Here is a 259,827-nt window from a genome sequence, read left to right as displayed (position 1 = left end):
CCACGGTTTCTGATTAGGGTAGGTTTTAATCGTCACAGTGGGTACAACATCTCCAACGCACTCACTGAGTCAGTCGTTTTCGGTAATGTTGTTCTGAGGCTGACCGGAACATATATAAAACAATCTTGAAGCGTGGCTTCCGATTGGCCAGATCAGGGTTGTATGGTTCTTGTCACTGGTACATCATGTTGGAGTTTGCCTATAAGATGGCATCGTGGTCGGATTTGCCGAGGTTAGAGTAGCAGCGGTCAAGTATTAGCCCTGTGTGTCGTGCAATAAATATGCTAATAGAATTTAGGTAGCCTTGTTCTCATTTGCTTTCTGAAAATCGCCAGCTACAATAAAAGCAGCCTCCGGATATATACAGTCGTGGCCAAATGTTTTGAGAATGACAAAATATTAATTTTCAAAGTCTGCTGCCTCAGTTTGTATGATGGCAATTTGCATATACTCCAGAATGTTATGAAAAGTGATCAGATGAATTGTAAAGTCCCTCTTTGCCATGCAAATGAACTGAATCCCAAAATAACATTTCCACTGCATTTCAGCCCTGCCACAAAAGGACCAGCTGACATCATGTAAGTGATTCTCTCGTTAACACAGGTGTGAGTGTTGACGAGGAAATGGCTGGAGATCACTCATGCTGATTGAATTCAAATAACAGACTGGAAGCTTCAAAAGGAGGGTGGTGCTTGTTATCATTGTTCTTCCTCTGTCAAACATGGTTACCTGCAAGGAAACACGTGCCGTCATCATTGCTTTGCACAAAAAGGGCTTCACAGGCAAGGATATTGCTGCCAGTAAGATTGCACCTGAATCAACCATTTATCGGATCATCAAGAACTTCAAGGAGAGCGGTTCAATTGTTGTGAAGGCTTCAGGGTGCCCAAGAAAGTCCAGCAAGCGCCAGGACCGTCTCCTAAAGTTGATTGAGCTGCGTGATTGGGGCACCACCAGTACAGAGCTTACTCAGGAATGGCAGCAGGCAGGTGTGAGTGCATCTGCATCCACAATGAGGCGAAGACTTTTGGAGGATGGCCTGGTGTCAAGAAGGGCAGCAAAGAAGCCACTTCTCTCCAGGAAAAACATCAGGGACAGACTGATATTCTGCAAAAGGTACAGCGATTGGACTGCTGAGGACTGGGGTAAAGTCATTTTCTCTGATGAATCCCCTTTCCGATTGTTTGGGGCATCAGGAAAAAAGCTTGTCCGGAGAAGAAAAGGTGAGCTCTACCATCAGTCCTGTGTCATGCCAACAGTAAAGCATCCTGAGACCATTCATGTGTGGGGTTGCTTCTCAGCCAAGGGAGTGGGCTCACTCACAATTTAGCCTAAGAACAAACCACACAGCCATGAATAAAGAATGGTACCAACACATTCTCCACGAGAAACTTCTTCCAACCATCCAGGAACAGTTTGGTGATGAACAATGCCTTTTCCTGCATGATGGAGCACCTTGCCATAAGGCAAAAGTGATAACTAAGTGGCTCTGGGAACAAAACATCGATATTTTGGGTCCATGGCCTGGAAACTCCCCAGACCTTAATCCCATTGAGAACTTGTGGTCAATCCTCAAGAGGCAGGTGGACAAACAAAACCCCACAAATTCTGACAAACTCCAAGCATTGATTATGCAAGAACGGGCTGCCATCATGTGGCCCAGAAGTTAATTGACAGCATGCCAGGGCGGATTGCAGAGGTCTTGAAAAAGAGTCAACACTGCAAATATTGACTCTTTGAATCAACTTCATGTAATTGTCAATAAAAGCCTTTGAAGCTTGTAATTATACTTCAGTATTCCATAGTAACATCTGACAAAATTATCTAAAGACACTGAGGCAGCAGACTTTGCGAAAATTCATGTGTCATTCTCAAAACTTTTGTCCACAACTGTATAGTTTCCAGTTTACATAGTCCAGTCTTGGTAGGTAAAACGGCCGGCATTTGATTGTAAGGAATTCTAGGTCAGGTGAGCAGAAAGACTTGAGTTCCTGTATGTTATGATTACACCATGAGTCGTTAATCATCAAGCATACACCCCACTCTTCCTCTTCCCAGAGAGCTGTTTCTCTGTTGGAGAGATGCATGGAGAAGCCCGGTGGCTGAACCGATTCCGACAACATATCCCGAGAGAGCCAAGACAATCATGGCTTGAATTGTCTACCTTGTCAAGAGACTGGACATTGGCGAGAAGTGTACTCGGGAGCAGTGGGCACGTCTACGGAGCCTGACTAGGAGGCCGCCCCTTCGGCTCCGTTGTTTTGGGTCGGCTCCTGGTATTAGATCCATTGTCCTGGGTGGTGGTCCGAACAGAGGATCCGCTTCGGGAAAGTTGTATTCCTGTTCGTAATGTTGGTAAATTGGCGGTGCTCCTATATCCTATAGTTTTTCCCAGGGTAACAATATAAGAAATAGTACATTAAAAGAATACTGCATAGTTTCCTAAGAACTCAGAGACCATCTGTCGGAGTTATTCTTACTATCCAGCACAAAGAGTGAAAAAAAGAAACCTTAGTTGCCAAAGTTTCAGGCCATGTCTTTTTTTCTGTCAGGCATCCGGGGCTAATCTGGTTGAAGCCAAATTCAGTATTTCTGACTTCAGTCTGGAAAGGCGCCTTGATGTAGGAGCTTCAGTCTGGAAAGACTCTCACTCGAGTGCTGCCCTTTACCAATACAACTTGTTGAATTTTCTAATCCAAAGCACGATAGGTCTCAACCCCACCCCCAGAAAGAAAAAAAGAACATTTCAGAGAAACAAAGCTCGAACCAACTTTTGAGGTAATATTGCACCAATAACAAACTCCTGTCCAAGACTAGTGTGTCATGGCTAGAAGGGTCCAGGTCGTCAAATTAACAGCAAAATTAAACTTTTGCCGTTAATGTGACAAACTGGATCCCTTCTAGCCATGACCCTGTGTACCACATCAGCCAGGCTAAATCTCTCAATCATATTTGATGCATGTGTCAAAACCCACACCAACATTATAGGTTGAACTTGATCTGAAAAATGTAAGATTTATTCTGTTAGTGATGTGTAAATGACTTGTCTGTATGATTTACTCAACTTATTTATGCGTAGACATTCAATAAATAGTTCCTTCAAATTTTAACTGAAATGTAGTATGCCTATAAAACTGGAGGGACATACCCGAATAGAAACTGTTGCAAAACAGAACGTGTTTGGACTAATGATTACACCCCTGGCATCTCAGCTACTAGGGATGGGGTTTATTCAAGCAACCATCATTACTTTCAAGAAAACACAATGATTTGAACAGGTTTATTTTATTGGTAACATAACGAGGAAGATGGTAAGGGAAAAACTGACCAAGTGCTGTAAACTACATCTCACTAGGGTGAGTATACAGAACCGATCTCACGTGTGTACCGTACGACCGGTCTCAGGTTGAGTGGATAGGGGCGGAGCGTGCCAGGAGCTCAGTGATGTAAGCGTTGTTATGGGCAACAAGCTCCTGCTTCATGGCTTTAAGCTCCGCCTTCACCTCCTGGTCAGTCATGGTGACTGCCGGCAGAGATTTCACCTTCTCCAGAAACGACTGGATCAAACCCTCTCCCTCCTGGAAAGAGACAGTATTAGAAGGTTGGAGTAATTATAAGCCAAGTCATTCTACACAAAACAAATATATAAAAGCAACATGTAGTGTTGGTCCCATGTTTAATGAGATGAAATAAAAGATCCCTGAAGTTTTCCAAAAGCTTATTTCTCTCATTTTGTGCACAAATGTGTTTATATCCCTGTTAGTGAGTGTTTCACCTTTGCCAAGATTATCAAGAAGCTGGGGACAAAAGGAAACAAATGTCTGGTTGAGGGAGCATGCAATTGGCATGCTGACTGTAGGAATGTCCAACAGAGATATTGCCAGAGAATTGAATGTTAATTTCTCTACCATAAGCTGCCTCCAACCACTAACCACTAACCACACCAGCCCAGGACCTCTACATCCGGCTTCTTCACCTGTGGGATCGTCTGAGGGGGGTTGGGGGGGGGCGGTGCTGGGGAGTATTTCTGTTTGTAATAAAGCCTTTTTGTGGGGAAAAACTCATATGGATTGGCTGGGCGTATGCCCTCCAAAGCTACACGCCTGCCCAGTCAGGGGAAATCCATAGATTAGGACCTAATTGAAATAAATGATTTTACTGATTTCCTTATATGAACTGTAACTCTGAAATTGTTGCATTTATATTTTTGTTCTACATGTCAAAAAGACAACAGCCAAAACTATCTTGTCGTAGTGTTTACCTGTTTATCGCTGCGTCGTTTCTTGGCCTCTGGCCCCTCCTCCCCACTAGGCTCCTCCTGAAACTCCTCCAGTTCTGCAGCCTTCTGCTTTGCCATGGCGACCACCGCCGGTGGGAAACACGCCAACTCCGCCACATGGATCCCAAAACTCTGGTCACACACACCTAAACACACACATACTTTGTCAAGCGCTGCGCTGATGTTTGTGTGTATATACTGGATACTACAGTGTAGTGTGTGTACCTGGTTTGACCCTGTAGAGCATGGTGAGTGTGTGTTGCGTGGTCAGAGCGGTGACGTGCAGGTTGCGGACGGTGGGGTGGTGTGTGGCCAACGCCGTAAGCTCGTGGAAGTGAGTGGCAAACAGACAGAAGCAGCCAATCTTAGAGGCAATGTGTTCACTGATGGCCCAGGCCAGACCAAAGCCATCGAATGTAGATGTTCCTCGACCCAACTCATCGATTATTATTAGAGAGTTCTTCGTGGCAGAGCTAGGGAGAGAAAATAGTGTAACAGTTGAGTCAATGTACAGGCAACTGCCAAAAATAATGGATACAAAGTACATTGAAAACAGGTGTGGTTGCTGAGTTAAGCAATTAACATCCTATCATGGTTAGGGTCATGTATAAAAAATGCTGGGCAGGCTATTATTTTGGCTATGCCCCCACAGGATGACAATGCCTCTTTCCACAGGGCACCAGTGGTCACGGAATGGTTTGAGGAGCATGAAAACGATGTAAACCATTTGCCATGGCCGACTCAGTCACCAGGCCTCAACCCAATTAAAAACATATGCATGAGACAGCATTTTCTACCACCAACAGAAAATTGTGGAACAATGGAGTCGCATTCCTCCAATGGAGTTTCAAACACTTGTAGAATCTATTCCAAGGTACAGTGAAGCTGTTCTGGCTCGTGGTGCCCCAAAGCCCTATTAATACACTTTATGTTGCCGTTTCCTTTATTTTGGCAGTTACGTGTACATGTTCATTGTCAATGATGCACGCAAAGGATTTGACTAAACTAAAAGAGAAAAGAGCTGCAGAGATGGTGCCGTGTGCGTGTTCTCACCGGAGAATAGCTGCGGTCTCCAGCATCTCTGACATAAATGTAGACACGCCCTTGAGCTGGCTATCTCCCGCCCCCACACGGCACAGACAGCTGTCAATCATGCTTAGCTCCGCCTTCTCACAGGGGACAAAGCAGCCAATCTGAGCCATCAGAGAGATCACGCCCACCTGCCTGATGAAGGTAGACTTCCCGCCCATATTAGGACCTGTGGAGGGGAGGGAGGGTTAATGTATGTAAATCTGTACGTCAGGCCAGAGGGGTGTGAGTGTTTGTACTAAAATGAACGTAGCAAATACAGTACAGAAGAGCATTGTGCATTTCTCGAGCTAAATGTATCAAGAAAAATGTACACATCTCCATGGTGTGCTCAGTTTATGAGTATTGACCCTTATACAGTCTATGGTATGGACACTAGTGTTGTCGTGATACCTTAAGTTTAACTTCGATACCAGGTTAACGATTGGATTTTGAATTTTAAGACCCCTTAAGATATAAAGTAAAAAATGATTGGATGAAACATTGAATTTGCATTACTGCTATTAACCAATAAGAATGCAATGAATAACATATTTACTACATTGGAACAGAGGTCAGTTCAAAAGATCAAAAGGACGTTTGTTCTGAAGTGTCCTATATCTCAGAGAAGATCAGGAAACCATTGGTTTATTTTTTATTTACATGTACTTATTTGAGGCACTAAACGTTCATTTTTTAAGTCGGGTACCGGGGATCTTAAGACGAGTCTTGTGAGGCTTGTTGGTATTCTAGAGCAGAACGGAGAACCCCATCGTGTTCGCGAGTCATCTTTCAATAGAGTGGTCATAATAGTTTGTAGGCCAAACTGTTCGGACGCCACAGACGTGTTCGTGAGAAGAACGATTTTTCATTATGTCTCACTGCTCTGCCACAGATGCGTAAGGGCAATATCGGCGGATGCGGTGGACTGAGACGCAGCCATGCAAAAGAAACAGATTTCCATCTTAAACTGACGGATTTTGATGTTAATTTGATTTCCGAATGTAATTCATCAATTATCCAGTCGATTGACTTTTTAACAATCTAACTCCAAAACATAACGGTAATCAATTATTTGAATGGTACATCTCTTGATGAACTGGCTAAATCAAGATGTAGCCTAGGTCTATTCACAATACAGGTGAATGCATATTATTGAGTTTTTTTAGCTAATTTCATGGGGCTACAGATGACAAATAGTCCCTTCCATTTAGGATTGATTTAAATAACAACTGCCAGGAGAACTTAGAGTTGTCCTGACCAACAAGTGTGCGCCGTCTCGAAGAACGTAATGAGACGTGGGGAGAGGAAGTGGAATCTGACCTTGTGGGAACCAGAAGGAGAGGAAGATTTGTTTTTGTTGGCGAGGGAGACTAAGTGAATTAATAACGCTTTTGGTGGCAATCCGCTTTGAAATCAGCATATTTTGCATTATGGTTTCACAAACAAAGTACGAGGGTAGTGAATTCAGCTGTAAACTAGCAAAGAAAGTTAGCCTACAATTAAAGCTGGAAGCTACCAGTATCTTCTTTCATAGTGTTTTAGCCTGTGTGGACATTGTTTTGCGAACAGTAATTAACAGTTTCAACATTTCTACATGCCGTGTTGCATTATTCAAGTGTACCAACTTCTCTGCAGCAGGAGTCGGGAGCTAACAATGCAGCCCAGACAACTCGAGCAATGAATAAGTGTAGCGGGATCTTTCCTCTACGCTATAAAAAGGGGCTGCACTGATTGACTTGATCGTGTGAGAGACGCGTGACAGAAGTACCGAACGTAACAATTATAGTACCGAACCGGAGATCGTGAATGGAACTTTGCCCTGGTTTCCAATGTCCTCCGACTTGGTGTTCAGTCAAATCCCTAAACGGGTGAATGAACGGCTGCAGCCTCCTCTGAAATCCTCTCAAAATAAAAGAACTGTGCATGTGTACCTGTGATGATATAGAAGCTCTGCTCCCCCTGGATGAAGGATATATCATTAGGTATGAAGGCTGTGTCTGCGTCCGACTCCAGGCAGGGGTGTCTGGCCTGTTGGAGCTCCAGGCGCCTGCGGTCCACAGCCAGGAGGCGTGGCCTGACGTAGGGGATGGGGGCAGAGACTGACGCCACAGAGAAGCTGACCACCGCATCCAGCTGGGCGATGACGTCACTCAACGACTGCAGGGGGTCCACGTAGCCTGGGGACGTCCAAGGGTATATTTAAGAAAAGGAAAAAAGAGACTCCTTTCCAACATGCATTTCTACTAAAAATGCTACATCAAACCTGATAGGAAGTTGCAGAGTGTGTGTGTGTGTGTGTCTCACCCGCGGCGATGCTGATGATCTCCTTAACGATGGCGTTCTGAGCCTCCTCATACTCCTCTCTGTTCCTGGTGTAGTCTTCATTCAAAGAACTCAGCTTACTACACACACACACACACACACAGAAAGTTAGCTCACCGCAGGGCAAATTGTGTGTATGCGTGTGTGAGCGCGCCAGACCTGTTGGTGAACCGGACTCCATTCTTCTGGACGTCCAGCGTTGTGAACTTTTTGTTGTTCCTCAGACTCTTCTCCTCTTTACAGGTCACCCTCAGGTAATACCCCAACACATTGTTACACTCCAACTTCACTGTCTTACCAGCATCCAGACCTAAACACACACACACACACACACACAATTAAATACACTGGTGTATGTCTATTCTGTGTGTGTGTGTGTGTGTGTGTGTGTGTGTGTGTGTGTGTGTGTGTGTGTGTGTGTGTGTGTGTGTGTGTGTGTGTGTGTGTGTGTGTGTGTGTGTGTGTGTGTGTGTGTGTGCGTGGTGTACCTAGTTCCCGTGCTGCGCTGTTCAGTACGCTCTGCATGCTGTTCTCCAGTGTGTCCATCTTCTCCCTCAGCTCAGAGAGCACCGGGTCAAACGACGCCTTCACCAGGAACTCATGGTGCTCCACCTGCAAAAACACACACGGTTCACATCTAGTGTATTCTACCACGGAGCACACACACACCCACCCTACCTGGTTCATATCCAGTGTATTCTACCACGGAGCACACACACACACCCACCCTACCTGGTTCATATCCAGTGTATTCTACCACGGAGCACACACACACCCACACAACCTGGTTCATATCCAGTGTATTCTACCCAAGCACACACACACCCACCCTACCTGGTTCATATCCAGTGTATTCTACCACGGAGCACACACACACCCACCCTACCTGGTTCATATCCAGTGTATTCTACCACGGAGCACACACACACCCACCCTACCTGGTTCATATCCAGTGTATTCTACCACGGAGCACACACACACCCACCCTACCTGGTTCATATCCAGTGTATTCTACCACGGAGCACACACACACCCACCCTACCTGGTTCATATCCAGTGTATTCTACCACGGAGCACACACACACCCACCCTACCTGGTTCATATCCAGTGTAGTTTCGATCATCTCCTGGTACTTGATGAAGTCAGCCTGCAGGTCTCTGAGAGGAGAGATGAACACTGCCTCCAACAGCATCTGGTGACTTCCTACAACACAGGATGGTGCTACGGCGTTAGTGTGTGCGCGCGCATCTTAGTATGTGTGTGTGTGTGTGTGTGTGTGTGTGTGTGTGTGTGTGTGTGTGTGTACCTTGGTGTTTCTCCAGAGCCAACAGGAGTGCAGGGATCTGGCCCACGGCCTGGTAACCGCGGTAACAGTCCTGCAGTGTTGCCGAGAGTCGGTGAAACTTTTTGGACAAGCGGTGGAGATCTGGGAACCGCCGCAACAGATCGTCCTGAAGAGTCTGTCTGGCCTCACCGTCATTCACGAGACACTCTACCAGATCCAGTCTACACACACACACACACACACACAGACAGTGAGAAATCACAGGTAGTGTCTGCAGTACTAGGAAAAACCAGAAGGTGGCAGCAGAACAGAGGGCTACAGGAAACACGGCTAATACTTCTGGGAACGCCTCGGAGCAGACTCGACAGACCAGGGGGTTGGGAAGTCAATGGGAGAAGTGAAAAATGGATCCTTAGTTATTTTTCTCTAAAATCTAAAAGGCACAACCCACAGTCGAGCCAGTGGCTAGATTTCCATTAACTTGTCCAGTGATTTTTTTGTTGACATTTAAAATGTAAAACTTTGCATAGAAAGAAGATGCGACAATTGCCTGCCCATGGTGCGTTTCCATGGAACTGTTTTGTCAACAAAAAAAAGGTTCAAAATCTAGACTGAGTCAGGTTTGTAGGCCTCCTTGCTCGCACACGCTTTTTCAGTTCTGCCCACACATTTTCTATGGGATTGAGGTCAGGGCTTTGTGATGGCCACTCCTATACCTTGACATTGTTCTCCTTAAGCCATTTTGCCACAACTTTGGAAGTATGCTTGGGGTCATTGTCCATTTGGAAGACCCATTTGGGTCCAAGCTTTAACTTCCTGACTGATGTCTGGAGATGTTGCTTCAATATATCAACATAATTTTCCTTGCTCATGATGCCATCTATTTTGTGAAGTGCACCAGGCCCTCCTGCAGCAAAGCACCCCCACAACATGATTCTGCCACCCCCGTGCTTCACGGTTGAGATGGTGTTCTTTGGCTTACAAGCCTCCCCCTTTTTCCTCCAAACATAACGATGGTCATTATGGCAAACAGTTCTATTTTTGTTTCATCAGACCAGAGGACATTTCTCTAAAAAGTACGATCTTTGTCCCCATGTGCAGTTGCAGACCGTAGTCTGGCTTTTTTATGCCGGTTTTGGAGCAGTGGCTTCTTCCTTGCTGAGCTGCCTTTCAGGTTAGGTCAATATAGGACTTGTTTTACTGTGGATATAGATACTTTTGTACCCGTTTCCTCCAGCGTCTTCACAAGGTCCTTTGCTGCTTTTCTGGGATTGATTTGCACTTTTCGCACCAAAGTACGTTCATCTCTAGGAGACAGAACGCGTCTCCTTCCTGAGCGGTATGACGGCTGCGTGGTCCCATGGTGTTTATACTTGCGTACTATTGTTTGTACAGATGAACGTGGTACCTTCAGGCGTTTGGAAATTGCTCCCAAGGATAAAGCAGACTTGCACAGGTCTACAATTTTTTTTCTGAGGTCTTGGCTGATTTCTTTTGATTTTCCCATGATGTCAGGCAAAGAGGCACTGAGTTTGAAGGTAGGCCTTGAAATATCTCCACAGGTACACCTCCAATTGACTCAAATGATTTAATTTAGCCTATCAGAAGCTTTTAAAGCAATGACATCATTTTCTGGAATTTTCCAAGCTGTTTAAAGGCACAGTCAACTTAGTGCATGTAAATTCTGACCCACTGGAATTGTGATACAGTGAATTATAAGTGAAATAATCTGTCTGTAAACAATTGTTGGAAAAATGACTTATGCACAAAGTAGATGTCCTAACCAACTTGCCAAAACTATAGTTTGTTAACAAGAATTTTGTGGAGTGGTTGAAAAACGAGTTTTAATGGCTCCAACCTAAGTGTATGTAAACTTTCGACTTCAACTGTATGTGATAACATCACGTTCCCCGCGTACCTTACAAATTGATTTGTCAATCATCAGTCATCACAATAAAGAAAGTTGGATGATAGAATCTACCGGTCGAACAGATAAAAATTTATTCTAGCTTTAGAAAATGTATCCTACATCTGTGGAATCCATTACAATTGACGCGATGATATTTTGTGACATTGCTTTTGTTGAAGAAAAGGTGTCAATGTACTAATGTTGATGACGTCCACTCACAGCAGTGCGACATGACTTGTTTTGAAGATGTCATATTGAAGGCCATGTCAGCAAAAGAGGTCCAAGTAGGATGACAGCATATTCAAATCCTGCAGTTAACTTGATTTTCCTGTGTTTTATATATTCCACACTATGAGGTTGGAAGAACGCTGTGAAATGGTGAAAATGCCCTTTTAGTCTCAGAGCTGTTTGAAGAGACAGCCTGAAATGTCAGCCTGTTCAGATGAGATGGAGTATTGACCTGCCTGGTGACATTAGTTAATAGATCAATAATGCCGCTTTCCAAACAACTGGGCACTCGGAACACTCCGACTTCGGTGCTTTCAAGACAACTTGGAACTCAAAACAATTAACTCTGGGAAAAAAATAACTTTGAACGGTCATCCAACTCGGAAATTCACACATCTTTCTAGAGCTCCGACTTTGCGACCTGAAGATCACTGACGTCATAATTTGATGTAGCCCCCACCCCTGCATTGGTCCTTAAAAGAAAGATTAACCCATTTTGAATGTTATATCATATGTGAATCTCTGAGCGGTGTTCTATCGATTCCCGGGGTCATTTTATGTGTATCGGAGCTATTCACCATTCAAGCAGGCAGTAATAGTTGGTATGGTAAAAAAATGTATCATATGATTAGTCATTCCTACAACCTTGACAAAACGAACTCTTCCATTTGTCAAAAACAATTTCATATCGAAGGAGAGCCTTTTATTTGATGGCCTGCACAACACAACCGTTAGACCCGTGCTTCTACACCTGCATTGCTTGCTGTTGGGGGTTTTAGGCTGGGTTTCTGTACAGCACTTCGAGATATTAGCTGATGTACAAAGGGCTATATAAAATAAACTTGATTGATTGACCTGATGACACATTCATGCGCATGAGCTTAGCGAGCTAAAGTCGCCATGACACTGCCTACAAACCTGATCAGGGATTTCTATTGTAGAAGCAGTTTCTGGAGTTTTTCATGGATATTCTCTTTGGTACAGTACTGAGATGAGCGAAAGAGAAAGGGAGAGGGTTGAAGAGAAGTTGGACCTCACCTCTCCTCAATCCTGTTCTTGTCCATGAGTGGCTGTTTAATCCACTGGTTGACCAATCGCTGGCCCTGAGGGGTGCGGCACTTATTCAGTAGCCCGGCCAATGAGTGGGCTCCACTGGTGTCATCGGGAGAACCCTGGGGAGAACGAGCCTATCAGGACAGACTCAGACTGCCAAGAAACACAAGGACGAAGTCTCACTTCAGTAGATTAAAAACGTTTATGCCTGTGCACAGCGCTTCTAAAAATGAATCCGTCACCCAGCTCTTCACGTGTGAACGCACAGCCCCCAGCCAGGCAGTGTTGCAGCGTGATGCAGAAATACTTAGCACATTTTACAGTGTGAATTCGGTTCAGGGAGATACAACCATATTTTCTACAACACCATAGTAGTTAGCCACAGCCTACAGCTAATGCAAATGCCATAGCAACTCCCGGCACAAAACCTCAGCTCCAGGCCTGCTGGAGGCAGGTAGCCTAGTGGTTAGAGCGTTGGACTAGCAACCGAACGGTTGCAAGATCGAATCCCCGAGCTGACACTGTAAAAATCTGTCCTTCTGCCCCTGAACAAGACAGTTAACCCACTGTTCCTAGGCCGTCATTGAAAATAAGAATTTGTTCTTAACTGACTTGCCTAGTTAAATAAAGGTCAAATTAAATTTAAAAAGACAGGCTGGGAGAGAGTCAAAAGTGCATTCTAACAGGCCTATTTGCTTAACATTGGAATGATATTCTAAAATTATATATTTCCATAACCTAAATAATTACATATGCGATGACTAACCAGCCATATCATTGATGGAAACCTGGACATTTTACTAAGCCTATAGCCAACAGTCAAAATCCAGCATTTCTTCATCTACTGACCAAAGGCAGTAAGGCACAATCCTATTGTTGCATCGTCAGATATTCCCTCCAAGTTCCTACTATTACGCTGTATATCCATCTCTGTCGCATTCTTTTTTTTTAAACGTACGCATCAGGTGCACATTTGAGAACGGTGGTCTCCCGTAATAGCATTTTGGAACATTGTGGCCCGCGCTTGTAGTGTGAATTATTCATAGTTGATCAACTTAAGCTAAATGTTACCTGAAAGAGGTTGAGGGCTTGTACAGCAGCGTTGTCCAGCCTCATGTACTGGCTCAGGTCAAGGGTCGTCAAGCTGAAGGAGCTGAAGTTTGATTGGTCAGACAGCAACTCCAGGTAACGAACCACTGCTGCCAGGCATGACATAGCTACCTGGAACACACAGACATGTCATTTTACGACTAACGGAGTGGGTTGTGTTTGGAAACAGTCATATTATCCCATGTGCGGCGTGGTTAGAAAAAGAGCTTTACTAATGGCAATGCACGCTGGCACAACAAGCTGCTGCAACCCAGACCGACACAGAGCGGTAACAATTGTTTATTAAGACTCATCCAATGCGAGTAGGTTTGTGTGTGTTACCGGTTTGTCTAGTTCAGGCAGAACGTTGCAGGCGTTGGCCTCCCCTTTCCTGGTCCGTAGCAGTCGGTTGAGGTCCTGGGTCATGTCTTTACCACTGAACTCTGTTCTCTTTCTGTCTGACAGCAACACACCGCCACGCTGCACCACCTACACACATGATATACAGTGCCATCAGAAAGCATTCAAATCCCTTGACTTTTTCCACATTTTGTTAGGTTACAGCCATCCCCTCTACAATGGCGCCAGAGGAGATGGCTGTCGTTTCACGGTCTCCTAGCCTCCTCGCTTCTAGATATCAGGACAGCGATTACTCACCTCGTACTGGAAGAAAAATGTTACCTTAAAAAGAGTCTGACACAAAGGATTTACTTCGGACAAAGGCCCTCATTTCCGTCATTTGCAGGAGAAAGAGAGATATCGGGACATAGGTCGGGGTGCCTTGTAAGGATCCGACGGCGAGTGGGTAATCTGCCTTCACCATCAGTCCTATTAGCCAACGTACAATCATTGGATAACAAAATAGACGAACTACGATCACGTATATCCCATCAACTGGACATTAAAAACTGTAATATCTTATGTTAAACCGAGTGGTGGCTGAACGACGACATGGATAACATACAGCTGGCGGGTTTTACGCTGCATCGGCAAGATAGAACAGCTACCTCCGGTAAGATAAGGTGTGGCGGTCTGTGTATATTTGTAAACTACAGCTGGTGCACAAATTCTAATAGTAAGGAAGTCTCAAGGTTTTGCTAGCCCGAGGTGGATTATCTCATAAGCTGTAGACCACACTATTTACCAAGAGAGTTTTTATATTCTTCGTAGCTGTCTATTTTACCACCACAAACCGATGCTGGCACTAAGACCCCACTCAACGAGCTGTATAAGGCCAGAAGCAAACAGGAAAATGCTCAGAGGCGGCACTCCTAGTGGCCGGGGACTTTAATGCAGGTAAACGTAAACCAGTTTTACCTCATTTCTATCAGCATGTTAAATGTGCGACCAGAGGGGGAAAAAAACTCTAGACCACCTTTACTCCACACAGAGGCACGTACAAAGCTCTCCCTGTTCCGAACGACTGTGTGATCACGCTCTCCGTAGAAAATGTGAGTGTGACCTTTAAACAAGTCAACATTTACAAGGCTGCAGGGCAAGACGGATTACGACGTGCACTCTGAGCATGCGCTGACCAACTGGCAAGTGTCTTCACTGACATTTTCAACCTGTCCCTGATTGAGTCTGTAATACCAACATGTTGTTTCAAGCAGACCACCATAGTCCCTGAGCCCAAGAACATAAAGGTAACCTGATTAATGACGACCAACCCGTAGCAATCACATCTGTAGCCATAAAGTGCTTTGAAAGGCTGGTCATGGCTCACATCAACACCATTATCCCAGAAACCCTAGACCCACTCCAATTTGCATACCGCACCAACAGATTCCCAGATGATGCAATCTCTATTGCACTCCACACTGCTCTTTCCCACCTGGACAAAAGGAACACCTATGTGAGAATGCTATTCTTTTGATTTCAGCTCAGCATTCAACACCGTAGTGCCCTCGAAGCTCATCACTAAGCTAAGGACCCTGGGACTAAACACCTCCCTCTGCAACTGGATCCTGGACTTCCTGACGAGCCGCACCCAGGTGGTAAGGGTAGGTAACAACACATACGCCACACTGAACCTCAACACAGGGGCCCCTCAGGGGTGCGTGCTCAGTCCCCTCCTGTATTCCTTGTTCACTCATGACTGCATGGCCAGGCACAACTCCAACACCATCATTAAGTTAGCCGACGACACAACAGTGGTAAGCCTGATCACCGACGACGAGACAGCCTATAGGGAGGTCAGAGACCTGGCCGTGTGGTGCCAGGATAACCTCTCCCTCAACGTGATCAAGACAAAGATGATGATTGTAGACTACAGGAAAAGGAGGACCAAGCACACCCCTATTCTGATTGACGGGGCTGTAGTGGAGCAGGTTGAGAGCTTCAAGCTTATCGGTGTCCACATCACCAACAACCTATCATAGTCCAAACACACCAAGACAGTCGTGAAGATGGCACGACAAAGCCTATGCCCCCTCAGGAGACTGAAAAGATTTGGCATGGGTCCTCAGATCTTCAAAAGGTTCTACAACTGCACCATCAAGAGCATCCTGACTGGTTGCCTCCTACCGCAAGGCACTACACGGCTAGTACGTATGGCCCAGTACATCACTGGGGCCAAGCATCCTGCCATTCAGGACCTCTATACAAGGCGGTGTCAGAGGAAGGCCCTTAAAATTGTCATTGACTAGGGTGGCAGGAGTCTAAGACATCTCTCTGCTACAGCACGGCAAGCGGTACCGGAGCACCAAGTCTAGGTCCAAAAGGCTTCAACAGCTTCTACCCCCAAGCCATAAGACTCCTGAACAGCTAATCCAATGGCTACCCAGACTATTTGCATTGTCCCCCCCTCTTTTACACTGCTGCTACTCTTATCTTAGCACAGTCACTTTAACTCTACCTACATGCACATATTACCTCAATTCCTCGACTAACCTGTGACCCCGCACATTGAATCTGTACCGGGAACCCTGTATATAGCCTGACTACTTATTTTACTGGTGCTCTTTAATTATTTCAAAATGATAATTTTTTACTCATCTATTTTTCTTAAAATGTTTCTTAAAATTGGTTAAGTGCTTGTAAGTAAGCATTTCACTGTAAGGTACACCTGTTTATTCGGTGCATGTGACAAATAAAACTTGATTTGTAATCGTCCACCCCCCCAATCTACACACAATAGCGCATAATGACAAAGCAAAAACTTGTTTAGAAATGTTTGCTAATTTAGTAAAAATAAACTGAAATATCACATTTACATAAGTATTCAGACCCTTCACTCAGTACTTTGTTGAGTCACCTGGCAGCGATTACAGCCTCGAGTTTTCTTGAGTATGACGCTACAAGCTTGGCACACCTGTATTTGGGGAGTCTACCATTCTTCTCTGCAGATCCTCTCAAGCTCTGTCAGGTTGGATGGGGAGCGTTGCTGCACAGCTATTTTCAGGTCTCTCCAGAGATGTTAGATAGGGTTCAAGTCCGGGCTCTGGCTGGGCCACTCAAGGACATTCAGAAACTTGTCCCAAAGCCACTCCTGCGTCGTCTTGGCTGTGTGCTTCGGGTCATTGTCCTGTTGGAAGGGTAACCTTCGCCCCAGTCTGAGGTCCTGAGCAAGTATCACTGTACTTTGCGCCGTTCATCTTTGCCTCAATCCTGACTAGTCTCCCAGTCCCTGCCGCTGACAAACATCCCCACAGCATGACGCTGCCACCACCACGCTTCTCGGTAGGGATTGTGCCAGGTTTCCTCCACATGTCAGATGCCACAACATGGCATTCAGGCCAAAGAGTTCAATCTTTGTTTCATCAGACCAGAGAATCTTGTTTCTCATGGTCTGAAAGTCCTTTAGGTGCCTTTTGGCAAACTCCAAGCGGGCTGTCATGTGCCTTTTACTGAGGAGTGTCTTCCGTCTGGTCACTCTATCATAAAGGCCTGATTGGTGGAGTGCTGCAAAGATGTTCTTCTGGAAGGTTCTCCCATCTCCACAGAGGAACTCTGGAGCTCTGTCAGAGTGACCATCAGGTTCTTGGTAACCTCCCTGACCATGGCCCTTCTCCCCCGATTGCTCAGTTTGGCCGGGCAGCCAGCTCTACGAAGAGTCTTGGTGGTTCCAAACTTCTTCCATTTAAGAATGATGGAGGCCACTGTGTTCTTGGGGAACTTCAATGCTGCAGAAATGGTTTGGTACCCTTACCCCAGATCTGTGCCTCGACACAATCCAGTCTCTGGAGGTCCACGAACAATTCCTTTGACCTTCTTGCTTGGTTTTTGTTCTGACATGCACTGTCAATTGCGGGACCTTATATGAAATAGGTGTGCCTATCCAAATCATGTCCAATCAATTGAATTTACCACAGGTGGATTGCAATCAAGTTGTAGAAACATCTCAGGGATGATCAATGGAAACAGGATGCACCTGAGCTCAATTTTGAGTCTTATAGCAAAGGGTCTGAATACTTATGTAAATAACGTACACAAAAATGTCCAAAACTTTTCGCTTTCTGATTATGGGGTAGTGTGTGTAGATTTCGGAGTTTGTTTTATTATCCATTTTAGAATAAGGCTCTAACGTAACAAAAATGTGGAAAAAGTCAATTTCGTCTGAATACTTTCCGAAGGAAGGACAGGTATATACAGTTCCAGTGAAAAGTTGACACCTACTCATTCCAGGGTTTTTCTTTATTTATACTATTTTCCACATTGTAGAATGAATAGTGATTACATCAAAACAATTAAATAACATATGGAATCATGTAGTAACCAAAAAAAGTGTTAAACAATTCAAAATACCCACCCTGTGCCTTGATTACAGCTTTGCACACTCTCAACCAGCTTCATGAAGAGGTCACCTGGAATGCTTTTCAATTAACAGGTGTGCCTTCTTAAAAGTTTGTTTGTGGAATTTCCTTCTTAATGCATTTGAGTCTATCAGTTGTGTTGAGACAAGGTCCCTAAGCCCTATTTGGTCAAATATCAAGTCTATATTATGGCAAGAACAGCTCAAATAAGCAAAGAGAAATGACAGTCCATCATTATTTTAAGACATGGTCAGTCAATGTGGAAAATTTCAAGAACTTCCTTCAAGTGCAGTCGCAAAAACAATCAAGCGCAATGATGAAACTGGCTCTCATGTTACCTCTGCTGCAGAGGATAAGTTCATTAGAGGTAACTGCACCTCAGATTGCAGTGCAAACAAATGCTTCACAGAGTTCAAGTAACAGACATCTCAACCACAACTTTTCAGAGGAGACTGCGTGAATCAAGTCTTCATGATCGAAATGCTGCAAAGAAACCACTACTAAAGGACACCAATAAGAAGAGACTTGCTTAGGCCAAGAAACACGAGCAATGAACATTAGACCGGTGGAAATCTGTCCTTTGGTCTGATGAGTCCAAATGAGATTTTTGGTTCCAATCTCGGTGTCTTTGTGAGACACAAAGTAGCTTAACGGATGACCTCCGCATGTGTGGTTCCCACCGTGAAGCATGGAGGTGGTGTGATGGTGCTTTGCTTGTGACACTGTCAGTCATTTATTTAGAATTGAAGGCACACGCATTCTGCAGTGATACGCCATCCCATCTGGCTTGCACTTAGAGGGACTATCATTTGTTTTTCAACAGGACAATGACCCAAAACACACCTCCAGGCTGTGTAAGGGCTATTTGACCAAGGAGAGTGATGGAGTGCTGCATCAGATGACCTGGCCTACACAATCACCCGTCCAAGAGTGTGCAAAGTTGTCATCAAGGCAAAGGGTGACTACTTTGAAATAACTAAAATATAAAATAGATTGATTTGCTTAACACTTTTTTGGTTACTACATGAGTCCATATGTGTTATTTCATAGTTTTGATGTCTTCACTATAATTCGACAATGTAGAAAATAGTAAAAATAAAGAAAAACCGTTGAATGAGTAGGTGTGTCCAAACTTTTGACTGGTAGTGTATATAGACTCACACACACAGAAATACATACACACTCACTCCCTTTATCACCTCACCTCACTCCCTTTCTCACACAGCCACTCCCCTTTTCACACAGCCACTCCCCTTTTCACACAGCCACTCCCCTTTTCACACAGCCACTCCCCTTTTCACACAGCCACTCCCCTTTTCACACAGCCACTCCCCTTTTCACACAGCCACTCCCCTTTTCACACAGCCACTCCCCTTTTCACACAGCCACTCCCCTTTTCACACAGCCACTCCCCTTTTCACACAGCCACTCCCTTTCTCAGACTTCATTCTCCTCCCACAAAGACATTTCTCTCTGTTGCATAGACACACGCAGACCTACCTGTCGTATGTTATCAGTGTTGTCACCCTGTGGTAGCAGACATTCCTTAGGGCTCAGCTGCACAAGTAGAGCCTCCAGGTTACAGAAAGTCTCTCCATCAAGGAACTCACACACTCCCATGGTCCTTAGGGACGCGTCCACATAGCCCACGCCCACCACGCGCTGTCCGTCACCCCCGACAGCCAACCGTACGGCCACAACCCCCGCTGAGCCAGCCCCTCTTCCCTCAGCCCCGCCAAATAGAACCTCCTCAAACTGGCTCAGATTCCCTGGAGACGCCTGGAGAGAGGAAGTAGTGAAAGAGAGAACTATTACAACACTTATAAATGTAATCTTCAGATTGTGTCTATATGGCTGTGTTTGTACCTTGTACTCCAGTTGCCAGCTGTGATCCTTGGTTTTGCTTTGGTTCCTGTAGACTTCCACTCTGTATTGTTTCACCAGCAGCAGGTCTCTGACCAGAGCCTCAAAGTTTGTCTTGCTGAGAACCACACTCTCCAGCTTGCGGCTACCTACACACACACACACACACACACACACACAATAAATATAGGTCATTAAATGAATGATCGTGCACTGCTATGTAGTTAGTTGCAGCACAAAAACTCAACGTGAACTATTTTAGACAGCTAGCTAGCTAGATGGGGAGCAATGTCCTGCTTGCCACAGTAAGGATGGAAGTAGTTAAATAGTGTAGCTAGCCAGAATAGAGTCCGGGTTACAGCTAAAGAACATATAGAACAACGAGACAGATATTCACTGGATGTATAAATGTGAAGCATCTGCTTGGCGTTTCCACTCACTACCAGATATGGTAGTGAGAGGAAGCCCACTGGCTGGCAGTGGGAGAAAATGGAGATTAGAGATTTTGGCCGACATTCTTCAAACTCTCTCAACGATTAAACATTTGATCTCAATACAGTTCCGGTCCCAAAACTACAATCTGTTATGAACAGTATGGACTAAGGTTTGTAGACTTCACCCTTAGTAAAAACATTTTTTTTTTTAAATGCGTTGTTTAGGAGTGCAATGGCGAATTGAGTTACTGCACACTCGCAGTTCACAGAGTAGGCGTTCCCTAACGACAATAAGCAGATGATCCTATTACGCGCTAGTTCGTGCATCGCTCTGCCCCACATGGCTCATTTGTTCCCATTGGAAACGACAGGCTGTGGTCCATCTTGGTTTAGTTATATAAATCTTTGGCTGAAGCACATTTTTTGTAGTGATTTTAACCAAAATGTACTACTGCGGCAATAACGTCTGACGTTACATGGAAAAAATATACATTTTTAAAAGCGTCCCAACAGTGACATCAGGCGTGTTCCTTGACAAATACTTTGATTAACGAGGCACATGCTGTGTAAATTCTCATAACCTACTACGAGAAACTATTCCGGTCGTAACAGTATCGAAGTGGCGTGGTTTTAGGTTCCCAAATTGGGATTTAGCTAGCGTCTAAACTAGCAAGCTAACCATAGGCCACGCAACTAATGCAGTAGTTTAGCATCTAGCTATCAGGATTAGCTTACATAAAGTGGAAAACAATACAGATGGCTAGCTTTGTGAGCTAAATAAGTGTAGCTACCTGAGCCCAGGGTCTTGATGACTCCGTTGGTCTTGAAAACCTCCTTGGCGGCGAACTGAGCGTCGGTCCCGTGCACCGTGTAGTAGTCACCCCGGTCGAAGACCCTGAAGGTGGTGTCTGGCTTCTCCGGCATGGAAAAGTAGTAGGTAAGGAAGCCATGTTCGGTAGCAGCGTCCATGGACAAGCTCTGTTTCGGTTGCACCGCCATGCTGGAATCTCCCGCCACGGACTGGAGCAACAGGAAGTTACGTCAGGGCAAAGATAGAACTATGAGACAGATATTTCACCGGATGTATAAATGTGAAGCATCCGGTTGGCGTTTCAATTCAGTACCAAATATGGTAGTGAGAGGAAGCCCAGGCAGTGTGAAAAGATGGAACAAAATATATTTTGTCCGACATTCTGTAAAAAAAATGTTTTTAATGATTTAACCTTTAACTAGGCTAGTCAGTTAATAACAAAATCGTATTTACAATGACCCTAACCCGGACGATGCTGGGCCAATTGTGCACCGCTCTATGGGACTCCCAATCACGGCTGGTTGTGATACAGCCTGGAATCTAACCAGAGATAACACCCTTGATAGCTGCTTCGAAGATCCACACACAACAAATTCCAATCCCACAACTTCTTGAAACAAAATAAACCCACTTCTCTTTACTCTCATCGACGCCACCTCATCCACAATTTTAATATAGACTTCAAACGGATCTCCCAGGTATCATCATCAATTCAAAACCCTTATTCCAACCAAAAACGACTAGTTTCCACTACCATTTTACTTCTCTTATTTCCTTTTGCATTCTCCACTGTAATACAATTCTTCTCACTCTCATCTCCACTCGACACGCCATCTGATTCAAACAAAACATTCGCTCCCGCCATTTTCCATGGCCCCCGAGTTGGCAACTTTAGTGTCAAAGTGTCGTAAAAAGATTAAATGTGGGCCTCCCGAGTGGCGCAGCGGTCTAAGGCACTGCATCGTGGTCTAAGGCAGTGCTAGAGGCGTCACTATAGACTCGGGTTCAATCACGGCCGATTCCCATAGGGCGGCGCACAGTTGGCCCAGCGTCGTCCGGGTTTGGGGAGGGTTTGGCCATGGGGCTTTACTTGGCTCATCGCGCTCTAGCGACTCCTTGTGGCGACCAAGGTTGACCGAGGTAGTCAGTCGAACAGTGTTTCCTCCAACACAGTTGTGCGGCTGGCCGGCGGGTGTTAAAAAGCGGGGTTTGGCGGATCATATTTCGGGGATGCGTGACTCGACCTTCGCCTCCCTAGCCTGTTGGAGAGTTGCAGCGATGAGACAAGATCAAAATTGGGGAGAAAAAGGGGTGAAATACAAAAAAGGATTACATGTGTTTTTATAGCTACAGTAGTTACAAATCATAAGCTATTCTAAAAGTGTTGTTGGTTATAAAAGAAAGGGTCCCCACACCTGGATTATGGTTGGAGTTAGCCTGGAAACCTGAAGTTAAATTTGATTGAAATCTACGATGACAGGCACAACTGAGCGTTTGGAGCAGAAAAGTTTCCTCTCACCACCTCCACAAGCCAGAATGTTGAATAAAATCATATTTTAACTTACTTTACCAGTTTTCCGTGTGGTTGGTCCTTTTGCAGGTAGGAATGGGAACCAATATATCCACAGGAAAGTATAATTACATTAACTTTTCAATGTGCTGGTACGTTCAGATTTCTCTCCTGAAGCATCCAATGTAATTCAACGTTGGTCTTCAGGCTAGGTTGGGGTAAGGCCTGGGCCTCCTTCCTCAGAGCCTTCGTAGTGGTAATATCATCATTAGAACCTTCTTATGATGTATCTAGTAGCCGAGGTGTTTCCCATATCCTTCGTTACTAAAGTGGCTCTTAAAAACCTTTGCACATCTACAAGTGCTTTTTTTGCCCTTCCACTTCATTTTATTCATAGAAGATCTCTGCTCAACATAGCCTAAACATCTTGATTCTATCTGTCTGACTGTGACTGCTGGTTACTTCAGAATGAAGTTGACTACAAATACAAAGTTGCCAAATGATTTATTTGCAATTGTTACAAACAAGTAAGTGAAGGATACAATTATGCTTTAAATGAAAACCAAGATGACTGCATTGGGCTACATTGGTCTATCAAATTATTTCATTTGTCACATGCGCTGAATACAACTGGTGTAGAATTTATCATGCAGAGTCATTGTAACACGAGGACACTAGGGATAAAATGAAATACACAAAAATAGAACTATATACTGTACAGGGAGTACCAGTACCAGATCAATGTGTAGGGGTACAAGGTATTTGAGGTAGATATGTAAATGAAGGCAGGGTAAAGTGACTAGGCTTCAGGATAGATAATAATAAGAGTATGAATAAAGAACAGTGTAGCAGCAACAAATAATGAGTAAAAATGTGTGTGTAATGTGTATGTGTGTTTGTTGTTGGTATGAGTGTCTGTGTTATGTGTGTGCGCATGTGTATGGGTTTTGTGTGGGAGTGTCAATGTAGTGTGTGTGTGTGGGAGTGTGTATATGGTGTGGAAATATTGTTTAGTGAGTGTGCGTATGGTCAGTGCAAGATAGAGTCAGTGCAGATAGTTTGGGTACCACTAATTGATTATTTAGCAGTCTGGCTTTTTAGCAGTCTTATGGCTTGGGGGTAGAAGCTGTCTTGGAGCCTGTTGGTCCAAGAGCCGATGCTCCGGTACCGTTTGCCGGACAGTAGCAGAGTGAACAGTCTATGGCTTGGGTGGCTGGAGTGTTTGACAATTTTTCGGGCCTTCAGCTGACATCGCCTGATATAGAGGTCTTGGATGGCAGGGAGCTCAGCCCCAGTGATGTACTGGGCTGTCTGTACCACCCTCTGTAGCGCTTTGCGGTCAACGGCAATGCATTTGCCATACCAAGCGGTGATGAAGCCAGTCAAGATATAGATAGATGCAGTTGTGGGTTAACAGGGAGTACAGGAGGGGACTAAGCACACACCCCTGAGGGGCCCCCGTGTTGAGGGTCAGCGTGGTGGAGGTATTGTTGCCTACCCTCACCACCTGGGGCTGGCCCGTCAGAAAGTAGAGAATCCAGTTGCAGAGGGAGGGGTTCAGTCCCAGGGTCCCTAGCTTGGCGATGAGCTTGGAGGGGACTATGTTGTTGAAAGCTGAGCTGTAGTCTATGAGTAGCATTCTCACAGAGTTATTTCCCCTCTTGTCCGGGTGGGAGAGGGCAGTGTGAAGTGCAATTAAGATTGTGTCATCTGTGGATCTGTTGGGGTGGTATGCGATTTGGAGTGGGTCTAGGGTGTCTGGGATGATATAGGCTTTTTCAATCATATTGAAATCAATTTCATGTTCAATGAATTGAGTTCTATTTTGCAAATAGGATACTGTCTGTAATTTTTGTCTCAATGTGTTTCATGATGTGTGACAACGTGCGGAATAATAGGACCAATCTGTGATTTAGTGCATTATTATTATTGGGTAATCACAATAAGCCCCCTCAATAGCCTATTTGCAGCCATAGGTGGAAATATGTTGCTAGGATTTAAACCATCATTAGTATAGTGGAAGAATTCTAATGTTCAGGTAAGATTTGAATGGAGAAAGCTGATCCGAGAGCAGTGCTGCTTTTCTTTCGATACTATCAGTATCGACACATGGTCTAACAAAGCACTTAGCCAACCTTCTTCTCACTATGTGCTTGTTTGGGAAACACTTTTAAAAAGTTGGTTCGTAAATAGCGACGCATCTGGTACGATCATCGTTAGTTTCAAGGCAAGTGGGAAACGAGGCCCTGGACATTTCTGGTGATGGCTGGCTCTATTTTCACAGTTCTCTATTCTTCTTTTTTAGTGAAGGTCTCTATATGTCTTGTGTTCTACTTGGTGTGTGTGATACCTATTTACGGGTGAGAAATGACAGATCTCTTAATGTTGCCAGGGCGACCAATGCCATGGCAACACAGATGATATCAGATGTGTGTGTTTCAACCACCTACGTCTCTGCTGGCTGCAACGCCCTCTTTTATTCTCTCTCTTGCTCTCTCTCTCCCCCATATTGCCGCAGGGTATTGGGGATCACTCATCTCTGTTACAGACAGACAGACAGACACACACACACATTGCCCAGACCTTTTCAAACCGTTTCTATTTCAAACCTTTTCACACAGTGTGCACAACACTTCATTCACTTTCACTCACAGCTAAGTTGTAAGTGGATTCTGAAGGTGTACACCCTGATAAAGGCAGATAACAAGCCGAAACATGTTTTTAAATATAGAATTTCTACCCAAATAAATAAAGGCATTTTAAATCAATTCGTTCATCCTTTTGTTTTTCCTCCAGAGTGCCTTGAAGGGAAAAGGCCCACAACAAAATGTTCTACATTTGTTTTACTAAGTGGTGGCCATTATCCCCTTTGTTATTCTGAATTATTTTTAAGTCAATGTTAAAGAACAGTGTGATTGTGCAAAGTCGTCATGCAGATATATATATATTTTTTTTTAAATGGGCACAGGAACATTGTGGTCTAAGCCTGCATTTGATACTATCACTGTAATAAGCAAGCATTGCTTTATCAATTTTCTAGAACATTGTGTCTATTTCCATAGATAAAAAATAATTTTGTGTCTTTTTATTGCTGAGGGAAAATACAGGCAAAATCATGCAACAACAAAAAATGGTTGTCAAAATCATCCCACCATTCGATGAACCACTTCCCTTCACTTTTTCAACGTCATTCATCATTCAAAATAGCAGTCAGTTTCCATTTTGTCAATACGCACTATGTGAGTACACTGCTGTTACGCCTAAAATAACCCTTCATACGACACAAGTGCTTTACTCATTAAACATGACTCCAGAGATATCCTGATGACTATTCTACTTTATGACAATACAGTATCCTGCTTTGTTACTTTTGTGGACCCTCACACTGAATTGCAATACAACATAATTTCCCTTACCAGATTAGTGGGAAACTAAGTTGAACTGCAACACACACACACACACTCCGGTGCCGGAGTTCTGACAAATATGCCGGTTCTGCTGTTTGATAGATGCCTGAAACTCACATGAAGACAGAAAATGTGTTGATTACAACATAGCAGTGATTCACCTGAGAGGCCCAGAGTGACAGACTACAGTAGATTACTACTGCAGCATCACACACACACTCAGACCTAGGATAACTGTAGTTTTAACTATGCTTTGTGGAAGGTAACTATTTTTAGGGACGAACAAATAGTTACTTTGGAGCTGACTACAACTATTTGAATACAGATCCTCAAAAAGCACTACTTTTTAAAACTATTTGAATACAGATCTGAGAACGCAACTACTTTATTTTTTAAATATTTGAATACAGATCTCAGGAAGTGACTACTTTTCAGAAACTATTGGATTGGATACCTTCAACTAATGCCAGGGCTGTATCTGGAGCTGCATGTTGAAAACAGAAATAAAATGGATAGAGCACCAACAATGTCCTATGCTATTCCAATCTATCTCACAGTAAATTTGATCTACACAATAGATCACAATTTCTATCTAAACATTCGGTAAATACCCATTCTCCTTAAAACCTCTACAGGATTGGTGGGTCCCCCGTGGGACGGTTGAGCTAACGTAGGCTAATGCGATTAGCATGAGGTTTTAAGTAAGAAGAACATTTCCCAGGACATAGACATATCTGATATTGGCAGAAAGCTTACATTCTTGCACTGTCCAATTTACAGTAGCTATTACAGTGAAAGAATAACATGCTATTGTTTGAGGAGAGTGCACAGTTATTAACTTGAAAAGTTATTAATAAACCATTTAGGTACATTTGGGCAGTCTTGATACAAAAGTTTGAACAGAAATGCAATGGTTTATTGGATCAGTCTAAAACTTTGCACATACACTGCTCCCATCTAGTGGCCAACATCTAAATTGCGCATTGGCTGGAATAATACATTATGGCTTTTCTCTTGCTGTAAGGGCTGTCTCTCTCCTCATCCTCGGACGAGGAGAGGAGAGAAGGATCATCAGACCAAAATGCAGCATTCGGGAAATAAGCCATCTTTTTATTATTAACGACGGCAACACGAAACAAAACACTTTCAAATATACAAAACAAGAAAACGACGTTGACGAAACCTGAACATAAACTTTACATAACTAAACGTAAACTCACGGACAGGAAACAGACGACATCAAAATAAACGAACAGCCAAACAGTCCCGTATGGTACATACATTCGACGACACAGGAGACAATCACCCACAAACAAACAGTGAGAACGCCCTACCTAAATATGACTCTTAATTAGAGGAAAACGCAAACCACCTGCCTCTAATTAAGAGCCATACCAGGCAGCCCAAAACCAACATAGAAACAGATAACATAGACTGCCCACCTAAAACACATGCCCTGACCTAAACACATACAAAAAACAACATAAAACAGGTCAGGACCGTTACACTTGCATTTCAAAGATGATGGTACAAAAAATACAAAAAAGCACATGTTTTTTTCATTGTATTATCTTTTACCAGATCTAATGTGTTATATTCTCCTACATTAATTTCACATTTCCACAAACTTCAAAGGGTTTCCTTTCAAAATGGTATCAAGAATACGCATAGCCTTGCTTCAGGTCCTGAGCTACAGGCAGTTAGATTTGGTATGTCAGTTTTGGTGTAAATTTAAAAAAAGGGGCAGATCCTTAATGTCCATTGCCCCAGGTAATCAAGTCAAACCATTTAACCAATGGTACTTTGTACAGATAATAAGTATAAATTAGTTGTGATGCTCAACTAATGTATTACCTTTTCAACATGCCACCGAAAAGGTCAAAAGCTGCAATTATGATACCTGAAAATACTGCAGAGAAATTCAAAGTCATTTGCAAACATTGCGAACAGCAATTTGTTCCTAGAAAGATCTCAATTGCATACTTCTCGCGCCCCCAGGGGTACGCCCAATGCAGTCGGGGTATGCAAAATAAAAATGTGATTCACCTTTCTTTTCTTTTTTACAGTCCATTTATATTTTCTAACTGGGCTATACATGTGGGTGATTTTTTTTGTCACCTGAGTAGCCTCGTTTCACTTCCAAAATCTAATTAATCTATCTCCTGTTCAGCGAAATAACAACACAATGTTAAATACAGGTAGCCTAGTCAAATAATTAACATCCAATCCCATTAAGCGTTACTCTCTCGTGGGAATTCCCCTAACGGTCCGTATGTAGCCAAACGTAGCTGCTGCTCATGTTGGTATCTGTACTGATGGCGCAAATGCCATGACAGGGAGACATAGTGGAGTGGTAACGTGCATGCAAGCAGTTGCTCCCGACGCCACTTGGGTACACTGCAGCATTCACCGAGAGGCTCTTGCTGCCAAGGGAATGTCTGACAGCTTGAAAGACGTTTTGAACACTACAGTGAAAATGTTGAACTTTGTTAAAGCAAGGCCCCTGAACTCTCGTGTATTTTCTGCACTATGCAATGATATGGGCAGCGACCATGTAATGCTTTCACAACATTCAGAAGAAGTAAGCTGTTTATCAAGTGGCAAAGTATTGACACCTTTTTTGAATTGAGAGATGAGCTTAAAGTATTCTTTACTGACGATCATTTTCGCTGGCATGATGGCGAGTTTCTCACATGACTGGCCTATCTGGGTGATTTTATTTCATGCCTGAATGATCTGAATCTAGGATTACATCTCCGCAACTATATTTTATGATTAAGAAGTTGGAGCTCCTCTCTGTCTGCATTAACAAGGACAACACACAGGTCTTTCCATCATCGTATAATTTTTTGGTGTGCAAATGAACTCAATCTTACGGACAATGTCAAATGTTATATAGCAAAGCACCTGAGTGAGTTGGGTGCACAATTACGCAGGTACTTTTCCCGAAATGGATGACACAAACAACTGGATTCCTTATCCCTTTCATGCCTTGCCTCCAGTCCACTTACCAATATCTGAACAAGCGGATCTGTGAAAATTGAATTTAGTCAGAAATCACTGCCAGATTTCTGGATTGGGCTGCGCTCAGAGTATCCTGCCTTGGCAAATCTTGCTGTTAAGACACTGATGCCCTTTGCAACCACGTGTGTAAAACATTTTTAAGACTGAGACTCTCCAATACAACCCAACATTGCAGAGTTATGTGCATCCTTTCAAGCACACCCATCTCATTAACCTGTGGTGAATTATTCACAATTTTCGATTAATAAATAAGGTTTTATATGTAAGATGGTGAAATAAAGAGCAAAATTATTGATTATTATTATATTATTATTTATGCCCTAGCTCTTTGTCACAGAGCTCTTTGTCACTTCCCACGAGCCGGGTTGTGAATGTCCATTGCCCCAGGTAATCAAGTCAAACCAATTATATTTTGTATAGATAATTATAAATAAGTTGTGATGCGCAACTACTATACACACACACACAAAATAATGGTTATATATAGTGTCAAATGAGGGTTATTTGGCTTGTAACCATAGCAGATCCCTTTTTGGTAATATAACTTTTTTTTTTACAACCTTGCTGTTAATAGATCGCAAAGTGTAATACAACTGAGCTAACGTTTGGAAATGACAAGTTCACTTTCTCATCCATAGCCTAAAAATGCATATCAAGTGCGCTGTTAGGCTCACATCTGAAGACTAGGGGGCATTTAGGACGTCTTCTATTGTGGATCGCTAAAATATCCTAATGATCACAATTCCTCAATTCAAATATTATGGCGACACTATCTATACCAACGATTGTTTGGTATGGCCTATAAACAACAACAAATAAATAAAGAATTACATGGGGCAGTTTGGAAAAAACGAATCCCATCCGAATCGTCATCTGGAATAACAGACATTCTGGGATAATATAGTTACATAACCAACGTTCTGTACTAATACTAGTTCCTTGCGAATATGGGCTTATTATCTATAATCGATAATGACCGATGATCAAGTAATGACAATCCTTTTTTAATTCAATCAAATATTACAAACAATCAAACATTCAGTTAAAGAATTGATACCAACATAACAGACAAGCAAGCTTTTCTAGTCGTGACAATTCATACTAACTAATTAGCCCCTTGGAGCGCAGGATGGCGTCACCCGATGTTTTTCATTAGCGTGACGAAACCGGGAGCGAGGTTTGGTTTGGCACCGTGCGCACGCGGCTGCTGCAGGTCTGGTATATAAACGGAGCGCCGGCCAGGGCCATGGACAATCTGCTGCTGGTGACTGCTTGGCGGACAAAAAAACGACAACTAGCGTTTAAATCAGCAACTTCTTGAGTTATAAAGGCTGTATATTATTTCTCCTTCTGTCAGATCGAATACCAAAAACCAGCGGCGATGAACAGCCATTTTACCGGGACCGGGAAGCAGCTGGTGACAGATTTCTACTATAATAACGGTTTCAGTGAGCTGAGCCTCGAGACCAAGAAGACCACGGTACAACAGCGGAAACAGCATGAGGCGTCCGGTAAAGATGCTGAGGATGAGTCCCGGTTACCGGCACTCGAAGCAGCGTACAGCAGCATCTTGCGGGGGCTCGGGGAAGACACGGACAGGCAGGGGCTCCTGAGGACGCCTCTAAGAGCCGCCAAGGCAATGCAGTTCCTTACCAAGGGATACCACGAGGACGTGTACGGTAAGACCCGGTGGGGACTCGGTATTTGGTCGATTAATAGTTGGGGGGAAATATGCTAAAAGAAAAGGGCACATCGAACTTGAATATCAGTATCCTGTTTTTGCCATCCATTTCAAAAGCCTATGCAAAAGCATGTTTTTGATGCAGAAACAAAATAATAATACATTTATCAAAGATGAGCAGCAGGAGAGTGCCAAACGTAGGATAGAGAGAGAATAGGTAGCTAGGAACACATTCCTTCCGACACTGTAAATTGTAAAATAAAAAAACATTAGTTGAAACCAAATATATGATTCGCTGCCAACTGTTATTTGATTATTAACAAACCTATAGTTCAGCTGCCTATTTCTTTAAACACTCAATTTACTTTTCCCCTTTGGTTAAACTTAATAAATACAAACTTTTTATATATATATATATATATATATATACAGTTGAAGTCGGAAGTTTACATACACTTACGTTGGAGTCATTAAAACTAGTTTTTCAACCACTCCACACATTTCTTGTTAACAAACTATAGTTTTGGCAAGTCGGTTAGGACATCTACTTTGTGCATGTCACAATACATTTGTCCAACAATTGTTTACAGACAGATTATTCCACATACAATTCCAGTGGGTCAGAAGTTTACATACACTAAGTTGACTGTGCCTTTAAACAGCTTGGAAAATTCCAGAAAATTATGTCATTGCTTCAGAAGTTTCTGATAGGCTAATTGACATCATTTGAGTCAATTGGAGGTGTACCTGTGGAGGTATTTCAAGGCCTACCTTCAAACTCCGTGCCTCTTTGCTTGACATCATGGGAAAATCAAAAGAAATCAGCCAATACCTCAGAAAAAAAATGGAAACCTCCACAAGTCTTGTTCATCCTTGGGAGCAACGTTCATCTGTACAAATAATAGTACGCAAGTATAAACACCATGGGACCACGCAGCCGTCTCCTAGAGATGAACGTACTTTGGTGCGAAAAGTGCAAATAAATCCAAGAACAACCGCAAAGGACCTTGTGAAGATGCTGGAGGAAACGGGTACAAAAGTATCTATATCTACTGTAAAACGAGTCCTATATCGACATAACCTGAAAGGCAGCTCAGCAAGGAAGAAGCCACTGCTCCAAAACCGCCATAAAAAAAAGCAATTTCTATTGTTTGCAACTGCATTTTGGAGAAATGTCCTATGGTCTGATGAAACTAAAATAAAACTGTTTGGCCATGATGACCATCGTTATGTTTGGAGGGAAAAGGGGGGTGCTTGCAAGCCAAGAACACCATCCAACCATGAAGCACGGGGGTGGCAGCATCATGTTGTGGGGGTGCTTTGCTGCAGAAGGGACTGGTGCACTTCACAAAATAGATGGCATCATGAGCAAGGAAAATTATGTTGATATATTGAAGCAACATCTCAAGACATCAGTCAAGAAGTTAAAGCTTGGTCGCAAATGGGTCTTCCAAATGAACAATGACCCCAAACATACTTCCAAAGTTGTGACAAAATGGCTTAAGGACAACAATGTCAAGGTATTGGAGTGGCCGTCACAAAGCCCTGACCTCAATACTTTAGAAAATGTGTGGGCAGAACTGAAAAAGCGTGTGTGAGCAAGCAGGCCTACAAACCTGACTCAGTTACACTAGCTCTGTCAGGAGGAATGGGCTAAAATTCACCCAACTTATTGTGGAAAGCTTGTGGAAGGCTACCTGAAACGTTTGACCCAAGTTAAACAATTTTAAGGCAATGCTACCAAATACTAATTGAGTGTATGTAAACTTCTGACCCACTGGGATGTGATGAAAGAAATAAAAGCCGAAATAAATAATTCTCGCTACTATTATTCTGACATTTCACATTCTTAAAATAAAGTGGTAATCCTAACTGACCTTAGACAGGGAATGTTTACTAGGCTTGAATGTCAGGAATTGTGAAACTGAGTTTAAATGTATTTGGCTAAGGTGTATGTGAACTTCTGACTTCAACTGTATATACACAACGTGGGTCTAATCCTGAATGCTGATTGGTTAAAACCACATTCCAGCCTGTGTCTATTCCCCAAGTTAACACACACTGCCTATTTACTCTGACTGAGCAATCCACTGTCTCATCAACCCACTATAAAAAAACATATAGAAATGATCTCACATTTTTTTTAGACTAATATTTAGATTTCAACAGCGGAGATTTGTATAAACATTGCTCTCTGTCTTTCTGACATTTGCAACATTGTTTCAATATTCAAATGTGATCTCCAGCATTCCCATAGTAATGAACATGTCGGGGGGGGGGGGGGGGGGGGAGACAGACAGGCAGGCATCGTTTCTCAGCCAGTCGAAATCATGAATCGCCTGGCATCAATTTTATGGATATATATACATAGAAATGTCAATTGAAAAAAGGAAGTGCAGCTAGTTTGCCGTCTTTCCAGCTTCAGTTTGAAGTGATCATGTTGTTGGCTAGCCCCTCTGAACAACAGTATCCTGATGAGAAAGCACATTTTCTATGCCAGGTGAAATCGTGCCTCATTAGCTCATTGTTATGGACGTTTCCAAATAAATGTCTCTAGAAAATAGCTTGTGCAAATGCAGCTATTCTGGCTGCACTTTTTGACATGACTAAATTAGCTGTAATTGGCTAGCTAGCAAGCAAGGGATAAGAATGCTGCCAGCCATTATAGTAATGCAATATTTAGAACAAGCAACTGGGTCATTTCCATGGATACAGAACAAAAAGAATGAACGCAGGGTTCAAACGCATTAAGAAGGAGAGAAATTCCACAAATTCACTTTTAACAAGGCACACCTGTTAATTGAAATGCATTACAGGTGACTACCTCATGAAGCTGGTTGAGAGAATGCCAAGAGTGTGCAAAGCTGTCAACAAGGCAACGGGTGGCTTCTTTGAAGAATCTATAATAGATTTTGATTTGTTTAACAATTATTTTGGTTACTATGTGATTCCATATGTGTTATTTCATAGTTTTGATGTCTTCACTATTATTCTACAATGTAGAAAGGTAAAAATAAAGAAAAACCCTTGAATGAGTAGGCGTGTCCACATTTTGACTGGTACTGTATATATGCACACACCAAGAACTATCAATAGAAAACAGGTAAAACTGAGCGAAATTCAGCTAGTTTGCTGTCTTTCCAGCTTCACTTTGAAGTGATTGTGTGAGCTGTGTTTTTGGCTACTCTGAACAACAATGTCTGGTCGAGAGAGCACATTTTCTATGCCAGGCGAAATAGCGCATCATTAGCTTATTGTTATGGATATATCCAAATAAATGTCCCTAGAAAACAGCTTAAACAAACGCAAACGCAGCTACTTTTCTGTAACTTTGGCTGCACTGTTTGACGAGACTAAGTTAGCCATAGTTGGCTGGCTAGCAAGCAAGGGATAAGAACCAACATTTAGAACGAACGACTAGGTCGCGTCCATAGACGTAGAACAAAAAAAACAGGCAACCGAATCGACAGAACGAACGACTAGCCGGTTTGGGACTATATCTTGTGGAAGGATGTAATAGTATGAATTAATAAAACATTTTTAAAAGTAATGAACATATGTCAATAGTTATTTGAATATGTTGGTAACCCGTTGTATAAAAGTTATAATGCCCTCAAGCCGGTGTTTGGAAGATATATTGGTTGGCCCTGGCCCTCGACAACACCTGTGCCAATATATCCTCCAAACACCGGTTTCTCGAGCATTATCACTTAAATATACATACAAACCATTTTTTTAATATTGTACCAAGTTGGTTTTTCGCTTTGGAATCACCTATACAAATGTATTTAATTGGGTATTAAGCAATTCAACAATTTCCTGTTAATCATGATATTACCTTAGATTAACACTTTCTTTACATAAAACATTCACATTAACTGGCTACAATATCGTAACCAAATGGTGACCACCTCATTAATGAGCGATGGCATACTTAGGCAGATATCAGTGCTAGTAGTGAACATATAAAATAAATAAACACATTACCTTGAATGACATTTACTCTCACGGGTGGACTAAAATAACAAACCAAAAGCCAGGCCCACAATAGGCCACGCCTTCAAATCTTCTGATAGGCTGCCATCGCTAGATTGCACCCACCATCATGCAATGCAAATGTACATGAGGTGTTGAAAGCAATTTAGAAGCTTTCATATCATTAAAAAATCACATTGATCTGTCAAATTCGTTATTTGATCTCTGACAAATTGAATAGAATAGGTTTAATGAACCAAAGCGTAATTTTGGATCGTACCAATCAGAAAAAGCACTTCAGCTGAACGAAAGTTATCCCACTTTTTACAGTGTTTATGTTTCTCTCAAATCTTGAACAATATATTTTTTGGATCCAAATTACATAATTTAATTGGACTCAACAGCTATATGCCTAATGTGTTATTTATCTCTGGCGTTATCAGGCCGTTGCGTGGGTTAATCGAAACACAACTTTTAGTTATGGGTTAACACGATTACCCCATTTTGCAATTCTCATAAAGACAGATGTTGCTGTTAGCGCTAAAGCCGGTGACTCGTGCTTGTCGGTTCTGGCTGTAGGAGCTCGCCAAGCCCGCGTGCGTCGTCTTTATCCGCGTGTGGTGTGGTTATATAATCTGACCATTTTTTCCAAACACCACTCTAACCTGTAATCTAAGAATGTGGTGTGTGTGTTGGTGTTATGTCATTGATAAGTATTTTCATTCACTATGATTCTTAGACACCCCTGGTCTAAGTCTTTCCCCACCTCCAACCACCTGTTGGACCAGAGGTTTTATAACAATTTGATTAACTTTCTCTCTTTCTCGCTCTCTCTACAGACATCCTGAATGATGCCATATTTGACGAGGACCATGACGAGATAGTGATAGTAAAAGACATTGAAATGTTCTCTCTTTGTGAACACCACCTTGTACCCTTTTTTGGCAGGGTAAGACTGGGGCTCGAAAGACAGAAAGTGGGGGGGGAGTGGCTGACAGAGAATAGCAGAGCAAAGAATGGTAGAGAGAGAGAGAGAGTGTGTTCTGTTGGAAAGAGAGTATGGGGGGGGTTATTGGGTTCTTTGTCCTGGATAGGGAGCAATGGAACACACACTCACATGTGTGCACACACACACACACACACACACACACACACACACACACACACACACACACACACACACACACACACACACACACACACACACAGTGAGTTGGCTTAGCACACAGTAGCTTTGATGCCAGTCTGGTGTTGTGTGTAGAGTTTACAAACAGTATGAAGATGCTGTATGTGTGTTGAGCAGGTCACATGTGAAACTCTGCTCTGTTTGTTTGAACTCTGACCTGTATTTCTACTCTGTTGCATTGACCCAGGTACATATCGGATACCTGCCAAATAAGAAGGTGGTCGGGCTTAGCAAGCTGGCTAGGTGAGTGTACAGTACAAACACACACACACACACACAACTGACACACAGTCCATACGTAGTGTGTGTATTGGAGAAGCTGGTTGGCTCATGACAGGGGCAGGGAATGGTCGGGCTACCCGAGTGTGTGTGTTAGTGTGTGTTAGTGCTGGGTAGCTGAGTTCTTCTGTTATTTCAGTTCTTTGACCTGGAGGCTTAGACTGTAAGCCCTACTGCTAATATCCTGTCTCACCCCAGACACACACACACACACACACACAGAGAGACAATACCCAGACCTAGCCGCTCCCAGACCATGAGAAAATCCCTCCAGACCAGTGGGAATCATTCTTCTATTATCACAGGCTCTCTCTGTCTCTCCCTTGTCCTCCCTCCCTGTCTCTATTTCTCTCCTCATACTTTATAGCCCTTCAACCCTTTTGTATATTTCACTCCAAACATGCACATTGATCAGATCTTGCCTAACAATTTCAGATAATGTTTTGGCAGGCAGTGAATGATTGACAGGTTGATAGAGTGATCGACAGGTTGATAGAATGATTGACAGATTGTGTATCTGGTCATCTCTCTATTTATTAAGACATTAATCATTATCAAACCTGATCACTAATTAGCTATATGTTTGATGGTCTTCTACTGTATTATATTATTGTTCTGTGTGTGTGTGTGTGTGCGTGCGTCAGTGGAGGCTGGTGGGAGGGGGTATAGGAGAACAAGCTCTGTGTAATGGCTAGAATAGAATAAATGAAAACGGGATCAAACATATGGAAACCACGTTTGACTCCGTTCCATTTTTTTTCTTTCTCCCAGCCATTACACAGAGCACGTCCTCCTATAGCTCATTCCGCCAGCCCCCACTGGTGCGTGTATGTTCTTGCTGTGAAAGTAACTGTTTGTTTGTTGTGTGTGTCTGTAGGATTGTTGAGATGTACAGTCGGAGGCTCCAAGGTAAGAATGGCAGAGGGCTTACTCAAATATACATACACAGTACGTATACTGTAGTTCAAAGGACATATACGTAAACATACTACCATGAAACATTACTGTAAGAAATATGCAACATTCTGTGGGTGTTCCCCTCCCTAGTCCAGGAGCGTCTGACCAAGCAGATTGCCATGGCGATATCAGAAGCTCTACAGCCAGCCGGTGTGGCTGTGGTTATAGAGGCAGCGTGAGTACTACACACTCTCACCAACTCTGAATGTTTATTAGGTACTTGAAGTTCCAGACTTATAAATCACATGTTAATCATGAGAGTAAAGCGGGGCATTCTTGTGTTGGCTTGTATATAATGTGTTCCAGGCACATGTGTATGGTGATGCGTGGGGTTCAGAAGATGAACAGTCGAACGGTGACCAGCTGCATGTTGGGGGTGTTCAGAGAAGATCCAAAGACTCGAGAAGAGTTCCTACGACTCACCAAGACTGCTTAGCAACCACCTCGGACCCCTGACCTCTAACCCCTGCCCTGACCCTGTAAAGCACATGTTCTAGGGTAGAGTTCCTAAGACTACTCCACACACCTCACAGAAGCCTTATATACACACAAGGCAATGCAAGCTCTCAAACCTGTGTGTGTGTGTGAATTTCTGTCAGAGTGAGAGGCTATAATTATGGTGCCTTCAGCTCACCTCAGCTAGAAAACCTGACCGTCTTAAAACATGATCTCTACTGTATAGAAAGGTGTATATAAACACTAGTTATAAGCACTAGATATGACTAGTTAAGACTGAGATTTGTGGTGATACTGGGAGCAGGAAAATGCCCTACCTCTTACCTTTTTAAATGCAACTCATGAACCAGGTTTCCATTCAACCTTTTTATGTGAGTAAAGTACATGTCGGATAAAAAAATGTCACAACAGACCTGATGGAAATAGCAAATTTGTCGGTAAACTTCCCAAATGTCGACTAAACAAAATACGCTAGACAAGGTGGGATCTTTTTGTGGCTGTAAAAATAGTTATGTGAGGAATTGCGGTGGGAAACGCCTTTATGCACAAATATTGATATTATAACCATCTTATCGAAAGTCAATTTGGAGTCACGCAATATGTTGTGTGGTACTCCCACTACAACTCAGGAAATAATGCAGTTTATTAGGCTACAGATAAAATAAGTAATGAAATTCACTCCTTTATATTAAATATCAAGTCTTATTCTTGTGATATGATGATCAGTGCTTGGCTGTCAAGACCAGTGGGCACATACCGGATATAACCGATCAGTTTTGTGACAAAAGCATCAGCAGAGTTGAAAAAGCAAATGTTTTTTTTTACTTGTATATTTAACCGCAAAAGTAATTTTTATGTTCACTACGTCATCGTGCACAGCCTTTTATCCGCAACAAGTCAATTTGATGGAAATACATCTCTGGTGGGAAAATGTGCATATTGTTTATATGCAGATTTTTGAATATTCACATGAAAATCTGTCACCGATTGGGTGGAACCTAGTTACTGTCATCAAGTTGTACTTTTTTAGGACCTCTCTTCTTATTTTACCTACAGAATGTAGAAACGAGACGTTTTCACATATGTATGGTGCTGGAGACTTGTATTTTTAATTTGACTTAACATTGACTACCTGTCAAAAGAAAGGTTAAGACCGAGGTCTCTTTTCCAAATGAGCCCTGTTCAGCACAACAATACACATTAAAATACAATAAACACATTAAACTACACAATTAAATACATGTTATTATACACAAAAAGCAAAACACAATCATAAAAAATACATTCTTCAGTAAAAAGGTTCCGGAACAACCATCTGAAATGCTCTAGAGGTATCAATTCAAAGTTTGAAGTGGATCGTATGTAGATCATTCCACACTTAAGGTGCAAGGAAATTAAAGGCTGATTTATCTAACTCTAAAAGCCAAAGGAATCACCAGAGTTAACCAACCCTGTGATTGGGTTTGATAACCTTTCATTTATAGACATAATGACTGAAGTTGAAAAGTGGTGGAATGTCCCTTTTTAAAGGGACAATCTGCAGTCACTACATACATTTTTGGACTTATAAATTATAAATTAATTATCTATACTCATTGATTCAACTGTTACACCCAATCAGAACCCAACATATATGCTTGTTTTACTCCAATGTTTGTAAATATAAACAAACACTGTATAGCCTCAAAACAACCTCTTAAGGATCGGTCCCTTTTTTTAAATTTTCGCCTAAAATGACATACCCAAATCGGCCTGTAGCTCAGGCCCTGAAGCAAGGATATGCATATTCTTGGTACCATTTGAAAGGAAACACGTTGAAGTTTGTGGAAATGTGAAAGGAATGTAGGAGAATATAACACATTAGATCTGGTAAAAGATAATACAAAGAAAAAAAACTACTTTTTTTTTTTTTTGTACCATCATCTTTGAAATGCAAGCGAAAGGCCATAGTGTACTATTCCAGCCCAGGTGCAATTTAGATTTTTTTTGGCCAGTAGATGGCAGCAGTGTATGTGCAAAGTTTTAGACTGAGCCAATGAACCATTGATTTCTGTTCAAAATGTTGTGTCAAGATTGCCCAAATGTGCCTAATTTGTTTATTAATAACTTTATGTTAAAAACTGTGCACTTTCCTCAAACAATAGCATGGTATTCTTTCACCATAATAGCTACTGTAAATTGGACAGTGCAGTTAGATTACCAAGAATTTAAGCTTTCTGCCAATATCAGATATGTCTATGTCCTTGGAAATTTTCTTGTTACTTACAACCTTATGCTAATCGCAATAGCCTACATTAGCTCAACCATCCCGCAATCCTGAAGAACAATTATAATTGTGATATCGTGGATGGTCAGTCCTTGCATACATAGCTCGGTCTATACATTTTAGAGCGGTTTCATTTATCCAGCCCCATCCCTCATCTTTTTACCAAAAGTAATTTTTCCAACAGCAGATTAGCCTGTTAAGACTCCATCATGTTTCATCTGTATGTGGTACAAAGGAAAATATTTGTAACTAACATTTGTAAAAAATAAATATATTTCAGCACTGGTCAGCAAAAGCATCTCTACAGTTTATAAGCCAACACGTGTTCTATATCTATATTTCCTACTATGTGTCTAACAATGTTTTCCTCTATGTTGCCATTTGTTTTCATGAATCATCATTATGTCGTGTTCTCTCAATTAAACTAGATCACCACAATGGAGTGGCTCTTTGTTTCTGTGTAATGGGCTGGGTGTGTGTTTGCTGGGGTAGAGCCTGAGGGGAGACGGTGCCTTTAAATGTCAGTGGGCAGCTGCAATGACTCAGCCAACCCCTGTTCTCCTGCCGCGTTCACATGCTAGTCAGAACTCTGACATTTCAGACTTGCTAACTGGTTGTAGTTGTACACATGCCACGTTCAACCAGTTAGCAAGTCGAACATTTCAGAGTTTCCAAGTTCCGACTAGCACATGAACACGGCATCTAACCTGACCCTGGGTCACACAGGAAGTTACAGCATGCCGTGTCACATCATGATGATGTCAGAGTTTCTAAACCAATCACTGTAGCATGTACAGGTGACCGAGCGACACAGAGAACAGGGTCGTGACTTGTGTTCAAGCCTATTGAATAAGACCCTGTACACCAAACAGACATTTGTTGGAATGTTTTGGTCTGAGACAAAACAAAGTTGATGAATAATAATTTCATTGCCATTACATATTTAATATTTTAATGCACTCAAAAACATGACACGTGATATAATTCTCAATGAATTGATAAAAGGAAACTCCTGTATCAGAGCAGGTTTGACACAACCGGAGAGAAACCATCAGTCCAGCTATTAAAACTAAAAGTAGTCTCGGATTTGGTGTGTGGAACAGTACTGGCCACTTATTGCTGCTAAAAGCTGAGGGTTATAGGAGCTGTACAATAGGGAGGGAAACACGGCTCCATCTCTAACACACACACACACACACACACACACACACACACACACACACACACACACACACACACACACACACACACACACACACACACACACACACACGAGATAGAGCTGGAAAGAGTAAGAACCCTTTGACTGTATCTCTGCTATGAGAGTTTTAGACGGGGTCAAAGCAAGCCTGCTACACAATAAAGCGGTAATTTCTCATGCCCACCTTCCTTCCCCTCCTTTTCTTTCTCACTCCCCTTCTTTCTCTGGTTATATTGGTGGCCTGTCAGAAGCCTATCAGACGGAGGTCTGCTTGTAGTTCTTGGTGTCCAGAACCTTCTTCCCACACATGGCACAGATCCCTAAGTGAGAGTGAGAGAAAAAGGGGGAGAGAAGGGAGATTGTGAACATTATTACATCTTCACTGAATGACAATTTGCTTCTTAGAGAGTGTTGTAGAAATATTGAATCAAATATTTCTCAGATACCGGAACTTGTAAATTCAAATAGACTTTATTACAAAGTAACAGAAGCCGAGCAATTCCATGGAACAAGTTAATTTTCTTGTTACATTCAAGCTTTATAGGTTTCCACCTTCAAAATAACACACATGGTCATTCCCCTCTATGTAGATGATTAACTCCCCTTAGCCTTGAGCCACCATTATCTTCCTGTTCCAATAATTGCTTGTTAAAGCCCACATCTGCTCAGTTTAGATTATATTATATTGGTGGCGGCGCCATAGTGTTAATACAATAAAATAATACATTTATTGCATATATACTTTACTAATAAGTGCTTTTCTAATAATACTTGATTAGTACAAACATATGTTCTTATTACAGATACATGGCTTTTGGTGCCTATATTAATTAAGGTACACATTTTCTGCCTCCGTTCTGTTTTTACATATCTAGTGATTAACTCCATGTTGACCCAGTCTGTAGACTCCCATGGATTCTGCTTCCGTTCTGTTTTTATATGTCCAATGGTTAACTCTTTGTTTATCCAGCTCTGTCCATTCACCTGAGCTCAGGCTTTATTCTGCTTACACGTCTATTAATTAATCCTATGTTTTCTGTCTCAATACTTCTGGGAAAACAGTCTAGATACTGGAAAATCAAACATTGTCATGAATTTTCACCTACAAGAGAAACCAAAATGGCAGAAAAGATGAGGTGTGTAGTAGTGATGCGAGGGTCAGCTGTTTGTTCATCCACACCGCTCGACTATATGTGATAAAGTGAAAATCTGAGGTCCGCCCCCGACCCTAATGTGCAAATATAGAAAATGCGCTGTACAGTCAGAGATGCGCTAACTATTTTTTGACAGGGGGTGCAGGTTGTTGTTTTTTAAAGCCCAATTTAAATTATGCACGATTCTGCTTATAATTTCCTACATTTTGGTAGGCTATTTGTTAGTCAACTTGTTTAGATACATGCAGCTTCTCATCTGTAATTACTTGTTGCCCTAGAAGACTAAATAAACCCTTGATCACCAGAAAATGTCATACATCGATAGAATGAATGCGTCAATCTAGTTTGATTTTTAATGCATCTAGTTGACATTGGTAACGTTCTCTTTCATCTCTGCTTCTCTCCAGCAGGAAAGGCATTTAGGGGACGGGGAGAAAATGCAAAAGTGGTAATGATTTTGTGTGTAAAATTGACAAATGACATCAGTTTGACTGGTTTTAATAGAATTAAAAGCTGTGAAAACAACCCAACATGTTTGTGATAAGATTTCCGTTCAGCTTGGATGCATATTTTATCAGCTTTTACGATGCTGATAAAGATAGCACCTTTACAGGCGGTCCCTAATCGCGCATTCATTCTCTCAAGATGCTGTAAGAAATATATAATAATTCTGCAGGAGTTAATATTATATTAGGCTATGTGAGAGGTTATAGACCTACAGTCAGTGTCCAGATTTCAGTTAGGACTACTATTCCATTTAACCCATCTGAACAGTAGTTATATTGATGTGCCATATTTGAAGTCCCTGTCGAATTTGTATAGCGCCTCACAATCAACATGTTTCCCAAACATTAGGCTACTGTTCTGGCCCTCCCTTCTCTTTATTTTCAACTCTCCATTTTGCAGCTTTTCTCTTATTGAATTAAACTCTGACATTGTCCTTTTTGCCTCAGTGGATCGCCATAAATTTTTTCTGCCCAAGTTCCCAAAAGCATTTGGCAGTTGGTGTGTATTTGGCAAACGTACAGTTATTGCGTAAGCCTCATTTAGGGCCTAACGCCTGATAAATATAATTAGAATAAAAACCTCAATATAGCCTATAGATATGAATTGTACAAGAAGCATACATTTATGGATTTTTAAAGCATTGTTTTCTCTTTATACATCCCACCCTATACATCCCATATTTTATGACCCCAAACCCGCACATATAACCCTGGGGCCTGCAGGTTATGAGTCAACCCGCGCATAACTAGTGTGTAGGCAGATATAGTACCTTTCTTGTAGGCACAGCCCTGGCAGTAGTGAGATCCTGATTGGTGAACAGAGCTCTTGCAGATTCGGCAGATGCCAAAGCACGACTTGCCTGATTTTCCTGGCTTCCCATAAGGATCAAACCTGTTGACAGAATCATATTATCGTAACATAACCATAATCTGACCATATAGAACATCAACAACAACTGTCTTACCTAGCCTTCTTAGATGTCAGAGCCTTGTTCTCATTCAGCTTCCGCCCACCACTCTCTAAAAACATAATACAGTATACTGTTGTGAATACATAATTTTAAATAGTTTGATACTATGTGCAATACCCAATTCTGTATCTATAATACGAGTCCTATATCTACCTGTAGTGTTCCTTGCTCCGTCCTTCCAGGTGTCTGGAGTTATCACCCTGCCCAGCTTCTTCTCACCTGAGATAGAAAGAGAAGCGATAGAGGCCGAGGGTGAAGAAAGAGAGGAAGAAAAGTTCAGAAATAGGAGTAGATGTTGAAAGGAGATGGGGAGAGACGAGAGATAGGAATTCATTGTTAGCTACAGGACTCACACAAACACTTCTCGTTCGTGTCTGTGATATATAATAGGGCATGTTAACTAGGTAACGTTAGACAAAACAACAAAACAAGCCTTCTGCAACACAACAGTTACCTGAGATAAACAAAATTAGACAGCTAGCCAGTTAACGTTAGTTATCTTCTTATAACTTCTAATTATCCAGAACTTACTTACAATTGTCGCAAACCATAGTTTCCTCGTTTTGTACAACACTTTTGGCTAACACCACTAATAAACTGGACCTAAATGTGTAGCTAGTCAGTTATAAACTTCCCGTTTCCGTTTTCAAGGTCTGGGACCTCAGAACCTGATTGGTTGGTCTCGCAGGAGTGGTAAACCGTTATTGGTTGCCAAATATGTCAGTCAATGTAAGCGTCTGACCTTGCGCTGCTTCATGTTTACGGAAGAGAGTCTGATGAATGACCACGACATTATCGATGTGAAATATTGAAAAACAGCCACGTAGGCCTATAGTTAACTTGTCTAATTTAGAATAGTAAACTACCGTATTATGTCGATGGATACAGCTAGCTAGGCTACAAAGGCAGTAGCTAGCTAGATAGCAAAAAAACGTCAACTTGACTCAACGTCATATCTCAGTACGAGGAAGGGGTTCTCAAGGTAGGCTATTCAGACTATCCACCCGACTGGAGCTGCTGTAGTTGGTTTTGTGCTCAAAAATAGCTGATGGGTTATTGCTAGGGGTTTTAGTGCTTCAGACTATTATGATAATGATTAACAATGCATCCAGCCTGGTCTGGCATATTTGTATATTTTAGTCATTTAGCAGACGCTCTTATCCAAAGCGACTTACAGAAGCAATTAGGGTTAAGTGCCTTGCTCAAGGGCACATCAACATATTTTTCACCTAGTTGGCTCGATGATTTAAACCAGCAACCTTTCGGTTACTGGCCCAAAGTGCTTAAGCGCTAGACTACCTGAGTGTCTGTATCTGCTAACCATGCCTTTATAGCACAGTCAGGTGGTAGTGCACTCGCCCTGTAACTGGGGTTGCTGGTTCAAACCCTGCTACGGCTTTTCCTCTCAATAACTGCAACATACCATATTTCCAATTTCAGTACAGGTAGTCCTGACCAGACCTCTCTCCAGCACCATGTGGGACGAGGAGATCAGACATATGGCGTCCAGCCACGCCATCATGGCATCGGGGGTGTTTATGGCGACAGTGGTGCCGGCGGTGCTAGTGCCGGGTTTCTCTGTGTATGGAACACACCTGCTGTGGCAGTACTCTGTTGCCGGGGTTGTCGCTGTGGTCAACATCTCCCTGTTCTGGCTGCTGGGGGTCAGCCCCCCTACCAAGAAACACACTATCACCTACAAGGTACACACACAGTCACCTAAAGAAACAGAAACACACACTCACCTACAAGGCATACTCACTATGAAGATATGATCAGTTTTATACGAGAACTGAATGGTATGAGGTGATCATCTCTTTCTCTCCTCCCCCCTCCAGATGTCTAGGTTGGTGCGTTCCTGTCTCTACTTGCTCCTCTCCTGTCTGTTCTTCCACACTGTAGTGGTCCTGTATGGAGCACCGCTACTGGAGTGAGTGTTGCCAAGACAGTGTGTTTCCACCTGCCAATATTGAGTGTGTCAGATTTTGTTGAAAGTCTTTGGAAGTCTTTGTTTCTGAGTCTTTCACTGTGTTTGCGTGTTAGGTCTGCGCTGGAGACGTTCTCTCTGGCGGTGTTGTTGACCAGTCTAACCACTCTGAGGTGTGTGTGTGTCCTCGGGCCCAACGTGCAAGCCTGGATAAGAGTCTTCAGCCGACATGGGTACTACCTCTATCTACGTCTACCTCTGTCTCTCTCTTTCAGTCTCGCATTTCCGTATTCTCTTATTCTCTCTCACATTCTAGTCAAACGCTCTCTCCAACTACTTCTTTATCTTCCCTCTCTCTTTCTCTGACAGAGACAGTATGTCTGTACTGTATGTCCACTGGGAGACAGTCTACCACTACGTCACAAGCTTCACAATGTCAATGCTTTGTGTGTAAAATGTGTATATGTGTACTTGTGTGATTTGTTTTAGGGCCATGTCGGTGTGGGACACCTCTCTACAGATGGTGGTCGGCTGCAGTGTTGTGGGAGCCTGGCTGGGAGCCTTCCCTATCCCTTTGGACTGGGACCGACCCTGGCAGGTCAGATCACACACAGAGAAAGGCCATGAGTAGAGCTGACACGATTCCTTACTTTGTATATCAGCAAGCCGTGTTTGTTCTACACAATATATTTATATCACAACGTTGTTCCCTGTAGGTGTGGCCTGTGTCCTGCAGTCTGGGTGGAGTGATTGGTTACCTGACTGGGCTAGTCGTCGCCCCCGCCTGGATACACTGGCACCGGAAAAACCTCACCTACAAGAGCAAGTGATGGACAGGACAGGGAAGGAGTGTGGGTGGATGGGTGGGTGTGAGAGTATGTGTATTGTATTTTTTATTTAACTAGGCAAGTCAGTTAAGAACAAGTTCTTATTTACAATGACGGCCTACCAAAAGGCAAAAGGCCTCCTGCGGGGACGGGGCCTGGGATAATAAAAAAATACAGTATAAATAATCAAATATAATAAATCTAAATACAACACTACATAAAGAGAGACCTAAGACAATACCATAGCAAGGCAGCAACACATGACAACACAACATGGTAGCAGCACAAAACATGGTACAAACATTGGGCACAGTCAACAGCACAAAGGTCAAGAAGGTAGAGACAACAATACATCACACAAAGCAGCCACAACTGTCAGTAAGAGTGTCCATGATTGAGTCTTTGAATGAAGAGATTGAGATAAAACTGTCCAGTTTGAGTGTTTGTTGCAGCTCGTTCCAGTCGCTCGCTTCAGCGAACTGAAACGAACTGGCCGAATGGTAAAGAACATCTAGCCGCTCGAGAGCACCCTTACCGGTCGATCTATAAATTAGGTCTCTGTAATCTAGCATGGGTAGGATGGTCATCTGAATCAGGGTTTGGCAGCTGGGGTGAAAGAGGAGCGATTACGATAGAGGAAACCAAGTCTAGATTTAACTTTAGCCTGCAGCTTTGATATGTGCTGAGAGATGGGCAGTGCATCGTCTATCCATTCTCCCAAGTACTATGTATGTGTATTGTATGTATGTGTATTGTATGTATGTATGTATGTGTATTGTATGTATGTGCATTGTGTATTGGGGTGAAAGAGGAGTGATATTTTATGTGTGTATTGTGTATGTATGTGTGTATTGCATATATGTGCATGCTTGTTATGTCACTACTCTAGGCTGCTGTTAAATTATCCCATTAGTAATCCTGCTGTATTCCTTTGGTATCTGAATATTTATTGGGCTGTTGGTGGACAGGCCCTTTCCTGTAAAATATGATGTTGCCATGTAAAAATATTCCACATTTCCTCTTTTTTGACAAATAAAGTCTTAGTTTCTTTTTATTCCTCTGATTGTTTTTCCCTATAGGCTTCTAATAGGGGTTTTACAGACAAACCACAGAGCTGTACCGCCACAGCTGTGCATTTCACACACACACATTGCCACTATACCATGAAGTCCAAGGAACTGGCTGTAGATTTCTGAGATAGAAATTGTTTTATACCCTTCCCCAGATATATGCCTCATCACAATTCTAGAGTGTTGAAAGTTTCCAAGAGCACAGTGTTCTCCATCATTGGGAAATGGAATGGCCCAACCAAAGCTCAGACTTGAATCACATTGAAAATCTGTGGAAAGATTGCTGTTCACCACCACTCCCCAGCTAACTTAAGAGTTTGAGAAACTCTGCCGATACCGATTGCTGCCAAAGGTTCTTCTATGATTTGTTTAGCATAGCAAAGTTAAATGAATGTAATTATTATAATTAACGACTTGGTCAAAACATGAGAAATTAACTAATGACCAGTCCGCTTGGGTAGCAACTTCAGAACGCAAAAATCAATTTACTAATTTAAAATGTTTGGAAAACAGGACCTCTGATTTGACACACTGAACTCTGTCTGAGAAGTAGTTGGTGAACCAGGCAAGGTAGTCATTAAAAAAAATGTTTATCTTAATTTGGTTTCGTTTTTAACCTTATGGTCCACTTAGGAGCCTACAACAAGTCACAGTAAAACATGAACATTTTTAACCATAACATTTGAAAAAAATTGTTGTATACAATCTACATTAACAATCTAAATGGACCAAAAAGAGACAATAGAAAAAACTGTCAATGGCAATGTGAGAAAATTATGGTAACTAGTCTGGCCCTAATTCAGGTTAATAGTTTTTTATGTAAGCCAGGGCAGGATCAGCCAGCGGCGGTTTCCCGCATGCGCGAGGACTGGGCCGCCTGTGAGTGCTTTGGGACAGGGGTGGGGCCCACGGCAGCACCCGCTGCTCGTTGAGAAGAGTAAGAACAATATGTGCTTTCACGTCAGAGTCTCCAATAACACCAGAAAAAGTCCCTAGATGTGTCGCTAGTCACTTTTTTGAGAATGTGTCGGTACAGGAGTCTGAATACTCGCTAAATATAGCGACAAAATCGCTAAGTTGGCAACACTGATTGAGTCTGCCGATAAGAATAAGGTGATTGACAGAGTCGAAAGCCTTGGCCAAGTCGATGAAGACTGCTGCAGAGTACTGTCTTTTATCGATGGCGGTTATGATATCGTTTAGGACCTTGAGCGTGGCTGAGGTGCACCCATGACCAGCTCGGAAACCAGATTGCATAGCGGAGAAGGTACGGTGGGATTCGAAATGGTCGGTGATCTGTTTGTTAACTTGGCTTTCGAAGACTTTAGAAAGGCAGGGCAGGATGGATATAGGTCTGTAACAGTTTGGGTCTAGAGTGTCTCCCCCTTTGAAGAGGGGGATGACCGTGGCAGCTTTACAATCTTTAGGGATCTCAGAAGATACAAAAGAGAGGTTGAACAGGCTAGTAATTGGGGTCGCAACAATTTCGGCGGATAATTTTAGAAAGAGAGGGTCCATATTTTCTAGCCCAGCTGATTTGTAGGTATCCAGATTTTGCAGCTCTTTCAGAACATCAGCTATATGGATTCGGGTGAGTCGGCAAGTTGCTGGGATGGGGGGGGGGGGGGGGGGTGCAGAGCTGTTGGCCGGGGTAGGTGTAGCCAGGAGGAAAGCATGGCCAGCCGTAGACGAATGCTTATTGAAATTCTCAATTATCATAGATTTATCGATGGTGACAGTGTTTCCTAGCCACAGTGCAGTGGGCAGCTGGGAGGAGGTGCTCTTATTCTCCATGGACTTTACAGTGTCCCAAAACTTTTGGGAATTAGTGCTACAGGATGCAAATATCTGTTTGAAAAAGCTAGCCTTTGCTTTCCTAACTGACTGTGTATATTGGTTCCAGACTTCTCTGAAAAGTTGCATATCGCGCGGGCTATTCGATGCTAATGCAGTACGCCACAGGATGTTTTTGTGCTGGTCAAAGGCAGTCAAGTCTGGAGTGAACCAAGGGCTATATCTGTTCTTAGTTCTACATTTTTTGAATGGTGCATGCTTATTTAAGATGGTGAGGAAAGCACTTTTACAGAACAACCAGGCATCCTCCACTGACGGGATGAGGACAATGTCCTTCCAGGATATCCTGGCCAGGTCGATTAGAAAGACCTGCTCGCTGAAGTGTTTTAGGGAGCGTTTGACAGTGATGAGTGGTGGTCGTTTGACCGCGGACCCATTACGGACGCAGGCAATGAGGCAGTGATCGCTGAGATCCTGGTTGAAGACAGCAGAGGTGTATGTAGAGGGAAAGTTGGTCAAGATGATATCTATGAGGGTGCCCATGTTTACGGATTTAGGGTTGTACCTGGTAGGTTCCTTGATAATTTGTGTGAGATTGAGGGCATCTAGCTTAGATTGTAGGACGGCCGGAGTGTTAAGCATGTCACATTTTAGGTCAGCTAACAGTACGAACTCTGAAGATAGATGGGGGGAAGTCAATTCACATATGGTGTCCAGGGCAGAGCTGTGGGCTGAGGGGGGTCTATAACAAGCGGGAACAGTGAGGGACTTATTTACGGAAAGTAGAAGCTCGAATTGTTTGGGCACAGACCTGGATAGTATGACAGAACTCTGCAGCCTATCTCTGCAGTAGATTGCAACTCCGCCCTCTCTAGCAGTTCTATCTTGGTGGAAAATGTTGTAGATGGGGATGGAAATTTCAGAATTTTTGGTGGCCTTCCTAAGCCAGGATTCAGACATGGCTAGGACATCAGGGTTGGCGGAGTGTGCTAAAGCAGTGAATAAAACAAATTTAGGGAGGACGCTTCTGATGTTAACATGCATGAAACCAAGGCTTTTACGGTTACAGAAGTCAACAAATGAGAGCGCCTGGGGAATAGGTGTAGTACTGGGGGCTACAGGGCCCGGGTTAACCTCTACATCACCGGCACCAGCAGTTTTACAGGCGCCCAACCAATTGTGCTATTATGTGTTTTTTTTCACGTTATTTGTGACTTATTTTGTACATAATTTCTCTGCAACCATATCTTACGGCAAAAAAATAGCTTCTGCATATCAGGACAGCGATCACTCACCTCGGATTAGACAAAGATTTTTTTCTACAACAAAGACGACGCACAAGACATTCTCCAAACACCCCACAGGACCGACATCGCCGGTATTTGCTAGAGGAAACGACGCAGGTACAAAGAGGACAAAGAGCCAGATGCCTGGTCAGGACCCGGCGAAGGCAACTGGGAAAGCTGCCGTTACCGTCAATATTACTCGCCAACGTGTAATCATTGGACAATAAATTAGACGAGGTACGATCACGAATATCCTACCAACGGGATATCAAAAATTGTAATATCCTATGTTTCACGGGATCGTGGCTGAATGACGACATGGATATTCAGCTAACGGGATATACGCTGCTCCGGCAAGATAGCACAGCACACTCCGGTAAGACGGGGGGGGGGGGGGGGGGGGGGGGGGGGCGGTCTGTGCATATTTGTAAATAACAGCAGGTGCACGAAATCTAAGGAAGTCTCTAGATTTTGCTCGTCTGAAGTAGAGTATATTGTGATAAATTTGCAGGCCACACTACTTGCCTAGAGAGTTTTCAGCTATACTTTTCGTGGCTGTTAATTTACCACCACAGACAGATGCTGGCACTAAGACCGCACTCAGTCAGCTGTATAAGGAAATAAGAAAACAGGAAATCACTCACCCAGAGGCGGCGCTCCTAGTGGCCTGAGACTTTATTACAGTGAAACTTAAATCAGTTCTACCAAATTTCTATCAACATGGTAAATGTGCAACCAGAGGGAAAAAAATTCTAGATCACCTGTACACCACACACAGAGACGCGTACAAAGCTGTCCCTCGCCCTCCATTTGGTAAATCCGACCACAACTCTATCCTCCTGATTCCTGCTTACAAGCAAAAATTAAAGCAGGAAGCACCAGTGACTCAGTATGTAAAAAGAACCTTGGCGTGATCCTGGACAACACCCTGTCGTTCTCCACCAACATCAAGGCGGTGGCCCGTTCCTGTAGGTTCATGCTCTACAACATCCGCAGAGTACGACCCTGCCTCACACAGGAAGCGGCGCAGGTCCTAATCCAGGCACTCGTCATCTCCCGTCTGGATTACTGCAACTCGCTGCTGGCTGGGCTCCCTGCCTGTGCCATTAAACCCCTACAACTCATCCAGAACGCCGCAGCCCGTCTGGTGTTCAACCTTCCCAAGTTCTCTCACGTCACCCCGCTCCTCCGCTCTCTCCACTGGCTTCCAGTTGAAGCTCGCATCCGCTACAAGACCATGGTGCTTGCCTACGGAGCTGTGAGGGGAACGGCACCTCAGTACCTTCAGGCTCTGATCAGGCCCTACACCCAAACAAGGGCACTGCGTTCATCCACCTCTGGCCTGCTCGCCTCCCTACCACTGAGGAAGTACAGTTCCCGCTCAGCCCAGTCAAAACTGTTCGCTGCTCTGGCCCCCCAATGGTGGAACAAACTCCCTCACGACGCCAGGACAGCGGAGTCAATCACCACCTTCCGGAGACACCTGAAACCCCACCTCTTCAAGGAATACCTAGGATAAAGCAATCCTTCTGCCCCCCCCCCCCCCCCCCCCTTAAAAGATCTGATGCACTATTGTAAAGTGGCTGTTCCACCGGATGCCATAAGGTGAATGCACCAATTTGTAAGTCGCTCTGGATAAGAGCGTCTGCTAAATGACTTAAATGTAATGTAAATGTAAAAAAGTGGTCAGATGAAGCAGATGCTAAACTAGAGGACTGTTTTGCTAACACAGACTGGAACATGTTCCGGGATTCTTCCGATGGCATGGAGGAGTACACCACATCAGTCACTGGCTTCATCAATAAGTGCATGGAGGACGTCGTCTCCACAGTGACTGTACGTACATACTCCAACAAGAAGCCGTGGATTACAGGCAACATTCGCACTGAGCTAAAGGGTAGAGCTGCCGCTTTCAAGGTGCGGGACTCAAACCCAGAAGCTTACAAGAAATCCTGCTATGCCCTGCGACAAACCATCAAACAGGCAAAGCGTCAATACAGGGCTAAGATTGAATCATACTACACCGGCTCCCACGCTCGTCTTATGTGGCAGGGCTTGCAAACTATTACAGACTACAAAGGGAAGCACAGCTGCGAGCTGCCCAGTGACACGAGCCTACCAGACAAGCTAAATCACTTCTATGCTCGCTTTGAGGCAAGCAACACTGATGCTGTTCCGGACGACTGTGTGATCACGCTCTCCGTAGCCGACGTGAATAAGACCTTTAAACAGGTCATACACAAGGCCGCGGGGCCAGACGGATTACCAGGACGTGTGCTCCGGGCATGTGCTGACCAACTGGCAGGTGTCTTCACTGACATTTTCAACATGTCCCTGATTGAGTCTGTAATACCAACATGTTTCAAGCAGACCACCATAGTCCCTGTGCCCAAGAACACAAAGGCAACCTGCCTAAATGACTACAGACCCGTAGCACTCACGTCCGTAGCCATGAAGTGCTTTGAAAGGTTGGTAATGGCTCACATCAAAACCATTATCCCAGAAACCCTAGACCCACTCCAATTTGCATACCGCGCCAACAGATCCACAGATGATGCAATCTCTATTGCAATCCACACTGCCCTTTCCCACCTGGACAAAAGGAACACTTATGTGAGAATGCTATTCATTGACTAGAGCTCAGCGTTCAACACCATAGTACCCTCAAAGCTCATCACTAAGCTAAGGATCCTGGGACTAAACACCTCCCTCCTGGACAGCCGCAACACATCTGCCACGCTGATCCTCAACACTGGAGCTCCACAGGGGTGCGTGCTCAGTCCCCTCCTGTACTCCCTGTTCACCCACGACTGCATGGCCAGGCACGACTCCAACACCATCATTAAGTTTGCAGACAACACAACAGTGGTAGGCCTGATCACAGACAACGATGAGACAGCTTATAGGGAGGAGATCAAAGACCTGGCCGTGTGGTGCCAGAATAACAACCTATCCCTCAACGTAGCCAAGACAAAGGGGATGATTGTGGACTACAGGAAAGGAGGACCGAGCACGCCCCCATTCTCATCGATGGGGTTGTAGTGGAGCAGGTTGAGAGCTTTAAGTTCCACAGTGTCCACATCAACAACAAACTAAAATGGTCCAAACACACCAAGACAGTCGTGAAGAGGGCATGACAAAGCCTATTCCCCCTCAGGAAACTAAAAAGATTTGGCATGGGTCCTGAGATCCTCAAAAGGTTCTACAGCTGCAACATCGAGAGCGTCCTGAATGGTTGCATCAATGCCTGGTACGGCAATTGCTCGGCCTCTGACCACAAGGCACTACAGAGGGTAGTGCGTATAGCCCAGTACATCACAGGGGCTAAGCTGCCTGCCATCCAGGACCTCTACACCAGGCGGTGTCAGAGGAAGGCCCCAAAAATTGTCAGACTCCAGCCACCCCAGTCATAGACTGTTCTCTCTACTACTGCATGGTAAGCGGTACCGGAGTGCCAAGTCTTGGACAAAAAGGCTTCTCAACAGTTTTTACCCCCAGCCATAAGACTCCTGAACAGGTAATCAAATGGCTACCCGGACTATTTGCATTGTGTGCCCCCCCCCCAACCCCCCCAAACGCTCTTTTTACGCTGCTGCTACTCTCTGTTTATCATATATGTATAGTCACTTTAACTATACATTCATGTACATACTACCTCAATTGGGCCGACCAACCAGTGCTCCCGCACATTGGCTAACTGGGCTATCTGCATTGTGTCCCGCCACCCACCACCCGCCAACCTCTCTTTTACGCTACTGCTACTCTCTGTTCATCATATATGCATAGTCACTTTAACCATATCTTCATGTACATACTACCTCAATCAGCCTGACTAACCGGTGTCTGTATGTAGCCTCGCTACTTTTATAGCCTCGCTACTGTATATAGCCTGTCTTTTTACTGTTGTTTTATTTCTTTACTTACCTATTGTTCACCTCACACCTTTTTTGCACAATTAGTAAGTAAGCATTTCACTGTAAGGTACCCCTGTTATATTCGGCGCACGTGACAAATAAACTTTGATTTGATAAGGGTATGGCTAAAGGCAATAAGAACTGGTCGTCTAGTGCGTTGGGAACAGAGAATAAAAGGAGCAGAATTCTGGGCGTGGTAGAATAGATTCAGGGCATAATGTACAGACAAGGGTATGGTAGGATGTGAGTACAGTGGAGGTAAACCTAGGCATTGAGTGACGATGAGAGAGGTTGTGTCTCTGGAGGCACCAGTTAAGCCAGGTGAGGTCTGCATGTGTGGGGGGGTGGGACAGAAGAGCTATCTAAGGCATGTTGAGTGGGACTGAAATAGAACAATAAGAACTAACCGAAACAGCAGTAGACAAGGCATATTGACATTAGAGAGAGGCATAAAGCTGGTAAATGGCGATGAATGGGCAGAGGGTCAGTTAGGTACACAGTTAGGGACCTGAGTTCGGGGCTAGCCGAGGATCATAGGGTCCAATGAGCAGCAATAGGTGAGTCAGGGAGCCGTTCAGTAGTCGCTACTACGCTAGGCAAGCGGAAGACATGGTGATTCAGACAGCTAGCAGGCCGGGGCTAGCAGATGGGTCTTCGGCGACAACGCAATGGAAACGCCTGTTGCAACCACATCGGACGATAACGTTAGCAGACCAGTCGTGATGGATCGGCGGGGCTCCGTGTCGACAATAAAGGGTCGAGGCCAAATTGGCAAAAGAGGTATTGTAGCCCAAGAATTAGCTGGTATGCCTTCGTCGCCTAGCCGGGAGATGGGCCTAGCTCGAGGCTAGCTCAAGGCTAACTGGTGCTTGCGTCGGGACAGAGGCGTTAGCCCCTCCGATTGCAGCTAGCTAGCTGCGATGATCCAGCGTAATGGTTCAGAGCTTGCGGCAGGAATCCGGAGATGTGGTAGAGAAAAGCAGTCCGATATGCTCTGGGTTAATATCGCGCTGTGCAGACTGGCAGGTATTGACTGAGCTAAAGCTGGCTGGTGTCCGAGCTAAAGGTGAAGACCGCTAGCAGTGGCTAACAATGAATACTAGCTAGTAGCTAGTTAGCTGGCTAGCTTCTGATGGAGGTTCCAGTTATAAAGTATAAAAATAGCAGATCCGTACCACATTGGGTGAGGCGGGTTGCAGGAAAGTATATTTAGTTCTCAGATGGAAAGTGACATTAAAATATATACGGGGAAAAAACGAGGAAACAGACTATTTACACTGGACGAGACAGGACAAGACAAACACACGTCCGACTGCTACGCCATCTTGGACATGATCGTTTAAACTAATCAACTCATCATCAAGATATCGGTGTATCATCATGTGTGTTGGTGCTGGCCTGTAGATCTGAATGTACTGGATATATTTCCACCCATTCTATCTGAGGACAAGATGAAGCAGTTATACTGCTTACAAATCCAAGCCAATCACATCATGGTTTTGTTACATCTATCCAATCACACACTTATCAACAGAACATCCCTGGTCATCCCTACTGCCTCTGATCTGGCAGACTCACGAAACACACATGCTTCGTTTGTAAATTATGTCTGAATGTTGGATTGTGCCCCTGGCTATCAGAAATTAAAAAAAACAAGAACTATGGTGCTGTTTGATTTGTTTAGTATGAGGAATTTGAAATGGTTTATACTTTTACTTTATATTTTTGACTCAAGTATATTTTAGCAATTACATTTACTTTTGATACTTAAGTACATTTTAAACCAAATACTTTTAGACTTTTACTCAAGTAGCAGTTTACTGGTTGACTTTTACTTTTACTTGAGTCATTTTCTATTAAGGTAGCTTTACTTTTACTCAATATGACAATTGGGTACTTTTTCCACCACTGGTTGAAGCCCTGCCTCTGCTTCTACCATCTGTCGCTACACTAGTGGTAAATCCAGTTTGTAGTGGCTTGTTCACTCACCATCATTAACATGGATTAGTCTTTAGACCAGGGGTTCCCAAACTTTTTTGGCCTGCAACCCCTTTTTGATATCAAACATTTTTCGCGACCCCACCAGGTAAAAAAAAGTGATGTTTATTTTTTAAATTGGGGCTATGACAGTCTATTACAAATCAGTCAGACAACACTTTTGACCAGGGGCACAACTTTGATTTTAGAAGTGGGGGGGACATAATTATATATGGACAAAAAACTTTTTTTTGGTCCATTAAAATGACATCAAATTGATCAGAAATACAGTATAGACATTGTAAATGTTGTAAATAACTATGGTATATGGTATATCTACAGAGGCTCATTATCAGCAACCATCACTCCTGAGTTCCAATGGCACGTTGTGTTTTATGAGTGGTTTTTTTAAGGGGTGGATGAGCTTAATATTGCGGAAAGAATGTTGCTTCCATCAATGTAATTGTCTGCATCATTTCCAATCCCCCATATATTTTTGGGGTAAATATATATATCCATATACATACACGCATGCATACATATACACATATATACATACACATACCTATATAGACATACTTTTTTTAGAATATATCTTTATTATTCCCAACAAACCCTACCACCCTTCCCCCAATTGGAGTAAACCAATAAACACTTAGGCTTCTACCTTCAGTTTATACATCTTATACACATTTTACAGAAACAATCTATTTTACAATAGTTATATTTTGTTTGTTTTTAGTCCTTCCTCTATTTCTGATGTCCATCCAGTTTGATTTCTATTTGTAATTGTGCTATTTCACAAAAGTTCTTAACCTATATACATTTTACAGACCCCGTATGTTTTACATTGGTTATCTTGTTATTAGTCCCACCCTTCAACCCCTCCCATCTATCTCTCAACATCATCCATTTTGGATTTCTTTTTGCCATATATTTTTCAACTGTGCTGTGATGCTTCACAAAAGTATTGAACCTTTCTATTCTCATAGCTTCTACAGATTGTAAATTTAAAAAAAAAATGTTTTGCTAAAATAATTATTATATTATTGATTGATTGACTATGGCTTTTCAAATCATCCAGTATTGCTATCTGCAGCGTTTGTTCTAGGCAAATGTTGCAATTCTTCAGCCATTTCTGGACCTGTGACCAAAAACAAGCTACATATGGACAATACCAAAATAAATTATCTAAAGACTCTGCCTCCTCACAGCAGAATCTGCAGAGCTGGGAAGATTGTATATATATAACATGCTATTGGTTGCAAGAATTTTGTATAGTAATTTAAATTGAAAAATTTGAAGTTTTGAATCCGGCGTTGTTTTGCGTATCAATTCATAAACCATGTGCCATGGAATATATGCTATATTGGATCACTTTTCGTCCTCATGATTACGTGAGTGAGACAGAGAGATTATTTATAAGGAGGGAGTGAATAGTAATAGAGAGATATATGAGTGGTGCTAATTGTTACAGCAGCTCTTACCTCCACTAGTATCTAAGCCTGCTTCAGACTGGGTGGGGACAGCAGTAGTTGACAGACAGTTTAAACAGCTCAGTCTGACTACCAGAGGGAGATACCTGGTCCTGCTCTTCTACCCTCTGGACTTGTAAGTCTATCACTGGCCTGCTGGTTTCAGCTCATCTCCTCGAGATGAAGTAACGCCAGAGTCCCAGATAACATTTATGAAAGTCGAGGTGTAATGGTGCTTGGATAATTCCCTGTCTCTATACTCTTTTTCAATAGTTTTTATTGAATCATGTCAAAGGCAGTACAATTAATAAGAAGCAATAGTTGTTGTTGTTGTTGTGTCTCTGTTTATAAATCGTTTGGTTCCATTTGGTATAATAAAGCATTTGCCTTTTTTCATAATGTACTAAGTAGTTTTTTTGTGTGATAACAGAATTAACTGCAGATGTGAGTAGCTTGTTTTAAAGCACACAAACGGACAGGCAGAGCAGGGATTTTGCATTCTGTTTATTGAGGTGGATATGTGCATGTCCTACAGACTATTCTACTATAAATGCTAACGATATTCATAGAGTAAGAAACAAACGGAACATTCCACAAGGTCTAATGATATTGCTTTGGAAATCATCTAGACAGTTACAAAGTGAGAAAAGACGTTCTGTAAGATCACTTTAAAAGTTACTCCAAAAGCTTATGTGGTATCCCTAAAGAGTGAGGTAACAAAATGTTAATTAAAAAATGAGTATCGGGAGCCTGGGTTGTAATCATTAGCGCACTGCGCACACCGTAGCAAACTAGCAAAACATTTGCAACGAAAAACTGCTTACTCCAAACGCTTTACAACATGACACAATTCCATTGAACAACATTTCACGAGTCGGCACTAATGAATATGTCCCTGGAGTAGCAAGTTTGTTTACAGCTCATGAGGTTATTGGTAACAGACAAAACAAATGCAGTGGTAGAGTAACCTTAAAAAACTTGGGCCCTGGTCAAAAGTAATACATTTTATAGAGAATAGGGTGCCATTTTGGACACAGCCATAGCTTCATTCTAAGTGGTATGATAGTGTGGATGTTGGAGTAGAGCCTATATGTGCATAGATGAAGGAATGAGAGGTAGAATGCCAACTCTGGTTCCTTGGCAGTGTCACATTGCAATGGTTGAAAGATGACTAGCTACGGTGTAATGATGAGAACAAAGAACTAGGCCAGGAATTTTTCTGGACAGGTCACATGGTCTGGAAATGCTCGTCACCCGTTAGCGTAAATGTCATTGCTGTTCATCATGTTAAGTTTGTACACCGCAAATTAAAATGTTCCTTGAATATTTATACATAATACATATTTTAACATAATATAATTAATATTAACATTGCTGATTATATACAGTAATAAAGTGGTAACTATTCCAACTTAGTGATTTGCATAGGCTCTTGTGGAACTCACACACCTCTGTTAGCCTCGTTGACGCTACAAAACTGTCCGTGTTCAACCTAACGTGATGACAATACAAGAGAACAGATGCACAGGAATGACATTTACTCAGGTCAAAAGTAGTGAACTATGTAAGGAATAGGGGGCTATTTAGGCCTAACAGAATAGCACCCTCCTCCCAATTGTTTTTAATCATAAGCTGCCAAAACAGTTAATTAACTCTGCATACCCTGTTGAAATGACATTAGTTTCATATAAAGTACTAAAATGGTCCATCATGCATATAATGACAATCTAAACTTTGGAACATAAAGGCATTTGTGATTGTATTTACATGTATATACTTGTTTATAGAGAGCTTTGCTTGGTCTATCCAGAGTGATGATGAGTTTTCCTGGTACCATCTGATTGGATCATGACTGGGTGTGATGTAGGTTCTGAATGCTCTGGTTGGATAATGATCGTGTTTGTTTGTTTTTTTGCGAGATGGTTGGCAGTTGGACTGTTTCATAGATACCATCTTTACTGTTGAGTTAAAAAAAAGACAAGTTAGAAAAATCTAAGGCTACACGTTTAAAACAATAAATGTTAAATAACCAACCGTTTCCACTGCCTTCCCAACCTTCGCCCCTAGACTCTGGCTACATTCCAATGTTCTATCCTTCTCCCGAAGTGTGCACTCGTACAATCCCCTAGGATATTTAAAATAAATGGACTGGGAATATGGTGGTAACTACCTTCAGCCATTCTTGCACCAATCCCATGCTTCCATTGTCTGTTTCAGCCATTTTGACAGGCTCTGTATCACAGCTAATGGGCACTTCCTGTCCCTATACAGGAAATAGGGGCATATTCCAATTACCTACTTTCCTTATCTCCTTTCCTTCACTAATACCCCATTTACACAGAGACCAAACCCCTTATTTTTACATTTTGTTACCTTTGTTTGTTTATATGAAAGGGGTAGGGGGTTAAAAAAACCCACAGTAAATAAAAACACAGCTCGAGACCTAGTTATGTCAGCTGTTTTTTGTTGTTGTTGTGAGAATGGATCTATGCATTTTCGTTGGTAAATTCTTTAGCACTTCTCTTGTAACACCTCCCTAAATTGAATCGCAAACAGCCCCCATGGTTTATACCTCCCATTAATATCAGTGGTCACACAGGGAAAGCGACGAGGAAAGGAGACGAGGAAAGGAAGCAATTGAGACGTATTGGGACGGAGGCCCCATTACGTTGAAAAGGCCGCTCCTGATTGGGCCATTGGGTGGTGTTCTACAGGAAGTTGGTGGTGTTGGTGGTGGTGTTCTTTCCTGTGTCGATGTTAAACTGGTAGGCTCCGTCCGAGGAGTGGAGGACGTCAGAGGCAGGCACGGGGGCGGAGTGCGATGACGCCTAGGGAGTGAAAGTTGAGAGTTGAAAACCATGTATCGGTAAAGTAAGCAAGTGTGTGTTTGTGAGACGGAGATGGAGAGAGGGAGCGAGCAAGAAAAAGACAGAGAGAGAGAGAGAGGACTGACCTGGGGGGGTTGTGGGGGGTGGGCGATGAGGGGATCAGCAGGAGACATGTTCTCCATCTTTATCTCCTCCTTCACTGGCTCACCTGGAGGCATGGCACTGTACATAACCGGAGCATACCCCTGAAACACACACAATTAGTCACACAAATACAGGTCATGTACACACACACACACACACACACACACACACACACACACACACACACACACACACACACACACACACACACACACACACACACACACACACACACACACACACACACACACACACACTGAGATGAGAAGGATCCAAACCGGAGCAGCGTATGACAGATACAGATGTCAGTTCTTAACTTGATCACTCTTTTGTCGCTAAGAATTTTCCTGCTGCATCAAAAAATTCGAATGAGCCTCGACAGTCCCTGAAAAAAGAGCAGTAATCTTTCCTTCCATGAGGTGACAGTCCAGTCATTGGGATCAGGGTTTGCTATCAAAATCATTTTCTCTCTCTAGCTCAAACGCTAATCCTAGGTCCTGTTACTACAACATTCAAATGTACAAAATGTATCTGAAATGAAGCCATACACATCAACATCTGTCGTTTTATATAGCCTAATAACACAAGATAGATATTGGTCTCCACTAGGCTACGACGTACAAGTGTCAAGTTTATCAGGTCAACATTTTTAATTGTGCCCTGGTGTGGTCTAACGGTTATGGCTGCTTTCTTCAGTGCGTACATAAATGTCTATGATGTCGGCTTGGGTTTGATTCCCGGCTCACACTCTTCTGGCACAAAGAACTCAATCCCTCCGATTGACTTGATTTATTTACACATTTCAAATACGGACAGTCGATCGTGATAAGAAATGACCATACCAGACACTTTTGGATAACATAAATAGGAAACAAATAAAATAATAACAGTCGGCTACACCAGCATTAGTTTCCGTTCATACAAAGTGTGGGGTGAAATGCCACAGTAGACTTGCCGTGGTAAACTATGAAATACTTTATTTTTTATTGTACGGAATGCTTGTTAAATAGATACATCGCCCTTAGTCTGTTCAAAAATAACTAAATGGTTCCGATTACAATACCAACCAGAGGGCAAACATATCTTGAAAGACTTTGGTTGCAAGCAGGACTAAGAACCACCGATCTTTTAGGGAGCGGTAATGAGGTGACTAATAATGGTTGCAATTGAGATCAGCTGTGCGGGGAATTTAGTGCATATTGATGTTATAACCAGACATCAGCTGGCGATAATCTAGTGCCATTGATGGTTGCAATAGGGCCCTTGTTATTTGTTATATTCCAAGTAAGCTACCGTATGTTCGCCCTCTCATCCACGTTTTATAGTTAGGCTATGTATAATTTGCCAGTATGGTTCTGGTCTTTGGTGTGGATTGAAAGCCTGTATTGTGTGGCTTTAATATTTCATTTCGTAAAGCTGTCAAGATGTTTATTCATTTGAGCCTATCCAAAGATGATTTCGTTTAGCTGAGACACTTTTCTATAATATGTAAATGATTAGACTATTTGTTTTACTTATTGAAATAATTGCAATTCACTTGTGGGCCTAATGTAGTCTCAGGCTGGTCACTATATCACCCAGCACTGGGCACGAACTCATGAGGTTCAGAATTGGAGCATGTTGCTTAGACCACTGCACTACGACAGTTCACTAAACTTTCACAAGCACTAAGAATACTATAAATACTGATGAAACATAGGCGCGTAGTTTTCCATTTCTGTTGTTTTAAGCCTTTCCCCAACCATAGCCCTAACCTTAACCACTCAGAATGAATGCCTAAACTGTTAACCTTTGAATTGTTTATGTTTTAACCTTGTAACCTCGCGGAGTTAATGTGTCAAAAATAGACATTCATCCATATGCAGAGGGCCGGTCTGGCATTTGTGTGCTATGGTAAGTGGCTGTAACCTCTGGACCACACAGTCACTGAGGAAATTTATAATTTATTCTGCCTATTGCTTGCCTTCAATACAAACATTTGATCTGAAAAAATTATTTTCCCTAACTAAAAATACATCTACCCCCTACAAATATGTCAATTTATTATAATTCACATAAGAATTCACACGAGATGCGAGATGCGCTGTAGCCTGTACGTAGCCTACATAAGGTACAATGTAGGTACGGTGTCCATTGTACACAAACACCGCTTCCAGCTGCCCCCTGGTGGCGATTTTAAATATTTATTCAGATATTCAAAACCTACTGCTGGATTATTTTCCTCCAGCGACTAATGGAGTCAAATTAAGATTTGACATCTGTTGACACAGAGGACAAGGGTGATGGGGAGGACTGGGAAGAGACACTAGACTATGGTTAAGTAGAGTAGATATATACCATCGGAGCCACGGGATACTGATACTGGTTAGGCGGCCCACTCCACTTAGGGGTCAGAAGGAAGGCAGAGTGAGATAGATTGTAGAATAGAGGAAATAGGAGTAGAGGCTGAGTAGAGTTTTCAATAATATATAACCAAATATGGTAGAATAGGGGAATAGAACAGAGTAGAGTAGAAGAGTAGAATATAATATAGTAGAACAGAGTAGAGTAGAAAAGATTAGAGTAGAGTAGAATAGAGTAGACTAGTAGAATAGAATATAGTAGAGTAGAATAGAACAGAGTAGAGTAGAAATGATTAGAGTAGAATAGAACAGGGTAAACTAGTAGAATATAATATAGTATAGTAGAATAGAACAGAGTAGAGTAGAAAGGATTAGAGTAGAATAGAACAGGGTAAACTAGTAGAATATAATATAGTAGAGTAGAATAGAACAGAGTAGAAAGGATTAGAGTAGAGTAGAATAGAACAGAGTAGACTAGTAGAAAATATTAGAGTAGAGTAGAATAGAACAGAGTAGAAAGGATTAGAGTAGGGTAGAATAGAACAGAGTAGAGTAGAAAAGAGTAGAGTAGAATAGAACAGGGTAGAGTAGAAAAGATTAGAGTAAAGTAGAATAGAACAGAGTAGAGTAGACTAGTAAAATAGAATATCGTAGGGTAAAATAGAATAGAACAGGGTAGAGTAGAAAAGATTAGAGTAAAGTAGAATATAACAGAGTAGAGTAAAATATAATATAGCACGGTAGAGTAGAATTTAACAGAGTACAAAAGATTAGAGTAGAGTATAATATAATATAACAGAGTAGAGTAGAATAGTAGAATGTAATATAGTAGGGTAGAGTAGAATAGAACAGAGTAGAGTAGAAAGGATTAGAGTAGAATATAACAAGAGTAGAATATAATATAGTAGAGTAGAATAGAACAGAGTAGAGGAGAAGAATAGAATAGCATATGGTAGAGAATAGAGACATACCATAGGAGGAGCACCAGGGTTGTACTGTGGCTGGTTGGGCGGCGGGCCGTTCCACTGCAGGGGCTGGGCGGGGGGGTACATAGGGTCCTGTGGGTGGTAGCCTGGGTTGAACCCCTGAAACAAACCACAGCAAAACAACACCGTCTCACACACACACACACACAGGCATATTGCTTGTTGATGAAGATTGGCCTATTGAGAGTATTAATCAACTAGGACAGACAGAACCTTATTCCTGGAAGGTTAGTGTAGCGCCACAGCCCCTAACTCAGCCCCAATCCTCCTTTACAGAGAGTGGATGTGTCCCAAATGGCACCCTATGGGTCCTGGTCAAAAGTAGCACACTATAAAGGGAATGAGGTGCCATGAGGCCAGACATTTTCTCCTCAGCTCCTTTGTTTTCTGTGCTTTCAGACCTTCCAGCTGTGCTGCTAAGTGATCAAATGAACAGATGGAGAGAGAAGGCGTAAAGGAGAGAGGAGAGATGAATGGATTGACTCACTGGTTGGTATGGGGGTCCGGTCCACTGAGGCTGGCCAGGCATCCCAGGGTTGGGGGGAGAGTAGACCTGGGGGTAACCTCCCTGTACATGGAGGAGCACCACAGTTCCTACAGTTAGACAGAGGGACTGAAATATACTTTTATATAATCCTATTCAGGGATGGAATTTAACGATTTGGGGTCCAAATCTGTGCCATGCTACTAGCCCAGTCTGAAAAGTACTAGACTCGGGCTAGCTTCATTTCCATCCCCGCTTAAACTATATATCCATGACAGTATATACTCATACTGAACATACACAGACAGTGTACATGGATACCCATAGATAGACATAGGGATTTCTACTCAATACACCCATGCTACACGCACAGTGCTCATGACGAAGACGAAAATAAGAAAATGATATACATACGGAAGGCATTATTGCTTGTCGTTCAGATCAGTGACACAAAGCCGATAACCAACCACACGCACGCACACACACCACAGTGTAGTTAATTGAGTAATAATAAATGCATCATGTACCATGTTAGGATCTGGGCCTGGGCCATGATAAAATACCTGCAACAATCACAACAAAAACACAATTGATGTTATTATCGACCGTTCATTCACAAAAGCTCACTGCGATGTCACTATGATAGTACATCAAGGAGTGAGAGGGGAGACATGAGGAACATAAAGGCAACGTGTGGTCCTCTGTAACTCAGTTGGTTGACCGTGGTGCTTGCAACGCCAGGATAGTGGGTCTGATTCACGGCACCCCCCATACCTTAAAAGGCTTTGGATAAAAGTGTCGGTAACACTTTACTTGACGCCCAGTGTCATAACACGTTATGACACGGTCATAACCATGTCATAGTATGTCATAACAGATGACATAACTTGTCATAATATGGTCATAACACTGTCATGATGCATATATTTACACCTGTTCGGACAAATATTTATTCACAGAATTTTCCCCCCTGCCAATAAGTTTCCCTTCGTTTGAAAGCTTGTTCCTTAAACCATTTGCTGTTGTTGTAATGAATTCTTTACAGTCGTGTTTTTTTCAACATATTTTATATAACTAGATAATACACTTTGTGACGCTGTCAAAAAGCATTATGACCATCCTGTGTCACTTTACTTGGACTAAGAAAATACACTTTATGACACTGTCAAGGAGCATTATGACCATCATGATCATGATTAACCAGATAGGCCTATCACGTACATGCCCTTATATTAATTAGTATTCAGTCAAAAAGAGGGTGTCTTGTCCTGCTCCTGAAATCTGCATTCATCCTAGTCATCATTCATGTGAGCGCAACAACAATGATCATTTCATATGGTCAATTAAAACAATTTATATAACATAAACATACTGTTGACATGTAGGCTATGGTGTAATGGAATGTTTTGCTTGTGTGGTAGGTTTTGTGGGTTTTGACACTCTTATGTAGGTGTTATAACCAGCCATAAAATAATGTAATATATGTCACAACAGGTCTAAATATATGTATCATGACATACAAACAGTGTTCCATACATGACAGTGTTATAACCATATTATAATGTGTTATGACAAATTATGTCAGTTGTTGTGACATATTATGACCATAAAGTGTGACCAAAGTGGATACTAAATGGAATGTAGTATTATGTACAGTGCATTCAGAAAGTATTCACAGCCCTTGACTTTTTCCACATTCTGTTGGTGTTAGAGCCTGAATTTAAAATGGACTAAATTGAGATTGTGTCACTGGCCTACATGTCAAAGTGGAATTATGTTTTTACACATTTTTACAAATTAATAAAAAATGGATTCAACCAATTTGTCATGGCAAGCCTAAATAAGTTCCAAGAGTAAAAATGTGCTTAACAAGTCACATAATAAATTGCACGGACTCACCCCGTGTGCAATAATTGTGTTCAACATACTTTTTAAATGACTACCTCATCTCTGTACCCCACACCTACAATTATCTGTTAAGGTCCCTCATTCAAGCAGTGAATTTCAAACCCATATTCAACCACAAAGACCAGGGAAGTTTTCCAATGCCTCGCAAAGTAGGGCACCTATTGGTAGATGGGTAAAAAAAAAAGCATAAATTGAATGTCCCTTTGAGCATGGTGAAATTATTAATTACACTTTGGATGGCGTATCAATATACCCATTCACTTCAACGGAATGGAGCTAAGCACAGGCAAAATCCTAGAGGAAAACCTGGTTCAGTCTGCTTTCCAACAGACACTGGGAGATTAATTCACCTTTCAGCAGGACAATAACCTAAAACACAAGGCCAAATACTCTGGAGATGCTTACGGAGACGACGTTGAATGTTCCTTAATGGCAGAGTTACAGTTTTGACTTAAATGGGCTTGAAAATCTATGGCAAGACTTGAAAATGGCTGTCTAGCAATGATCAACAACCAACTTGACAGAGCTTGAAGAAGTTTTTAAAGAATAATATGCTAATATTGTACAATCCAGGTATGTAAAGAACTTAAGAGACTTACCCAGAAAGACTCACAGCTGTAATCACTGCCAAAGGAGATTCTAACATGTATTGACTCAGGGGTGTGAATACTTTTGTAAATTAGATATTTTTGTATTTAATTTTCAATAAATGTGGAAAAATGTCTAAAAACATGTTTTCACTTGCCATTATGGGGTATTGTGTGTAGATGGGTGATATTTTTTTATCCATTTGGAATTCAGGCTGTAACACAACAAAAGTCAAGAGGTATGAATACTTTCTAAAGGGGTACAAGGGTTGTGTCCCAAACGACGCCATATTCCCTATAAAGTGAACTACTTTTGACCAGAGCCTGTCGGTGCAGTACTTTTGACCAGAGCCCACTAAATAGGGAATAGGGTACCATCGGCCCTGGTCAAAAGTAGCGCACTACAGTATATACGGAATATGGTAACATTTGGCACTATTCCCTACATAGTGTACTACTTTTGACCAGAGCCCTATGGGGTGCTTGGTCAAAAGTAGTGCACTAAATAGGGATTTCGCCATTCCACCATCAAACTACCCCTTACCGGGCCACCAGGTCCAGGGGACACCCCTCCGGGGATATTGTAGCCGGGAGGAGGGTGCAGAGTCTCGGGGGTCCCCTGGAGGACGGCTGTGGGGTGGGGGGCTTTCTTCTTGAAGATCTTCTTCTGGCAACAACAGCAGATACCTACGGGGATCCCCAGTAGGAGGAGCAGGGCCATGAAGGGGTTAGCTGCTTCATAGTCATGGTGGTCTGGAGGGAGAGAGGAGGGAGGGGGGAGAGAGGAAGGTGGGAGGAAATGAGAGAAGGCAGGAGAGAGGGAGGAGGACAGAGAAAGAGTGTGACAGAATAAGAGAGTCGGTGTGAAAGAGACAGGGAGAGAAAGGGGAGAAATCAGGATAGCAAAAAGAGAGAAAGAGGGCAATTGGGATGAGAGGGAAAGAGATCAGAGAGTCAGTTACTGTAGGTGCCTATGAGGTCTTTCTCAAAAAGCCCCAAAAGCATGCAACTAAAATACAGACCGTGATAATTTAGCACAAAGGACACGAAGAGCATGTTTATTAGAAGACTATGCTTAGTACATGCTTGAGGGAGGCAGGTATCCTAGTGGTTAGAGCGTTGGGCCAGTAACCTAACGGTTGATAGGTCGAATCCCCGAGCTGACATGGTAAAAATCTGTCGTTCTGAACAAGGCAGTTAACCCACTGTTCCTAGGCCGTCATTGTAAATAAGAATTTGTTCTTAACTGACTTGCCTAGTTTTAAATAAATGAAATAATTAAAAGTACAGAAACACAGTAGAGACCAGTAGAAGTGAGACTGGTGGCCAATTGAAGTGTGTGTAGGTGCCTATCAGAATCAACCACTCTGGTCTACAGGGGCCTCTTTCTTACACTCGTAGAAAAAAGGCTTCCAAAAGGCTTCTTCAGCTGTCCTCATAGCAGAACCCTTTTTGGTTCCAGTTAGAACTCTTTTGGGTTCCATGTAGAATCCTCTGTGGAAAGGATTTTTACATGGAACCCAAAAGGGTTCTACCTGCAAACAAAAAGGTTCTTCAAAGGGTTCTCCTATGGCGACAGCCGAAGAACCGTTTTAGGTTCTAGATAGCAAGTTTTTTCTAAGAGTGTAGGGTTGTAAGGGCAGTTAAAATAGGTTGGAATTCCATATGTCACTCATGGCATGTTTCTGGTGTATGCATGGTTTTCTTACATGACCAGCAAAACATATTGAGATTAAACTGAGCAATACATAATACATACTGTTTATATGCACATTGTTGAAGAAAAGTTTCAAATGAAATCACGCTCATTGGTCCTGCTTCATAGTATACCCTTCAGGGCCAATAGGGACGAAGACGAAGTGAAAAGTGATGACAGAATGAACAAGCACAACAGGAGAATAGGAGTGCGCTCAGTCAGAATGAATTCAGCTCTTTGCTATCCTTTTTGTATGCAGAGCAGACCTACTATAATTAAGCAATAAGGCCCGAGGAGGTGTGGTATATAGCCAATATACCACGGCTAAGGGCTGTTCTTACACACAATGCAATGCGGAGTGCCTAGATACAGCCCTTAGCCGTGGTATATTAGCCTATACCACACCTCCTCGTGCCTTATTGCTTAATTATATCAGGCCTTTCAGCCTATCCTGTACGGCTCAGTTGGTACAGTATGGCGCTTGCCACGTCAAGGTTGTGGGTTTGATTCCCATGGGGGACCAGTATGGAAAAGTATGAATATGTATGTATTCACTACTGTAAGTCGCTCTGGATAAGAGCGTCTGCTAAATGACTAAAATGTATTCAGGGCTCTAACTACCCAGTTCATAATAACAAATAAACCCCTGCCCTTTGGCCTATCTCTTCTCTGGAAGTCAGCAGATGGAATATTGAAAACATTTGGAGGCCTGCAGGTGGGCAGAACGAGTGAAGATGGCAATTCTATGGAATTCTGATTCCTGTGAATGGACACAGTAGTTGAGTCAATTCCAGAATGGATTCCTTGTCCCTCTATTTCAGTTTGTACACTCATGGTATGTGTCCCAAATGTAACACAATGACCTATGTAAGCACTACATTTGACCAGTAGTGCACTTAATAGGGAATAGGGTGCCATTTGGGACACAAATTGCAGTCTGAGTGGTGAAGACCATTGACAGGGTAATAAGATACTTGGAAAGCCACTTAAAGCCAGCCAGTGTCTATTCAGACCAAATGGCACCCTTTTTCGTATTTAGTGCACTCCTTTTGATCAGGGCCCATATGGCTCTTTAGAGGAAATAGGGAGCCGTTTGGGACATATCCAGCATATATGCAGACCAAAGTTTGGAGCAACTAACAATGCCATCAATTCATTCAGAACTATCCGTAATCATGGTAGCATCCACATTAATGTCGAAGTTTCATCATTGTATCATTTCAAATGCAAAGTGCTGGAGTACAGAGCCAGAACAACAGAAAATGTGTCGCTATCCCAATACTTTTTGAGCTCACTGTAAATAGCATAATTTATATTCTAGAATAGAATCCATTCTGTGTCTATGATGAGAACCATATGTACACACACCCTACTGTTGCTGTTCCCAGGCAGGGATGAGGTTAGGTAAGTGGGGCTAGGCCATTTGGGAAGCAGCCAGCATATATGCAGACCAAGGTTTGGAGCAACTAACAACGCATGGTGACACAGCAAAAAAACACACACACTACCCCCCACACACACCCCCACCTGTGAGTTCCATCCTGATGATGGAGACCACCCTGTCTCTCCTGTCCCTCAGCGTGTAGTAACCCACGTCCGTGGTGTTGACGTTCTCGATGGTGATCTTGGTGGAGTAGGTCTTGACCCGGTTCCAGTAGTCTGGGTGGTCCTGGGCAACCACGGCCCCATCATGCACCAGGGTGACATTGGCGTCGGCGCCAGAGAAGGAGAGTTGGGCGTCGGCTAGGTCGATGCCCTCCAATGAGATGTAAAGTTCCTCGCCCGCCACGCACTTCGGGTACTCATGCCTGGCTGGTGGGGCGAGAAAAGGTGTGAGAATGTGTTACGGGCGAGAGAGTAGTTGGAAACATAGATGGGGCAGGCACATGAAGAGGTGAGAGAGAGTAAGAGGAAACGTAGCATTAGGAAGAGAGTGAAAGAAAGAGAGGGGGAGTACATGAGAGACGAGAGAGGGGGGTGGGTGAGAGAGAGAGAGTAGGTGGAAAGAGAGAGAGAGAGAGAGAGTGAAGGAGCAAGCAAGAGTGAGAGCGAGAGACAGGGAGAGACAAAAAGGCGAGAAGGATCTGTACACCAACTGACAACAACAAAGGCCGATATTTCAATAACATGCAAAACAGCAACTCTCCCCACCACCCCACCATGTACCCCCTCCTGCACTCACTGTTCACGGCCACTTTGAGCGAGGAGATCTCCTTGTTCCAGTGGTCTCTCTGGACGTAGGTTCCCTGGTCCTCGTACGTCACCTTCAGAGGGCAAAGATCAAATCTAAGTGCATTTAAAATTGCTTCACATTAAAAACAATACAATTAAATTAAAGAGATAGATAGATGAATGATGGTAGTCACATTAGCAGAGGTGGTGTAAATGTATTACTAATGGTCAAAATAAAGTGGTATTTTTTTTTAAGAGGACACCATCCCCCAACACCCCCCCTCAATTGGACATCTGGTGGTATGATAAGATATACTTTATTGTCCTAGGGAAAATTTGACTTGGACAATTGAAGAGTCAGTCAGTCACCTTGTCCAGATACCAGCGCCTGTCAGTTCCTGTCCCAGACACCCGTCCCTTGTTGGTCCGGGCGCCACGGTCCCAGTACAGGTAGGTCTTCATGGGCTCTGCAGCAGGGGTGAACTCCAGCTTCGAAGAGCTCTTCGGGAGGTAGATCTTCAGCTGACGCCCGTGGGACAGACGCTCGTGCAGGTCGTGCATCGTATAGCCATCTGAGAGACAGAGAGAGATGGGGGGGAGAGAGATAGGGAGGCAGAGAGAGATGGAGTGAGAAAGACAGGATTAAAACACTGTAAATTGGTGTTTTTTAAGTCTTTACTGAAGACTTATCTCTTCAGTAGGTCATATGATTGAGTGTAGTCTGGCCCAGGAGTGTGAAGGTGAACGGAAAGGCTCTGGAGCAACGAACCGCCCTTGCTGTCTCTGCCTGGCCGGTTCCCCTCTCTCCACTGGGATTCTCTGCCTCTAACCCTGTTACAGGGGCTGAGTCACTGGCTTACTGGTGCTCTTTCATGCCGTCCCTAGGAGGGGTGGTCACTTGAGTGGGTTGAGTTACTGACGTGATCTTCCTGTCTGGGTTGGCGCCCCCCCTTGGTTTGTGCTGTGGTGGAGATCTTTGTTGGCTATACTCGGCCTTGTCTCAGGATTATAAGTTGGTGGTTGAAGATATCCCTCCAGTGGTGCGGGGGCTGTGCTTTGGCAAAGTGGGTGGGGTTATATCCTTCCTATTTGGCCCTGTCCGGGGGTATCTTCGGATGGGGCCACAGTGTCTCCTGACCGCTCCTGTCTCAGCCTCCAGTATTTATGCTGCAGTAGTTTGTGTCGGGGGGCTAGGGTCAGTTGGTTATATCTGGAGTACTTCTCCTGTCTTATCCAGTGTCCTGTGTGAATTTAAGTATGCTTTCTCTAATTCTCTCGTTCTCTCTTTCTTTCTCTCTCTGAGAACCTGAGCCCTAGGACCATACGTCAGGACTACCGGGCATGACGACTCCCTGCTGCCCCCAGTCCGCCTGGCCTTGCTGCTATTCCAGTTTCAACGGTTCTGCCTGCGGTTACGGAACCCCTACCTGTCCCAGACCTGCTGTTTTCAACTCTTAATGATCGGCTATGAAAAGCCAACAGATTTATTCCTGATTATTATTTGACCATGCTTGTCATTTATGAACATTTTGAAAATCTTGGCTCTCTCTAATTTTCTCCTTCTCTCTTTCTTTCTCTCGGAGGACCTGAGCCCTGGGACCATACGTCGGGACTGCCGGGCCCTGGTGGCTCCTTGCTGTCCCCAGTCCGCCTGGCCTTGCTGCTGTTCCGGTTTCAGCTGTTCTGCCTGCGGTTATGGAACCGCCACCTGTCCCAGACCTGTTGTTTTTCAACTCTTAATGATCGGCTATGAAAAGCCAACTGAATATTATTCATGATTATTATTTGACCATGCTTGTCACTTATGAACATTTTTGAACATCTTGGCATAGTTCTGTTATAATCTCCACCCGGCACAGCCAGAAGAGGACTGGCCACCCCTCATAGCCTGGTTCCTCTCTAGGTTTCTTCCTAGGTTTTGGCCTTTCTAGGGAGTTTTTCCTAGCCACCGTGCTTCTACACCTGCATTCTAGCTGTTTGGGGTTTTAGGCTGGGTCTCTGTACAGCACTTCGAGATATTAGCTGATGTACGAAGGGCTATATAAAATAAAACTTGATTAAATTGAAACCCGTTTAATTATGTATTTTCTCTACAAATCTCTACAGCTGTTCCCTATATGGACCCTGGACAAAAGTAGTGCATTTTACAGGCCCTATGATGCTGACTAATGCCGAATGTGAGGTGAAAGTTAACAGGTACAATAATGGTGTAGTGTAATATGGTGTAATAATGGCCTTATGTACACAGTAGTTGACCTTTTAACATTGCAGCCTATTCATCTTGTAATGTGAACAGCCCCCTCCTTGGCTATGTACCCCCCCCCCCCGGGCTTTATTGCTTGTTCATCAACGTGGTTTCTGGATGACATTTCATTGGAAGGTTAAGAGCTAATACAGTAAGCTAAAACTCCCACGTACTTCTTCAGGTCCGGAACGTGTACCACATTTTGTACTTCAAAAAAAAAAAAACATTTAAATTATGGAAAATAAATGACTCACCCACACTGAGTGTTCCCAACAGGATCCACAGACTCCACATCATCTGTGTGGGAAATATAGATTTTTTGTGAACAAATTACCAGAAATATAATGAATTATAGTGTGAACAGGTCGTTGTGGGGGGTATAAGACAAACAGACAGATGATGAATAAATAAATAATGAACGACCAAATGGAGAAATCAGTGAAAAGAACCCCCTCCCTTCAATCAAACATGGGAACGTTTAATGATGCTCTTGGGTTGTTTGCTGCCTCTGGTACTGGGGACCTTGAACATGCGCAACATACAGCCCTTAGCCGTGGTATATTGGCAATATACCACAAACATCCGAGGTGGCTTATTGCTATTACAAACTGGTTATAAACGTAATTAAAAGAATCAATCAGCATTCAGGGCTCGAACCACTCAGATTATAAAATATTTTATAAACAACTTTATAAACTGGGTGGTTCGAGCCCGGAATGCTGATTGGCTGACAGGCGTGGTATATCAGACCGTAAACCAAGGGTATGACAAAACATGTGTTTTTACTGCTCTAATTATGTTGGCAACCAGTTTATAACAGCAACAAGGCACCTTGGGGTTTGTGGTATATGGCCAATAAGTATACCACGGCTATGTCATCCTGAATTCAGCAGATTATCAGGTGTTTTGGACAAACTGGGTCTACATTGAACGTTGTGGGTCCAAACACCCCAAACACAGGAGAAAAAAGAGCAACCAGGAATGGTACAAGATGAGACACTGGACTGTTCTGGAGATGCCAGCGTCTAGTTCAGATCTGAATCACATCCAAAACCTATGGCAAGATCTGAAAACAGCAGTAGGTGGAGGGCAGCCCTCAAACATTGAAGAATTCCATCAGTTTGCTGCTTAAGAGTGGGCCAAATTGCCAGTAGAAAGGTGCAGCAAGCTCATCGATGGCAACAATAAGCGTTTGACTGCAGTTATCTTGGCCAAAGGCTGTGCAAACAAGTGCTCCGGGTGGCAATCATTTTGTCCATGTCATTTGTCTTTATTTTCTAAATTCAAACGGAAGTTTACAGTAGTATATAGTGCAGTGCACTACTTTTGACCAGGACCTATAGGTCCAGGAGTTAGCCTACCAGGTTAACGTTGGCCAGTTAAACAACTACCTCCCCTCCCCTGTCTCAAACCAGACTTTACAACCATTCATGTTATTGTAATGTTTATGGTCTTTTCTCTCACAATTTGGAGCGCATCCGTCAAGTCAAGGGCGGTGTGGGGGTCGTGCGCGTTTCATAAATGTGTGGGCCACAACAATCGTTTAATAATTGTCACACAAGGCCCGCAATTCAATGTTTTATTTAACTAGGCAAGATAGTTAAGGACAAATTCTTATTTACAATGACGGCCTAGGAACAGTGGCCTTGTTCAGGGGCATAAGGACAGATTTTGGCCTTGTCAGCTCGGGATTTTGATCCAGCAACCTTTCGGTTACTGGCCCAACGCTCTAACCACTAGGCTACCTGCCGTCACGATTAAAGATAATGAAACAAACATAATTTCCATGATTACATCAAATTCTACAATAGGCCTACAGTGCCACAACAGCCCATGCAATTTATAACGTGATATTTTTTTTTTAACAATTATTATTATTATGTGTTCATTTTTATTATTATTTTAAAGCCATACATAAAGCTATTATTTGGCATCTCTCACGCCTGATAAGCCTATATGAAACATAGGGCTTCAACCTGTTGAGGATCGACAGAATATTAGGCTACAGTGAGGAGCCTAATGGCTATCTCTCCAGAGAGCTAGCGGTTCACACCGGGCAGTAAAATCTACGGTGGGTGCCGCGCCTTTCATTTGAGAAGCGGAGAACGACGGCAATAATTCTCAGGAAAAAAACAATAACAAACCAAAAAAACAGGATGAACCATATCAAGACGATTTGTAGAAAATAAGAGCATCTACTATATGATGATCTTTCATTAAAGAAAAGCAAAACATTATGTTAGAGATAGATAGAATACGATTAAATCACAGTATTACACCTAGTGCGGATCGCTGTGTGACTCGAGGCAACGGGTAGAAAGCAATCCCAACACAAAACAATATGCACACGCATACGGTCTATGGCACACACCCACAACCACCTCTTTTCATCTCCTTGCTCGACAGAGGCTCGCACGCAAGCGCCCAGACCATAGAACACCATGCGACAAAAATAACAAACATCACTAACCGAGGCAATGCAACAAAAAAATATATAAAAGGAGGAGAGATTATTGTTCGCCTACGTTGCAAAATAAAATAGACCAAATAAAACTAAAAGCCGCTACTGCTGCAAGGAGAAAGCAAACAGCTGCAATGAAAAATCGAATTATGAGCCATGAACATGGCCATCGCACAAACATTCTTATTGTGCATGCAAACGATATGTAGTAGGCCTATTGGCTACATACCTTGATAGGAATGAATCTAGTTGATTATTTCCCTGTTTTTCTTCTCATAACAATGTATCTATGACGGGAGAGTGTCACGCGGTGACTCGATAGCCGGCGGATAGTAATAGGCCAAGTAAGTGTACGATTGATGCCGGAGCTCTGATGCTCGGAAGCGGTTTTCAAAGGACTTCTGATATGACCAACGAAACTATAAACCCTAGATGACAATCCACTGTTTTGAAGCAACTGCGCTGCCACTAGGTTATATAGTGGGGTAGAATCTCGTCTAGGCAGTATTATATATTTTTAAAAATTTAACCACACAGCTGCACATTGGTGTTAAATTAATTTGTTTTATGTGCTATAATGTTAAGCTATTCGTCTTTATCATGCAATAGATCCACAGGAGCTAGGTGGTAGTTTAACTAAATTCAAATCTCCTTAGTCTTTTTATTAGCTAATTACTTTTTTGCCATGTAGCATTGTAGCTAACTACTTGAACTACCCACACAATTGTTCACCCCCGCGAAATAAAAAATATATATAATCATAATTTTCGCAAAAAAACGATCCCCTGTTTTTCTCTCTCTCCCTGACAACTGGGCTAAGCCAATGCACTCACTCTATGGCTGTCACTGATACCTCACTACACTGTTAACATCTGACTCCAGAGTGATGTGTTCGGTTACACTTTACTGTAGGGTACACATATTAGCCACTAATTTGTAGTTTATGCTATGACTTTACTTTCATTAATCTGATAACAGTTCGTTAATTAGATAAATAATCATGTTTAATTGTTACCCGGTTAAATTAATCATGTAACAATTAACCAGGGTTGGTAACAATTAATCATGTAACAATTAATCATGTAACAATTAATCCATTACAGTTACGCGGTCAAGAGTTTTAGAACACATACTGTTCAAGGGTTTTTCTTTATGTTTATGGCTAAATTGAAACTTCTGGGGGGAAAGCTAGCCATAACTCCCACCATTATCACTGCAGTGTAGCTAATGTTAGCTTGGTTTCTAGAGAAAATATATATATATAATTTAAGCTATATTTTAAAGACTTGTTACTGACTTTTGAACACTTGTCAAACTACTTCATTCCACTGCCTGTTTTTTTATTAATTGGTGACTGTAAAATGCCCCTCCCAATTCCACTGCAAAGATCACAAGAAAGCAGCATGCTGCCAGACCTCCAAAGGACCCTAAAGGTATTACAGTCAATGCTTATGAACTGAATATTGTAATTGAATTACCCATTTTTATCAATCACACTAACAAAATGGCTGGATTGTTCAGCAACGTGCAGTAAATACTAACACGGCTTTGGTGATGAAACGAACATAATGTATTTATTGTCATCTCTCCATCAGGCCACTGCATGCTGTGACAAGGGCCTGGATGGTGACACACATCTGCTTCAAGCTGCCTGCCTGCCTGAATACTGGTACCTTCCCTTTGATTACAGCAAGAGTTTCCTTATCGCTGTCTAATAGCCATTTAACATGTAGTGTATGTAACCACTCAAATTCATGGAAACTGCTACGAACACAAGAACTGGCTTGTATTCACTTATCCCTGGCTGCGTTAAGACAGGCAGCTCAATTCTGATCTTTTTTTACATAAATGGACTCGTAAATGGACTTATTATACTTGAAAATCGTATTGAATGTATTCAAATGTCAAGTTACAAGTTTGCCGCCGTTGTTAATCCGTTGTTAATCATGATACAAGCTTGGAAAATTAAATTACACATTTGCAAATCGTACTTGCTGTCACGATCATTACAAGGAGTGGACCAAGATGCAGCGTGGTATGGTTCCATCCTTTAATTTAGGAAATGAAAACTTCTAAGAACAAAACGAACAAACGAAACGTGAAGCTATAAATAATGCTCACAGGCAACTACACATAGACAAGATCCCACGAAACACAAAGGGGAAATGGCTGCCTAAATATGATCCACAATCAGAGACAACGATAAACAGCTGCCTCTGATTGGGAAACATAACAGGCAAACATAGACATATAAACCCCTAGATGACCCACCCTAGACAGTCCGCGGTCCGGAACCTCCTGAGACGGTCCGCGGTCTGGAACCTCCTTAGACGGTATACGGTCCAGAACCACCAGTGACGGTTGGCGGTTCAAATCCTCTAGCGACGGTCTGCGGTCCAGAGCCTCCAGCGAGGTCTGCGGTCCAGAACCACCAGTGACGGTCGGCGGTCCAAAGCCCCCAGCGACGGTCGGCAGTCCAGAGCCTCCAGTGACGGTATGCAGTCCAGAGCCTCCTGCGAGGGTACACAGTCCGGCGCCATGGGCGACGATCCACGTTCCGGAGTCCCCGGCGATGATCTACGGTCCGGAGTGCCCCGCGACGATCTACGGTCCGGAGTCCCCGGCGACGATCCTTGGTCTGGAGTCCCTGGCGACGATTCACGGTCCGGTTCCTACGGCGACGACCCACGGTCCGGTTCCTCCGGCGACGAACCACGGTCCGGAGCTTCCGGCGACGATCCCCGCACCAGAGCCGCCATTGAAGATGACGTATCCACGAGCGGAGTGGGTACTTCGCCCCGGAGCTGTCCCCAACGGTAGATGCCCACCCGGACCCTCCCCGATTGAGTCAGGTTTTGTGGTCGGAGTCCGCACCTTTGGGGGGGGGGGGGGGGGGGGGGGGGGTACTGTCACGCCCTGACCATAGAGAGCTTTTTATTCTCTATGTTGGTTAGGTCGGGGTGTGACTAGGGTGGATCATCTAGGTGATTTATATTTCTATGTTGGCCTGGTATGGTTCCCAATCAGAGGCAGCTGTTTATCGTTGTCTCTGATTGGGGATCATATTTAGGCAGCCATTTCCCCTTTGTGCTTTGTGGGATCTTGACTATGTATAGTTGCCTGTGAGCACTATAGCAGCTTCACGTTTCGTTTTGCGATTTATTGTTTTCTTTGAGTTTCACTACCTAATAAAGAGGATGGAACCATACCACGCTGCATCTTGGTCCACTCATTATAACGATCAGGACAACATAATTATATCCTCCTGATTCCTGCTTACAAGCAATAACTAAACAGGAAGTACTAGTGACTCGCTCAATATGGAAGTGGTCAGATGACGCAGATGCTATGCTAAAGGACTGTTTTGCTAGCACAGACTGGAAAAGGTTCCAGGATTCATCCAATGGCATTGAGGAGTATACCACCTTCGTTACCGGCTTCATGAATAAGTGCATCGATCGACGATCCCCACAGTGACCGCACGTACATATCCCAACCAGAAGCCATGGATTACAGGCAACATCCGCACCAAGCTAAAGGCTAGAGCTGCCGCTTTCAAGGAGTGGGACACTAATCCGGACGCATATAAGAAATCCCACTATGCCCTCAGACGAACCATCAAACAGGCATAGCGTCAATATCGGACTAAGATTGAATCCTACTACACCGGCTCTGACACTTGTCGGATGTGGCAGGGCATGCAAACTATTATGGACTACAAAGGGAAACCCAGCCGCAAGCTGCCCAGTGACGCGAGCCTACCAGACGGGCTAAATTCCTTTAATGCTCGATTCGCGGCAAGTGTAGGAGTAAGTTCTTAGACATATAGAGACAGATATGACACAACTGAGCAAAAGACAGGTGTACATTAGACTACAAGAGGAGAAGGCAACACGTGAGTGCATTTGCCATTCTGGTAAAAACAGGAAACCAAAGATTAAACAGATAGTATAATGGCCGAAGCCATACGTGCTTTAAAGTGCATAACTGTTTAGGGTAAAAAGGAGGAGGTGACACTTAAAGTGCATTTATGGAAAGAGCAGGACACCTTTATGAAAATTAAATAGAGGAAAGGCCATAAGTGCTTAGGGTAAAGGCCATAAGTGCTTAGGGTAAGATAGCCATGTATTAATTTTAGGACACGAGAGGGTCCTGCCACCATTGTAATCTAATAAAGAGCAGATACAGGCGTTATTGGGCGTAAACAAGCAGGAAGCCTGAAATGAAAGATAATGGCGGCAGATGACCTAAGGGAAGTAATTTAATTAACATATGTGATGAACTCATATGCTGTGTGTGTATAAAGACAGAGCCAGTGCTCTGGGAAGGTGTGTGATCCGCGGACCATCTATGCTAATGATATACTTTGTATTAAAGCCTATATTGAATTCACAAGTTCTTGTAAGAGTGTTATATTTCTGAGACAATTCTCCACAACACAAACAACACTGAAGCATGCATAAGAACACCAGCTGTTCCGGACGATTGTGTGATCACGCTCTCTGTAGCCGATGTGAGCAAGACCTTAAAACAGGTCAACATTCACAAAGCCGCGGGGCCGGACGAATTACCAGGATGTGTACTCAGAACATGCGCGGACTAATTGGCAAGTGTCTTCACTGACATTTTCAACCTCTCCTTGACCAAGTCAGTAATATCTACATGTTTCAAGTAGACCACCATAGTCCCTGTGCTCAAGAAAGCAAAGGTAACCTGCCTAAATGACTACTGCCCCGTAGAACTCACGTCGGTAGCCATGAAGTGTTTTGAAAGGCTGGTCATGGCTCACATCAACAGCATCATCCCGGAAACCCTAGACCCACTCCAATTCGCATACCGCCCAAACAGATCCACAGATGATGCAATCTCAATCGCACTCCACACTGCCCTCTCCCACCTGGACAAAAGGAACACCTATGTAAGAATGCTGTTCATTGACTTCAGCTCAACATTCACCACCATATTGCCCACAAAGCTCATCACTAAGCTAAGGACCCTGGGACTAAACACCTCCCTCTGCAACTGGATCATGGACTTCCTGATGGGCCGACCCCGGGTAGTAAAGGTAGGCAACAACACATCTGCCACGCTGATCCTAAACACGGGGGCCCCTCAGGGGTGAGTGCTTAGTCTCCTCCTGTACTCCCCGTTCACCCACGACTGCGTGGCCAAGCATGACTCTAACACCATCATTAAGTTTGCTGACAACACGACTGTGTTATACCTGAACACCGACAATGATAAGCCAGCCAATAGGGAGGAGGTCAGAGACCTGGCAGTGTGGTGCCAGGACAACAACCTCTCCCTCAACGTGAGCAAGACAAAGGAGATGATCGTGGACTACAGGAAAAGGAAAAGTTCCTTGGTGTCAACATCACCAACAAACTATCATGGTCCAAACACACCAAGACAGTTGTGAAGAGGGCACGACAACGCATTTTCCCCCTCAGAAAACTGAAAAGATTTGTCATGGGTCCCCAGATCCTCAAAAAGTTCTACAGCTGCACCATCGAGAGCATCCCGACCGGTTGCATCAGCGCCTGGAATGGCAACTGCTCGGCATTCGACCGTAAGGCGCTACATATGGTAGTGAGTACGGCCCAGTATATAACTGGGGCAAAGCTTCCTGCCATCCACAACGTATATACTAGGCTGTGGAAGGCCCAAAGAATTGTCAAAGACTCCAGTCACCCAAGTCAATGGCTGTTCTCTCTGCTACCGCACAGAAAGCGGTACCGGAGCACCAGTCTAGGTTCAAAACGCTCCTTAACAGCTTTTACTCCCAAGCCATAAGACTGCTCAATAATTCATCAAATGGCCACCCGAAATTACATTGACTAACCTTTACCCCCGCACATGGACTCAGTACCGTTACTCCCTGTATATAGCCTCATTATTGTTATTTGATTGTTGTTTTTTTTAACTTTAATTTATTTAGTAAATGTTTTCTTAACTCTACTTTCTTAAAACGGCATTGTTGTTTAAGGGCTTATAAGTAAGCATTTTATGGTAAGGTCTACTACACCTGTTGTATTCAGCGCATGTGACAAATACAATTTGATTTGGATCATATTTCAACACCGTGTGCTCAGGCAAATTTGCAAAACTGCTAAACTCGGAACCAATCAGAACTCCCATACATACATACCCTGTCACGTTCCTGACCTATTTCTGTTAGTTTGTTGTATGTGTTAGTTGGTCAGGACGTGAGTTTGGGTGGGTATTCTATGTTTTCTGTTTCTATGTTGGTTTAGGGTTGCCTGGTATGGCTCTTAATTAGAGGCAGGTGTTTGGCGTTCCTCTAATTGAGAGTCATATTTAGGTAGGTTGTTTCACAGTGTTCCTTGTGGGTGGTTGTCTCCTGTGTCAGTGTTTGTCGCACCATACGGGACTGTTCGGTTTGTTTTGTACATCCTCATTTTGTGTAATCTATTTTTACCTGTTCGTGCGTTCTTCGCGTTATTTGTAAGTTCGTATTGTTCAGGTCTGTCTATACATTTCGGTTTTGTTATTTTGTAGTTTATTCAAGTCTAGGTCGTTTTCTGTCTTCATTGTTTTGTCGTGTCTTTATTAAATTATGTATTCACAACCTGCTGCGCCTTGGTTCAATCACTACTCCTCCTCTTCGGTTGAAGAGGAGGAGAACCACCGTTACAGAACCACCCACCAATCCAGAATCAAGCAGCGGTGTAATCGGAGGAAGGGACAGCGCAAGAAGGAGGAATGGACTTGGGAGGATGTTTTGGACGGGAAAGGTTGCTACACATGGGAGGAGATCCTGGCTGGAAGGGATCACCTCCCATGGGAACAGCTGGAGGCACTGAGGAGAGCAGAGGCAATCGGAGAAGGGAACCGGCGTTATGAGGGGACACGTCTAGCACGGAAGCCCGAAAAGCCCGTGAGTACCACCCAAAAATTTCTTGGGGGGGGGCTAAGAGGTAGTGGGCCAAGGGCAGGTAGGAGACCTGCGCCCACTTCCCAGGCTAACCGTGGAGAGCGGGAGTACGGGCAGACACCGTGTTACGCAGTAGAGTGCACGGTGTCTCCTGTACCTGTGCATAGCCCAGTGCGGGTTATTCCACCTCCCCGCACTGGTAGGGCTAGATGGAGCATTGAGCCAAGCGCCATGAAGCCGGCTCTACATATCTGGCCACCAGTACGTCTCCTTGGGCCGGCTTACATGGCACCAGCCTTACGCATGGTGTCCCCGGTTCGCCTACATAGCCCGGTGCGGGTTATTCCACCTCCCCGCACTGGTCGGGTGACGGGGAGCATTCAGCCAGGTAAGGTTGGGCAGGCTCAGTGCTCAAGGGAGCCAATACGCCTGCACGGTCCGGTATTTCCGGCGCTACCTCCCCGCCCCAGCCCAGTACCACCAGTGCCTACACCACGCACCAGGCTTCCAGTGCGTTTCCAGAGCCCTGTTCCTCCTCCACGCACTCTCTCTATGGTGCGTGTCTCCAGCCCAGTGCCTCCAGTTCCGGCACCACGCACTAAGCCACCTGTGCGTCTCCAGAGCCCTGTACACACTGTTCCTTCTCCCCGTACTCGTCCTGAGGTGCGTGCTCTCAGCCCGGTGCCACCAGTGCCGGTACCACGCACCAGGCATATAGTACGCTTTGAGAGGTCAGTGTGCCCTGTCCCTGCTCCCCGCACTAGGCTTGAAGTGCGTGTCTCCAGTCCGGTGCCTCCAGTTCCGGCACCACGCACCAGGCCTACAGTGCGTCTCAGCCGGCCAGAGTCTGCCGTCTGCCCAACGGCGCCTGAACTGTCCGTCTGCCATGAGCCTACAGAGCCTTCCGCCAGACAGGATCAGTCTGAGCCATCCGTCTCTGCAGCGCCATCTGAGCCATCCGTCTCCGCAGCGCCATCTGAGCCATCCGTCTCTGCAGCGCCATCTGAGCCATCCGTCTCCCCAGCGCCATCTGAGCCATCCGTCTCCCCAGCGCCGTCTGAGCCATCCGTCTGTCCCGAGCCATTAGAGCCGCCCGTCTGTCCCGAGCCGTCAGAGCCGTTAGTCAGTCAGGAGCCGCTAGAGCCATTCGTCAGTCAGGATCTGCCAGAGCCGCCAACCAGACAGGATCTGCCAGGGCCGCCAACCAGACAGGATCTGCCAGAGCCGCCAACCAGACAGGATCTGCCAGAGCCGCCAACCAGACAGGATCTGCCAGAGCCGCCAACCAGACAGGATCTGCCAGAGCCGCCAGTGAGCCATGAGCGTCCAGAGCCGTCAGCCAGCCATGAGCGTCCAGAGCCGTCAGCCAGCCATGAGCGTCCAGAGCCGTCAGCCAGCCATGAGCGTCCAGAGCCGTCAGCCAGCCATGAGCGTCCAGAGCCGTCAGCCAGCCATGAGCGTCCAGAGCCGTCAGCCAGCCATGAGCGTCCAGAGCCGTCAGCCAGCCATGAGCGTCCAGAGCCGTCAGCCAGTCATGAGCTGTCCCTCAGCCCAGAGCGGCTATTTATCCAGAACTGCCCCTCAGTCCAGAGCTGTCTCTCTGTCCGGAGCTGCCTTTCAGTCCGGAGTTGCCCCTCTATCCTGAGCTACCTCTCTATCCTGAGCTACCTCTCTATCCTGAGCTATCCCTCTGTCCTGAGCTATCCCTCTGTCCTGAGCTATCCCTCTATCCCGGTGCTGCCCCTTGTGTCGATGTTACCCAAAAGATTAAGTGGGGGTAATATGAGGGTGGTCATTTGTAGGGGGAGATATAAGCTGGGATTGACTATGGTGGGGTGAGGTCGTTTTCTGTCTTCATTGTTTTGTCATGTCTTTATTAAATTATGTATTCACAACCCGCTGCGCCTTGGTTCAATCACTACTCCTCCTCTTCGGTTGAAGAGGAGGAGAACCACCGTTACATACCCCTGGTGGTGTGGGAAGCTAATGGCCTGCTTCTATATAGGATGTAAACACAGCATCAAATGAAAACTGGAGCTTGTTTCTGTATCATGTGTGATGAGCTCCCGAAGACTGAAATAAGATACCTGTTTTTGAGTGCACTTGAAATATGCAGCCTGTATTACCAATTGTCTTGATCATATGAAGAGGTAACTCCGTTAACATGATCATATGTCTCATTTCAAGTAACTTGCAGCAGGCTTAAAGAAACATTCAATCATATACTTTGTATATAAAACCAAATAAAAGCATGAAGCATACCTTGCAATGCAATCTTCTCTAAAAACAGCTCAGCAAAAATTATACAATGTGCTCTGCAATACGATGACCAGTTTCCTTTCCCTTTTAGTTTCTAGACCAGATGTCAGAAGCTGCCCAATAGCATTGTTGGCATGCATAATGTTGAATGTATTGGAATATAAGGTATGGAGAATGATACAGAGTCTTTAGGATTATAGATAAAGCAGCTGAAAAATGAATGTTTGCGTTCCAAAATACTAAATGTTCAGTGAATGTGAATATATTTAGCTGGTTTAAATGATTAGCCTAACTTTTCTACTAACCTTCTAAAAGTTGCCCGTGTCAAATTCTTGCCAATGCGTTATTCGACTACCAAATATGACTGAGTGTGAGGCATGTTTTCCATAATGTACATTTCATGTATATACCGTACATTCAAACAAAGAACACCATCACATTTAGTGTTTCACCGTTTATTGAGCAAGGGGACAAATAGCAAAGGTGTTTCAGGCAGTGTTTGTGTCTAAATATTGTGTAACCTTCAGAAATTATTCATAGCCCTTGACTTATTCCACATGTTGTTGTGTTACAGCCTGAATTCAAAATGGATTACTTTTTTCTTCTCACCCGTCTATACACAATAACCCACAATGACAATGTGAATTTTTGCAAATTTATTGAAGATTAAATAAATAAATATCTCATTTACATAGGCATTCACACCCCTGAGTCAATACTTTGTAGAAGCCTCTTTAGCAGTGATTACAGCTGTGAGTCTTTCTGGGTAAGTCACTGAGAGCTTGCCACACCTGGATTGCGCAACATTTGTCCATTAAACTTTTCATAATTCTTCAAGCTTTGTCAAATTAATTGTTGATCTTCTAGACAACCATTTTCATGTCTTGCCATACATTTTCAAGTAGATTTAAGTCAAAACTATAACATAGCCACTCAGGAACATTCACTTCTTCAAAAGCAATTCCAGTGTAGATTTGGCGTTGTGTTTTAAGTTATTGTCCTGCTGAAAGGTGAATTCATCTCCAAGTGTCTGGTGGAAAGAAGACTGAAAGAGGTTTTCTTCTAGGACGGGTGTCAAACTCATTCCACGGAGGACCGAGTGTCTGCAGATTTTTGGATTTTCCTTTCAATTAAGACCTAAACAACCAGGTGAGGGGAGTCACTAATTAGTGACCTTAAATCTTAGTTGAAGAATCTATGGCAGCATTTTGTATAGGCAAACCTGTAACATCCCGTAATGGATAACAACAATCTTTGGTTATATCACATTATCAGGTGTAGCTACAATCTGTAGCTAACTCCAACTAGGCCTATTGACAGGGATAATGTGGCATTTCTTATTTGTCAGTATAAATACAATTTGTGAGTCCTGTCTTGATGGACACTTGACTATACTTGACTGTATGAGCTATACAATACTTTTCCTATAGATTTTTGCAGTCTTAAATTATTACTTGGAATAATGATAGTTAAAGCTCCCTGTCCCGGAATGACATGCTAATAATAAAGCCAGATAGAACAATGAGCAAGATCTGCTCGGTGTTTCCACTCACTACTAAATATGGTAGTGAGAGGAAGCCCAGTGGCCGGTAGTGGGAAAAGATTGGAGGAGATGGATTTTGGCCGTCATTCTGCAACTTCTCAGCGATGAAACATTTGATCTCAATACAGTTTTCTGTTACCAATAGTAGAATCTGTTATATAAACATAGTGGACTAAGTTTTGTAGACTTTACCCATTGCTCTATATCTTTAATGACTTTGTACTCTTTAAACTCATTTCCTGCATTCCCTTCTCCCTCATACTAGATGTCAGCCTCTCTCATTCCCTCTGATACTGCCCACACTGTAGCAATACGTGCTCCACGGTCTCTGTTCCCTGGCAATAATCACACTTTCCTGTTGGATGCTTTCCTAACACATTTAAAGTATTACTCAAACGGCTGTGTCTCACCCTCAATCTTGTAAAAATAGCCTCCTCTCTACTGTCCCTTCCTGCCGTACTCCCCTCCCCGACTTTCCTCTGTACTTGAAATAAATGCCTGCTCTTGGTATCTCTATTCCACTGCTCCTGCCCTCTCTGCGCCATCATGGGTCATGTCAGGTGCCTAGCTCATTGAAACTACAACATCAACATCCTCACTACTAAGTGCTTGTTGAGCCAGTATATCAACTGCCTTGTTCCCCTCCACCCCCACATGGCCTGGGATCAAAGTCAATCTTATCTGTATACCCATCTGTCTAATCCTGTCATGGGTTTGTAGCACATCATAAAGGAAGTCTTGTCTGCTACGTGAGCTAAAGGACTGGAGACTCATCAACACTGCACATGAATCAGAGATAATCACCACTCTGTCTGGCTTCCTTCACCCACTGCAAGGCCAACAGTATGGCCATCAGCTCTTTATTTATTTTTATTTTTATTTCACGTTTATTTAACCAGGTAGGCAAATTGAGAACACGTTCTCATTTACAATTGCGACCTGGCCAAGATAAAGCAAAGCAGTTCGACACATACAACAACACATAGTTACACATGGAGTAAAACAAACATACAGTCAATAATACAGTGAAAAATAAGTCTATATACAATATGAGCAAGTGAGGTGAGATAAGGGAGGTGAAGGCAAACAAAATATATATATAAATAAATAAAAATATAAAAAGGCCATGGTGTTGAAGTAAATACAATATAGCAAGTAAAAAAAAGAAAAAAAAGAAAGAAAAAAAAGTAGAGATAGTAGAGATAGAAAAAAGCAGAGATAGAAATAATGGGGTGCAAAGGAGCAAAAATAAATAAATAAATAAATACAGTAGGTAAAGAGGTAGTTGTTTGGGCTAAATTATAGATGGGCTATGTACAGGTGCAGTAATCTATGAGCTGCTCTGACAGCTGGTACTTAAAGCTAGTGAGGGAGATAAGTGTTTCCAGTTTCAGAGATTTTTGTAGTTCGTTCCAGTCATTGGCAGCAGAGAACTGGAAGGAGAGGCGGCCAAAGGAAGAATTGGTTTTGGGGGTGACCAGAGAGATATACCTGCTGGAGCGCGTGCTACAGGTAGGTGCTGCTATGGTGACCAGCGAGCTGAGATAAGGGGGGACTTTACCTAGCAGGGTCTTGTAGATGACGTATATACAGTCAGATAATGTGTAAAACGGTTCCTGACTGACACCCCACATTCCTGCACTACAAATACTGACCCAGTACGTCCTGTCCTTGGATCTTTTGAACCATCTGTGTAAATGGCCACAACATCCTGATATACACAGTATCCAGACGTCTCTTAAACCAATCAGATGGATCAACACCCTCCCTATCTTTCCGTAGTCCCTCCAACACTTCTAGAACAACTAGGGTATTACCCACCCACCCAAAGCTCGTGTTCTGTTCTCACTCATGTACGCAGCATGCCTGTAAAATTATTTTCGCAGGATGAGACACCCCATGTCCCTGTAGGTTGACCCAATAATTCTTTGCCCGCTGCTGTCTCCTAATGTGCAATGGCATATCCCCCATCTCCACCTGTAGTGCAGCCACTGGGGAGGGCCGAAACGCCTCACTACATATTCTGAGTCCTTGCCTCTGTATGACATCTAGCCTTTCCAATAAGGTTGGGGCTGCGGAACCATACGCTATACTGCCATAGTCTATTACAGATCAGATCAATGCAACATACATGGTCCTCAATGAGGAACGCCCAGCCCCCCACTTCTTCCCGTCAGACAGCCCATCACATTTAGCAACTTCTTACACTTTCCCATCACTCTCTCAATGTGTTCTGCCCAGGTAAGTCTAGTATCAAAGTATACCCCAAGGAACCTGAAGTCCCCCACCCTCTCCAAGTTTCTCCCATATAACCTCAAGCGTACCTCATCTCCCATCTTCCTCCTGGTAAAGAACACTGTCTGAGTTCTCTACAGAGACCTGAATCCCCACCGCTCTACCTCATCAATTGCTTCCTGTACCTTCCTGACTATATATGGCACATTTCTTCCCCTTTTCCCCTCCATTAGGCCCCATCATCTGCAAATAACGACCTTCCAATATCCGGCCGGACCTGAGAGTAAACATCAATGATCATGATTGAGAACAACAGAGGACTAATCACGCTCCCCTGCAGTGTACCGTTATCCACCAGGTAGCTGCCTGATAGAGACTTCCCCACACTCACCTGGATAGACCTGCCAAACAGGAAATCCTTTATCCAGTTGTACATTCTTATTCCAACCACCATAATATCAAGCTTGATTAACAACCCCTCCTTCCATATAATCTCATACGCCTTCTCCACATCAAAAAAAGATAGCTACAACAGTCTCCTTCCTGTCCTCTGCTTCTGAGCAGAGTGCTGGGTCCATAGTTCCCATCCCCTTTCTGAACCCACTCTGATGTGGCGATACTAGCCCTCTGCTCTCCAGGAAGCAAGTTAGCGTTTCATAATCTTACATATATGTGATATTAAAGCCATTGGCCGATAGCTTGTTAGCCTCGTTGGGTCCTTCCCTGGCTTCCAGATTGGTACCACTACTGCCTCCTTCCAGCTGCCTGGTAGTTTCCCCTCCTCCCACCCTCTGTTGTACAACACCAATACTTTACCCAGTGCCTCATCACTAAGATGGGCCAACATAACATCGCACACCTCATCTTTCGCAGGTGAAGTTAAACCTGCATTACCTATCGCCCTTATCATCTCTGCCATGCTAAATGGTGCATTCAATGCATAATTTACATCCTCCCTCCTATCCAGCACTCCAGGGTGCTCTTCTCTCATTCTCTCTTACCCCCTCTGACATATTTTCCGAGCTATTCCCTTTTACAAATGCCTTGGCCATCATCTCTGCCTTATCATCTGTTGCTGCCACATCCTAACCCACTCGTCAACACTGGATAATCCCACTCCCTTCTGACCCCACTCATCCTCTTAATCATCCCCAACACTTCTCCCACAGGTGTCGCCCTTCCAATGGTGTCACAGAACCGACGCCAACATGACCTCTTTGCCTGATGGATAGTTCTCCACACCAGGGCCTGCTCATACTGAATCAGATGTTGGAAGTTGTAAATGCCCTGTCCGTACTCCTCACCATTGCCCTGCACTCCTCCACCCACCGTCGGACTGCTTTCCTCCTCCTCCCTGGACTTTTAGGTATAGCCTCAGTAGCTGCCCCCACTAAAGCTGTTCTCACCCAGTTATTCATACCATCCGCATCATCCATCACCTGCTCACCCAGCTCCTGAAACTGATCGCTCTTTGCCCGCCCAAACACCCACCTGTTCGCATTCAAAAGTGTCACACAAACTTAAAAATGTAATGCTCAAGGGGGCCGTTCATGCAGGAACCAATTGGGTGCTGGGAGGGAGGAAGAAGAGGGGATGTTCCTGCAGATAAAATAATGCCCACATGCAGGAACGCCCCTAATTGCGGGCTGCAGTTGCACACTATTGGTCCAGCTAGCGAACATAAAAGTAGTTTGAAAAAATGGGCAAGAATTGACATTGCCAACAAACGGAAATGTGTTCAGAATAAATACATATACACAATATTTAAAAACCAGCTCCTCCCTCGCCAGGGACCGATCATCTCGAAAACTAAAGCAAATACGATGCGTCGGCCCGCAAACAATGTGGTTTCGGGTTGATCCGAGTCTTTTGGCTGTGTGTCAGGCTGTCTGCCTACTGTATTGTACTGTGAGAAGGCAGGCAGATAGGGGGCACCTCACCAAAATCTCCCGCTCAACTGCACATTCAACCCCCCCACCAATTTACCGTCTAACTTCAACGCGTTTTAAAACCAACCATAGGATTTAAACATCTGATTGCTTTATTTATTGTATTTTCGGTTAGTTTATGGTTTGTGTTTTTACACTCCGGGAGGGCAGAAATGGCCGCCAACATGTACCGGGTCGGAGGTATGTCACATTGTTTTTTTTTATGAAGTCGAAACATGCAGATTTTCTATCAATGCAGCAAATTTGTTATTTTATCTTATATATGTGTACCTGTGGTATCATTTCTGATATTATACATGCAAACGTGTGCTGTCATTTCCCGGAGAAACGCATGGATTTCCCAATATTTGCGATTCTAATGGGTCAGGCCTCGCGACTATCGTGGCCATACCAGTTAGCCGTTAGCTCGCATGCTACACCATAAACATTTACTATTTTATTATTTAGCTTTATGCAGGTATTTTCACTTTATATCCCATTTAATCCACACATGCACGGCAATGCATTGCATGATTTGCTGTGTGCGTGTTTGATTTACTTTGTTGTTTGGAATAGGTGCCTTTGTATTTGGCTCCTTTTTGGCACGCATCCATGTATTACGGCTCCTTATTGCGTTTGCTAGGAACTAGCCAACTACCCCCCTGGCTAGAAGTGCAGGCTTTGTTGCCAATGCACTTAATTATCTTAACCGTTATAATAACGCTCTATTGTTTGACAGTGTGAAGGAAATGTCCCATACACTTTTATTTGGTCGTTTTACTGTTGGTCATATTCAGATGGCTACATAACTAGCTATGTGGTTAGCTTTACCAGGTTAGCCACCAAACAGTTAGATAGCTGTTGATGGCATCCGACATTGTCTCATGATGGCGTCGCCTGAATGAATCTTTCACGTTTACGAGGATAGCCAGTAGCTAGCTACTATTTTATGACACTTATCCCACAACATCTGGGCAACATAGTCGGCGGTAAAGGAAGTTGTATGATAACGTTATAAATACACGCGCTGCTGGGTGAAAAGATTTACTGGCAACAATGTAACGATTTTTCCCCTTACTTGACTACAGAATATTGGAATGTGTCACGTGATGTCTAATTTGTTGTCATCTTGAAGCTAGTTCTTGATGATGTGTTTTCCACCGGATGTCACTGCTGTGTATTTGCATTGCATCAATATGATATACTGTATGATATTATTGCTATGATATTTTATCAACTCTGTTAAATCTGGCTATGGGTTGAGACTGGTAGTCTGTGTATGGTCTGTCTTTCTGAGTAGAGATGTGAACTGTGTGTGTGCAGTATGGTGGCAAGCCATTTTGATGACTGTTGACAGGCATCTATAGGTAGAGGTGCCACTCAGATCTGCTTGACTTGTTTAACTCTGACCTGAACCACCAACTCTCAGAAGGAATTTGTGTGTGTGACTGTGTACCCTGGCTCCCAGCATTTGACTACTGCAGTCTCTGCCAAGGGTTCTGGCTCTTAATGGCACAGACAGGATACAGTGGCCTGGCCCATTAACTGCAGGGTCACTGGTTTAAGCCCCATTAGTGTTGTTCCACCCTGTTGTTGAATTAGTTGTTAGAACAGGGCTGGAATAAAAGCCTGCACACCCAGTAGTTGTAATGGATATATGTAATGGTTATATGGCAGGCTGTGTGTTAACGTGATGTTATTCTGTTCTCTTCCAGACTATGTATTCTTTGAGAATTCCTCCAGCAACCCTTACCTGATCCGCCGGATAGAAGAACTCAACAAGGTACTGCCCGCCCTGGAGTGTGTGTGTAATTCAAGTACTCTGGCCAATGTGCCTGAGGAGGGAATAGGTGGAATGCCTGTCTGTTTTGTGACTTTCCCTCTCCTGCCCTGCGCTAGTGTGTGTGCGCATGTGAGATTGTGCGTGTAATATGATGCGTAGCAACAGATGTTACCTGCCTACAATTGTCATTTTCAACCGTTAGGTGAGAATGGGCACACTTCCTTCCTTCCCTCTCGCTCTCCATTAGTATTAGAGATGTGACTATCGGAAACATTTTATTAGCATTTAAACCTCCATTTTTCTATCGGTTTTCCGCTAAAAATTCATAAAATTCCACGTGAATTCACAATGTAGATGGTCTACATCACGCTTCCCTTAGAGAGAGACAAATTTATAATTTATGCTGCTGGGTGCTCTTGCTTTTAGTGGCGCGTGTAGCTTGTTTGTAATCACAAGTCATCAAACCGGCACTAGGCTACGGTCATAGAGCCTCTGTGTGGCAAGTTATTGGGAGATATCTAGGCTAATCAATGGAAGATGGAATTAAAATGACAGAACAAAAAATTAAACAAGAAGGACAAGCTACAACACCAAGAGCCAACAGGTATGCTGCTATTTAATCATCTGAACTGGGTTATTTGCTGTAGTATTAGGAAGGGGAGAAAGTGCACAGTTCAAGTTACAATATGTTGTCTCAATTAGCCTAGCTAACGCTAGCTAGCTTAACTGGCGCCACTCCGTTTGATGCAGACAAGACAGGTACTATGTATTGAGGTGATAAATAACTAGCGATGAAATAGTCTACCAGCGTGAGTCAATTTTGTTGCAATCTTTTTCTCCCCTTCCCTGCTCCCCTCCTCACTCACAATTGAGCTGCTGCTCTGCTTCAAGCCTCTCACTCTACCTTGTGCATTACAGCTCTGGTTAGTAAAGTAGCTAAAAAATATTCGTTTTTTCCCCTCCTACTAACGCCACAGCATTATTGCATTAGGTATTTGTCAAATTTTTATGTTCCCTCTGATGATGATTGGGACCTGTTAGTGGTAGTTTTGTGATAACTGCACTGTGATTTTAATTTGTGAAGGGAAAAAACAGTTTTTCGGTTAGGGAATTTTTCATCATGTTAAGACTCCCAATTTCATTTAAAGTTCACACCCCTAATCCATACCTCCCTCCCCTCTCTCCTCCTCCATGCTTTTCCTCCAGTGTGTTTAATCTCAGAGGAGACAAAACATCTGTCTGACCAATCAGGCAATCAATCAATGTATAGTATCTTTTTTGTATATAATGTATGTAAATCTTGTGTAAATTCCTCTGTCTGTTTCTGTCTCTGTTGTCTTTTGCTAGTAGCACCGTATTACCGAGTAACATTCTGGGTATATGTAAATGTACTTTGCAAAATAAATGATCTTTCAGTCAGTGTCGTGGCTATTGGGCCAGGGAGCAACGTCTCAAACTTGTTATTTAGTCCCAGCACCTCACTCTCAGTTCAAATCAAGACACTCTTTTTAAAGTGTTTATACTCTCTCTCCCCCTCCCATAGACAGCCAGTGGTAATGTGGAGGAGTATTATTTAATTGTGATAAATCTGTTTTTTAAGAGTTCACTTTTACGTCTCTCTCTCTCTTCAGACGGCCAGTGGCAATGTGGAGGCCAAGGTGGTGTGTTTCTACAGGAGGAGAGACATCTCACACAGCCTCATACAGTTGGCTGACAAACATGCAAGTAAGTGGCTCTGTGTGTGGGTCGCTCCGTCCGTCCATGTGTGTGCTTTTGTGTATTAGTGTAACAATAGGCGGTAGCTGAATGTCTGGAGAGTTTCCTGATCCTTACAGCAGGGGTCCAGGCTCAGACGGTCGTGTTTAGTGTGTATGTGTGTGTGTGTGCGCAGAGGACTTAGAAGAGGAGAAAGAGGAGGAGAAAGAGGAGGAGAAAGAGGGTCCGTTGGAGGCGGAGCTGACAGACAAACAGAAACATCAGTTACGCCACAGAGAACTGTTCCTCTCCCGTCAGTATGAGAGTCTACCAGCCACACACATCAGGTACACACACACACACCCTACTGTAACAGGCAGTACCCCTGCATACCCACTCACCCAGCCATAAAACCCTGTTAACACAGACAACGGTGCTCGTTTTCTCTCCTTTCACTCCCCCATCTCTGTCTCGCCACTCGCCATCTCTCTCCTCTTTGTCTCTTTTTTTTTCAGGGGGAAGTGTAGTGTGGCGTTATTGAATGAGACTGAAGCTGTCCTCTCCTACCTGGACAAAGAGGTAAGGGGGCTTGTGTGTGTGAACCATGCATCCACATCTGCCATTAAAATGCCTCCCATGCCATTCTAATGTGTCATCTTTGTGTGTGTGTGTTTTACGTAGGATACGTTCTTCTACTCGCTGGTCTACGACCCTACCCAGAAGACACTTTTGGCTGATAAAGGAGAGATCAGAGTGGGACCACGCTTTCAGGCCGATGTACCTGACATGCTACAGGAGGGTAGGCACAGACAGACAGACTTACCATACGTTCTTTACACACGCTCACACCCTCTGACTGTATTCATCTCTTTGTAGGGGAATCAGATGAGTGGGACCAGTCAAAGTTAGAGGAGAAGCTGTGGGATCCTGACTGTCCTCTCTCCAGCAAACAGATTGACCAGTTCCTGGTGGTCGCACGGTATGACATTTAACCTCTAACCCCTGACCTCTCAGTTCCTTTGTCTCCTTAATCTCCAGCCTCTGACCTCAAAACTGTGTTTGTAGGGCGGTGGGGACGTTTGCCAGAGCGCTGGACTGTAGCAGCTCGGTCAGACAGCCCAGTCTACATACGAGTGCAGCTGCCGCCTCCCGAGACATCACATTGGTAATACACACACACACACACCATTTTTAATTGTCCTGAGTTTGGCTGTTCGTCTACGGCTATAACCTTCTCTAACGTCCTCGGATAAACTCTATAACGTTCGATCTGCCTATGTGTGTGTCTAGTTCCATGCGATGGACACGCTGCATCGTCATGGTTACGACCTGTCCAGTGCGTTGAGTGTGTTGGTGCCGTCCGGTGGGCCGGTGCTGTGTCGGGACGAGATGGAGGAGTGGAGCGCCTCGGAGGCAGCCATGTTTGAGGAGGCTCTGGAGAAATACGGAAAGGACTTCAACGACATAAGACAAGACTTTGTAAGTGTGTGTGTGTGGTCAGCTGCTCATTAAGAGCCATACATGTGAGATTGCCTGTGTATATAGTAAACTGTGTTTGCGTCTGACACGTTGGGTTCAGAATAACCCTGGTCAGCCTGCTCATCAAAATTCTTGAGGGATCTGCCCCACAGACGTCAAAAACATGAAAGTTATTTATACTTTTCCCTCACTTTAGCTACCGTGGAAGTCTTTGACCAGTATAATAGAGTATTATTACATGTGGAAGACAACAGACAGATACGTACAGCAGGTAAGTCTCAGTATCTCTACACCACTCCTGCTAACTAGCTAGCTTGCTTAGCTGTTAGCCACATCGTAGCATCCAGTGCCAAGCTATCCTCTGGTCTTCCCTTGGCTTGCAGTCTAACTCTCCTCTCTGTTTCTCTGAGCAGAAGAGACTGAAGGCAGCAGAGGCAGAAAGCAAACTGAAGCAGGTTTACATCCCCACATAGTAAGTGTATGTTTTAGAGGTCGACCGATTATGATTTTTCAATGCTGATATCGATTATTGGAGGACCAAAAAAAGCCGATAACGATTTTTATATATATTTGTAATAAATGACAATTACAACAATACTGAATGAACAATGAACACTTTTATTTTAACTTAATATAATACATAAATACAAACAATTTAGTCTCAAATAAATAATGAAACGTGTTCAATTTGGTTTAAATAATGCAAAAACACAGTGTTGGAGAAGAAAGTAAAAGTGCAATATGTGCCATGTAAAAAAGCTAACGTTTAAGTTCCTTGCTCAGAACATGAGAACATATGAAAGCTGGTGGTTCCTTTTAACATGAGTCTTCAATATTCCCAGGTAAGAAGTTTTAGGTTGTAGTTATTATAGGACTATTTCTCTCTATACCATTTGTATTTCCTATACCTTTGACTATTGGATGTTCTTATAGGCACGTTAGTATTGTCAGCCTAATCTCGGGAGTTGATAGGCTTGAAGTCATGAACAGCGCTGTGCTTCAAGCATTGCTAAGAGCTGCTGGCAAACGGAGGAAAGTGCTGTTTGAATGAATGCTTACGAGCCTGCTGCTGCCTACCACAGCTCAGTCAGACTGCTCTATCAAATCATAGACTTAATTATAATATAATAAACACACAGAAATACGAGCCTTAGGTCATTAATATGGTAAAATCCGGAAACTATCATTTCGAAAACAAAACGTTCATTCTTTCAGTGAAATACGGAACCGTTCGGTATTTTATCGAACGGGTGGCATCCATAAGTCTAAATATTGCTGTTACATTGCACAACCTTCAATGTTATGTCATAATTATGTACATTTCTGGCAAATTATTTACGGTCTTTGTTAGGAATAAATGGACTTCACACAGTTCGCAATGAGCCCAGCGACCCAAACTGCTGCATATACCCTGACTCTGCTTACGCTGAACGCAAGAGACGTGACACAATTTCAGGCACTGCGTTGATTATATGCAACGCAGGACAAGCTAGTTAAACTAGTAATATCATCAACCATGTGTAGTTAACTAGTGATTATGTTAAGATTGATTGTTTTTTATAAGATAAGTTTAATGCTAGCCATCAACTTACCATGGCTCATTGCTGCCTGCGCTCATGTAACAGGTGGTCAGCCTGCCACGCAGTTTCCTCGTGGAATGCAATGTAATCGGGCATAATCGATGACCAAAAATGTCGATTTCCGATTTGTTATGAAAACTTGAAATCGGCCCTAATTAATCAGCCATTCCGATTAATCGGTCGACCTCTAGTATGTGTGGGTGCACAATGTCCATATACACTACATGACCAAAAGTATGTGGACACCTGCTCGTCAAACATCTCATGGGTATTAATATGGAGTTGGTCCCCCCCTTTGCTGCTATAACAGCCTCCACTCTTCTGGGAAACGTTTCCACTCGATGTCGGAACATTGCTGTGGGGACCTGTTTCCGTTCAGCCACAAGAGCATTAGTGACGTCGGGCACTGATGTTGAGAGATTAGGTCTGGCTCGCAGTCGGTGTTCCTTTCATCCCAAAGGTGTTGGATGGGGTTGAGGTCAGGGTTCTGTGCAGAACAGTCAAGTTCTAAGATTCCCAGATTCGTCCGTTGGACTGCCAGATAGTGAAGCGTGATTCATCACTCAAGAGAACGTGTTTCCACTGCTCCAGAGTACAGTTGCGGCGAGCTTTACACCACTCCAGCCGGCACTTGGCATTGCGCATGGTGATCTTAGGCTTGTGTGCGGCTGCTCGGCCATGGAAACCCATTTCATGAAGCTCCGAACGAGCAGTTCTTGTGCCGAAGTTGCTTCCAGAGGCAGTTTGGAACTCTGTAGTGAGTGTTGCAACCGACAACAGGCGCTTCAGCACTCGGCGGTCCCGTTCTGTGAGATTGTGTTTCCTATTACTTTGCGGCTGAGCCGATGTTGCTCCTAGACGTTTCCACTTCACAATAACAGCACTTACAGTTGATCGGTGGCAGCTCTAGCAGGGCAGACATGTTTGTCTGTGGAGATTGCATGGCTGTGTGCTCGATTTTATACACCTGTCAGAAACGGGTGTGGCTGAAATAACCGAATCCACTAATTCGAAGGGGTGTCCACATACTTTTAGTATATGAAGTGTGTATGTGTATCTAGTCGTTACATAGGATTGAGATCGTAAGCTTTGTTGTGTCTCCACCTCCTCTCGTTTCGCAGCAATAAGCCCAACCCTAACCAGATCTCAGTGACCAATGGGAAGATGGCGACGGTGAATGGGGCGGGGCTTGGAGCCTACCATGCAGCGGGGGGAGGACGGGCCTGCGAGAGCTGCTACTGTAAGTACACTTTCCTCCCTTCATCCATCCATCCATCCAGCTCTCCATCCCTCATGAGAGACTGATGAACATTGTTTAAGAGGAAACCATATTGATGGACTGTTAGATATTGATCATGTTTATTGATTATGCATTGATGAGGTGTATGAGTCCTTTATATATGTGTGTGTGTACAGCAATGCAATCAGCCCAGTGGTACTCGTGGGGGCCGCCCAACATGCAATGTCGCCTGTGTGTGTCGTGCTGGATGTACTGGAAGAAGTACGGTGGCCTTAAGATGCCAAGCAGAGCGGAGGCGCCCGAGGAGAAAACCCCACCCAGTCCTGTGCCCAACGTAAGACTTCACCTTTAACTACCCCCACCCGTCCTCTTTAACGTTGTACACCACTCAACATAAAACCAAATTCTGCTTATACAATGTTCCTGAAAGTTCAGAGCAGTTGATCTTCTTGGTCATGGAAAACAGGTATTCACGTGAGCCTTCTCTCCTCTAGGAGCCTCGGTCGCGCGGCCACGGCCCCCGACAGTCCAGTCACATGGTGCCGGTGCGTAACAGCGGCAGCCCCAAGTCCTCCACGAAGACCAAGCAGGCCTTCCTGCTGCAGGCCACCCGCCTCACCAAGCTGGCACGCCACATGTGCCGCGACATCATCAGACTGCGACGCGCTGCGCGGCGCCCCTTTGTGCCCATTAACTGTGGCGCCATAAAGGCAGAGTGTAAGAGCTCCTTCAATTCCTAACTTCTGCCTCATGACACACACACGGACACACACGCACGAACACACACCCCCCCCCCCCTCACCTTGACACCCCCCTTTTCACCCCACCTCGCTGCCTCCGCCCCCCCCCCCCCCTCCCTGTCTGTCTCTCTCTCTGTTTTTGTTATATTGTATTATATTATTATTATTTTGGTTTTTGTATTCTCCCCGGTTTCAATAAAGACTGCCTGTCCTCATGACTTTTGGGTTTCATCATCTGTTCGTTTGTCTGTTTTGGTTCGTTTTTTTTTAAGTCACTGTATCAACCGAACAGCCTTTATTGCCGTTTGGAATCCATACAAGCACACAATCTTCTCCACACATTTCTCAGAAGTCATTTTCTATACATGCATGCCACACACTATACATGTCCACCCATAGACAAACATGGATGCATATATTTGATGCTCTTCCTATTTTCCAGGCCAGAGTACATGATGGTTGTAGAATGTACGTGTATATTTAAGGTTGGTTGGAAGTAGAGACGTATTTTACTAAGAGAAGCTCTATTTTGCACAGCACAGTGCGTGTTACATTTAATGAGCCTTTTGTATGTGTGCTTTTCTGCGTGTGTCGGTGCTTTTTCAGCCAGTAATTGTGTGTATGGGTGATTTGCTTGAGAGCAGTTTTATTAGATGGAGCTCAACTGACGACAAGGAGGGCGTTAAAGAGGAATGGACAAAGAAGGGAGGGAGGGGGGGTTCAGGCAGTAGTGGCTTCTATGAAGATGGTGGTGGTAATCAGATCTCCATTCTCTGCTTTTCTTTCTGAGTTTGAAGCTTGTTTATTATTTCCTATTTCTGTGTTGCTCTGTCAACCCACTCCCATTCCGCTCTGTAAGCAACTCTCACATGCCCATATCGGGACTTTCCTCTGTCCCAGTCATATGGACTCATCTCTCTTTCTCCTACCTTGTCTTCCTCTCTCTTGCTCTTCATCTGTCTCTCTGTCTCTGCCTCTCTCCATCTCCCTCTGTGAATGTGACGGTGGTAACTAATAAAAGTCACAGCTGAAACCATCCTCTCTTGAGTCCTCGTGCTTCATGTGTCTGTGTATGTGTCCATCACTACACCGAACATACCGATTGGCCAGAGGACCAGACAAGGCCTGCCCCTACAGCATGGACTCAGCCTCTCTGCCTGCTTCCATCACACCCTCAACATGCTGTGTGTGTGTGCATGTATGTGTTTTTTTCGGTGTTGTGTTTATACTTATATTCAGTTTGTGTGTGAGAGAAAGCTCTGGTACTACGTCTCGCCATAACCATCTCATTCAGAAAGTCGTCTATAAAACACGTGTTTGTCTCAAACTGACTGCTTTCAACTCCGACTGAAGCTAGATAGTTACGTTAGCAGATTAGTAGTTGCACAGCTATTATTAGTGGGTTACAGTTAGTTCCGAAGCCTTCAGATAAATTCCGCCTTAGAGATGAAACAATACAAGGAAACTACACCGCATGCAACAGGCACCGGTAAATAAACCAATGTTCATACCTTTAGTGTCTGAACATGTCACCATATTCCTACAGCTGCTTTGTTTGTCAGTGGCGGTGTGGTTGGTCAGTAGTTGAGCTGCTGTTTGGTGATTGGTCTAGATATGTTGCGGGTGTCGGAGGGGCAAGTCGGGCGACCACCTAGAATCCGGACTGCCCAGAGGAGCACCCTGACCAGCGTCTTGCAGTTTCTGGGTAACACACACACCGACACACAATACCTAAATGATGGAGCGAATACGTCCCACGGCATGTTTGTATGACATGAAGTAATCCGTAAGGAATGACGTACTCCTATGATAACAAAAAACAAAAATAAATAGTAATATGGGTGTCAAATGTGTGATGTAATGTGTTCCAGAGTCCCGCCCCGCGATACACGCCCCCCGTTCTCACCGAACCCTCGGCTTGCAAGCCCCTCCCCCACGTCGCCTCCTCTCTTCTCTCCCTTACGGTCCCCATGGCCTTCTGGGTAAACGCAGCTTCCACCACCACACCAGAGCCGAGCCGGAGAAACGCCCAGGTACACACACACTTACCCGAACACAAACAATCACACACACTCCTATTCATCTCTATCGTGTCGTCTCCTCTGTCCTTCTGTAGAAAACCCAGGGCAGACAGCGGGACCAATGGTGAGTAACAGTCTTTCTTTTACTTAACACTTTACATACTGTAGGTGGCGCTCCTACTTGACTTGATTGCAGACGCATCCCAGATCTCAAAACACCTAGAAAGGTTTTTAATATATCTGCTAATCACATCACATGACATACCAATCTGCCCAATTGCTGCCAAGTTGATGACATAGCACACAACCATTGGTTGATGATGCAATGCAACATCTGCAATGTAGTCGGGCAGAAATTCTACCATAGACTTCAAATACAGACATTTAAGGTTGACTCCGCAATATTACATAATTTAACATGGAAGTTTTTTCTTGGATGATTATGAGGTGCTTGTATTTGATTGGCTCATTCTAATTGTTTATGATTGGCTCTTCCCAGCACAACGGCCGTAGCAGTGGTGGCGGAGGGACCAGGGGCAGTGCTAGGGGCGGAGTCATGATTAGGAAGCGACGGCCAAACTTGATCGATGCCCCTGACGACAGCTTTTTCGTCGTCTCCCGGGAGACCAGGTAGGCATGGCCTCTGATTGGCTGCTGGGCTAATTATACGTTCGACTGTCTCATATGTGATTACAGTGTGACGGCTGATTATGCCTGGGACTGACAGCTGATTGGGTTGAAGAAGCCATGTCCTGACAAGCTTTGACAACCATGATTTACCGAGCACAGTAATAGAATAATAGAGATCAGGACGTAGAAATGAAATGAATTAACAGGTCACTGCTGAGCGTTGAGATGCATCAGGAGTTGAGTCTGGGTCAAACTGGGTCAAATTGGTCTGTAGATGCACACTAAGAAATGAGGGTTCCTCAAGGGTTCTTTGGGAAGGGTGATGGTTCTATGTGGAACCATACTGACCTAAAGCACCTTTTAAGCTCTTCAATGGTTCTTTGCACTTCAAAAAAGGGTTCTTTCCTCTTTTGGTGATAATTCAAATGTAGGGGTGGCGGCTCATTCAAATATTTTGGGGCGTGGTTTGCGCACACAGCTATTTTTGTGCAACCGTGAGTGAGTGTCATTACAGTTGATCTAATCTGTTGTGTTATGCTATTTCATTTTTATATATGACTATGGCCAATGATGGTGTCGTGTGAAAGACTCACGTAAAACTCACGGTTGACTAAATCAGTAGTTCTCAATTCTCTCCTCAGGGACCCCCAGCTGTTCCAGAGCTAGCTCATCTAATTCAACTTGTTCATACACACAATAATAAAATGTATGGCATTTTAACAATTTAATATGGCTAATAAACCAGAATTAAAACCCTGCATGGTTCTACAAAAAAAGTTTGTATTGAGAAAGGTTCTTTATAGAACCGTTCTCCATAAAGGTTTTATAAAGAACCATAAAAAGGGTTATTCTTAGCCCCCAAAAGGGTTGTAACCATAGCGGAACCCTTTTTTGGTGCTCTATAGTACCTTTTTCAATTCTTCTTTATAGAACCTTAGGAAAGGGTTATTTATGGCACCATACAGGTTCCATTTAGAACCTTATGAGCGTGGTTCTTTTTAGAACCTTCAAAAACCTCCCGCTATGGTTACAAGCCAAAGAACCCTTAGTTGGCACTATATAGAACCATTTGTTTTTAGTGTGTGGTCTATGGATATTGTTTTGCTATGCATCAACTTGCTAGGTTAAGGGATAGTTAGTTGAACATCTTTTATAGGGGATCATAACTGTAGGGTACACAGGGCTGAGACTGAGGCCACTGCCAAGCTGATGAATGGGACTCCACAGGTAACCAAATAGGCTCATCTCATACAAAACACACTCACATAATGTTATGTATCTTAATGTACACACACACACACACACACACACACACACACACACACACACACACACACACACACACACACACACACACACACACACACACACACACACACACACACACACACACACACACACACACACACACACCTGGGCCCGTATGCAAAAAGTGTCTCAGAATAGAAGTTCCATATAACGTTATCACGACCTCAAATGCAAAATCCTACTCTCTTAAGAAGAAAAGGGTTCCAAACGGGTTCTTCGGCTGTCCCCATAGGATAACCCTTTTGGATTTCATGTAGAACCATCTGTGGAAAGGGTTCTACATCGAACCAAAAAGAGTTCTACCTGAAACCAAAAAGGGATCTTCAAAGGGTTCTCCTATGGGGACAGCCAAAGAACCCTTTTAGGTTGTAGATAGCACCTTTTTTCCTAAGAGTGTACATTAGCACTCCTGCTCTGAGACTCTTTGGGAATACAGGCCCTGACCTCTCGTGCCCTGTTGCATCGTGGGTCGGCGTGTGTTTCCCTTCGTGTCAGTGACTGGCTGCTTGTTTCATTTCAGTGCTGCAGCCGTTACACACCTGCTCACGGTAAGCCCCCCACCCCACACACACACACATGCACACGCACGTGCAAGCACACACATACACACATGACCTGGGTTACCCGTGGAGTCGGTTTCTCACTTGTGGATCGTACAGTCCAGTCAACGGGATAATGCACTCACACACAGACAGACACACACACAAACACACACACTCACTGTGTCCATGAAAAATTGCTACTCGCATCACCCCCCTTGTTCCCTGGATGAAGGGTTATTTTAGTCTAACTGTCTGAAATTGACCAGGTTTCAGTTGAAATATCATTACTGCACCACTGGAGCATCCACTTACATGCCAATGTGTGTGTGTGTGTGTGTGTGTGTGTGTGTGTGTGTGTGTGTGTGTGTGTGTGTGTGTGTGTGTGTGTGTGTGTGTGTGTGTGTGTGTGTGTATGTATGTGTGTGTGTGCCAGAATACTTCCTCTTCCCAGAATCACAGCTGGAATATGATAATGAGTCTCATTTGATTGGCTGACACTAACGACAGATGATGGAGATGCTCTATGCTTTATTAGAACCAATTAGAGCTCAGATAGAGTTCAGGCTGGTGGTATGTGTGTGCATGTGTGTGTGTGTGTGTGTGAGAGATTACATATGCACAATATTTCTAAACAGGTAGAGATTAGTCTCCCAAGGGCCGGCAGACAGCTTGTCTCCCACAATGACAATGTTCCAACTTACAGGTGTGCCAAGGTTCATGCGTAGGTTGGGCAAGGCAGAAATGGGCATGCAGGAAATCCGTTCTGAGCCTTATGCCTTTAAACATCCCCACCGGACACAACATTTGTAACTAGCTAGATGGAGCTTGCAGACAATATTTTTTATTTCCCAAGTAACTAGTTTGCATGCACCATGACAGCTAACGTTAGCGTAACTAGCTTACAACCACTATAATAAGCCTAACTACTGTATGTGCACCCGCATTGTGTCTACCTCTGTCATGTTTCCGAGATGATTATTGTTCAAGAGCAAGAATTACCATTCACATTTTAAGCCCCACCTAGCCAAACTCGTGATTTGTTGGTAGAGTTGTCTGTCTAATATTTTTTTCTTCTCCCCTTTCGAAGTTACCTAGAAAATCCCCCATATTCCCCAGACCTAATGCTGTTGCTCTAGGTCTGGGATTTTCGAGACTATGAATGAACATATTCAGTAATAGGCTGTGTGTGTGGCACACATACATTTTCCATGACTCTGTGACTGGTCCTGCCTCACTAGATGGAGTGATCGATATGACTGATTATATCACAGAGAACTAATAAACACTCAGACATTCACCAGACAGCCCTTCCCCCCAGGACCCATATCTCTCTTCATCTCCCTCTCTCTTTCCTTGATGCAGTAAAACACAATGGCCAAAACAACACAATATGCACGCACACACTCACACATAGTGTCTATATTAGCCTAATTAAATCCCAGCGTGCCCTGCAACGACAGCCCTTTACTTCATGCACATTTCGATCAGTTTCTCCCAATGTTTTAGCAGAATAAAATGTTAGAGTGAGACGTGTGTTCTAACGTTCTGTTGAGTTCCCCTCTGATGTCATATCCTGTCCCCTCTGATGTCATGTCCTGTCTCTCCAGGAGGGTCAGGCGGCTGCTGTCACGGTCCCAGCTGAGGCGCGCCTGTCGGCAGCCCTGTGAGCAGATCACCCTGCGCAAGGCCTCCCAGGCACTATCGCAGGGGCCGCTCCTCGCCCCTCCACACCCCCACCCCAGCCTCAGGATGAGGGGACCCATCGTTATCCACGACTGACTACTGACCTCTGACCCTATCTCTCTGCCATGTTTGTCACCTGCCTATGCTCTACATGCAAGACCCCAACCCTAGTTTCACCTGGCCCCCGACCCCCGCCCTCCCTATCGCTCACTTAAAAAAAATATTGTGAATCTCCCCACCCTACGGAGTCTGACCCTTCACCTCGGGAGGAAGTGATGTGCTGTGTTGCCGTGGGGACAGACAGAATGTGGTTCCCACCTGTACAGATTCTACTTCCCTGGGACAGAAACCAGTGTGTGCGTGTGGGAATTTATGTGTTTAAGCACGAGTGTGCACGCGCAAGAGTATGAGCGTGTGCACGAGTGTGTGAACTTGATGTTTTTTCTTCTTCTGTACCTGCTACATGCCAGTGAGTGGGGGTTGTGAGCTATATATATATATATACAGTATATATATATACAGTGCATTCGGAAAGTATTCAGACCCCTCGAGTTTTTCCACATTTTGTTACGTTACAGCCTTATTCTAAAATAGATGAAATAAATAAAAATACTCATCAATCTACACACAATACCCCATAACCATTTTTTTTTTATGTGTACATTTATTACAAATAAAAACAGAACTATCTTATTTACAGAAATACTCAGACCCTTTGCTATGAGAATCGAAATTGAGCTCAGGTGCATCCTGTTTCCACTGAAACATCCTTGAGATGTTTCTACAACTTGACTGGAGTCCACCTGTGGTAAATTCAATTGATTGGACATGATTTGGAAAGGCACACACCTGTCTATATAAGGTCCCACAGTTGACAGTGCATGTCAGAGCAAAAACTAAGCCATGAGGTCAAAGGAATTGTCCGTAGAGCTCAGAGGCAAGATTGTGTCGAGGCACAGAACTTGGGAAGGGTGAAAAAACATTTCTGCAGCACTGAATGTCCCCAAGAACACAGTGGTCTCCATCATTCTGAAATGGAAGAAGTTTGGAACCACCAAGACTCTACCTAGAGCTGGCTGCACTGCCAAACTGAGCAATCGGGGTAGAAGGGCCTTGGTCAGGGAGGTGACCAAGAACCCGATGGTCACTCTGACAGAGCTCCAGAGTTCCTCCGTGGAGATGGGACAACCTTCCAGAAGGACAACCATCTCTGCAGCACTCTACCAATCAGGCCTTTATTCACAAATTTGTATAAGCCATTTCTCAGTAAACGGCACATGACAGCCCGCTCGGAGTTTGCCAAAGGGCATCTAAAGGACTCTCAGACCATGACAAACCAGATTCTCTGGTCTGGTTAAACTATGATTGAACTCTTTGGCCTGAATTCCAATTCTTCATGTCTGGAAGAAACCTGGCACCATCCCTATGGTGAAGCATGGTGGTGGCAGGATCATGCTGTGGGGATATTTTTCAGCAGCAGGGACTGGGAGACTAGTCAGGATCAAGGGAACGATGAACAGAGCAAAGTACAGAGAGATCATTGCTTATAACCTGCTCCAGAGCGCTCAGGACTTCAGACTGGCGCGGAGGTTCACCTTCCAACAGGACAATGACCCTAAGCACATAGCCAAGGCAACACAGTAGTGGCTTCGGGACAAGTCTGAATATCCTTGAGTGTCCCAGACTTGAACCCGATTGAACATCTCTTGAGAGACCTGAAAATAGCTTTGCAGCGACTCTCCCCATCCAACCTGACAGAGCTTGAGAAGATCTGCAGAGAAGAATGGGAGAAACAGGTGTGCCAAGCTTGTAGCGTCATACCCAAGAAGACTTGAGGCTGTAATCGCTGCCAAAGATGCTTCAACAAAGTACTGAGTAAAGGGTCTGAATACTTACGTAAATGTAATATTTGATCAAATATTTAAAAACCTGCTTTTGCTTTGTCATTATGGGGTATTGTGTGTAGATTGATGAGGGGGGAAAAGTATTCAATCCATTTTAGAATAAGGCTGTAATGTAACAAAATGTGGAAATTGTCAAGGGGTCTGAATACTTTCCGAATGCATGTATATATACAGTGCCCGCCGTAATTATTGGGACAGTAAAGCATTTTTTATTCTTGAAATCAAACAAAGACTATGAGGTTAAAGTGCAGACTGTCAGCTTTAATTTGAAAAAGAATTACAAAGAATTACAGCACTTTTTGTACATTTTGTACATCCCCCATTTTAGGGGAGCAAAAGTATTGGGACAAATTCACTTATATGTGTATTAAAATATTCAAAATTTAAGAATTTGGTCCCATACTCATAGCACGCAATGACTATATGAAGCTTGTGACTCTACACATTTGTTGGATGCATTTTCTGTTTGTTTTGGTTGTGTTTCAGAGGATTTTGTTCCCAATATAAATGAATGTTAAATAGTGTATTGTGTCCTTTTATGTATTGAGTCCCTTTTATTGGAAATAAGAATAGAATATGTATCTAAACATTTCTACATGAATGTGGATGCTACCATAAACTGACTTTCTCACTCATCACTATTCCCGAATGTGTAGAGTCACAAGCTAGATGTAGTGCTATGAATATGGGACCAAATACTTAACTTTTGACTACTTTAATACACATGTAAGTGAATTTGTCCCAATACTTTTGTTACCCTAAAATGGGTGGACTATGTACAAGAAGTGCTGTCATTTCTAAATGGTTAACCCGATATGGATGAAAATACCCTCTAATTAAAGCTCAGTCTGCACTTTAACCTCATAGTCATTGTTTGATTTTTGAGTATAGAGCCAAAAGAAGAAAAAATGCTTCACTGTTCCAATAATTACGGAGTGCACTGTATATACTGTATAGCTCTCCTCAGTGTGTCAGAGAGATCTAACCAGATATCAACTAACCAAATCAGTTCAACTAGATTTAAAGGGATGGTTTGATCACAAACTAAATGGTTACAGGGATTGTTATCATTTAAAAGGATAGCTGCATCATTCTGTAGCCTACAGTTCCATGACACTGCGAACCTCTGAGCCAACAACATAGATATACGCTCCTCTCCCTCAGAGTCATTGTATATTACTATACCCATTGCAACACTGTACAGTCTAGCCACTCTATTTCTATGCTCTACCTAGCCCTGCTCTAGGCAGAACGCTTCCTCTTTGCTCAACAGAACCTGGGACTGTCATGACAGATCTAATCTGATTTGCCACCCTATTCTACTTTTGACCAGAGCCATCTGGTGCACTAGGGAATAGGGTGACTAGGACATATCTCCTGCAGCAGCATGCCTCTGAGGTCAAACCTCCTGATCATCTGATCTTTGATTACTTCTCCACTATGTTTATGTTGGTGTTCCTGTATGTCACGTGATTAAAAACAAAACACATTACAGATTTTTCTCTACTAGCCTCCTTTATGTTTCCTCGTCTCCTTTCCGTGTCTCCTTTCCTTCAGAGGGACTGACGGTTGAATTAATTCAACTGTTCTATTCCCAGGGGTCAGTGTGTGTATGTGTCTGTTTGTTTATGAAGAATGGGATGGGTTCTCTGGTTTGGATATTTGATATATGAATGATGTTGTAAATATCCCATGGAAACACAGTGCTCCGGACTAATAACCATACCCAGAGAATGACAACTCTGCTCAGAACACCAATCACAATGATGTTTACAGCACACCACAGCTGACTGGTCTCATAGACTAGACGTAACATTGTAAATGTAAATCCGGGCCACTCAAATGAATAACTTTGCAAACTACTTACTACTTTTTAGCTTCTTTGCTACTACTTACTGTACGCATGTTAGCTAATCCTTCCGCTAACCTTAACCCTTTAAGCTAACACTAACCCCTAGAGCTACCTAACGTTAGCATTAGCCACCTAGCTAACGTTGGCCACAACAAATTGTAATCTGTAACATATCATATGTTTTGGCCAATTTGGAACATTTTGCAAATTCGTTACATATTGTACAAATTGTAATTCGTAACATATAAATAATGGATGATAAATTAATACATACTATAACAAACGTAACATATATATATATATATATATATATATATATATATATATATATATATATAGAGAGAGAGAGAGAGAGAGAGAAATGGGGGGAAGGGGGTGGGGAGAGTGTTTGTGTCTATATGTGAAGAGGATGATATAAAACAAATATTTCTGTGAGTTATGGCTATGCTTGGGTTGCTTTGGTGAGACTATTACATCAAACAAATACACCGCCTTCCTTTCTCCCTCCCCTCCTATTGTTTCATAGTGTGACTTCTCATATTTTGCCTCCCAGCCTTCAAAAACACAGAATTAATGACAGACTGTTCCAGTCTCTTAGTCACACATAAACTAACTCCATTGTGACGGCCAGTGAAAGCTATAGACTACACAATGGGACACAGAGTTGGCCTACAATACAATATCTATTTCTCACAGAGGAATTGCAATAAGAACCTCACAACCACAGATGAATAAGGGAAATATGGTTAGCTATGAGAATAATCTTTGCCCCAGGATACTTGCAAATAAACAATAGCCTAATACAATACACAGAATTCACTCTGTCTCTACAGTCTGTTTAGTGTGTGTTAGCCTTGTGGTGATGGTTGGTCTCAGGGAGGAAGGATCAAGAATCGGCTTTCTATTTCGCAACAAAGCCTCCTTCACTCACGCCGCCAAACTCACGCTAGTAAAACTGACTATCCTACCGATCCTCGACTTCGGCGATGTCATCTACAAAATAGCTTCCAATACTCTACTCAGCAAACTGGATGCAGTCTATCACAGTGCCATCTGTTTTGTTACCAAATCACCTTATACCACCCACCACTGCGACCTGTATGTTCTCGTTGGCTGGCCCTCGCTTCATATCCGTCGCCAAACCCACTGGCTCCAGGTCATCTATAAGTCCATGCTAGGTAAAGCTCCGCCTTATCTCAGTTCACTGGTCACGATAACAACACCCACCCGTAGCACGCGCTCAAGCAGGTATATCTCACTGATCATCCCAAAAGCCAACAACTCATTTGGCCGCCTTTCCTTCCAGTTCTCTGCTGCCTGTGACTGGAAAGAATTGCAAAAATCGCTGAAGTTGGAGACTTTTATTTCCCTCACCAACTTTAAACATCTGCTATCTGAGCAGCTAACCGATCGCTGCAGCTGTACATAGGCCATCTGTAAATAGCCCACCCAATTTACCTACCTCATCCCCATACTGTTTTTATTTATTTACTTTTCTGCTCTTTTGCACACCTGTATCTCTACTTGCACATGATCATCTGACAATTTATCACTCCAGTGTTAATCTGCTAAATTGTAATTATTCGCTCCTATGGCCTATTTATTGCCTACCTCCTCATGCCTTTTGCACAAAATGTATATAGACTCATTTTGTTTTTTTCCTACTGTGTTATTGACTTGTTTATTGTTTACTCCATGTGTAACTCTGTGTTGTTGTCTGTTCACACTGCTATGCTTTATCTTGGCCAGGTCGCAGTTGTAAATGAGAACTTGTTCTCAACTAGCCTACCTGGTTAAATAAAGGTGAAATAAAAATAAATAAATAAAAAAGGAACAAGGATGGGAGCAATGAGGCCTGATCCAAGTCTGCGCCTCAGGTGTCAAGTTGGTCCCTGTTATTCCACAGACACTGAGATATTTAGGAAGAACATTTAGAATATTATTAGCTAATTGTTCATGTTTGTAACTTGTATTTCCCATTAGCCTCGTATCTTTTCTTACCCAGCATTCTCCTGTATCCTCCTCTTTTTTCTTCTCCTCCCTTGTTCCTCCCTTCCAGTGATTTCACTGCATAACGTCGCAGTCGGTTATTGTCGGTTATTGTCAGCCACACAATTAGCTGCAAGCTACTCGGTTGGATGTAGAAAATGAAAAAAGAACAGAAAAGTCGTCTACCTAATAAACAAACATGACATTCTTAAACGGAATTCCTAGTAGTGAATATCGGAGCTCCAGTGGCGCAATCGGTTAGCGCGCGGTACTTATACAGCAGTACTTCAGTTGAGCTATGCCGAGGTTGTGAGTTCGAGCCTCACCTGGAGCAGAGAATTTTTAACTGATCCCGCTTACCGAACTGGAGAAGAAAAGTACAAACAATGATTTATATATACACATGATCAATGACAAGGGTGCTGTTATGAAGTCACCGAGCCTCCATCTTGGAACTCCCCCACCATTGAGAAAAATATTTTGGGAACTATAGAAATACATTTATTAATGTCTACATTCATTTTTGCCACGTTTATGATATTACAGACACTTGAATGCTTACATTTAAAATAATATTGTGAGCTAAACATAAAAAATATATGAAACAAATTTCCTTCAATTATAATTGTTTTAATGTTACTGTCGCCACTACAACAAAATGATAACTAAATACATGTAATTCTTTCCTTGAAACATTTAATTGAGCAATTGAATTGCATATTTCGCTTATATTTATTGCGCAATACTGTAGATTTCCATTCATTCCTATGGAGACTGCTTCTTCTGAGCAGGGCTGTCTAATCCTGTTCCCAGACAGCTAAACACCCACCTATATGTTTTCGCTCCAACCTCAGCTGCAACTAACCTGGTTCATTTTATCAACCAGCTAATTATTAGAATCAGTTGCGCTAGATACGTTTTGGAGTTAAAATCTGTTGGTAACTCTCCAGGAACCGGGTTGGAGAGCCTGAGAAGTGCTAATATGGCCGACCAAGTGGCTTCAAAGTCACTCATTGGTCAATACATCAATACATAGCATCAGCAATTCAGGGTTTATTGGCGCTTTCAAGACAACTGGAAACTCGGGAAAAAAATAAGTCAAATCATGATGTCAGTGATCTTGAGGTCGGAAAGTCGGATCTGAGAAAGATGTTGTTTCCGACTTGAAATTCCGAGTTGGGTGAGGGTTCAAAAATATTTTCCCCAGTCAGGACTATTTTTTCCCCAGTTGTTTTGAACGAGGTATATAATACGTGATGTTTTCAATGCCGAGTTCAAAACAACTTGGAACTCGAAAATCTCTGACTTCCGACTTCAGTGCACTCAAGACAACTGTGAACGCGCTGCGACGGTGAAAAATGGTTTTGAACGGTCCTCCAAGTCGGAATTCTAACTCGAGAACTCGGGCCTCTAGAGCTCCGATTTTCCGACTTGAGGATAACTGACGTCATGATTTGACCTCGTATTTTCCGAGTTGCCAGTTGCCTTGAACGCACCACAAGACAGCTGGGAACTCCGGGAAAAACGAGGTCAAATCATTACGTCAGTGATCTTCAGGTCGGAAAATTGGAGCTCTAGAAAAATGCCCGAAATTTTGCATTGTACGTGTTCAAGTAGTGCTTTAATAGCTGCTCAATAGTACACCCTATTGGTAAACTAGCAGAGGGTCTCGCTACCCGTTGGAAATATGTTAAAAGGTTTACTTAAAAGGTTAAAAGGAAACATTGTTTTGCTGTTGCAGATGTTAGTGACTTTTTCCATTGTGCATTTGTCGTAATGAAAGTACTGTATGAAACTACTGTTTCATAATCATAACAATGCAAACTGCGTGTGATCTGTTCTTCTCCACCAGAGGGAAGCATATATCACAACCAGCCCCAACCCAGTCTTCCCAAATCTTTGTTCTTTGTCCCATTGCCACAGTATAGTAGCCTACACATCTTATTTTAAATCAAATCACATTTTATTGGTCACATACACGTGATTAGCAGGTGTAGCGAAATGCTTGTGCTTCTAGCTCCAACAGTGCAGTAATATCTAACAAGTAATATCTAACAAATTACACAACATATACCCAATACACACAAATCTAAGTAGGAATGAATTAAGACTATTTACATTTATGGACGAGCCTACTCATTCAAGGGTTTTTCTTTATTTTGACTATTTTCTACATTGTAGAATAATAGTGAAAACATCAACACTATGAAATAACACATATGGAATCATGTAGTAACCAAAAAAGTGTTAAACAAATCAAAATATACTTTAGATTTTAGATTCTTCAAAGTAACCACCCTTTGCCTTGATGACCGTTTTGCACACTCTTGGTATTCTCTCAACCAGCTTCATGAGGTAATCACCTGGAATGCATTTCAATTAACAGGTGTACCTTGTTAATAAAAGTTAATTTGTGGAATTTCTTTCCTTCTTAATGCATTTGATTCATCAGTTGTGTTGTGAGGGGTGGTGTACCGAAGATAGGCCTATGTGGTAAAAGACCAAGTTCATATTATGGCAACAACAGCTCAAATAAGCAAAGAGAAACGACAGTCCATCATTACTTTAACACATGAAGGTCAGTCAAGGTGGAACATTTCAAGAACTTCTAAAGTTTCTTCAAGTGCAGTCGCAAAAACCATCAAGCTCTATGATGAATCTGGCTCTAATGAGGACCGCCACAGGAAAGGAAGACGCAGAGTTACCTCTGCTGCAGAGGATAAATTCATTAGAGTTAACTGCACCTCAGATTGCAGGCAAAATAAATGTTTTAAAGAGTTCAAGTAACAGACACATCTCAACATCAACTTTTCAGATTAGACTGCGTGAACCAGGCCTTCATTGTTGAATTACTGCAAAGAAACCACTACTAAAGGACACCAATATTAAGAAGAGCCTTGCTTGGGCCAAGAAACACGAGCAATGGACATTAGACTGGTGGAAATCAGTCCTTTGGTCTGATGAGTCGAAATAGGATATTTTTGGTTCCAATGGCCGTGTCTAGGTGAGATGCAGAGTAGGTGAATGGATGATCGCCACGTGTGGTTCCCACCGTGAAGCATGGAAGAGGAGGTGGGATGGTGTGGGGGTGCTTTGCTAGTGACACTGTCTGTGATTTATTAAGAATTCAAGGCCACTTAACCAGCATGACTACCACAGCATTCTTCAACGATATGCCATCTCATCTGGTTTGCGCTTACTGGGACTATCATTTGTTTTTCAACAGGACAATGACCCAAAACACACCTTCAGGCTGTGTAAGGGCTATTTGACCAAGAAGGAGAGTGATGGAGTGCTGCATCTGATGACCTGGCCTCCATAATCACCCGACCTAAACCAAATTGAGATGGCTTGGGATGAGTTGGACCACAGAGTGAAGGAAAAGCAGCCAACAAGTGTTCAGCATATGTGGGAACTCCTTCAAGACTGTTGGAAAAGCATCCCAGGTGAAACTGGTTGAGAGAATGCCAAGAGTGTGCAAAGCTGTCATCAAGGCAAAGGGTGGCTACTTTGAAGAATCTCAAATATAAAATATATTTTGATTTGTTTAACACTTTATTTGTTACTACATGAGTCCATATGTGTTATTTCATAGTTTTGATGTTATTCTACAATGTAGAAAATAGTAAAAATAAAGAAAAACCCTTGAATGAGTAAGTGCGTCCAAACTTTGGACTGGTACTGTATATATATATATATATTCTTTGTTGTTGTAATTTAACCCCCTTTTTCTCCCCAATTTCATGATATGGTGGTCCAGAATGGCACAGCGGTCTAAGGCACTGCATCTCAGTGCTTAAGGCATCACTCCAGGCACACTGGTTCGGATCCGGCCGTGATTGGGAGTCCCATAGGGCGGCGCACAATTAGCCCAGCATCGTCCGGGTTTGGCCGGTGTAGGCTGTCATTGTAGATAAGAATTTGTTCTTAACTGACTTGCCTAATTAAATGGTTAAAACAAAAAAAATATCCAACTGCGATCCAATTACGAGCTTGTCTCATCGCTGCAACTCCCCAACGGGCTAGGGAGAGGAAAAGGTTGAGTCATGCGTCCTCCGAAACATTACCTGCCAAGCCGTGCGGCTTCTTAACACCCGCTCGCTTAATCCGGAAGCCAGCTGCACCAATATGTCGGAGTTAACACTGTTCAACTGACAACCGGAGTCAGCTTGCAGGCGCCTGGCCCGCCACAGGGAGTCGCTTGAGCGCAATGAGCCAAGTAAAGCCCTCTGGCCAAACCCTCCCCTAAGTAAAGCCCCCTAGCCAAACCATCCCCTAATCCGGACGACGCTGGGCCAATTGTGCGCCACCTAATGGGACTTTCGGCCACTGATAAAATCAAATCAAATGTATTCATAAAGCCCTTCTTACATTAGCTGATATCTCAAAGTGCTGTACAGAAACCCAGCATAAAACCCCAAACAGCAAGCATTGCAGGTGTAGAAGCACGGTGGCTAGGAAAAACTCCATAGAAAGGCCAGAACCTAGGAAGAAATCTAGAGAGGAACCAGGCTATGAGGGGTGGCCAGTCCTCTTCTGGCTGTGCCGAATTAGAGAGAGCATACTTAAATTCACACAGGACACCGGATAAGACAGGACAAATACTCCAGATATAACAGACCGACCCTAGACCCCCGACACATAAACTACTGCAGCATAAATACTGAAGGCTGAGACAGGAGGGGTCGGGAGACACTGTGGCCCCACCCGACAATACCCCCGGAAAGGGCCAAACAGGCAGGATATAACCCCACCCACTTTGCCAAAGCACAGCCCCTACACCACTAGAGGGATAACTTCAACCACCAACTTACCATCCTGAGACAAGGCCGAGTATAGCCAACAAAGATCTTCGCCACGGCACAACCCAACCCCGACTGATTATTTTTTCATTCAGGAAGTTAATTGAAATTCAATTGATGAAATTAAAACTGACCAGTAATTTCTTTGAATACATTTAAATTAATGAATTAAAGACTCAGACTTTTGTGTTTCCATGGCTGAGTCCAGGGCCACCAAAAACATATTGGAGCCAGGTGGGGGCAGGTTGCAATGTAAAGCTTACAGAACATTGTTTGAAGGGGCTAGCCACCAAGCAACTGTTAGACCTTTTACATATTTGTGACATTTCTATTACCAATGTTTCATTGTGCAATCAAATATGTGTGTAAGAGTGTGTGTTTGTGTGTATGTGTGTGTGTGTGTGTGTGCACGCACGTGTGTGTGTGTATAAACTCTGTAAAATGTGTTAACTGGGAATGAACAAGAATAATATTGTAGTAATGATATGACATAGATATCTGATTTCTGAACTGAAAATGAGAGTGTAAATCTGTGTCCCTTACCTATCCTTCATTCTTCCCTCCCTCCCTCCTTCTCTTCCTCTTTCTTTCATCCGGCCAAGGACACAATCACTGATCACAGTTGATCAGTGCTTAGATTTCAGTGTGTGTGTGTGTGTGTCACACTATTTTCTCCCTGCAGATTAGACAGGACAGTTTTTAATTTAGGATTCTGATCCTCTGCTATAAGACTCTAAATCCCCTGAAGGGGCCAGAGCAACACAGCCCCTGACCCCGGTTTCTTTCACACACACACACACACACACACACACACACACACACACACACACACACACACACACACACACACACACACACACACACACACACACACACACACACACACACACACACACACACACACACACACACACACACACACACACACACACACACACACACACAAACTGAGATTGAACATCCTAATATCAGAGAAAAATGATACAATTCTACCCACGCTAATCCTGCATTTTAGCAAATGAAAATACCCACTCTACTCACTCACTCACTCACTCAAACCTGTGGCTGTGTGTCATAACACTTGCTGGCCTCGGGGAAAGCTGCTGTGATATCTGATGAGTTGTCCATTAATAAGACTGAGATTAATACTGCTGAAAAACACAAAGAAACACTACATGAAAACAAGCTCCACTGGTCTTACAGTGAGGAGTAATTGCTGATATTCACACTAAAGACCCCAGACTGTCTGTCTGCACTATCTATTGTCGACCTCCCTCATCCTACTCCCCTATAACTCTTCTCTCTCCCTCTCCCTCTCCTTTCTCTTTCTTTGGGGCTCCTGAGTGGTGCAGTGGTCTAAGGCACTGCATTCTGGTGCGACATCACCACAGACAGGTTCAAATCCAGGCTGTATCATGACTGGCTGTGATTGGGAGTCCCATAGAGCAGTAAACAATTGGCCCAGCGCCGTCTGGGGTTGGCTGTCATTGTAAATAAGATCTTGTTTCTAAACTGACTTTCCAAGATAAATGAAATGATCTATATTTCTTTACTGTCACTCCCTCTCCTAGGTGTGTGTGTGTCTTAGGTGTTTTGAATCATCAAGTTGTAAATCTCTTGAAGTATGGGAACATCACATCATTGTCTAAAACTAAAAACTCTTTTATTTTGTTGTAACTGACTTTCAATCCCTGAGCTCATCTGCTGATGTCGTGACATGCCATCGGGGAAAACGAGCGCACCTTTGATAAACGTCAGACGGTTACACGTCAACCAATGAAACGGAAGATTTGAACGGGGGCAGAGCTGATTGAAAGCAATTTCAACCAATCAATGTTAGCACCCTCAATATTTCTTGACCAATCACCGAACAAGTACCAAAAATAGCACCTCCTCTTGTTCAGCACCCAAAGGACGAAAGTGCGAGATTCGCCTGTGTTGTCTATTATAACCAATTCTTACTGTCCATATTTGTGTAGAAACGTACTGAACAGTTTATTTTCTTTTGATGTGAGAAACCTATTTGGTGTCAAACATGCGTAAAAACCTACGCCATCCAAGCAGGGAACCGCCGAGAAAGGAATTATCGCCGCTCATCTGAGGCCAAACTCGCATATTTTGTTTTGTCAAGTAAGGAAACAAAACAATATATCACCACGACGATACCCACTACTCAGGGACCTAAAAAACATCTACATTCGTTTTACAGTTGGAAACGTAAGTATAAATGAAGAGGTTTAGCTAGGGGGCAATCGTTGTGTTGGCTAGCGTGCTAACGTTAGCCTAGCATGGCCTATTCGCATTTAACTAGCTTACAACTGTAGCTGACGTTATCGTCACCAGTGATTGATTCTCGCATGAACATGAATTTGTGTGACGTTATTTTGAATAGCAGCTTTCGTTTAACGTTAGTTACATGCTTTTGACTGTCAACGTCGTCTAAAAGGTACATCACTTGTTTTCAAATACTGTGCGTGGGCAGGGAAATGTCATTATTTTGCCAACTATTTAGCTAAATAGATAGACGCTTATTTTTTTTAGGTGACACCTTTCTAACGTCAGCTATCTAGCTAAATGTGGCGTTAGGTTTGTTGTCAGTTTTAACGCAACCAACAAACATCCGTTCGTGCCAGAAATAATCTAATCAATCGTAATATTAGCACAGTTAATTATATAATCCAGTGGTTCCTAACCTTTTTCGTTTACTGTAAATTTACCACCAACTGAATTCTGCTCTACCCGAAGTATCCCCTCATGTTCTTTTTACCCGTAGTAAGCATATTGTCTCATGAGTCTTAAGTACTCCCTGTGGCTAAGCTAAGTACCCCCAGGGGTCCTAGTATCCGGCTATATTGTTGTAGGGTTATTTTCCGTCGCCACACACCAGAACGATGCCCAACGCAGGGAGTCAAACCAACAGACTCCTGATGTTGTCCCATTCACCTTGCCAGAAGATACTGACCCTACCGGTATACATGCTTGTTTACACTGAGCTGTACTGAGGTCGGAACACAATCATGGTTACATGACGTGGAGCACACACACACACACAGAGTAGTGACACTAGGTGCTATGATGTTAACTTAGACAGAACCTTGTCATTTACACATCCCCTATCTTTATTACTACTAGAAGACTGATAGGTATATTTATTATTTAGAATATTAATGTTTAATTTGATCAATATTCATAATGTACATGTTTTTTATTTATTTGTATTTTATTTTTTCAATTTTTTATCCCCTTTTCTCCCCAATTTTCGTGGTATCCAATCGCTAGTAATTACTATCTTGTCTCATCCCTACAACTTCCGTACGGGCTCGGGAGAGACGAAGGTCGAAAGCCACGCGTCCTCCGAAGCACAACCCAACCAAGCCACACAGCGCGCCTCCAACCCGGAAGCCAGCCGCACCAATGTGTCGGAGGAAACACAGTGCACCTGGCCCCCTTGGTTAGCGCGCACTGCGCCCGGCCCGCCACAGGAGTCGCTGGAGCGCGATGAGACAAGGATATCCCTACCGGCCTAACCCGGACGACTAGCCCAATTGTGCGTCGCCCCACGGACCTCCCGGTCGCGGCCGGCTGCGACAGAGCCTGGGCGCGAACCCAGAGACTCTGGTGGCGCAGCTAGCACTGCGATGCAGTGCCCTAGACCACTGCGCCACCCGGGAGGCCCTCATAATGTTTTTTTTATTGACATTAAAATACTACTCATACTACAGAGCAAGCAGACAAGCTTAATATGACAGCAATTTTTGCTTTGTAGCATCTATAGATGAAACATGGAGTCTTAATTAAAGGAGGCCTGGGTAAGGCCAACTTTGATTCATTTTTTCTCAATTATGCTTTTAGATACAGTGCCCTCCTTATATTGGCACCCTCAGTAAATATGAGCAAAACAGGCTGCAAATTTTTTTTTTTTGCTGTTTATCCTCTTGGTCTTTCATTCAAAATATTCACAAAAAATCAAACTTTTTAATTGAAGTAAAATTATTGATTTTTAAAAAAAATGTGAAATAAATATTTTTCTCAAACGTGTGCCACAATTACTGACACCCCTAGAAATTCTTATGAGTAAACTCTAACTGAAGTATATTCCCATTCATATTTTACATTTTTAAGCTCACCTGAGGGATTAGGAATACTTAAGTGGTATGCCATGACTTCCTGTTTCACTGGGGTATAAATATAAGGTGACATACAGGCCAAGTTCATCCATCACTATGGGAAAGACCCGAGAAGACAGTAATGATGTGCGACAAAAGGTTGTTGAGTTGCACAAATCAGGAAATGGCTATGGAAAAAATCTCAACATTTGAAAATGACCATTTCCACTATCAGGGCAATAATTAAGAAGTTTAAAGCACCTGGAGATGTTAACAATCAGCCTGGAAGAGGATGTGTGTCTATATTGACCCCACGCACAGTGAGGAGGATAGTTAGTGGCCAGAAAATCTCCAAGGATCACAGCTGGAGAATTGCAGATGTTACTTGGGTCTTGGGGTCAGAAAGTCTCCAAAACTACGATCAGACGCCACCTACGTAACCACAAGTTGTTTGGGAGGGTTACCATAAAAAAGCCTGGGCTGTCATCAAACAACACTCAAGCACCTACAGTTTGCCGACCGTTACTGGAACTTTCAATGGGACCGGTTCTATGGTCAGATGAGACCAAAATTTAGCATTTTGGAAACACACAGTAGTGGGTTTGGCATAGACAGAAAGATATCCATGCAGAAAAGTACTCTCATCCCCACTGAAGTATGGTGGTTTATCTTTGCTGTGGGCCTGTTTTTCTTCCAAATGACCTGGAAAACTTGTTAGGATACATAATATCATGAAATCCAAGTACCAGCAAATATTAAATCAAAACCTGACTGCCTCTGCTAAGAAGCTTTAACTGGGCTTTGGTTGGATCTTCCAGCAGGACGACGAACCAAAGCACACCTCAACATAAACATAAAAATGGTTCACTGACCACCGAATCAAGGTTTTGCCATGGCCATCCCAGTCCCCTGACCTAAACCCCATAGAAAACCTGTGGGATGAGCTGAAGAGGAGAGTTCACAAGCGTGGACCTCGGAATCTAGAGAGATTCTCTATGGAGGAATAGTCTCATCGTAGTCCAACCTCCTTACCCATTACAGGAGAAAACAGCTCTTAGTTATCTTGGCAAAGGCAGGTTGCACAAAGTATTGAATGAAGGGATGCCAATAATTGTGGCGCACATATATTTGAGAAATATTTGTTTAATGTTAATTAATTTCTTTCAATTATTTTACTTTAATTGAAAGGTAGATTTTTGTGAATATTTTTTAATAAAGATCAAGAGGATGAACAAAGATTTGTATTAATATATATAAAAAATTACAGCCTGGTTTGCTCATACAGTTGAAGTCTGAAGTTTACATGCACTTAGGTTGGGGTCAATAAAACTCACTTTTTAACCACTCCACAAATTTCTTGTTAACAAACTATAGTTTGGCAAGTCGGTTAGGACATCTACTTTGTGCATGACGCAAGTAATGTTTTCCAACAATTGTTACAGACAGGGTTATATCACTTATAATTCACTGTATCACAATTCCAGTGGGTCAGAAGTTTACATACACTGCCTTTTAAACAGCTTGGAAAATTCCAGAAAATGATGTCATGGCTTTAGAAGCTTCTGATAGGCTAATTGACATAATTTGTGTCAATTGTAGGTGTACCTGTGAATGTATTTCAAGGCCTACCTTCAAACTCTGTGCCTCTTTGTTTGACATCATGGGAAATTCAAAAGAAATCAGCCAAGGCCACAGAAAAAAAATTGTAGACCTCCACAATTCTGGTTCATCTTTGGGAGCAATTTCCAAATGCCTGAAGGTACCACGTTGATCTGTACAAACAATAGTACGCAAGTATGAACACCATGGGACCATGCAGTCGTCATACCGCTCAGGAAGGAGATGCGTTCTATTTCCTAGAGATGAACGTACTTTGCTGCGAAAAGTGAAAATCAATCCCAGTACAACAGCAAAGGACCTTGTGAAGATGCTGGAGGAAAACGGGTACAATAGTATCTATATCCACAGTAAAACGAGTCCTATATCGACATAACCTGAAAGGCCGCTTCACAAGGAAGAAGCCACTGCTCCAAAACTGCCATAAAAAAGCCTGACCACGGTTTGCAACTGCACACGGGGACAAAGATCGTACTTTTTGGAGAAATGTCTGATGAAACAGAAATCGAACAGTTTGGCCACAATGACCATCGTTATGTTTGGAGGAAAAAGGGGGAGGCTTGCATGCTGAAGAACTCCATCCCAACCGTGAAGCACGGGGGTGGCAGCATCATGTAGGGGTGCTTTGCTGCAGGAGGGACTGGTGCACTTCACAAAATAGATGGCATCATTGAGGGAGGAAAATTATGTGGATATGTTGAAGCAACTTCTCAAAACATCAGTCATTAAGCTTGGTCACAAATGGGTCTTCCAAATGGACAATGACCCCAAGCATACTTCCAAAGTTGTGGCAAAATGGCTTAAGGACAACAAAGTCAAGGTATTGGAGTGGCCATCACAAATCCCTAACCTCAATCCTATAGAAAATGTGTGGGCAGAACTGAAAAAGCGTGTGCGAGCAAGGAGGCCTTCAACCTGACTAAGTTACTCCAGCTCTGTCAGGAGGAATGGGCCAAAATTCACCCAACTTATTGTGGGAAGCTTGTGGAAGGCTGCCGGAAACATTTGACAAGTTAAACAATGTAAAGGCAATGCTACCAAATACTAATTGAGTGTATGTAAACTTCTGACCCACTGGGTCAGAAAAGCTGAAATAAATCACTATTATTCTGACATTTCACATTCTTCAAATAAAGTGGTGATCCTATCTGACCTAAGACAGGGCATTTTTACTAGGATTAGATGTCAGAAATTGTGAAACTGAGTTTAAATGTATTTGCCTAAGGTGTATGTATACTTCCGACTTCAACTGTATTTACCAAGGGTGCCAATATTAGTGGAGAGCACTGTACAAATGTCAAAATATGTCAACAATCCTTCGTCCAAAGGACTATTGTATGGATTACGTTTTGTGAAAGTCCCCTTGATCATGGTATTTTGTTGTCTGGGTTTCATGAGGAATCACTCGTAGGTAGAAGACGGACCGAGAGAGTAGGGCTGTGAATTGCCAGGGACCTCATGATATTTTTTTTTTTTTTTTTTTTTATTTCACCTTTATTTAACCAGGTAGGCTAGTTGAGAACAAGTTCTCATTTGCAACTGCGACCTGGCCAAGATAAAGCATAGCAGTGTGAACAGACAACACAGAGTTACACATGGAGTAAACAATAAACAAGTCAATAACATGGTAGAAAAAAGAGAATCTATATACAATGTGTGCAAAAGGCATGAGGTAGGCAATAAATCGAATAATTACAATTTAGCAGATTAACACTGGAGTGATAAATCATCAGATGAACATGTGCAAGAAGAGATACTGGTGTGCAAAAGAGCAGAAAAGTAAATAAATAAAAGCAGTATGGGGGGTGAGGTAGGTAAATTGGGTGGGTAGTTTACAGATGGACTATGTACAGCTGCAGCGATCGGTTAGCTGCACGGATAGCAGATTTTTAAAGTTGTTGAGGGAGATAAAAGTCTCCAACTTCAGAGATTTTTGCAATTCGTTCCAGTCGCAGGCAGCAGAGAACTGGAAGGAAAGGCGTCCAAATGAGGTTTTAGCTTTAGGGATGATCAGTGAGATACACCTGCTGGAGCGCGTGCTGCGGGTGGGTGTAGCCATCGTGACCAGTGAACTGAGATAAGGCGGCACTTTACCTAGCATAGCCTTGTAGATGACCTGGAGCCAGTGGGTCTGACGACGAACATGTAGCGAGGGCCAGCCGACTAGGGCATACAGGTCGCAGTGGTGGGTCGTATAAGGTGCTTTAGTAACAAAACGAATGGCACTGTGATAAACTGCGTCCAGTTTGCTGAGTAGAGTGTTGGAAGCTATTTTGTAGATGACATCGCCGAAGTCGAGGATCGGTAGGATAGTCAGTTTTACTAGGGTAAGTTTGGCGGCGTGAGTGAAGGAGGCTTTGTTGCGGAATAGAAAGCCGATTCTTGATTTGATTTTGGATTGGAGATGTTTGATATGAGTCTGGAAGGAGAGTTTGCAGTCTAGCCAGACACCTAGGTACTTATAGATGTCCACATATTCTAGGTCGGAACCGTCCAGGGTGGTGATGCTAGACGGGCGTGCGGGTGCAGGCAGCGAACGGTTGAAAAGCATGCATTTGGTTTTACTAGCGTTTAAGAGCAGTTGGAGGCCACGGAAGGAGTGTTGTATGGCATTGAAGCTCGTTTGGAGGTTAGATAGCACAGTGTCCAATGAAGGGCCGGAAGTATATAGAATGGTGTCGTCTGCGTAGAGGTGGATCAGGGAATCGCCCGCAGCAAGAGCAACATCATTGATGTATACAGAGAAAAGAGTCGGCCCGAGAATTGAACCCTGTGGTACCCCCATAGAGACTGCCAGAGGACCGGACAACATGCCCTCCGATTTGACACACTGAACTCTGTCTGCAAAGTAGTTGGTGAACCAGGCAAGGCAGTCATTAGAAAAACCGAGGCTATTGAGTCTGCCGATAAGAATATGGTGATTGACAGAGTCGAAAGCCTTGGCCAGGTCGATGAAGACGGCTGCACAGTAATGTCTTTTATCGATGGCGGTTATGATGTCGTTTAGTACCTTGAGCGTGGCTGAGGTGCACCCGTGACCGGCTCGGAAACCGGATTGCACAGCGGAGAAGGTACGGTGGGATTCGAGATGGTCAGTGATCTGTTTGTTGACTTGGCTTTCGAAGACCTTAGATAGGCAGGGCAGGATGGATATAGGTCTGTAACAGTTTGGGTCCAGGGTGTCTCCCCCTTTGAAGAGGGGGATGACCGCGGCAGCTTTCCAATCCTTGGGGATCTCAGATGATACGAAGGAGAGGTTGAACAGGCTGGTAATAGGGGGTGCGACAATGGCGGCGGACAGTTTCAGGAATAGGGGGTCCAGATTGTCAAGCCCAGCTGATTTGTATGGGTCCAGGTTTTCCAGCTCTTTCAGAACATCTGCTATCTGGATTTGGGTAAAGGAGAAGCTGGGGAGGCTTGGGCGAGTAGCAGCGGGGGGGGCGGGGCTGTTGGCCAAGGTTGGAGTCGCCAGGAGGAAGGCATGGCCAGCCATTGAGAAATGCTTGTTGAAGTCTTCGATTATCACGGATTTATCGGTGGTGACCGTGTTACCTAGCCTCAGTGCAGTGGGCAGCTGGGAGGAGGTGCTCTTGTTCTCCATGGACTTTACAGTATCCCAGAACTTTTTGGAGTTAGAGCTACAGGATGCGAATTTCTGCTTGAAAAAGCTGGCCTTTGCTTTCCTGACTGACTGCGTGTATTGGTTCCTGACTTCCCTGAACAGTTGCATATCGCGGGGGCTCTTCGATGCTATTGCAGTTCGCCACAGGATGTTTTTGTGCTGGTCGAGGGCAGTCAGGTCAGGAGTGAACCAAGGGCTATATCTGTTTTTGGTTCTGCATTTTTTGAACGGAGCATGCTTGTCTAATATGGTGAGGAAGTAACATTTAAAGAATGACCAGGCATCCTCAACTGACGGGATGAGGTCAATATCCTTCCAGGGTACCCGGGCCAGGTCGATTAGAAAGGCCTGCTCGCAGAAGTGTTTTAGGGAGCGTTTGACAGTGATGAGGGGTGGTCGTTTGACCGCGGACCCGTGGCGGATACAGGCAATGAGGCAGTGATCGCTGAGATCTTGATTGAAGACAGCAGAGGTGTATTTGGAGGGCAGGTTGGTCAGGATAATGTCTATTAGGGTGCCCATGTTTACGGATTTAGGGTTGTACCTGGTGGGTTCCTTGATGATTTGTGTGAGATTGAGGGCATCAAGCTTGGATTGTAGGACTGCCGGGGTGTTAAGCATATCCCAGTTTAGGTCACCTAACAGAACAAACTCTGAAGCTAGATGGGGAGCGATCAATTCACAGATGGTGTCCAGGGCACAGCTGGGAGCTGAGGGGGGTCGGTAGCAGGCGGCAACGGTGAGAGACTTATTTCTGGAGAGATTAATTTTTAAAATTAGAAGTTCGAACTGTTTGGGCATAGACCTGGAAAGTATGACAGAACTTTGCAGGCTATCTCTGCAGTAGATTGCAACTCCTCCCCCTTTGGCAGTTCTATCTTGACGGAAAGTGTTATAGTTGGGTATGGAAATCTCAGAATTTTTGGTGGCCTTCCTAAGCCAGGATTCGGACACGGCAAGGACATCAGGATTGGCAGAGTGTGCTAAAGCGGTGAGTAAGGCAAACTTAGGGAGGAGGCTTCTGATGTTGACATGCATGAGGCCAAGGCTTTTTCGATCGCAGAAGTCAACAAATGAGGGTGACTGGGGACATGCAGGGCCTGGGTTTACCTCCACATCACCCGAGGAACAGAGGAGTAGTAGGATGAGGGTGCGGCTAAAGGCTATCAAAACTGGTCGCCTAGAGCGTTGGGGACAAAGAATAAAAGGAGCAGATTTATGGGCGTGGTAGAATAGATTCTGGGCATAATGTGCAGACAGGGGTATGGAGGGGCGCGGGTACAGCGGAGGCAAGCCCAGGCACTGGGTGATGATAAGAGAGGTTGTATCTCTGGACATGCTGGTCTCAATGGGTGAGGTCACCGCATGTGTGGGGGGTGGGACAAAGGGGGTATCAGAGGTACGGAGAGTGGAACTACAGGGTCCATTGCAAACCAAAACAATGATAATGAAAACTAGCCTGAACAACAGTATGCAAGGCATATTGATATTTGAGAGAGACATACAATAAGGCATAAAGTGATTGCAGGTCTTGATTGGGAGAGCTAGCTAAAACAACAGGTAAGATAACAGCAGCAATAACAGGGTGTTAGTCTAACACAGCAACAACAGGTAAAAATGGCGACGACTAGGCAGAGAGGGTCGGATTAACTACACACAGATCCTGAGTTAAAGCACAGAGCCGACAGGTAAAACACAAATAAACAGAATGGAGTACCGTGAGTTAATGGACAGTCAAGCATGCATCAGCTATGTAGCCAAGTGATCATAGTGTCCAGGGGGCAGCCGTAGATGGAGCAGAGGAGGCCTCCACTAAGCTAGCACGCGGCGTATAAAGTTAGTAGCCCGGGGGGTGGTCTGCTCAGACGGAGGGGGTCTGGCGCAGTGGCGCTAGCGCTAGCTCTTCAGCTAGCCGGCAGATGGGCCTAGCTCGAGGCTAGCTCAAGGCTAACTGGTGCTTGCTTCGGGACAGTGGTGTTAGCCAGTAGTAGCCACTCGGTTGCAGCTAGCTAGCTGTGATGATACGGTGTAATTGTCCAGAGCTTGCGTCAGGAATCCGGTGATGTGGTAGAGAGAAAGCAGTCCTATATGCTCTGGGTTGATATCGCGCTTGCAGCTAGCCGGCAGATGGGCCTAGCTCGAGGCTAGCTCAAGGCTAACTGGTGCTTGCTTCGGGACAGAGGTGTTAGCCAGTAGTAGCCACTCGGTTGCAGCTAGCTAGCTGTGATGATACGGTGTAATTGTCCAGAGCTTGCGTCAGGAATCCGGTGATGTGGTAGAGAAAAAGCAGTCCTATATGCTCTCGGTTGATATCGCGCTTGCAGACTGGCAGGTGTTGGCCCGGTATTGAAGCTGGCTGTGTCCGAGTTGAGGGTGAAGACCGCAGCAGTGGCTAACTGACTACTAGCTAGTAGCTAGTTATCTGGCTAGCTTCTGCTTGGGGTTACGGTTCTAAAGTATAAAAAAAATAGCAGGTCCGTACCACATTGGGTGAGGCGGAATGTAGGAATGTATATTCAGTTCCTAGATGGAAAGTGAAATTAAAATATATACGAAATGTATACGAAAAATACGAAGACTATTTACTATTTACACGCTACAGGACAATACAGGACAATACAAACACACGTCCGACTGCTACGCCATCTTGGAACGATGATCATGTGATCATATGATCATGATACTTTGGTGCATTTTGTTTTTACATCTTATGCGATTCTCACGATTTTACACTGAACAAAACTAAACACAACATGCAACATTTCTAATATTTTATACTGAGTTACAGTTCATATAAGGAAATCAGTCATTTTAAATTAATTCAATATGCCCAATATGCTCAATCTATGGATTTCACATGACTGGGAATACAGATATGCATCTGTTGGTCATAGAATACCACGAAGTATGGGCGTGGATCAGAAAACCAGTCAGTGTCTTGTGTGACCACTGTTTGCCTCATGCAATGTGACACATCTCATGTGTATAGTGTTGATCAGGCTGTTGATTGTGGCCTGTAGAATATCGTCCCACTCTTCAATGGCTGTGCAAAGTTGCTGGATATTGGCAGGAACTGGGACATGCTGTCCAGAGCATCCCAAACATTCTCAATGTGTGACATGTCTGGTGAGTATGCATGCCATGGAAGAACTGGGACATTTTCACATTCCAGGAGTTGTGTACAGATCCTTGTGACATGTTTGTGCATTATCATGCTGAAACATGAGGTGATGGTGGTGGATGAATGGCACGACAATGGGCCTCAGGTTTTCGTCATGGCATCTCTGTGGCCATCGAAGGTGAGCATTTTCCCACTGATCCCGCAGGGGAAGAAGCTGGATGCGTTTCGCTACACCCGCAGTAACATCTGCTAAATATGTGGCCAATAAAATTAGATTTGATGTGGAGGACCTGGGCTGGCGTGGTGACACGTGGTCTGCGGCTGTGAGGCCGGTTGGACGTACTGCCAAATTCTCTAAACCGTGTGATCATTACACAGGTGCGCCTTGTGCTGGTGACAATAAAAGGTCACCAAAATGTGCAGTTGTGTCACAACATAATGCCACAGATGTCTCAAGTTGAGGGAGCGGGCATTTGGCATGCTGACTGCAGGAATGTCCACCAGAGGTGTTGTCAGAGAATTTGATGTTAATTTCTGTACCATAAACTTAATCAGTTTCTTGATATGCCACACCTGTCAGGTTATTTAGGATTATCTTGGCAGAGGAGAAATGCTCACAGGGATGTAAACGAATTTAAGCAAAATAAGCTTTTTGTGCGTATGGAACACTTCTGGATCTTATGTTTCAGCTCATGAAACATGGGACCAACACTACATGTTGCATTTTCTATTTTTGTTCAGTGTTTGTGTTGCGATTCGATGTTCCAAAGATATCTCTGCTGCTGATGGATGAGGGAGCCATGAGAAAAATAGTTTTGATCAGTCATGGGAAAAAAGTGCTAAAAACAAATTGGCTCCCTATTTAAAAAGATGGAGAACAAGCTATGACAGTTGATGCAGTTAACTAGATTTCTTTCTCCCATCACTATGAGGGAAGTGGAGTGCGAGGCTGAGGTTCAGTACAGGGTCGTGTTCAGATGGTGTGACAGGCTTGCTTCTGTCCCTCTCCTTGCCCCAATAGTCACCCACGACGCATCGTTACCTATTGCTCCACAAAAGCCGCGGCCCTTGCATAGCAAAGGAAACAACTACTTCAAGTTTTCAGAGCGGGTGACGTCACAGATTTAAATGCTACTCGCGCGCACGCTTACTAGCTAGTCATTTCATACCGCTTACATCCGCACAAAAAATATTTTGGAATAAGACTTTGTATTTATTATTGGACAGGTAACAATACTTGTTTCCTCCCCTGGTCCTGGAGAGCTACAGTTTCAGCAGGCTTTAGTTCCAGCCCAGCACTAACAGGTGTGATTTTAAACTAATCAATTCATCAAGATCTCTGTTAGCTATGTCAGGTGTGCTGGGATGTAGATCTGAATGGACTGGCACCTTTCCAACAAGTTAATCAAATGTCTGCACTGCTAGAGCTGCCCTGGTCAACTGTAAGTGCTGTTATTGTGAAGTGGAAACGTCTAGACGCAAAAACGTCTCGGCCACGAAGTGTTAGGCCGCACAAGCTCACAGAATGGAACCGGTGAGTGCTGAAGTGCGTAGCTCATAAAAATCACCTGTCCTCGGTCCTACACCCACTACCAAGTTTCAAACTGCCTCTGGAAGCAACGTCAGCATAAGAACCGCCAAAGAACACAAATCAAATCAAGTTTATTTTATATAGCCCTTCGTACATCAGCTAATATCTCAAAGTGCTGTACAGAAACCCAGCCTAAAACCCCAAACAGCAAGCAATGCAGGTGTAGAAGCACGGTGGCTAGGAAAAACTCCCTAGAAAGGCCAAAACCTAGGAAGAAACCTAGAGAGGAACCAGACTATGAGGGGTGGCCAGTCCTCTTCTGGCTGTGCCGGGTGGAGATTATAACAGAACTATGCCAAGATGTTCAAAATGTTCAGTGACAAGCATGTGACAAGCAAGTGACAAGCATGGTCAAATAATAATCATGAATAAATGTCAGTTGGCTTTTCATAGCCGATCATTAAGAGTTGAAAACAGCAGGTCTGGGACAGGTGGCGGTTCCATAACCACATGCAGAACAGTTGAAACTGGAATAGCAGCAAGGCCAGGTGGACTGGGGACAGCAAGGAGTCATCATGCCCGGTAGTCCTGACGTATGGTCCTAGGGCTCAGGTCCTCCGAGAGAGAAAGAAAGAGAGAACGAGAGAATTAGAGAAAGCATACTTAAATTCACACAGGACACTGGATAAGACAGGAGAAGTACTCCAGGTATAACCAACTGACCCTAGCCCCGACACATACACTACTGCAGCATAAATACTGGAGGCTGAGACAGGAGGGGTCAGGAGACACTGTGGCCCCATCCGATGATACCCCCGGACAGGGCCAAACAGGAAGGATGGAAACGATGGAAACACAAGCCTAAGATCACCATGCGCAATGTCATGTGTCGGCTGGGGTGGTGTAAAGCTCGCCGCCATTGGACTCTGGAGCAGTGGGAACGCTTTCTCTGAAGTGATGAATCACGCTTCACCATCAGGTAGTCTGATGAACGAATCTGGGTTTGGCGGATGCCAGGAGAACGCTACCTGCCACAATGCATAGTGCCAACTGTAAAGTTTGGTGGAGGAGGAATAATGGTCTGGGGCTGTTTTTCATGGTTCGGGCTAGGCCCCTTAGTTCCAGTGAAGGGCAATCTTAATGCTACGGCATACAATGACATTCCAGATTAATCTGTGCTTCAAACTTTGTTGCAACAGTTTGGGTTTCAGAATGACAATGCCCCTGTGCACAAAGCAAGCTCAATACAGAAATGGTTTGTCGAGAACGGTGTGGAAGAACTTGACTGGCCTGCACAGAGCCCTGACCTCAACCCCATCGAACACCTTTGGGATGAATCAGAATGCCGATTGCGAGCCAGGCCTAATAGCCCAACATCAGCGCCCGACCTCACTAATGCTCTTGTGTTTGAATGGAGGCAGGTCCCCGCAGCAATGTTCCGACATCTAGTGGAAAGCTTTCCCAGAAGAGTGGAGGCTGTTATAGCAGCAAACGGGGGGACCAACTCCAGATTAATACCCATAATTTTGGAATGAGATGTTCGACAAGCAGGTGTCCACATACTTTTGGTCATGTAGTGTAATTAGCACATGTTATCGCAGGTGCAGCGAAATGCTTATGTTTCTAGCGCCAACAGTGCACTATATACCTACCAATACACACAAATCCCCAAAAATGGTTTAAGAAATATCAGAAAGAGCAATCTCCAGAAATTATCAAATGACAACCCTGTTTGTAAACTTTTAAATAACAATCTCAACTGTTTATCTTTTCCAGTGATGAAGACATGACTGTCTCATGGTGGGGAATGCAAAAAGTCACTTTCTGAGCACTTATACAATGGGGAAATATTTATGGAAGGTTTTGATCAAGTCAAAAGGGGTTCTGTCAAAATATTATTGAATTCAAATAGGTTGTAATGTCACGTGCACAAGTACAGAGAAATTCCTTTCTCGCAAGCCTAATGGAATACTCTAAATGGATCTGTGAACAGTTGGAAAAGTGACGTATGTGTGTGACCACAGAGCTATACTCTGCGCTCATTAGAGTTATGTAATCACTGGCCTCCACTTCCCTCTGCAGAGCCAGTGGTTCTTGACAACCATGTGTGGCTGTGGTAGATCTGAGACCTGGTTTCGGCTTGTGGTTTTAAGTTGGGCGACATCAGTTTCGAGGGTTGAGTGGTCGAGAGTCTGTGGTTTCGTCCCTAAGCTGGGATGTATGTGTCGCAATAACACCCATGTCATTTTGTGTGTGTGTGTGTGTGTGGCATTCCATCCAAATGCCACAAGAGAATAAAGGGGATACTAAGAAGGAAGCTGGAGCTTTGTGATTCCCTGCCGTTTCATGCTGGGCAATGTAACTAGTTCCTCCTCTCTAACGCACGCACACACACACACACACACACACACACACACACACACACACACACTGCTCCCATTTTTTTGAGAGTGTGTGAGGTAGCTGAATGAAGCCTAGACTGCATGTTTGGTTGCTAGGCAACAGTAGTGAGTTTGTTTTATTTTAGAGTTGTACTGCCTAACATGACAGACGTTCTGTACAAACACACACACACATTGATATAGACCCTTTCGGTATTAGATAGAATATCGCTGCCTGCCTGTGGGGAAAACAACCTGTGGTTTCCTAGGTTACCCCTTTGGCTAGCAGCCAATTGAGTGAATGCTAGCTAGCTACCAACAACACGAACAAACAGACTGTACAGCTACAAGTAGTGAGTGGAGTTCCAAACAGACTGTGCTAAACAAGTTAAATGTCTTACATGTGATGAAATGTTTTCCACACACATAGCTATGTGTCGCCTACTTAGACACCGTGTTCCCACTTTCCCACGCCTAATAGCCTGAAGCCACAGGGCTCTTCTCACGGGCTCTATTTCCCTACCTGGGAGCATTGTGAACCAGAAGTCAGGATTTTTGACCTGGCTACATGTACAGTACCACTCAAAAGTTTGGACACGCCTACTCATTCAAGGGTTTTTCTTTATTTTTACTCTTCATTGTAGAATAGTAGTGCAGACATCAAAACTATGAAATAATACCCATGTATATATATATATACATTTTTTTTTTTTTTTTTTCTAAACCCTTGAATGAGTAGGTGTGTCCAAACTTTTAACTGTTCATTGAACAACACATCAGCTTTTCGGTATGTTTTGTTGTTTCTGTATAACAAAAAATGTACGTCGAAGTTGGCTCCTTTTTAAATGGGGCTCAATTGGAAATAAAGTTTTTATCCAATTTGTGGGCGTAGTTGGAATTCTTTATTAGGTGGATATCGACTCTGAGTATAGGGATGAAGGGGTAGCCTAGTCTTAGAGAGGGAGTGATGGGTACAGTAACCAATGTAGTGTTAGGGGGATTGTAGGGGCTAGTAGTGGGATAGGGGGATAGTTGAGGGAGTGATGGGGAATAGGGGCTAGTAGTAGAGGTCGACCGATTATGATTTTTCAACGCCGATACTGATACCGATTTATTGGCGGACCAAAAACGCCAATACCGATTAATCGGCTGATTTGTATTAAAAACTGTTTTTAATTTGTAATAATGACAATTACAACAATAGTGAATGAACACTTATTTCAACTTAATATAATACATAAATACAATCAATTTAGTCTCAAATAAATAATGAAACGTGTTCAATTTGGTTTAAATAATGCAAAAACAAAGTGTTGGAGAAGAAAGTAAAAGTGCAATATGTGCCATGTAAAAAAGCTAACGTTTCAGTTGCTTGCTCAGAACATGAGAACATATGAAAGCTGGTGGTTCTTTTTAACATGAGTCTTCAATATTCCCAGGTAAGAAGTTTTAGGTTGTAGTTATTATAGAACTATTTTCCTCTCTACCATTTGTGTTTCATATACCTTTGACTGTTGGATGTTCTTATAGGCACTTTAGTATTGCAAGTGTAACAGTATAGCTTCCGTCCCTCGCTCCTCCCTGGGCTCGAACCAGGAACACAACGACAACAGCCACCATCGAAGCAGTGTTACCCATGCAGAGCAAGGGGAACAACTACTAGAAGGCTCAGAGCGAATGACGTTTGAAACGCTATTAGCGCGTGCTAACTAGCCAGCCATTTCACATCGGTTACACCAGCCTAATCTCGGGAGTTGATAGGCTTGAAGTCATAAACAGCGCAATGCTTGACACACAACGAAGAGCTGCTGGCAAAACGCACGAAAGTGCTGTTTGAATGAATGTTTACGCGCCTGCTTCTGCCTACCACCGCTCAGTCAGATACTTAGATACTATGCTCAGTCAGAATATATGCAACGCAGGACACGCTAGATAATCTCTAGTAATATCATCAACCATGTGTAGTTAACTAGTGGTTATGATTGATTGTTTTTTTTATAAGATAAGTTTAATGCTAGCTAGCAACTTACCTTGGCTTACTGCATTCGCGTAACAGGCAGTCTCCTTGTGGAGTGTAACGAGAGAGAGAGGCAGATCGTTATTGCGTTGGACTAGTTTACTGTAAGGTTGCAAGATTGAATCCCCCGAGCTGACAAGGTGAAAATCTGTCGTTCTGCCCCTGAACAAGGCAGTTAACCCACCGTTCCTAGGCCGTCATTGAAAATAAGAATGTGTTCTTAACTGACTTGCCTAGTTAAATAAAGGTAAATAAAAACAAAACGGCAAATCGGTGCCCCAAAAAATTGAGGTCGGCCCTAATTAATCGGCCATTCCGATTAATCGGTCGACCTCTAGCTAGTAGTGGGATAGTTGAGAGAGTGATGGGAAATAGGGGGCTAGTAGTGGGATAGTTGAGGGATAGAGGGAGTGGTGGGGGCTAGAAGAGGTATGAATGGGGTGTCTTCCCCACATTGAGCCTGAAACCCAAACCACACACTATTAATAGACTGTGTTTTTACAGAGCATCATGGCTTGTGTGCTCCCCACTGGCTCTCACCCACCCGCACGCACACACACACACACACTCTCATTCTTCCGAGGCCAGCTGGGGAGTCATTCTTTGTGCCTACCAACCTTTTTTGGGCACATGCCTGTCGTGCCGAGTTAGTGTGCGCGCGATTTAGGGCTGGTCGATATGGCATATAAATCTTTTTGTTATTTTTAACTTAAAATCTTATTTTTCTCTGAGCTTTGTTGAACAATTATTAAAGGTCAGTAGACTGCATTTTCAAGCAGTCAGCAATAATCTAATGAATTCAGGGCTTGTGTAATTATACCTAGGCTACATATAGGCCTTCCACAACCATAAGACCCACTAATAATTGTATCAAAATGGGTTTATCTGCTTTAAAAAAAATCACTGATCTGGCTATCAAGTCTCTTTGAAAATACCCCTTTTTTGTTACAAATTTAACCAGAACCATGCATAATTCACTAATAATGACCACCTTTATAGTAGGCATTTAGAGAATTAACAAACATCTCATAAACAAGCACAAGCCCATGTTCTAGTGATTAGTCAACTAATCTTTATTTCAAGTCGAGCCAACTTGGATCTATTTGCTAGCTAACAATGCAAAACAGTTGAACAGTTATGACCACACCCTCCTGTCTGACTCTAGCTGTTTGAAATTTGAACAGCATGCTAGCCTGTCCACTTGGCTTAGATGGTGAAATCAATAAATGCATATTTTTATATTCATTGCAAATGTATAACACACAAAGTAGAAAGCTAGCAAATAAGTCTATGGCTATAATCCTGCTGGCGATACGTGGCACTGCACTGCCGTGCTTTTCCAGAATCAATGTTCATGGATACTCCAGTGTTAGTGGGGTCTGCTCTGCGCTAACATTCTCATCTATTACAGTAAAATAATATCTCATTGTCCATATGACCTATTCTGTTGGTATTTGCATTTGAGGTTTGGACCGAGATGAAATGGCTTTCCAGAGAAGAAGAAGTGATCTTTTATCTCTGTTGTGAGTGGCAGGGGAAGTGGCTTGGTGTGTGTGAGAATGGGAAAGTACACACAGCACAGGACGAGCGAATGAGGAGTCAAAAAATATATAAATGGTCCATGAAACTTTTTTTTATTTTCATGTGATACAGGCATTTGGAATTTTGTGCTAAAACAAAAATTTGATTTAATCAAATTAATTCAATACAGTGAATACAAGGTGTTCATACCCCACACATTTTGTTGTTACAGCCTGAATTTTTTAAATGGATTAAATAGATTTCTTTCTCTCACCCCTATACACAATACTCAATAATGACAAAGTGAACATTTTATTTTGTATATTTTTTTAAAAGAAAATGCTTATTTTTAATTTACATAAGTATGCACACCCCTAAGTCAATACTTTGTAGAAGCATCTTTGGCAGCGATTACAGCTGTGAGTCTATCTGGGTAAGTCTATAAGAGCTTTTGGTAAGCAACTCCAGTGTTGACTAGCTAGCCCCACATATTTTTCTTTTGGGGTAATCGGCAGTTGGCATCCAACTTTCTGATGACCACTCTTGAGGGCTCGGAACAATCAAACACACTTTTGGGGGAGTGTGTATTTGCCCTTTTATTCAATTGTTCATTTCAATTTCAATTCTCCTACCAGGAGAATGTTGTTAGGCTAGAGGTATTTTTGTATGATGTAGGCTACATGTAATGTCAGAATGCCCTGTGATTTGATACAAATGATCATGATATCATTCTGGGGGATAAAATTGCACCGGAAGAAGTGGCAGCAGTCTTACGGGCGCCCAACCAATTGTGCTATTATGTGTTTTTTTTCTTGTGTTATTTGTAACTTATTTTGTACATGATGTTTCTGCAACCGTATCTTACGTCAGAAAAGAGCTTCTGGATATCAGGACAGCGATCACTCACTTCGGATTAGAGAAAGATTTTTTCTACAACAAAGACGACGCACAAGACATTCTCCAAACACCCCACAGGACCGACATCCCCGGTATTTGTGTGCCCCCCCCCCCCCCAAAAAAAAATATTTTCACGCTGCTGCTACTCTCTGTTTATCATATATGCATTAGAGGTCGACCGATTAATCAGAATGGCCGATTAATTAGGGCCGATTTCAAGTTTTCATAACAATCGGAAATCTGTATTTTTGGACACCGATTTGGCTTTTTTTCCCCCACCTTTATTTAACTAGGCAAGTCAGTTAAGAACACATTCTTATTTTCAATGACGGCCTAGGAACGGTGGGTTAACTGCCTTGCTCAGGGGCAGAACGACAGATTTTTACCTTGTCAGCTCGGGGATTCAATATTGCAACCTTACGGTCAACTAGTCCCAACGCTCTAACCACCTGCCTCTCATTGCACTCCATGAGGAGCCTGCCTGTTACGTGAATGCAGTAAGAAGCCACGGTAAGTTGCTAGCTAGCATTAAACTTATCTTATTAAAAACAATCAATCATAATCACTAGTTAACTACACATGGTTGACGATATTACTAGTTTATCTAGCGTGTCCTGCGTTGCATATAATCAGTGCGCATTCGCGAAAAAGGTACCTAAACATCAATGCCTTTCTTAAAATCAAAACACAAGTATATATTTTTAAACCTGCATATTTAAGTAATATTGCCTGCTAACATGAATTTCTTTGTCACTTCTCTTGCAACAGAGTCAGCAGTTTGGGCCGCCTGGTTCGTTGCGAACTGTGTGAAGACTATTTCTTCCTAACAAAGACAGCCAACTTCGCCAAACGGGATGATTTAACAAAAGCGCATTTGCGAAAAAAGCACAATCGTTGCACGACTGTACCTAACCATAAACATCAATGCCTTTCTTAAAATCAATACACAGAAGTATATATTTTTAAACCTGCATATTTAGCTAAAAGAAATCCAGGTTAGCAGGCAATATTAACCAGGTGAAATTGTGTCACTTCTCTTGCGTTCATTGCACGCAGAGGCAGGGTATATGCAACTGTTTGGGCCGCCTGGCTCGTTCCGAACTAATTTGCCAGAATTTTACGTAATTATGACATAACATTGAAGGTTGTGCAATGTAACAGGAATATTTAGACTAATGGATGCCACCCGTTAGATAAAATACGGAACGGTTCCGTATTTCACTGAAAGAATAAATGTTTTGTTTTCGAGATGATAGTTTCCGGATTCGGCCATATTGATGACCTATGGCTCCTAGTTCTGTGTTATTATGTTATAATTAAGTCTATGATTTGATAGATGTGTTCCTGGTTCGAGCCCAGGTAGCGGCGAGGAGAGGGATGGAAGCTATACTGTTACACTGGCAATATTAAAGTGCCTATAAGAACATCCAATAGTCAAAGGTATATGAAATACAAATCGTATAGAGAGAAATAGTCCTATAATTCCTATAATAACTACAACCTAAAACTTCTTACCTGGGAATATTGAAGACTCATGTTAAAAGGAACCACCAGCTTTCATATGTTCTCATGTTCTGAGCAATGAACTTAAACGTTAGCTTTCTTACATGGCACGTATTGCACTTTTACTTTCTTCTCCAACACTTTGTTTTTGCATTATTTAAACTAAATTGAACATGTTTCATTATTTATTTGAGGTTAAATTGATTTTATTGATGGATTAAGTTAAAATATGTGTTCATTCAGTATTGTTGTAACTGTCATTATTACAAATACACTTCAAAAATCGGCCGAATAATCGGTATCAGCTTTTTTTGGGTCCTCCAATAAATCGGTATCGGCGTTGGAAAATCACAATTGGCCGACCTCTAATATGCATAGTCACTTTTAACTATACATTCATGTACATACTACCTCAATTGGGCCGACCAACCAGTGCTCCCGCACATTGGCTAACTGGGCCATCTGCATTGTGTCCCACCGCCCGCCAACCCCCTCTTTTTTATGATACTGCCACTCTCTGTTCATCATATATGCATAGTCACTTTAACCATATTTACATGTACATACTACCTCAATCAGCCTGACTAACTGGTGTCTGTATGTAGCCTCGCTACTGTATATAGCCTGTCTTTTTACTGTTTTATTTCTATACCTACCTATTGTTCACCTAATACCTTTTTTGCACTATTGGTTAGACCCTGGAAGTAAGCATTTCACTGTAAGGTACCCCTGTTGTATTCGGCGCACGTGACAAATAAACTTTGATTTGATTTGCCAGGTAGGGCCTACTTTGCAGTCGACATCTTAATTGGGAAGGTTTTTGGGAAAGCAATTAGAAATTGTTATTCAAACAGTGCATAACTGAATTGTGTATTGCGAAGATTCAACCAAGATTTCAAACCGTCATTTTTGAATACCTTGTCTGCATACCCAAATCGTGATGATGATGATAATAATACAATAGTGAACCAAAAACTAACATGACCAGCTGAAAAACATTTCAGTGTCACCCTAGCCACCAATAAAACATTTGGGTTCATACTGCCAAGTCAAAGGGTTGCAAATGCGAGTGTTTTGATCACAGTTTTGAGCCTGTAATACTGCAGCTTGTGAATTGCATTGCCTACAATTGCTACATAATGGACATGGTTAAAAGAGAAGTGTCAGGACCTCCTGAAGGGAACATTGGCCTATTGAAATATGACTGTGTTGATAATGTAGCTAAATGTATGTTTTCTCTCCTCTCTGTACTCCCCCTCTCTCTGTCAGCAGTTTGTAGGTATGGGGGCGTTCCTGGACAAGCCTAAGACAGAGAAGCATACGGCCCATGGTGAGGGCAATGGGCTGCATTACGGCCTGAGCTCCATGCAGGGCTGGCGGGTGGAGATGGAGGATGCCCACACTGCCATGGTGGGCCTGCCCCACGGCCTCACCGACTGGTCCTTCTTCGCCGTCTACGACGGGCATGCCGGCTCTCGCGTTGCCAACTACTGCTCCGCCCACCTACTGGAGCACATCCTATCAGGGGGGGCGGAGTTCACCCCAGGTACTGGCTCAGTGGAAGGTGTAAAGGATGGGATCCGCACGGGCTTCCTGAAGATCGACGAATACATGCGCAGCTTCACGGACCTGCGACAAGGGCTGGACCGCAGCGGCTCCACGGCGGTGGGTGTGCTGCTAAGCCCCTTCCACCTCTACTTCATAAACTGTGGCGACTCCCGGGCCGTGCTGAGCCGAGATGGACGAGTTGGATTCTCTACACAGGTACAATATAATACACTAGGGATGCAAATTAGGGATGCAAGCTATGATCCCTTATTGATGTCAGTCTAGATGAAGGGGAGGAGACTGGTTAAATAAGGATTTTTTTTAGCCTTGAGACAATTGAGACATGGATTGTGTATGCGTGCTATTGATGGTGAATGGGCGAGACAAAAGATTTAAGTGCCTTTGAACGGGGTATGGTAGTAGGTGCCAGGCGCACCGGTTTGTGTGTGTCAAGAACTGCAATGCTGTTGGTTTTTTTATGCTCAATAGTTTCCCGTGTGTATGAAGAATGGTCCACCACCCAAAGGACATCCAGTCAACTTGACACAACTGTGGGAAGCATTGGAGTCAACATGGGCCGGCATCCTTGTGGAACGCCTTTGACATCTTTTATAGTCCATTCCCTGATCAATTGAGGCTGTTCTGAGGGCCAAAGGGGATATAACTCAATATTAGGAAGGTGTTCCTACAGTTTTGTGCACTCCGTGTATACATTTCCACACTGAGGTTGGAATAATACTGTGAAATTGTTAAAATTAGGATAATGCCTTTAGTGTGAGAGCTGTTTGAAATACTGCCTGAAATTTCAGCCTGTTTTGGTGAGATGGAATGTGGAGTTTTGGCCTGCCTGGTGACATCACCAACCGGTAAATTAGTTAATATACCAATAAGAGCTCCTAACCTCTGCCCATGAAAGGTCATTTTCAGTTTTCCCCTACCCACTCAGACCACTCCCACACAGTCCTAGCTAAGTTCTTCCTTGAGTAATTGCTCATGGCTAATAAGATTTTGACAATTTTAAGTGGAAACAGTCAGTGGCGGTTCTAGACCATTTCAACTGGGGGGGCCAAGCTGGGGCCAGTTGTAATGTTAGAGGGGCCAGTTACATTAGACGTTATTGTTGTCATCGTTTTCTCCACTGCATTGCAGGCATTAGCAGGCAAAAGACCATGTTCATAATCATCATCGTTGCCACTGTCTAATAACGGATGTAGAAAAAGAACGATAGCAAAATTTAGTTATGTAAACATTATTTCATACTCCACATTTAGGGGGGCTACAAGGGGGTCTGAAATTGTTGTCACAGGGGCACTGCCCCCCCCCCCCCCCCCCCCGGAAACAGTCACGGTAATGTACTTCATCTGGGTTCTTGGGTCTACATAAGGTTATTTGTATGTTTGTCAAAATGTAGTTATTGACAATGACAGCCTTGTTCTGTTCAATCAGGGCATAACATGAACTTTTCTGGTCCACCAGCCACTGTCTCAGATTTTTTTTTTTTTAAGTCTACCAGCCATTCAGATTTTTTACCACCCAAAATAGTATTTTTAGACTAAAATGACACTAACAAAAGAGAAAAATGGATGAGCATGCTTTGTAACGTTTCTAAAATAATATATGTTTTACACATTTTTTAAATTATATTTCATTTTTTGTGACCTGAGTCTATTAATGAAAATATCACCGATTAGACAAACGTTTTCACCTGCCCCTTTAAGTGTGGGAGGTTACGGAGGTTGCGCAACTCGTCATGTTTGTGCCTGTGGAATTGAGAATCTGACTAGCATCTGCGTTGCTTCTCTTCCTTAGCAGGATGGAATGGTGAAATAGACATCTTACCCGCCAATGCATGTGGCGGCGGGTGTTAGGCCCTAAAATGATGTTCAATGTTCTCTACCTATATAATACTCTAAATATCCCAATTCATGTTATAAGTTCAAAAGAATACAAGAAAAAAATTGCTGACTTGGTGTATTGATACACCATCCAAAGTGTAATTAATAACTTCACCATGCTCAGAGGAATATTCAGTGTCTGCTTTAAAAAATAAAAAATACATTGATCTAGCAATAGGTGCTCTTTGCGAGGCATTGGAAAACCTCCCTGGTATCTGTTTGAAAATCACTGCTCGACTGTGTGGCCTTAACAGATAAATGTGTGTGTGTGTGGGGTACAGAGACGATGCAGTCGTGTTAAACACTGTTATTAACCCCCTAGAGTCAATTGACGCACCGGTGCGTTCATCTAAGTTACATGACCAAACAATCCCCATCAAAATCAGTTAGTTTAAGCTAGAGATCCGCATTGGATGCATCTCTATCCACCTCATCTGCCAGTGTCGCACTTCCGCATCTGCGGTGAAAGGTGGCAGAGCTAGAGCGTTGTTTGTCACACCATGAGACATCTGAAAATCGGTCTTCTAACGAAATTGTTTGTAGCGTCCTAAGGGGGAGCTTCTCACAAACACGATGGTGTTCTCCGTTTTGCTCCACGACCCCCACAAGTGTCACGTGACTCGTCTGAAGGTAACCGATACCGGTAAAGAAAAAGGGTTAAATATGTGTAAACAAAATATATATTTCTATTTCCCAAGTTTTTATTTTATATCCTAGCCTAAATACAGCTACTGTAATGAAGCAGTCAATGCAAAAAATATTTTCAAACATTTGGCCAAAAGCATTCGGCTGGAAAACACTGTTCTCAAAAGCTCACCTGATGTGAGCAGTTCATGTAACTGAGATTAAAATCTCTGTTTAATAAAGTAGAAAGAGGTGAGTTCTGAAGATGCAAGAATTAAGATGGGTTCCTAATATGACTGATTGTGCCTTTAGTTTCTGGAAGAGAATTGAAAACCAGTAGAACAAGAGATAAGTGCTGGTTTCACTGGCATATGAGGAAGTCTTTATAAAATAATTCCCTCAAAGTTTATATGGTTGGATTTTGGCTCGATTACTTTGAAGCAAGGTTCATATTTCCAGTTCTCCAAAAAATTAGTACAGTGCATTTGTAAAGTATTCAGACCCTTTAACTTTTTCCACATTTTGTTACGTTACAGCCTTATTCTAAAATTGATTAAATCGTTTTTTTACCCCTCAATCTACACACATGTATTACGAATAAAAAATTATCCTATTTACATAAGTATTCAGACACTTTACTCAGTACTTTGTTTACGCTACAAGCTTGGCACACCTGTAATTGTTTGAGTTTATCATTCTCTTCAGATCCTCTCAAGCTCTGTCAGGTTGAATGGGGAGCGTCGCTGCACAGCTATTTTCACATCTCTCCAGAGATGTTAGATTGTGCTCAAGTCCGGGCTCTGGCTGGACCACTCAAGGATATTCAGAGACTTGTCCCAAAGTCACTACTGCGTTGCTTTGGCTATGTGCTTAGGGTCATTGTCCTGTTGGAAGGGGAACCTTCGCCGCAGTCTCAGGTCCTGCGCGCTCCGGAGCATGTTTTCATCAAGGATCGCTGTGTACTCCGTTCATCTTTCCCTCCATCCTGTCTCTCAGTCCCTGCCGCTGAAAAACATCCCCACAGCATGATTCTGCCACCACCATGGTTCACCATAGGGATGGTACCAGGTTTCATCCAGGTGTGACACTTGGCATTCAGGCCAAATAGTTCAGTCTTGGTTTCATCAGACCAGAAAATCTTGTTTCTCATGGTCTTGTTTCTCAGGTGCATTTTGGTGGAGTGCTGCAGAGATGAATGCACCTGAGCTCAATTTTTAGTCTCATAGCAAAGGGTCTGAATACTGATGTAAATGTGTTTTTTATTTTTAAAATATGTTTTAAAAAACGTATCACGCAGTGCGTACTCAAATGGCGATTTGAGGATGTTTCCAACGGTCCCTTTTTAGCCATGGGCTACTCCGCTTGTAAAACAGTGCAGTTGCTTTAATATAAGGAGGGAAGTAAAATGTGTAGCAATAGAAAGCGGTGTTAATAGGCTGGTGGCCAACATCGTTTTCACTCAAATTGCATTTAGAATTGTTGTGCGACGACTGGGTTTATATGTTTCACTTCAAGCAGCAATCAGCTGCTTGAGGCGCTCGCCCGACAGGTGATATTCCGCTCAAACTAAGCTCTGTATACGTTGCTTGTGTGATAAATAAGATACATTATTTCGTAAATACACACCGGCCAATTTCATTCCACAAAATTATGCAAATTAGCCTATAGACCAATAAGCACAATCGGTCAACTGTGTTTTCGGCGGCAAACATAACATCTCTGCACTGGATATACACTGGTACAATATGCAGTGCCTTGCAGAAGTATTCATCAAGGCACTTCACATTTTGTGTTTAAGTGGGATTACAATGGGTTTGTTTTTGTCAACAATATACACAAAATACTCTTGTCCAAGTGGATTTATTTTTTTAGTTTTTAGATGAATAAAAAAATGTCAACTAAAAGTCATTTCATAAGTGTTCAGCCCCCTTGTTTAGGCAAACCTAAATTAGTTCAGGGGTCAAATGACCAAATCACAAAAGTTATGTGTACTCTGGGAAATAATAGGGCTTGACATGATTGAATGACTAACCCTTCCTCTGTCCCCCACACACCAACACCTGTAAGGTCTCTCAGTCAAGTATTGCATTTCACACACACATTCATCTACAAAGACAAGGGAGCTTTTCAAAAGCCTCAAAGGTCAGTGATTGGTCACAATAACAAATCTGACATTGAATATCTCCTTAAGCATGGTCTAGTTTATAATGACGCTGAGGATTATGTGTTAAACCACCCAGACACCTCGGATACAGTCATCCTTTTGAACTGCGCATTAGGACAGGAATGAAACTGCTCAGGGATGTTACCATGGGGCAATTTGGTGATTTTTAAAACGGCTACTAAGTTCAATGGCTGAGATGGGAGAGGATGAATTAACATTGTATGGACTCCACATTTAATGGCCAAGTGAAAATATTCCAAAACATGCATCTTGTATTTAATTTTTTATATTTAACGAGGCAAGTCAGTTAATAACAAATTCTTATTTACAATGACTGCTTACCGGGGAACAATGGGTTAACTTCCTTGTTCAGGGGCAGAACGACAGATTTTTACCTTGTCAGCTCTGGGATTTGTTCCAGCAACTGGCCCAACGCTCTAACCACTAGGCTACCTGCCGCCCCGTATGGAACAAGGCACTAATAATAATAATGCAATAGTAATAGTGCAATAATGCAACAAAACATGGCAAAGGAATATACTTTTTGGCCTAATTGCAAAGCCCTATGTTTGGGTCAAATCCAACACAACACATTACTAAGCAACTACCTCCTTATTTTCAAGCATGATGGTGGCTGCATCATGGTATCGGTATGCTTGACATCGGTAAATACTGGGGAGTTTTTCAGGAAAGAAAGAAATGGGGTAGGGTTAAGCACAGGCAAAATCCTAGAGCATAACCTGCCTCAGTCTGCTTTACACCAGACACTGGGAGAGGAATTCACCTTTCAGCATTACAATAACCTTCAACACAAGGCCAAATCTACAATGAAGTTGCTTACCAAGAAGACAGTGAATATTCCTTAGTGGCCAAGTTACAGTTTTGACTTAAACCTGCTTGAAATACTATGGCGAGACTCAGAAATTGCTGTCTAGCCATGAACCCCAACATCTTGACAGAGTTTGAAGACTCACAGCTGTAATTGCTGCCCACAGTGTTTCTAACATGTATGAACTCAGGGAGCTGAATACTTATGCAACAACTTTTATGTATTACTTTTTTATTAATAAAAAATATATGTAACACACACACACACAGTCGGAAGTTTACAAACACTTAGGTTGGAGTCATTAAAACTAGTTTTTCAACCACTCCAAAAATTTCTTGTTAACAAACTATAGTTTTGTTAAGTCGGTTAGGACACCTAGTTTGCGCATGACACAAGTAATTTTTCCATCAATTGTTTACAGACAGATTATTTCACTGTATCACAATTCCCGTTGGTTAGAAGTTTACATACAGTAAGTTGACTGTGCCTTTAAACAGCTTGGAAAATTCCAGAAAATGATGTCATGGCTTTAGAAGCTTCTGATAGGCTAATTGACATAATTTGAGTCAATTGGAGGTGTACCTGTGGATGTATTTCAAGGCCTACCTTCAAAGTCAGTGCCTCTTTGCTTGACATCATGGGAAAATTAAGAAATCAGCCAAGACCCCAGAAAAAAAATTGTAGATCTCCAAGGCTGGTTCATCCTTGGGAGTATTTTCCAAACGCCTGAAGGTACTGCAAACATGCTGGAAGACACAGCCACGACCCATCTTCAATGCTCATACTGAGGGAAGGAGGTTGTTGGCCAAGATCTCGCGATACATGGCCCCATTCATCCTCGCCTCAATACGGTGCAGTCGTCCTGTCCCCTTTGCAGAAAAGCATCCCCAAAGAATGATGTTTCCACCTCCATGCTTCACAGTTGGGGTGGTGTTCTTGGGGTTGTACTCATCCTTCTTCTTCCTCCATACACGGCGAGTGGAGTTTAGACCAAAAAGCTCTATTTTTGTCTCATCAGACCACATGACCTCCCATTCCTCCTCTGGATCATCCAGATGGTCATTGGCAAACTTCAGACGGGCCTGGACATGCGCTGGCTTGAGCAGGGGGACCTTGTGTGCGCTGCAGGATTTTAATACATGACGGCGTAGTGTGTTACTAATGGTTTTCTTTGAGACTGTGGTCCCAGCTCTCTTCAGGTCATTGACCAGGTCCTGCCGTGTAGTTCTTGGCTGATCCCTCACCTTCCTCATGATCATTGATGCCCCACGAGGTGAGATCTTGCATGGAGCCCCAGACCGAGGGTGATTGACCGTCATCTTGAACTTCTTCCATTTTCTAATAATTGCGCCAACAGTTGTTGCCTTCTCACCAAGCTGCTTGCCTATTGTCCTGTAGCCCATCCCAGCCTTGTGCAGGTCTACAATTTTATCCCTGATGTCCTTACACAGCTCTCTGGTCTTGGCCATTGTGGAGAGGTTGGAGTCTGTTTGATTGAGTGTGTGGACAGGTGTCTTTTATACAGGTAACGAGTTCAAACAGGTGCAGTTAATAGAGGTAATGAGTGGAGAACAGGAGGGCTTCTTAAAGAAAAACTAACAAGTCTGTGAGACTGAATTCTTACTGGTTGGTAGGTGATCAAATACTTATGTCATGCAATAAAATGCAAATTAATTACTTAAAAATCATACAATGTGATTTTCTGGATTTTTAGATTCCGTCTCTCACAGTTGAAGTGTACCTATGATAAAATTACAGACCTCTACATGCTTTGTAAGTAGAAAAACCTCAAATCGGCAGTGTATCAAATACTTGTTCTCCCCACTGTATATATAAATAAAAGATCTTATTTTATGTAGATTGACAAATCCACCTTCGTCCCACTTTGTAACTCAAAATGTTAAGTCCAAGGGGTCTGAAATACATTTGCAAGGTGTTATTTTTGAAAGGGGGGATGGGGAGAGAGGGAGGAAGGTTGGGAGACCTGGTGCATTCTACTCAGGTACAATATACTGAGTGAGAGGGAGGAAGTGATGGAGAGAGACAGCAGGGGATCAGTTTGAGCTTGGCAAGACGCATGATCTCTGACCCTGTACATGTAATGAGTAGTTATTTAGAATGCAAGGTCATTTTGTAGATCAGCAGCTTCTATCTCAAACGCTTTCTATTTCTCACTGCAGGACCATAAGCCGTGCAACCCCAGAGAGAAGGAGCGTATCCAGAACGCAGGGGGGTCAGTGATGATCCAGCGGGTCAACGGTTCCCTGGCCGTGTCCAGGGCCCTGGGGGACTATGACTACAAGTGTGTGGATGGGAAGGGTCCCACAGAACAACTGGTCAGCCCAGAGCCAGAGGTGTGTGTGTGTGTGTGGTGTGTGTGTGTGTGGTGTGTGTGTGTGTGGTGTGTGGTGTGTGTGGTGTGGTGTGTGTGGTGTGTGTGTGTGTGTGTGTATTTAAAATGCCTTTATTACTGTGCACAGCTTATACTAAACTCTTTCTCCTACTTGAGGTGTGTGTGATCTCTCCAGCTGAGGTGTGTGTTCTTCCCCCAGGTGTGTGTGTTGGAGCGTGCTGCGGAGGGGGATGAGTTTGTGGTGCTGGCGTGCGACGGGATCTGGGACGTGATGTCCAACGAGGAGCTGTGCGATTTTGTCAGGTCCCGGTTACAAGTGTTTGACGACCTGGAAAGAGTCTGTACTGCCGTGGTGGACACCTGTCTGCACAAGGTACATACACACTTTAACCCACACTCTTAACTAACCCACACTCTTAACTAACCCACACTCTTAACTAACCCACACTCTTAACCTGTTTGGGGTGCAAGCCCGAAATCGGACGAAAATGACAACAGCTGCAGGGCGCGAAATTCAAAATCTATTTTTTTTAAATATTTAACTTTTACACATTAACAAGTCCAATACAGCATTTGAAAGATAAACATCTTGTCAATCCAGCCAACATGTCCGATTTTTTAAAATGTTTTACAGAGAAAACACCACATATATTTATGTTAGCTCACCACCAAATACAAAAGTGGACAGACACGTATGGATATGATTATGAAGTATGAATTATGATTCAAGTAGCATGCACAAGCCAACCGAAATAAACTAAAACCAACCTAAAGAGCCCAGAAAAAACTACCTCAGATGACAGTCATATAACATGTTACACAATAAATCTATGTTTTGTTCATAAAAAGTGCATATTTTAGCTATAAATCAGTTTTACATTGATGCTACCCAAAAATGCTAACACATAGCTAGAGTCTGAATCCAGACGGGAGTAGCCAGAGAAAATACATACACCAACGTCGGCTACTAATTACACCTCATAAAACATTTCAGAAAAACATATGGTGGATAGCTAATGAAAGACAGATATCGTGTGAATAAAGCCAACATTTCCGATTTTTGAAGTGTTTTACAGCGAAAACACAATATATCGTTATATTAGCTAACAACATAAGCTAGCATAAGTCAGCACTAGCATTGGTCAAGCGCTAGCCTAGCACAGTTAGCCCAGTTAGCACAGCACAGCTCAACAGATATATGAAAAAGCATCCCAAATTGGGTCTTATCTTTGTTGATATTCCATCAGAATGTTGTAACGGGGTCCAATGTCCAGTAGAGTCTTTAGTTGGGTTCCAGAACGAATTATTTCCCTCTTTGGTTAGCAAGCACAATAGCATTGCGGCGCTACACAGCGTTTCTTCAAAAAATTCTTCCGTCATATCACATCTAAAGTCCAGAATAAATTGCAATAATATAATTAAAGTATATTGAAAAAACATACTTTAGGATGATTTTGTGACATGTATCAAATATCGTAGTCAGACATCATATTCACCGTTATCTACCTTGTTCCAGAAGCCGAGACCAAATTCTGCTTCGCGCCCGGAATTTTTTTTTAACTGCGCAGGTCTCACAAGAAGGTGTGTTATTCAGTCCATGGACGAGATATTCGACTCCTTTCAATTCTCACTTCCGCATTACAGCCTGACGAAGGCGTGTGACGTGTTTATATGGTCCCAAGTCAAAGGGCCTTTTATAGAGAAGGTCTTAAAGAGACACATCGCATTTTGGAAATCTCAATTCGGCTGGGAAAATGGCTGTAAAAATATTTCTGTTCGACTTAGAGAAACAATTGAAACCTTTTTAGAAACTATAGACTGTTATCTATCCAACAGTAGTAAATATATGCATATTGGAAAATAAAAAGTTTCTTAGGAGGCCGTTTGAAAATGTGCACACATTTTCCAGTTTTTTCAATATTCAGCTTGCAGCCCAAACAGGTTAACTAACCCACACTCTTAACTAACCCACACTCTAAGTCCCGGTCTCTTTATGTGTCTCTCTCCAGGGCAGCAGAGATAACATGAGTGTGGTGTTGGTGACTTTACCGGGAGCTCCCAAGGTGTCTGAGGAAGCCCTGAAGAGAGAGGAGGACCTGGACAAATACCTGGAGACACGTGTAGAGGGTGAGGACACACACACACACCCCTATCCTTTCTAAGAGCTTGGACACACGACGCTGACGAACTGGTAATAACATAGAGAAGCTGTCGCCGCTGTGTGTTATAGTGACCACCTGCTGGGTGTCGACGAGCAGTGGCTCTTTCAACGTGGATATGACGGCCAATATTCTGGTCAGAGGCAACTGTCCGTCTTTTATTCTGTTGCGTTTCCACTCTAACCCTGTGTCTGTCTCTAGATTTGCTGGGTGGCTGTGGAGAGGAGGGGGTTCCTGACCTGGTGTCTGTTCTGAGGAACATCGCCTCTGAGAACATCCCCAACCTTCCGCCTGGAGGAGGCCTGGCCTGCAAGTAAATACTACACACACTGAAGACCGCTGCTTTATTGCCCATTTTCTTTTCACATCACTAAAATGTCTCTCCCTTCTTTCTTCATGAAAGTATGAGAGACTGTCATGATTTATTTATCCAACTTCTCAATCAAGCTCACAAATAAGAATGTCTAATTGTGTGTGTGTGGGGTCAGGCGCAGTGTGATCGAGGCGGTGTACAGCAGGCTGAACCCACAAAGAGAAGAGGAAGGGGTGAGTAACTCTTCTTTGACCGCTCACCCCTGACCTCCCACTTCCACAATGACCCCACTCCAGCCCAGTCACAACAGCACCACTCTTCTGGCGTGTGAATGGGCTTCGAGGACCGTCAAAATACCAAACATGATCAAAATTGAATATTTCATCTAGAGTCAAGACTTGGTTTCACATCACATGAATACTGCTCCCTGATGTTCCTTCCTACCGTGTCCCAGCCTTTTATCACACAAAAGTCCGGGATGTCTTTTGAACATGAACTATTTGGCCTAGTCTAGTCTGTGTTTATTGTGTTGTGTTTGGGGTGTTGGGAGTTGTAGTGGGGAACGGGAAGGCACTGTTGTATTCTCCTCTCCCTCACTGGACAAAGACAATGTCACTACGGGTAGCTGGCCTCAGGGGTAGGGGTAGTCTGGTGTGAGACAGTGTGTGTGCCTGTGTGTGTGTTTGACGCTGGTGTGTGTCTGACACTAGCTTGTGTGTGTGTGTGTGTGGCGTGGTGTTGCCCCGGCCAGGCCTGTGCTGGAGGTGGAGGAGAGGAGGAGAGTGAGGAGGGAGGAGGCAGCAGTACGGCGACCAACCTCTTGGAGGCGCTGCGTCAGTTCCGCCTGCACCACCGGGGGCAGTATCGCTCGGTGCTGGAGGAAGCCCTGGCAGTCTACCGTCTGCCTGGGGAGAATACAGCTGACACGGGGGAGGAATCCTCCTCCTTTACCGCTGACGACCTCCCTGATTCCCCCCGGCCCTCACCCCCCTCTCCCCCTCCCTCACCCGTCGTCATCGAGACGCCCTCATCCCCCGAAGCAGAGAAACGCAAAGACACGCCCTCTCCAGACATCGACCAACAACCACCTCCGGCTGCAGACATCGACCAATCAGAACCTCCAGCGGTAGACACTGACCAACCTGAACCTCCGGCGGCAGACCTCGTCCCACTAAATCCTCCAGCTGCTGAGCTTCGCCAACCAGATCCTCCCCCCTCCTAATTCACCTCTGATCTCTGTTGTTGACCCCCCCCAATCTAGTCTAGTCCATGCGTGCTCTCACAGCGTCTAGTCCATCCGTGCTCTCACAGACGCCATAATGGGAAGATATAAAGATGAGTGGTCTAAGAATGGGCCGATCATGTCTGGACCTCTACCTGACAGAGAGAGAGAAGACCTACTGGACTGTCCATATAAAAACACAAGTTCCCATAAACCACCTATACTTGTTCTCACAGTACCCACACACGCACAACACACTCACTCTCTGTGTGTCTCTTTGTGTCGGTCTCTCTGTCTGCCTGCCTGCCTGTCTGCGTCTCTGTCTGTCTGTCTGTCTGCCTGCCTGCGTGTCTTTGTCTGCGTGTCTCTGTTTGCCTGCGTGTCTCTCTGTCCGTCCGAGAGATACAGGTCTTAGCAGCCAGCTGAGGTGTGTGTGTGTGTTTGGTAGAATTTGTTAAGGTGTGTGTCCACTACAGTACTGTAACTACTTCAAAATTCTGGAACAGTATACAAAGTTCTAAAAAGTTCAAAATACCAAAGTAAAAAAGTGTGTGTGTCATTGTATTTCTAAAGACTGAGTTGTATTTCTCTCTGATGAATGGTGGCACTTACTGTATGCAACAAGACACAATATGATAACTGTGTGTGTGTGTGTGTGTGTGTGTGTGGGCTGAATCTGTTCCATACAGCAATATGTGAATGAATAAAATAATCAATAAAAGTTATTTGAATTAATAATAATTATAAGATCTGTCCATCTGATTTGGTTTGTCTCTTGACTGTCAGATTTGGTCAGTGTCTGACTGTTATGGTATATGATCACTTTTTCCTGTGAACATTCCATTGTGGGTCTGATTGCTCTTCATGTCCTGAATAGTGCACAGTGAATTCCTACTACATGGCACCATGGCATTTATAGCATCATCTGCAAATGTTTATTTCTTGACAAAAAGCCTATTACATAGGCTGTAGGCTAGTATAAGAATTGGGACACAGCCGGTCTTTCAGTAGGCCACCATCAGGTGAGTCCAAGAACGACTCATCCCACAGATTGACCCACATACCAACCCCTCACATTCTCAGCTCCTGATCCACTTGCACGCCCGCTTTTCAACATCAGTACATTAATAACATCAGTTTTATATTGTATGTACTATGGCGCCTCATAAACATTTCTCTCTCTCGTTCTCTCTCAGTGTGATCTGGAGGACCCCTGGTAGTCGTGGTAACTGCGACCCCGGTCTCCTCCTGTGATTGGTCTAGCCACCCAGAGGGAGAGTTGCCTCCTCCACGTGCCCAGTGGACGACGTGTGTGTGTGTGCGTGTGAGGATGAACACACCCACACACACACTCTGCTTTTCCTCGGGAGGAGTGTGTTTTTGGAGGTGTTGCGGTTGTTTTAAGGACTGATGAAGCGCCTGGATGGTAGAAGTTTTTTACCATCCAGGTTTTCTGGTGTTTTATTTTGTTGTTGTTGTTGACATTGATCACCTGACTACACATGGACATGAGGACCTGGGGTGGATTTATATATGTGTGTGTGTGTGTGTGTGTGTGTGAGAGAAAGGAAGTTTGGAGGTGGGGAATTGGGACCCAGACTGGTTCAGTCTGGTACTTGTCTTGGACTCTGTACTGCCTGAAAACCCCAACTGCCCGAACACACACACACACCCTAAAACCTTACACACCACGCCCTGCAAATGCATGTATCTCTCTCTCTCTCACACACACAGAGGGTGGGGGGTCCACGTGCTACATGTTGCCGGTTATACAACCCCCCCATCCCTCACAACCCTCTCTGCTCCACGCCACAGCTACTGAACAGGTATTGGTTAAAACTGATCCCACCTGACCCCCTATGTGCCACGCCACAGCTACAGGATGGGTATTGGTTCAAACTGATCCCACCTGACCGCCTCTGATTGGTTCCTCCTGATGGATGGAGATTTCTGATAATTTTGATTTTCTGTTTGCTGTCGGATAAACGAAGGAGAAGAGCGGTAAAAAGGAGAGGGAGAGGAGTGCTGAATCCCAAACCAGTCCCTTCCACTCGCTCCAATGCCCTCGATTTGTGCATTCATGTGAGCCCGCCATATGCACGTGTCCCAAAGCTGAGGGAGTGAAAATATTGAGGGGTTTAGGTCTAATTAGTCTCTCCGATAGACACTTCAACCTGGCTTCACAGCAACCTGGTGTGTGTTGGAATACTACGAAGTGAAAAAATACTAAAACATTGAAAAGTTGTGCTTAATGATAAGGCACTTGCATTTATTTTGTGAAGCAGTAAAATGCATCCCAAATTAAATGTTCAACTGTTAGTGTGGTTTTAATCTAGTTAAACAATGGGGAATTTCTCAATTTGAATTACATGTCCATTTTTATTTAATTTATGAACTTGAAATGAATCGTTCAAGTCATGACTTTGTCCCGAAGTTGGTCGGGGTTATTGACTTGACACGCCGGAAATCAGTTTTGTCAGGAAGTGTGACAGTGAAGTGATTTCCGAGAGAGTTGGTAGAGGCGAGGGACTGGTTTGGGATTCGGCAGAGGACTACAGCGTTTTCTGTTCTCTCTGGTAGGGGTGGGCTCACAATGGTGGACTCTGGGCGTGGTGGCGTTCTGTGTGACGTCGTCGCTCTGTGTCACCAGCTGAACTGAGGGAGGGGAGAGATCAGGGGTTAGGGTAGAGTTTCTCAAACTCTGTCCTGGGGACCCCAAGGAGTGCAAGTAATAATAAAAAAAAAAAGCCCTAACACTACACAGCTGATTCAAGCAATCAAAGCTTGATGAGTTCATTATATAAATCAGTGGTGTTGGTGCATGGGCTAAAAAAAATAAACGTGGACCGAGTTTGGAAAACACTGGGTTAGGGTGTCACGGTTGGACCTGCTGCATCAAAAACAGACCGCTCACCTACTCCCCTCCGCTCTCCTGATCAGAGGATCAATAGTTAACCTGATCACTTTGATCAAAAACAGACATCTCCTGGACCCCACCGTCTCACCTATTCCCCTCTGCTCTGCCCACCTGAGTAAAGCAGGATCAATAGTTAACCTTGGCCCGGTTTCCCAAAAGCATTTTAAGGCTAAGCTCATCGTTAGAAACGTTGTAGGAGCGTCGTTAAATCTCTGAGCCGTTTCCCAAAATCATTGTTATTAACGTTGCATTTGAAGATGCTCGTAATCTAACGCCTGCATTAGATCACCTCAGAACAGCTGAGTTGGATGGATTTTTTTTTGCCCTCCCACGTCACTTTATACACAGATCTCCGCTAAACATAATCACATGGTTTATCAGTCTCTGTGACCACCGATAACTTCAGAACAAAGTTGACTACAAATACAAAGTTGCCAGTGTCTTTGCCATTGAAACAGTGGGAAGCGACATATAAAAAGATGCTTCAAAATGTACTGTACTGTAGGATGCTGTCTGTAATTTGTATCAATATATTTCATGACGTGTAGCCTAACAAATCAGTGATATAGTGCATTTGTTATTGAGTAAGCATTCAAAAATAAGCCGTCTCAATATTTGCAGCTGTAGGTGGTAATATCTCTCTAGAAGCCGATCCTTCGTCAGTTTTGTGAAATAATGACAATGTAAAGATGTAAATGGAGTAAGCAGATCCGAGAGCAGCACTCCATTTCGATCCTATCAGTATCAACACATGCTCCAACGATGCACTTAGTTCTCTACGCGTGTTTTTTTGGGAAACGCGTGTTATATCTAAAGGCGGTTGTAGGAAATATGCATCGTTAAGACACTTGTATGCCTAAGGTCCATCGCTATCGTGAAACCGGGCCCAGATCACATTGAGCAACATTCACGCGTAGCTGTTGATTTTACGGAGTATTACGAAAGCTAAAGTTGAATTCAAATCAGTCTCCGTAAACTAGGAAATATGGAGTTGTTTAAGAATATTTAGGAGCTTTAGCTAAGTCTTTGATCCTGCTTTGTGACATCATCCCCTGGTTGGCCGCCAGAAGCCCTACTCCACAATGTGGTGTCATCATAGACTGCAGGGCAACTTCCTGGTTACGGAAATCACCAACACACTGACAAAACTGACACTTGACTCTTCCCAATGTGATCAGTCTTCTTGGCAGATAGAAATGTTGCGGTTGTCTGTAAAGCAGAGTGCTGCCCCATTTGTGTATGATGTCATATTGTGGAGTGTACCAATTTAACCCAGGTAGAGTCCCAGTGTTAATCCTGTGTACCTGGTTCAGACTACATCGGTAATGTTTGTATTTGCTGTTGTTTGATTGCACTCACATTTGATTACAGAAAGCGTCTATATATGAAATAAAATACCTGCCAAGGACCAGTGGTCAGTGTCTCTGGGTTGTGTATACATGTTTCTGTGTCTGCCTTAGCATATGAAAGTGGGCACCCTGTTTGCTTATTTCATACACAAGTCCATTCCATTTAAATCCACGAGGGACAGTGAATGAGTGTACACTTCAGGGAGAATCAGACTGCTGCCCCTCTCCCTTCTTCCCCTCATACCCTTGTCTAATCCCCCTCTCTCGGTCTCTCATCACTTCATCCTAATCTCCAATCACAATCATGTTCTCAATAGACATTATGGGTCATAGGTGGGTGTTTAATTTGGTGATGGGTTACTTCTGCTATTGATGACTGCTTTTATACATCCTCCTTTCAATGTATCTGCTTCTCATGAAGACAGGTACAGTGCATTCGGAAAGTATTCCGACCACTCGACTATTTCCATATTTTATGTTACATCCTTATTCTAAAATAGATTAAAACAATATATCCTCATCAATCTACACACAATACCCCATAAAGACAAAGTAAAAACAGGTTTTTAGAAATGTTAGCAAACTGAAATATCACATTTACATAAGTATTCAGACCCTTTACTCAGTACTTTGTTGAAGCACCTTTGGCAGTGATTACAGCCTCGAGTCTTCGAGTATGACGCTACAAGCATGGCACATCTGTATTTAGGGAGTTTCTCCCATTCTTCTCTGCAGATCCTCTCAAGCCCTGTCAGGTTGGATGGGGAGTGTCGCTGCACATACATTTTCAGGTCTCCAGAGATGTTCCATCGGGTTCAAGTCCGGGCTCTGGCTGGGCCACTCGACATTCAGAGACTTGTCCCGAAACCACTCCTGTGTTGTCTTGGCTATGCTTTAGGGTCATGCTTCACCGTAGGGTTGATACCAGGTTTCCTCTAGATGTAACACTTAGCATTTAGGCCAAAGAGTTCCATCTTGGTTTCATCAGACCATAGAATCTTGTTTCTCTTGGTCAAGAGTCCTTTAGGTGACTTTTGGCAAACTCCAACCGGGCTGTGATATGCCTTTTATTGAGGAGGGGTTTCCGTCTGGCCACTCTACCATAAAGACCTGATTGGTGGAGTGCAGCTGCGATTGTTGTCCTTCTGGAAGGTTCTCCCATATCTACAGTGGAACTCTGGAGCTCTGTCAGAGTGACCATCGGGTTCTTGGTCACCTCCCTGACCAAGGCCCTTCTCCCCCGATTTGCTCCAGGCAACCAGCTCTAGGAAGAGTCTTTGTGGTTCCAAACTTCTTCCATTTCAGAATGATGGAGGCCACTGTGTTCTTGATGTCCTTCAATGCTGTATCATTTTTTGTTGTTGTACCCTTCCGTAGATCTGTGCCTCAACACAATCCTGCCTCGGAGCTCTCCTGACAATTCCTTTGACCTCATGGCTTGGTTTTTCTCTGACATGCACTGTCAACGGTGGGATCTTATATAGACAGGTGTGTGCCTTTCCAAATCATGTCCAATCATTTGAATTTACCACAGTTGACAGTGCATGTCAGAGCAAAAACCAAGCCATGAGGTCGAAGGAGTTGTGAATTTGTAGAAACATCTCAAGGATGATCAATGTAAACAGGCTGCACCTGAGCTCATTGTCGAGTCTCATAGCAAAGGGTCTGAATACTTATGTAAATAAGGTATTTACTGTTATTAACTGACTAGGCAAGTCAGTTAATTAAGAACAAATTCTTATTTACGATGACGTCCTGTCCCGGCCAAACCCGGATGACGCTGGGCCAGTTGTGCACTGCCCTATGGGACTCACAATCACGGCCGGATGCCCTCAAACCATCATGGTCACCTAATAATCCCCAGTTTACAATTGGCTCATTCATCCCCCTCCTCTCCCCTGTAACTATTCCCCAGGTCGTTGCTGCAAATGAGAATGTGTTCTCAGTCAACTTACCTGGTAAAATAACGGTAAAATTAAAAAATAAAAAATAAAAAAATTATAATTTTTTTAGGGCCTGACTCCAGCCTCCCTAGTCATAGACTGTTCTCTCTGCTACCGCACAGCAAGCGGTACCCGGAGCACTGAGTCTAGGTCCAAAAGGCTTCTCAACAGCTTCTACCTCAAGCCGTAAGACTCCTTAATAACAGCTAATCAAATGGCTAACCAGACTATTTGCATTGCCCCCCCCCCCCCCCCTCCTCTTTTACTCTGCTACTATTCTCTGTTTATTATCTATGCATAGTCACTTTAACTCTACATGTACATTTTACTTCGACTAACCGGTGCCCCCGCATATTGACTCTGTACCGGTACCCCTGTATATAGCCTCACTATTGTTATTTTAATTGTTACTTTTATGCCTTATTTTTTACTTAACACGTCTTAACTGCATTGTTGGTTATGGGGCTTGTAACTAAGCATTTCGCTGTAAAGTCTACCTCAATCAAATTTGATTTGATTGAGGGGAATAAACTATTTTTATCTGTTTTAGAATAAAGCTGTAATGTAACAAAATGTGGAAAAAGTCAAGGGGTCTGAATACTTTCTGAATGCACTGTATTAGGTGACATTGTCCTGCAGTTCTTTGTGTTCTGGAGGGTCCTTCTACGTATAGACGGTGTTTCTCACTGACAGCATGTGATTTCGAGTGGGGTCATTTAGCAGATGAGGGCAGGCCATTGTTAGAGGGATAATCTGCTCTGACTGCTCAACACGCTCCCGATTAGTGCAGATTATTATATGTGCACTCACACACACCCCATGCCCCCATCTGGCCTCTCTCCTCTCTCTAACCCTAGTCCCCTCCCTCCGAAGCTCCCTTTTCCTGTGCCTCTCTCGGTCCCTACCTCCTGTCTCACTCCTTTTGTATAGGTCCTGTACTTTTCCCCCTGTACATTTCTCTCCTCTCTCTCTCCTTCCCTTTCTCCTTTCCTCTGTTTTCTCTTGCTTTTGCCAATTTGTGAATACTGAAAACAGACAGCTGTAGACCGCTGTGTGTGTGTGTGTTCCTCCAGCTGTTTTTGGCTGCTGGTGTCTTTGTCAGGTCAGTTGTATGTGTTTGTCTCCACATACACCTACACACACGTAACCATTTTAAAAACAACCTGGTTAATGTCACCACATTTACTGGATAACGATTTAAATACAGAGTTGACATCTGCCCAGCTCATCCTATCTCTCTCAGACACAAACAACAGTTTGGATCAGAGACGAGGGCTTGTTTGGGAGGAAATATTATCTTATAATAATCTTGTGATTTTGTTTATAGGTGAGTGTTTTGTGCTTTTGGGTGTGTGACGGGTGTTTGTGTGTAATTGAGGGGTAAGACACCTCTTCCGCTCTTTTTCCTCTTCATATTTATGTATTTAACCCTTTCATTTACCAGGTAAGTTGACTGACAACACATTCTTATTTACAGCAATGACCTGGGAAATAGTTACAGGGAAGAAGAGACGGTGGGAAAGATTAGGTGACCATGATGGTATGAGGGCCTAGATTGGACATTTAGTCAGGACACCCATCCGAAAGACTGCGCCTTACACAGGGCAATGTCCCCAATCACTGCCCTGGGGCATTGGATGCCTTGTTTTTTTCACCAGAGGAAAGTGTGCCTCTTTTTGGACCTCCAACACCACTTTCAGCAGCATCTGGTCTACCCTCTAGGGACGGACCCCGCTTAGCTTCTGAAGCAAGCCACGAGTGGGATTGAGGGTGGTATGCTATATTGTTCTCCTGTAAAAATGTACTGTATGTTCCTGTACAGTTCATATTTCTCTATGGTGAGATTGAGGACAATATATGTGTATTGAATAGAGAGTTAAGAAAGCCCTGAGAACCAGCCGTATATACAGCTATAAATACACATCATTGATACCTGGTATAGAAACCCTGACGTACGTTTGTGTGTCAAGGAGAGACGCACACCTAGCTGGTGGTCTTGTTCTGTTATAGAGACCCACCAGTTCCACTTTAGACACCACTTAGTCATGGAGTGGATCTGTGAACAACAGCTAAGGCGTCTCAAGTAGTAATCGTGTTAGAGAGTATGGAATGAATGGACACAGCCTTGACATATCCTGACCCAGAAGTATCAGCCTGAGAGAATAAACCACCAACACATTCTTAGAGAATAGAGAAGCACTACACACACACACACACACACAGTGTGACTGGGCTCAGACAGATCCTGTGGGGGGTAATTGGCATTATTAATTGAGCCCATGCAGCAACCCCAGCTTTTTTGTTTTCCCGGATGTTTTTGTCATTGGTCTTAGTGTCAATCAGTAATCTGGTATACGGTTGTTTTTGGACAGGGCACAACAATCTCGCCCCATCCCAAACCAATCCCCAGACCTCATTGGCACTCCTGTAGATCTGAGAGGATTGGACAGGTACTATAGCTTCATCTTGCCCTCTGAAATCAAATCCCGCTGTGTGATCTCTGCATCCGAAGGTAGTGGACACACTGGGCGCTCTGGAGAAAGATTAGCACACACACATAGCAGTATTATTATGGTTGAAGAAACCTCCGGTCCAGGGTGTGACTTTTTTGTCCACTGTATCACCGGTAGGCTGCGCATGTTTCTCTAAGAGGTTTTCCAATGACATAAACCATTGTTCTAATCACTGTTCTGCTTTATCATATTTATCATTTGAGTGTTAATCCACACTACATTCTAATATAGTCAGATGATCATATCTAACAGTCTGATAGACAAACACATTCAATCTGCATGAACACAGATTCAGTTAGGCTCAGCCATATGGTCAGGGTTCGGGATTCCTGATAGCCATGGAACAAATGCATACGAGTGTTTTAAAAGATAGACATCAAGGTGCTAGTTTTCTGGGCATCCGTGGCTTCACATACTAAGTAGGAGCCAAGTGCAATCCCAGAGTATATTTGGCTGAAAGAAGAGCACATACCTTGACAGCATTCTCTTCTGAAAGATGTTACTGCCAAAGGTCCAATTGGAGACTTTGCACATCCTCTAACACTGGTGTTTCAAAATAGGGGCATATCACATAACAGGACAAGCTTTTTACAAACAAGGAAATGGTTGAGCTGTTTTGCTATCAAAATGCCGTGCAGTGAGCTGGTAGCCTACATCATCAAATAGTGAGCAGAAGGGTGTTCATTCGAATCAAGACACCAATCTAGCCGAGACTTAACATCTCAAACCTAAAGTTTTGTCGTTTAGCACAGTGATTCACAAACTGCATGTGATCGGCATTACAAAATGTGCTTTAAAATGGCAGAAAGAAAAGAGGCCTGAGTAAGAAAGTTTGGTGGTGGTGGTGGTGGTGGTGGTGGTGGTGGTGGTGGTGGTGGTGGTTGTTCAGATGTTTTCAGAAGATGGGCAGGGACTCTGCTGTCCTAGCTTCAAGGAGAAGCTGGTTCCACCATTGGGGTGCCAGGACAGAAAAGACCTTGGACTGGGCTGAGCATGAGCTGTGGCCTTCCGTAGGGGTGGGAGGGGCAAGACCAGAGCTTGCAGAATGGAGTGCACGGGTTGGGGTGTAAGGTTTGAGCATAGCCTGAAAGTAGGGAAGGGCAGTTCCTCATGCTGCTCTGTAGGCAAGTACCATGGTATTGTAATGGAGGCGAGCTTCGACTGGAAGCCATTGGAGTTTGTGGAGGAGTGGGGTGACATGGGAGAACTTGGGAAGGTTGAACGCCAGGCGGTTTGCGGCGTTCCGGGTAAGTTGCAGAGGTTTGATGGCACAAGAGGGGAGCCCAGCACATTGCACTAGTCCAGATTGGAGATAAGTGCCTGGATTGGGACCTGCGCCGCTTCCTGTCTGCGGTAGGGTCGTACTCTACGGATGTTGGAGAGCATGAACCTGCAGGAGCGAGTCACTGCTTTGATGTTTGCAGAGAACGACAGGTTGTTGTCCAGGGTCATGCCAAGGTTCTTTGCGAACAGAACTACCCATTGTCTACACTGGCAAGGCAAGACAGTGAACTTTGGGCTTGTATTCCCTGAAAACTGAGACCCTATCATGACAAAATGTTATTATTCAGTATACCAATACCAGAGATTTGTCTCTACCATTCATTCTGACTGCTGTTTGGTTCTCCTGTGCTGGTGTTTTATATAAGGATTTTAATAAAAGGTGAAGTTATAAAGTCCTTTCAAGAATGTAATCGTCTAACAGTCGAGGACGAGGTCAGAGTATATTAGAGTATATTATACTGCTCCGAATGGCATCTCCCATAATAGCCTTTATAGTTGACGAGTTTCGTGCGAAATGACTATTCAAGGCAGTGCAGAACCTTTGCTCTATAAACGTAATTCATCTACACGGAACAAAAATATAAACGCAACATGTAAAGTGTTGGTCCCATGTTTCATGAGCTGAAATAAAAGAGCCCAGAAATGTTCCATACTCACAAAAAGCTGAATTTTTCTCAAATGTTGTGCACAAATATGTTTACATCTCTGTTAGTGAGCATTTCTCCTTTTCCAAGATAATCCCTCCACCTGACAGGTGTGGCATATCAAGAAGCTGATTAAACAGCTGGAGACAATAAAAGGCCAGACTAAAATGTGCAGTTTTGTCACACAACCCAATGCCACAGATGTCTCAAGTTTTGAGGAAGCGTGCAATTGGCATGCTGACTGCAGGAATGTCCACCAGAGCTTTTGCCATAGAATTTAATGTTCAGTTATTTACAATAAGAGAACATAGTTTTAGAGAATTTGGCAGTACATCCAACCGACCTTACAACCGCAGACCACGTACGTGTATGGTGTAGTGTGAGTGGGCGGTTTGCTGATATCAACGTTGATGGCCAAAAATAAATATGTAAAAAAAATATATATTTTAATTTTTTACCCCCTTTTTTGTGATATCCAATTACAATCTTGTCTCATTGCTGCAACTCACCAGCGGCCTCGGGAGAAGCAAAGGTCAAGTCATGCGTCCTCTGAAACATGACCCGCCAAACCGACGCTCCTTAACACCCACCTGCTTTACCCAGAAGCCAGCTGCACCAATGTGTCAGAGAAAACATTGTTCAACTGACAACCAAAGTCAGCCTGCAGGCACCTAGCCCACCACAAGGAGTTACTAGAGCGCAATGAGCTAAGTAAAGCCCCCCCCTGGCCAAACATTCCCCTAACCCGGACGATGCTGGGCCAATTGTGCACCACCCTTTGGGACTCTCGGTCACAGCCGGTTGTGACACAGCCTGGGATAGAACCCAGGTCTGTAGAGACACCTCAAGCACTGCAATGTGCCTTAGACCGCTGCGCCACTTGGGAGGCCCTTATCCATGTCAATTTGAATGCACAGAGATACCGTGACGTGATCCTGAGGCCCACTGTCGTCCCCTTCATCCGCCGCCATCACCTCATGGCCATCAACTCATGTTTCAGCATGGTAATGCACAGCCCCTTGTCGCAAAGCTCTGTACACTCTTCCTGGAAGCTGAAAATGTCCCAGTTATTCCATAGCATGCATACTAACCAGACATGTCACCCATTGAGCATGTTTGGGATGCTCTGGATCAATGTGTATGACAGCACATTCGCAAAGCCATTGAAGAGGAGTGGGACAACATTCCACAGGTCACAATCAACAGCCTGATCAACTCTATGCAAAGAAGATGTGTCGTGCTGCATGACGCAAATGGTGGTCACACCAGATACTGACTGGTTTTCTGATCCATGACCCTACTTTTTTAAAAAGGTATCTATATTCCCAGTCATGTGAAATCCATAGATTAGGGCCTAATGAATTTATTTAAATTGACTAATTTCCTTATATGAACTGTAACTCAGTAAAATCTTTTAAATTGTTGCATGTTGTGTTTATATTTTTGTTCAGTGTGTATATTCCATGAACTGAGAACCACCTCTGCAGGTTACATGTTTACAGTATGAATAAGGCATGTTTGCACCTCTTTTCAAGTCCATGCTTGCCCTTGTGCGTAGACCCATGTCTGTTCATTCACTTTGTATGATCAGTATGGTGTGTTCAACATAAAATCAAGTGTGATAGTAGGAGGTGATAGTAGTTTCTAATAAATGGCAAAGGTGTGAAAGGTCAGTGGAGCATACATGTAAAGCTGGATACTACCCAGTGACAGTTTTAATGGATGACCCATATAGGCATTTCATTATTCAGTCCTTTGGAGTATTGCTCAGTACAGAAGTGGTTGGACGAAGCAGACGAGAAGCCACAACACTGCTTCGTAAGCACAAACTAGAATATGTTTAGGGATTCAGCCAATAACTTTGAGGCGTTTACCACCATAGTCCCCTCCATGCTCATCACCAAACTCGGGACCCTGGGGCTGAACAACTCCCTCTGCAACTGGATCGTGGACTTTATGACAGAACGCCCCTAAATGGTGAGGGTAGGTAACAACACATCTGCCACGCTGACCCTCAATACGGGGGCCCCTCAGGGGTGTGTGCTTAGTCCCGTCCTGTACTCCCTGTTCACCCACGACTGTGCAGCCACGCACGACTCCAACACCATCATCAAGTTTGCTGACGGCAGTAGGCCTGATCACCGACGACAATAATACAGCCGACAGAGACCTGGCAGTTTAGTGCCAGGACAACAAATTTCCCTCAACATCAGCAAGACAAAAGAGCTGATCATGGACTACAGGAAACAGAGGGGCAAACACACCACACATCAACAGCAACAGAGCTAAGGACTTAACATGGTCCTCTCACACCCGCTCTGTCGTGAAGAAGGTGCTGCAGTGCCTCTTCCCCCTCAAAAGGTTGAAAAGATTTGGCATGGCCCCTCAGATCCTCAAACAGTTCTACAGCTGCACCATTAATATGGCATCTGCACCGCCCTCGATCGCAAGGAACTACAGAGGGCGTGCATCACTGGGGCCGAGCTCCCTGCCATCCAGGACCTCTAAACCAGGCGGTGTCAGAGGAAGGCCCAGGAAATTGCCCAAGACCGTAGCGGCCCAAGCTATAGACTGTTCACTCTTCTACCGCATGGCAAGCGGTACCGGAGCACCAAGTCTGGGACCAAAAGGCACCTGTACAGCTTCTACCCCCCAAGCCATAAGACCAGGTCTGGAATTTCCCGGTGGCATGGCCGTCGATGTCCCCTTGTGTGGCCGTAATGCCCCCTAGAAAAAATGCATGCCTTGCAGCTAAAGTGGCCGTTGTGCCCTTGGGCTGAATATAATGATTATAATTCCCTTCTCCTGGCTGCCAATCGTCACGCTCCGAAGCACCTCTCACTCACACGGCTCTCTCACATATCTCAATTCTTATTAGCCAATGCCTGTCACGTGATCAGGTCCTTTTCAGAGGCATTGCAGATCCAAAGTAGGCTACAAGTGAAGACAGACACATCGGGGATTCAACGGTGTACATCCTTCTTATTGAAGATGTTAGAACTGTCCACATTAACTTTTCATCCGCCAACAAGATCAGTAACAAACAGCAAAAGCACTAACTTCTACTATCCCCCATAGTACAGAAGTTGACCTATTCTATTGGTCAGCTTGTTGTTCTGTGCGAGCAAGAAATATTCCTAACATACTCTTGGGATATCGTGATAGATCCCAAATTAATACAACCACTGTATCATTTTTTTTTTTTAAAGGCAACAGATCAGAACCTTTAGATTAAAATGTTGATAAACTAGTAGGCTATTTCTTTACATTAAGCACAGCAATGCACAAATGGCAGTAGGCTATAAGCCGAATGTTCAAAAAAAGCAATTAGTAGTAAACACTGTTCTCAAAAGTGAATCGCAAGTGTGAGCGAGTTCATATGACAGAGATTGAAATATACTTTAGAAATTTAGATAGAGGTAAGATCTCAAGATGCAACAACAAGCACGGGTTGTTAATGTGACTATGATTGTGTCTTTGGCTGCTGGACACCGAAAGAAAGTTGAGAACATGAGAGAAATACTGCTTTCAATGGCATATGAGTAAGTGTTTATAAGAGAATCTCCTTAGCATTCCTACGGTCAGAACTCGGTAAGACATGCCTCATAAAATGACACGAACGTCCAGGTTTTAAACAGTTACGTTTATGGTTAAATAGTTTCAGAATGTTGACTGCCTCGACTCAGATTGCAAGGTGGGTGGCCTTTCTCACTGGTCTTTCTCATTTTCAGGTGCCTCCCTCATGTCAGCATTGATCTGGACATGACAGGCTGTAGCTAATATGCATAGGCTATCACCTATGCAAATAATTGATGTACATGTACATACACTTATGTTTTTCTCAACAGAATAGCTAGTGTTTTTTCGATTTTCAAATCAATTTAATTGGCTATTTTGGTTAATGGCCGGGGTGCCCTGGCAGATTGGACACCTCTAACTGCTGAACAGTTAATCAAATGGCCACCCAGACTATTGCATTTACCTTTTTCTTTGCACTGACTCTATGTATGCACACTCACTGGACTCTATCCAAACACTCACACATGCTTATACTCCAACACACACACTACATACGCTCACAAACACAAATCACACACACGGATATTGACCACACACACACACTATCCACATAGCTGCTGCTACTCTGTTTACTATCTATAGTGATTGCCTAGTCACGTTAACCCCTACCTACATGTACATATTACTTCAAATACCTCATACACCTGTTCATTGACTTGGTACTGGTACTCCTTGTATATAGCCTGGTTATTGTTATGTATTGTGTTCCTGTTTTCTATTCTAATGGGTAGGAGAGGGGAGGTAGGAGAGGAGGTGGTCTGACGCCTGCTAAACAGTGATTGGCATCACTGTTTTTACAGCCCCGTCCCCTCCAGTAGGACACCCAATGGAGATGCAGTCTAAGGGTTCCACCCTGCCCTTCAGGTGAGCTATAGAAAGACTCCAGACCAGCGAGCTCATAACAGAAAACGGTCTTTTTCTTCTCTTCTTCTTTTCTATTCTCTTCATTGAACCGATGGTGTTCAGGTGTTCAGGTCGCCGCTCAAGCTCTTTCACGCCCATCTCTTCCTGCCCCGTGTAACCGATGTGAAATGGCTATCTAGTTAGCGGGGTGCGCGCTAATAGCGTTTCAATCGGTGACGTCACTCGCTCTGAGACCTTGAAGTAGTTGTTCCCCTTGCTTTGCAAGGGCCGTGGCTTTTGTGGAGCGATGTGTAGCGATGCTTCAAGGGTAACTGTTGTCTATGTGTGCAGAGGGTCCCTGGTTCGAGCCCAGGTAGGGGCGAGGAGAGGGACGGAAGCTATACTGTTACATTGATCCTGTTGACCGGTTGCTGCGGAAAAGGAGGAGGTCAAAAGGAGGTCAAAAAGTCATTATTCTGCCAGGCGCACTTCCTCCTTGTGGCCACGAGATGGAGACAACAGACTGTAGAATGCACTGGGGATAAAAGATATGTAGGATGCATGCCAGCAAAGCCACTACACAACACAACACTAAATAATACATTAATTGCACTATAACGGTGCTCACAAACTGTTAGGGCCAACATTAAGCTGTCCCAACACCTTACCACTGCTACACCTGGCTATCAGCGAGCCTTGTCTGGCAGTGAAACAGTTAATTCAGTCTCGTTACCTGCCTTTTAAAAAACATAGCTGATATGGCTGACTTGCTTAAACAAATGTGGTTTCTACTGACAATTGAGATGTACTAACTATGGCATAAGGGGACAACAAGCGGATAAGAGGCAAACCATGATTTCGATTAAGAAATGAATGAGCGAGCTAGGACGGACATCGTCAATATTACTTTGTTCGGCACTTTTGAAATGTACAGCGACAGAATTCAGAACATGGACCATTCTTACGGTGTTCTACCTGTACACCAAGTCTGAAGGATAAATAAAAGGGGCAAATAAGCAGCCAGTGAAAGCTCTTACAATATTCGATGACTACATTTCTAAAAAAACAGGTTATAGTCTACATGTGCACCACCAAGTCAGAACAGTAGGCAAAATTATGAGGTGAAATAGAAAAAATTATTAGGGTGAGGCACATGGGCTACTAACAACTTACTACACAACGTGGCGGTCCTCCGCAAAGTTTGATGGCAAAATTTGCCCACGGAGGACCGCCACGCCACCTTCCTTTTCAAGTGAGCACAGCACAACAAGATGAGTCCAAAAATGTTTTGTATGCTGCTGCATTAATGATGAAATATGCCAGGGAGGTATGTATACTGTAGTTAAGAAAGTTCTCTGGATTTATGGTGCTTTTAAGACATCTGGGAACTCAGGAGAAAAAGGTTGAATCATGATGATGTCAGTGATTTTCAGGTCGTAGCTTTAGAAAGAGGCCTGAGTTCCGAATTTACAATTCCGAGTTGGATGAAAGTTCAAAAACGTATTTTCCCAGCCATCCCATCTGGTTTGGGCTTAGTGGGACTATCATTTATTTTTCAACAGGACAATGACCCATCACACCTCCAGGCTGTGTAAGGGCTATTTGACCAAGAAGGAATGTGATGGAGTGCTGCATCAGATAGCATGGCCTCCACAATCACCCGACCTCAACCAAATTGAGATGGTTTGGGATGCGTAGGACCGCAGAGTGAAGGAAAAGCAGCCAACAAGTGCTCAGCATATGTGGGAACTCCTTCAAGACTGTTGGAAAAAGATTCCAGGTGAAGCTGGTTGAGAGAATGCCAAGAGTGTGCAAAGCTGTCATCAAGGCAAAGGGTGGCTATTTGAAGAATCTGAAATATACAACCTATAATGATTATTTTAACAGTTTTTTGGTTACTACATGATTCCATATGTGTTATTACATAGTGTTGATGTCTTCACTATTATTCTACAATGTAGAAAATAGTAAAAACAAAGAAAAACCCTTGATGAGTTGGTGTTCTAAAACTTTTGACCGGTAGTGTATTTCTTTTCTTTTAACTTAAAATGTGGGGCTCAAACCCATCTGCACTAAATGACGGGTTGCATGCATGGCTCCAGTAGAATGTCCTTGGCCATTTACATCGCTGTTAGATGAAAATCTAATCTCCAAAACAGAAACTTTTCAGGAAATCAAAAAAACTGCTATATTTTCCCATGAACGAATATACAATTATAAAACTTCAGAAGCTATTTCAAATAGGCCTTGGTCCCAGAGTCATGAAATGTTCAGAGTAGGCTACATTTGAGGGGAGTTAGCCAACTGCTTTCAATAGCCTATCCCGTCATGTAAAAAATGAAAATAGGCAAAAATTGAGTAAAATGGCTTTCATCCAACAGCGACGGGATGAACTAAAAGCCCTTTGCGGATTCCCTGTGTGTGTATGTGTGCGCGCGCGCGCATGACAGTAGACATCACTGACAACACGGAGATGGTTATAATGTATGACATCATAGCAAGGACACAGTCAAGCTTTCATCACACTCCTCTTGTGTCCTTAGGTAAACCACTGGATTTGAACCGTGCTTGTCTGCGCAGTCAGTGCGCCACAAGACTGTTAGTCCGCTGAGCTAAAGCCAAACCATTAGGCTATTCATCAGTGTACCGAACCATCTCTTCTACACGTGTGTGTGTGTGTGTATCGTTTCTTTGGCCAGAGAGACTGTCTGATTGACCATATTGGGTGTGGTATCTTGCACACACAAACACACATACACAATCCCTTATCCGGCGCAGAGGGCAAGCGGCGCGGCTGACGCGTTTTGCGCATTTCCTGAAGCTCGCGCTCACACTGGGAAACCGCTGCTGGCTGGAGAAACGGGTGAATGCGCACAGGGAGAGATATAGGGAGAGAAAGAGAGAGAGAGAGGAAAACGACAGACAGATTGGGGGGGACCGATAGCCGGTCACTGGTTAGTTCTTTAAACCGTGGGACCCACCGGATAAGCAGACAGACATCCCGGGAAAGAGGAGAACCAGTGCTGTTCAAGACAGATTCTGTCGGAGCTGTTTACTGAGTTCGAGCTGCTTACAGCCGGCACGAGACACCGTGGAGGGATCGCGGATGTCTAGGTCTACTCCCCCGCCCTGAGCCCGGGACAGCAGCTGCTCTACCGGGTATAGTCTCTGATCAGATGATCAGGACCGGAACCGTTCTCTGTGATTCATGATCGGGCTTCTCTCCTTTCCCCCCACCACCGATACCTATTCTATAGCGTCGTTATTCGTTATTTCTGCTAACGACAACCCTCGCTATCTCTGCCATCTGCACGGGACGGACTGTAAACAAACACAGAGTGCACCGTCTGTCGTCTGGCCCGACCTGGTTTGGCGCAAGCAGGCTCGGTACCTGACTGTGGGGTGTGTCCGATAGACTCTATTAAGGGCGAAGAGGGGTGTTTTTACCCATGTTTATGTTTTAACATGACCGTGTGTGTGAGACAGTGTGTGTAGGCTATGTGTGTGTATCTGTGACAGTGTGTTGTAAACGTCTGACTGTTTGAAAGGTAATCCTACATCCCAGAATCCTATCTAATATGGTGACTAGTTAGAAAGAACAGACTTACAGACAGACGGACCATCTGCACACACATACACACCAACATGCCAGTGTTCAGTGGGGTGTTGAAGGTGCGTGTGTGTGAGGCGGTGGATTTGAAGCCCACCCCCTGGGCACTCCGCCATGCAGGGGGGAAGAACTCATCCTCATTCCTCCTGGACCCCTACCTCACCCTCAACCTGGACCAGACCCACCTGGGACAGACCTGCACCAAGAACAGAAGCAACTCACCTGCATGGAACCAGGTACTGTACCAGATCCACTTCTCCAGGGCAGCGCAGCATTGCTGGCACACTTTTGCTTCAGCCCAACACAAACACCTGTACTAATCATGTGCTTCAGTTTAGGGCTAGCCTAAAGGTTACAGAGGCAGACTAATGGGCAGAAGGCGGCTGGTGTAAATCTGGCCAACAAAAGTGTGCAGTTGGATATAGATTGACAAAAATTATATTATATTATTCTGTTCTATTTTTTTTGTAGGACTTTACAGCCCAGATGACGGACGGACGGAAATTGGAGATGTCAGTGTTCCATGATGCACCAATCGGATATGACGACTTTGTGGCTAACTGCACCATACAGCTGGAGGACATTCTGCAGAACGGCAGCACACACTACCAGGCCTGGGTAGGAAGACACGTGTGTGTGTGTGTGTGTGTGTGTGTGTGTGTGTGTGTGTGTGTGTGTGTGTGTGTGTGTGTGTGTGTGTGTGTGTGTGTGTGCGTGTGTGTGTGTGTGAGAGAATCATGCTTGCATGATGAGTATCCTTGCCTGAAAAATGAAGACATGCATTAGCTCCCCAAGCTAATGCATAGGCGTTTAGCTCAGCAGGCTAACCCAGTTTGTGGCACACTGGCTAAATGAATTTCGTTACATTTGTGTCTGTCCGTACTTGTGTGTGACGTGTAGAGGTTGAGCGGGGCTGCTGAGGACTGGGCTGATGAGTATGTAGAGTGCCTTCAGAAAGTATTCATACTCCTGATTTATTACACATTTTGTTGTGTTACAGCCGGATTTCAAAATGGATTGAAACTGACTGCACACAAAATCCCATAATGACAAAGTGAAAAGCTGTTTTTAGAAATGTGTGTAAATGTATTGAAAATTAAATACACCAATATAGTATTTCATTACATAAGTATTCACACCCCAGAGTCAATACCTGTTAGAATTACCATTGGCTGTGATTACAGCTGTGAGTCTTTCTGGGTAAGTCTCTAAGAGCTTTGCACACCTGTATTGTACAATATTTGTAAAATTTTGTACAATATTGTACAACATTTTATTATTTTTTTAATTCTTCAAGCTCTGTCAAGTTGGTTGTTGATCTGTGCTAGACAGCCATTTTCAAGTCTTGCCATAGATTTTCAAGCTGATTAAAATCAAAACTGTAACTAGGCCATTCAGGAACATTCAATGTCGTCTTCGTAAGCATCTCCAGAGTATTTGGCCTTGTGTTTTAGGTTATTGTCCTGCTGAAAGGTGAATTAATCTCCCAGTGTCTGGTGGAAAGCAGACTGAACCAGGTTTTCCTCTAGGATTTTCACTGTGCTTAGCTCCGTTTCTTTATAACCCCCAAAACTCCTGAGTCCTTGCCGATGACAAGCATACCCATAACATGATGCAGCCACCACCATGCTTGAAAATATATAGAGTGGTACTCAGTGAGGTGTATTCAGGCCATTTTTTTGCAGTTTTACTTTAGTGCATGTTTTGTCATTTTTATTCCGTACCGGCTTCCTTCTTTTGACTTTGTCATTTAGGTTAGTATTTAGGTTTAGGTTAGTATTGTGGACAATGTTGTTGATCCATCCTCAGGTCTTTCCTATCAAAGCCATTAAACTCTGTAAAAGTCACAATTGGCCTCATGTTGAAATCCCTGAGCAGTTTCCTTCCTTTCCAGCAACTGAGTTAGGAAGAGCACCTGTATCTTTGTAGTGACTGGGTGTGATCATCCATGTAGTGACCATCCAAGGTGTAATCAATACCTTCACCAAGGGATATTCAATGTCTGCTTTTTTACATTTTACCCATCTAGCAATAGATACCCTTCTTTGCAAGTCATTGGAAAACTTCCCTGGTCTTTGTGGTTGAATCTCTGTTTAAAATTCACTTCTCCACTGAGGGACCTTAAAGATAATTGTATGTGTTGGGTACAGAGATGAGGTAGTCATTCAAATATCACATTAAATACTATTATTCCACACAGTGAGTCCATGCAACTTATTATGAGACTTGTTAAGCACATTTGTACTCCTGAACTTATTTAGGCTTGCCATAACAAAGGGGTTGAGTACTTATTGACTCAAGACATTTCAGCTTTTCATTTTGAATACATTTCTAAACATGTCTAAAAACATAATTCAATTATGGGGTATTGTGTGTTGGCCAGTGACACAACATCTAAATTTAATCAATTTTAAATTCAGGCTGTAACACAACAAAATGTGGAAAAAGGGTGTGAATACTTTCTGAAGGCACTGCAACACACACACACACACACACTCACACACTCACACACTCACACATTCACACAGACACACAGACACACACACACACACACACACACACACACACACACACACACACACACACACACACACACACACACACACACACACACACACACACACACACACACACACACACCCCAGGGCTTCCTGCCCTGCTCTGTCAACCAGTATGAGGTCAGAGTGTACAGATCAATGGATCACTCCGATGATGGATCAGTTTTTATTGATGAGCCAGCCAAGTCAATACTCTCTCTCTGTATTGCTACAGCTAGTTACCCTCTCCCCTCCTCTCCTGTCTCTGTGGTGACATCACTGACTGTGGCCTCCTGGGTAATAACTGGATGGTTGCCGGGCAGTGACATCACTGGCTACGCCCCTCAGTGACCCTCTGTAGAAGTAGGGCAGACTGGGCTTAAGATGCCCTTGTAAACACACACACACACAAATGGGCCAGTGCATTCACAAGCACAAAGGCACTGGAAAAGAAACCTGATCAACAATACAATGTGTGTGTGTATCTAGTGTGTGTGTATCTAGTGTGTGTCATATATGGCCTTAGTGAAAGGGAAGCAATAGGGTGAAATTTGAGAACTCTCTTTCTGTGTGAGTTGACGTGTGTGTATATAAGTGTGTGTTTGCTGAAAATGCTGAAATCTCAATTCTGAGAAAATAAATTTGATGTTGGAGACAAAACTCTCCTGAGAGAGGGAAAGGATAGATCTTTATTTTAATTGATCTATTTAAACAATGTATCAACATTTCTGTTACCATTATTATTACAATTGTACCCACTAATTGATTTCCCTATTATATCTTGAGATGTACTAGTCATCAGTAACAATGCATGTCATTTTAATGTGATGTTATTGGGATTTCACTGTGATTTAAAAAAAAAAAGGTGATTTTATTAATAAATAGCATTTGAAACTACCTTACTTTGGAAATGTTTACCTATCCATGTCATGGCAATAAAGCATATTGAATTTGAGATAAAGGGAGGGAGAGAAGTGGCTGGACTGGAGAGAGAAGAAGAGGGACAGAGAGATGATGACAGGAAGGGGTGCAGACACAGTGGAAGTGTAATGTGAGGTGTGTGTGTGTGTGTGTGTGTGTGTGTGTGTGTGTGTGTGTGTGTGTGTGTGTGTGTGTGTGTGTGTGTGTGTGTGTCAGGTAGTGAGAACTCAGATGTGTATTTAATGCTGGCCTCAGTCTCCAACCTACTTTAGGTTCCCTAGACACCAGACACTTACAGATCACACTCAATGATACAGTGTGTGTGTGTGTGGCTAGGGCTGTATCCCTGCATCCTAATTGGCTAACCGGATTAATGAGGTGAACTAATTTTTCCATGTCCATGGCGACAGTAAAGTACTTAAAGTCTCAGCCAGGGAATGTCTCTGAGTGTGTGATTCTAACTTAGCCATCTTGTTGTATGTGTGTGTGTGTTTATATTATATTTATATTAGGTCTACATATGTATTGCTCTGTGTGTCTGTGTATGGTGGCAGATCTGCTGTATGACAGGCAGAGTGTTGCGTAAGAGGATCTACGGCTGTCCAGAGCTTAACCAAGGATTTAACCCCCATCCCTCTCTAAATCTCTATCCCTCTCTATCACTCTCTCTCTCTCTGTCTATCCGCAGCTCTCTCGCTCTCTCCATTTGGAAAATGTAAAATACTTGTGAGGCCAGCTGCCATTGACGCTATGAAGGGTGGCAGGTAGCCTAGGTTACAGAAGCATGTTCAAATCCTGGTGTGGTAATAAAACATGTGAGAATTAACTGACAACACTTACCTGCCTCCATGAGCTATAGGTGCTCCTCTCAATAATATGTGTTTGAATGTCTGGATGTTGGAAATACATTTCCGTCATAACAGGTGGACTATACTACTATTCTTTGATGTCATTGGTGTGTGTGTGTGTGTACAGTGTGTACAGTGTGTACAGTGTGTTGTACATCAAAACAGACTCTTTCTCTCTCCAGGTTGATTTAGAACCAGAGGGGAAGGTCTATGTGATTATCGATCTGTCAGGATCTTCTACTGAAGGTAAAACTACTCTACCCACAACCCTCTGCTTCACCCACAGCCTCCTGTTCTACCCATAGAGAGTGAGGTCAGACACTAGCCCTAGGGCTATTGTTGCAAGGCCAGTCAGCAGAGCTGTGTGTGTGTGTGTGTGTGTGTGTGTGTGTGTGTGTGTGTGTGTGTGTGTGTGTGTGTGTGTGTGTGTGTGTGTGTGTCTCTCAATCGATTCTCACCCCTTTGTCCTACACCCCGTCTCACACAAGCTCTGACTCTCTCTCTCTCTCTCTCTCTCTCTCTCTCGATCTCCCTCAACATGTCAGTGACTAGATCAATATGATATTGCAGTCTGATGCCTGACTGGTAATTTAGATGTTGTGGCGTTTAATCATTGGTTAATTCTTTACAGCTGCTTCCCCGACCCCCTCTCACACCTGAACTTCCTCACAGTTCAGCTAGCTAATTTATGCTAATATATGCTTATTATTCATTTGTACTATATTTGTATATAAGGACGGGCAAGAACTGGAGAGTCAAAAAGAATAACAGCGAGAGAGAGAGAGAGAGAGAGAGAGAGAGAGAGAGCGAGGGGAGAAAGAGATAGGGTGGGTGAGGAGAGAAAGAGGAGGTATTTTTAGGAGTTATTCTCTCTGCAATCTGTTCTGTGCTGCTCAGGGGCCTTCTCTCGTCCCCTCCCTCCACCATCTCTCTTTCTTCTGCTGCGTATCCTCCTATAATTCTTCTACCTTTACTTCACCATCCGCTCCTCTTCACTCCCTTTACCCTGGTTGTTGAGCTTTTCTATACTTTTCCCCCCTACACTCCTCTCTCACGTTTCCTTATTTGAGATCCTCTGTGATTGTGTGTGCTTGTGTGTGTGTGTTGTGATTGGTCAGTAAGTGTTCTGTGAGTTCATAGTACACCCGTCTCCACGGCAATCACTCACACCTGCCTAACCCCGCCCCTCTGTGTGGTGTGTGTGAACAGATGGATGATGTATTATGTAAAACACACTGATCTCAGTAATGGCCTGTTTAGCTGCTCCACTTTCTCGTTTTCTCTCTCAAACACACGCACACATACACACACACACACACATACACACACACACACACCTGCACGCACGCATGCACGCACGCACACACACACATACACACACCTGCACGCACACATACACACACACATACATACACACACACATACAGGCACACAACAATGCACGCACAAATGCACGCACACATACACACACATACTGTACACACACAGTAACCACCTCTGCAAGACAACCTAGAGAGAGAGCGACAGAGAGAGTAGGAGGAGTGGAGGTGGTTCTCTTGTCTCATAAGGCTAATTCGGTCCTAGGGACACAGAGAGAGGGAGAGATGGATTGGAGGTAAAACGATGGGACTGGAAGAGAAGAAAATGTAAATATCTTCATATTCTGTCCTTTGTTGTAGTGCCCACACAGAAAGACACAAAGAGAGGTAGAGGAGGACGGAGAAAGAGAGGGAGAAAGATACTGTACTTTTAGGAACGATCTCGTGTGCCCAATCCACAATCGGACGCTAGCCTCTACCCCAACCTCCCTTAGGCACTGGTGGAGATCTTACAGGATAAGTAATAAGGTGCATGGGGTGATTTGGGATTTGCGAATTGGACCCCTCTTTAATGCTGCCTGTCTGTTTGTTAGCCTCGGCAGCCAATGAGAATGAGGAGCGTGTGTTCCGAGAGCGGATTGGTCCTCGGCGGCGGCAGGGGGCCGTCCGGAGGCGTGTTCACCAGGTTAACGGACACAAGTTCATGGCCACGTATCTACGGCAACCGACCTACTGCTCACACTGCCGAGACTTCATCTGGTGAGAGAAACACACACACACACACACACACACACACACACACACACACACACACACACACACACACACACACACACACACACACACACACACACACACACACACACACACACACACACACACACACACACACACACACACACACACACACACACACACACACACACACACACACACACACACACACACCAGCATCAGCCCTCTGTTCCATCCTAGAGCTTCCTCTGCTGGTGAGACCCAGATAAAGCAGCTCAGAAATCAGCCCCAGTAATTATCATAGAATACACTACATGACCATAAGCATGTGGACATGATATTGGAACATTGCTGTGGGGGACTTGCTTCCATTCAGCCACAAGATAATTGGTGAGGTTGGGCAATTAGGCCTGGCTCGCAGTCGGCGTTCCAATTCATCCCAAAGGTGTTTTATGGGGTTGAGGTCAGGGCTCTGTGCAGGCCAGTCAAGTTCTTCCACACCAATCTCTACAAACCATTTCTGTATAGAGCTCGCTTTGTGCACGGAGGCATTGTCATGCTGAAACAGGAAAGGGCCTTCCCTAAACCACCGCCACAAAGTTCGAAGCACAGAATTGTCTAGAATGTCATTGTATGCTGTAGCACTAATTTGAAGGCGTGTCCATATACTTTTGGCGATGTAGTGTATTTACATTTTAGTCACTTAGCAGACGCTCTCATCCAGAGCTACTTTCAGGAGCAATTAGGGTTAAGTGACTTGCTGAAGGGCACATCGGCAGATTTTTCACCTAGTCGTCTCAGGAATTCAAACCAGCTATCTTTCGGTTACTGGCCCAATGCTCTTAACCGCTAGGCTACCTGCCCCCAATATCCCTGTTTTCTCTACAAAATGCTGACTTTCTCTGTTTCTCACCCTCTCTCTTTGATTTGACAGGGGAGTACTCGGAAAGCAGGGTTACCAATGCCAGGGTGAGTTGTCTGTGTCCGTCTTTCTGTCTGGGTTCTTGAATTATTATGATGGTTCTAGTGATACCTGAACATTCTAGAATGAATCAAGACATTTTTGAGTTGTCTTTCTGTTGTATGCACATCGTGTGTTCAGTGTCCACTTAAGTGTGCAATTGTGTGTTTATTGCAGTGTGCACATGTGTGGTCCACAAGCGCTGCCATGAGCACATCATCACCAAGTGTGCCGGGATGAAGAAGCAGGAGGACACACCAGAGGAGGTATTGTGGACTGTTATTGGTCAACAAGGCCACCGTAGAGTTATCATGATGTATTTTGGTTTGGAAACACAAATGCCAAATTCTGTCTATTATAAACTATAGGCCTATATTCCTCTGTGCGCTGGACATAACTGTGTGTAGAGAGATGCTCCTATATACTAGGTGTAGATTCCTATCTCAGCTCCTAACTCTCCTCCCTCCTTCTCTTTCTCCCTCCTTCCCTCCCTCCTTCACTCCTCCCTCTCTCCAGGTTGGTGCCCAGAGGTTTAGTGTCAACATGCCTCATAAGTTCAGCAACCACAACTACAAGGCCCCTACCTTCTGTGACCACTGTGGATCTCTACTATGGGGACTAATGAGGCAGGGCCTGCAATGCAAGGGTATGGCACCTGTGTGTGTGTGTGTGTGTGTGTGTGTGTGTGTGTGTGTGTGTGTGTGTGTGTGTGTGTGTGTGTGTGTGTGTGTGTGTGTGTGTGTGTGTGTGTGTGTGTGTGTGTGTTTTTTATTTTTTTTATTTCACCTTTATTTAACCAGGTAGGCTAGTTGAGAACAAGTTCTCATTTGCAACTGCGACCTGGCCAAGATAAAGCATAGCAGTGTGAACAGACAACAACACAGAGTTACACATGGAGTAAACAATAAACAAGTCAATGTGTGTGTGGTAGTATGCAAGGTGGGTGTTCATTGTCAACAGATGGTGTGAATATAATGTAGGTCCTAACTAAGACGTGTGTGTGTGTAGTGTGTAAGATGAATGTCCACAAGAGGTGTGAGGCCAACGTAGCTCCCAACTGCGGGGTGGATGCCAAAGGCATCGCCAAAGTCCTGGCTGAAATGGGAGTCACCCCTGACAAGATCTCCACTACCGCACAGCGCAGGAAAAAGGTATACACAAAGGTATACACACACACTGACGATGGCAATGATGACAATGGCAATGTTGACGATAACCTTCTCTTTCCCCTCTCTCTTTAGTTACCCCCAGGGTTAGACTCCCAGTCACCTTCAGAACTCTCAGACGAGCTTCCCCTCACCTCACCTTCACAGCAAGGTAATACACAAACACACACACGCTCGCACCCACACACATGGTCACAAACATACTCGAATACACAGAGTTGTCTGACTTCCTTTATGTGTGAGTGTGCAGAGCTGTCCGAGTTGGAGCGGCTACAACCGGGGACGTCGCTAGAGATGCAAGGTTCTCCCTCCACATGCTCCTACGCCTCCTCTACCTCACGGGAGAACGGAGCAGTGAGGAGGACTCTCAAAGACTTCAGTTTCATTAAGGTCCTGGGGAAAGGAAGCTTTGGAAAGGTGAGGAGGAGAAGGAGGGAGGAGCATAGGTCTGTGGCGGTCATGACATTTTGTCAGCCGGTAACTGTCATGCAAATAACTGCCGGTCACACGGTTAATTGACCGTTAATTCACATAAACACATTTAGCATCTCCGGACATAGCCTACAAGCCACTGATGCAGACCTTTTGAACATCCACATTTTTTAAAAAGTGTAATAAATCCATTTAATATAGCCTACACCAGAGATGGGCAACTCCACTTCTCCCCCATCCCTAGCAGACACCGCCGATTAAACTAATTGCATTCTAATCTGAAGATCATAATTAGTTGATTATTGGTGTGTTAGCTGGGGCCAGGGCAAAAGGTGTGACACAAATCAGGCCCCCCGAGGACTGGAGTTGCCCATCCCTGTCCTACACCATCGCAATAAATCCGTCATTTATTTTAGGCAGGTCTAAAGAAAACATGATGTGAAGAAAATGTAGCCTATTTCAGAAGAACAAAATAGCGCATTCTGAGTCGTTCTTAAGTTTGGCCCTGATCTGGCTATGCTATATGGCTACGGGCTACACTAGTTGATTTAGCAGGCAATATTAGCTTATAATTTCCGTGACATTATTTTAATTATTTTATAGTAAGAACAATACAATTGAACATAGCTGAATAAAATAGAAAGGATATTTTTCTCAGGGAGTGCGCACATGCGGCTATTCTGTGTTGAGCGGTTAACAAAGAAACAGGTCCTCCTATATGCTTAATTTAGAGGTATTTATGCAACTTTACTTGTGATACAAACGTTGGGCTGTATGTTTCGATTTCTAATACATTCTAAGGCTGCATGATGCTACTCTAATGATGATTTGAAAAAAGTCGCATGAAAGGTTTTTCAGGCTGCATACCGCCCCAACGCTTTTTTGGTTGCTAGATGATTCCATATGTGTTATTTCATAGTTTTGATGTCTTCCCTATTATTCTACAATGTAGAAAATAGTCAAAATAAAGAAAAACCCTTGAATGAGTAGGTGTGTCAAAACCTTTGACTGATACTGTAATTACAAATAGTTTGTAGACTGCAAATTGACCGCAAAAAGCCCAAACAAATATGTTCCCTAAATCATAATCATTTTCAACCTTTCTTACATTTGTATACGATCACGTCTCTCTATTATGCGTGGGAATACTTGGGAACAGATTGCTTAAATTAAAATCGCTTGGAGCTGATTTCCAAGTGTTATTATTGTTTTTTGCACAGAAAACTTGTGGTGCCAAATAAAACCACCCGCGGGCTGCCAGTTGGGGAACCCTACACTAGGCTCTCTGTAGACTATGGGCTCTCCAACCCTGTTCCTAGGCCTTTAGGTTACACTCTGAGTTATTTGGCCACTTGAGTTGTGATACAAACCTTATCAAAACATATAGCCCTATAGGTCGCGCTGTTTCTGGCCTTAGACTGCACACGCTGGGCATCATTCACATGTGATAATATTCTCACCCACTATTCTCCATTTAATCTTGTCTTTACATATACTAAGTAATATATGTGTGAAATTCTACTGAACAAAAATACAAACGCAACATGTAAAGTGTCAGTCCCATGTTTCATGAGCTGAATTCAAAGATCCCAGAAATGTTTCATACGCACAAAAAGCTTATTTCTCTCAAATGTTGTGCACAAATTTGTTTACATCGCTGTTAGTGAGCATTTCTCCTTTGCCAAGATAATCCATCCACCTGACAGGTGTGGCATATCAAGAAGCTGATTAAACAGCAGGATCATTACACAGATGCACCTTGTGCTGGGGACAATAAAAGGCCACTCTAACATGTGCAGTTTTGTCACACAACACAATGCCAATTTACTGACGGAGAATAATAGATGTCATCCGTATGCAATTGAATAGCTTTTCCCACATCCCATTTCATGCCATCAAGGTAGGCCACTCTGTTGTAAAGCAAAGCAACGTGCTTAATATTAGGACAGTTGAGAAATTAATATAGTAGGCCTAGCTTATAGAAGCTGATGGGATCCTCCACTTTTTAGTGGAGGCCATCAAAACTCTGTTTTGCCACACAATTACATAGCATAGCCTATAGAAATGTTGCACAACATGTGCTTATAGGAATATTAATTGAATTCCATCAAGCAGCTATGAGGAGCTGGCTCTCGCTGAACAACAGCTGATCCTATTCCGCTCAAACTCTGAAGTGTTTGATGTGGTTTTTGATTGTATTTGCATTGATGTCAGTGTGATTAGAGGGACAATGGAGCGCTGAGTACCAGGCCATTAGCGTCGGGCCGTTAGCGAGTTCGGTAGGCTACTAATGACCATCAGCGGCATCAGAGTGCAGTTTTGGAGAACCCTAGTTCCCGTGACTCAACTGGCCACCGTAACAGCCCTAGGAGGAGGGAAAGAGGAGGAAGGGACGGAGAATGGACATGGGGATGGAACTGATGTTTAAGGGTTTTGAGATGGTGTAAAGTCTCTTTTTCTCTCTCGCTCCCCCCTCCCTCTCGCTCTCTCCCCTCCCCGCTCTCTCCCCTCCCCACTCTCTCTCCCCCCTCCCTCTCGCTCTCTCCCCTCTCGCCCCTCCCCACTCTCTCTCCCCCCTCCCTCTCGCTCTCGCTCTCGCCCCTCCCCCTCCCCCCTCCCTCTCGCTCTCTCCCCTCTCGCCCCTCCCCCCCTCCCTCTCTCCCCTCTCGCCCCTCCCCGCTCTCTCTCCCCCCTCCCTCTCGCTCTCGCCCCCCCCCCCCCCCCCTCCCTCTCGCTCTCGCCCCTCCCCTCTCCCCCCCTCCCTCTGCAGGTGATGTTAGCAGAGCTGAAAGGGAGTGAGGAGGTGTTTGCCGTGAAGGTGTTGAAGAAGGATGTGATCCAGCAGGATGACGATGTGGACTGCACCCTGACAGAGAAGCGCATCCTGGCCCTGGCACGCACACACCCCTACCTCTGCCAGCTCTACTGCTGCTTCCAGACCCGGGTACACACTACACACACACGCACACATGTACACACACACACACACATATACACTCACACCCCAACCCTCTCCCTGCTTCTCCAGGACCGTCTGTTCTTCGTGATGGAGTACGTGAACGGAGGAGACCTGATGTTTCAGATCCAACGCTCCAGGAAGTTTGACGAGGCCCGCTCTCGCTTCTACGCTGCTGAAGTTACCTCCGCACTCATGTTCCTGCACCGCAACGGGGTCATTTACAGGTAACGTCTGACCTTTAACCCCTGACCTTGAACCACAGCCCACACGTGCCGGCACAACATGAGAATTATATCGTGGCAACTGCTGTTGTTGTACCAGTGTTACGTTTTTTGTTGTTGGTGGCAACCATGTCCTCTCTCTCCCCCTCTCTCAGGGATCTGAAGTTAGATAACATATTGTTGGATGCAGAGGGACACTGTAAGCTGGCAGACTTTGGCATGTGTAAGGAGGGCATCATCAATGGAGTCACCACCACCACATTCTGTGGCACGCCTGACTACATAGCCCCTGAGGTAAGCTGAGCCAGTGTTACACACATTTCTGTCCCCTACGGTGTTTTTTGTTCCTCAGATGTTAAAGATAACAATGATTGTGTGTGTGTAGATCCTGCAGGAGCTGGAGTACGGTCCATCAGTGGACTGGTGGGCTCTGGGAGTGTTAATGTATGAGATGTTGGCTGGCCAGCCTCCATTTGAAGCAGACAACGAAGACGACCTGTTTGAGTCTATCCTCCATGACGATGTCCTCTACCCCGTCTGGCTCAGCAAGGAGGCTGTATCCATCCTCAGAGCTGTACGTACCATCCCTCCATCATTATACACCTTTGTCTATCTCATCCCTCCATCCATCCCTCTTACATCTGTGTGAACGGATATCTCCCTGTCTGTTTTTCTGTATTTCTCTCTTTCTGTCTTTCTCTAACCTCTTTGTGTCTGTACTGATCTCTCTCTCACTGTGTGTGCGTGTGTGCGTGCAGTTTATGACAAAGGCTCCAGCCCAGAGGTTAGGGTGTGTGTTGTCTCAGGGCTGCGACGAGGCCATTAAGAAACACTCATTCTTCAAAGACATCGACTGGACCCTGCTGGAGCAGAGACGACTCAAACCCCCCTTCAAACCACGCATTGTAAGTCACAAACACACGCACAAGCACACACACACACACACGTGTCTCCTGTTTGACTCCGCCTTCTCACTCTCTCGCTCTCTCTTCTTCTCTCTGTGTAGAAGACGAGGCGTGATGTGAATAACTTTGACGAGGACTTCACCAGAGAAGACCCAGTGTTAACTCCCACCGACGAGGCTGTTATCAGACAGATCAACCAGGAGGACTTTAAAGGCTTCTCTTTCTGTGCAGAGATACAGACATGAGAACTCTACGGTTTGCGTGTGTGTATAAAGCCTGTGTTGATTGGTTACAAAGTGTTGTGTCTGTAGAGAAGTCTGAAGCATGGACCGGTGCTACTGGTTACTATTATTATTACTGTCCACTGTAGTGTGAAAAACTATACCTGGGGTCAAGTACATCTGTCAAATACATTCGTAAAATACCTGTGTTGTGCTTTATTTGGTTTGTCTGGTACAAAGGAACCAATAGAATAGTCCCAAAATTGCAAACTCCAATGTGAAAGAAACGCACCGCCTGACCCTGATTATATATATTTTATCGGTGTGTTTATTTCTTGGCTGGATATGTATTGTATTGTTTATTTTCTTGACTGGAGATGTATTTGATTGGTTAATATTGTTTTGTTTGTACAGTTTGTTTCATTTGCTTATGCGTCAGTGTCCCACTGGTTCATTTCAGCTACTTTCACCCAATCAGAGACGAGTAGTCCTCAATGTAGTACAGACTACCTCACTCTCACACTCCGTGTGTGTGTGTGTGTGTGTGTGTGTGTGTGTGTGTGTGTGTGTGTGTGTGTGTGTGTGTGTGTGTGTGTGTGTGTGTGTGTGTGTGTGTGTGTGTGTGTGTGTGTGTGGTGTGTTGTGTGTGTGTGTGTGTCTATATATTTGTGTACGGTGTGTGTGCGTTTGTGACTTTCATTCCCATAGTACTCCCCCTACTCCCAGAAGCCATTTCTCTCAGCCAAAACCACTTTTAGTTCCTGCTGCTTTTCTACAGATATTTCTGTTTTATGTTCTGTTTTGTAAACTGTCAACAGTAGCTAGTGGTGGGAATCGCACCCTTCCCTAAATGGTGCACTACTTTATGTACGCAGACGCGCACACACACTCTAAGAATAATTGTGTATAGTGTACAGTGTTAAATACAGAGGTGGTTCATATAGCAGGCCTGTTAGAGGCGATGTAGTGATGCTATGTGCACCCCGGGGTAAAATTGTTCCTGGTCACACTATTTCACTGTGCCAAATGTAGTGTAACAGCAGGAGGGGTGTCGGTTTGTCTGTCTGCTTATAATAAATACTCAACTGTCAACATGAAACCACCTCTCTCCCACTCTCTCTAACTGAGCTGTGTGTGTGTGTTTAAAGGTGCTGCACAGTGGTAATAAATTCCACATAAAATCATTTCTGAGTAACAATAACGTCCCTTACACTGACTGTTCAAAAAGGTGATACTAGCTTCTTTAATACGGCAGAAGTAGAGCTGTTCGGCTCTGCGGGCATGTGAGGACATGAAAAAGACACCCATGATTCAACAAAACATGGTAGAGTCTGGGGAAATGACAGTTTTTAGCAACGAACATCAAACCACTGACAGACAGCTCCCTGTTTTCATCTGTAGCACGCCACCAAGCCCATCATACAGGAAACTGTTTCACTGACTGGTACACTGGCACGAAATGACATTTGCATGAGACAGAAAACAAAGAGACGACTAATAGAGAGCGAGAGGGTGAGAGAGACAGCGAGGGAGAGGGAGATGTAGTGATGCAAAGTAAAGGAATGATGGACATTTCAGAAGCTAGACCGAGAAATAGTTGTTCCATTTCTGCAGAGAACCCGTGTGGATAGATAGACAATGTTCAGTTCAACACGTTTTGAACATGTCAGCGTCTGAAGTGTAACTTACTGTGCTCTACGATGGCGACACCTGCTCCTGTCCCCGAGCTGCCACTGGCTATTCTGAAGGAGCTGGTTGGACATTTCACTGGTACCTGACTCAGAACGGACCAGATGGCTTTCATCTCATCCCCGAGGGCCATCTGGAGAACGCCGACAGGCAAGACACCGTGGATACCATGGTGAACTCCCACGGCCACGATGGAGCTATGACGATCTCGCTGGAAATCATGAAGATGAATCAGAAGTGAATGGCAGATCACCAAGGTGGGTATACCATATTATTGCACTCCTGCACTGCTTAGTATTGCCTGAGAAAAGAAATATGCTGGAAAAAATCTGTGTAGGAGTTGAGAAAAAAACCTCTTCTCTTCCGCTCTCTCTGTAAAGGCTGAGATTGACGGAGCAGCTGCCTCAATTCCGGTTCCTGCCTCTCCTGTCTACCTCACCTGTACATCTCAGACTGGCGGCCATGTTGTGGCCCCTTCACACCCCGGGTGCTATATTGATGGTCCAATTCACTTCAACATCAGAGTCAACTCCATAGACGGTAAGTAGCCTACATACTTCTAAAGTATTGATGAGTTCTACAAATGTAAATCCCCTTGCGTTAAGTATTACAACTCATTCATCTTGTTCTTTCCTCTCTCTACCGCTCTCTCCTCGTCACCTGCCCGTCTCACCATGTTTCAACCTGTTCCTGTAAAGAGTGAGGACAACGGTAAGACAGATAGAATGGGGTGTTTGGCAGTCTTACTGTAGATCTGTATAGAGAAGGTTGCTCGGCAGTGGTAAGAATAGGGAAACACTTTGGAAATGAAGTTGATTTTGGTATTTTACCAGATGAGCGAATCGAGAGGTGCCAACTTTTATATTATTATTATTTAAAAATATTTATTTTAACCCATCAGGGAGGACACACATCTTTTTATTATTAATATTATTTTTTTACTGCTTTTCTGCTACATCTACATACACTTTACATACACATTTTACATACATGGAGAGGTGCCAACTAAAACTCAAACTCAATCTGAAAAGGAGGTTCTACCGTGTGTTTGAAGCCTGTTTTGCATGTTATCTTGGCATTAATACCTGTCACATATCCATTTGCAAACAATGTCAGAAAAAAATTATTGAGTTAATAAAGCTGCTTACTAACATGGTTTGAGTAAGGCAGCTCCAAAATGCAGGTGTTTCAGCCTAGCTCGTTGCTTTCTGTTGTTGTGGGGCAGCCAGCGGGAAATACGGAGCGTAGGGGTTGGTAATGTTCCATAGTTGCGCTGTGATTGGCACTGTGTTCTGTCACTCATGGGGAAACTACGTCACCGCAAAATCTACGGGGAGAACTCGAAAATTCAAGCCCCTTGGGTGCTGCCATATATTTACATTAGAAGTGCCCATCCAAGGCTCAAGGTCATTGGCTACAGATAAAATTGTCAAATCACATTACATCTACCGTAGCTTTGATTGGACCGATCATGTCAAAATCATACTTTCAGAATCTTAGTGTCATGTTCGTCATAAGGAGTAGACCAAGATGCAGTGTGGTATGTTTCCATCCTTTATTTCGGAATAGAAAACTTCAAAGAACAAAAACAACAAAACGAACAAACGAAACGTGAAGCTAGAATAATGCTCACAGGCAACTATACATAGACAAGATCCCACAAAGCACAATGGGGAAATGGCTACCTAAATATGATCCCCAATCAGAGACAACGATAAACAGCTACCTCTGATTGGGAACCATAATAGGCCAACATAGACATTTGCCCCAACAAGATGTACATGCAAAAATCGCCACTGGTCTACACAGACGTACAAAGCTCAATAATGAACATGAGGTGAGACAGCATCCAGGAGACCAGCAACACAAGAAACACCAATCAAATGCAATGACATCTTTCAACCTTCACCGGGACAAGATCAACCTATCAGAACTGTTCTGACAAAAGGGAGTTGCTGGCATCGGGTTAAACGTCTCAGTGCAGAAGTTCATTCTGGACTGGGCTGAAGGAAAAGCCAATCAAGATCTACAGTTGATATTTCCTCTTTTCGAGAGCTGAATTTGATGAGCAAGAAAAAATTGAGTTTTATAGAGCTTCTCTACTGATTTTTAAGGACACAAAAGAATCAGAAATATCAAACTACAAGAAGTATCAGGTTTTATTTGTGTTCGATGGCCTGGGTGAGTGTCGACTTCCTCTAGACTTCCACAACAATGACGTATTGTTTGATAGAACCGAGTCAACCTCAGTGGACGTACTGCTAACAAACCTCACCAAGGGGAATCTGCTTCCCTCTGCTCAACTTTGGATAACCCCCGACTTGCAGCAGACAATCAGATCCCTCCCTGAGTGTGTTGACCAGATGACAGAGGTAAGGGTTCAATGACCCACAAAAGGAGGAGTACTTCAGGAAGAGAATCAGTGATGAGAACCTGGTCAGCAGAATTATCACACACATAAAGACATCAAGAAGCCTCTACATCATGTGCCACATGCCACACACGTATTCTGTTGGATCGCAGCCACCGTTCTGGAGAAAAATCTGGTAAAAGCAGAGAGTGGAGAGACACCCAAGACCCTGACACAGATGTACTCACATTTCCTGGTATTTCAAGAGAAAGACAAGAGTCATATGCTTCACAGAAGAGGAAACCTTGGCCCTGACTCGATGAGAAAGAGCATCAAGTCCCTGGGAAAACTGGCTTTCCAACAGCTGGAGAAAGGCAACCTGAACTTCTATGAGGAAGACGTGAAAGAGTGTGGCATAAATGTCAGGGAGGCGTCTGTGTACTCAGGAGTGTGCACTGAGATCTTCAGTGAGGAACCGACCCTGTGCCAGGGAAATGTTTTCTGCTTTGTCCATCTCAGTATTCAGGAGTTTATGGCTGCTCTGTATGCGTTTCTCACATTCTTCAGTGACAATGTGAATCTATTAGCCAAACAGCAATCCTTTTTTAAACATTTTCTATTCAGAGATTTATCTTTAACCAGCTTTTACAAAGCAGCAGTGGAAAAGGCCATACAGAGTGAGTGGACACCTGGACCCGTTCCTCCGATTCCTCCTGGGCCTCTCACTGGAGTCCAATCAGATTCTCCTACGAGACTTGCTAACTCAGAGGATAAGCGGATCACAGACCAACAAGGAAACAGTCAAGCACATCAAAGATCATTTCAAGGAGAATCCCTCTCCAGAAAGATGCATCAATCTATTCCACTGTCTGAATGAACTACGTGACCATTCTCTAGTGGAGGAGATCCAAAGCCACCTGAGCTAAGGAAGTCTATCTAGAGCCAAACTCTCACCTGCACAAGTGGTCAGCACTGGTCTTTGTGTTGCTGACTTCAGAAGAGGAGCTGGGTGAGTTTAACCTAAAGAAGTACTCCAGATCAGAGGAGGGTCTTCTGAGGCTGCTGCCGGTAATCAAAGCCTCCAGAACAGCCCTGTGAGTACAATATCAACAGCAATACCTCAGATTACATCAACAGACACTGCACAAGCTCTTCTCACTCTTTTGGTTTAGTCAGGTTAAGAGTTGAGTTTATCCATTATATTTCTTAGGCTGAATCGACACAAACTCACAGAGAGATGCTGTGAAGCATTGGCCTCAGCTCTTAGTACAAACTCCTCACACCAGAGAGAGCTGGACATGAGTGACAATAACCTGTAGGATTCAGGGGTGAAGCTGCTCTCTTCTGGACTGGCAAGTCCACACTGTAAACTGTAAACACTGGGCAGTCCAGATAGTAAACTGTAAACACTGGGAAGTCCAGACAGTAAACTGTAAACACTGGGCAGTCCAGACAGTAAACTGTAAACACTGGGAAGTCCAGACAGTAAACTGTAAACACTGGGCGGTCCAGACTGTAAACTGTAAACACTGGGCAGTCCAGACTGTAAACTGTAAACACTGGGCGGTACAGACAGTAAACTGTAAACACTGGGAAGTCCAGACAGTAAACTGTAAACACTGGGCAGTCCAGATAGTAAACTGTAAACACTGGGAAGTCCAGACAGTAAACTGTAAACACTGGGCGGTCCAGACTGTAAACTGTAAACACTGCGCAGTCCAGACTGTAAACTGTAAACACTGGGCGGTCCAGACAGTAAACTGTAAACACTGGGCGGTCCAGACTGTAAACTGTAAACACTGGGCAGTCCAGATAGTAAACTGTAAACACTGGGCGGTCCAGATAGTAAACTGTAAACACTGGGCGGTCCAGACTGTAAACTGTAAACACTGGGCGGTCCAGACTGTAAACTGTAAACACTGGGCAGTCCAGACAGTAAACTGTAAACACTGGGAAGTCCAGACAGTAAACTGTAAACACTGGGCGGTCCAGACTGTAAACTGTAAACACTGGGAAGTCCAGACAGTAAACTGTAAACACTGGGCAGTCCAGACAGTAAACTGTAAACACTGGGAAGTCCAGACAGTAAACTGTAAACACTGGGCGGTCCAGACTGTAAACTGTAAACACTGCGCAGTCCAGACTGTAAACTGTAAACACTGGGCGGTACAGACAGTAAACTGTAAACACTGGGCGGTCCAGACTGTAAACTGTAAACACTGGGCAGTCCAGATAGTAAACTGTAAACACTGGGCGGTCCAGATAGTAAACTGTAAACACTGGGCGGTCCAGACTGTAAACTGTAAACACTGGGCGGTCCAGACTGTAAACTGTAAACACTGGGCAGTCCAGACAGTAAACTGTAAACACTGGGAAGTCCAGACAGTAAACTGTAAACACTGGGCGGTCCAGACTGTAAACTGTAAACACTGGGCAGTCCAGACTGTAAACTGTAAACACTGGGCAGTCCAGACAGTAAACTGTAAACACTGGGCGGTCCAGACTGTAAACTGTAAACACTGGGCAGTCCAGACTGTAAACTGTAAAGACTGGGCGGTCCAGACAGTAAACTGTAAACACTGGGCAGTCCAGACAGTAAACTGTAAACACTGGGCGGTCCAGACAGTAAACTGGAGATAGTATGGTGAGTGTTTTATAAACAGTCTGGTTATACTGGTAAAAAACAAGTATATAAATGTAATATTTGCTTATCACCACTTTTAGAGGCAGCTAAAATGTTAAAGGTTTTCACTTTGTACTTTCACAGAGGAAGGATGTGCTTTTCTAGCCTCCTCTCTCAATTCCAACCCCTCACATCTGAGGGAGCTGGACCTGAGCTACAATCACCCAGGAGACTCAGGAGTGAAGCTTCTCTCTGCTGTACTGGAAGATCCACACTGTAAACTGAGGAAACTTAGGAAAGAATGAATGTGTAAAAACAAAAAAGCCATTAACTCGGTTTGGGATTGTGTGAATCCCATCCCTGTTTTACTGCCTCTCTCTCCGACAGTGTGGTGTGCTGAGTTCAGGATCAGACCAGGACCACAGAGATGTGAGTATGTACAGTATGGGTATGTGATATTCTACTATGAGTTTCAGATTTTTCCCCCAGATACCTGTGACCTCAGACTGGACCCAAACACAGCACACAGAGAGCTCTCGTTGTCTGCAGAGAACAGGAAGGTGACGCGAGAGAAAGAGCAGCCGTTTCCTGATCACCCAGAGAGATTTGACTACTGGAGGAAGCTGCTGTGCAGAGAGCGTTTGACTGGGCGCTGCTATTGGGAGACAGAGTGGAGTGGGATCAGCAGGAGAGGAGAGGGACATGACTGCTGGTTTTGGATGAAGCCCTGTGTCCTGGAGTATGAACTGCTCTAATGACAATTACACAACATGGCACAACAGTGTCTCCTCTAACACTGACCCACCTGCCCACGTTCCACTTCACTGAGCCCTTCTATCCAGGGTTTAGGCTAGGCTGGGTAGACTCGTCAGTGTCCCTGTGTCAGGTGGAATAGCCTCCCTGGAGGAACACCTGAGACTTCAGGGCGATCACACACGTTTTTGTGTGTGTAACATGCAGTAGATGACAAAGATAACGCAACCCCTAAACCTATATTCACATATGTGCTTTGAACCACACTAGACCTGACTGTTAATGTGATGATGAATGAATGATAATCGGATTAAAGTACATACTTTTAAACAAGCAAGAGTTTTTACTATTCTTCTGTAACATTGTTTATTAGGTCCACCTGGTCCTGGACTAGTGTTGGTTTTAGTAGCAGTGTTCTGCCCGACCTTTCACCCAGCTGTTACCTACTAGGATCCCTATACAGTGAGCTCCAAAAGGTACTGGGACAGTGACACATTTTAGGTTGTTTTGGCTCTGTACTCCAGCACTTTGGATATGATACAATGAATACACGGCTAAAGCTCAGACTGTCAGCTTTCATTTGAGGGTATTTTCATCCATATCGGGTGAACCGTTTTGAAATGACGGCACTTTTTGTACATAGTCCCCCCCCCCCCATTTTAGGGGAACAAAGGTATTGGGACAAATTCACTTATATGTAGAGTACCATTCAAAAGTTCGGACACACCTACTCAATCAGAGGGGTTGGTTTAAATGCGGAAGACACATTTCAGTTGGACAACTGACTAGGTATCCCCCTTTTGTTCTTTTCAAGGGTTTTTCTTTATTTTGACTATTTTCTACATTGCAGAATAATAGTGAAGACATCAAAACTATGACGTAACACATATGGAATCCAAAATGACAATACATTATTTCCCATTCATATCTATTGGATACAAACATGATCTGAAACACAACCAAAACAGCAAATGCATCCCAAAAATCAGTCACAAGCTTGCTTGGAATATGGGACCAAATACTAAACTTTTGACTACTCTAAAACACAAGTGAATTTGTCCATTTTTTTTGATCCCCTAAAATAGGGGGGGACTACGTACAAAAGTGTTGTAATTTCTAAAATGTTCACCAGATATAGATGAAAATGAAAGCTGTCAGTCTGCACTTGAATCTCAGTCATTGTATCATTTCAAATCCCAAGTGCTGGAGTATGCCAAAACAACAAAAATGGTCACCGTCTCAATACTTTTGGAGCTCACTGATTGACACTTTTCAAAAATAATTCCCGATTTCATTTCAAATAATTTGAAATCGGAAAAAAGCAACTTCACAGAACCATTTTATTTAGTAAACTTAAAGACAATTGGCATGGACAAAATCATTGGCTCCACTGTAGCTAGTACTTGGTTGCACAGCTTTTGGCAAAAACAACTGCAGACAAATGCGTCTTGTAGCCGTCAATGAGCTTGCAGCACCTTTTTACTAGCAATTTGTCCCGGTCTTCAGCAGCAAACTGTTCTAATTCTTGAACGTTTGCGGGGTGTTCAACACCAGCTGCTTTTTTCAGCTCTCGCCATAGATGTGATCTGGACTCTTCGCTGGCCACGCCACCCTTCAACAGAGACCCCGTTTTTGGACACTGGGTTGAACATTTTACTCAAACACTTTGGTAATCTGCTGTTATCATGATGTCTTGCACATGTTCAAGGCCCCCCAGTACCAGAGACCGCAAAGAAACTCAACATTATCAAACCTTCCCTATGTTTGATTGTAGGGAGGGTGTTATTTTCTTGAATGTTTCATTTGGTCGTTGGTAGACATAGGAAGCCCCCCCCCCTGCTGAACTTCTCAAAAACCTACTAAAACAAGTCTAAAGCCTGTGGGAAATGTTCTGTACCAATGAAACAAAATTAGAGCTCTTAGACAATACAGATCAGAGCAGTGTTTACAATGACCAAATGATGCATTCAATGAAAAATAATACCCTTCCCACAATCAAACATGGGGGTTGATTTGCTGCCTCTGGTACTGTGGGCCTTAGACGTGTGCAAGGCATCTTGAAATCAGCAGAATATCTGGTGTTGAGTCCAATGTTCAACCCTGTTTCCAAAACCACGGGTCTCCATTGAAGGTTGTGGGTCTTCCAGCAGGACAACCCCAAACACACATCAACAAGGACCCAGGAATGGTTCAAGAAGAAAAGCTGGACTTCTCTAGAGTGGCCAGCCAAGAGTCCAGATGTAAATCACATTCAAAATCTATGGAGAGACCTGAAAACAGCAGTTGGTGGAGGGCATCCCTCAAACATTGAAAAATTAGAACAGTTTGCTGCTGAAGAGTGGGACAAATTGCCAGTAGTAAGGCGCATCAAGCTCATTGATGTTACAAGAAACGTTAGTCTGCAGTTCTTGGCCAAAGGCTGTGCAACCAAATACTAGCTCCGGGTTGGCAATAACTTAAGTAGACAAAAATAAAATTTGTTCTGCAATGTTGGAAACCAACATTATAGAATAGGGAATTTTAAAAAAAAGTTCAAGGGTGTCAATCTTTTTGGCTGCAACTGTATATAGGGCACTAATTTTGGTCAGTCTTATCAGGTGCAATTTATGAGTGACAGTTTGGCTAGGAAAAATTCCCTTACTGTAACCATAGTGCCAATGAGAGCAGGGATGGGAGAAGCATGGCATGGTGATTCAATAACTTTATTAACAGTCCAGGAGGCAATGACAAAAACACAGAGAAGGAAAACTTAAGGTCACGGTCAGTCAGAAGGTCCATTCAACAGAGAGATGGGTCAAAGAGGGCAGCACACCAACACTGTGTTAAGACATGAGAGCGAAAAGAAATGCAAAAGTCCGTATGTAGTGACAGATCCCTCTTTTCCTTTAGTTTAGAGAAATTCACCAGGATCTGCCTCCAGAACCCCTCACACACACACAGACTAAGCTGCACACCTAAACGGAACAAAAAGCAGGACTGCTTGTGTGTGAGCGGCAGCGACGGGGTAGGACTGACAAACCACAGCATTTGACACAAGTGTTTAAAACGGAGGATTTAATTCTGTACAGGTTATAGACGTAGGTTATATGTGTAAATATGAACTGAGGTTCTATAGCAGACAGTCTGCAGCGTGGGACAACTCAGACACAGCTGTATGTAGAGCACAGGGTCGTGTTCAGCAAGGTACAACGTAGCAAAAACATTCTGCTACGGAAACCAAAACAAAAGTACTTCCCTGTTTCAAATAGTTTTCTCCTGTTTGGTGCCTACTGAACATGACCATGCGACCCACCATTATTCTCATCACTCTTCCTCTGACTGACCTCAGTTTTGAGAAGCACAGCCAGTCACTCCTTCCCTTCACAGACAGGAAGACAAACAGGCATCATGTTGAGCTGATACACACGTTAATAAACAACATGACACACACACACACCTCAACCAAACAGTCTATACTGTGTGAGTCATAGTGGGACCCCCACGCTGGTTGAACGTTCAAACCCCTCGCCTCTGGATGATTAGATGCATAGACTTTTATTGGGAGTTTAACCTCAATCACAGATTATCTCTATATACTTCTCCCTCTCTCCTATTGCCTCAGTAGTAAGTCACAGAGAGCGCGCGCGCACACACACACACACACACGAGGCCATGTCTGAGGGAGAGCGAATAAGACAAATAGAAAAATAATTCTAGAGATGGAAAACAACAACATTTATTTCATGTCATGTATAGTTTGTCATCTTCAGCTCTACTGGGTCTGAATCATACAAAAAGAGTGAGTTTCTACCAGCGGCCGGTACACCCACAACAGCCTTTCAGTGCTAGTGTTAGACAGAACACCTACTACAATCAACAGCAACTCTCTCCCACACACACACACACATACACATACACACATACACACAACCTCCATTGGCCAGTGGATCAGCTCCAGCTGTTTTAGAGCTTGACGTTTGGAATAGTAGAGTCGTATGAGGACACACACACGGAATCTGCCACGAGGCTTTGTATATGTCTCCGGCCTCTCGCTGACAGATGGGGAGGGGTTAAGTTTATTAGGTAAATAAAAGATAAAGCGCATCAAGGGGGGGGGGGGGGGGGGGGGGTTGAGAGGTGCGGGGGTCAGGTTTGAAGGGTCAGAAATCAGGGTCCTAGCTGAGTAGCTGGCGGATCTCCTTGTGCATGTGACACAGGAAGTCGACGTAGGAAGCTCCTCCGCTGGTGCCCTTGTCCTCACACAGGAAGTGCTTAAAGATTAGCTCCGCCTTGTCCTCCTGCTTCACCACCATCAACTACAGACACGTGTGGAGAGAGAAAGAGATGTTACCACACACACACACACACACACCTTATGCTTCTGTACTACAACCAGGGATCTCCACTTACTTTTTCTAGTTGGTGGCACACGCACATCAAATTCATTTATAAAGCCCTTTTAACAGCAGCAGATGTCACAAAGTGCTTATACAGAAACCCAGCCTAAAACCCCAAAGAGCAAGCAATGCAGAAGCACATGATTTAGTCGATAATGATGATTGATAACAACGAGCCTGTCGCCCATAATGTGCCTGCATTCCTTCCAGAACCTGGCCATCAATGACTAGCCATCTTTTAACTTGTGTTCTTACATTGATTTGGATAGATTTACTGGAACAGCAACGAAGAGAGACGTAAAATAAAGTGCAAAATGTATTGTTATTGCCATGTGTTCTTTTCTGTAAAATCCTCTAGAGGCCAGAAAAAAAAGAAAAAAAAACGATACTTCGAAAAAAATGTAAACTAGGGAGGAGGACTGATTGTCCTCTTGTTTCTTCTTGTTTTCACTTTCAAATCTCACTTTAATAGAAAAACAACAAAATTGGATGTTCCAAGTCCACAACAATGCTTAAACCACATCAGGGGACAATTTTTTTTAGGTCTGGGGAAAAAAGCTGAGAAATGTAGCCATTTCAGTGTAGTTACCCTTTAATTCAGTGAAGTGATGTTTCTGTAGGGCACTTGTGGCGTTCTCAAAACAAACAGTGACTGGATGATGCAAATAATCATGAATCTGCCAGGAATACATAGGCTACTTTGTAGTTACCTTTGAATTGCTTTTCCCATCTACCAGAAAACGGTCAGGCTATCATTAGCATCGCTAACGGCTTCACAACGTAGTAGACAAAGCCCCTACCTCGCAAACGCAGGGCTCAACATTCATTACAATTTACTAGCGACACACCCGGGCCAGTGCCAACAAAGCTACTGGCCAGAATAAATAGAATAAATCTTACAGGAAAGCGAATGATGCGTGCATCCTTTCAATAGCCTGTGATTTGATTTTTCATTTGCCGGCTGGGCAAGTGGGTTCATACAGACATTGGCAAGTCAAAGTCAAGGACATAATTGTGGCAGCTGCTGATGTAGAAAAGGGCTTTATAAATACATTTCATTCATTGATTTGTAATTTAAGGTCCTACATTTTATATTTAAATGTTGTAATAGCCTACAGATTTTTTACATTTTAAATAATCTCAAATTGTATGCATTCCCACTAAGAATAATGCTCGTTTCAATAAGACTTAACAGCATTATGCATTGACACTCACATTATTTTAATCTGTTAGAATAATGCGAGCATTGCCTGACTAAAAATCTTAATCTAATTCATTTGTCACCTGCACCGGACTTAACAGGTATAGACTTTACAGTGAAATGCTTGCTTATGATCCCTTTCCCAACAATGCAGAGTTAAAAAGGAAAAAAAATGTGCATGTGTGTGTGAGCGTATGTGTGAGATGGAGTGTCAGCGTAGTATGTGTGTGGGTCAAGTCCAGTGAGTGTGTATAGACTCAATAATAAAGTCAATGCCAATAGTCCAGGTAGCTATTTGATTAACTGTTCAACAGGCTTATGGTTTTGGGGGTAGAAGCTGTTCAGGAGCATTTTGGTCCCAGACTTGGCCCGAGTGATGTACAGGACCGTACACACTATCCTCTGCAGTACCTTGAGATCGGATGCCAAGCAGCTGCCATACCACGCAGTGACGCAGCCAGTCAAGAAGCTTACAATGGTGCAGCTGTAGACCTTTGAGGATCTGAAGGCCCATGCCAAATCTTTTCAGCCTCCTGAGGGGGGAAGCGGGACATGGAAGAGGACATTGTCGTGTCCTCTTCACGACGGTGTTGGTGTGTTTGGACCATGAAAGGTCCTTAGTGATGTGGACACAGGAACTTGAAGCTCTCGACCAGCTCCACCACGGCCGTGTCGATGTGAATGGGGTCGTGCTTGGCCCGCCGTTTCGTATAGTTCACAATCATCTATTTTGTCTGGCTGACATTAAGGGAGAGGTTGTTGTCCTGGCACCACACTGCCAGATCTCTGACTACCTCCCTATGGGCTCTCATCATCGTCAATCAGGCCTCCCACCGTCGTGAATGTTGGCAAACGTAATGGTGTTTGAGTCGTGCGCGGCCACGCAGTCATGGGTGAACAGGGAGTACAGGAGGAGACTAAGCACATAACCCTAAAGGGCCCCCGTGTTGAGGGTCAGCGTGGCAGATGTGTTGTTGCCTACCCTGACTACCTGGGGGCGACCCGTCAGGAAGTCCAGGATCCAGTTGCAGAGGGAGGTGTTCAGTCCCAGGGACCTGAGCTTGAAGGACACTACGGTGTTGAAAGCTGAGTAGTCAATGAACAGCATTCTCATGTAGGTGTTCCATTTGTCCAGGTAAAAAAAGGGCAGTGTGGAGTGTAATAGACATTGCGTCATCGGTGGGTCGTGAACTGGACTGGGTCTCAGGTGTCTGGGATGATGGTGTTGATGTAAGGGATGGCAAGCCTTTCAAAACATTTCATGGCTACAGATGCGAGTGCAACTGGGCGATAGTCATCGACAGGTTACCTTGGTTACAGGGACTATGGTGGTCTGCTTGAAACATGTAGGTATTACAGACTGGGTCAGGGAGAATTTGAAAATGTCAGTCAAGACACTTGCCAGCTGGTCAGCGCATGCTTTGAGTACGCATCAGGGTAATCCGTCTGTTAACCTGTTTAAAACTTTTACTTGCATAGGCTACAGAGAGCGTGATCACACAGTCGCCCGGAACAGCTGGTGCTCTCATACATGGGTCGTTGTTGTTTGCCTCGAAGCGAGCATAAAAAAGGCATTTAGCTTGTTTGTTAGGCTCACGTCACTGGGCAGCTCGCAACATGGTTTTCCCTTTGTAATCTGTGATAGTTTGCAAGCCCTGCCACCTCCGTCGAGCATCAGAGCCGGTGTAGTACGATTCGAACTTAGTCCTGTATTGACACTTTGCCCGTTTGATGATTCAGCGTCGCTGGTACTTCCTGCTTTAGTTTTTGCTTGTAAGCAGGAATCAGGAGGATAGAGTTATGGTCAGATTTGCCAAATGGAGGGCGGAGGAGAGCTTTGTAGGCCTCTGTGTGTGGAGTAAAGGGGATCTAAAGTTGTTTTGCCTCTAGTTGTACAGATAACATGGTAGAAATGAGTTAAGAGATTTCAGTTGTCATGCATTAAATAGACAGCTTTATCCAAACAAACACACGTAATGAAGTGTGTCCATGTGGTAGTTAGTCTCACAAAAGGTGTAATGCGTGCCAATTAAAAATGTGTGTGTTGCACTGCCAAGTCAAACGGTTGCAACGTGACTGTTTAGGTCGCAGTATTGAACCCTGACAACACAGAAATAGAGATGGAAAGATAGAGAGGGAAGAAAGAGAAGAGAGAGACAGAGACAAAGAGAGGTAGTGGAGTCTGACCTTCATGTATCGTGACCGTTGTGATCTGAAGGAGTCGATGATCTCTCGGAGTCTCTGGGAGAACGGGTTGTCCAGCTCCGGCAGACTCGCCTGGAACACAACACACACATTTAGGAGACACCCACACACTTAAAATCAAGACAATGATTTGTAAGAAGTTGAAGTCTGTGTGTCTCACCATGTTGGGGTCTATCTGGCTGAAGGTGGGCGTTCCAAAGATGTTGCTAAGCAGCTCCTGCTGAGCATTGGCTCCCACCCACAGGAAGAGGTGGAGCCCTGTCTCCAGGAGGTAGACTCCGCCCTTCGACAGGCGCTCCTCTGAGTTACGCACGGCCATTGGAAACGACCCTCCATCCAGCTTCACCTGAGATGGAAAGGTACTTGATTAACACACGATTTAACAAACTGATTTCACATTGATGTAATATGTTCTTACATGTTTGCTTCAGCAAAGTAAGATGATGCCTTCTCATGCCAAATGAGGCTGATTGAAATCAATCGAGAGACAAAAAGAGAGCGAGTTGGAGAGCAGTGTCTCTCACCAGGGGCAGTAGGCGGGGATAGAAGAAGATGTGGCTCTCTGATACGTCCATACAGCTGAGCAGCTGTCTCAGGTAGGCTCTGTCGTCCAACGAGATGTCAGCTCCCGGCTGCAGCACGTCGCTCTTCAACACACAGTTCAGATAGACCGGCAGCAGCTTCATACACTCTGGTAGGATCAGCTACAACAGGAGAGAGGGGAAGGGATTGAGTGTGTGGGTGTGGGGGGGGGGGGGTTGATGTGTGTATGGGGTGTGTGTCACTGACTTGGCCAATAGGGGGTGTATGTGTGAGTGACTGACCTGTCCGGCAGACGAGGGGCTGGCACAGTTCTTGCGGTAGCAGGCCAGAATCTGGGCACACTGGTTCACCATGGTGTCTCTCACCGTCTTGGTGGGGGTGTTCAATATGCTGCGGTACGCTACACACAGACACAGAGAAAAGCCCTTATGTTGGTTCGAATCCTACTGGCATCAATCACACCTACAGTATCTCACATGTAAAGTAGATGTAGGTGTTCGGGTGATTGGACCCCTGCTGACCTTTATACATTCTTTCTCTTAGTAACGTGATCTCAAAACACACTACACAATTTCACGGCTATATAGACGGAGGCATAGGGGGATCGACGGATAGTGAGCGTGTGATACTGACCATACTTGGAGAAGAAGTTGATGATTGTGTCCGTCTCGCAGTTCCGGTAGAGGTCGGCGAGCTGGGAGCAGCAGTTGACCGCCATGTTGTGGACCCGCAGACGCCGCTGACCACTACAGCTGGTGTACAACACCGCGCACTGCATGAGCGCCCCGGTGTCCTCGCTGAGCTTGTCGTCGTGGCGGAATTCCACGGTCACGGTCTTGTCACAGTCCAGCCCTGCCAGCTCCACGTCTGTCGTATTGCTCATAAAGAACGAGCCGAAGAAATCTGTCGCTCTGATGCCTGGAGGAGAGGATGTTATGACGGCAGTGAATAACACCACTAGGTGAAGAGTGAGCGTGCAGACAGACGGCAATACAAATTGTTCCAGAGAGACACAGAATAAGTTATCTTCATCATAGAAATGCCACCAAACAATATTTTGAAAGAGGAAGCAAAGTACTTTAAGCATACGTTCTCTTTTCAGTCTCCTCCATCTCCACTAAACAAAGGTAACTGTATCGATTTTGTTTCTTCTATTAACAATGTAAAATGTACAGAAAGACTCATGTGAAGGCCAAATTACAGAGGAGGAACTTCTTGATGCTATTAAAGCCTTTAAGTCTGGGGCTGGATGGCATTCCAGTGGAGGTATACCAATCCTTTGTTGATGTACTCAGAGGACCGTTGTAAGCATGTTTCAACCATATAAAAAGAGTAGATTATCAGATACTCAACAGGGTCTGATTTCATTATTACTGAAACAGGAACCAAGTGGTAAATATAAAGACTTGGAAGCCCCTTACACTTCAGTGTTGTGACTAAGGCTGTTGCGGTGACCGTACTACCGCCACACCGGCGGTCACGAGTCATGAAGGCAGTCAAATTCCACGTGACCGTTTAGTCACGATAATTAGGCTTCTCCAAGCTCTGATGCTGGCTGCTGGTCATTAGTAGCCTACCAAAACAAGCTAGCGCTCCATTGTCCCTCTAGTCACTGACATCAATGCAAAATCTAATCTCAAACACTTACTGAGATCCCGTCTCTATTCAATAGAAGATCCCATCAGTTTTCTATAGGCTAGGCCTACTATATTTATTTCTCAACTTCCCTAATAATAAGCACATTGCTTCTTTTACAACAGGGGTATTAGCCTACCTGGCTGGCATGAAAATGAACCACGGGAAAAGCTTCCTCCATTCGCTATTTAAGTGCATAGATGACATGTATTTTCCCCCCTTTATAATAAAAGCATCACATGGATAATTGCATTTGCGGTCACTTTAGATAATGGGTTATAGCATACTACCATGTGTGCATTGCTGCACTTATAATGTGAAGAAATAGCCTAATAGTTTATCAACATGTTAAGCTAAACGTTCTGATCTGTTGCATCAGCCACATTGCATAAAAAAAGTTTTGATTCTAGTGGTTGTATTAATTTGGGCTCTATTGCAACCCACAACGGTTCCAGACAATGTTTGATTGACATGCTGTTTGTTAGGCCTACTCATCAAGTTGTTAAAAGAAAATGTGGACAGTTTCCAATATCTTCAATATGCACCTCGAAATTGGATAAGAAAGCATGCAGTTGCGTCCCCGATGTGTCGGTCTTCACTTGTAGCCTGTGAGAAAGACCCGATCACGTGATGGATAGCCATATGAGTGAGGTGATTCGGAGCGCATTGAGAAGGGCACAACGCAAAAGGTATGGATTTTTTTTAGGGTGCATTGCAGCCACACAATGGGGATGCCACCGTGAAATTCTAGGTATTATCAAGTGCTTGTCAAATTGTGAATGATGTGTGTACAGCCGGCAAAAAAAAAAAAAAAAGCAGAGCTCATTTAGTTGTTTGGAGAACAACTAGTTACATCACATTAAGTTACATTAACTAAATTAAGCATATACGAATAACTATTTATTTGTTAACCCTCAACACGGAATAGCCGCATGTGCGCACTCAAAATCATTTGGAGAAAATATCCTTTCTATGTTACTCAGCTTTGTTCAATTGTATTCTTCCTACTATAAAAGAAAGCCACAGAATTCTAAGCAAATCTTGTCTGCTAAATGAACTAGTGTAGCCCACAGCCATATGACATAGCCAGATCAGTGCCTAACAGTTCAAAGTATGCTATTCTGTTCTTCTGAAATAGACTACATTTTCTTCATATCATGTTTCCTTAGACCTGTCTGTAATAAATACTGGATATATTGTGATGGTGTAGGCAATATTACATGGATTTATTAGACTTTTTAACTGTAGATGTTCCAAAAGGTCTGCATGACTGGCTTGTAGGCTGTGCGTGGAAGCCAGGAGATGATAAATGTGTGTGTTAATTAACGGTCAATTACCGCGAGACCGACAGTTACTTGCTAGACAATCCACGGCTGACGAAATTGTAACCGCCACACCCCTAGTTGTGATGCAAAAAATTCTGGCAAAACGCATATAATTAAAAAAGGGTATTGTCGGATATTATCTATTCTAATCAGACAGTTTTTTTTTTACACGGATGATACATTGGAGATAATATAAGTACTGGAAACAATAGGACATTATGAAAAATCTGGGAAACCAGGCCTGGTATTCATAGGGGACTTTGAAAAGGCTATTTGATAAACTACGACTGGAATTTACATATAAATGTCTGGTATATTTAAGTTTTGGAGAATCTCATACAAATGGGTTAAAGTTATGTATAGTTACCCCAGGTGTAAAATAGTAAATAATGGCTACATCTCAGAAAGTATTAAACTGTCAAGAAGAGTAGTGCAAGGTTTTCCACTAATCAGCATATCCATTTATTATGACCATCGAAATGTTAGCTATTAAAAACAAAAGGTGTCTTCGTACGCTGATGAGTCATGTTCTCTTTTAAATCCACAATTTGGATCCCTCCACAGCATCATAGAGGATCTAGATACTGTTCTAACCTCTGGGTTACAACCAAATTATGACAGTGTACTATATTATATATTGGATCATAAAATATAAACATTTGGATGGCAAGCTAGATAAAATTGGCCTATTAATATAACGAATATGAATTCAGATGGCAGAAATGATTTAATATTAAAGCATTAGATCTCTCACTAAAGGTGTCAGTCATACAGAAGGTATACTTAAACCCAACTGGTTCTCTAGCAGATTAGTAAGAATGTCTAACCCCTTGTTCAAGAATGGCCTTTTTCCCTTTATTCAGATTACAACCTCTCACATTTGGTTATTTGAAAATGAAATCATCTCCAATATAGCTATTTTCAGTTTAGTCCACCAAACAATACAATATATTATGGTTAAACTCAAACATACTAATTGATCATATTTTATAAAAAAAAAAAAAATTGACAAAAAGGTATAATATTTGTAAATTATATAATAAATAGGACTGGTGGAGTTATCACATGCAGTTAACACAAATATATAGAAATGTCTGCTCAACCCAAAATTACTACCAACTAATTGCAGCATTACTGCAAAATGGAAGAGGCAAGTAGAAGGGAAAGAAAGTAAGGAATTTATCTGTCGGCTCTGCATTTTTAAAAGACAAAAAAAATGTGAGGACCAAAAAAAAATGGACAGCTGTGCCATATAGATCGCAAAATAGTTGGGAAGAGATTTGACGTACCAATTCCATGGAACATGGTTTATGAGCCGATACACAAAACACCGGATTCAAAAAACAGAATTTGTCAAATTAAATTATACAAAATTCTTGCAACCAACAGAATGTTATATATATGGGGAATACAAATCTTCCCACCTCTGCAGATCTTGCTGCGAAAAGAATCCTTAGATCATTTGTTTTGGTACTGTCCATATGTAGCTTCTTTGTGGTCGCGGGTTCAGGAATGGCTGAAGAATTGCAACACTTATATGGAGCTAACTCTGTAAATAGCACTGCTGGGTGATTTGAAAAGTCAATCGATCAATAATACTTCTAGCAAAAATGTTTCTTTAAACGTACTTTTGTGAAACATCACGGCACAGTTGAAAAATATTTGGCAAATAGAAACTGGAAGGTGATCAGAAATATATGGGAGGGGTTGAGTGGAGCCGAAGGGTGGGACTAAAAACAAGACTGGGTCCGTAAAATGTATATAGGTTCAGAACCTTTATGAAACAGCACAGTAAAAAATATATTGCAAATAGAAATCAAAACAAGTGGTTCTTCTGCGATGGGAGGGATTGAGGGTAGTTGAAGGATAAAAAATTATTTAAAAAAGAACTATTACAATGTGTCCGTAAAACATATATAGTATGGATAACCTGGAAGTTCAAGCCTAAGTGTTGTCCATTAGTTTACTCAAATAAGGGGAAGGGTTGTAGGGTTAAAAGAACATAAAGGAGGGGGGGGGGGGGGGGGGGGGGGAGTGTGTGTGTGTATGTGTGTACACACAAAAGTATTCAGACCCCATAATAAATGTGAAACAAGTTAGGTTACAGCTGATCTGGCCCCCCACCCCCCCCCCCCAAAAAAATTGTGAGTGTGTGAGACTGTGCGAGCGAGAGAGAGCAAGTGAGAGAGAGCAAGACACTTACCTGTGCTGGTTCGGACCCTCATGACAGCATCGAAGCCCATCGGCTTCTGAACGTCTCGCCGCAGATCATTCAGGAACCGCTCACGGTCCGTCTCGGCCTGACAAACCACACAGACAGTGAGTGAAGGCAGGTAACAGGTGAAGGGTGGACGTGGTTACACCCAAACGAGCCCCGCCGCGTTGCGTGCACGAGCGTTGTAAAATAAAATGTATTCAAATGTTATTCAATCATTTCATCCACACCGCTCGTGCGCGTCAACAATGTAGCCTTGTGGTAAAATAGAACTTGGTTCCATTTGAGACACTTGACGCACTGCAAGTCCCACCTCTCCCATCTAAATCATTGGTTTTCAGGAGCATACCACTTGGGTATTTGAAAGATGAACAAGGAGTGATTAAATCGTAGATATCTTAGGGCTGCGGCGGTCACGAAATTTTGTCAGACGGTTATTGTCTTGAAAATGACTGCCGGTCTCATGGTAATTGACCATTAATTAACATAAACACATTTAGCATCTCCAGGCCTCCATGCACACAAGCTGGTGATGCACGCCTTTGGAAATCTACATAAAAGTCCATCACAATAAATCCATGTATTTTAGGCACGTCTAAAGAAACATGATGATATTTTTCCCTATTCCCGAGCGAGTGCGCATATGAAGTGCCTATGTTGACCATAAAAGTGATGATTTGAAACAGGTACTATACGCTAGATTGAGTTGTGAATGATACAAACTAGAGGTTGACCGATTAAATCGGCATGGCCGAATTCAAGTTGATAACAAATCGGTAAATCGGCCTTTTGGACACCGATTATGGCCGATTACATTGCAATCCACGGGGAAATTGCGTGGCAGGCTGACCACCTGTTACGCAAGTGCAGCATCAAAAGGACCTTGTGGCTGCAAGGAGCCAAGGTAAGTTGCTAGCTAGCATTAAACTTATATTATAAAAAAACATCAATCTTCACATAATCACTAGTTAACCTAGTGATATCATCAACCATGTGTAGTTAACTAGCTTGTCCTGCGTTGCATATAATCAATGCGGTGCCTGTTAATTTATCATTGAATCATAGCCTACTTCAACTTCGCCAAACGGGTGATGATTTAACAAAAAGCACAATCATACCCAACCATAAACATCAACGCCTTTCTTAAAATCAATACACAGAAGTAAATATATTTTTTTAAACCTGCATATTTAGTTAAGAAATTCATGTTAGCAGACAATATTAACTAGGGAAATTGTGTCACTTCTCTTGCGTTCAGTGCAAGCAGAGTCAGGGTATATGGAACAGTTTGGGCCGCCTGGCTCGTTGCGAACTGTGAACTAATTTGCCATAATTTTACATAATTATGACATAACATTGCACAACCTTCAATGTAACAGCAATATTTTGACTTAGGATTGCCACCCGCGAGATAAAATACGTAACAGATCCGTATTTCACGAAAATAAAAAACGTTTTGTTTTCGAAATGATAGTTTCCGGATTTGACTATATTAATGGATCAAAGGCTCGTATTTCTGTGTTTATTATATTATTATAATTAAGTCTATGATTTGATAGAGCAGTCTGACTGAGCAGTGGTAGGCGGCAGCAGGCTCGTAAGCATTCATTCAAACTTTACTGCGTTTGCCAGCAGCTCTTAGCAATGCTTGCTTCACAGCGCTGTTAATGACTTCAAGCCAATTAGAACATCCAATAGTCAAAGGTATATGAAATACAAACGTAAGAGAGAGAAATAGTCGACGCGTCATAATTCCCATAATAACTACAACCTAAAACCTATTAACTGGGAATATTGAACCACCAGCTTTCATATGTTCAGAGCAAGGAACTTAAACGTTAGCTTTTTTACATGGCACATTGCACTTTTACTTTCTCCTCCAAAACTGTGTTTTTGCATTATTTAAACCAAATTGAGCATGTTTCATTATTTATGAGACTAAATAGATTTTATTTATGTATTAGATTAAGAAAATAAAAGTGTTCATTCGGTATTGTTGTAATTGTCATTATTACAAATATATATATATTTTTTTTAAAGCCGGTATCGGCTATTGGTCGGTATCGGCGTTGAAATATCATGATCGGTCGACCTCTACAAACCTTAGAATGTCTTAGAAACCAAAACATATACTTATGGGCTGCATGCTGCAACAATAGGCTATTGACTAAAAAGCTTGCGCTCCGTTCCTTGACTCAGACTGCAAACCCTGTTCTCTCAAGTGATCATATTTTCACCCAACAGACTAGTCTCAAATGTAATCTTGTCTTTTACTAATATGTAACATTTGTTTCAATTTAGAAAAGCCAAATGTTCAAAATGGGCAGGAACAGGGCAGGGGGAAAATGTCATCTGTATGCACTGGACTAGCAAAATGGAGGCTGCTTTCATGCAGTTGGATACTCTGGTTTTATGGCGGAGCAGCTGAGAAATAGAGTAGCAGCTGGGATCCTATTTTAGTAGCAACCATCAAAACTCTGCTCTCTCACACAGGATTGCATATAGAAATGTCTGGGCTTATAAGAAAACTTATTTCACTTCACGCATCGACCACTGTTTGAGGAGCCTGCAGCCTCTCGCTGCGTGACAGGTGATATACCGCACAAAATCTGTATGCCAAGGGCTCTCCAACCATGTTCCTGAAGCCATCCAGTGCTCACATTTGGGAAACCAACTGAAATCTGTTCGGAAGCATCAACAGTAACATGTTTTCACAACGAAACATAAACAAACTGCTGCCAGGCCCTCTCTCTGCACGCTCGAGAAAGGAATGAAGGAAAGAGGAGACGCAAATGAACGGAGGTTCTGTATAGCTGAAGGTAGTCAGCCTATTAATTATGAAAATATAAAAATGCCCTATTACTAGGCTATTCAACATCTAATTATTGTAGGCTAACTCTGTAAGCCGCCCTGCACAATCAATGAACCAACAGCATCGCCTAGGCCTATATGTTCTCTCCCAGACGTGTGGATAGAACATTTGGAGTGTAGCATAAGGTAACCAGTCCATCCAGTATGCATAATAGTCAGATTTCTAGAATTTGTTTAATTTGAGTATAGGCTACACCAATTTGTTTTACATGTTTCTCCGCCATGTGTAATATGCAGTAGGCCATTAGGCAATGGACATATACATTGCATTCAGAAAGTATTCAGACCACGTTTTACAGCCTTATTCTAAAATACCTTCTAAAACTTGATTGGAACAATTAAAAAACGTCAAGGATGATCAATGGAAACAGGATGCACCTGAGCTCAACTTACAGTCTACATAGCAAAGGGTCTGAAAACGTACGTAAATAAGGTATATTATTTTGTATAACTTGGTAAAAAGATCTAAAAAACGTTTTTTTGCTTTGTCATTATGGGATATTGTGTGTAGATTGATGAGGATTATTATACCATTTTTTATTTATTTATTTTTTATCCATTTAAGAATAAGGCTGTAACGTAACAAAATGCGGGAAACGGGGTCTGAATACTTTCCGAACACACTGTATTGCATAACTGCACAATCATTACTTTAATGAAGACAAAAAATAAGTGGGCTTGGGCTCACATAGGCCTAAAGCTCTAATATGCATACGGTTCTAAACGTCTTGAACGCTTTGAATTAATCATCACCTCAGAAAGCGTCGTCCATTTAGTTGTGTTTGGCTTTGAAACATCCACAACGATCATGTTGTTCGCTCAGTTTCAACCCGTTGAACTATTTACTTCAATTTGATCAATCACAGTGAGGTCCAAAAAATGTGGCCTAACTGAGTTTTAAAAGCATGATACAGTTTTGATAATTGTTCAATGTGATTTTACATAGCATTTGCATTGATGTCAGAGTGGTTAGAGGGACAATAGAGCCCTGAGTACCAAACCATTAGCTGGTCGTTACCAACACATGTCCAGAGTGCAAAAATACCGTGATTTTACAGGTAACATGATTTTAATTATATATATATTTTTTATCTATCCAATTGGATATCACAATTACCTTTTTTTTTTTACCCCTTTTTCTCCCCAATTTTGTGATATCCAATTGGTAGTTACAGAGAAGGTCGAGAGCCATGCGTCCTCCGAAACACGACCTTGCCAAGCCGCACTGCTCGCTAAATCCGTAAAAATCAGCCACACCAATGTGTTGGAGGCAACACTGTACAACTGGCGGCCATAATCCCTGTGAATGTGCCCAGCCCGGCACAAGGGGTCGCTAGAGAGCGATGGGACAAGGACATCCCGGCCGGCCAAACCCTCCCCTAACCCGGACGATGCTGGGCCAGTTGTGTGCTGCCTCGTGAGTCTCCCGGTCGCGGCCAGCTGCAACACAGCCTGGGATCGAACCCGGGTCTGTAATGAAGCCTCAAGCACTGCAAGGCCCAAGTCACGTGGAATTTGACTGTGGTCATGACTGCCGGTGTGGCAGTAACTGTCACCACAACAGCCCGACAGACAACTAACTAAAAACTAACCAGGGTTCGCCTTTTATCTGTGGATTAACACTAGAAGCTCAGAGAGCATCATTGAGGTTAAGAATTTCACTTTTGAATTACTCTAATTTTCAAAGTCATGTCTCCCCCATGCTTGACTTGTCCTAAATAAGTTGATTCAACACGGTCGTTGCTAGATTTCCAATAACACAGAGTTGTGTTCTAAGCAGTTTTAGGAGGACAACCATTTCCCCCCCTGCCTGCCCTTCACCCCGATAGTTGGCTGCCATCTGTCAATGGCCCATTGAAACTAAACGTAAACTATATAGAAACTAATTTCACACATAGGCCTATAATAGATGTAGCCTAAAGACGAGATTACATTGACAATCGGATGCGTGACATTATCTTCAATTGCTTTGTTAAAACCTCACCCTTTCCCCCCCAATTTTCACCTAAAATGACCCACAATCCCAAATCTAACTGCCTGTTGCTCAGGACCTGAAGCAAGGATGTGCATATTCTTGGTACCATCCATCAACCAAGAGAGAGGTGTTTCTCACCTGGAAGTAGGTGTATTTGTAGACGGAACCCCCGGTGGAGACGGGCACCACGCCAAGCGTTGCCACGTCCACGTACTGGTTGGGAAACAGGAAGAGGTCGACACAGCAGCCCTGTGCTACACACTCCTTAGAGAGGTTACTATAGAAACCAGACTGGGGCTGGAACAGAGACTGGAGAGAGAGAGAGACGCATAGACCGAGTCAATGACCCAATCAATAGCAGATAGAACACTTTCTCCAGAATGAGGGTTCTTTATGTGTTCAGTGTCTAATTGCAACAGTATCTGCCACACAGTTACCATATCAGTTTATCTTGTCCTTGTTAGTGTGTGTGTGAGAGAATACATATGTATGAGTGTATCAGTGTGTTTGTGTGTACCTTCTCCTTGTCTGTTCCCACTAGTTTCTTGTCCTCTCTATTCTTCAGTTTCCCAGGAGCCTCAGCGATGGGCAGAGTGGAGTGGAACACAAATAGCTTCCCAGCACAGTCTGCAGCCTTCAGTGCCTCCAGTCCTGCCTGGATGACTGGTCCAAACACCGTCTCAGTCTCCCTGGTGTCTGCAAACATCTCCGGAATCTGGTCTAGCAAACTGACACACACACACACCAAATGAGTCTACACAACTTAAACCAGTTGCGAAGTCTGGACAGATGAGACGTCTGCTTTAATACATGTGATGAATATAAATGTTAATGGGTGTATACCAGGGCTCCAGACAGTGACCTGTTGCTTGCCTGTGTGATTAAATAAAACGTGATATTTCTCAATCTTACTATTTTTTGGGGAGGCTTAAACCTGTTGGGGATGGGGGCGCTGTTTAGACTACTTATGCTAATTTGGCTAATTTTTTAAACGGCTTCCCACAAAATCCTTGATCGTACAATATGCATATTATTATTATTATTGGATAGAAAACAGTCTATAGTTTCTATAGGAGTTGAAATTTTGTCTCTAAGTGGAACAGAGCCCATTCTACAGCAATTTCCCTGACATGGAGTCAGATTTGAGAAATGTTGGCCACTCTTCTGAAGTCATTTAAAAGGGCACTGTCGTTGCTATGACTATACGGACACTTCTTACGTCTTCCCCTGGATGCCTTTACGTGATGACGATTCCAACGGGGTCGATTGCGCGTTCACAGGCCCTACAAATGAAAAAACCCTGAAGCTAGTCATTCTTTGGGAGCTGCGTCATGAGCCTAGAGGACACCGGCGCGCACCTGTTCCAAGCGTTAGTTTAGCCTGTTATATTTCTCCGGTCATCTTTTCACTCGTTTTAGGAGTTAAAAACATCATAAGGTAGTTAATTTAAGGCGTTTTATAGCAATTTATATCCGTTTAGTGCGATTTTGGGACATTTATTTTTGCAACGATGTGAAAAGTTGGGCACGCTTTTCAGTTCATCCCGAACGCAGTTGACATTTCCACATGGCAAGAGGACAGCTTTCCACCAAAAGACGATTTCTCCCAAGAAAGGATCCTTTGCCCAAGATACTGATGGAAGAACAGCTCAAGGTAGGACATTTTTATTATGATAAATCGTGTTTCTGTCGAAACATTTTAGTGGCTTAGGACGCCATGTTTTTTGACGTAGCTTCGCTTGGCGCAAACTGTATTGAAAAGTAAGGATAAATTAAAAAATGTAATAACGCAATTGTATTAAGAATTAAATTGTCTATCAATCCCTGTCCACCCTATATTTTTTAGTCACGTTTATGAGTATTTATGTATAAGAGTAGATCACTGTCTAAGTGGCGCAAGGACATTTTCTGACCAGCTGAGCTACATTTCACATTGTCTAACCATGATTTTGGTGGCTAAATATAAACATTTTCGATCAAACTCTATATGGATTGTGTAATATGATGTTACAGGAGTGTCATCTGAAGAATTCTGAGAAGGTTAGTGAAAAAATTAATATATTTTTGGCGATGTTGACGTTATCGCCCACTTTGGCTAGAATCAATGCTGGGCTGCTATGTGCTATGTGCTATGCTAATATAACGATTTATTGTGTTTTCGCTGTAAGACACTTAGAAAATCTGAAATATTGTCTGTATTCACAGGATCTGTGTCTTTCGATTCGTGTATGCTGTGTATTTTTACGAAATGTTTGATGATTAGTAGTTAGGTAAACACGTTGCTCATTGTAATTATTCTAGTCCATTTGTGATGGTGGGTGCAATTGTAAACTATGCCATCTACCTGAAATATGCACTTTTTTCTAACAAAACCTATCCCATACCATAAATATGTTATCAGACTGTCATCTAATGAGTTTTTTTGTTGGTTAGGGGCTATAAATATCTTAGTTTAGCCGAATTGGTGATGGCTACTGGTGTTGGTGGACAAATAAAAGATGGTGGATTATGCTAATGTGTTTTTAGGTAATAGATGTACATCTTTACATATTGTGTCTTCCCTGTAAAACATTTTAAAAATCGGAAATGTTGACTGGATTCACAAGATCTGTGTCTTTCATTAGCTGTATTGGACTTTAATGTGTGAAAGTTAAATATTTAAAAAAAATATTTTTTTTGAATTTCGCGGCACTGGTTTTTCAGTGGGGGGGGGGGGGGGGTGTGCCGCTAGCGCCACGCTGATCCTAGACAGGTTAAGCCATGATTTGGTCAAACAGTAAAGTGCATTATCCTGATTCATCTAATGAAAGTTCATGCCCTGCGGCTACCCCTCTGCCTCTTGATTCGCTGACGCTGTGACGAGCGAACCGCTCTCACTGCCTTTCCCGGGAGAAAATAAAAAGAAGCATTCTGATTGGATAACATTTCAAAATCCAATTGCAGAGTAAAACACAGCTTCCTGTGCAACGCTGTAGAGAGGAGGTGCTGAGCTTTATGTAGGTACACTTTCTCAACTTGGACTATTGAGCTAAATAGCAACTATTTTCCAGCCCTGATATTTGATGTGGCTTTGAGATCGGCCAGGTATTTAGTAGTAGGCTACAACTGCAGTTTTTTATTTCAGGACATTACATTTGCTGTTAGATTAACATATGGCTACTAGCAGTGGGTTTTACACTTTGAGTTAGCGATCTAGAAAATGTGTTTTGAGTTCCCACTTAGGTGGTGAATTAGCCCCCCCCCCCCCCCCCCCAAAAGTAACCAATGATATTAGTGCACATAAAGATGTAGGCAAATGAATCTCTATTGAACCTATTTTAACAGTAAAATATAACAATAGCCTAATTGTCAACCCGAAAGTCATGACAACCACTGTAATAGGATGCGCATAAAAATATTTTGAATCACAACATGTTAGAAGAAACAACTTATTTCTTAAATACCATCTCAGTTGTTGATTACAGTCCTTAATAAAGCCCAGAATTATAAGATCTTTATAAGGTAAGATCTTTATAAGATGATTCATGTAATGGAATAAATTAATATTCAGTTAAGAGTAATTTACACAATGCTTAGCATATTCAAATAGGTTTTCCCTTTACGTAACACATGATTTCCAGTGTTCTATTTGAGATGATCATTTGTGTACAAGTTCATGGCCACTTACAGTAAACTGAATGTTATGATTGTTGTCATATCTGTTGACAGTGATTGACTCCAGACCGGAGGTACAAGGACCCGGCGACACAATGTTATTGTATTCTATGACACTCTGTGATTCTACAGCAACTGATATTGTGACTTCCTACCGTTCCTACTGTTTTACAGAACATTGGTGCTGTGGGATTAGATCCCGGGCTGGTGCCACGACAGGAACCTTAGTCTGGAGGCCTGGTGTAGATGTATGTGTTGCTTACCTCTCGATGACCATCCGGCTGTCGTTGACGCTGACCAGGAAGCCGTCGAGCAGAGGGAGGAACATGTCACTGACGTCACTGACCACCATCATCTGGGGCTGGGCCAGGCTGGCCTTGACGTTGTAGAAGTGTAACACCTTGTTGTAGGTCACAAAACCCACACGCACCGCCGAGTCTTCCTCTGGGTTCTCCCTGGAGGGTGAGTGGGGGAGGGGGGGAGAGCAAATGTCATTAATTAGCTAGTGGGTGTGAGTTTACATGGGTGAATAGTGTGTGTGTGTGTGTGTGTGTGTGTGTGTGTATGTACCTGGGCAGGTAGTCCAGTAGAGTCTTGAGCTCCTGACAGACGATGTTAACCATGCCGCTCTTCACTGCGTTGTAAGACACATCGATGAAGAAGATGAACGACGGGGGCTGGGGGAGCTTATTGTTCTGAGAGAGAGAAGGGAGGAGAGCGCGAGAGAGAGAGCGTGAAAGAGAGAAGTATTTAGACGAAACAGTTGGCACGTTACATAACGGCACAGCTTTTCTTTGGTCGAGAATCTCTGCTATGTGCCAAACCTGGTCATTGTCACAACAGACAGAATCTGGCTCATGAAAATCTCCTGGTCCAAAATAGAGCAACGCTACAGGCCTCCAGTCTTTTCTAAATGCAGACACCTTACCTTACAGTAGTCGACGGTGGCCACAAACTCGTAGCTGCCCTGAGAGAGCTCTGGCCGATCGTAGCAGTCCACCCTCTTCCCTGTGTGGTCCAGATGCTGGAAGTAGTGGGGAGGCACTATGGGAGAGAGAAAGAGGGAGTGTTATAACAAAAAAACAACATTGACGTCAGACACACACACAATATCACCCGCGCACACATACCCTCTGTGACACAGCTGCAGAAGCCACACTGGAAGCGGCGTCCGGCCTCGATGAACTGCATGTAGGGACACATGTAGGCCTTACAGCGGTTACAGCGGATAGGACCGCCTTCCCCATGGTCCACAATGTACGGAGGGGTCTGAGAGACAGAGGGGGGGGGGGGGGGTCTGTTTAGCATCGTATACCGTAGTTCAAACCCAGAAACGGCAGAGGCCTCCAATTCTTGCAAAAAATTAACACATACGAGAGAGAGAGCGAGCAAGAGGTAAGAGGAGTGTTTTGAGAGGAGAATAGACCAGAGGAGATTAAGGGGGGGTGGTGTGTGTGTCTCACCTCGTCGGGGGGCAGCATGGCCAGGGGTTTGATTACAGCGGCCAAGGGGACTTGGGACTGTTTGGCCATGTCGGCGGTGCAGGGCATGTTGTAGGCTGTACAGCGGATGAACCGCGGGCTGGCATTGCCCTGGTCTTTCACCTGGAAGTTGGTGGTGACCAGGGGTGGAGCCTGACCTTTGACCCCAGTGGTGAATGGCTCACTGCTCTTGTTGACCCGGTCATCCTCAATCACCTGAATCTGAGGTAGAAAGAGAAAGCGAGTTTTACAGACACACTAAATGTTAATTTGACAGAGGGTGGAGTATAAAAGACATGCAGGGGAAGAATCTATCCACCACACACACAAACCTATTCTCCTGCAGGAGAGTAAAAAAAAACAGATCTCCCAAACAGAACAGAGAAGATGAACCAAAAAGCAGTGATGCCATTCTATAATATAAACACAATGACACAGCAACCATGGCAACAGTGCACAACACACTAACACTACTAGGGAGGGCTTAATATGCAAATGTAGCATGACTGTGGACAACAGCAAAAAAAGCAAGGAATTTGGGCAAATTTCAGGGTGCTAGAAATTGTGGGCAAATCTCAGAAAGCAAGGAATTATGGGTGAGTCGTGTGTGAAACACTGCAGGCTGGCATGCGTGGAGGAAGAGAAGAGGTGGGGTGGGGGGTCAGAACACACCAACGACCTGTTGGTCAGACATAGAAACATTGGTAGGCTCCAGAGGGTCTGGGTTCAAAGGTTAGGGTGTAGCAGTTAGAGAGAAGACACACAGGAGTTTGCTGGGCTGGAGATAGGGTGCAGGTTAGGATGTAGACAGGGTAGTGCTGAGCTGTGTGATTTTTGAGGTTGTTTCATAAAAAAATCACAGTTTTCAATTTCAGTTCCCCCTCAAAAATAATGCATTATGTGGGTTCAATGCTGTAACAGCATAGCATAAAACGATCGATGGTGAAACAACTTATGAGGCTCCAACAATCACTTATTCACATTACTTTCCTTAAATAAAATATTTTGGTTGTGTACAGCACATTTGGAAAGTATTCAGACCTCTTCCCTTTTTCCACAACGTTACATTAAAGCGTTACAGGTTGACATTTTTGCAAATGTATACAAAAATCAAAACAGGCTGTACACCTTACATAAGTATTCAGACCCTTTGCTATGAGACTTGAAATTGAGCTCACGTGCATCCTGTTTCCATTGATCATTCTTGAGATGTTTCTACAACTTGATTGGAGAATTCAATTGATTGGACATGATTTGGAAAGGCACACCTGTCTATATAAAAAAAGGTCCCACAGTTGACAGTGCATGTCAGAGCAAAAACCAAGCCAGGTTGAAGGAATTGTCCGTAGAGTTCCGAGACAGGATTGTGTCGAGGCACAGATCTGGGGTAAGGGTACCAAAACATTTCTGCAGCATTGAAGGTCCCCAAGAACACAGTGGCCTCCATCATTCTTAAATGGAAGACGTTCGGAACTCTTCCTAGAGCTGGCCGCCCGGCCAAACTGAGCAATCAGGGGGAGAAGGGCCTTGGTCAGGGAGGTGATCAAGAACCCGACGGTCACTGACAGAGCGCCAGAGTTCCCATCTCTACAGAGGAGAACCTTCCAGAAGGACGGCCATCTCTGCAGCACTCCACCAAATCAGGCCTTTATAGTAGAGTGGCCAGACGGAAGCCACTCCTCAGTAAAAGGCACATGACAGACTGCTTGGAGTTTGCCAAAATGCCCCTAAAGGACTCTCAGACCATGAGAAACAAGATTCTCTGGTCTGATGATACCAAGATTGAACTATTTGGCCTGAATGCCAAGATTCACGTCTGGAGGAAACCTGGCACCATCCCTAAGGTGAAGCATGGTGGTGGCAGAATCTTGCTGTGGGGATGTTTTTCAGCGGCAGGGACTGAGAGACAGGATCGAGGGAAAGATGAACGAAGCAAAGTACAGAGATCCTTGATGAACCTGCTCCAGAGCGCTCAGGACCTCAGACTGAGGCAAAGGTTCACTTTCCAACAGGGCAACGACACTAAACACACAGTCAAGACAACGCAGGAGTGCCTTTGCGACAAGTCTCTGAATGTCCTTGAGTGGCCCAGCCAGAGCCCAGACTTGAACCCAACCAAACATCTCTGGAGAGACCTGAAAATAGCTGTGCAGCGATGCTCCCCATATCCAGCCTGACAGAGCTTGAGAGGATCTGCAGAGAAGAATTAGAGAAACTCCCCAGATACAGGTGTGCCAAGCTTGTAGCGTTATACCCAGGAAGACTCAAGGCTGTAATCGCTGCCAAAGGTGCTTCAACAAAGTACTGAGTAAAAAGTCTGAATAGTTACGCAAATGTGATATTCCACTTCATTTTATACATTTTCAGAAAAAGTCAAAAAATGTGTTTTTGCTTTGTCATTATGGGGTATTGTATGTAGAATGATGAGGGGGGAAAAACTAGTTAATCCATTTCAGAATATAAGGCCGTAACGTAACAGAATGTGGAAAAAGTCAAGGGGTCTGAATACTTTCATTTGTTTTTAGTATGATGACTATTTCATGAAACTCCAATGAGAGCAGACTGCCCATTTCATGTATCACTTATTAATAAGCATTTTTTTTCTCACTTTATTTGAAGACTTACTATTTCATTCCAAGTCATCATATCATCTCTGCTCAGGTAGTAGCAGCCAGCCATCTACACTACTTGACCAAAAGTATGTGGACACCTGCTTGCTGTACATCTCATTCTAGAATCATGGGCATTAATATGGAGTCCCCCTTGCTGCTATAACAGCCTCCACTCTTCTGGGAAGGCTTTCCACTAGATGTTGGAACATTACTGCGGGGACTTGCATCCATTCAGCCACAAGAGCATTAGTGAGGTCGGGTACTGATGTTGGGCGATTAGGTCTGGCTCGCAGTCGGCATTCCAATTCAAAGGTGTTCGATGGGGTTGAGGTCAGGGCTCCGGAGCAGGCCAGTCAAGTTCTTCCACACCGTTCGACAAAAAAACATTTCTGTATGTACCTCGCTTTGTGCACGGGGGCATTGTCATGCTGAAACAGAAAAGGGCCTTCCTAAAACTGTTGCCACAAAGATTGGAACTACAAAATCGTCTAGAATGTCATTGTATGCTGTAGCGATAAGATTTCCCTTCACTGGAACTAAGGTGCCTAGCCCAAACCATGAAAAACAGCCCCAGACCATTATTATTCCTCCACCAAACTTTACAGTTGGCATTATGCATTGAGGTAGGTAGCACTCTCCTGGCACGTGAAAAAAAACAGATTTGTCAGTCGGATTGCCAGATGGTGAAGTGTGATTCATCACTCCAGAGAAGGCGATTCCTCTGCTACAGAGTCCAATGGCGGCGAGCTTTACACCACTCCAGCCGACGCTTGGCATTGCACATGGTGATCTTAGGCTTGTGTACGGCTGCTTGGCAATGGAAACCAATTTCATGAAGCTTTCTACTAACAGTTATTGTGCTGATGTTGCTTCCAGAGGCAGTTTGGAACTCGTTAATGAGTGTTGCACCCAAGGACAGGGAATTTTTACACGCTACGTGCTTCAGCACTCGGCGGTCCCGTTCTGTGAGCTTGTGTGGCCTACCACTTCGTGGATGAGCCTTTGTTGCTCCTAAACGTTTCCGCTTCACTATAACAAGACTTACAATTGACCCGGGGCAGCTTACTTGTGTATATACAGTACCTGTCAAAAGTATGGACACACCTACTCATTCAAGGGTTTTCCTTTATTTTTTACATTGTAGAATAGGAATTATGTAGTAACCAAAAAAAAGAAAAAAAAAGTGTTCAACAAATTATAATATATTTTATATTTCAGATTCTTCAAAGTAGCCACCCGTTGCCAAGAGTGTCAAGCTGTCATCAAGCCATTCTCTGAACCAGCTTCGTGAGGTAGTCACCTGGAATGTATTTCAATTAACAGGTGTGCCTTGTTAAAAGTTAATTTGTGGAATTTCTTTCCTTCTTAATGCATTTGAGGCAATCAGTTGTGTTGACAAAATAGCCCTATTTGGTAAAACACCAAGTCCATATTATGGCAAGAACAGCTCAAATAAGCTGAAGAGAAACGACAGTCCATCATTACTTTAAGACATGAAGGTCAGTCAACTCGGAAAATTTCTAAAACTTTGAAAGTTTCTTCAAGTGCAGTTGCAAAAACCATCAAGCACCATGATGAAACTGGCTCTCATGAGGACCGCCACAGGAAAGGAATACCCAGAGTTACCTCTGCTGCAGAGGATAAGTTTATTAGAGTTACCGGCCTCAGAAAACGCAGCCCAAATTAATGCTTCAGATTTCAAGTAACAGACACATCTCAACATCAACTGTTCAGAAGAGACTGCGTGAATCAGGCCTTCATGGTCGAATTGCTGCAAAGAAACCACTACTAAAGGACACCAATAAGAAGAAGAGGCTTGCTTGGGCAAAGAAACACGAGCAATGGACATTAGACCGGTGGAAATCTGTCCTTTGGTCTGATGAGTCCAAATTTGAGATTTTTGGTACCAGCTGCTGTGTCTTTGTGAGACGCATAGTAGGTTAACGGATGATCTCCACATGCGTGGTTCCCACCGTGAAGCATGGAGGTGGTGGTGTGATGGTGCGTTGCTGGTGACACTGTCAGTGATTTATTTAGAATTCAAGGCACACATAACCGGCACGGCTACCACAGCGATACGCCATCCCATCTGGTTTGCGCTTAGTGGGACTATCATTTGTTTTTTTAACAGGACAATGACCCAACACACCTCCAGGCTGTGTAAGGGCTATTCGACCAAGAAGGAGAGTGCTGCGTCAGATGACCTGGTCTCCACAATCACCTGACCTCAACCCAATTGAGATGGTTTGGGATGAGTTGGACAGCATAGTGAATATTTTTAAGACCGCTAAATAAGATCCATCAATCAATTAGATGTATTGTCAGGTAGAGATACCTAAGCAACTGCTCTATCCCTTGTGTCTATCGCTCTCCCCGTCTTTCTGCTGGACCCACAGGCTTGCCTGTGGCAAGAACCAATGAGAACAGGCAGCTGGAGGCACATTGGATTCTGGTCATTGTAGTTAATTACAACGTTTTCTGCGCTTAACTATGATGAGTTGGACAACATGAAATCTTTATAGAGATATTGCACATTGAGCTCAGAAAAATATATGAAACAAATGGAATTAAAATAATTGAACCAATATCGGTCAATTAGTTATTTAAAAAACGTAAATAAACACATTTCAGTTAATTGCTCAGCACTAAGGATAATGGGTTAAAGGGAAGGGCATAGGGGTTAGGAGTTAGACAGGACTTACTGGGCTGGGGATAGCGTCTGGGTCTATTCTATGTCTCGATTTCTGCACAGCCGGCAGCTCAGACGCTTGCTTTACATTCACAACAGAGATTTGTCCAGCAAATTATCAAATCAAACAAAACCAAAAGAAAACAGGGGACAGAGAGAAGAGGATGTAAATAACTCAGGAGCAGGATTATTAGCTCCCTGGCTGATTCTGTGATTATTGGTTATAGATTAGTCAGTCATCAGAGAGAAGGCAAGCAAATCATCGGTGTTTGATGCACATGCTCAACAGACTGGGTTAAACTGTTAGACTGCGCGCACACACACACACAACATACAGTCCAATACCTAACATCATTATCACCAATACACTATCACAAGAGAAAGTGAGCATGTGTTACCAGGATGGGTTGTGTGTGTGCCTTACCGGGCTGGGGATGGAATCAGGGTCCAGTCTCTTCTGTGCAGGGGGAGCGGGTGCAGGGGCAGGGCCTGCTCCGTAGTTCTGTTGCCCGGGATATTGCGGGCCTGCATAACCGGGCTGGGGCCCTCTAGGCTGCCCAAACGCACCTGAGGAAGAAAGTATTGATCGATTATAAACTCTACAGGGTGGGCTTTCGTTCATTAGCTGGCAGATGTGGGTCCAGGGTGTCTGGGACATCACTCTCTAATTCGCATACAGCCCCAACAGAGCCACAGATGATATTGCACTCCACACTGCCCTCACCCACATGGACAAAAGGAATACCTACGTAAATACTGTTCATTGACTACAGCTCAGCGTTCAACACCATAGCCCCCTCCAAACTCATCACTAAGCTCAGGACCCTGGGACTTAACACCTCCCTCTGCAACTGGATCCTGGACTTCCTGACGGGCCACCCCCCAGGAGGCAAGGGTAGGCAACAACACATCTGCCACGCTGACCATCAACACAGGGGCTCCTCAGGGGTGTGTGCTTAGACCCCTCCTGTGCGCCTGGCTCACCGACGACTGCGTGGCCGCGCACGGCTCCAACACAACATCATTAAGTTTGCTGACGATAACGATTGTAGGACTGACTGATCACCGACGATGATAAGGCAGCATATGAGGAACAAAGACCTGGCAGTGTGGTGCCACGACAACAACCTCTCCCTCAACGTCAGCAAGACAAAGAAGCTGATCATGGACTACATGAAACAGGGCACACCCCCACCCACATCGATGGGGCAGTAGTGGAGGCGGTTGAGAGCTTCAAGTTCTATCCATGTCAACATAACTAAGGAACGAACATGGTCCACACACACAGTTGTGAAGAGGGCACGACAGCACCTCTTTGCCCTCAGGAGGCTGAAAACATTTGGCATGGGTCATCAGATTCTCAAAAAGTTCTACAGCTGCACCATTGAGAGCGTCTTGAAGGGCTGCTTCACCACTTCGTACGGGAACTGCAAGGCACCCGACTGCAAGGCGCTACAGGGGGTGGTGAGTAAGGCCCAGAACATCACTGGGGCCGAGCTCCCTGCCATCCAGGACCTCTATACCAGGCGTTGTCAGAGGAAGGCCCAAACGTTTGGCCCGCGGGTGGTTTATTTGGTCCCCAAATTTGAGCAAAAATAATAAATATTTCTTCATTTTATTATTGTTAAACAAAGACTAAAAACACAAGGAAATCAGCCCCAAGTGATTTTAATTTAAGAGATCTGTTCCCAAGTATTCCCACGCATAATAGAGACATGTGATCATACACAAATGTAAGAAAGGTTGAAAATGATTATAATTTAGGGAACATATTTGTTTGGGCTTCTTGAGGTCAAATTTGCAGTCTACAAACTATTTGTAATCATGTTCCTAGTCACTTTACCCCTACCTATTTGTACATATATACTTTAATTACCTAGTACTCCAGCACATTGACTTGGTACTGGTACTTCCTGTATATAGCCATGTTATTTTTACTCTAGTGTTATTCACCATGTATTTATTTATAGTGTCACTATTTCTGTTTAATTTTATATCTTTAACTCTGCATTGTTGGAAATGGTCCAGTAAGTAAACACTTCACTGTTCGTCTACACCTGTTGTTTACAAAGCACGTGACAAATAACATTAGATTTGATTGATTTGACTAGAATGACATTTGATTTTCACATCCATTCTGACTGCCAAATACATTATATTACAAAAACTCCAGACTTGCCAAAAGCAAGCTAGTGGTCTAGTAGAAGATGAACAGGGGTTTGAACATGGTGTACTCACCATTCTGGTGGGTTGGGTATCCTCCCTGCATGCCAGGCTGAGGAGGCTGCTGTTGCTGCATGGGGCCGGGGGGAAGGTGATTGGCCTGCTGCTGGGACATGGAGGGGGGTGGAATGGGGCCTCGAGGAGAGGGCCCAGAGTGGAAGGGAGGGGGTCCGGGTTGGGATGGGGGCTGTGGACCTGGGTACTGGGAAGGGGATATAGAGATAGGTGGGAAGGGGCCAGATTGGGAGGAGGGAGGGAAAGAGTGCTGGGTGGGAGGAGGGGGGCCAGAGTAGGAGGCCTGGGAGACAGGAGGAGTGGCGGAGTTGGGGAAGGGTTGCTGAGCAGGGGGGCCAGGTGGGAAGGACTGCTGTTGGGAGACTGGAGGAGGGGCGGAGTTGGGGAAGGGTTGCTGAGAAGGGGGGCCAGGTGGGAAGGACTGCTGTTGGGAGACTGGAGGAGGGGCGGAGTTGGGGAAGGGTTGCTGAGCAGGGGACCCAGGTGGGAAGGACTGCTGTTGGGAGACTGGAGGAGGGGCGGAGTTGGGGAAGGGTTGCTGAGCAGGGGGGCCAGGTGGGAAGGACTGCTGTTGGGAGACTGGAGTGGCCCGAGGTTGGCTGGGAGGGCCCAAGTATGGAGAGGAGGAGACGAAGGGTTGGGAGGGATGGTGGGCAGAGGGGAAGGGTTGTTGTTGGGGGGGAGGGGGGCCACCATAGTACGGCTGGGAGGCTGCAGGTTCACTGGGAGGGGAAGGCTGGGAGGGGGCAGCAGACAATGGGGGAGGAGCTTGCGTATAGGAGGGTGGGGCTGCAGAGGAGTATGCAGCACTGATTGGAGGCTGGGAGCTGGGATGGTGAGCTGGAGAAAGAAAATTCAAGTAACTAGGTTTGTGTTTAGCAGGCGCAAAGTTTGGCACGAAATTCGTCAATCAATCCATTTCTTACCATATCCCGGCCCAACAGAGGTGGGGGGACCGGACCCGATCTGCATCCCTGACATCTGATTGGTAACCTGTTGCATGGGGGGCGGAGCACCGTACTGCTGGGAGTAGGAGGGGTGTGGACCGGACAAGTTCATAGCACCTTGGCTATACGGCTGAGACACTGGCGACCTGGACACACAAACAACTTGTCACACACACACACACACAAAACGCTGTCTAGTATATATACTGTGTGTGTGTGTGGTCTGACCTTTGAGCTGGCTGGGCCATAGAGTGACCCATAGGTGGGGGTCCGTTCTGAGAGTCTCCCTGGGAATACGCCTGGGGGGTGGAGACTGGACGGGGGGCAGAGGTAGGGGGGCCTCTGGCAGGTCCTGAGAGAGAGGGGGGCGTTAGGCACCTGCCTGCAAATGACCACAGGTTTGAAGCACAGCGGATGGCATTCAGAACGTGAATAGGACGCCCATTACGTCATCAACGTTAAAGATATGATTAGGCCTACTCCCAGACAGAAAAACCTGCATAGATTCAGAGAGAGAGAGAGCAGTTACCTAAGTCAATAGGAGAGGACAGGTCAGAGACAGGGTTAGCTGCCACAGCCTTAGAGGGAAAACTGGCATAGGGAGAGTAACCTGAAAGACAAGAAAGGAGGGCGACACCGTGTACAGAGGCAGGAATAGAAATGCAGAAAGCCAGGGGGAATGGAGGAACACACACATAGTATGCTTATTCACGCAGGTCCACACACACACAAACAGGAGGAGGAGCAACTAGAAACCCTATGGTTGGTGATGCATTCGCACTACAATCAACTACATCCGAACACACACGAGCTGCCAGGAAACGATGGTGGGAAAGGCAGGGAGTGGACTTTGCGATGGGTTCAGAGAAAGAGGGACAGAGACAAGTTTTACCTTGCAGAATGTAAGCTAGCTCGTGGGAGGAGGGAGAGAAACCGAGACAGAGTCCCTTGCGAGACAGAAGAGGTGGGTTAGGGTTAAGGAAAGAAAGAGACTTACCTTGTGGTGGAGCCCCAGGCTGGTAGGCTGTAGCGGGCCCGTTGTAGGGTCCGTAGGGGCCAGGGTAGCTCCCTCCCAGGGGAGCGTAGCTGGGCTGGCCATAGCCAGGCTGGGGCGGGCCGTACGGAGACGCCATGGGAGTCTGCTGGTTCACATTCATTCTCAGTTCATACCTGGAGCTGGGAGAGGTTAACATGCATTTAGCACCCCAAGCAGGGTTTGATTTATACCTTTGACTTCACTGCCCTAACAATACTAGTCTGGGCCAACGTGGATCTTTTGAAGTTCAAGGGAGTGCCCTGCTTTGTGCCCTGTAGCTGGAAGTGGACCCTGGCTATCTGAGCTGAAGAATTTAAAAAGTCAAGGTGAATAAAAAAAGGTTTCTGTAGAATCCATAATGGTTCCCCTAGAGGGGAAATATGCCCACTCAGCACAACCAGGCCAGCCCCTGTGTACTGGAGTGAGTATAGTACTGTAGGGCTCCGGGCCAACACAGAAGACATGGGCTCCATCTCAATAGTGTTCTCATCTCTCTCTCTCCATCAGTGCTGACGTGAACGATCTGGACAGCTGAGAGCAAATTCCTAGAGAGCATCCACCTATCATGTGTTAGATCACTGCAGTAGAGAGAAAGACACTAGATTTATGAAATGCAGGTCTTGTTTAGCAACTAGTGCTGAGCGATTAACCAAAATGTTGTTTTTCCCCCCCAGTTATTAAGGCCGTGATTGGGAGTCCCATAGGGCGGGGCACAATTGGCCCGGCGTCGTCCTGGTTTGGCCGGTGTAGGCCGTCACTGTAAACAAGAATTTGTTCTTAACCGACTTGCCTAGTTAAATAAAAGGTTAAAAAAAACACACATTTAAACTACTAATTGACCGACATCTGTTCAAATACTTGAATTCCATTTAGTTCAGGTTTTTTGTGAGCCAACACCGTTTCTCTAGAGAGAAATCGAATCATTCTCAAGAGAAATCAAGTCAAGAACTATGTGGGACGCTGGGCTGAAAGGCGTTGTTTTCATTAAGCAAATATTCAACCTAGTTCAGTGCAGAAACGTGGTAATTAACTACAACGACCATACTCCACTGCACCCGTTTCTGGCTCGGGCAGAGACGGATCAGAGAGTAAGAACCAATGCGAGAGGTTTCACTCTTGGTGAAATCTGTCCAAAATAAGCCCAATGCTTTTCTATGGGTTTATTTTGGACCTAAGCTTGTCGCCTGCCTTCCCGCCTTTGGGACAACGACTCCCATTGTTAGGGCGGAGACATGAACATCTCGTCATTATATACAGAACTCTGGAGGGATACACTTTTATGCCTGCTACGTTAGTTTAGATAAACACAGACCGATTGCATGAGAGCGGAATGTATGATGAGAAGGATAGAGAGAGCTTGTGAAAGGATGCCTTATCTACTTTGAAGAACGAGTCAAATGATTGGGAGACAGCTCTGCAGCATTCTAAGGCAGGCTAGCCTTGCTAAACAGGATGACCCAAGACAGTACAGTATGGGGAGCACAGAGATAACAGATTGTCTGGCTGGCTGCTAGTGCCTGAGCAGAGATGATTACTTTAAAGAATTCTAAATATTCAAATAAAAACCAATAATATACACAACTGAAATATTTCATTTTATAGTAATTTCCTATTGATGTCTACCCAATGTGGACCAGACAGAGACAATGGAATATGTTCTGTTTCGCCAATTGAATATTCACTATTTTGGGCTTTGGAATTTCCATTGAAAAGAGCTAAAATCTTTTTAGTGTCATTATTTCAGAATGCATTTAATGTTTAAAAAATACATTTTTTTATATATAATCGAACCGAAACCAAACAGACCTCAAAAAGCACTAAATTGCTCAGCACCATTAGCTAAATAGCCACAGTCCCAAACCTACACAATGTATGCAGAAAACATGTTCTCTTTTTGCCTGTTCTCATGTCTCCTGTGCTCCTTCAGCTGTGACTGTCCACCATCCCATTTACACACAGACAGCCATGTGTTTGACCTTTAATTTGCTACAACAAAGCTTAGAGAAAACATGAAAACAATTTAGATATATATCATCAATTGCCCATAAGGTTGAAAATATGATTTTTAGGCCATATCGCCCAGCCATACTTAGTACACACTTGGGCCCGCCTACATCACCCTGACAAGGAAATCTGATTTTGGCAAACAGGTCAGGTTTTCCCCCAATTCACCTTCTTTAAAAACACACCTAACTTAATTTCTCTTTATGTGAGCAAAATACAACCCTAGCTATACAGCACAAGTAGGATCAATCAACAGACCTTGTTGACACACAAGGCTCAATCAAACATCATGTGACTGGCTATAACCAAGCTGCCAGCCATATAATGGATAGACTAGTGTCCTGTCCTCCGTACACTGACACTAGAGGCCAAGCTACACCACCCACTTGTCAAAAAGCATGTTAGCTAGCTATTGAGCACCCATTCACTTAGCTACCTCACCAACAACACATCTTTCTTTTAAAGCTGCAATATGTATGTTTTTGGGCAACCCAACCAAATTCACATAGAAATGTGAGTTCTAGAAATGTAATTCTCATTGAAAGCCAGTCTAAGTGTTAGATATGTTCTATGTGCGCTATTTCTATGCTTCCCGTTCTCAAACTTAGTATTTTACATTCGGTGTTGTCCACCAGCTTCAAACAGCTGAAAATATAATATTTGTGGTTATGGAAAATATCTCACAGCCGTTTATGACTGCTTGTTTTGTCAAATAAACTGAAATTAGGGGAACTACTAGAATTTTTTAAACCAGGAAATGGAGGAGCGATTTCTGCAGAGTGCAACTTTAAAACATCAAATGTCGTTACATGTAATCTAAATGTATCAATTTTTTTCTCATGAGAGGGCCATACAGAATAACTAGTAATGCTGCATACTCCAATAAAGTTAATCTCACCTTTCTGGTTAACATTGTTTTGAATTGCTGGGGTGTAGCCACTTTTGGAGGACACAAGCTCAAGTACACAGTGGAAATATGTATATGTATATATATATATATATATATTTTATGACGTATTTCCTATTCAACAAAACTGTATGAATAAGGCTTGAAATGACATATGCTTTCTAAATAAAGCATAAGCAAATTATAAAGCCACCAACTATAAGCTTTCCCCTTATAACTGTAAAATACATATTTGCATGTTCGGTGTTAGAGAAAATGTGCATATTCTCTAAATGTCTCTCTTGATCAAAACATCCTGACCTCTGAACATCACACAGAGCTAGCTCTTGCTTGGCTTCCAGAACTCGTCCAGGAACTCGCCTTTCACCTAATAGTAATCTCTTCCATCTCTGACAAACAGAAAGTGTTTGTTTAAAATCTATGACTTATTTATCAAATACAATTCTTTGTCACATGTGCCAAATAGAACCGTGAAATGCTTACTTACAAGCCCTTAACCAACAATGCAGTTAAGAAAACAGTCAAGAAAATATGTACTAAATAAGTACTAAGTAAAGTGACTATGCATAGATAATAAACAGTGAGTAGCAGCAGTTTAAAAACAAAGGCGGTGGGGGGGGGTAAATGTAATTAGTCCGGGTGGCCATTTGACTAATTGTTCAGCAATCTTATGGCTAGGGGGTAGAAGCTGTTAAGGAGCCTTTTGGACTTAGACTTGGCTACAAATAGATCTCTGAATGTGCTATAGTGATGAAATCATTCGCCTTCTGCGCTATGGTGTAAGGATTGCAGGCATGTGCTTTGTCAGTGGTTGTGATGTAAGGTTCAGCCAGGAGTTGGACAGTCGGAAGAGCAAATTAAATGGTAGGAGGGACATCCCAGTGTTTTCATATTTCACATCCTACGTCACACAGGCACCAAAAAAATATACTACTGTGTCTGTGGGAACCAGTGCTATCTCTCAATGCAAGCTGTGGTGTCCACAGATGGATTTATAAGCAAAAATGACAGCCGGAACCGGTACCAGAACCACACAGGTCCCCTAAACAGGGGACTTTACATCTATGAGGTTAAAATCTGGTTAAAGGCATTAACCTAGTCTGCCAAGACCTGACCTGGATGTTAACTCATTGACTTGCTGGCCTCAGCTAATAGAATTTGCATCTATTAGCCAGCTAGCCACTGGTTAGCCCAATATTGGACTAAAGGTCCCTTAAAGTCACTGCTTAGTCCAAGGACCTTACATGTTCGATTCTCAATTGCGATATGGTTCTAGAAACATAAATCCCTATACTTCCATATTACATAAAAATAATTTCACAAATGCAAAATACACACTTAGTGTACACTGTTTTAACACAGTTTCAGCCGACAGTATTGTTCGGTGACAACAGTCTGCCATTTACACACAGGTGTTCGGATAACGTTAATTAGCACATGCAGTCCACTCAGTCTTTTATCTGTTTTTCCTAAACAATCCTGTAACATGGAAATATATGTCTGTGTGGGAACCCTAACCATGTAAAAAGGTGTGTATCAATTTAACCTATTGTTTTTAGATGTTTTTTCTTGTCAATATTAAAGATACGGTCCTTATGCTTCCAAATCCGTCCCATCCGAGCGTCGTGGCTCTAAGAAGCCTTCATCCAATGACTTATGTGTAGTGTAATGTAATGGCACAGAGTCATAATTAAGGACTAGCCACTGCACTGGTTACCTTAGCTAACTAGTCACCTCTGGTGTAGCAATATTATATGATGACAAACACGGGTTCATTCAACACAGCTCTTTAAATAATTCAAGGTAACAGGTGCCACGGCTAGAAATACAATACCGTTGGATCTGTATACTGTAGCTATTAACAGTTAACGCTAGCTAGCGTAACGGGCCTGTTGAATGACTTCGACGTATCGGTGTTAGCAAGAAACTGTCAAACGTGCTGAGCTACTGCTGGCTGACTAGCTAAAGTTCATTGGATAGCTTACGTCTGTTTAGCAACTAGTTATCGTTCAAAATGCTAATTTGCGCTTGATCTATACAGCCCATTGAAGTTGAACACACTTTAATGGGCAGAGAGGAGAGGTATTTTAGGTTGTTATCCCGTGAACTAACGTTAACTACAAGCTAGAGACAGGCAATCTCAGTACGTTAACTAGCGCGGAAAACTATGGCTAGTTCTAGTTAGCTAGCCAACCAATGTTGCATTTCACCGGGCTACAGTAGCTGAATCAATATTCATTATTGTGATCAGAGAAACAATCCGTTTCTATACACGGTCTTGAGTAAAACACCACTAACTAGCTAACCTTCATGTCAGTTGACGTCTTTGGGCCTACATACACGGAGTTGATTCATGACAAGAATCAGCACTCACAGCAACTGAAGCAGCTAAATAATGGAGCGTAAAGCTAGTATCCTGCTGACGTTAGGTAGCTAGCTAAGTTAGCATGCAGCTAGCTACCAAGTTAGCTAGCTATACTACCACCGATTTCTAATATATGTTTTCTTTAAAGGAATTGAAATACTTCACCAAGGTACAACTCGACACTCACCTCAAAACTGGATAAAATAACGAGTTAGCCAAGAGATCGGTTGTCCCTGCTCACAACCGGTTCCGAAGGCCAGTGGCCGTCAAACTATTGCCGATGTCCGTCCTGGGGTGTTTCGCTAATCCTTTCCTCTGGTTTCTCTCCAAGCGGACATTCGCACCGGAACTGTCGTAGATAGCTGTCTGCCACGTCCACATCCGGACACTGCGTCAGCTGAGCGCTCAATAACAACAGGGAGGTTAAGGTTGGGAATTATGTAAATCTATGGTTTATTACACCTTTAACAGTGTATGGAATGTAACGTTTAGTATTGCAGTTATCAATCTCCCTAAAATCTTATCTAACATTTTATTGTTTCGGTCTCAGAGGTTGATTGTACTTCATCATGGTGCTGTCCCTATTATCTACTTAACAAAAATTGTTAAATATTTTTAGGCCTGCTTATTTCCGAATTGAATATGTATCTGTTGTCTGTCTAGGAAAGTTGTAACTTGTTTTGTACAGTAGGGACACTCATGTGGAGTTGAAAGTCACTGGTCACATGTTTGGTAGGCCTACTCAGGTGACAAGGAAGTGTTAGCACAGATTTATCAGGTGGAGTGTGACTTGCAGTATTTGGTGAGATGACGCGAGGCAGGAAGAAGGGCGCGAGGTTCAAACCCAAACGGACGTTTGCGAAATACAAGCCAAATACTTTCTCCTTTTAGTCAAATACAGGAGAGATAATTACATGTTAAGATCCTAAAAAACCCTGAGCAGTCGAAGGATAGTGAACTCTCGGAAATTGAACTGTGCAACAGGTGAGGTGAAGGCTGCTGAGCCTCATCCTAATGATCAGGAAAATGCCTAAGATTACTCTGGCCCAGTGGGAGTACGATTCATGGATAAAGTGGAGTTTTGTCAAAGTATCCAGAAGGTGATTTGTGTGTCTGCTGCACAGATGGAGAGGGTACTACATTTCGCAACTCGTGACGAGAGCTGTGTTCTGCTTTGCGCTCCGAAACAGAGCCGCTGAAAATAGTGATAACCGGGGTGGCATTGAGTGTTCAGAGATTCAGATTCAGGGTGTTTAGTAGTCACATATACAGGGTTGCAGGTGTGAAAATCTTAGGCTCAGGATGGTAAAAAAACAACAATAGAAATAGCACTACATATACTGAACAAAAATATATGAGCTGAAATAAAAGATGCAACAAATCTTATTTCTCTTTTGGCCAGTCCAATCTAAAATGTGCACACATTTGTTTACATCCCTGTTAGTGAGCATTTCTCCTTTGACACGATAATCCATCCACCTGACAGGTGTGGCATATCAAGAAGCTGATTAAACAGCATGATCATTACACAAGTGCACCTTGTGCTGGGGACAATAAAATACCTCTAAAATGTGCAGTTTTATCACACAACACAATGCTCCAGATGTCTCAAGTTTTGAGGGAGTGTGCAATTGGCATGCTGACTGCAGGAATGTCCACCAGAGCTGTTGCCAGAGAATGGAATGTTCATTTCTCTACCATAAGCTCCTCCAACTTCATTTTAGAGAATTTGGCAGTATGTCCAACCGGCCTCACAACTGCAGACCACATGTAACCACGCCATCCCAGGACCTCCACTTCCGGCTTCTTCACCTGCGGGATCGTCTGAGACCAGCCACATGGAAAACTGATGAAAGTGAGGAGTATTTCTGTCTGTAATAAAGCCATTTTCTGAGGGAAAACTCATTCTGATTGGCTCAGCCTGGCCCAGCAATGACTGCGCCCCTGCCCAGTCATGCAAAATCCATAGATTATGGCCTAATTTATTTATTCCAATCGACTGATTTCCTTATATAAACTGTAACTCAATAAAATCTTTGAAATGATTTCATATTGCGTTTATATTTTTTTTCAGTTTACATCATAACTAGCAGTGATGAATATATACATGTCCATTGGGGTGGAGGTAGAGTAAAGACTGTTTAGGGGGTGTTGGGGAATGGCCATAGGGGGGAGCAGCATGACCATTGAGGGGGTGTGGGGACCAAGTGAAGTAAAACTACAATTATAATTTAAAAAATCCACAATATACATATTAACAACTGCAAAAGGGATGGATGTTGTTGGGGTGGGGGCAGAGTAAAAGTTATTTGGGGAGGTGGGGGGAAAATGTCCATAGGGGGAGCAGCATGTAAGGTAAGTGACAGTTGAGGGGGTGTGGGGGGAAATGTCCATAGGGGGAGCAGCATGTAAGGTAAGTGACAGTTGAGGGGGTGTGGGAGGAAATGTCCATAGGGGGAGCAGCATGTAAGGTAAGTGACAGTTGAGGGGGTGTGGGGGGAGATGTCCATAGGGGGAGCAGCATGTAAGGTAAGTGACAGTTGAGGGGGTGTGGGGGGAAATGTACATAGGGGGAGTGGGGAGCAGGTAGCTAGCTATTTGGCAGCCTGATGGTCTGAGGGTAGAAACTATTGGCCAGTCTTACAGTTTTGTCCAGGAAGCTCCTGTACTGCCCGCGCCTGAATTATTGAAGTGGGAAGAACAGGGCATGGCTTGGGTGGCTGGGGTCCCTGAAGATCTTGGGCTTCCTGCAGCACCTGGTGTTGTAGATGTCCTGTAGGGCAGGCAGTGTACACCCAATGGTGCGTTCGGCTGCACGTATCACCCTCTGAAGCGCTTGCAGTCCACGGCAATGGAGTTGCCGTACCAGGCTGTGATGCAGCCTGACAGTATGCTCTCAATGGTGTTCCTGTAGACACTGTGAGGGCCCTCGGGGACAGGCCAAATTTCTTCATCCTCCGGAAGTTGAAGAGTCGCTGTCGTGCCTTCTTCACCACGATGTCCGTGTGGTTAAACCATTTCAGCTTCTCTGATGATGGAGTTGGAACTGTGTGAGGCCATGCAGTCGTGGGTATACAGGGAATACAGGAGGTGACTGAGGAGGCACCATTGTGGGGCACCCGTGTTGAGAATCAGTGTCAAGGAGTTAATGTTGCCTATCTTCACCACCTGGGGGACGCCCATCAGGAAGTCCAGGACCCAGTTGCATAAGGGAGGAGTTCAGACCCAGGGCCGTGAGCTTTGTAATGAGCATATAGGAAACTATGGTATTGAAAGCCGAGCTGTAGTCGATAAACAGCATCCACATATATGCATTCCTTTTGTCCAGGTAGGTAAGGGAAGTGTGCAGTGCAATAGCGATTGCGTCGTCCGTGGATCTGCCAGGGCGGTAGGCGAATTGGAGAGGATCGAGTGTGTCGGGGAGGGAGGAGGTCATATGGTCTTTGAATAGCCTCTCGAAGCACTTCATGATGACGGAAGTGAGTGCTACTGGTCGGTAGTCATTCAGTTCAGTTACTTTCCCTTTCTTTGGCACAGGTATGATAATGGACATCTTGAAGCAGGTGGGTATAGTGGCCTGAGCTAGGGAAAATTTTTAAATGTCCAAGAACACAATAGCCTGCTGGTCTGCACATGCTCTGAGGGCACGGCTAGGGATGTCGTCTTGGCCGGCAGCCTTACGAGGGTTAACACGTTTGAAGGACATACGTCCACTGTGGAGACTGTGAGTGTGTAACCCGCGTTGTCATTGGTGGCTCTCCTCGCCAGCTCAGGGTCATTGTGCTCGAATCGTGATAAAAACGTGTTTATCTCCTCCAGTAGGGTGGCGTTGGTGACAGCGATGTGGCTGGGTTACTTTTTGTAATCCGTGGTCGTTAGGAACCACATACGCCTTGTGTCCAACCCGCTAAATTGCTCCTCCACTTTGTCCCTATACGTGTTTCGCCATCTTGATCGATCTGCGTAGGTTGTATTAATACTGTTTAACCAAACTATTGTTCCCGGTCACCTTGCCCTGTTTATAATCAGCATCTCGCTCTTTCAGTTTTCCTACAAGGCTGCTATCAATCCATGGTTTTCGATTCGGGAACATTTTTTAAAGGCATTATCAGTATCACGTCATCTATGCATTTTTTTTAATGAATCAGGTGACTGAGTCAACGTATTCATTGATATTATCTCCAGAGGCGCCATGGAACATTCCAGTCCATGTGATCAACAGTCTTGGAGCGTGAATTCTGATTGATCGGACCAACGCTGTACAGACCTGACCACCGGAACATCCATCTTGAGTTTTTGTTTGTAGGTGGGAGAAGCAAGATAGAGTCATGGACAGAAGGGGGCCTTATACCCGTGACGAAAAGTCGTCTAGCAGTGGTCAAGAGTAGAATGTCCATGAGTTAGACAGTCGATGTGTTGGCAATCATTTGGGAGCACGGTTCTCAAATTACTTTTGTTAAAGTCCCCTGCAACAATGATCACTGCCTCCAGGAATGCAGTCTCCAGTTTGTTAATGGGTCCAAAGAAGATCTTTGAGAGCCTTTTTGGTGTCGGCTTGGGGCGGAATGTACACAGCCATGGCGATAATCCCTGAGAGGTGGATTGACTGAAGTTGAGGATCCTCAGTGTTTTGATGCAGAGTGTTTGCTAGATAATGTCATGCTAGAGTATATCAGTTATCCCGTAAGAGCTTTTGTTCCGAACCAACTACGGTGTTTCAGGTTCCAAGTGTATGGTCATGTTGCATCAGTATGTAGGAGGGAGATTCCGAGGTGTACGAAGTGTGCAGGATGGCATGGGACAAAGGAATGTGTAGTTTCGGTGGAAAACGTGGAGTGTTTTAATTGTGGGGGTGGCCATGTTGCTGGGGATCAGAAATGTGCGAGTGAGACAGGTTGAAGTTTCAAGGGTGAGAGCAGTGCAAAGTGTCATATGCTGAGTCAGTGAGGAAAGTACAGGATGGTGGGTAAAGGGTGAGGGAGCCTGAGATGATCCCTATGACCAGTACAGAGTGACTTGAACATTTTGTGCTTTAGTAAGGTTGGGTTTTTGGCGTTTATTACTATGGTCATTAATTGTACCGCACAGATGGAAAGGAAATCCCAGAAGATTGAATTGCTAGTAGCAGCAGATAGCTTTTTGGGTGTCAGAGATTTGAGTGCAGAAGAACTACAGGGGGTTTGAGAGAAGGGATTCCATCCTCTCAGGTCGACGGCTTGGTGTATGATCTGTTAGGGCCAAAGTAGTGGGAAGGGGTGGTGGCGTTTGTTGGGGATAGTGGTATATGTGCAGAAATATAAAGTTGAAGTCGGAAGTTTACATACACTTAGGTTGGAGTCATTAAAACTTATTTTTCAACCACTCCACAAATTTCTTGTTAACATACTATAGTTTTCTACTTTGTGCATGACACAAGTAATTTTTCCAACAATTGTTTACAGACAGATTATTTCACTTATAATTCACTGTATCACAATTCCAGTGGGTCAGAAGTTTACATACACTAAGTTGACTGTGCCTTTAAACAGCTTGGAAAATTCCAGAAAATTATGTCATGGCTTTAGAAGTTTATGACAGGCTAATTGACATAATTCGAGTCAATTGTAGCTGTACCTGTGGATGTATTTCAAGGCCTACTTTCAAACTCAGTGCCTCTTTGCTTGACATCATGGGGAAATCAAAAGAAATCAGCCAAGACCTCAGAAAAAATATTGTAGACCTCCACATGTCTGGTTCATCCTTGGGAGCAATTTCCAAACGCCTGAAGGTACAACGTTCATCTGTACAAGCAATAGTATGCAAGTATAAACACCATGGGACCACGCAGCTGTCATACCGCTCAGGAAGGAGACGTGTTCTGTCTCCTAGAGATGAACATACTTTGGTGCGAAAAGTGCAAATCAATCCCAGAACAACAGCAAAGGACCTTGTGAAGATGCTGGAGGAAACAGGTACAAAAGTATCTATATCCACAGTAAAACGAGTCCTATATCGACATAACCTGAAAGGCCGCTCAGCAAGGAAGAAGCCACTGCTCCAAACCGCCATTAAAAAGCCAGACTACGGTTTGCAACTGCACATGAGGATAAAGATCGTACTTTTTGGAGAAATGTCCTCTGGTCTGATGAAACAAAAATATAACTGTTTGGCCATAATGACCATCGTTATGTTTGGAGGAAAAAGGGGGAAGCTTTCAAGCTGAATAACACCATCTAAACCGTGAAGCATTGGGGTGGCAGCATCATGTTGTGGGTGTGCTTTGCTGCAGGAGGGACTGGTGCACTTCACAAAATAGATGGCATCATGAGCAAAGAAAATGATGTGGATATATTGAAGCAACATCTCAAGACATCAGTCAGGAAGTTAAAGCTTGGTCGCAAATGGGTCTTCCAAATGGACAATAATCCCAAGCATACTTCCAAAGTTGTTGCAAAATGGCTTAAGGACAACAAAGTCAAGGTATTGGAGTGGCCATCACAAAGCCCTGACCTGAATCCGATGGAAGATTTGTGGGCAGAACTGAAAAAGTGTGTGTGCGAGCCAGGAGGCCTACAAACCTGACTCAGTTACACCAGCTCTGTCAGGAGGAATGGGCCAAAATTCACCCAACTTATTGTGTGAAGCTTGTGGAAGGCTACCCGAAACATTTGAACAATTTAAACAATTTAAAGGCAATGCTGCCAAATACTAATGAGTGTATGTAAACTTCTGACCCACTGGTAATGTGATGAAAGAAATAAAAGCTGAAATAAATCATTATCTCTACTGTTATTCAGACATTTCACATTCTTACAATAAAGTGGTGATCCTAACTGACCTAAGACAGGGAATCTTTACTAGGATTAAATGTCAGGAATTGTGAAAAAATGATTTTAAATGTATTTGGCTAAGGTGTATGTAAACCTCCGACTTCAACTGTACAACAAAGTGTCTTGTCTGCCGGAAAACCACACAAAGAAGTAGGTGAGCAGCATCTGCAGAGACTTGAAGGCAACTTCATCAAAAAACTGCATGACCTTTCATCACATGGTTTTTGTAAAGTTCACACTTTAAAAGGCGGTGACCAATGATGGTCACTGACTAGACAAAATTGTTCCGCTTGAATGTGCCCTCAGTCAAGCTCTGCTGATGAATTCCTCTCCTGTAGGCGACAACATCTTTGTAGCTGAGATCTGTCAGTTACTAGTGGAGGGTGTGAAGCAGAGCACTGAGAGGATGGCCTATATCAGGGGTAGCCTACTCAACTACTATTGGAGAAGGTCCTAGGTAGAAAAGGTCCGGATGGATATTGTAACTTATCGTCATAGTAACAAACCCCCACCTCTCAACCCCAAACTGTTCACACCCCTGTTGTTGATGGAAAGAAAATGTTTCTGTTTTTAAGATAATTTCTTGCAATTCTACACATTTTGCCATGAGGCGGAGATAACTTTTTGCAATTTTAAAGCGAATCTCCTGAAATTCTCCACATGTTGTCATGTCTTATGTGTGTATAATACCTGAGTGACTCAACAAAATCAATTGGGGCCCCCATGGGCACATAATCTGGCCATAATAAGATTTAGATAGCTAGTTAGCCTAATTTACCAACCTTCACACCTGTCAGTAAACGACCACTGCCCATGCACTACCAAATTTCGTAATTGCACCTTGTGCATTCTATTATTGCAGCTCTCAACAGCATTATATTGAAAAACTGACAAAGTAAACATTTGTAAATAAATTGGTATTGACCCTGTTCTGGTTGTAGATCCGGACTGCAGTCCGCCAGTTGAGTATGGCTGGTTTATATTCTGATGGACAAGGTTCAGCCCGGCCTGTTCACAACTTCCTCCTGAGAGTGCGGAGGCCACCCAAACTCAGCCCCTGTCTAACCGAGCTTGGCGTATTTGGGGCCTACATCAGGTACATTCATGGACCCATCTGTATATATTCCTTTCTTGACAACTTTACAGAGAGATGGCTATACAACTTCAAAAAAAGATATCCTGGGGTGTTTATTTCTTGGTCTGACAAGAGAAAATCTAAACTATTGTTACTAAGCCCTTGCAGAGAAACCACATGACCAAAATCACATAACTGGTGTTACATCATAGAGAGGTCAGAGCAAGCCTTAAACAGGAAGCTCACCCCGCAAAGCACATGGTAAGATCAGTGACATAGATTTTTTTCTTTTTTTGATGTTAAGGTTATAAAACTGTCAAATAATACACTGTCCCAAATTGTAATCTAATACATAATAAAGTTGCCCATTTTTTGTTGTTGTCCCACTTTACCAATCATACTGTAGGTAGCTAAATTAGGACAGCTTGGAGTAGCTGAAGTTGGACAATCTTATAGGCTTTTCCAATGGAGGAAAGAGATCCAGTTTACAATAGGGACCCCCTGTGCAATTGTATCTAATAATTCACAACAATATACACAAATCTAAAAGTAAAATAATGGAATTAAGAAATATATAAACATTAGATCGAGCAATGTCGGAATGGCATTGACTAAAATACAGTAGAATAGAATACAGGAGATGATTAAAGCAGTATGTAAACATTATTCAGTATGTAAACATTATTCAATTGCCTAGTGTTCCATTATTAAAGTGGCCAGTGATTCCAAGTCTATGTATATAGGGCAGCAGCCTCTAAGGTGCAGGGTTGCGTAACTTGGTGGAAGCCGGCTAGTGATGGCTATATAACAGTCTGATGGCTTGAGATAAAAGCTGTTTTTCAGTCTCTCGGTCCCAGCTTTGATGCACCTGTACTGACCTTGCCTTCTGGATGATTTCAGGGTGAACAGGCCGGGGCTTGTGTGGTTTATGTCTTTGATTATATGTTTTCCTCTTGTTCAAATGGGATAGGCCAGTGTGCAGTGCGATGGCGATTGCATCATCTGTGGAGCTATTGGGGCGGTAAGCAAATTTAAATGGGTCTCGGGTGTCAGGTAAGGTAGTGATATGATCCTTAACTAGCCTCTCAAAGCACTTCATGATCACAGAAGTGAGTGCTATGGGCTTGTAGCACTCATTTAGTTCAGTTACCTTTGCTTTATTGGGTACAGGAACAATGGTGGACATCTTGAAGCAAGTGGGGACAGCAGACTGGGATAGGGAGAGATTGAATATGTCAGTAAACACTCCAGCCAGCTGGTCTGCGCATGCTCTGAGGACGCGGTTAGGGATGCCGTCTGAGCCGGTAGCCTTGCAAGGGTTAACACGCTTAAATGTCTTACTCACGTTGGCCACAGAGAAGCTGAGCCCACAGTCCTTGGTAGCCGGCCACGTCGGTGGCACTGTGTTATCCTCAAAACAGGCAAAGAAGGTGTTTAGCTTGTCTGGAAGCAAGACGCCGGTATCCGTGACATGGCTGGTTTTCCCTTTGTAGTCCGTGGTTGACTGTAGACCCTTCCACATATGTCTCGTGTCTGAGCCATTGAATTGCAACTCCACTTTGTCTCCGTACTAACGGTTTGCCTGTTGCCTTATGGAGGGAATAACTACACAGTTTGTATTTGGCCATATTAATGAGATGGTTCGCGTTTTCAGTTTTGCGTGAATGCTGCCATCTATCCACGGTTTCTGGTTTGTGTAGGTTTTAATAGTCACAGTGGGTACAATATGTCCTATACACAGTGGTGTAAAGTAATTAAGTAAAAATACTTTAAAGTACTAACTTACTTATGTACTTTTTGGGGGTATCTGTACTTTACTTTACTATTAATATTTTTGACTACTTTTACTTTAACTCCACTACATTCCTAAAGAAATAATGTACTTTTTACTCCTTACATTTTCCCTGACACCCAAAAGTACTCGTTACATTTTGAATGCTTAGCAGGACAGTAAATTTGTCTAATTCACGTACTTATCAAGAGAACATCCCTGGTCATCTCTACTGCTTCTGATCTGGCGGACTCATTAAATACAAATGGTTTGTTTGTAAATGATGTCTGAGTGTGCCCCTGGCTATCCGTAAATTTTAAAAACAAGAAAATCGTGTCTTCTGGTTTGCTTAATATAAGGAATTTTAAATGATTTATACTTTTACTTTTGATACATAAGTACATTTAAAAGCAAATACTTTTAGACCTTTACTCAAGTACTATTTTACTGGGTGACTTTCACTTTTTTTGTAATTTTCTTTTAAGGAATGTTTACTTTTACTCAAGTATGAAAATTGGGTACTTTTTCCACCACTGCATACACTTCCTGATGAACTCAGTCACCGTATACGTGTATTCGTCAATGTTATTCTCAGAGGCTACCCGGAACATATCCCAGTCCGCATGAAACAATCACTGCTTGAAGCAGTACTACAGTCAATGTGTTTGGTAGAACTTCGGTAGCGCTATTCCTCAAATTTACTTTGTTAAAATCACCAGCTACAATTAATTCTGCCTCAGGATATGTGGTTTCCAGTTTGCATAAAGTCCGGTGTAGTTCTATGAGGGCCGTCATGGTATCGGCTTGAGGGGGAATATACACGGCTGTGACTATAATCAAAGAGAATTCTCTTGGGAGGTAATACGGTCGGCATTTGATTGTGAGGTATTCTAGATCGGGTGAACAAAAGGACTTAAATTCTGTGTTATCACAATCACCATGAGTAGTTCATCATGAAACATACACCCCCGGCTTTCCTCTTCCCAAAGAGTTCTTTATTACTGTCTGTGCGATGTACTGAGAACTCAGCTGGCTGTATGGACGGGGACAGTATATCCCGAGAGAGCCATGTTTCCGTGAAACAGAGTATGTTACAATCCCTGATGTCTCTCTGGAAGGAGATCTTCGCCTTGAGCTCGTCTACTTTATTATTCAGAGACTGAACATTTGCAAGTAATATGCTTGGAAGGGTGGATGGTGTTCACACCTCCTGAGTTGGACTAGAAGTCCACTCCGAATACCTCCTCTCCGCCACCAGTGTTTTGGAGCAGCCTCTGCAATAAGTTCAATTGCCAGGTACAAACAAAGGATCCAATTCGGGAAAGTCACATTCCTGGTCGTGGTGCTGGTGAGTGACCGCCGCTCTGATATCCAAAAGTGTTTTAGGCTGTATGTAATAACAAAAAAAAATTCTGGACATGGTGCTAAATGAGTATGCTGGACAGACATCTGCTGAGGACCAAGAGTGATGAGCTCAGAATCACATTAGTGGAAAGCAAGACTGTTCTCCAGTGGTGTAAAGTACTTAAGTAAAAAATACTTTAAAGTACTACAACCCTGGTCATCCCTACTGCCTCTGATCTGGCAGACTCACTAAACACGTGCTTCGTTTGTAAATGATGTCTGAGTGTTGGAGCGTGCCCCTGGCTAGCCGTAAATAAATAAAAAAACAAGAAAATGGTGCCGCCTGGTTTGCTTAATATAAGGAATTTGAAATGATTTATACTTTACTTTTGATATTTAAGGATATTTGAGCAATTACATTTACTTTTGATACTTAAGTATATTTAAAACCAAATAATTTTAACATTTTACTCAAGTAAGATTTTACTGGGTGACTTTCATTTTTACTTGAGTCATTTTCTTTTGAGGTATCTTTACTTTTACTCAAATGACATTTGGGTACTTTTTCTACCGCTGCTGTTCTCATGGCAGGCTTGGTTGTAGCTAGATATGTTCGAATCGCTTCAGGGACAATTCTTTTTGCATTTTAGCTAACCCTAACCCTTTTCCTAACCTTAACCCAATTCTCCTAATGGAGGTGTGGCGGAGAGTGGCAGTGCTCGACAATCCACTCCTCATCTGACCTGCACTGCCCTCTGTCACATTACTAGAGGAACTGCACAGGACGATAACGATAGGTGCCCTTCTTTGACCACAGAGAAAATTGCTGCTCCCCAGCTAAAGTAGATTTTTCTTTTACCTGGTTTTGACTGTAGAATCAAACATGTTATTGCTTGTGTAGATCAAGAATGAGCCTGATGGAGGAAGGAAAGCAGCGAGCGGTTTGCTGACGTCAACGTTGTGAACAGAGTGCCATATGGTGGCAGTGGGGTTATGGTATGGGCAGGCATAAGGTACAGACAACGAACACAATTGCATTTTATCGATGGCAGTTTGAATGCACAGAAATACCGTGACGAGATCCTGAGGCCTGTTGTCCTTCAATTCATCCACCGCCATCACCTCATGTTTCAGCATGATAATGCACAGCCCCATGTCGCAAGATCTGTACACAATTCCTGGAAGCTGAAAATGTCCCTGTTGTTCCATGGCCTGTATACTCACCAGACATGTCACCCATTGAGCATGTTTGGGATGCTCTGGATTGACGTGTACGACAGCGTGTTCCAGTTCCCGCCAATATCCAGCAACTTTGGACAGCCATTGAAGAGGAGTGGGACAACGTTCCACAGGCCACACTCATCACCCTGATCAACTCTATGCGAAGATGTGTCGCGCTGGATGAGGCAAATGGTGGTAACACCAGATACTGACTGGTTTTCTGATCCATGCCCCTACTTTTCTTTTAAGGTAGGCCTATCTGTGACCAAAAAATGCATTCTGTATTCCCAGTCATGTGAAATCCACAGATTAGGGCCTAATGAATTTATTTAAATTGACTGATTTCCTCATATGAACTGTAATTTAGTAAAATCTTAGAAATTGTTAAATTTATATTTTTGATCAGTATATTTCAATCTCTTTGTCTGCATATTTCAAGACGTGGCATAAATATGAGGTCGATTCTCTTTATTTTTGGGGGGACCAAAAACGTGGAAATGAATCAATCCGTCATCACTAACACAATGGAAAAATCGAATAATTTATTATTGAAATAGCATGGGCGACCGAGAAAAAGAAATTGATACAATTTAAGGCCAAGTGGCAAACAATAATGCAGGCACTAGGGATGGGGGTGTGAGCATGTGGGTCTGGGTAGATGAGATGTAGTCATTGATTGTGTGAGTCTGTAAGTTGTTGTTCGCATGTATAAGTTAGTATATGGAATTAATAAAAAACGGAAAAACTAAATATCAAATAAAAGAATGAGCCTGATAGAGGAAGAAAAGCTATGTGCGGACACTGAAGTGTTACTACCGCAATACATTTGGATCACTGCCAGTTCCACTATTTTGGCTAAGCAAAAAGAGTGTAGTATCCTATTCTAGATATTGCACAATCAAACAGAGAATCTAAGTGATTTCATCACAAAAGAACAGAACAATTGTGTCACGCCCTGGCCTTTGTTATCTTTGTTTTCTTTATTATTTTAGTTAGGTCAGGGTGTGACATGGGGGATGTATGTGTTTTGTATTGTCTATGTCTTTACGTTAGTTGCTTGTGTCTGCACGGTCGTTTGTTGTTTTGTATAGTTTGTCAGTGTTCGTTTCGTTTTCGTCTTCAAATAAAAGAAGATGTATTGTTATCACGCTGCGCCTTGGTCCTCCTCTCTTCCACAATGTTACGACGATCGTGACAAATTGCAGTATGTGAAATCTCTAAAGCTGTCAAATGTGATATTTTAACATGAGGGAGGTCTAAAGAGGAAGGCCTAATATTCGTAAAGTAAATAATAATATAAAGATACATAAGTTCAATTGTTCATGTTCATGTTTCATGTCTGACACCCCCCCCCCCCCCCCTTAAAAGATTTAGATGCACTATTGTAAAGTGGCTGTTCCACTGGATGTCATTAAGGTGAATGCACCAATTTGTAAGTCGCTCTGGATAAGAGCGTCTGCTAAATTACTTAAATGTAAATGTAAATGTTTTAAAGGTATCATGGGAATAATAGTAATACATTTTATTATTTCACATTTTTGTTATTTTTTATGCATGAATTTTAATGCATGGCTGTTATGTAGTCTAATATGACTGGCTTTCAAATACATTGGTGCAACTTTGGTTTTAGAAGTGGGAGGGACATTATTATAATAATTTTTTATCCAGTCAGATAATCACCTCAAACAACCTACCCGGTCGATCTGAGGCGTCCGCATGGTCCTAAAGCACATTGTTGCCTTGTTTAAAAAAACAACAACACATTCCAATGATAAAACTGGGGTGGGGGGGGGGACAAAAATGCAATTCCAGAATGTAGGGGGACATGTCTCCCCATCCCCAGTGAAAGTTGCGCCCCTGTTCAAATATACCGTTGGGATTTGATGCAAAAAATCCAGTTCTATTTCATGAACACCAGATGGGACATGAAAGGAACGCAATGCAAAAAAGATTGATTTCTATCTATAGCTATGTTTCCATCCAATTGGCGACAGATTTTCATGCGAATATTCTAAACTCCGCATTAAAACAATATGCGCATTTTCCCACAGAGATGTTTCCATCAAATTGACTTGTTCAATCAATCAATCAATCAATTTTATTTTATATAGCCCTTCGTACATCAGATAATATCTCGAAGTGCTGTACAGAAACCCAGCCTAAAACCCCAAACAGCTAGAATGCAGGTGTAGAAGCACGGTGGCTAGGAAAAACTCCCTAGAAAGGCCAAAACCTAGGAAGAAACCTAGAGAGGAACCAGGCTATGAGGGGTGGCCAGTCCTCTTCTGGCTGTGCCGGGTGGAGATTATAACAGAACTATGCCAAGATGTTCATAAATGTTCATAAGTGACAAGCATGGTCAAACAATAATCATGAACAATTTTCAGTTGGCTTTTCATAGCTGATCATTAAGAGTTGAAAAACAACAGGTCTGGGACAGGTGGCGGTTCCATAACCGCAGGCAGAACAGCTGAAACTGGAATAGCAGCAAGACTGGGGACAGCAAGGAGTCACCACGGGCGGCAGTCCCGATGCATGGTCCTAGGGCCCAGGTCCTCCGAGAGAAAGAAAGAGAGAAGGAGAAAATTAGAGAGAGCCAAGATTTTCAAAATGTTCATAAATGACAAGCATGGTCAAATAATAATCAGGAATAAATCTCAGTTGGCTTTTCATAGCCGATCATTAAGAGTTGAAAACAGCAGGTCTGGGACAGGTAGGGGTTCCATAACCGCAGGCAGAAGAGTTGAAACTGGAATAGCAGCAAGGCCAGGCGGACTGGGGGCAGCAAGGAGTCACCACGGCCGGTAGTCCCGACGTATGGTCCTAGGGCTCAGGTCCTCCGAGAGAAAGAGAGAAGGAGAAAATTAGAGAGAGCCAAGATTTTCAAAATGTTCATAAATGACAAGCATGGTCAAATAATAATCAGGAATAAATCTCAGTTGGCTTTTCATAGCCGATCATTAAGAGTTGAAAACAGCAGGTCTGGGACAGGTAGGGGTTTCGTAACCGCAGGCAGAAACAGTTGAAACTGGAATAGCAGCAGGGCCGGGCGGACTGGGGACAGCAAGGTGTCAGCATGCCCGGTAGTCCTGACGTATGGTCCTAGGGCTCAGGTTCTCAGAGAGAAAGAGAGAACGAGAGAATTAGAGAGAGCATACTTAAATTCACACAGGACACTGGATAAGACAGGAGAAGTACTCCAGGTATAACCAACTGACCCTAGCCCCCCGACACATAAACTACTGCAGCATAAATACTGGAGGCTGAGACAGGAGCGGTCAGGAGACACTGTGGCCCCATCCGAAGAAACCCACGGACAGGGCCAAACAGGAAGGATATAACCCCACCCACTCTGCCAAAGCACAGCCCCCACACCACTAGAGGGATATCCTCAACCACCAACTTACAATCCTGAGACAAGGCCGAGTATAGCCCACAAAGGTCTCCACTACAGCACAACCAAGGGGGGGCGCCAACCCAGACAGGAAGTTCACGTCAGTAACTCAACCCACTCAAGTGACGCACCCCTCCTAGGGACGGCATGAAAGAGCACCAGCAAGCCAGTGACTCAGCCCCAGTAACAGGGTTAGAGGCAGAGAATCCCAGTGGAGAGAGGGGAACCGGCCCTGGAGAGACAGCAAGGGCGGTTCGTTGCTCCAGAGCCTTTCCGTTCACCTTCACACTCCTGGGCCAGACTACACTCAATCATATGACCTACTGAAGAGATAAGTCTTCAGTAAAGACTTAAAGGTTGAGACCGAGTCTGCGTCTCTCACATGGGTAGGCAGACTGTTCCATAAAAATGGAGATCTATAGGAGAAAGCCCTGCCTCCAGCTGTTTGCTTAGAAATTTTAGGGACAATTAGGAGGCCTGCGTCTTGTGACCGTAGCGTACGTGTAGGTATGTACGGCAGGACCAACTCGGAAAGATAGGTAGGAGCAAGCCCATGTAACGCTTTATAGGTTAACAGTAAAACCTTGAAATCAGCCCTTGCCTTAACAGGAAGCCAGTGTAGGGAAGCTAGCACTGGAGTAATATGATCAAATTTCTTGGTTCTAGTCAGGATTCTAGCAGCCGTATTTAGCACTAACTGAAGTTTATTTAGTGCTTTATCCGGGTAGCCGGAAAGTAGAGCATTGCAGTAATCTAACCTAGAAGTAACAAATGCATGGATTAATTTTTCTGCATCATTTTTGGACAGAAAATTTCTGATTTTTGCAATGTTACGTAGATGGAAAAAAGCTGTCCTTGAAACAGTCTTGATATGTTCGTCAAAAGAGAGATCAGGGTCAAGAGTAACGCCGAGGTCCTTCACAGTTTTATTTGAGACGACTTTACAACCATCAAGATGAATTGTCAGATTTAACAGAAGATCTCTTTGTTTCTTGGGACCTAGAACAAGCATCTCTGTTTTGTCCGAGTTTAAAAGTAGAACGTTTTCAGCCATCCACTTCCTTATGTCTGAAACACAGGCTTCTAGCGAGGGCAATTTTGGGGCTTCACCATGTTTCATTGAAATGTACAGCTGTGTGTCATCCGCATAGCAGTGAAAGTTAACATTATGTTTTCGAATAACATCCCCAAGAGGTAAAATATATAGTGAAAACAATAGTGGTCCTAAAACGGAACCTTGAGGAACACCGAAATGTACAGTTGATTTGTCAGAGGACAGACCATTCACAGAGACAAACTGATATCTTTCCGACAGGTAAGATCTAAACCAGGCCAGAACTTGTCCGTGTAGACCAATTTGGGTTTCCAGTCTCTCCAAAAGAATGTGGTGATCGATGGTGTCAAAGGCAGCACTAAGGTCTAGTAGCACGAGGACAGATGCAGAGCCTCGGTCTGACGCCATTAAAAGGTCATTTACCACCTTCACAAGTGCAGTCTCAGTGCTATGATGGGGTCTAAAACCAGACTGAAGCATTTCGTATACATTGTTTGTCTTCAGAAAGGCAGTGAGTTGCTGCGCAACAGCTTTTTCTAAAATTTTTGAGAGGAATGGAAGATTCGATATAGGCCGATAGTTTTTTATATTTTCCGGGTCAAGGTTTGGCTTTTTCAAGAGAGGCTTTATCACTGCCACTTTTAGTGAGTTTGGTACACATCCGGTGGATAGAGAGCTGTTTATTATGTTCAACATAGGAGGGCCAAGCACAGGAAGCAGCTCCTTCAGCAGTTTAGTAGGAATAGGATCCAGTATGCAGCTTGAAGGTTTAGAGGCCATGATTATTTTCATCATTGTGTCAAGAGATATAGTACTAAAACACTTAAGTGTCTCTCCCGAGCCCAGGCCCTCGCAGAACTGTGCAGATCCAGGACAGCTAAGCCCTGGAGGAATACGCAGATTCAAAGAGGAGTCCGTAATTTGCTTTCTAATGGTCATGATCTTTTCCTCAAAGAAGTTCATGAATTTATTACTGCTGAAGTGAAAGCCATCCTCTCTTGGGGAATGCTGCTTTTTAGTTAGCTTTGCAACAGTATCAAAAAGAAATTTTGGATTGTTCTTATTTTCCTCGATTAAGTTGGAAAAGTAGGATGATCGAGCAGCAGTGAGGGCTCTTCGGTACTGCACGGTACTGTCTTTCCAAGCTAGTCGGAAGACTTCCAGTTTTGTGTGGCGCCATTTCCGTTCCAATTTCCTGGAAGCTTGCTTCAAAGCTCGGGTATTTTCTGTATACCAGGGAGCTAGTTTCTTATGACAAATGTTTTTCGTTTTTAGGGGTGCAACTGCATCTAGGGTATTGCGCAAGGTTAAATTGAGTTCCTCAGTTAAGTGGTTAACTGATTTTTGTCCTCTGACGTCCTTGGGTAGGCAGAAGGAGTCTGGAAGGGCATCAAGGAATTTTTGTGTTGTCTGAGAATTTATAGCACGACTTTTGATGCTCCTTGGTTGGGGTCTGAGCAGATTATTTGTTGCGATTGCAAACGTAATAAAATGGTGGTCCGATAGTCCAGGATTATGTGGAAAAACATTAAGATCTACAACATTTATTCCATGGGACAAAACTAGGTCCAGAGTATGACTGTGGCAGTGAGTAGGTCCAGAGACATGTTGGACAAAACCCACTGAGTCGATGATGGCTACGAAAGACTTTTGGAGTGGGTCTGTGGACTTCTCCATGTGAATATTAAAATCACCAAAAATTAGAATATGATCTGCTATGACTACAAGGTCTTATAGGAATTCAGGAAACTCAGAGAGGAACGCTGTATATGGCCCAGGAGGCCTGTAAACAGTAGCTATAAAAAGTGATTGAGTAGGCTGCATAGATTTCATGACTAGAAGCTCAAAAGACGAAAACGCCATTTTTTTTTTTGTAAATTGAAATTTGCTATCGTAGATGTTAGCAACACCTCCGCCTTTGCGGGATGCACGGGGGATATGGTCACTAGTGTAACCAGGAGGTGAGGCCTCATTTAACACAGTAAATTCATCAGGCTTAAGCCATGTTTCAGTCAGGCCAATCACATCAAGATTATGATCAGTGATTAGTTCATTGACTATGACTGCCTTTGAAGTGAGGGATCTAACATTAAGTAACCCTATTTTGAGATGTGAGGTATCACGATCTCTTTCAATAATGGCAGGAATGGAGGAGGTCTTTATCCTAATAAGATTGCTAAGGCGAACACCGCCATGTTTAGTTTTGCCCAACCTAGGTCGAGGCACAGACACAGTCTCAATGGGTATGGCTGAGCTGACTACACTGACTGTGCTATTGGCAGACTCCACTAAGCTGGCAGGTTGGCTAACAGCCTGCTGCCTGGCCTGCACCCTATTTCATTGTGGGGCTAAAGAAGTTAGAGCCCTATCTATGTTGGTAGATAAGATGAGAGCACCCCTCCAGGTAGGATGGAGTCCGTCACTCCTTAGCAGGTCAGGCTTGGTCCTGTTTGTGGGTGAGTCCCAGAAAGAGGGCCAATTATCTACAAATTCTATCTTTTGGGAGGGGCAGAAAACAGTTTTCAACCAGCGATTGAGTGCTGAGACTCTGCTGTAGAGCTCGTCACTCCCCCTAACTGGGAGGGGGCCAGAGACAATTACTCGATGCCGACATCTTTCTAGCTGATTTACATGCTGAAGCTATGTTGCACTTGGTGACCTCTGACTGTTTCATCCTAACATCGTTGGTGCCGACGTGGATAACAATATCTCTATACTCTCTACACTCGCCAGATTTAGCTTTAGCCAGCACCATCTTAAGATTAGCCTTAACGTCGGTAGCCCTGCCCCCTGGTAAACAGTGTATGATCGCTGGGTGATTCGTTTTAAGTCTAATACTGCGGGTAATGGAGTCGCCAATGACTAGGGTTTTCAATTTGTCAGAGCTAACGGTGGGAGCCTTCGGCGTCTCAGACCTCGTAACGGGAGGAGTAGAGACAAGAGAAGACTCAGACTCAGACTCCGACTCGCTACATAATGGGGAAAACCGGTTGAAAGTTTCTGTCGGCTGAATGAGCGACACCGGTTGAGCATTCCAACAGCATTTCCCTCCAGAAACCATGAGAAAGTTGTCCGGCTGCGGGGACTGTGCGGGGGGATTTATACTAACGTTACTATCTGTACTTACTGGTGGCACAGACGCTGTTTCTTCCTTTCCTACACTGAAATGACCCTTGCCTAACGATTGCGTCTGAAGCTGGGCTTGCAGCACAGCTATTTTCGCCGTAAGGCGATCGTTCTCCTGTATATTATGAGTACAGCGACTGCAATTAGAAGACATCATGTTAATGTTACTACTTAGCTTCGGCTGTTGAAGGTGTTGACGAACCATGTCCAGATAAAGCGTCCGGAGTGAAAAAGTTGAATGAGGGAAAAAAGTTGCGATGGAAAAACTAAAAATATAAACGGTAATTAAAAACAGAAACAAAACAAAAAAACGTAAAGTTGTCAGCTAGCAAAGTAAAGTAAAGTTGGCAGCAAAACGCACAGCAACACGTCTGCAGATTCAACAGGAAGTGACCAATCTTGTTGCAGATTAAAGAATGTGCGTGAATACGTAGTGCACATAAAAATGATTTTTGCAGTTAAATTCCCATGTACTGAATACAAAATACAAGTTAAATGGGTTTCCATCACATATTCAACTCCACTGATGGTTTTCCCACAAAAAATGTCTGCCCACTCAGGTATTGGCACGTGCGCTCTAGCCAACAGCGCGCAAATACACGTACTGTACAGTATAGTCTACATGATGAGATTATTTTTATTTGCCAAACGGCAGCCCAGCTTCGATGATCATGTCACCAGAATAAGAGCCTCGATATTTATTGGAAAGGAGCATCATGCTCATCAACTTGCACTTTCACCAACCTGTGAAGTTCATCATAATCAGCATGATTTCCTGACAAGTCGTCGTGCGAGGACCACACGTCATCGTGTCACTCCAAATTTAATTCGATATGATTGTTATTATATCCACCGACATTTCTCGCATAATTCGTTTTACCCACACAAAAAGATTCCACCTTGTCTAGTGTATTTTGTTTTGTCGACATTTTGAAAGTTTACCGAACATTTTTCTGTTTCCATCAGGCCTGGCCTGTCATTACATTTGTTTCATCCGACGTGCATTTACTCGCATAGAAAGTTTGGATGGAAACCTGGTTAATCACATAGCATTTTACCGCAGGTTTTTAAATCCGAAAAACGTGTGGCCAGTTTAATGTGGCCACGAGTTGCTGACGTGTCGGTAAAAAAATATGATCAGTAGACTACTGTATTACCAAAACTGGTATCGCTTTAGACACAAATCTCTGGTGTTATCATAACAGCAGTGTAATAGCGCCCCCTAGCAACACTGACCCGCTATGACAGGCTGGCCTTAGCTCACTGTGAATGTGGAATGTGGACCACAATATGTAGGCCTATGTTCTGCTCTTAAAATACCCCTCACCCTCTCCTTTCCACTCTGTCCTCTTCACTCAGGGCAGTTGGACACAAAGCCTCGGAGACGGCTGGTTTGGGGGTCAGGGCAGTTTGTGTGATGGGGTCAGGGGGTTATTTTGGGAGGATCTATCAGCATCCTGCAGAGTGACATGACACGTGTGGTGGATATAAAACTCACACACACACACACACACACACACACACACACACACACACACACACACACACACACACACACACACACACACACACCCTCTCACCCCTGTGCCCCCCCTGACAGCCGACACAGCATTCCACTGTTAGCAGAGGGAAACCAGTTCCTCTCTCTCTCTCTCTCTCTCTCTCTCTCTCTCTCTCTCTCTCTCTCTCTCTCTCTCTCTCCCTCTCTCTCTCTCTCTCTCTCTCTCTCTCTCTCTCTCTCTCTCTCTCTCTCCCTCTCTCTCTCTCTCTCTCTTTCTTTCTCTCTACCCCCTTCCCTCTCAACCCCCCTCTCTCTGGGTGGAGGGGGCTGGGTCACAGAGGAAGTATGTCAGACCAGAGAGACAGCACATACACAGAGCAGTCGGAAGAACCAGAGAGACATACACTTTGTGTGCAGTGTTGTTTAGTGTGTGTGTGTTATTGAGTAGTGATGGTAGCAGAGGAGGTGGTGATCACTCTCTCAGGAGGGGCTCCATGGGGCTTCAGACTGCAAGGAGGAGCAGAGCACCAAACACCACTGCAGGTGTCCAAGGTACAACTTGTGTGTGTGATAGAGTGGGGTAGGTGGAACAGCAGGTTGTGTGTCTGTTATACGCTGGGCTGTGGGGACAGAATGGTACGAGTATGTGTGGAAAAGAGTGGAGCACGGGGCAGATCATGGAGTAACAGTTGCAGGAGAGGGCTAGGGAACAGCGGGTGTATGTAGATGGTGGTCTCAGGCCGTCAGAGTTCTGCCCTCTCCATGTCGTGCGCTGCCTGCCTGGTCATTACTGGTTCGATAACTGAACCCTCTGGCACAAAATGACTGCTGTGGCATCAGCCAGGTGGGTGCTACACATTGGTAGAAGCCGGCAAGTTCCCCCTTCCCCCCCATGTAACGTAAAGCACGTTGAGCTGCTGGAAAAGTTCTGTAAGGCATAATTTTCATTACTTAGCTGTGTAACCCTTCCTAAAAAGTCTGTTTGGTTGTCATGGTGATTGGATTTTAGGGACTGTGGATCATGGGCTGACCCTAATGGACACATGATCTATGACCTTTCTTGGTGTTTAAGTGTGTTTCATCTCTATGTATTAATGTGTGTGTTTGAGATGGTGTGTGATCGGAATTATTATGTTGTCTCTGTCAGTGTCGTATGCTAGTAAGACACGAGCACAGGAATTGAGGGCATGCTCTCTAAGTGGACACACAGAAACACACACACACACACACACGCAGACATGTTGGTGTTGACAGGGCAGAATGCATTTAATCTAATCAGAAAAGGTATTGTGAAAAGATGGGCCATGACCTGACTCTGCTTGGCATAGATGTTCGTACTGGGTTCTATTTTATTCTATTCTATAAACCAGGGGTGGCCATGGGAGAGATACATGAAATGCAGGCTTTTTCTCCATCACACCTTTCAGCTAAACAAGGTCCTGATGAGCAGCTAGTCACTGTTCTGTTGCCATTGCCAGACAAGGTCACCTCTAGTTTTATCTGTAGTGGTGTGTGAGAGAGAGAGGCCTTTTTTTTCCATGGCCTGCTCCAGCTCCTCTTAAATGAGCTATTCTGATCCTACGGACCTCTGTACTCCTAGCTGGGCTTATCTGAGGCACGTCTGCCCTCCACACACACACGCACGCACGCACGCACGCACACACACACACACACACACACACACACAAAAGGCTACATCCCTGGTTAGCTGCTCTGTGGGTCCGTCTAGAAATGTGGCTGGTTCAATTGCTGGGGTTTATTTTGGGGTGTATGGGGAACACATGGTGAATGTGAGGCGTGCCCTCTGCCCTGGGCCTGCAATGTATGTATGGAAGGGGGAGGGTGGGGTGCATCTGTCTAATACCCTCTCTCTCATTGTGTTTTCCCACAGTGTGTGTGTGTGTGTGTGTGTGTGTGTGTGTGTGTGTGTGTGTGTGTGTGTGTGTGTGTGTGTGTGTGTGTGTGTGTGTGTGTGTGTGTGTGTGTGTGTCAATGGGGTAGTGGTGTCTTATGGGATGGTCTGTTTAGTACCAGATTTTGTGTGAAGAAACTGCACTCGACAGGTGACCAAACCGTGCTTGTGTGGGGTTGGTTTGAGTGTCTTATCCCTTAGATATTTGGCTGTTTAGCATGACATGTCTCTGCTATCTGTCGTCTGTCACCTGCTCTTTCCCTCCCTCTCTCTTTCTCTCTCCCCCTTTCTTTCCACACCCCATCTCTCTCCCTGTATCTCTCTTAACCGGCTCTCTCTATCCTCCTCATTTCTCTCTCTCCTTCTTCCCCTTTCTCCCCACCTCCCTTCACCCCTTCTCTTTATCCCTTCTCTCTCGCGCTCGCTCTCGCTCTCTCTTTCTCTCTCTCTTTCTCTCTCTCTCTCTCTCTCTCTCTCTCTCTCTCTCTCTCTCTCTCTCTCGCTCTCGCGCGCTCTCTCCATGTCTATAGAGCTCTGCTTCCACCCCCCAACCCCCCTTCAGTAAAGATAGGTTTATGACATCATTGCCTAAATTGTACCACCCTTCAGCCCCCCCCTCCCCCTCCTCATATCCCAGAAGCGATGATGACCTCACACCCCATAACCTCATAACTGAGTTGTCCCCCCCTGTGATTCCATGCTGCTGGATTGAGGCTGTGTGTGTGTGTGTGTGTGTATATGTTAATGTGTGTGGTGTGTGTTGCAGGTGCGACGGCGCAGTAAGGCATGCAGGGCTGGCCTGAGGGAGGAGGATGAGTTGGTTGCCATTGGCGACCGTGTGTGTGCCGAGCTCAGCCACGCTCAGGCCATGACCCTCATCGATTCCCACCGGCACACACTCAACCTCAGGATCAAGAGGTCAGAGCACACACACAGACGCACGCACGCACGCTCGCACGCACGCACGCACGCACGCACACACATGTAAGCAAATACACACCTAGACTAGACCGATACAAGTATATAATACGCAAAGCAGATACATACATGAACACACACACACACAGCCTGACTATCTTTCTCCATTTCTTTCTGTCTCCAGGTCTAGGTCTGGGGTCCACACTGTGGCCGTGTCGGGTCGTACACCTACACATATAGCTACACACACATACACACCGACACACCCAGTTCTCTCCCCCACTGACGGGCCAGCCTGCCTCACCATCACCTCCCCCCCTGACAGTGAGGCCTACTATGGAGAGACGGACAGTGACGCGGACACACACACACACACACACCGCCGTCAGCGACGCACACCTCCACATACACGCTCTCCTGGTCGCCAGCAGCAGGAGGAGGAGACCTCGGAGTTGAGCGGGTACGAGACAATAATCATCCCCAACCTTGCTTCCTGGTTTGTACCATGACATCTTGACCTATCCAATCCCTCTCTCTCTCTCTTCCTCCAGGTATGAGAGCGCTCCAGATGGAGGGGTTTCCCTGCAGGGGCCCTGGGAGCAACTACCCACATTTGGAAACGGGGTGATCCAACAGTGGGAGCAACCAACAGGATTGGGAACAGGGGGGTTTCAACTTGGAGTACCACGCAGGGAGGTGGTCTACCAACCCCAACCCCCCCAGTCCCAGCCAGAGTGGACCCACCCAGCCCAGCCCGTCCCACATCCTGAGCAGGGGGAGCCGACGGGGGGAAGAGAGGCGGAGGGAGAGGGAGACAGTGGTTTCCAGGAGGCAGGGTTGTGTGTGGGTCTGGCCTGCTCACCCCTGGTGTCTCCAGAGCGGGCTAAAGGAGCCATGATGCTGGGCTCCAGCCGACAGATGGTTCCCATGGTGGGTGCCCAGCTGACCCCAGTCAGTGATGATCTATCTACCACGTACAAGGACAAGGCCAGGCAAGCCAGTGAGTGCACTATACCAGATACCCTACAAACTATACACAATACAGCCTACACTTGAACTCTTCGGGCTGCTTGGAACGGTCTCTGCGAAGCCTGTGGATTGTCTGAGTGTTAAGAGTGTCTGAGCTGTGATAGGACCCCCTCTGGTGGTCAGCTAGGAGGGGGTTGTTAGAGAGAGAGAGAGAGAGAGAGAGGGGGGGGGAAGAGAGAGAGAGAGAGAGAGAGAGAGAGAGAGAGAGAGAGAGAGAGAGAGAGAGAGAGAGAGAGAGAGAGAGAGAGAGGGAGGAAGAGAGGGAGGAAGAGAGGAAGAGATATTTCCAGTTGCTGTCTATCCTATGAATCAAAGCCTTCATCTCCTATTTTCATCTCCTATTTCTGCCCCTTAGTCTCCCCAGTCAGTATTCTAAGCCCTGGTCTCCTCTAGACTATTTATAGTTGGGCAGCTAGCATTCCCATCTAGCGTTGATGGACACACGGACAAAACTGACCTCCCATTTAGTGATCCACACAGCTGAATGTGCAATGGTGGAGGGGGCAGCATACATGATCATTGATATATATACCCTATTTACATGATCAATGATATATACCCTATTTACATGATCAATGATATATACCCTATTTACATGATCAATGATATATACCCTATTTATATGATCAATGATATATACCCTATTTACATGATCAATGATATATACCCTATTTATATGATTTGAATCTGTAAATAAGGTTTCAAGGATGTGAAAAACAACATTCTTCCCATGAAGCTATACATACTGACCTATGTATGTCTGACCTGCTTAAATGACTACATGAATGTCTCACAGCTGTCTACCTCACCCTGAACTATAGCAGTTGGTTGTGACTCACTGATTTTCATCCCAAGCACGGTTTTAGCCTGCTGAGCTAAAGGCTAGGCATTCGTTTTTGAGGCGCTAATGCAAGTCTTCAGGTTTCAGGCAAGGTTACATCTTGGACAAAGACAATAGTGACAGACTGTTGATTGAGGGGACAAGTGACCTGCCCTTTCTCATAATACACACACACACACACACACACACACACACACACACACACACACACACACACACACACACACACACACACACACACACACACACACACACACACACACACACACACACACACACACACACACACACACACACACACACACACAGAGCTAAGAGTAATGAGTAAGTTGTTCTTGACGACCTAGAACAACACACACACACCTTTTACAAGGTTGTTGTGTGGACATTCCTTGCGCGTATGTGAGGTGGGTGATGTAAGGGGGAGAACCCGATAGACTGTGTGTGTGTGAATGCGCATGCATGTGCCCAGACAGGTGTGCAAAGGATGTTCCCCCATAATGAAAGGGGGGCATGACTGAACAAGGTTTGGGAAGCGCTGATCTAGTTAATGATTAGCACAAATACAGATGGGGAACCCCATGCTTCAGTCTATGTATTTATTGGCACTATGCTGCATCAGTTGGGATACAGGTGATAATGATATTGCTAAGTAATACAGCAGCCTGATAATATAGACCGATATGTTGTTCGGCTCATTTCTGGACATTCATTTTGAAGTAAAAGTTGCCAGAACTGACTTTCTCACAGTCATTCTACAAACAAAATGACATGCCAAGCGTGCTGAAGGGTACACAAATAAGCATAAGCGGTTATGGCATTTAAAGGGGTACGGTGGTGACTCTCTGAACTGATTTGGATAGTTTTCTCAATTATTGGCAAAACATCTGAATTGGGCAGACTGTGTAAACACAGCCTTAGAATTAGACCAACAGTTCAAAAGTAATACGGACATTATTGCTATTTCAGATGAGATTGGGATATATTGACCAAATTATCATGAATATTTTGTATTTTCTCTTCAAAATTCACCAGGAACAACCATTTCACAGCAATTTTTTAAAGTCTCCTGGGGGGGCATGTTCCCGAACCCCTCTAGAAAGGTGTTGACCCCGGTATCCATTAACCCTGACCACCAAATATGCAACACAAAGTTACGCCCTTGCAGACAGGGATGTGGACACTGACCAACAGTCTAACAGGTCGCTGCTCAACTGGGGACTAGGGGGAATTTAGAGCTTTGAGCCCCCCAGCACACTCTCCTGTCTGTCAGGGTTGAGCCCCTCCCTACTTGTTGATGGTGTCACCTATCATGGTGTCATTCCAGATGGTGTTATTCCAGAGTGACATTCCAGATGCTATGATGTCATTCTGTTGATCACAGACATAATTCTAACCAGACCTTTCTTATTCATTTCAGTTACTTATTTAATCAGGGGCATCATTTCAGCTAAGCCTTGGGTATGGCAAAGTGACGGGGATTTCTTAAAAAAGTGACTGCATTTACTGCTTATCTACAAAATGTACATACTCTAAAATGCAATTTGGAGAACAGCAAAAACAAGCAAAATTGACTCCAGTCATTATCACCTTGTTGCTGTTAGTTAACTCACCTGTCAAAAGGCTACTTAACTTTCGATGCACTAGCTCAGCACCGGGATTAAAACTCCAGTTTAGTTTCATGTTAAGTCAGATGGCTTTGGCAGTTACCTAGCCAAAGCCATCTACTACAGCCATCTTTACCTCTGCAATGTGTTGAGAAAAAGTCCCGCTCTTCCCTGCAGCTGCATCGACGCGCTCTCCATAGAGAGAAGGAAGCGAAGCAAGAGGTTTCATTCTCGTCAAAATCTGTCCAAAATCAACCCAATCTGTTTCAATGGGCTTATTTGGCCTAAGCTTGTCGCCTGCCTTCCCGCCTTTGGGACAACGACTCCCATTGTTAGGGCAGAGACATGAGTATCTTGTCATTAATTATAGATCTCTGCTCTATATAAAGCCAGACATACAAACAAATACTGCTAAACTGCATTTGCATTTGAATCGAGATTGGAATGATTTTAATAGCCTATTTTAAATCATTGGTGTTGAGCTATGATATGGCGACTGCCATACCCAATTGACACTCCTGTATTTAATCCTCTGTCCTCTCTTACTCTCTCTCCCTCTCCTCCTCCCTCCTCACATCCCTCCCCATGTCTCCCAGAGCTGCAGAGAGGAGAGAGTGTGGTAGAGAAGCAGGTGAAAGAGGCTCGTACTAAATGTCGTTCCATCGCCTCCCTGCTCACCGACGCTCCGTACTCCAACTCCAAAGGGGTTCTCATGTTCAAGAAGAGACGCCAGCGTGCCAAGAAGTACACCCTCACCTGTTTCGGCCGCGCGGAGGGGGAGGTGGGTCCTGAGACTGGGGGAGAGACGGAGGGAGAGGAGGAGGAGGGGATTTCCTTCCTCTCGGGTTCAGAGGTGGATGAAGAGGGCTTCGCTGGAACCTTTGACCCCACCTGGGACAGCGGATACCTGGACCTGCTGGATAGGAGGAGCTCCGCCTGTCCATCCACCTATAACTCAAGGTCCCAAACACCAACCAATCAGAGCTCAGGGTTGGATTCCTCGGCTTACCAGAGCCCAGAGATGAATGTGTCAATCAATCAGGGCTCTGTGACGAATGCCCCGGCCTATCAGAGCCCAGGGCTGGACTCCATTGCCTATCAGGGGAAAGAGACAGAGCAGTATGAGCAGCAAAGGAAAATGGCCACCCATGTCGCCCCGGCCGCAGGTTTGTCAAACGGGGGCCCTGTAGGGGTGAGTCGGGCCAGTGTGGTTCTGACCCCCCCCTCTCACACACCTATCCTCCAGCCTGACCTAAACCCTAACTTTAACCCGCCTGGAGGGATCCATAACCGCACGGCATGCCCCTTCACCTCAGGCCTCGCCCCATCTCGCCCTCCAGCCACCCCTGTCATCTTTCGACCCGGCCAGCCCACTCCTGCCGTAACAATGGTTTCCAAACCCACCTCTGCGGTATCCATGGTGACCATTGCCCCTCCTCGCCCTTCAGGGGGGCCCCAGGCAAGGAGAGCGGTCTCCAGTACCTCTCTCTACATCCCCCCTAGACCTGCTGCAGCTATCCTCTCTCCTCCTCCCTCTTTGGCCTCAGCTCCCTTCTCTCTTACCTACACTCCCTCTCAACCTTTCACTCCTCCCTCTGTCCATACTGCCACCTTCTCTCCCTCTTCTGCCCCCTATTCTCTTCCTAATCATCCTCCTCAACCCACCCAACACTTCTGCTCCTTGACTGCTCCTCAACCTTTCTCCCCACCTCCTCCTGCCCCCACTCAACACTTCTCTGCTCCTCCTCGACAACCTTTCTCTCCACCTCCTCCTGCCCCCACTCAACACTTCTCTGCTCCTCCTCGACAACCTTTCTCTCCACCTCCTCCTGCCCCCACTCAACACTTCTCTGCTCCTCCTCGACAACCTTTCTCTCCACCTCCTCCTGCCCCCACTCAACACTTCTCTGCTCCTCCTCGACAACCTTTCTCTCCACCTCCTCCTGCCCCCACTCAACACTTCTCTGCTCCTCCTCAACAACCTTTCTCTCCTCCTCCTGACGCCCCAGTCTATCCATCCTCTGCTGTGGCTGCCCAGCCTTTCTCTGCTCCTCCTTCTCTTAATCAATCCTTCTCTCCTTCCTATCCCACACCTTACTCTCAGCCACCCCCCCTTGCTCAGACCCAACCCCCTCCTCCCCTGACCTTCAACCCCTATGTTGCCATAGCGACCCCCTCCACTGCCCAGCCCCCATCCTCTGATTCGCTGTCCTCCCGTGAACAGCGTATCGCTGTCCCCGCCTCCAGAACAGGCATACTTGCGGAGGCACGTCGTCGCAGCAACAAGAAGCCCATGTTCCGTCCGTCTGTGGAGAACAAGAAGGATGTGTCTCCCAACCCGGCCCTGCTCGAACTGCTCCAAAACCCGGACGCACCAACCAGGATGGGTCCACGCCCCGGTCCCGGTCCCGGTCCCGGCTCCATGGGGCCTAGTGGAGGAGTGGGAGGTGTGGAGACTGGAGGTGAGTCTGGCCCTGAAGAGGACTGGTTGAGGCTGGGGGCTGAGGCCTGTAACTTCATGCAGGCCCGGAAAGGCCCCAAGCCCCCTCCTGTGGCCCCTAAAACGCAGGGCCCTCCACAGATACCCCAGTTAGCGGGGAAGGGGGGTCAGCTGTTCGCCCGTAGGCAGAGCAGGATGGATCGCTTTGTGGTGGAAAGCACCCCCTCCTCACCCCAACCCTCTCTCGGCCACCCCCGCCAGCCCTCTCCCACCCCCTCCCTCCCCTCTCAATTCAGATACTCCTCCAGCTGCAGAGCCCCCCCTCCCATCAGCTACAACCCCCTCCTCTCCCCCTCCTGCCCTCCCCAGGCCCAGCGCCAGAGGGCGGGGGTTGCAGGGCAGGGTGGGAGACCAGCGGGGCAAAAAGACGCTCCTGGGGGTCAGAAGGCTCAAGGCATCAAGGCTCTGGACTTTATGAGTCACCAGCCCTACCAGCTAAACTCCTCCCTCTTCAGTTACGGGGGCGGGACTCCCCAGCAAGCACAGGCCTATCAACAGCAGACTGGCGGCTCCTACGGGCCAATCAAGACGCCACGTGTGTATGAGATCAAGCGCTTCTCCACGCCACCTCCCACAGGCCCCTCTCCTACGATCATTGTCCCACGGTCAGCAACCACACTGGGAGAACCGCTGTGGAGGTCTGATATCATTTCCCCTCTGCCCACAGCCACTTCCTGCTACCAATCCCCCTCTAACACCCCCTACCAGCTTCAGTCCCAGTGGGTCCCTCCTCCTCCAGCCCCCACCGCCCCCCTCCCTCAGCTCCCTAGCTTCCCCTCTGCCCATGTCCCTAACCCTC

The 259,827-nt window shown here is 44.0% G+C and overlaps 11 protein-coding genes, 1 non-coding gene and 1 pseudogene across 22 annotated transcripts in view; 9 read left to right on the top strand and 4 right to left on the bottom strand.

Moving 5' to 3' along the window:
• Window positions 1–3,266: 3,266 nt before the first annotated feature.
• On the bottom strand, window positions 3,267–21,335 carry msh2 (mutS homolog 2 (E. coli)). 2 transcript variants are annotated; one of them, XM_055890603.1, is made up of 16 exons: window positions 21,080–21,335; window positions 19,858–20,003; window positions 19,492–19,770; window positions 13,580–13,726; window positions 13,220–13,369; window positions 12,134–12,267; window positions 8,980–9,179; window positions 8,767–8,876; window positions 8,161–8,284; window positions 7,832–7,982; window positions 7,655–7,752; window positions 7,282–7,527; window positions 5,333–5,537; window positions 4,505–4,752; window positions 4,262–4,425; window positions 3,267–3,578 (listed from the first exon to the last, which is right to left on the bottom strand). In XM_055890603.1, the coding sequence occupies exons 1-16, from the start codon at window positions 21,285–21,287 to the stop codon at window positions 3,402–3,404; spliced, it is 2,787 nt and encodes a 928-aa protein (XP_055746578.1). In that variant the 5' UTR covers window positions 21,288–21,335; the 3' UTR covers window positions 3,267–3,401. The 2 variants fall into 2 exon arrangements, with proteins under 2 accessions (XP_055746578.1, XP_055746579.1); XM_055890604.1 differs by lacking the exon at window positions 21,080–21,335 and adding an exon at window positions 20,252–20,467.
• Window positions 21,336–30,245: 8,910 nt separating this feature from the next.
• LOC129829100 (GTP cyclohydrolase 1-like) lies at window positions 30,246–40,278 on the top strand. The gene is made up of 6 exons (XM_055890600.1): window positions 30,246–30,719; window positions 35,536–35,645; window positions 36,070–36,125; window positions 37,039–37,070; window positions 37,209–37,293; window positions 37,425–40,278. The coding sequence occupies exons 1-6, from the start codon at window positions 30,422–30,424 to the stop codon at window positions 37,552–37,554; spliced, it is 711 nt and encodes a 236-aa protein (XP_055746575.1). The 5' UTR covers window positions 30,246–30,421; the 3' UTR covers window positions 37,555–40,278.
• A 486-nt stretch (window positions 40,279–40,764) lies between these two features.
• Window positions 40,765–44,317, bottom strand: LOC129829103 (cysteine-rich PDZ-binding protein-like). Its single transcript, XM_055890602.1, has 5 exons — window positions 44,208–44,317; window positions 43,826–43,891; window positions 43,667–43,721; window positions 43,472–43,593; window positions 40,765–41,361 (listed from the first exon to the last, which is right to left on the bottom strand). The coding sequence occupies exons 1-5, from the start codon at window positions 44,221–44,223 to the stop codon at window positions 41,297–41,299; spliced, it is 324 nt and encodes a 107-aa protein (XP_055746577.1). The 5' UTR covers window positions 44,224–44,317; the 3' UTR covers window positions 40,765–41,296.
• An 81-nt stretch (window positions 44,318–44,398) lies between these two features.
• LOC129829102 (phosphatidylinositol-glycan biosynthesis class F protein-like) lies at window positions 44,399–47,480 on the top strand. Its single transcript, XM_055890601.1, has 6 exons — window positions 44,399–44,654; window positions 45,113–45,375; window positions 45,511–45,602; window positions 45,716–45,832; window positions 46,089–46,197; window positions 46,316–47,480. The coding sequence occupies exons 2-6, from the start codon at window positions 45,148–45,150 to the stop codon at window positions 46,427–46,429; spliced, it is 660 nt and encodes a 219-aa protein (XP_055746576.1). The 5' UTR covers window positions 44,399–44,654; window positions 45,113–45,147; the 3' UTR covers window positions 46,430–47,480.
• Window positions 47,481–58,431: 10,951 nt separating this feature from the next.
• LOC129829099 (protein tfg-1-like) lies at window positions 58,432–76,613 on the bottom strand. Of its 2 annotated transcripts, XM_055890598.1 has the most exons (12): window positions 76,025–76,613; window positions 73,589–73,631; window positions 71,459–71,661; window positions 71,100–71,181; window positions 70,445–70,729; window positions 67,766–67,974; window positions 65,254–65,289; window positions 64,730–64,810; window positions 64,228–64,341; window positions 63,252–63,296; window positions 60,896–61,015; window positions 58,432–60,770 (listed from the first exon to the last, which is right to left on the bottom strand). In XM_055890598.1, the coding sequence occupies exons 2-12, from the start codon at window positions 73,629–73,631 to the stop codon at window positions 60,651–60,653; spliced, it is 1,338 nt and encodes a 445-aa protein (XP_055746573.1). In that variant the 5' UTR covers window positions 76,025–76,613; the 3' UTR covers window positions 58,432–60,650. The 2 variants fall into 2 exon arrangements, with proteins under 2 accessions (XP_055746573.1, XP_055746574.1); XM_055890599.1 differs by lacking the exon at window positions 63,252–63,296.
• A 13,869-nt stretch (window positions 76,614–90,482) lies between these two features.
• Window positions 90,483–108,754, top strand: LOC129829097 (metastasis-associated protein MTA3-like). 3 transcript variants are annotated; one of them, XM_055890593.1, is made up of 20 exons: window positions 90,486–90,856; window positions 92,371–92,438; window positions 94,070–94,163; window positions 94,330–94,480; window positions 94,649–94,712; window positions 94,815–94,932; window positions 95,010–95,112; window positions 95,199–95,298; window positions 95,424–95,612; window positions 95,809–95,883; window positions 96,026–96,084; window positions 98,314–98,432; window positions 98,609–98,766; window positions 98,927–99,149; window positions 100,785–100,877; window positions 101,044–101,205; window positions 101,289–101,317; window positions 101,693–101,823; window positions 103,652–103,679; window positions 105,281–105,439. In XM_055890593.1, exons 1-20 carry the CDS (start codon window positions 90,829–90,831, stop codon window positions 105,338–105,340), a joined length of 2,052 nt encoding a protein of 683 aa, XP_055746568.1. In that variant the 5' UTR covers window positions 90,486–90,828; the 3' UTR covers window positions 105,341–105,439. The 3 variants fall into 3 exon arrangements, with proteins under 3 accessions (XP_055746569.1, XP_055746566.1, XP_055746568.1); XM_055890591.1 differs by lacking the exon at window positions 103,652–103,679 and having other exon boundaries at window positions 90,485–90,856; window positions 105,281–108,754; XM_055890594.1 differs by lacking the exons at window positions 101,289–101,317; window positions 103,652–103,679 and having other exon boundaries at window positions 90,483–90,856; window positions 101,044–101,276; window positions 105,281–108,754.
• Window positions 108,755–111,340: 2,586 nt separating this feature from the next.
• Window positions 111,341–111,435, top strand: trnai-uau (transfer RNA isoleucine (anticodon UAU)). The gene is made up of 2 exons: window positions 111,341–111,378; window positions 111,400–111,435. It is a non-coding gene; the product is annotated as a tRNA-Ile (tRNA).
• Window positions 111,436–117,773: 6,338 nt separating this feature from the next.
• LOC129829098 (protein phosphatase 1B-like) lies at window positions 117,774–155,651 on the top strand. Of its 3 annotated transcripts, none has more exons than XM_055890597.1 (8): window positions 117,774–118,120; window positions 139,489–139,983; window positions 147,460–147,633; window positions 147,832–148,005; window positions 149,642–149,759; window positions 149,993–150,104; window positions 150,280–150,337; window positions 152,523–155,651. In XM_055890597.1, exons 2-8 carry the CDS (start codon window positions 139,501–139,503, stop codon window positions 152,544–152,546), a joined length of 1,143 nt encoding a protein of 380 aa, XP_055746572.1. In that variant the 5' UTR covers window positions 117,774–118,120; window positions 139,489–139,500; the 3' UTR covers window positions 152,547–155,651. The 3 variants fall into 3 exon arrangements, with proteins under 3 accessions (XP_055746572.1, XP_055746571.1, XP_055746570.1); XM_055890596.1 differs by lacking the exon at window positions 152,523–155,651 and adding an exon at window positions 150,856–152,067 and having other exon boundaries at window positions 139,492–139,983; XM_055890595.1 differs by lacking the exon at window positions 152,523–155,651 and adding an exon at window positions 150,856–152,067.
• Window positions 155,652–169,065: 13,414 nt separating this feature from the next.
• Window positions 169,066–184,332, top strand: LOC129829096 (protein kinase C epsilon type-like). Of its 2 annotated transcripts, XM_055890590.1 has the most exons (16): window positions 169,072–170,244; window positions 170,480–170,626; window positions 174,497–174,560; window positions 176,227–176,392; window positions 177,303–177,337; window positions 177,507–177,595; window positions 177,846–177,975; window positions 178,338–178,480; window positions 178,571–178,646; window positions 178,746–178,912; window positions 181,698–181,871; window positions 181,956–182,110; window positions 182,263–182,401; window positions 182,493–182,681; window positions 182,866–183,012; window positions 183,114–184,332. In XM_055890590.1, the coding sequence occupies exons 1-16, from the start codon at window positions 170,044–170,046 to the stop codon at window positions 183,255–183,257; spliced, it is 2,166 nt and encodes a 721-aa protein (XP_055746565.1). In that variant the 5' UTR covers window positions 169,072–170,043; the 3' UTR covers window positions 183,258–184,332. The 2 variants fall into 2 exon arrangements, with proteins under 2 accessions (XP_055746564.1, XP_055746565.1); XM_055890589.1 differs by having other exon boundaries at window positions 169,066–170,244; window positions 181,698–182,110.
• Window positions 184,333–186,654: 2,322 nt separating this feature from the next.
• LOC129829095 (NLR family CARD domain-containing protein 3-like) lies at window positions 186,655–188,370 on the top strand (annotated as a pseudogene).
• A 200-nt stretch (window positions 188,371–188,570) lies between these two features.
• LOC129828516 (ribonuclease inhibitor) lies at window positions 188,571–190,981 on the top strand. Its single transcript, XM_055889539.1, is given in 2 exon segments — window positions 188,571–188,674; window positions 190,017–190,981. Coding segments are annotated over 2 exon segments (288 nt in total). The 3' UTR covers window positions 190,201–190,981.
• A 2,351-nt stretch (window positions 190,982–193,332) lies between these two features.
• LOC129829093 (protein transport protein Sec24C-like) lies at window positions 193,333–229,292 on the bottom strand. Of its 4 annotated transcripts, XM_055890585.1 has the most exons (22): window positions 229,114–229,292; window positions 223,612–223,790; window positions 223,144–223,224; window positions 222,843–222,966; window positions 222,594–222,760; window positions 221,668–222,507; window positions 219,854–219,996; window positions 219,443–219,511; window positions 214,111–214,350; window positions 213,778–213,916; window positions 213,576–213,691; window positions 213,218–213,342; window positions 212,911–213,102; window positions 209,512–209,722; window positions 209,133–209,303; window positions 204,137–204,233; window positions 199,607–199,891; window positions 199,255–199,373; window positions 198,955–199,134; window positions 198,591–198,776; window positions 198,413–198,502; window positions 193,333–194,943 (listed from the first exon to the last, which is right to left on the bottom strand). In XM_055890585.1, exons 2-22 carry the CDS (start codon window positions 223,769–223,771, stop codon window positions 194,803–194,805), a joined length of 3,876 nt encoding a protein of 1,291 aa, XP_055746560.1. In that variant the 5' UTR covers window positions 223,772–223,790; window positions 229,114–229,292; the 3' UTR covers window positions 193,333–194,802. The 4 variants fall into 4 exon arrangements, with proteins under 4 accessions (XP_055746560.1, XP_055746562.1, XP_055746561.1 ...); XM_055890587.1 differs by lacking the exon at window positions 223,144–223,224; XM_055890586.1 differs by lacking the exon at window positions 219,443–219,511 and having other exon boundaries at window positions 229,114–229,291.
• Window positions 229,293–250,533: 21,241 nt separating this feature from the next.
• Window positions 250,534–259,827, top strand: part of LOC129829092 (synaptopodin 2-like protein) — a 10,308-nt gene continuing 1,014 nt past the window's right edge. The window contains exons 1-5 of the mRNA XM_055890583.1: window positions 250,534–250,773; window positions 252,900–253,051; window positions 253,236–253,511; window positions 253,603–254,051; window positions 257,125–259,827. The exon at window positions 257,125–259,827 is cut by the window's right edge and continues 1,014 nt beyond it. Coding sequence (XP_055746558.1) covers window positions 250,672–250,773; window positions 252,900–253,051; window positions 253,236–253,511; window positions 253,603–254,051; window positions 257,125–259,827 — 3,682 coding nt within the window. The 5' untranslated portion in view covers window positions 250,534–250,671. The remainder of the gene's footprint in view (window positions 250,774–252,899; window positions 253,052–253,235; window positions 253,512–253,602; window positions 254,052–257,124) is intronic.

Source organism: Salvelinus fontinalis, chromosome 30 (assembly GCF_029448725.1).
Source record: "Salvelinus fontinalis isolate EN_2023a chromosome 30, ASM2944872v1, whole genome shotgun sequence".
Classification (NCBI taxonomy): domain Eukaryota; kingdom Metazoa; phylum Chordata; class Actinopteri; order Salmoniformes; family Salmonidae; genus Salvelinus; species Salvelinus fontinalis.
This window is presented reverse-complemented; position numbering and strand designations above follow the sequence as displayed.

What these genes read in the sequence shown, in the direction of transcription:
- msh2 (XM_055890603.1), bottom strand. Translation starts at nt 21,287, where the DNA reads ATGGCGGTGCAACCGAAACAGAGCTTGTCCATGGACGCTGCTACCGAA. An exon ending in GATCATCAGCATCGCCGCGG is followed by an intron (nt 7,528 to 7,654) that starts GTGAGACACACA and finishes GGACGTCCCCAG; the next exon opens with GCTACGTGGACCCCCTGCAG. An exon ending in AACGACGCAGCGATAAACAG is followed by an intron (nt 3,579 to 4,261) that starts GTAAACACTACG and finishes GTCTCTTTCCAG; the next exon opens with GAGGGAGAGGGTTTGATCCA.
- LOC129829100 (XM_055890600.1), top strand. Translation starts at nt 30,422, where the DNA reads ATGAACAGCCATTTTACCGGGACCGGGAAGCAGCTGGTGACAGATTTC. An exon ending in ATACCACGAGGACGTGTACG is followed by an intron (nt 30,720 to 35,535) that starts GTAAGACCCGGT and finishes CTCTCTCTACAG; the next exon opens with ACATCCTGAATGATGCCATA. An exon ending in GGGCTTAGCAAGCTGGCTAG is followed by an intron (nt 36,126 to 37,038) that starts GTGAGTGTACAG and finishes GTGTGTCTGTAG; the next exon opens with GATTGTTGAGATGTACAGTC.
- LOC129829103 (XM_055890602.1), bottom strand. An exon ending in CTGACATCTAAGAAGGCTAG is followed by an intron (nt 43,594 to 43,666) that starts GTAAGACAGTTG and finishes TTCTGTCAACAG; the next exon opens with GTTTGATCCTTATGGGAAGC. An exon ending in GGGCTGTGCCTACAAGAAAG is followed by an intron (nt 41,362 to 43,471) that starts GTACTATATCTG and finishes ACTCTCACTTAG; the next exon opens with GGATCTGTGCCATGTGTGGG.
- LOC129829102 (XM_055890601.1), top strand. Translation starts at nt 45,148, where the DNA reads ATGTGGGACGAGGAGATCAGACATATGGCGTCCAGCCACGCCATCATG. An exon ending in AACACACTATCACCTACAAG is followed by an intron (nt 45,376 to 45,510) that starts GTACACACACAG and finishes TCCCCCCTCCAG; the next exon opens with ATGTCTAGGTTGGTGCGTTC. An exon ending in ACTGGGACCGACCCTGGCAG is followed by an intron (nt 46,198 to 46,315) that starts GTCAGATCACAC and finishes TGTTCCCTGTAG; the next exon opens with GTGTGGCCTGTGTCCTGCAG.
- LOC129829099 (XM_055890598.1), bottom strand. Translation starts at nt 73,631, where the DNA reads ATGATGTGGAGTCTGTGGATCCTGTTGGGAACACTCAGTGTGG. An exon ending in CATCAGGATGGAACTCACAG is followed by an intron (nt 67,975 to 70,444) that starts GTGGGGGTGTGT and finishes CTCTCCCTCCAG; the next exon opens with ACCACCATGACTATGAAGCA. An exon ending in AGTATCCCGTGGCTCCGATG is followed by an intron (nt 61,016 to 63,251) that starts GTATATATCTAC and finishes TGTGTGTTTCAG; the next exon opens with GGGTATGCTCCGGTTATGTA.
- LOC129829097 (XM_055890594.1), top strand. Translation starts at nt 90,829, where the DNA reads ATGGCCGCCAACATGTACCGGGTCGGAG. An exon ending in GGATAGAAGAACTCAACAAG is followed by an intron (nt 92,439 to 94,069) that starts GTACTGCCCGCC and finishes CTCTCTCTTCAG; the next exon opens with ACGGCCAGTGGCAATGTGGA. An exon ending in CAGGTTTACATCCCCACATA is followed by an intron (nt 96,085 to 98,313) that starts GTAAGTGTATGT and finishes CTCGTTTCGCAG; the next exon opens with CAATAAGCCCAACCCTAACC.
- LOC129829098 (XM_055890596.1), top strand. Translation starts at nt 139,501, where the DNA reads ATGGGGGCGTTCCTGGACAAGCCTAAGACAGAGAAGCATACGGCCCAT. An exon ending in TGGTCAGCCCAGAGCCAGAG is followed by an intron (nt 147,634 to 147,831) that starts GTGTGTGTGTGT and finishes TTCTTCCCCCAG; the next exon opens with GTGTGTGTGTTGGAGCGTGC. An exon ending in TGGACACCTGTCTGCACAAG is followed by an intron (nt 148,006 to 149,641) that starts GTACATACACAC and finishes GTCTCTCTCCAG; the next exon opens with GGCAGCAGAGATAACATGAG.
- LOC129829096 (XM_055890589.1), top strand. Translation starts at nt 170,044, where the DNA reads ATGCCAGTGTTCAGTGGGGTGTTGAAGGTGCGTGTGTGTGAGGCGGTG. An exon ending in AGGAGGACACACCAGAGGAG is followed by an intron (nt 177,596 to 177,845) that starts GTATTGTGGACT and finishes CCCTCTCTCCAG; the next exon opens with GTTGGTGCCCAGAGGTTTAG. An exon ending in CTGACTACATAGCCCCTGAG is followed by an intron (nt 182,402 to 182,492) that starts GTAAGCTGAGCC and finishes GTGTGTGTGTAG; the next exon opens with ATCCTGCAGGAGCTGGAGTA.
- LOC129829093 (XM_055890585.1), bottom strand. Translation starts at nt 223,771, where the DNA reads ATGAATGTGAACCAGCAGACTCCCATGGCGTCTCCGTACGGCCCGCCC. An exon ending in ATGGCCCAGCCAGCTCAAAG is followed by an intron (nt 222,761 to 222,842) that starts GTCAGACCACAC and finishes TTGTGTGTCCAG; the next exon opens with GTCGCCAGTGTCTCAGCCGT. An exon ending in GAGGGTCCGAACCAGCACAG is followed by an intron (nt 199,892 to 204,136) that starts GTAAGTGTCTTG and finishes CCTCTCCTCCAG; the next exon opens with GCATCAGAGCGACAGATTTC.